Source organism: Nothobranchius furzeri, chromosome 7 (genome assembly GCF_043380555.1).
Source record: "Nothobranchius furzeri strain GRZ-AD chromosome 7, NfurGRZ-RIMD1, whole genome shotgun sequence".
Taxonomy (NCBI): Eukaryota; Metazoa; Chordata; class Actinopteri; order Cyprinodontiformes; family Nothobranchiidae; genus Nothobranchius; species Nothobranchius furzeri.
In genome coordinates this window covers 412,580-700,937 of record NC_091747.1, presented here as the reverse complement: position 1 = coordinate 700,937, position 288,358 = coordinate 412,580, and positions in this window count along the sequence as shown.

The window sequence follows — 288,358 nt, the reverse complement described above, 5'->3', positions numbered from 1 at the left end:
TTTAAATGGCACCCAGAATTATGTTGCACAAAGCACAATTTCACATCATTCTGGGTTCATTTGTGTGAAAACAAGGTCCAATCAGGCTGAAACGTTACAAGAAGGTATAATCAATTGAGTTTTAAGTTTTATGAACGTTTCATGATGATCGCACATTCCTATAGGGGGTCAAGCCATGTCCCAAAGGTCACCGGGCCTGGTGTCACTTTAAAGAAGTAGTCCAGTTACACCTTTGTGGGCTTATAACTTGGCTTCTGAATGTCCTAGAGAGATCAGGTTTGTTTTAGTGTACTCCAATCAACAGCCCCTACAACCACAAAAAGGAATGGAGTCATTATGGTTTGTAAATGGCACCCAGAATTATGTTGCATGAAGCACAATTTCACATCATTCTGGGTCCATTTGGGTGAAAACAAGGTCCAATCAGGCTGAAACGTTACAAGAAGGTAGAATCTATTGAGTTGTAAGTGATCTGAACGTTTCATGATGATAGCAGTTTCCTAAGGGTGTCAATCCATGTCCTAAAGGTCACCGGATCTGGTGTCACTTTAAAGAAGTAGTCCAGTTACACATTTGTGGGCTTATAACTTGGCTTCTGAATATCCTAGAGAGGTCAGGTTTGTTTTATAGTACTCCAATTAACAGCCCCTATTACCTCAAAAAGGAATGGAGTCATTAGCACTTATGGTTTTTAAATGGCACCCAGAATTATGTTGCAGGAAGCACAATTTCACATCATTCTGGGTCGATTTGGGTGAAAACAAGGTCCAATCAGGCTGAAACGTTACAAGAAGGTAGAATCTATTGAGTTGTAAGTGATCTGAACGTTTCATGATGATCGCACATTCCTAAGTGGGTCAAACCATGTACCAAAGGTCACCGGATCTGGTGTCACTTTAAAGAAGTAGTCCAGTTACACATTTGTGGGCTTATAACTTGGCTTCTGAATGTCCTAGAGAGATCAGGTTTGTTTTAGTGTACTCCAATCAACAGCCCCTACAACCACAAAAAAGAATGGAGTCATTAGAACTTATGGTTTGTAAATGGCACCCAGAATTATGTTGCACGAAGCACAATTTCACATCATTCTGGGTCCATTTGTGTGAAAACAAGGTCCAATCAGGCTGAAACGTTACAAGAAGGTAGAATCTATTGAGTTGTAAGTGATCTGAACGTTTCATGATGATAGCACTTTCCTAAGGAGGTAAAACCATGTCCCAAATGTCACAGGATCGGTGTCAATTTAAAAAAGTAGTCCAGTTACACATTTGTGGGCTTATAACTTGGCTTCTGAATGTCCTAGAGAGATCAGGTTTGTTTTAGTGTACTCCAATCAACAGCCCCTACAACCACAAAAAGGAATGGAGTCATTAGCACTTATGGTTTTTAAATGGCACCCAGAATTATGTTGCACGAAGCACAATTTCACATCATTCTGGGTTCATTTGTGTGAAAAAAAGGTCCAATCAGGCTGAAACGTTACAGGAAGGTAGAATCTATTGAGTTGTAAGTGATCTGAACGTTTCATGATGATAGCACATTCCAAAGGGGGTCAAACCATGTCCCAAAGGTCACCGGGCCTGGTGCCACTTTAAAGAAGTAGTCCAGTTACACCTTTGTGGGCTTATAACTTGGCTTCTGAATGTCCTAGAGAGGTCAGGCTTGTTTTAGTGTACTTCAATAAACAGCCCCTACAACCACAAAAAGGAATGGAGTCATTAGAACTTATGGTTTTTAAATGGCACCCAGAATTATGTTGCACAAAGCACAATTTCACATCATTCTGGGTTCATTTGTGTGAAAACAAGGTCCAATCAGGCTGAAACGTTACAAGAAGTTAGAATCTATTGAGTTGTAAGTGATCTGAACGTTTCATGATGATAGCACTTTCCTAAGGGGGTCAAACCATGTCCCAGAGGTCACCGGATCTGGTGTCAATTTAATGTAGTCCAGTTACACATTTGTGGGCTTATAACTTGGCTTCTGAATGTCCTAGAGAGATCAGATTTGTTTTAGTGTACTCCAATCAACAGCCCCTACAACCACAAAAAGGAATGGAGTCATTAGCACTTATGGCTTTTAAATGGCACCCAGAATTATGTTGCACGAAGCACAATTTCACATCATTCTGGGTCCATTTGTGTGAAAACAAGGTCCAGTCAGGCTGAAACGTTACAAGAAGGTAGAATCTGTTGAGTTGTAAGTGATCTGAAAGTTTCATGATGATCGCACATTCCTATAGGGGGTCAAACCATGTCCCAAAGGTCACCGGGCCTGGTGTCACTTTAAAGATGTAGTCCAGTTACACCTTTGTGGGCTTATAACTTGGCTTCTGAATATCCTACAGAGGTCAGGTTTGCTTTAGAGTACTCCAATTAACAGCCCCCATTACCCCAAAAAGGAATGGAGTCATTAGCACTTATGGTTTTTAAATGGCACCCAGAATTATGTTGTACGAAGCACAATTTCACATCATTCTTGGTCCATTTGTGTGAAAACAAGGTCCAGTCAGGCTGAAACGTTACAAGAAGGTAGAATCTATTGAGTTGTAAGTGATCTGAACGTTTCATGATGATCGCACATTCCTATAGGGGGTCAAACCATGTCCCAAAGGTCACCGGGCCTGGTGTCACTTTAAAGAAGTAGTCCAGTTACACCTTTGTGGGCTTATAACTTGGCTTCTGAATATCCTAAAGAGGTCAGGTTTGTTTTAGAGTACTCCAATTAACAGCCCCTATTACCTCAAAAAGGAATGGAGTCATTAGCACTTATGGTTTTTAAATGGCACCCAGAATTATGTTGCACGAAGCACAATTTCACATCATTCTGGGTCCATTTGTGTGAAAACAATGTCCAATCAGGCTGAAACGTTACAAGAAGGTAGAATCTATTGAGTTGTAAGTGATCTGAACGTTTCATGATGATCGCACATTCCTAAGTGGGTCAAACCATGTCCCAAAAGTCACCGGATCTGGTGTCACTTTAAAGAAGTAGTCCAGTTACACATTTGTGGGCTTATAACTTGGCTTCTGAATGTCCTAGAGAGATCAGGTTTGTTTTAGTGCACTCCAATCAACAGCCCCTACAACCACAAAAAATAATTCAGTCATTAGCACTTATAGTTTGTAAATGGCACCCAGAATTATGTTGCACGAATCACAATTTCACATCATTCTGGGTCCATTTGTGTGAAAACAAGGTCCAATCAGGCTGAAACGTTACAAGAAGGTAGAATCTATTGAGTTGTAAGTGATATGAACGTTTCATGATGATCGCACATTCCTATAGGGGGTCAAACCATGTCCCAAAGGTCACCGGGCCTGGTGTCACTTTAAAGAAGTAGTCCAGTTACACCTTTGTGGCCTTATAACTTGGCTTCTGAATGTCTAGAGAGATCAGGTTTGTTTTAGTGTACTCCAATCAACAGCCCCTACAACTACAAAAAGGAATGGAGTCATTAGCACTTATGGTTTGTAAATGGCACCCAGAATTATGTTAAACGAAGCACAATTTCACATCATTCTGGGTCCATTTGTGTGAAAACAAGGTCCAATCAGGCTGAAACGTTACAAAAAGGTAGAATCTATTGAGTTGTAAGTGATCTGAAAGTTTCATGATGATCGCACATTCCTAAGTGGGTCAAACCATGTCCCAAAGGTCACCGGATCTGGTGTCACTTGAAAGAAGTAGTCCAGTTACACATTTGTGGGCTTATAACTTGGCTTCTGAATGTCCTAGAGAGGTCAGGCTTGTTTTAGTGTACTTCAATAAACAGCCCCTACAACCACAAAAAGGAATGGAGTCATTAGCACTTATGGTTTTTAAATGGCACCCAGAATTATGTTGCACGAAGCACAATTTCACATCATTCTGGGTTCATTTGTGTGAAAACAAGGTCCAATCAGACTGAAACGTTACAGGAAGGTAGAATCTATTGAGTTGTAAGTGATCTGAACGTTTCATGATGATAGCACTTTCCTAAGGGGGTCAAACCATGTCCCAGAGGTCACCGGATCTGGTGTCAATTTAAAGAAGTAGTCCAGTTACACATTTGTGGGCTTATAACTTGGCTTCTGAATGTCCTAAAGAGATCAGGTTTGTTTTAGTGTACTCCAATCAACAGCCCCTACAACCACAAAAAGGAATGGAGTCATTAGCACTTATGGTTTTTAAATGGCACCCAGAATTATGTTGCACGAAGCACAATTTCACATCATTCTGGGTCCATTTGTGTGAAAACAATGTCCAATCAGGCTGAAACGTTACAAGAAGGTAGAATCTATTGAGTTGTAAGTGATCTGAACGTTTCATGATGATCGCACATTCCTAAGTGGGTCAAACCATGTCCCAAAAGTCACCGGATCTGGTGTCACTTTAAAGAAGTAGTCCAGTTACACATTTGTGGGCTTATAACTTGGCTTCTGAATGTCCTAGAGAGATCAGGTTTTTTTTAGTGCACTCCAATCAACAGCCCCTACAACTACAAAAAAGAATTCAGTTATTAGCACTTATGGTTTGTAAATGGCACCCAGAATGATGTTGCACGAAGCACAATTTCACATCATTCTGGGTCCATTTGTGTGAAAACAAGGTCTATTCAGGCTGAAACGTTACAAGAAGGTAGAATCTATTGAGTTGTGAGTGATATGAACGTTTCATGATGATCGCACATTCCTATAGGGGGTCAAACCATGTCCCAAAGGTCACCGGGCCTGGTGTCACTTTAAAGAAGTAGTCCAGTTACACCTTTGTGGGCTTATAACTTGGCTTCTGAATGTCCTAGAGAGATCAGGTTTGTTTTAGTGTATTCCAATCAACAGCCCCTACAACCACAAAAAGGAATGGAGTCATTAGCACTTATGGTTTGTAAATGGCACCCAGAATTATGTTGCACGAAGCACAATTTCACATCATTCTGGGTCCATTTGTGTGAAAACAAGGTCCAATCAGGCTGAAACGTTACAAGAAGGTAGAATCTATTGAGTTGTAAGTGATCTGAACGTTTCAGGATGATCGCACATTCCTAAGTGGGTCAAACCATGTCCCAAAGGTCACCAGATATGGTGTCACTTTAAAGAAGTAGTCCAGTTACACATTTGTGGGCTTATAACTTGGCTTCTGAATGTCCTAGAGAGATCAGGTTTGTTTTAGTGTACTCCAATCAACAGCCCCTACAACCACAAAAAGGAATGGAGTCATTAGCACTTATGGTTTGTAAATGGCACCCAGAATTATGTTGCACGAAGCACAATTTCACATCATTCTGGGTCCATTTGTGTGAAAACAAGGTCCAATCAGGCTGAAACGTTACAAGAAGGTAGAATCTATTGAGTTGTAAGTGATCTGAACGTTTCAAGATGATCGCACATTCCTAAGGGGGTCAAACCATGTCCCAAAGGTCACCGGGCCTGGTGTCACTTTAAAGAAGTAGTCCAGTTACACCTTTGTGGGCTTATAACTTGGCTTCTGAATATCCTAGAGAGGTCAGGTTTAATTTAGAGTACTCCAATTAACAGCCCCCATTACCCCAAAAAGGAATGGAGTCATTAGAACTTATGGTTTTTAAATGGCACCCAGAATTATGTTGCACGAAGCACAATTTCACATCATTCTGGGTTCATTTGTGTGAAAACAAGGTCCAATCAGGCTGAAACGTTACAGGAAGGTAGAATCTATTGAGTCGTAAGTGATCTGAACGTTTCATGATGATAGCACTTTCCTATAGGGGGTCAAACCATGTCCCAAAGGTCACTGGATCGGTGTAAATTTAAAGAAGTAGTCCAGTTACACATTTGTGGGCTTATAACTTGGCTTCTGAATGTCCTAGAGAGATCAGGTTTGTTTTAGTGTACTCCAATCAACAGCCCCTACAACCACAAAAAGGAATAGAGTCATTAGCACTTATGGTTTGTAAATGGCACCCAGAATTATGTGGCACGAAGCACAATTTCACATCATTCTGGGTCCATTCGTGTGAAAACAAGGTCCAATCAGGCTGAAACGTTACAAGAAGGTAGAATCTATTGAGTTGTAAGTGATCTGAACGTTTCATGATGATCGCACATTCCTACAGGGGGTCAAACCATGTCCCAAAGGTCACCGGGCCTGGTGTCACTTTAAAGAAGTAGTCCAGTTACACCTTTGTGGGCTTATAACTTGGCTTCTGAATATCCTAAAGAGGTCAGGTTTGTTTTATAGTACTCCAATTAACAGCCCCTATTACCTCAAAAAGGAATGGAGTCATTAGCACTTATGGTTTTTAAATGGCACCCAGAATTATGTTGCACGAAGCACAATTTCACATCATTCTGGGTCCATTTGGGTGAAAACAAGGTCCAATCAGGCTGAAACGTTACAAGAAGGTAGAATCTATTGAGTTGTAAGTGATCTGAACGTTTCATGATGATCGCACATTCCTAAGTGGGTCAAACCATGTACCAAAGGTCACCGGATCTGGTGTCACTTTAAAGAAGTAGTCCAGTTACACATTTGTGGGCTTATAACTTGGCTTCTGAATGTCCTAGAGAGATCAGGTTTGTTTTAGTGTACTCCAATCAACAGCCCCTACAACCACAAAAAAGAATGGAGTCATTAGAACTTATGGTTTGTAAATGGCACCCAGAATTATGTTGCACGAAGCACAATTTCACATCATTCTGGGTCCATTTGTGTGAAAACAAGGTCCAATCAGGCTGAAACGTTACAAGAAGGTAGAATCTATTGAGTTGTAAGTGATCTGAACGTTTCATGATGATAGCACTTTCCTAAGGAGGTAAAACCATGTCCCAAATCTCACAGGATCGGTGTCAATTTAAAAAAGTAGTCCAGTTACACATTTGTGGGCTTATAACTTGGCTTCTGAATGTCCTAGAGAGATCAGGTTTGTTTTAGTGTACTCCAATCAACAGCCCCTACAACCACAAAAAGGAATGGAGTCATTAGCACTTATGGTTTTTAAATGGCACCCAGAATTATGTTGCACGAAGCACAATTTCACATCATTCTGGGTTCATTTGTGTGAAAAAAAGGTCCAATCAGGCTGAAACGTTACAGGAAGGTAGAATCTATTGAGTTGTAAGTGATCTGAACGTTTCATGATGATAGCACATTCCAAAGGGGGTCAAACCATGTCCCAAAGGTCACCGGGCCTGGTGCCACTTTAAAGAAGTAGTCCAGTTACACCTTTGTGGGCTTATAACTTGGCTTCTGAATGTCCTAGAGAGGTCAGGCTTGTTTTAGTGTACTTCAATAAACAGCCCCTACAACCACAAAAAGGAATGGAGTCATTAGAACTTATGGTTTTTAAATGGCACCCAGAATTATGTTGCACAAAGCACAATTTCACATCATTCTGGGTTCATTTGTGTGAAAACAAGGTCCAATCAGGCTGAAACGTTACAAGAAGTTAGAATCTATTGAGTTGTAAGTGATCTGAACGTTTCATGATGATAGCACTTTCCTAAGGGGGTCAAACCATGTCCCAGAGGTCACCGGATCTGGTGTCAATTTAATGTAGTCCAGTTACACATTTGTGGGCTTATAACTTGGCTTCTGAATGTCCTAGAGAGATCAGGTTTGTTTTAGTGTACTCCAATCAACAGCCCCTACAACCACAAAAAGGAATGGAGTCATTAGCACTTATGGCTTTTAAATGGCACCCAGAATTATGTTGCACGAAGCACAATTTCACATCATTCTGGGTCCATTTGTGTGAAAACAAGGTCCAGTCAGGCTGAAACGTTACAAGAAGGTAGAATCTGTTGAGTTGTAAGTGATCTGAAAGTTTCATGATGATCGCACATTCCTATAGGGGGTCAAACCATGTCCCAAAGGTCACCGGGCCTGGTGTCACTTTAAAGATGTAGTCCAGTTACACCTTTGTGGGCTTATAACTTGGCTTCTGAATATCCTACAGAGGTCAGGTTTGTTTTAGAGTACTCCAATTAACAGCCCCCATTACCCCAAAAAGGAATGGAGTCATTAGCACTTATGGTTTTTAAATGGCACCCAGAATTATGTTGTACGAAGCACAATTTCACATCATTCTTGGTCCATTTGTGTGAAAACAAGGTCCAGTCAGGCTGAAACGTTACAAGAAGGTAGAATCTATTGAGTTGTAAGTGATCTGAACGTTTCATGATGATCGCACATTCCTATAGGGGGTCAAACCATGTCCCAAAGGTCACCGGGCCTGGTGTCACTTTAAAGAAGTAGTCCAGTTACACCTTTGTGGGCTTATAACTTGGCTTCTGAATATCCTAAAGAGGTCAGGTTTGTTTTAGAGTACTCCAATTAACAGCCCCTATTACCTCAAAAAGGAATGGAGTCATTAGCACTTATGGTTTTTAAATGGCACCCAGAATTATGTTGCACGAAGCACAATTTCACATCATTCTGGGTCCATTTGTGTGAAAACAATGTCCAATCAGGCTGAAATGTTACAAGAAGGTAGAATCTATTGAGTTGTAAGTGATCTGAACGTTTCATGATGATCGCACATTCCTAAGTGGGTCAAACCATGTCCCAAAAGTCACCGGATCTGGTGTCACTTTAAAGAAGTAGTCCAGTTACACATTTGTGGGCTTATAACTTGGCTTCTGAATGTCCTAGAGAGATCAGGTTTGTTTTAGTGCACTCCAATCAACAGCCCCTACAACCACAAAAAATAATTCAGTCATTAGCACTTATGGTTTGTAAATGGCACCCAGAATTATGTTGCACGAAGCACAATTTCACATCATTCTGGGTCCATTTGTGTGAAAACAAGGTCCAATCAGGCTGAAACGTTACAAGAAGGTAGAATCTATTGAGTTGTAAGTGATATGAACGTTTCATGATGATCGCACATTCCTATAGGGGGTCAAACCATGTCCCAAAGGTCACCGGGCCTGGTGTCACTTTAAAGAAGTAGTCCAGTTACACCTTTGTGGCCTTATAACTTGGCTTCTGAATGTCTAGAGAGATCAGGTTTGTTTTAGTGTACTCCAATCAACAGCCCCTACAACTACAAAAAGGAATGGAGTCATTAGCACTTATGGTTTGTAAATGGCACCCAGAATTATGTTAAACGAAGCACAATTTCACATCATTCTGGGTCCATTTGTGTGAAAACAAGGTCCAATCAGGCTGAAACGTTACAAAAAGGTAGAATCTATTGAGTTGTAAGTGATCTGAAAGTTTCATGATGATCGCACATTCCTAAGTGGGTCAAACCATGTCCCAAAGGTCACCGGATCTGGTGTCACTTGAAAGAAGTAGTCCAGTTACACATTTGTGGGCTTATAACTTGGCTTCTGAATGTCCTAGAGAGGTCAGGCTTGTTTTAGTGTACTTCAATAAACAGCCCCTACAACCACAAAAAGGAATGGAGTCATTAGCACTTATGGTTTTTAAATGGCACCCAGAATTATGTTGCACGAAGCACAATTTCACATCATTCTGGGTTCATTTGTGTGAAAACAAGGTCCAATCAGACTGAAACGTTACAGGAAGGTAGAATCTATTGAGTTGTAAGTGATCTGAACGTTTCATGATGATAGCACTTTCCTAAGGGGGTCAAACCATGTCCCAGAGGTCACCGGATCTGGTGTCAATTTAAAGAAGTAGTCCAGTTACACATTTGTGGGCTTATAACTTGGCTTCTGAATGTCCTAAAGAGATCAGGTTTGTTTTAGTGTACTCCAATCAACAGCCCCTACAACCACAAAAAGGAATGGAGTCATTAGCACTTATGGTTTTTAAATGGCACCCAGAATTATGTTGCACGAAGCACAATTTCACATCATTCTGGGTTCATTTGTGTGAAAACAAGGTCCAATCAGACTGAAACGTTACAGGAAGGTAGAATCTATTGAGTTGTAAGTGATCTGAACGTTTCATGATGATCGCACATTCCTAAGTGGGTCAAACCATGTCCCAAAAGTCACCGGATCTGGTGTCACTTTAAAGAAGTAGTCCAGTTACACATTTGTGGGCTTATAACTTGGCTTCTGAATGTCCTAGAGAGATCAGGTTTTTTTTAGTGCACTCCAATCAACAGCCCCTACAACTACAAAAAAGAATTCAGTTATTAGCACTTATGGTTTGTAAATGGCACCCAGAATGATGTTGCACGAAGCACAATTTCACATCATTCTGGGTCCATTTGTGTGAAAACAAGGTCCAATCAGGCTGAAACGTTACAAGAAGGTAGAATCTATTGAGTTGTAAGTGATATGAACGTTTCATGATGATCGCACATTCCTATAGGGGGTCAAACCATGTCCCAAAGGTCACCGGGCCTGGTGTCACTTTAAAGAAGTAGTCCAGTTACACATTTGTGGGCTTATAACTTGGCTTCTGAATGTCCTAGAGAGATCAGGTTTGTTTTAGTGTACTCCAATCAACAGCCCATACAACCACAAAAAGGAATGGAGTCATTAGCACTTATGGTTTGTAAATGGCACCCAGAATTATGTTGCACGAAGCACAATTTCACATCATTCTGGGTCCATTTGTTTGAAAACAAGGTCCATTCAGGCTGAAACGTTACAAGAAGGTAGAATCTATTGAGTTGTAAGTGATCTGAACGTTTCATGATGATCGCACATTCCTATAGGGGGTCAAACCATGTCCCAAAGGTCACCGGGCCTGGTGTCACTTTAAAGAAGTAGTCCAGTTACACCTTTGTGGGCTTATAACTTGGCTTCTGAATGTCCTAGAGAGATCAGGTTTGTTTTAGTGTATTCCAATCAACAGCCCCTACAACCACAAAAGGAATGGAGTCATTAGCATTTATGGTTTGTAAATGGCACCCAGAATTATGTTGCACGAAGCACAATTTCACATCATTCTGGGTCCATTTGTGTGAAAACAAGGTCCAATCAGGCTGAAACGTTACAAGAAGGTAGAATCTATTGAGTTGTAAGTGATCTGAACGTTTCAGGATGATCGCACATTCCTAAGTGGGTCAAACCATGTCCCAAAGGTCACCAGATATGGTGTCACTTTAAAGAAGTAGTCCAGTTACACATTTGTGGGCTTATAACTTGGCTTCTGAATGTCCTAGAGAGATCAGGTTTGTTTTAGTGTACTCCAATCAACAGCCCCTACAACCACAAAAAGGAATGGAGTCATTAGCACTTATGGTTTGTAAATGGCACCCAGAATTATGTTGCACGAAGCACAATTTCACATCATTCTGGGTCCATTTGTGTGAAAACAAGGTCCAATCAGGCTGAAACGTTACAAGAAGGTAGAATCTATTGAGTTGTAAGTGATCTGAACGTTTCATGATGATCGCACATTCCTATAGGGGGTCAAACCATGTCCCAAAGGTCACCGGGCCTGGTGTCACTTTAAAGAAGTAGTCCAGTTACTCCTTTATGGGCTTATAACTTGGCTTCTGAATGTCCTAGAGAGATCAGGTTTGTTTTAGTGTACTCCAATCAACAGCCCCTACAACCACAAAAAGGGATGGAGTCATTAGCACTTATGGTTTGTAAATGGCACCCAGAATTATGTTGCACGAAGCACAATTTCACATCATTCTGCGTTCATTTGTGTGAAAACAAGGTCCAATCAGGCTGAAACGTTACAGGAAGGTAGAATCTATTGAGTTGTAAGTGATCTGAACGTTTCATGATGATAGCACTTTCCTAAGGGGGTCAAACCATGTCCCAAAGGTCACCGGATCGGTGTCAATTTAAAGAAGTAGTCCAGTTACACATTTGTGGGCTTATAACTTGGCTTCTGAATGTCCTAGAGTGATCAGGTTTGTTTCAGAGTACTCCAGTCAACAGCCCCTACAACCACAAAATGGAATGGAGTCATTAGCACTTATGGTTTGTAAATGGCACCCAGAATTATGTTGCACGAAGCACAATTTCACATTATTCTGGGTCCATTTGTGTGAAAACAAGGTCCATTCAGGCTGAAACGTTACAAGAAGGTAGAATCTATTGAGTTGTAAGTGATCTGAACGTTTCATGATGATCGCACATTCCTATAGGGGGTCAAACCATGTCCCAAAGGTCACCGGGCCTGGTGTCACTTTAAAGAAGTAGTCCAGTTACACCTTTGTGGGCTTATAACTTGGCTTCTGAATGTCCTAGAGAGGTCAGGCTTGTTTTAGTGTACTCCAATCAACAGCTCCTACAGCCACAAAAAGGAATGGAGTCAAAAGCACTTATGCTTTGTAAATGGCACCCAGAATTATGTTGCACGAAGCACAATTTCACATCATTCTGGGTCCATTTGTGTGAAAACAAGGTCCAATCAGGCTGAAACGTTACAAGAAGGTAGAATCTATTGAGTTGTAAGTGATCTGAACGTTTCATGATGATCGCACATTCCTAAGGGGGTCAAACCATGTCCCAAAGGTCACCGGGCCTGGTGTCACTTTAAAGAAGTAGTCCAGTTACACCTTTGTGGGCTTATAACTTGGCTTCTGAATATCCTAGAGAGGTCAGGTTCAATTTAGAGTACTCCAATTAACAGCACCCATTACCCCAAAAAGGAATGGAGTCATTAGCACTTATGGTTTTTAAATGGCACCCAGAATTATGTTGCACGAAGCACAATTTCACATCATTCTGGGTTCATTTGTGTGAAAACAAGGTCCAATCAGGCTGAAACGTTACAGGAAGGTAGAATCTATTGAGTTGTAAGTGATCTGAACGTTTCATGATGATAGCACTTTCCTAAGGGGGTAAAACCATGTCCCAAAGGTCACCGGATCGGTGTCAAGTTAAAGAAGTAGTCCAGTTACACATTTGTGGGCTTATAACTTGGCTTCTGACTGTCCTAGAGAGATCATGTTTGTTTTAGTGTACTCCAATCAACAGCCCCTACAACCACAAAAAGGAATGGAGTCATTAGCACTCATGGTTTGTAAATGGCACCCAGAATTATGTGGCACGAAGCACAATTTCACATCATTCTGGGTTCATTTGTGTGAAAACAAGGTCCAATCAGGCTGAAACGTTACAGGAAGGTAGAATCTATTGAGTTGTAAGTGATCTGAACGTTTCATGATGATAGCACTTTCCTAAGGAGGTAAAACCATGTCCCAAAGGTCACTGGATCGGTGTCAATTTAAAAAAGTAGTCCAGTTACACATTTGTGGGCTTATAACTTGGCTTCTGAATGTCCTAGAGAGATCAGGCTTGTTTTAGTGTACTCCAATCAACAGCCCCTACAACCACAAAAAGGAATGGAGTCATTAGCACTTATGGTTTTTAAATGGCACCCAGAATTATGTTGCACGAAGCACAATTTCACATCATTCTGGGTCCATTTGTGTGAAAACAAGGTCCAATCAGGCTGAAACGTTACAGGGAGGTAGAATCTATTGAGTTGTAAGTGATCTGAACGTTTCATGATGATAGCACTTTCCTAAGGGGGTCAAACCATGTCCCAGAGGTCACCGGATCTGTTGTCAATTTAAAGTAGTAGTCCAGTTACACCTTTGTGGGCTTATAACTTGGCTTCTGAATGTCCTAGAGAGATCAGGTTTGTTTTAGTGTACTCCAATCAACAGCCCCTACAACCACAAAAAGGAATGGAGTCATTAGCACTTATGGTTTTTAAATGGCACCCAGAATTATGTTGCACGAAGCACAATTTCACATCATTCTGGGTCCATTTGTGTGAAAACAAGGTCCAGTCAGGCTGAAACGTTACAAGAAGGTAGAATCTGTTGAGTTGTAAGTGATCTGAACATTTCATGATGATCGCACATTCCTATAGGGGGTCAAACCATGTCCCAAAGGTCACCGGGCCTGGTGTCACTTTAAAGAAGTAGTCCAGTTAAACCTTTGTGGGCTTATAACTTGGCTTCTGAATATCCTAAAGAGGTCAGGTTTGTTTTAGAGTACTCCAATCAACAGCCCCCATTACCCCAAAAAGGAATGGAGTCATTAGCACTTATGGTTTTTAAATGGCACCCAGAATTATGTTGCACAAAGCACAATTTCACATCATTCTGGGTTCATTTGTGTGAAAACAAGGTCCAATCAGGCTTAAACGTTACAGGAAGGTAGAATCTATTGAGTTGTAAGTGATCTGAACGTTTCATGATGATAGCCCTTTCCTAAGGGGGTCAAACCATGTCCCAGAGGTCACCGGATCTGGTGTCAATTTAAAGAAGTAGTCCAGTTACACATTTGTTGGCTTATAACTTGGCTTCTGAATGTCCTAGAGAGATCAGGTTTGTTTTAGTGTACTCCAATCAACAGCCCCTCCAACCACAAAAAGGAATGGAGTCATTAGCACTTATGGCTTTTAAATGGCACCCAGAATTATGTTGCACGAAGCACAATTTCACATCATTCTGGGTCCATTTGTGTGAAAACAAGGTCCAGTCAGGCTGAAACGTTACAAGAAGGTAGAATCTGTTGAGTTGTAAGTGATCTGAAAGTTTCATGATGATCGCACATTCCTATAGGGGGTCAAACCATGTCCCAAAGGTCACCGGGCCTGGTGTCACTTAAAGAAGTAGTCCAGTTACACCTTTGTGGGCTTAGAACTTGGCTTCTGAATATCCTACAGAGGTCAGGTTTGTTTTAGAGTACTCCAATTAACAGCCCCCATTACCCCAAAAAGGAATGGAGTCATTAGCACTTATGGTTTTTAAATGGCACCCAGAATTATGTTGCACAAAGCACAATTTCACATCATTCTGGGTTCATTTGTGTGAAAACAAGGTCCAATCAGGCTGAAACGTTACAAGAAGGTAGAATCAATTGAGTTTTAAGAGTTATGAACGTTTCATGATGATCGCACATTCCTATAGGGGGTCAAACCATGTCCCAAAGGTCACCGGGCCTGGTGTCACTTTAAAGAAGTAGTCCAGTTACACCTTTGTGGGCTTATAACTTGGCTTCTGAATGTCCTAGAGAGATCAGGTTTGTTTTAGTGTACTCCAATCAACAGCCCCTACAACCACAAAAAGGAATGGAGTCATTATGGTTTGTAAATGGCACCCAGAATTATGTTGCATGAAGCACAATTTCACATCATTCTGGGTCCATTTGTGTGAAAACAAGGTCCAATCAGGCTGAAACGTTACAAGAAGGTAGAATCTATTGAGTTGTAAGTGATCTGAACGTTTCATGATGATCGCACATTCCTAAGGGGGTCAAACCATGTCCCAAAGGTCACCGGGCCTGGTGTCACTTTAAAGAAGTAGTCCAGTTACACCTTTGTGGGCTTATAACTTGGCTTCTGAATATCCTAGAGAGGTCAGGTTTAATTTAGAGTACTCCAATTAACAGCCCCCATTACCCCAAAAAGGAATGGAGTCATTAGAACTTATGGTTTTTAAATGGCACCCAGAATTATGTTGCACGAAGCACAATTTCACATCATTCTGGGTTCATTTGTGTGAAAACAAGGTCCAATCAGGCTGAAACGTTACAGGAAGGTAGAATCTATTGAGTTGTAAGTGATCTGAACTTTTCATGATGATAGCACTTTCCTATAGGGGGTCAAACCATGTCCCAAAGGTCACTGGATCGGTGTAAATTTAAAGAAGTAGTCCAGTTACACATTTGTGGGCTTATAACTTGGCTTCTGAATATCCTAAAGAGGTCAGGTTTGTTTTAGAGTACTCCAATTAACAGCCCCCATTACCCCAAAAAGGAATGGAGTCATTAGCACTTATGGTTTTTAAATATCACCCAGAATTATGTTGCACAAAGCACAATTTCACATCATTCTGGGTTCATTTGTGTGAAAACAAGGTCCAATCAGGCTGAAACGTTACAGGAAGGTAGAATCTATTGAGTTGTAAGTTATCTGAACTTTTCATGATGATAGCACTTTCCTATAGGGGGTCAAACCATGTCCCAAAGGTCACTGGATCGGTGTAAATTTAAAGAAGTAGTCCAGTTACACATTTGTGGGCTTATAACTTGGCTTCTGAATATCCTAGAGAGGTCAGGTTTGTTTTATAGTACTCCAATTAACAGCCCCTATTACCTCAAAAAGGAATGGAGTCATTAGCACTTATGGTTTTTAAATGGCACCCAGAATTATGTTGCACGAAGCACAATTTCACATCATTCTGGGTCCATTTGGGTGAAAACAAGGTCCAATCAGGCTGAAACGTTACAAGAAGGTAGAATCTATTGAGTTGTAAGTGATCTGAACGTTTCATGATGATCGCACATTCCTAAGTGGGTCAAACCATGTACCAAAGGTCACCGGATCTGGTGTCACTTTAAAGAAGTAGTCCAGTTACACATTTGTGGGCTTATAACTTGGCTTCTGAATGTCCTAGAGAGATCAGGTTTGTTTTAGTGTACTCCAATCAACAGCCCCTACAACCACAAAAAAGAATGGAGTCATTAGAACTTATGGTTTGTAAATGGCACCCAGAATTATGTTGCACGAAGCACAATTTCACATCATTCTGGGTCCATTTGTGTGAAAACAAGGTCCAATCAGGCTGAAACATTACAAGAAGGTAGAATCTATTGAGTTGTAAGTGATCTGATTGTTTCATGATGATAGCACTTTCCTAAGGAGGTAAAACCATGTCCCAAAGGTCACAGGATCGGTGTCAATTTAAAAAAGTAGTCCAGTTACACATTTGTGGGCTTATAACTTGGCTTCTGAATGCCCTAGAGAGATCAGGTTTGTTTTAGTGTACTCCAATCAACAGCCCCTACAACCACAAAAAGGAATGGAGTCATTAGCACTTATGGTTTTTAAATGGCATTCAGAATTATGTTGCACGAAGCACAATTTCACATCATTCTGGGTTCATTTGTGTGAAAACAAGGTCCAATCAGGCTGAAACGTTACAGGAAGGTAGAATCTATTGAGTTGTAAGTGATCTGAATGTTTCATGATGATAGCACATTCCAAAGGGGGTCAAACCATGTCCCAAAGGTCACCGGGCCTGGTGCCACTTTAAAGAAGTAGTCCAGTTACACCTTTGTGGGCTTATAACTTGGCTTCTGAATGCCCTAGAGAGGTCAGGCTTGTTTTAGTGTACTTCAAAAAACAGCCCCTACAACCACAAAAAGGAATGGAGTCATTAGAACTTATGGTTTTTAAATGGCACCCAGAATTATGTTGCACAAAGCACAATTTCACATCATTCTGGGTTCATTTGTGTGAAAACAAGGTCCAATCAGGCTGAAACGTTACAAGAATTTAGAATCTATTGAGTTGTAAGTGATCTGAACGTTTCATGATGATAGCACTTTCCTAAGGGGGTCAAACCATGTCCCAGAGGTCACCGGATCTGGTGTCAATTTAAAGAAGTAGTCCAGTTACACATTTGTGGGCTTATAACTTGGCTTCTGAATGTCCTAGAGAGATCAGGTTTGTTTTAGTATACTCCAATCAACAGCCCCTACAACCACAAAAAGGAATGGAGTCATTAGCACTTATGGCTTTTAAATGGCACCCAGAATTATGTTGCACGAAGCACAATTTCACATCATTCTGGGTCCATTTGTGTGAAAACAAGGTCCAGTGAGGCTGAAACGTTACAAGAAGGTAGAATCTGTTGAGTTGTAAGTGATCTGAAAGTTTCATGATGATCGCACATTCCTATAGGGGGTCAAACCATGTCCCAAAGGTCACCGGGCCTGGTGTCACTTTAAAGAAGTAGTCCAGTTACACCTTTGTGGGCTTATAACTTGGCTTCTGAATATCCTACAGAGGTCAGGTTTGTTTTAGAGTACTCCAATTAACAGCCCCCATTACCCCAAAAAGGAATGGAGTCATTAGCACTTATGGTTTTTAAATGGCACCCAGAATTATGTTGTACGAAGCACAATTTCACATCATTCTGGGTCCATTTGTGTGAAAACAAGGTCCAGTCAGGCTGAAACGTTACAAGAAGGTAGAATCTATTGAGTTGTAAGTGATCTGAACGTTTCATGATGATCGCACATTCCTATAGGGGGTCAAACCATGTCCCAAAGGTCACCGGGCCTGGTGTCACTTTAAAGAAGTAGTCCAGTTACACCTTTGTGGGCTTATAACTTGGCTTCTGAATGTCCTAGAGTGATCAGGTTTGTTTCAGAGTACTCCAATCAACAGCCCCTACAACCACAAAATGGAATGGAGTCATTAGCACTTATGGTTTGTAAATGGCACCCAGAATTATGTTGCACGAAGCACAATTTCACATCATTCTGGGTCCATTTGTGTGAAAACAAGGTCCATTCAGGCTGAAACGTTACAAGAAGGTAGAATCTATTGAGTTGTAAGTGATCTGAACGTTTCATGATGATCGCACATTCCTATAGGGGGTCAAACCATGTCCCAAAGGTCACCGGGCCTGGTGTCACTTTAAAGAAGTAGTCCAGTTACACCTTTGTGGGCTTATAACTTGGCTTCTGAATGTCCTAGAGAGGTCAGGCTTGTTTTAGTGTACTCCAATCAACAGCCCCTACAGCCACAAAAAGGAATGGAGTCAAAAGCACTTATGGTTTGTAAATGGCACCCAGAATTATGTTGCACGAAGCACAATTTCACATCATTCTGGGTCCATTTGTGTGAAAACAAGGTCCAATCAGGCTGAAACGTTACAAGAAGGTAGAATCTATTGAGTTGTAAGTGATCTGAACGTTTCATGATGATCGCACATTCCTAAGGGGGTCAAACCATGTCCCAAAGGTCACCGGATCTGGTGTCACTTTAAAGAAGTAGTCCAGTTACACATTTGTGGGCTTATAACTTGGCTTCTGAATGTCCTAGAGAGATCAGGTTTGTTTTAGTGTACTCCAATCAACAGCCCCTACAACCACAAAAAAGAATGGAGTCATTAGAACTTATGGTTTGTAAATGGCACCCAGAATTATGTTGCATGAAGCATAATTTCACATCATTCTGGGTCCATTTATGTGAAAACAAGGTCCAATCAGGTTGAAACGTTACAAGAAGGTAGAATCTATTGAGTTGTAAGTGATATGAACGTTTCATGATGAACGCACATTCCTATAGGGGGTCAAATCATGTCCCAAAGGTCAACGGGCCTGGTGTCAATGTAAAGAAGTAGTCCAGTTACACCTTTGTGGGCTTATAACTTGGCTTCTGAATATCCTAGAGAGGTCAGGTTCAATTTAGAGTACTCCAATTAACAGCCCCCATTACCCCAAAAAGGAATGGAGTCATTAGCACTTATGGTTTTTAAATGGCACCCAGAATTATGTTGCACGAAGCACAATTTCACATCATTCTGGGTTCATTTGTGTGAAAACAAGGTCCAATCAGGCTGAAACGTTACAGGAAGGTAGAATCTATTGAGTTGTAAGTGATCTGAACGTTTCATGATGATAGCACTTTCCTAAGGGGGTAAAACCATGTCCCAAAGGTCACTGGATCGGTGTCAAGTTAAAGAAGTAGTCCGGTTACACATTTGTGGGCTTATAACTTGGCTTCTGACTGTCCTAGAGAGATCAGGTTTGTTTTAGTGTACTCCAATCAACAGCCCCTACAACCACAAAAAGGAATGGAGTCATTAGCACTCATGGTTTGTAAATGGCACCCAGAATTATGTGGCACGAAGCACAATTTCACATCATTCTGGGTTCATTTGTGTGAAAACAAGGTCCAATCAGGCTGAAACGTTACAGGAAGGTAGAATCTATTGAGTTGTAAGTGATCTGAATGTTCATGATGATAGCACTTTCCTAAGGAGGTAAAACCATGTCCCAAAGGTCACCGGATCGGTGTCAATTTAAAAAAGTAGTCCAGTTACACATTTGTGGGCTTATAACTTGGCTTCTGAATGTCCTAGAGAGATCAGGCTTGTTTTAGTGTACTCCAATCAACAGCCCCTACAACCACAAAAAGGAATGGAGTCATTAGCACTTATGGTTTTTAAATGGCACCCAGAATTATGTTGCACGAAGCACAATTTCACATCATTCTGGGTCCATTTGTGTGAAAACAAGGTCCAATCAGGCTGAAACGTTACAGGAAGGTAGAATCTATTGAGTTGTAAGTGATCTGAACGTTTCATGATGATAGCACTTTCCTAAGGGGGTCAAACCATGTCCCAGAGGTCACCGGATCTGTTGTCAATTTAAAGAAGTAGTCCAGTTACACCTTTGTGGGCTTATAACTTGGCTTCTGAATGTCCTAGAGAGATCAGGTTTGTTTTAGTGTACTCCAATCAACAGCCCCTACAACCACAAAAAGGAATGGAGTCATTAGCACTTATGGTTTTTAAATGGCACCCAGAATTATGTTGCACGAAGCACAATTTCACATCATTCTGGGTTCATTTGTGTGAAAACAAGGTCCAGTCAGGCTGAAACGTTACAAGAAGGTAGAATCTGTTGAGTTGTAAGTGATCTGAACGTTTCATGATGATCGCACATTCCTATAGGGGGTCAAACCATGTCCCAAAGGTCACCGGGCCTGGTGTCACTTTAAAGAAGTAGTCCAGTTAAACCTTTGTGGGCTTATAACTTGGCTTCTGAATATCCTAAAGAGGTCAGGTTTGTTTTAGAGTACTCCAATCAACAGCCCCCATTACCCCAAAAAGGAATGGAGTCATTAGCACTTATGGTTTTTAAATGGCACCCAGAATTATGTTGCACAAAGCACAATTTCACATCATTCTGGGTTCATTTGTGTGAAAACAAGGTCCAATCAGGCTGAAACGTTACAGGATGGTAGAATCTATTGAGTTGTAAGTGATCTGAAAGTTTCATGATGATCGCACTTTCCTAAGGGGTTCAAACCATGTCCTAAAGGTCACCGGATCTGGTGTCACTTTAAAGAAGTAGTCCAGTTACATATTTGTGGGCTTATAACTTGGCTTCTGAATATCCTAGAGAGGTCAGGTTTGTTTTAGAGTACTCCAATTAACAGCCCCTATTACCTCAAAAAGAAATGGAGTCATTAGCACTTATGGTTTTTAAATGGCACCCAGAATTATGTTGCACAAAGCACAATTTCACATCATTCTGGGTCCATTTGTGTGAAAACAAGGTCCAATCAGGCTGAAACGTTTCAAGAAGGTAGAATCTATTGAGTTGTAAGTGATCTGAACGTTTCATGATGATCTCACATTCCTAAGTGGGTCAAACCATGTCCCCAAAGTCACCGGATCTGGTGTCACTTTAAAGAAGTAGTCCAGTTACACATTTGTGGGCTTATAACTTGGCTTCTGAATGTCCTAGAGAGATCAGGTTTGTTTTAGTGTACTCAAATCAACAGCCCCTACAACCACAAAAAAGAATGGAGTCATTAGCACTTATGGTTTGTAAATGGCACCCAGAATTATGTTGCACGAAGCACAATTTCACATCATTCTGGGTCGATTTGTGTGAAAACACGGTCCAATCAGGCTGAAACGTTACAAGAAGGTAGAATCTATTGAGTTGTAAGTGATATGAACGTTTCATGATGATCGCACATTCCTATAGGGGGTCAAACCATGTCCCAAAGGTCACCGGGCCTGGTGTCACTTTAAAGAAGTAGTCCAGTTACACCTTTGTGGGCTTATAACTTGGCTTCTGAATGTCCTAGAGAGATCAGGTTTGTTTTAGTGTACTCCAATCAACAGCCCCTACAACCACAAAAAGGAATGGAGTCATTAGCACTTATGGTTTGTAAATGGCACCCAGAATTATGTTGCACGAAGCACAATTTCACATCATTCTGGGTCCATTTGTGTGAAAACAAGGTCTAATCAGGCTGAAACGTTACAAGAAGGTAGAATCTATTGAGTTGTAAGTGATCTGAACGTTTCATGATGATCGCACATTCCTAAGGGGGTCAAACCATGTCCCAAAGGTCACCAGATATGGTGTCACTTTAAAGAAGTAGTCCAGTTACACATTTGTGGGCTTATAACTTGGCTTCTGAATATCCTAGAGAGATCAGGTTTGTTTTAGTGTACTCCAATCAACAGCCCCTACAAACACAAAAAGGAATGGAGTCATTAGCACTTATGGTTTGTAAATGGCACCCAGAATTATGTTGCACGAAGCACAATTTCACATCATTCTGGGTCCATTTGTGTGAAAACAAGGTCCAATCAGGCTGAAACGTTACAAGAAGGTAGAATCTATTGAGTTGTAAGTGATCTGAACGTTTCATGATGATCGCACATTCCTATAGGGGGTCAAACCATGTCCCAAAGGTCACCGGGCCTGGTGTCACTTTAAAGAAGTAGTCCAGTTACACCTTTGTGGGCTTATAACTTGGCTTCTGAATGTCCTAGAGAGATCAGGTTTGTTTTAGTGTACTCCAATCAACAGCCCCTACAACCACAAAAAGGGATGGAGTCATTAGCACTTATGGTTTGTAAATGGCACCCAGAATTATGTTGCACGAAGCACAATTTCACATCATTCTGGGTTCATTTGTGTGAAAACAAGGTCCAATCAGGCTGAAACGTTACAGGAAGGTAGAATCTATTGAGTTGTAAGTGATCTGAACGTTTCATGATGATAGCACTTTCCTAAGGGGGTCAAACCATGTCCCAAAGGTCACCGGATCGGTGTCAATTTAAAGAAGTAGTCCAGTTACACATTTGTGGGCTTATAACTTGGCTTCTGAATATCCTAGAGAGGTCAGGTTCAATTTAGAGTACTCCAATTAACAGCCCCCATTACCCCAAAAAGGAATGGAGTCATTAGCACTTATGGTTTTTAAATGGCACCCAGAATTATGTTGCACGAAGCACAATTTCACATCATTCTGGGTTCATTTGTGTGAAAACAAGGTCCAATCAGGCTGAAACGTTACAGGAAGGTAGAATCTATTGAGTTGTAAGTGATCTGAACGTTTCATGAAGATAGCACTTTCCTAAGGGGGTAAAACCATGTCCCAAAGGTCACCGGATCGGTGTCAAGTTAAAGAAGTAGTCCAGTTACACATTTGTGGGCTTATAACTTGGCTTCTGACTGTCCTAGAGAGATCAGGTTTGTTTTAGTGTACTCCAATCAACAGCCCCTACAACCACAAAAAGGAATAGAGTCATTAGCACTCATGGTTTGTAAATGGCACCCAGAATTATGTGGCACGAAGCACAATTTCACATCATTCTGGGTCCATTTGTGTGAAAACAAGGTCCAATCAGGCTGAAACGTTACAGGAAGGTAGAATCTATTGAGTTGTAAGTGATCTGAACGTTTCATGATGATAGCACTTTCCTAAGGAGGTAAAACCATGTCCCAAAGGTCACCGGATCGGTGTCAATTTAAAAAAGTAGTCCAGTTACACATTTGTGGGCTTATAACTTGGCTTCTGAATGTCCTAGAGAGATCAGGCTTGTTTTAGTGTACTCCAATCAATAGCCCCTACAACCACAAAAAGGAATGGAGTCATTAGCACTTATGGTTTTTAAATGGCACCCAGAATTATGTTGCACGAAGCACAATTTCACATCATTCTGGGTCCATTTGTGTGAAAACAAGGTCCAATCAGGCTGAAACGTTACAGGAAGGTAGAATCTATTGAGTTGTAAGTGATCTGAACGTTTCATGATGATAGCACTTTCCTAAGGGGGTCAAACCATGTCCCAGAGGTCACCGGATCTGTTGTCAATTTAAAGAAGTAGTCCAGTTACACCTTTGTGGGCTTATAACTTGGCTTCTGAATGTCCTAGAGAGATCAGGTTTGTTTTAGTGTACTCCAATCAACAGCCCCTACAACCACAAAAAGGAATGGAGTCATTAGCACTTATGGTTTTTAAATGGCACCCAGAATTATGTTGCACGAAGCACAATTTCACATCATTCTGGGTCCATTTGTGTGAAAACAAGGTCCAGTCAGGCTGAAACGTTACAAGAAGGTAGAATCTGTTGAGTTGTAAGTGATCTGAACGTTTCATGATGATCGCACATTCCTATAGGGGGTCAAACCATGTCCCAAAGGTCACCGGGCCTGGTGTCACTTTAAAGAAGTAGTCCAGTTAAACCTTTGTGGGCTTATAACTTGGCTTCTGAATATCCTCAAGAGGTCAGGTTTGTTTTAGAGTACTCCAATCAACAGCCCCCATTACCCCAAAAAGGAATGGAGTCATTAGCACTTATGGTTTTTAAATGGCACCCAGAATTATGTTGCACAAAGCACAATTTCACATCATTCTGGGTTCATTTGTGTGAAAACAAGGTCCGATCAGGCTGAAACGTTACAGGATGGTAGAATCTATTGAGTTGTAAGTGATCTGAAAGTTTCATGATGATCGCACTTTCCTAAGGGGTTCAAACCATGTCCTAAAGGTCACCGGATCTGGTGTCACTTTAAAGAAGTAGTCCAGTTACATATTTGTGGGCTTATAACTTGGCTTCTGAATATCCTAGAGAGGTCAGGTTTGTTTTAGAGTACTCCAATTAACAGCCCCTATTACCTCAAAAAGAAATGGAGTCATTAGCACTTATGGTTTTTAAATGGCACCCAGAATTATGTTGCACAAAGCACAATTTCACATCATTCTGGGTCCATTTGTGTGAAAACAAGGTCCAATCAGGCTGAAACGTTTCAAGAAGGTAGAATCTATTGAGTTGTAAGTGATCTGAACGTTTCATGATGATCTCACATTCCTAAGTGGGTCAAACCATGTCCCAAAAGTCACCGGATCTGGTGTCACTTTAAAGAAGTAGTCCAGTTACACATTTGTGGGCTTATAACTTGGCTTCTGACTGTCCTAGAGAGATCAGGTTTGTTTTAGTGTACTCAAATCAACAGCCCCTACAACCACAAAAAAGAATGGAGTCATTAGCACTTATGGTTTGTAAATGGCACCCAGAATTATGTTGCACGAAGCACAATTTCACATCATTCTGGGTCGATTTGTGTGAAAACACGGTCCAATCAGGCTGAAACGTTACAAGAAGGTAGAATCTATTGAGTTGTAAGTGATATGAACGTTTCATGATGATCGCACATTCCTATAGGGGGTCAAACCATGTCCCAAAGGTCACCGGGCCTGGTGTCACTTTAAAGAAGTAGTCCAGTTACACCTTTGTGGGCTTATAACTTGGCTTCTGAATGTCCTAGAGAGATCAGGTTTGTTTTAGTGTACTCCAATCAACAGCCCCTACAACCACAAAAAGGAATGGAGTCATTAGCACTTATGGTTTGTAAATGGCACCCAGAATTATGTTGCACGAAGCACAATTTCACATCATTCTGGGTCCATTTGTGTGAAAACAAGGTCTAATCAGGCTGAAACGTTACAAGAAGGTAGAATCTATTGAGTTGTAAGTGATCTGAAAGTTTCATGATGATCGCACATTCCTAAGGGGGTCAAGTTATGTCCCAAAGGTCACCGGATCTGGTGTCACTTTAAAGAAGTAGTCCAGTTACACCTTTGTGGGCTTATAACTTGGCTTCTGAATGTCCTAGAGAGATCAGGTTTGTTTTGGTGTACTCCAATCAACAGCCCCTACAACCACAAAAAGGAATGGAGTCATTAGCACTTATGGTTTGTAAATGGCACCCAGAATTATGTTGCACGAAGCACAATTTCACATCATTCTGGGTCCATTTGTGTGAAAACAAGGTCCATTAAGGCTGAAACGTTACAAGAAGGTAGAATCTATTGAGTTGTAAGTGATCTGAACGTTTCATGATGATCGCACATTCCTATAGGGGGTCAAACCATGTCCCAAAGGTATCCGGGCCTGGTGTCACTTTAAAGAAGTAGTCCAGTTACACCTTTGTGGGCTTATAACTTGGCTTCTGAATGTCCTAGAGAGGTCAGGCTTGTTTTAGTGTACTCCAATCAACAGCCCCTACAGCCACAAAAAGGAATGGAGTCATTGGCACTTATGGTTTGTTAATGGCACCCAGAATTATGTTGCACGAAGCACAATTTCACATCATTCTGGGTCCATTTGTGTGAAAACAAGGTCCAATCAGGCTGAAACGTTACAGGAAGGTAGAATCTATTGAGTTGTAAGTGATCTGAACGTTTCATGATGATAGCCCTTTCCTAAGGGGGTCAAACGATGTCCCAAAGGTCACCGGGCCTGGTGTCACTTTAAAGAAGTAGTCCAGTTACACATTTGTGGGCTTATAACTTGGCTTCTGAATATCCTAGAGAGGTCAGGTTTAATTTAGAGTACTCCAATTAACAGCCCCCATTACCCCAAAAAAGAATTTAGTCATTAACACTTATGGTTTTTAAATGGCACCCAGAATTATGTTGCACGAAGCACAATTTCACATCATTCTGGGTCAATTTGTGTGAAAACAAGGTCCAATCAGGCTGAAACGTTACAGGAAGGTAGAATCTATTGAGTTGTAAGTGATCTGAACGTTTCATGATGATAGCACTTTCCTAAGGGGGTCAAACCATGTCCCAAAGGTATCCGGGCCTGGTGTCACTTTAAAGAAGTAGTCCAGTTACACCTTTGTGGGCTTATAACTTGGCTTCTGAATGTCCTAGAGAGGTCAGGCTTGTTTTAGTGTACTCCAATCAACAGCCCCTACAGCCACAAAAAGGAATGGAGTCATTGGCACTTATGGTTTGTAAATGGCACCCAGAATTATGTTGCACGAAGCACAATTTCACATCATTCTGGGTCCATTTGTGTGAAAACAAGGTCCAATCAGGCTGAAACGTTACAGGAAGGTAGAATCTATTGAGTTGTAAGTGATCTGAACGTTTCATGATGATAGCACTTTCCTAAGGGGGTCAAACCATGTCCCAAAGGTCACCGGGCCTGGTGTCACTTTAAAGAAGTAGTCAAGTTACACATTTGTGGGCTTATAACTTGGCTTCTGAATGTCCTAGAGAGATCAGGTTTGTTTTAGTGTACTCCAATCAACAGCCCCTACAACCACAAAAAAGAATGGAGTCATTAGCACTTATGGTTTGTAAATGGCACCCAGAATTATGTTGCACGAAGCACAATTTCACATCATTCTGGGTCGATTTGTGTGAAAACAAGGTCCAATCAGGCTGAAACGTTACAAGAAGGTAGAATCTATTGAGTTGTAAGTGATCTGAACGTTTCATGATGATAGCACTTTCCTAAGGGGGTCAAACCATGTCCCAAAGGTCACCAGGCCTGGTGTCACTTTAAAGAAGAAGTCCAGTTACACCTTTGTGGGCTTATAACTTGGCTTCTGAATGTCCTAGAGAGATCAGGTTTGTTTTAGTGTACTCCAATCAACAACCCCTACAACCACAAAAAGGAATGGAGTCATTAGCACTTATGGTTTGTAAATGGCACCCAGAATTATGTTGCACGAAGCACAATTTCACATCATTCTGGGTCCATTTGTGTGAAAACAAGGTCTAATCAGGCTGAAACGTTACAAGACGGTAGAATCTATTGAGTTGTAAGTGATCTGAAAGTTTCATGATGATCGCACATTCCTAAGTGGGTCAAACCATGTCCCAAAGGTCACCGGATCTGGTGTCACTTGAAAGAAGTAGTCCAGTTACACATTTGTGGGCTTATAACTTGGCTTCTGAATGTCCTAGAGAGGTCAGGCTTGTTTTACTGTACTTCAATAAACAGCCCCTACAACCACAAAAAGGAATGGAGTCATTAGCACTTATGGTTTTTAAATGGCACCCAGAATTATGTTGCACGAAGCACAATTTCACATCATTCTGGGTTCATTTGTGTGAAAACAAGGTCCAATCAGACTGAAACGTTACAGGAAGGTAGAATCTATTGAGTTGTAAGTGATCTGAACGTTTCATGATGATAGCACTTTCCTAAGGGGGTCAAACCATGTCCCAGAGGTCACCGGATCTGGTGTCAATTTAAAGAAGTAGTCCAGTTACACATTTGTGGGCTTATAACTTGGCTTCTGAATGTCCTAAAGAGATCAGGTTTGTTTTAGTGTACTCCAATCAACAGCCCCTACAACCACAAAAAGGAATGGAGTCATTAGCACTTATGGTTTGTAAATGGCACCCAGAATTATGTTGCACGAAGCACAATTTCACATCATTCTGGGTCCATTTGTGTGAAAACAACGTCCATTAAGGCTGAAACGTTACAAGAAGGTAGAATCTATTGAGTTGTAAGTGATCTGAACGTTTCATGATGATCGCACATTCCTATAGGGGGTCAAACCATGTCCCAAAGGTATCCGGGCCTGGTGTCACTTTAAAGAAGTAGTCCAGTTACACCTTTGTGGGCTTATAACTTGGCTTCTGAATGTCCTAGAGAGGTCAGGCTTGCTTTAGTGTACTCCAATCAACAGCCCCTACAGCCACAAAAAGGAATGGAGTCATTGGCACTTATGGTTTGTAAATGGCACCCAGAATTATGTTGCACGAAGCACAATTTCACATCATTCTGGGTCCATTTGTGTGAAAACAAGGTCCAATCAGGCTGAAACGTTACAGGAAGGTAGAATCTATTGAGTTGTAAGTGATCTGAACGTTTCATGATGATAGCACTTTCCTAAGGGGGTCATACCATGTCCCAAAGGTCACCGGGCCTGGTGTCACTTTAAAGAAGTAGTCCAGTTACACATTTGTGGGCTTATAACTTGGCTTCTGAATATCCTAGAGAGGTCAGGTTTAATTTAGAGTACTCCAATTAACAGCCCCCATTACCCCAAAAAGGAATTTAGTCATTAACACTTATGGTTTTTAAATGGCACCCAGAATTATGTTGCACGAAGCACAATTTCACATCATTCTGGGTCCATTTGTGTGAAAACAAGGTCCAATCAGGCTGAAACGTTACAGGAAGGTAGAATCTATTGAGTTGTAAGTGATCTGAACGTTTCATGATGATAGCACTTTCCTAAGGGGGTAAAACCATGTCCCAAAGGTCACCGGATCTGTGTCAATTTAAAGAAGTAGTCCAGTTACACATTTGTGGGCTTATAACTTGGCTTCTGAATGTCCTAGAGTGATCAGGTTTGTTTCAGAGTACTCCAATTAACAGCCCCTACAACCACAAAAAGGAATGGAGTCATTAGCACTTATGGTTTGTAAATGGCACCCAGAATTATGTTGCACGAAGCACAATTTCACATCATTCTGGGTCCATTTGTGTGAAAACAAGGTCCATTCAGGCTGAAACGTTACAAGAAGGTAGAATCTATTGAGTTGTAAGTGATCTGAACGTTTCATGATGATCGCACATTCCTATAGGGGGTCAAACCATGTCCCAAAGGTCACCGGGCCTGGTGTCACTTTAAAGAAGTAGTCCAGTTACACCTTTGTGGGCTTATAACTTGGCTTCTGAATGTCCTAGAGAGGTCAGGCTTGTTTTAGTGTACTCCAATCAACAGCCCCTACAACCACAAAAAGGAATGGAGTCAAAAGCACTTATGGTTTGTAAATGGCACCCAGAATTATGTTGCACGAAGCACAATTTCACATCATTCTGGGTCCATTTGTGTGAAAACAAGGTCCAATCAGGCTGAAACGTTACAGGAAGGTAGAATCTATTGAGTTGTAAGTGATCTGAACGTTTCATGATGATAGCCCTTTCCTAAGGGGGTCAAACCATGTCCCAAAGGTCACCGGGCCTGGTGTCACTTTAAAGAAGTAGTCCAGTTACACATTTGTGGGCTTATAACTTGGCTTCTGAATATCCTAGAGAGGTCAGGTTTAATTTAGAGTACTCCAATTAACAGCCCCCATTACCCCAAAAAAGAATTTAGTCATTAACACTTATGGTTTTTAAATGCCACCCAGAATTATGTTGCACGAAGCACAATTTCACATCATTCTGGGTCAATTTGTGTGAAAACAAGGTCCAATCAGGCTGAAACGTTACAGGAAGGTAGAATCTATTGAGTTGTAAGTGATCTGAACTGTTCATGATGATAGCACTTTCCTAAGGGGGTCAAACCATGTCCCAAAGGTATCCGGGCCTGGTGTCACTTTAAAGAAGTAGTCCAGTTACACCTTTGTGGGCTTATAACTTGGCTTCTGAATGTCCTAGAGAGGTCAGGCTTGTTTTAGTGTACTCCAATCAACAGCCCCTACAGCCACAAAAAGGAATGGAGTCATTGGCACTTATGGTTTGTAAATGGCACCCAGAATTATGTTGCACGAAGCACAATTTCACATCATTCTGGGTCCATTTGTGTGAAAACAAGGTCCAATCAGGCTGAAACATTACAGGAAGGTAGAATCTATTGAGTTGTAAGTGATCTGAACGTTTCATGATGATAGCACTTTCCTAAGGGGGTCAAACCATGTCCCAAAGGTCACCGGGCCTGGTGTCACTTTAAAGAAGTAGTCAAGTTACACATTTGTGGGCTTATAACTTGGCTTCTGAATGTCCTAGAGAGATCAGGTTTGTTTTAGTGTACTCCAATCAACAGCCCCTACAACCACAAAAAAGAATGGAGTCATTAGCACTTATGGTTTGTAAATGGCACCCAGAATTATGTTGCACGAAGCACAATTTCACATCATTCTGGGTCGATTTGTGTGAAAACAAGGTCCAATCAGGCTGAAACGTTACAAGAAGGTAGAATCTATTGAGTTGTAAGTGATCTGAACGTTTCATGATGATAGCACTTTCCTAAGGGGGTCAAACCATGTCCCAAAGGTCACCAGGCCTGGTGTCACTTTAAAGAAGAAGTCCAGTTACACCTTTGTGGGCTTATAACTTGGCTTCTGAATGTCCTAGAGAGATCAGGTTTGTTTTAGTGTACTCCAATCAACAACCCCTACAACCACAAAAAGGAATGGAGTCATTAGCACTTATGGTTTGTAAATGGCACCCAGAATTATGTTGCACGAAGCACAATTTCACATCATTCTGGGTCCATTTGTGTGAAAACAAGGTCTAATCAGGCTGAAACGTTACAAGAAGGTAGAATCTATTGAGTTGTAAGTGATCTGAAAGTTTCATGATGATCGCACATTCCTAAGGGGGTCAAGTTATGTCCCAAAGGTCACCGGATCTGGTGTCACTTTAAAGAAGTAGTCCAGTTACACCTTTGTGGGCTTATAACTTGGCTTCTGAATGTCCTAGAGAGATCAGGTTTGTTTTGGTGTACTCCAATCAACAGCCTCTACAACCACAAAAAGGAATGGAGTCATTAGCACTTATGGTTTGTAAATGGCACCCAGAATTATGTTGCACGAAGCACAATTTCACATCATTCTGGGTCCATTTGTGTGAAAACAACGTCCATTAAGGCTGAAACGTTACAAGAAGGTAGAATCTATTGAGTTGTAAGTGATCTGAACGTTTCATGATGATCGCACATTCCTATAGGGGGTCAAACCATGTCCCAAAGGTATCCGGGCCTGGTGTCACTTTAAAGAAGTAGTCCAGTTACACCTTTGTGGGCTTATAACTTGGCTTCTGAATGTCCTAGAGAGGTCAGGCTTGCTTTAGTGTACTCCAATCAACAGCCCCTACAGCCACAAAAAGGAATGGAGTCATTGGCACTTATGGTTTGTAAATGGCACCCAGAATTATGTTGCACGAAGCACAATTTCACATCATTCTGGGTCCATTTGTGTGAAAACAAGGTCCAATCAGGCTGAAACGTTACAGGAAGGTAGAATCTATTGAGTTGTAAGTGATCTGAACGTTTCATGATGATAGCACTTTCCTAAGGGGGTCATACCATGTCCCAAAGGTCACCGGGCCTGGTGTCACTTTAAAGAAGTAGTCCAGTTACACATTTGTGGGCTTATAACTTGGCTTCTGAATATCCTAGAGAGGTCAGGTTTAATTTAGAGTACTCCAATTAACAGCCCCCATTACCCCAAAAAGGAATTTAGTCATTAACACTTAGGGTTTTTAAATGGCACCCAGAATTATGTTGCACGAAGCACAATTTCACATCATTCTGGGTCCATTTGTGTGAAAACAAGGTCCAATCAGGCTGAAACGTTACAGGAAGGTAGAATCTATTGAGTTGTAAGTGATCTGAACGTTTCATGATGATAGCACTTTCCTAAGGGGGTAAAACCATGTCCCAAAGGTCACCGGATCTGTGTCAATTTAAAGAAGTAGTCCAGTTACACATTTGTGGGCTTATAACTTGGCTTCTGAATGTCCTAGAGTGATCAGGTTTGTTTCAGAGTACTCCAATCAACAGCCCCTACAACCACAAAAAGGAATGGAGTCATTAGCACTTATGGTTTGTAAATGGCACCCAGAATTATGTTGCACGAAGCACAATTTCACATCATTCTGGGTCCATTTGTGTGAAAACAAGGTCCATTCAGGCTGAAACGTTACAAGAAGGTAGAATCTATTGAGTTGTAAGTGATCTGAACGTTTCATGATGATCGCACATTCCTATAGGGGGTCAAACCATGTCCCAAAGGTCACCGGGCCTGGTGTCACTTTAAAGAAGTAGTCCAGTTACACCTTTGTGGGCTTATAACTTGGCTTCTGAATGTCCTAGAGAAGTCAGGCTTGTTTTAGTGTACTCCAATCAACAGCCCCTACAGCCACAAAAAGGAATGGAGTCAAAAGCACTTATGGTTTGTAAATGGCACCCAGAATTATGTTGCACGAAGCACAATTTCACATCATTCTGGGTCCATTTGTGTGAAAACAAGGTCCAATCAGGCTGAAACGTTACAAGAAGGTAGAATCTATTGAGTTGTAAGTGATCTGAACGTTTCATGATGATCGCACATTCCTAAGTGGGTCAAACCATGTCCCAAAGGTCACCGGGCCTGGTGTCACTTTAAAGAAGTAGTCCAGTTACACCTTTGTGGGCTTATAACTTGGCTTCTGAATATCCTAGAGAGGTCAGTTTTAATTTAGAGTACTCCAAATAACAGCCCCCATTACCCTAAAAAGGAATGGAGTCATTAGCACTTATGGTTTTTAAATGGCACCCAGAATTATGTTGCACGAAGCACAATTTCACATCATTCTGGGTTCATTTGTGTGAAAACAAGGTCCAATCAGGCTGAAACGTTACAGGAAGGTAGAATCTATTGAGTTGTAAGTGATCTGAACGTTTCATGATGATAGCCCTTTCCTAAGGGGGTCAAACCATGTCCCAAAGGTCACCGGGCCTGGTGTCACTTTAAAGAAGTAGTCCAGTTACACATTTGTGGGCTTATAACTTGGCTTCTGAATATCCTAGAGAGGTCAGGTTTAATTTAGAGTACTCCAATTAACAGCCCCCATTACCCCAAAAAAGAATTTAGTCATTAACACTTATGGTTTTTAAATGGCACCCAGAATTATGTTGCACGAAGCACAATTTCACATCATTCTGGGTCCATTTGTGTGAAAACAAGGTCCAATCAGGCTGAAACGTTACAGGAAGGTAGAATCTATTGAGTTGTAAGTGATCTGAACGTTTCATGATGATAGCACTTTCCTAAGGGGGTCAAACCATGTCCCAAAGGTATCCGGGCCTGGTGTCACTTTAAAGAAGTAGTCCAGTTACACCTTTGTGGGCTTATAACTTGGCTTCTGAATGTCCTAGAGAGGTCAGGCTTGTTTTAGAGTACTCCAATCACCAGCCCCTACAGCCACAAAAAGGAATGGAGTCATTGGCACTTATGGTTTGTAAATGGCACCCAGAATTATGTTGCACGAAGCACAATTTCACATCATTCTGGGTCGATTTGTGTGAAAACAAGGTCCAATCAGGCTGAAACGTTACAAGAAGGTAGAATCTATTGAGTTGTAAGTGATATGAACGTTTCATGATGATCGCACATTCCTATAGGGGGTCAAACCATGTCCCAAAGGTCACCAGGCCTGGTGTCACTTTAAAGAAGTAGTCCAGTTACACCTTTGTGGGCTTATAACTTGGCTTCTGAATGTCCTAGAGAGATCAGGTTTGTTTTAGTGTACTCCAATCAACAGCCCCTACAACCACAAAAAGGAATGGAGTCATTAGCACTTATGGTTTGTAAATGGCACCCAGAATTATGTTGCACGAAGCACAATTTCACATCATTCTGGGTCCATTTGTGTGAAAACAAGGTCCAATCAGGCTGAAACGTTACAGGAAGGTAGAATCTATTGAGTTGTAAGTGATCTGAACGTTTCATGATGATAGCACTTTCCTAAGGGGGTCATACCATGTCCCAAAGGTCACCGGGCCTTGTGTCACTTTAAAGAAGTAGTCCAGTTACACATTTGTGGGCTTATAACTTGGCTTCTGAATATCCTAGAGAGGTCAGGTTTAATTTAGAGTACTCCAATTAACAGCCCCCATTACCCCAAAAAGGAATTTAGTCATTAACACTTATGGTTTTTAAATGGCACCCAGAATTATGTTGCACGAAGCACAATTTCACATCATTCTGGGTCCATTTGTGTGAAAACAAGGTCCAATCAGGCTGAAACGTTACAGGAAGGTAGAATCTATTGAGTTGTAAGTGATCTGAACGTTTCATGATGATAGCACTTTCCTAAGGGGGTCAAACCATGTCCCAAAGGTCACCGGATCGGTGTCAATTTAAAGAAGTAGTCCAGTTACACATTTGTGGGCTTATAACTTGGCTTCTGAATGTCCTAGAGTAATCAGGTTTGTTTCAGAGTACTCCAATCAACAGCCCCTACAACCACAAAAAGGAATGGAGTCATTAGCACTTATGGTTTGTAAATGGCACCCAGAATTATGTTGCACGAAGCACAATTTCACATCATTCTGGGTCCATTTGTGTGAAAACAAGGTCCATTCAGGCTGAAACGTTACAAGAAGGTAGAATCTATTGAGTTGTAAGTGATCTGAACGTTTCATGATGATCGCACATTCCTATAGGGGGTCAAACCATGTCCCAAAGGTCACCGGGCCTGGTGTCACTTTAAAGAAGTAGTCCAGTTACACCTTTGTGGGCTTATAACTTGGCTTCTGAATGTCCTAGAGAGGTCAGGCTTGTTTTAGTGTACTCCAATCAACAGCCCCTACAGCCACAAAAAGGAATGGAGTCAAAAGCACTTATGGTTTGTAAATGGCACCCAGAATTATGTTGCACGAAGCACAATTTCACATCATTCTGGGTCCATTTGTGTGAAAACAAGGTCCAATCAGGCTGAAACGTTACAAGAAGGTAGAATCTATTGAGTTGTAAGTGATCTGAACGTTTCATGATGATCGCACATTCCTAAGGGGGTCAAACCATGTCCCAAAGGTCACCGGGCCTGGTGTCACTTTAAAGAAGTAGTCCAGTTACACCTTTGTGGGCTTATAACTTGGCTTCTGAATGTCCTAGAGAGATCAGGTTTGTTTTAGTGTACTCCAATCAACAGCCCCTACAACCACAAAAAGGAATGGAGTCATTAGCACTTATGGTTTGTAAATGGCACCCAGAATTATGTTGCACGAAGCACAATTTCACATCATTCTGGGTCCATTTGTGTGAAAACAAGGTCTAATCAGGCTGAAACGTTACAAGAAGGTAGAATCTATTGAGTTGTAAGTGATCTGAACGTTTCATGATGATCGCACATTCCTAAGGGGGTCAAACCATGTCCCAAAGGTCACCAGATATGGTGTCACTTTAAAGAAGTAGTCCAGTTACACATTTGTGGGCTTATAACTTGGCTTCTGAATATCCTAGAGAGATCAGGTTTGTTTTAGTGTACTCCAATCAACAGCCCCTACAACCACAAAAAGGAATGGAGTCATTAGCACTTATGGTTTGTAAATGGCACCCAGAATTATGTTGCACGAAGCACAATTTCACATCATTCTGGGTCCATTTGTGTGAAAACAAGGTCCAATCAGGCTGAAACGTTACAAGAAGGTAGAATCTATTGAGTTGTAAGTGATCTGAACGTTTCATGATGATCGCACATTCCTATAGGGGGTCAAACCATGTCCCAAAGGTCACCGGGCCTGGTGTCACTTTAAAGAAGTAGTCCAGTTACACCTTTGTGGGCTTATAACTTGGCTTCTGAATGTCCTAGAGAGATCAGGTTTGTTTTAGTGTACTCCAATCAACAGCCCCTACAACCACAAAAAGGGATGGAGTCATTAGCACTTATGGTTTGTAAATGGCACCCAGAATTATGTTGCACGAAGCACAATTTCACATCATTCTGGGTTCATTTGTGTGAAAACAAGGTCCAATCAGGCTGAAACGTTACAGGAAGGTAGAATCTATTGAGTTGTAAGTGATCTGAACGTTTCATGATGATAGCACTTTCCTAAGGGGGTCAAACCATGTCCCAAAGGTCACCGGATCGGTGTCAATTTAAAGAAGTAGTCCAGTTACACATTTGTGGGCTTATAACTTGGCTTCTGAATATCCTAGAGAGGTCAGGTTCAATTTAGAGTACTCCAATTAACAGCCCCCATTACCCCAAAAAGGAATGGAGTCATTAGCACTTATGGTTTTTAAATGGCACCCAGAATTATGTTGCACGAAGCACAATTTCACATCATTCTGGGTTCATTTGTGTGAAAACAAGGTCCAATCAGGCTGAAACGTTACAGGAAGGTAGAATCTATTGAGTTGTAAGTGATCTGAACGTTTCATGAAGATAGCACTTTCCTAAGGGGGTAAAACCATGTCCCAAAGGTCACCGGATCGGTGTCAAGTTAAAGAAGTAGTCCAGTTACACATTTGTGGGCTTATAACTTGGCTTCTGACTGTCCTAGAGAGATCAGGTTTGTTTTAGTGTACTCCAATCAACAGCCCCTACAACCACAAAAAGGAATAGAGTCATTAGCACTCATGGTTTGTAAATGGCACCCAGAATTATGTGGCACGAAGCACAATTTCACATCATTCTGGGTTCATTTGTGTGAAAACAAGGTCCAATCAGGCTGAAACGTTACAGGAAGGTAGAATCTATTGAGTTGCAAGTGATCTGAACGTTTCATGATGATAGCACTTTCCTAAGGAGGTAAAATCATGTCCCAAAGGTCACCGGATCGGTGTCAATTTAAAAAAGTAGTCCAGTTACACATTTGTGGGCTTATAACTTGGCTTCTGAATGTCCTAGAGAGATCAGGCTTGTTTTAGTGTACTCCAATCAATAGCCCCTACAACCACAAAAAGGAATGGAGTCATTAGCACTTATGGTTTTTAAATGGCACCCAGAATTATGTTGCACGAAGCACAATTTCACATCATTCTGGGACCATTTGTGTGAAAACAAGGTCCAATCAGGCTGAAACGTTACAGGAAGGTAGAATCTATTGAGTTGTAAGTGATCTGAACGTTTCATGATGATAGCACTTTCCTAAGGGGGTCAAACCATGTCCCAGAGGTCACCGGATCTGTTGTCAATTTAAAGAAGTAGTCCAGTTACACCTTTGTGGGCTTATAACTTGGCTTCTGAATGTCCTAGAGAGATCAGGTTTGTTTTAGTGTACTCCAATCAACAGCCCCTACAACCACAAAAAGGAATGGAGTCATTAGCACTTATGGTTTTTAAATGGCACCCAGAATTATGTTGCACGAAGCACAATTTCACATCATTCTGGGTCCATTTGTGTGAAAACAAGGTCCAGTCAGGCTGAAACGTTACAAGAAGGTAGAATCTGTTGAGTTGTAAGTGATCTGAAAGTTTCATGATGATCGCACATTCCTATAGGGGGTCAAACCATGTCCCAAAGGTCACCGGGCCTGGTGTCACTTTAAAGAAGTAGTCCAGTTAAACCTTTGTGGGCTTATAACTTGGCTTCTGAATATCCTAAAGAGGTCAGGTTTGTTTTAGAGTACTCCAATCAACAGCCCCCATTACCCCAAAAAGGAATGGAGTCATTAGCACTTATGGTTTTTAAATGGCACCCAGAATTATGTTGCACAAAGCACAATTTCACATCATTCTGGGTTCATTTGTGTGAAAACAAGGTCCAATCAGGCTGAAACGTTACAGGATGGTAGAATCTATTGAGTTGTAAGTGATCTGAAAGTTTCATGATGATCGCACTTTCCTAAGGGGTTCAAACCATGTCCTAAAGGTCACCGGGCCTGGTGCCACTTTAAAGAAGTAGTCCAGTTACACCTTTGTGGGCTTATAACTTGGCTTCTGAATGTCCTAGAGAGGTCAGGCTTGTTTTAGTGTACTCCAATCAACAGCCCCTACAACCACAAAAAGGAATGGAGTCAAAAGCACTTATGGTTTGTAAATGGCACCCAGAATTATGTTGCACGAAGCACAATTTCACATCATTCTGGGTTCATTTGTGTGAAAACAAGGTCCAATCAGGCTGAAACGTTACAGGAAGGTAGAATCTATTGAGTTGTAAGTGATCTGAACGTTTCATGATGATAGCACTTTCCTAAGGGGGTCAAACCATGTCCCAAAGGTCACCGGATCGGTGTCAATTTAAAGAAGTAGTCCAGTTACACATTTGTGGGCTTATAACTTGGCTTCTGAATATCCTAGAGAGGTCAGGTTCAATTTAGAGTACTCCAATTAACAGCCCCCATTACCCCAAAAAGGAATGGAGTCATTAGCACTTATGGTTTTTAAATGGCACCCAGAATTATGTTGCACGAAGCACAATTTCACATCATTCTGGGTTCATTTGTGTGAAAACAAGGTCCAATCAGGCTGAAACGTTACAGGAAGGTAGAATCTATTGAGTTGTAAGTGATCTGAACGTTTCATGAAGATAGCACTTTCCTAAGGGGGTAAAACCATGTCCCAAAGGTCACCGGATCGGTGTCAAGTTAAAGAAGTAGTCCAGTTACACATTTGTGGGCTTATAACTTGGCTTCTGACTGTCCTAGAGAGATCAGGTTTGTTTTAGTGTACTCCAATCAACAGCCCCTACAACCACAAAAAGGAATAGAGTCATTAGCACTCATGGTTTGTAAATGGCACCCAGAATTATGTGGCACGAAGCACAATTTCACATCATTCTGGGTTCATTTGTGTGAAAACAAGGTCCAATCAGGCTGAAACGTTACAGGAAGGTAGAATCTATTGAGTTGTAAGTGATCTGAACGTTTCATGATGATAGCACTTTCCTAAGGAGGTAAAATCATGTCCCAAAGGTCACCGGATCGGTGTCAATTTAAAAAAGTAGTCCAGTTACACATTTGTGGGCTTATAACTTGGCTTCTGAATGTCCTAGAGAGATCAGGCTTGTTTTAGTGTACTCCAATCAATAGCCCCTACAACCACAAAAAGGAATGGAGTCATTAGCACTTATGGTTTTTAAATGGCACCCAGAATTATGTTGCACGAAGCACAATTTCACATCATTCTGGGACCATTTGTGTGAAAACAAGGTCCAATCAGGCTGAAACGTTACAGGAAGGTAGAATCTATTGAGTTGTAAGTGATCTGAACGTTTCATGATGATAGCACTTTCCTAAGGGGGTCAAACCATGTCCCAGAGGTCACCGGATCTGTTGTCAATTTAAAGAAGTAGTCCAGTTACACCTTTGTGGGCTTATAACTTGGCTTCTGAATGTCCTAGAGAGATCAGGTTTGTTTTAGTGTACTCCAATCAACAGCCCCTACAACCACAAAAAGGAATGGAGTCATTAGCACTTATGGTTTTTAAATGGCACCCAGAATTATGTTGCACGAAGCACAATTTCACATCATTCTGGGTCCATTTGTGTGAAAACAAGGTCCAGTCAGGCTGAAACGTTACAAGAAGGTAGAATCTGTTGAGTTGTAAGTGATCTGAAAGTTTCATGATGATCGCACATTCCTATAGGGGGTCAAACCATGTCCCAAAGGTCACCGGGCCTGGTGTCACTTTAAAGAAGTAGTCCAGTTAAACCTTTGTGGGCTTATAACTTGGCTTCTGAATATCCTAAAGAGGTCAGGTTTGTTTTAGAGTACTCCAATCAACAGCCCCCATTACCCCAAAAAGGAATGGAGTCATTAGCACTTATGGTTTTTAAATGGCACCCAGAATTATGTTGCACAAAGCACAATTTCACATCATTCTGGGTTCATTTGTGTGAAAACAAGGTCCAATCAGGCTGAAACGTTACAGGATGGTAGAATCTATTGAGTTGTAAGTGATCTGAAAGTTTCATGATGATCGCACTTTCCTAAGGGGTTCAAACCATGTCCTAAAGGTCACCGGATCTGGTGTCACTTTAAAGAAGTAGTCCAGTTACATATTTGTGGGCTTATAACTTGGCTTCTGAATATCCTAGAGAGGTCAGGTTTGTTTTAGAGTACTCCAATTAACAGCCCCTATTACCTCAAAAAGAAATGGAGTCATTAGCACTTATGGTTTTTAAATGGCACCCAGAATTATGTTGCACAAAGCACAATTTCACATGATTCTGGGTCCATTTGTGTGAAAACAAGGTCCAATCAGGCTGAAACGTTTCAAGAAGGTAGAATCTATTGAGTTGTAAGTGATCTGAACGTTTCATGATGATCTCACATTCCTAAGTGGGTCAAACCATGTCCCAAAAGTCACCGGATCTGGTGTCACTTTAAAGAAGTAGTCCAGTTACACATTTGTGGGCTTATAACCTGGCTTCTGACTGTCCTAGAGAGATCAGGTTTGTTTTAGTGTACTCAAATCAACAGCCCCTACAACCACAAAAAAGAATGGAGTCATTAGCACTTATGGTTTGTAAATGGCACCCAGAATTATGTTGCACGAAGCACAATTTCACATCATTCTGGGTCGATTTGTGTGAAAACACGGTCCAATCAGGCTGAAACGTTACAAGAAGGTAGAATCTATTGAGTTGTAAGTGATATGAACGTTTCATGATGATCGCACATTCCTATAGGGGGTCAAACCATGTCCCAAAGGTCACCGGGCCTGGTGTCACTTTAAAGAAGTAGTCCAGTTACACCTTTGTGGGCTTATAACTTGGCTTCTGAATGTCCTAGAGAGATCAGGTTTGTTTTAGTGTACTCCAATCAACAGCCCCTACAACCACAAAAAGGAATGGAGTCATTAGCACTTATGGTTTGTAAATGGCACCCAGAATTATGTTGCACGAAGCACAATTTCACATCATTCTGGGTCCATTTGTGTGAAAACAAGGTCTAATCGGGCTGAAACGTTACAAGAAGGTAGAATCTATTGAGTTGTAAGTGATCCGAACGTTTCATGATGATCGCACACTCCTATAGGGGGTCAAACCATGTCCCAAAGGTATCCGGGCCTGGTGTCACTTTAAAGAAGTAGTCCAGTTACACCTTTGTGGGCTTATAACTTGGCTTCTGAATGTCCTAGAGAGGTCAGGCTTGTTTTAGTGTACTCCAATCAACAGCCCCTACAGCCACAAAAAGGAATGGAGTCATTGGCACTTATGGTTTGTTAATGGCACCCAGAATTATGTTGCACGAAGCACAATTTCACATCATTCTGGGTCCATTTGTGTGAAAACAAGGTCCAATCAGGCTGAAACGTTACAGGAAGGTAGAATCTATTGAGTTGTAAGTGATCTGAACGTTTCATGATGATAGCCCTTTCCTAAGGGGGTCAAACCATGTCCCAAAGGTCACCGGGCCTGGTGTCACTTTAAAGAAGTAGTCCAGTTACACATTTGTGGGCTTATAACTTGGCTTCTGAATATCCTAGAGAGGTCAGGTTTAATTTAGAGTACTCCAATTAACAGCCCCCATTACCCCAAAAAAGAATTTAGTCATTAACACTTATGGTTTTTAAATGGCACCCAGAATTATGTTGCACGAAGCACAATTTCACATCATTCTGGGTCCATTTGTGTGAAAACAAGGTCCAATCAGGCTGAAACGTTACAGGAAGGTAGAATCTATTGAGTTGTAAGTGATCTGAACGTTTCATGATGATAGCACTTTCCTAAGGGGGTCAAACAATGTCCCAAAGGTCACCGGGCCTGGTGTCACTTTAAAGAAGTAGTCAAGTTACACATTTGTGGGCTTATAACTTGGCTTCTGAATGTCCTAGAGAGATCAGGTTTGTTTTAGTGTACTCCAATCAACAGCCCCTACAACCACAAAAAAGAATGGAGTCATTAGCACTTATGGTTTGTAAATGGCACCCAGAATTATGTTGCACGAAGCACAATTTCACATCATTCTGGGTCGATTTGTGTGAAAACAAGGTCCAATCAGGCTGAAACGTTACAAGAAGGTAGAATCTATTGAGTTGTAAGTGATCTGAACGTTTCATGATGATAGCACTTTCCTAAGGGGGTCAAACCATGTCCCAAAGGTCACCGGATCTGGTGTCACTTTAAAGAAGTAGTCCAGTTACACCTTTGTGGGCTTATAACTTGGCTTCTGAATGTCCTAGAGAGATCAGGTTTGTTTTGGTGTACTCCAATCAACAGCCTCTACAACCACAAAAAGGAATGGAGTCATTAGCACTTATGGTTTGTAAATGGCACCCAGAATTATGTTGCACGAAGCACAATTTCACATCATTCTGGGTCCATTTGTGTGAAAACAACGTCCATTAAGGCTGAAACGTTACAAGAAGGTAGAATCTATTGAGTTGTAAGTGATCTGAACGTTTCATGATGATCGCACATTCCTATAGGGGGTCAAACCATGTCCCAAAGGTATCCGGGCCTGGTGTCACTTTAAAGAAGTAGTCCAGTTACACCTTTGTGGGCTTATAACTTGGCTTCTGAATGTCCTAGAGAGGTCAGGCTTGCTTTAGTGTACTCCAATCAACAGCCCCTACAGCCACAAAAAGGAATGGAGTCATTGGCACTTATGGTTTGTAAATGGCACCCAGAATTATGTTGCACGAAGCACAATTTCACATCATTCTGGGTCCATTTGTGTGAAAACAAGGTCCAATCAGGCTGAAACGTTACAGGAAGGTAGAATCTATTGAGTTGTAAGTGATCTGAACGTTTCATGATGATAGCACTTTCCTAAGGGGGTCATACCATGTCCCAAAGGTCACCGGGCCTGGTGTCACTTTAAAGAAGTAGTCCAGTTACACATTTGTGGGCTTATAACTTGGCTTCTGAATATCCTAGAGAGGTCAGGTTTAATTTAGAGTACTCCAATTAACAGCCCCCATTACCCCAAAAAGGAATTTAGTCATTAACACTTATGGTTTTTAAATGGCACCCAGAATTATGTTGCACGAAGCACAATTTCACATCATTCTGGGTCCATTTGTGTGAAAACAACGTCCAATCAGGCTGAAACGTTACAGGAAGGTAGAATCTATTGAGTTGTAAGTGATCTGAACGTTTCATGATGATAGCACTTTCCTAAGGGGGTAAAACCATGTCCCAAAGGTCACCGGATCTGTGTCAATTTAAAGAAGTAGTCCAGTTACACATTTGTGGGCTTATAACTTGGCTTCTGAATGTCCTAGAGTGATCAGGTTTGTTTCAGAGTACTCCAATCAACAGCCCCTACAACCACAAAAAGGAATGGAGTCATTAGCACTTATGGTTTGTAAATGGCACCCAGAATTATGTTGCACGAAGCACAATTTCACATCATTCTGGGTCCATTTGTGTGAAAACAAGGTCCATTCAGGCTGAAACGTTACAGGAAGGTAGAATCTATTGAGTTGTAAGTGATCTGAACGTTTCATGATGATCGCACATTCCTATAGGGGGTCAAACCATGTCCCAAAGGTCACCGGGCCTGGTGTCACTTTAAAGAAGTAGTCCAGTTACACCTTTGTGGGCTTATAACTTGGCTTCTGAATGTCCTAGAGAGGTCAGGCTTGTTTTAGTGTACTCCAATCAACAGCCCCTACAGCCACAAAAAGGAATGGAGTCAAAAGCACTTATGGTTTGTAAATGGCACCCAGAATTATGTTGCACGAAGCACAATTTCACATCATTCTGGGTCCATTTGTGTGAAAACAAGGTCCAATGAGGCTGAAACGTTACAAGAAGGTAGAATCTATTGAGTTGTAAGTGATCTGAACGTTTCATGATGATCGCACATTCCTAAGGGGGTCAAACCATGTCCCAAAGGTCACCGGGCCTGGTGTCACTTTAAAGAAGTAGTCCAGTTACACCTTTGTGGGCTTATAACTTGGCTTCTGAATATCCTAGAGAGGTCAGTTTTAATTTAGAGTACTCCAAATAACAGCCCCCATTACCCTAAAAAGGAATGGAGTCATTAGCACTTATGGTTTTTAAATGGCACCCAGAATTATGTTGCACGAAGCACAATTTCACATCATTCTGGGTTCATTTGTGTGAAAACAAGGTCCAATCAGGCTGAAACGTTACAGGAAGGTAGAATCTATTGAGTTGTAAGTGATCTGAACGTTTCATGATGATAGCACTTTCCTAAGGGGGTAAAACCATGTCCCAAAGGTCACCGGATCGGTGTCAATTTAAAGAAGTAGTCCAGTTACACATTCGTGGGCTTATAACTTGGCTTCTGAATGTCCTAGAGAGATCAGGTTTGTTTTAGTGTACTCCAATCAACAGCTCCTACAACCACAAAAAGGAATGGAGTCATTAGCACTCATGGTTTGTAAATGGCACCCAGAATTATGTGGCACGAAGCACAATTTCACATCATTCTGGGTCCATTTGTGTGAAAACAAGGTCCAATCAGGCTGAAACGTTACAGGAAGGTAGAATCTATTGAGTTGTAAGTGATCTGAACGTTTCATGATGATAGCCCTTTCCTAAGGGGGTCAAACCATGTCCCAAAGGTCACCGGGCCTGGTGTCACTTTAAAGAAGTAGTCCAGTTACACATTTGTGGGCTTATAACTTGGCTTCTGAATATCCTAGAGAGGTCAGGTTTAATTTAGAGTACTCCAATTAACAGCCCCCATTACCCCAAAAAAGAATTTAGTCATTAACACTTATGGTTTTTAAATGGCACCCAGAATTATGTTGCACGAAGCACAATTTCACATCATTCTGGGTCCATTTGTGTGAAAACAAGGTCCAATCAGGCTGAAACGTTACAGGAAGGTAGAATCTATTGAGTTGTAAGTGATCTGAACGTTTCATGATGATAGCACTTTCCTAAGGGGGTCAAACCATGTCCCAAAGGTATCCGGGCCTGGTGTCACTTTAAAGTAGTCCAGTTACACCTTTGTGGGCTTATAACTTGGCTTCTGAATGTCCTAGAGAGGTCAGGCTTGTTTTAGTGTACTCCAATCACCAGCCCCTACAGCCACAAAAAGGAATGGAGTCATTGGCACTTATGGTTTGTAAATGGCACCCAGAATTATGTTGCACGAAGCACAATTTCACATCATTCTGGGTCCATTTGTGTGAAAACAAGGTCCAATCAGGCTGAAACGTTACAGGAAGGTAGAATCTATTGAGTTGTAAGTGATCTGAACGTTTCATGATGATAGCACTTTCCTAAGGGGGTCAAACCATGTCCCAAAGGTCACCGGGCCTGGTGTCACTTTAAAGAAGTAGTCAAGTTACACATTTGTGGGCTTATAACTTGGCTTCTGAATGTCCTAGAGAGATCAGGTTTGTTTTAGTGTACTCCAATCAACAGCCCCTACAACCACAAAAAAGAATGGAGTCATTAGCACTTATAGTTTGTAAATGGCACCCAGAATTATGTTGCACGAAGCACAATTTCACATCATTCTGGGTCGATTTGTGTGAAAACAAGGTCCAATCAGGCTGAAACGTTACAAGAAGGTAGAATCTATTGAGTTGTAAGTGATATGAACGTTTCATGATGATCGCACATTCCTATAGGGGGTCAAACCATGTCCCAAAGGTCACCAGGCCTGGTGTCACTTTAAAGAAGTAGTCCAGTTACACCTTTGTGGGCTTATAACTTGGCTTCTGAATGTCCTAGAGAGATCAGGTTTGTTTTAGTGTACTCCAATCAACAGCCCCTACAACCACAAAAAGGAATGGAGTCATTAGCACTTATGGTTTGTAAATGGCACCCAGAATTATGTTGCACGACGCACAATTTCACATCATTCTGGGTCCATTTGTGTGAAAACAAGGTCCAATCAGGCTGAAACGTTACAGGAAGGTAGAATCTATTGAGTTGTAAGTGATCTGAACGTTTCATGATGATAGCACTTTCCTAAGGGGGTCATACCATGTCCCAAAGGTCACCGGGCCTGGTGTCACTTTAAAGAAGTAGTCCAGTTACACATTTGTGGGCTTATAACTTGGCTTCTGAATATCCTAGAGAGGTCAGGTTTAATTTAGAGTACTCCAATTAACAGCCCCCATTACCCCAAAAAGGAATTTAGTCATTAACACTTATGGTTTTTAAATGGCACCCAGAATTATGTTGCACGAAGCACAATTTCACATCATTCTGGGTCCATTTGTGTGAAAACAAGGTCCAATCAGGCTGAAACGTTACAGGAAGGTAGAATCTATTGAGTTGTAAGTGATCTGAACGTTTCATGATGATAGCACTTTCCTAAGGGGGTCAAACCATGTCCCAAAGGTCACCGGATCGGTGTCAATTTAAAGAAGTAGTCCAGTTACACATTTGTGGGCTTATAACTTGGCTTCTGAATGTCCTAGAGTGATCAGGTTTGTTTCAGAGTACTCCAATCAACAGCCCCTACAACCACAAAAAGGAATGGAGTCATTAGCACTTATGGTTTGTAAATGGCACCCAGAATTATGTTGCACGAAGCACAATTTCACATCATTCTGGGTCCATTTGTGTGAAAACAAGGTCCATTCAGGCTGAAACGTTACAAGAAGGTAGAATCTATTGAGTTGTAAGTGATCTAAACGTTTCATGATGATCGCACATTCCTATAGGGGGTCAAACCATGTCCCAAAGGTCACCGGGCCTGGTGTCACTTTAAAGAAGTAGTCCAGTTACACCTTTGTGGGCTTATAACTTGGCTTCTGAATGTCCTAGAGAGGTCAGGCTTGTTTTAGTGTACTCCAATCAACAGCCCCTACAGCCACAAAAAGGAATGGAGTCAAAAGCACTTATGGTTTGTAAATGGCACCCAGAATTATGTTGCACGAAGCACAATTTCACATCATTCTGGGTCCATTTGTGTGAAAACAAGGTCCAATCAGGCTGAAACGTTACAAGAAGGTAGAATCTATTGAGTTGTAAGTGATCTGAACGTTTCATGATGATCGCACATTCCTAAGGGGGTCAAACCATGTCCCAAAGGTCACCGGGCCTGGTGTCACTTTAAAGAAGTAGTCCAGTTACACCTTTGTGGGCTTATAACTTGGCTTCTGAATATCCTAGAGAGGTCAGTTTTAATTTAGAGTACTCCAAATAACAGCCCCCATTACCCCAAAAAGGAATGGAGTCATTAGCACTTATGGTTTTTAAATGGCACCCAGAATTATGTTGCACGAAGCACAATTTCACATCATTCTGGGTTCATTTGTGTGAAAACAAGGTCCAATCAGGCTGAAACGTTACAGGAAGGTAGAATCTATTGAGTTGTAAGTGATCTGAACGTTTCATGATGATAGCACTTTCCTAAGGGGGTAAAACCATGTCCCAAAGGTCACCGGATCGGTGTCAATTTAAAGAAATAGTCCAGTTACACATTCGTGGGCTTATAACTTGGCTTCTGAATGTCCTAGAGAGATCAGGTTTGTTTTAGTGTACTCCAATCAACAGCTCCTACAACCACAAAAAGGAATGGAGTCATTAGCACTCATGGTTTGTAAATGGCACCCAGAATTATGTGGCACGAAGCACAATTTCACATCATTCTGGGTCCATTTGTGTGAAAACAAGGTCTAATCAGGCTGAAACGTTACAAGAAGGTAGAATCTATTGAGTTGTAAGTGATCCGAACGTTTCATGATGATCGCACACTCCTATAGGGGGTCAAACCATGTCCCAAAGGTATCCGGGCCTGGTGTCACTTTAAAGAAGTAGTCCAGTTACACCTTTGTGGGCTTATAACTTGGCTTCTGAATGTCCTAGAGAGGTCAGGCTTGTTTTAGTGTACTCCAATCAACAGCCCCTACAGCCACAAAAAGGAATGGAGTCATTGGCACTTATGGTTTGTTAATGGCACCCAGAATTATGTTGCACGAAGCACAATTTCACATCATTCTGGGTCCATTTGTGTGAAAACAAGGTCCAATCAGGCTGAAACGTTACAGGAAGGTAGAATCTATTGAGTTGTAAGTGATCTGAACGTTTCATGATGATAGCCCTTTCCTAAGGGGGTCAAACCATGTCCCAAAGGTCACCGGGCCTGGTGTCACTTTAAAGAAGTAGTCCAGTTACACATTTGTGGGCTTATAACTTGGCTTCTGAATATCCTAGAGAGGTCAGGTTTAATTTAGAGTACTCCAATTAACAGCCCCCATTACCCCAAAAAAGAATTTAGTCATTAACACTTATGGTTTTTAAATGGCACCCAGAATTATGTTGCACGAAGCACAATTTCACATCATTCTGGGTCCATTTGTGTGAAAACAAGGTCCAATCAGGCTGAAACGTTACAGGAAGGTAGAATCTATTGAGTTGTAAGTGATCTGAACGTTTCATGATGATAGCACTTTCCTAAGGGGGTCAAACAATGTCCCAAAGGTCACCGGGCCTGGTGTCACTTTAAAGAAGTAGTCAAGTTACACATTTGTGGGCTTATAACTTGGCTTCTGAATGTCCTAGAGAGATCAGGTTTGTTTTAGTGTACTCCAATCAACAGCCCCTACAACCACAAAAAAGAATGGAGTCATTAGCACTTATGGTTTGTAAATGGCACCCAGAATTATGTTGCACGAAGCACAATTTCACATCATTCTGGGTCGATTTGTGTGAAAACAAGGTCCAATCAGGCTGAAACGTTACAAGAAGGTAGAATCTATTGAGTTGTAAGTGATCTGAACGTTTCATGATGATAGCACTTTCCTAAGGGGGTCAAACCATGTCCCAAAGGTCACCGGATCTGGTGTCACTTTAAAGAAGTAGTCCAGTTACACCTTTGTGGGCTTATAACTTGGCTTCTGAATGTCCTAGAGAGATCAGGTTTGTTTTGGTGTACTCCAATCAACAGCCTCTACAACCACAAAAAGGAATGGAGTCATTAGCACTTATGGTTTGTAAATGGCACCCAGAATTATGTTGCACGAAGCACAATTTCACATCATTCTGGGTCCATTTGTGTGAAAACAACGTCCATTAAGGCTGAAACGTTACAAGAAGGTAGAATCTATTGAGTTGTAAGTGATCTGAACGTTTCATGATGATCGCACATTCCTATAGGGGGTCAAACCATGTCCCAAAGGTATCCGGGCCTGGTGTCACTTTAAAGAAGTAGTCCAGTTACACCTTTGTGGGCTTATAACTTGGCTTCTGAATGTCCTAGAGAGGTCAGGCTTGCTTTAGTGTACTCCAATCAACAGCCCCTACAGCCACAAAAAGGAATGGAGTCATTGGCACTTATGGTTTGTAAATGGCACCCAGAATTATGTTGCACGAAGCACAATTTCACATCATTCTGGGTCCATTTGTGTGAAAACAAGGTCCAATCAGGCTGAAACGTTACAGGAAGGTAGAATCTATTGAGTTGTAAGTGATCTGAACGTTTCATGATGATAGCACTTTCCTAAGGGGGTCATACCATGTCCCAAAGGTCACCGGGCCTGGTGTCACTTTAAAGAAGTAGTCCAGTTACACATTTGTGGGCTTATAACTTGGCTTCTGAATATCCTAGAGAGGTCAGGTTTAATTTAGAGTACTCCAATTAACAGCCCCCATTACCCCAAAAAGGAATTTAGTCATTAACACTTATGGTTTTTAAATGGCACCCAGAATTATGTTGCACGAAGCACAATTTCACATCATTCTGGGTCCATTTGTGTGAAAACAACGTCCAATCAGGCTGAAACGTTACAGGAAGGTAGAATCTATTGAGTTGTAAGTGATCTGAACGTTTCATGATGATAGCACTTTCCTAAGGGGGTAAAACCATGTCCCAAAGGTCACCGGATCTGTGTCAATTTAAAGAAGTAGTCCAGTTACACATTTGTGGGCTTATAACTTGGCTTCTGAATGTCCTAGAGTGATCAGGTTTGTTTCAGAGTACTCCAATCAACAGCCCCTACAACCACAAAAAGGAATGGAGTCATTAGCACTTATGGTTTGTAAATGGCACCCAGAATTATGTTGCACGAAGCACAATTTCACATCATTCTGGGTCCATTTGTGTGAAAACAAGGTCCATTCAGGCTGAAACGTTACAGGAAGGTAGAATCTATTGAGTTGTAAGTGATCTGAACGTTTCATGATGATCGCACATTCCTATAGGGGGTCAAACCATGTCCCAAAGGTCACCGGGCCTGGTGTCACTTTAAAGAAGTAGTCCAGTTACACCTTTGTGGGCTTATAACTTGGCTTCTGAATGTCCTAGAGAGGTCAGGCTTGTTTTAGTGTACTCCAATCAACAGCCCCTACAGCCACAAAAAGGAATGGAGTCAAAAGCACTTATGGTTTGTAAATGGCACCCAGAATTATGTTGCACGAAGCACAATTTCACATCATTCTGGGTCCATTTGTGTGAAAACAAGGTCCAATGAGGCTGAAACGTTACAAGAAGGTAGAATCTATTGAGTTGTAAGTGATCTGAACGTTTCATGATGATCGCACATTCCTAAGGGGGTCAAACCATGTCCCAAAGGTCACCGGGCCTGGTGTCACTTTAAAGAAGTAGTCCAGTTACACCTTTGTGGGCTTATAACTTGGCTTCTGAATATCCTAGAGAGGTCAGTTTTAATTTAGAGTACTCCAAATAACAGCCCCCATTACCCTAAAAAGGAATGGAGTCATTAGCACTTATGGTTTTTAAATGGCACCCAGAATTATGTTGCACGAAGCACAATTTCACATCATTCTGGGTTCATTTGTGTGAAAACAAGGTCCAATCAGGCTGAAACGTTACAGGAAGGTAGAATCTATTGAGTTGTAAGTGATCTGAACGTTTCATGATGATAGCACTTTCCTAAGGGGGTAAAACCATGTCCCAAAGGTCACCGGATCGGTGTCAATTTAAAGAAGTAGTCCAGTTACACATTCGTGGGCTTATAACTTGGCTTCTGAATGTCCTAGAGAGATCAGGTTTGTTTTAGTGTACTCCAATCAACAGCTCCTACAACCACAAAAAGGAATGGAGTCATTAGCACTCATGGTTTGTAAATGGCACCCAGAATTATGTGGCACGAAGCACAATTTCACATCATTCTGGGTCCATTTGTGTGAAAACAAGGTCCAATCAGGCTGAAACGTTACAGGAAGGTAGAATCTATTGAGTTGTAAGTGATCTGAACGTTTCATGATGATAGCCCTTTCCTAAGGGGGTCAAACCATGTCCCAAAGGTCACCGGGCCTGGTGTCACTTTAAAGAAGTAGTCCAGTTACACATTTGTGGGCTTATAACTTGGCTTCTGAATATCCTAGAGAGGTCAGGTTTAATTTAGAGTACTCCAATTAACAGCCCCCATTACCCCAAAAAAGAATTTAGTCATTAACACTTATGGTTTTTAAATGGCACCCAGAATTATGTTGCACGAAGCACAATTTCACATCATTCTGGGTCCATTTGTGTGAAAACAAGGTCCAATCAGGCTGAAACGTTACAGGAAGGTAGAATCTATTGAGTTGTAAGTGATCTGAACGTTTCATGATGATAGCACTTTCCTAAGGGGGTCAAACCATGTCCCAAAGGTATCCGGGCCTGGTGTCACTTTAAAGTAGTCCAGTTACACCTTTGTGGGCTTATAACTTGGCTTCTGAATGTCCTAGAGAGGTCAGGCTTGTTTTAGTGTACTCCAATCACCAGCCCCTACAGCCACAAAAAGGAATGGAGTCATTGGCACTTATGGTTTGTAAATGGCACCCAGAATTATGTTGCACGAAGCACAATTTCACATCATTCTGGGTCCATTTGTGTGAAAACAAGGTCCAATCAGGCTGAAACGTTACAGGAAGGTAGAATCTATTGAGTTGTAAGTGATCTGAACGTTTCATGATGATAGCACTTTCCTAAGGGGGTCAAACCATGTCCCAAAGGTCACCGGGCCTGGTGTCACTTTAAAGAAGTAGTCAAGTTACACATTTGTGGGCTTATAACTTGGCTTCTGAATGTCCTAGAGAGATCAGGTTTGTTTTAGTGTACTCCAATCAACAGCCCCTACAACCACAAAAAAGAATGGAGTCATTAGCACTTATAGTTTGTAAATGGCACCCAGAATTATGTTGCACGAAGCACAATTTCACATCATTCTGGGTCGATTTGTGTGAAAACAAGGTCCAATCAGGCTGAAACGTTACAAGAAGGTAGAATCTATTGAGTTGTAAGTGATATGAACGTTTCATGATGATCGCACATTCCTATAGGGGGTCAAACCATGTCCCAAAGGTCACCAGGCCTGGTGTCACTTTAAAGAAGTAGTCCAGTTACACCTTTGTGGGCTTATAACTTGGCTTCTGAATGTCCTAGAGAGATCAGGTTTGTTTTAGTGTACTCCAATCAACAGCCCCTACAACAACAAAAAGGAATGGAGTCATTAGCACTTATGGTTTGTAAATGGCACCCAGAATTATGTTGCACGAAGCACAATTTCACATCATTCTGGGTCCATTTGTGTGAAAACAAGGTCCAATCAGGCTGAAACGTTACAGGAAGGTAGAATCTATTGAGTTGTAAGTGATCTGAACGTTTCATGATGATAGCACTTTCCTAAGGGGGTCATACCATGTCCCAAAGGTCACCGGGCCTGGTGTCACTTTAAAGAAGTAGTCCAGTTACACATTTGTGGGCTTATAACTTGGCTTCTGAATATCCTAGAGAGGTCAGGTTTAATTTAGAGTACTCCAATTAACAGCCCCCATTACCCCAAAAAGGAATTTAGTCATTAACACTTATGGTTTTTAAATGGCACCCAGAATTATGTTGCACGAAGCACAATTTCACATCATTCTGGGTCCATTTGTGTGAAAACAAGGTCCAATCAGGCTGAAACGTTACAGGAAGGTAGAATCTATTGAGTTGTAAGTGATCTGAACGTTTCATGATGATAGCACTTTCCTAAGGGGGTCAAACCATGTCCCAAAGGTCACCGGATCGGTGTCAATTTAAAGAAGTAGTCCAGTTACACATTTGTGGGCTTATAACTTGGCTTCTGAATGTCCTAGAGTGATCAGGTTTGTTTCAGAGTACTCCAATCAACAGCCCCTACAACCACAAAAAGGAATGGAGTCATTAGCACTTATGGTTTGTAAATGGCACCCAGAATTATGTTGCACGAAGCACAATTTCACATCATTCTGGGTCCATTTGTGTGAAAACAAGGTCCATTCAGGCTGAAACGTTACAACAAGGTAGAATCTATTGAGTTGTAAGTGATCTGAACGTTTCATGATGATCGCACATTCCTATAGGGGGTCAAACCATGTCCCAAAGGTCACCGGGCCTGGTGTCACTTTAAAGAAGTAGTCCAGTTACACCTTTGTGGGCTTATAACTTGGCTTCTGAATGTCCTAGAGAGGTCAGGCTTGTTTTAGTGTACTCCAATCAACAGCCCCTACAGCCACAAAAAGGAATGGAGTCAAAAGCACTTATGGTTTGTAAATGGCACCCAGAATTATGTTGCACGAAGCACAATTTCACATCATTCTGGGTCCATTTGTGTGAAAACAAGGTCCAATCAGGCTGAAACGTTACAAGAAGGTAGAATCTATTGAGTTGTAAGTGATCTGAACGTTTCATGATGATCGCACATTCCTAAGGGGGTCAAACCATGTCCCAAAGGTCACCGGGCCTGGTGTCACTTTAAAGAAGTAGTCCAGTTACACCTTTGTGGGCTTATAACTTGGCTTCTGAATATCCTAGAGAGGTCAGTTTTAATTTAGAGTACTCCAAATAACAGCCCCCATTACCCCAAAAAGGAATGGAGTCATTAGCACTTATGGTTTTTAAATGGCACCCAGAATTATGTTGCACGAAGCACAATTTCACATCATTCTGGGTTCATTTGTGTGAAAACAAGGTCCAATCAGGCTGAAACGTTACAGGAAGGTAGAATCTATTGAGTTGTAAGTGATCTGAACGTTTCATGATGATAGCACTTTCCTAAGGGGGTAAAACCATGTCCCAAAGGTCACCGGATCGGTGTCAATTTAAAGAAATAGTCCAGTTACACATTCGTGGGCTTATAACTTGGCTTCTGAATGTCCTAGAGAGATCAGGTTTGTTTTAGTGTACTCCAATCAACAGCTGCTACAACCACAAAAAGGAATGGAGTCATTAGCACTCATGGTTTGTAAATGGCACCCAGAATTATGTGGCACGAAGCACAATTTCACATCATTCTGGGTTCATTTGTGTGAAAACAAGGTCCAATCAGGCTGAAACGTTACAGGAAGGTAGAATCTATTGAGTTGTAAGTGATCTGAACGTTTCATGATGATAGCACTTTCCTAAGGAGGTAAAACCATGTCCCAAAGGTCACCGGATCGGTGTCAATTTAAAAAAGTAGTCCAGTTACACATTTGTGGGCTTATAACTTGGCTTCTGAATGTCCTAGAGAGATCAGGTTTGTTTTAGTGTACTCCAATCAACAGCCCCTACAACCACAAAAAGGAATGGAGTCATTAGCACTTATGGTTTTTAAATGGCACCCAGAATTATGTTGCACGAAGAACAATTTCACATCATTCTGGGTCCATTTGTGTGAAAACAAGGTCCAATAGGGCTGAAACGTTACAGGAAGGTAGGATCTATTTAGTTGTAAGTGATCTGAATGTTTCATGATGATAGCACTTTCCTAAGGGGGTCAAACCATGTCCCAGAGGTCACCGGATCTGTTGTCAATTTAAAGAAGTAGTCCAGTTACACATTTGTGGGCTTATAACTTGGCTTCTCAATGTCCTAGAGAGATCAGGTTTGTTTTAGTGTACTCCAATCAACAGCCCCTACAACCACAAAAAGGAATGGAGTCATTAGCACTTATGGTTTTTAAATGGCACCCAGATCTATGTTGCACGAAGCACAATTTCACATCATTCTGGGTCCATTTGTGTGAAAACAAGGTCCAGTCAGGCTGAAACGTTACAAGAAGGTAGAATCTGTTGAGTTGTAAGTGATCTGAACGTTTCATGATGATCGCACTTTCCTATAGGGGGTCAAACCATGTCCCAAAGGTCACCGGGCCTGGTGTCACTTTAAAGAAGTAGTCCAGTTAAACCTTTGTGGGCTTATAACTTGGCTTCTGAATATCCTAAAGAGGTCAGGTTTGTTTTAGAGTACTCCAATCAACAGCCCCCATTACCCCAAAAAGGAATGGAGTCATTAGCACTTATGGTTTTTAAATGGCACCCAGAATTATGTTGCACAAAGCACAATTTCACATCATTCTGGGTTCATTTGTGTGAAAACAAGGTCCAATCAGGCTGAAACGCTACAGGATGGTAGAATATATTGAGTTGTAAGTGATCTGAACGTTTCATGATGATCGCACTTTCCTAAGGGGTTTAAACCATGTCCTAAAGGTCACCGGATCTGGTGTCACTTTAAAGAAGTAGTCCAGTTACATATTTGTGGGCTTATAACTTGGCTTCTGAATATCCTAGAGAGGTCAGGTTTGTTTTAGAGTACTCCAATTAACAGCCCCTATTACCTCAAAAAGAAATGGAGTCATTAGCACTTATGGTTTTTAAATGGCACCCAGAATTATGTTGCACAAAGCACAATTTCACATCATTCTGGGTCCATTTGTGTGAAAACAAGGTCCAATCAGGCTGAAACGTTTCAAGAAGGTAGAATCTATTGAGTTGTAAGTTATCTGAACGTTTCATGATGATCTCACATTCCTAAGTGGGTCAAACCATGTCCCAAAAGTCACCGGATCTGGTGTCACTTTAAAGAAGTAGTCCAGTTACACATTTGTGGGCTTATAACTTGGCTTCTGAATGTCCTAGAGAGATCAGGTTTGTTTTAGTGTACTCCAATCAACAGCCCCTACAACCACAAAAAAGAATGGAGTCATTTGCACTTATGGTTTGTAAATGGCACCCAGAATTATGTTGCACGAAGCACAATTTCACATCATTCTGGGTCGATTTGTGTGAAAACAAGGTCCAATCAGGCTGAAACGTTACAAGAAGGTAGAATCTATTGAGTTGTAAGTGATATGAACGTTTCATGATGATCGCACATTCCTATAGGGGGTCAAACCATGTCCCAAAGGTCACCGGGCCTGGTGTCACTTTAAAGAAGTAGTCCAGTTACACCTTTGTGGGCTTATAACTTGGCTTCTGAATGTCCTAGAGAGATCAGGTTTGTTTTAGTGTACTCCAATCAACAGCCCCTACAACCACAAAAAGGAATGGAGTCATTAGCACTTATGGTTTGTAAATGGCACCCAGAATTATGTTGCACGAAGCACAATTTCACATCATTCTGGGTCCATTTGTGTGAAAACAAGGTCCAATCAGGCTGAAACGTTACAAGAAGGTAGAATCTATTGAGTTGTAAGTGATCTGAAAGTTTCATGATGATCGCACATTCCTAAGGGGGTCAAATTATGTCCCAAAGGTCACCGGATCTGGTGTCACTTTAAAGAAGTAGTCCAGTTACACCTTTGTGGGCTTATGACTTGGCTTCTGAATGTCCTAGAGAGATCAGGTTTGTTTTGGTGTACTCAAATCAACAGCCCCTACAACCACAAAAAGGAATGGAGTCATTAGCACTTATGGTTTGTAAATGGCCCCCAGAATTATGTTGCACGAAGCACAATTTCACATCATTCTGGGTCCATTTGTGTGAAAACAAGGTCCATTAAGGCTGAAACGTTACAAGAAGGTAGAATCTATTGAGTTGTAAGTGATCTGAATGTTTCATGATGATCGCACATTCCTATAGGGGGTCAAACCATGTCCCAAAGGTATCCGGGCCTGGTGTCACTTTAAAGAAGTAGTCCAGTTACACCTTTGTGGGCATATAACTTGGCTTCTGAATGTCCTAGAGAGGTCAGGCTTGTTTTAGTGTACTCCAATAAACAGCCCCTACAGCCACAAAAAGGAATGGACTCATTGGCACTTATGGTTTGTAAATGGCACCCAGAATTATGTTGCACGAAGCACAATTTCACATCATTCTGGGTCCATTTGTGTGAAAACAAGGTCCAATCAGGCTGAAACGTTACAGGAAGGTAGAATCTATTGAGTTGTAAGTGATCTGAACGTTTCATGATGATAGCACTTTCCTAAGGGGGTCAAACCATGTCCCAAAGGTCACCGGGCCTGGTGTCACTTTAAAGAAGTAGTCCAGTTACACATTTGTGGGCTTATAACTTGGCTTCTGAATATCCTAGAGAGGTCAGGTTTAATTTAGAGTACTCCAATTAACAGCCCCCATTACCCCAAAAAGGAATTTAGTCATTAACACTTATGGTTTTTAAATGGCACCCAGAATTATGTTGCACGAAGCACAATTTCACATCATTCTGGGTCCATTTGTGTGAAAACAAGGTCCAATCAGGCTGAAACGTTACAGGAAGGTAGAATCTATTGAGTTGTAAGTGATCTGAACGTTTCATGATGATAGCACTTTCCTAAGGGGGTCAAACCATGTCCCAAAGGTCACCGGATCGGTGTCAATTTAAAGAAGTAGTCCAGTTACACATTTGTGGGCTTATAACTTGGCTTCTGAATGTCCTAGAGTGATCAGGTCGGTTTCAGAGTACTCCAATCAACAGCCCCTACAACCACAAAAAGGAATGGAGTCATTAGCACTTATGGTTTGTAAATGGCACCCAGAATTATGTTGCACGAAGCACAATTTCACATCATTCTGGGTCCATTTGTGTGAAAACAAGGTCCATTCAGGCTGAAATGTTACAAGAAGGTAGAATCTATTGAGTTGTAAGTGATCTGAACGTTTCATGATGATCGCACATTCCTATAGGGGGTCAAACCATGTCCCAAAGGTCACCGGGCCTGGTGTCACTTTAAAGAAGTAGTCCAGTTACACCTTTGTGGGCTTATAACTTGGCTTCTGAATGTCCTAGAGAGGTCAGGCTTGTTTTAGTGTACTCCAATCAACAGCCCCTACAGCCACAAAAAGGAATGGAGTCAAAAGCACTTATGGTTTGTAAATGGCACCCAGAATTATGTTGCACGAAGCACAATTTCACATCATTCTGGGTCCATTTGTGTGAAAACAAGGTCCAATCAGGCTGAAACGTTACAAGAAGGTAGAATCTATTGAGTTGTAAGTGATCTGAACGTTTCATGATGATCGCACATTCCTAAGGGGGTCAAACCATGTCCCAAAGGTCACCGGGCCTGGTGTCACTTTAAAGAAGTAGTCCAGTTACACCTTTGTGGGCTTGTAACTTGGCTTCTGAATATCCTAGAGAGGTCAGTTTTAATTTAGAGTACTCCAAATAACAGCCCCCATTACCCCAAAAAGGAATGGAGTCATTAGCACTTATGGTTTTTAAATGGCACCCAGAATTATGTTGCACGAAGCACAATTTCACATCATTCTGGGTTCATTTGTGTGAAAACAAAGTCCAATCAGGCTGAAACGTTACAGGAAGGTAGAATCTATTGAGTTGTAAGTGATCTGAACGTTTCATGATGATATCACTTTCCTAAGGGGGTAAAACCATGTCCCAAAGGTCACCGGATCGGTGTCAATTTAAAGAAGTAGTCCAGTTACACATTCGTGGGCTTATAACTTGGCTTCTGAATGTCCTAGAGAGATCAGGTTTGTTTTAGTGTACTCCAATCAACAGCCCCTACAACCACAAAAAGGAATGGAGTCATTAGCACTCATGGTTTGTAAATGGCACCCAGAATTATGTGGCACGAAGCACAATTTCACATCATTCTGGGTTCATTTGTGTGAAAACAAGGTCCAATCAGGCTGAAACGTTACAGGAAGGTAGAATCTATTGAGTTGTAAGTGATCTGAACGTTTCATGATGATAGCACTTTCCTAAGGAGGTAAAACCATGTCCCAAAGGTCACCGGATCGGTGTCAATTTAAAAAAGTAGTCCAGTTACACATTTGTGGGCTTATAACTTGGCTTCTGAATGTCCTAGAGAGATCAGGTTTGTTTTAGTGTACTCCAATCAACAGCCCCTACAACCACAAAAAGGAATGGAGTCATTAGCACTTATGGTTTTTAAATGGCACCCAGATCTATGTTGCACGAAGCACAATTTCACATCATTCTGGGTCCATTTGTGTGAAAACAAGGTCCAGTCAGGCTGAAACGTTACAAGAGGGTAGAATCTGTTGAGTTGTAAGTGATCTGAACGTTTCATGATGATCGCACATTCCTATAGGGGGTCAAACCATGTCCCAAAGGTCACCGGGCCTGGTGTCACTTTAAAGAAGTAGTCCAGTTAAACCTTTGTGGGCTTATAACTTGGCTTCTGAATATCCTAAAGAGGTCAGGTTTTTTTTAGATTACTCCAATCAACAGCCCCCATTACCCCAAAAAGGAATGGAGTCATTAGCACTTATGGTTTTTAAATGGCACCCAGAATTATGTTGCACAAAGCACAATTTCACATCATTCTGGGTTCATTTGTGTGAAAACAAGGTCCAATCAGGCTGAAACGTTACAGGATGGTAGAATCTATTGAGTTGTAAGTGATCTGAACGTTTCATGATGATCGCACTTTCCTAAGGGGTTCAAACCATGTCCTAAAGGTCACCGGATCTGGTGTCACTTTAAAGAAGTAGTCCAGTTACATATTTGTGGGCTTATAACTTGGCTTCTGAATATCCTAGAGAGGTCAGGTTTGTTTTAGAGTACTCCAATTAACAGCCCCTATTACCTCAAAAAGAAATGGAGTCATTAGCACTTATGGTTTTTAAATGGCACCCAGAATTATGTTGCACAAAGCACAATTTCACATCATTCTGGGTCCATTTGTGTGAAAACAAGGTCCAATCAGGCTGAAACGTTTCAAGAAGGTAGAATCTATTGAGTTGTAAGTGATCTGAACGTTTCATGATGATCTCACATTCCTAAGTGGGTCAAACCATGTCCCAAAAGTCACCGGATCTGGTGTCACTTTAAAGAAGTAGTCCAGTTACACATTTGTGGGCTTATAACTTGGCTTCTGAATGTCCTAGAGAGATCAGGTTTTTTTTAGTGTACTCCAATCAACAGCCCCTACAACCACAAAAAAGAATGGAGTCATTAGCACTTATGGTTTGTAAATGGCACCCAGAATTATGTTGCACGAAGCACAATTTCACATCATTCTGGGTCGATTTGTGTGAAAACAAGGTCCAATCAGGCTGAAACGTTACAAGAAGGTAGAATCTATTGAGTTGTAAGTGATATGAACGTTTCATGATGATCGCACATTCCTATAGGGGGTCAAACCATGTCCCAAAGGTCACCGGGCCTGGTGTCACTTTAAAGAAGTAGTCCAGTTACACCTTTGTGGGCTTATAACTTGGCTTCTGAATGTCCTAGAGAGATCAGGTTTGTTTTAGTGTACTCCAATCAACAGCCCCTACAACCAAAAAAAGGAATGGAGTCATTAGCACTTATGGTTTGTAAATGGCACCCAGAATTATGTTGCACGAAGCACAATTTCACATCATTCTGGGTCCATTTGTGTGAAAACAAGGTCCAATCAGGCTGAAACGTTACAAGAAGGTAGAATCTATTGAGTTGTAAGTGATCTGAAAGTTTCATGATGATCGCACATTCCTATAGGGGGTCAAACCATGTCCCAAAGGTATCCGGGCCTGGTGTCACTTTAAAGAAGTAGTCCAGTTACACCTTTGTGGGCTTATAACTTGGCTTCTGAATGTCCTAGAGAGATCAGGCTTGTTTTAGTGTACTCCAATCAACAGCCCCTACAGCCACAAAAAGGAATGGAGTCATTGGCACTTATGGTTTGTAAATGGCACCCAGAATTATGTTGAACGAAGCACAATTTCACATCATTCTGGGTCCATTTGTGTGAAAACAAGGTCCAATCAGGCTGAAACGTTACAGGAAGGTAGAATCTATTCAGTTGTAAGTGATCTGAACGTTTCATGATGATAGCACTTTCCTAAGGGGGTCAAACCATGTCCCAAAGGTCACCGGGCCTGGTGTCACTTTAAAGAAGTAGTCCAGTTACACATTTGTGGGCTTATAACTTGGCTTCTGAATATCCTAGAGAGGTCAGGTTTAATTTAGAGTACTCCAATTAACAGCCCCCATTACCCCAAAAAGGAATTTAGTCATTAACACTTATGGTTTTTAAATGGCACCCAGAATTATGTTGCACGAAGCACAATTTCACATCATTCTGGGTCCATTTGTGTGAAAACAAGGTCCAATCAGGCTGAAACGTTACAGGAAGATAGAATCTATTGAGTTGTAAGTGATCTGAACGTTTCATGATGATAGCACCTTCCTAAGGGGGTCAAACCATGTCCCAAAGGTCACCGGATCGGTGTCAATTTAAAGAAGTAGTCCAGTTACACATTTGTGGGCTTATAACTTGGCTTCTGAATGTCCTAGAGTGATCAGGTTTGTTTCAGAGTACTCCAATCAACAGCCCCTACAACCACAAAAAGGAATGGAGTCATTAGCACTTATGGTTTGTAAATGGCACCGAGAATTATGTTGCACGAAGCACAATTTCACATCATTCTGGGTCCATTTGTGTGAAAACAAGGTCCATTCAGGCTGAAACGTTACAAGAAGGTAGAATCTATTGAGTTGTAAGTGATCAGAACGTTTCATGATGATCGCACATTCCTATAGGGGGTCAAACCATGTCCCAAAGGTCACCGGGCCTGGTGTCACTTTAAAGAAGTAGTCCAGTTACACCTTTGTGGGCTTATAACTTGGCTTCTGAATGTCCTAGAGAGGTCAGGCTTGTTTTAGTGTACTCCAATCAACAGCCCCTACAGCCACAAAAAGGAATGGAGTCAAAAGCACTTATGGTTTGTAAATGGCACCCAGAATTATGTTGCACGAAGCACAATTTCACATCATTCTGGGTCCATTTGTGTGAAAACAAGGTCCAATCAGGCTGAAACGTTAGAAGAAGGTAGAATCTATTGAGATGTAAGTGATCTGAACGTTTCATGATGATCGCACATTCCTAAGGGGGTCAAACCATGTCCCAAAGGTCACCGGGCCTGGTGTCACTTTAAAGAAGTAGTCCAGTTACACCTTTGTGGGCTTATAACTTGGCTTCTGAATATCCTAGAGAGGTCAGTTTTAATTTAGAGTACTCCAATTAACAGCCCCCATTACCCCAAAAAGGAATGGAGTCATTAGCACTTATGGTTTTTAAATGGCACCCAGAATTATGTTGCACGAAGCAAAATTTCACATCATTCTGGGTCCATTTGTGTGAAAACAAGGTCCAATAGGGCTGAAACGTTACAGGAAGGTAGGATCTATTTAGTTGTAAGTGATCTGAACGTTTCATGATGATAGCACTTTCCTAAGGGGGTCAAACCATGTCCCAGAGGTCACCGGATCTGTTGTCAATTTAAAGAAGTAGTCCAGTTACACATTTGTGGGCTTATAACTTGGCTTCTGAATGTCCTAGAGAGATCAGGTTTGTTTTAGTGTACTCCAATCAACAGCCCCTACAACCACAAAAAGGAATGGAGTCATTAGCACTTATGGTTTTTAAATGGCACCCAGAATTATGTTGCACGAAGCACAATTTCACATCATTCTGTGTTCATTTGTGTGAAAACAAGGTCCAATCAGGCTGAAACGTTACAGGAAGGTAGAATCTATTGAGTTGTAAGTGATCTGAACGTTTCATGATGATAGCACTTTCCTAAGGGGGTAAAACCATGTCCCAAAGGTCACCGGATCGGTGTCAATTTAAAGAAGTAGTCCAGTTACACATTCGTGGGCTTATAACTTGGCTTCTGAATGTCCTAGAGAGATCAGGTTTGTTTTAGTGTACTCCAATCAACAGCCCCTACAACCACAAAAAGGAATGGAGTCATTAGCACTCATGGTTTGTAAATGGCACCCAGAATTATGTGGCACGAAGCACAATTTCACATCATTCTGAGTTCATTTGTGTGAAAACAAGGTCCAATCAGGCTGAAACGTTACAGGAAGGTAGAATCTATTGAGTTGTAAGTGATCTGAACGTTTCATGATAATAGCACTTTCCTAAGGAGGTAAAACCATGTCCCAAAGGTCACCGGATCGGTGTCAATTTAAAAAAGTAGTCCAGTTACACATTTGTGGGCTTATAACTTGGCTTCTGAATGTCCTAGAGAGATCAGGTTTGTTTTAGTGTACTCCAATCAACAGCCCCTACAACCACAAAAAGGAATGGAGTCATTAGCACTTATGGTTTTTAAATGGCACCCAGAATTATGTTGCACGAAGCACAATTTCACATCATTCTGGGTCCATTTGTGCGAAAACAAGGTCCAATCAGGCTGAAACGTTACAGGAAGGTAGGATCTATTTAGTTGTAAGTGATCTGAAAGTTTCATGATGATAGCACTTTCCTAAGGGGGTCAAACCATGTCCCAGAGGTCACCGGATCTGTTGTCAATTTAAAGAAGTAGTCCAGTTACACATTTGTGGGCTTATAACTTGGCTTCTCAATGTCCTAGAGAGATCAGGTTTGTTTTAGTGTACTCCAATCAACAGCCCCTACAACCACAAAAAGGAATGGAGTCATTAGCACTTATGGTTTTTAAATGGCACCCAGATCTATGTTGCACGAAGCACAATTTCACATCATTCTGGGTCCATTTGTGTGAAAACAAGGTCCAGTCAGGCTGAAACGTTACAAGAAGGTAGAATCTGTTGAGTTGTAAGTGATCTGAACGTTTCATGATGATCGCACATTCCTATAGGGGGTCAAACCATGTCCCAAAGGTCACCGGGCCTGGTGTCACTTTAAAGAAGTAGTCCAGTTAAACCTTTGTGGGCTTATAACTTGGCTTCTGAATATGCTAAAGAGGTCAGGTTTGTTTTAGAGTACTCCAATCAACAGCCCCCATTACCCCAAAAAGGAATGGAGTCATTAGCACTTATGGTTTTTAAATGGCACCCAGAATTATGTTGCACAAAGCAAAATTTCACATCATTCTGGGTTCATTTGTGTGAAAACAAGGTCCAATCAGGCTGAAACGTTACAGGATGGTAGAATCTATTGAGTTGTAAGTGATCTGAACGTTTCATGATGATCGCACTTTCCTAAGGGGTTCAAACCATGTCCTAAAGGTCACCGGATCTGGTGTCACTTTAAAGAAGTAGTCCAGTTACATATTTGTGGGCTTATAACTTGGCTTCTGAATATCCTAGAGAGGTCAGGTTTGTTTTAGAGTACTCCAATTAACAGCCCCCATTACCTCAAAAAGAAATGGAGTCATTAGCACTTATGGTTTTTAAATGGCACCCAGAATTATGTTGCACAAAGCACAATTTCACATCATCTGGGTCCATTTGTGTGAAAACAAGGTCCAATCAGGCTGAAACGTTTCAAGAAGGTAGAATCTATTGAGTTGTGAGTGATCTGAACGTTTCATGATGATCTCACATTCCTAAGTGGGTCAAACCATGTCCCAAAAGTCACCGGATCTGGTGTCACTTTAAAGAAGTAGTCCAGTTACACATTTGTGGGCTTATAACTTGGCTTCTGAATGTCCTAGAGAGATCAGGTTTGTTTTAGTGTACTCCAATCAACAGCCCCTACAGCCACAAAAAGGAATGGAGTCATTGGCACTTATGGTTTGTAAATGGCACCCAGAATTATGTTGAACGAAGCACAATTTCACATCATTCTGGGTCCATTTGTGTGAAAACAAGGTCCAATCAGGCTGAAACGTTACAGGAAGGTAGAATCTATTGAGTTGTAAGTGATCTGAACGTTTCATGATGATAGCACTTTCCTAAGGGGGTCAAACCATGTCCCAAAGGTCACCGGGCCTGTTGTCACTTTAAAGAAGTAGTCCAGTTACACATTTGTGGGCTTATAACTTGGCTTCTGAATATCCTAGAGAGGTCAGGTTTAATTTAGAGTACTCCAATTAACAGCCCCCATTACCCCAAAAAGGAATTTAGTCATTAACACTTATGGTTTTTAAATGGCACCCAGAATTATGTTGCACGAAGCACAATTTCACATCATTCTGGGTCCATTTGTGTGAAAACAAGGTCCAATCAGGCTGAAACGTTACAGGAAGGTAGAATCTATTGAGTTGTAAGTGATCTGAACGTTTCATGATGATAGCACTTTCCTAAGGGGGTCAAACCATGTCCCAAAGGTCACCGGATCGGTGTCAATTTAAAGAAGTAGTCCAGTTACACATTTGTGGGCTTATAACTTGGCTTCTGAATGTCCTAGAGTGATCAGGTTTGTTTCAGAGTACTCCAATCAACAGCCCCTACAACCACAAAAAGGAATGGAGTCATTAGCACTTATGGTTTGTAAATGGCACCGAGAATTATGTTGCACGAAGCACAATTTCACATCATTCTGGGTCCATTTGTGTGAAAACAAGGTCCATTCAGGCTGAAACGTTACAAGAAGGTAGAATCTATTGAGTTGTAAGTGACCTGAAGGTTTCATGATGATCGCACATTCCTATAGGGGGTCAAACCATGTCCCAAAGGTCACCGGGCCTGGTGTCACTTTAAAGAAGTAGTCCAGTTACACCTTTGTGGGCTTATAACTTGGCTTCTGAATGTCCTAGAGAGGTCAGGCTTGTTTTAGTGTACTCCAATCAACAGCCCCTACAGCCACAAAAAGGAATGGAGTCAAAAGCACTTATGGTTTGTAAATGGCACCCAGAATTATGTTGCACGAAGCACAATTTCACATCATTCTGGGTCCATTTGTGTGAAAACAAGGTCCAATCAGGCTGAAACGTTAGAAGAAGGTAGAATCTATTGAGTTGTAAGTGATCTGAACGTTTCATGATGATCGCACATTCCTAAGGGGGTCAAACCATGTCCCAAAGGTCACCGGGCCTGGTGTCACTTTAAAGAAGTAGTCCAGTTACACCTTTGTGGGCTTATAACTTGGCTTCTGAATATCCTAGAGAGGTCAGTTTTAATTTAGAGTACTCCAATTAACAGCCCCCATTACCCCAAAAAGGAATGGAGTCATTAGCACTTATGGTTTTTAAATGGCACCCAGAATTATGTTGCACGAAGCACAATTTCACATCATTCTGGGTCCATTTGTGTGAAAACAAGGTCCAATAGGGCTGAAACGTTACAGGAAGGTAGGATCTATTTAGTTGTAAGTGATCTGAACGTTTCATGATGATAGCACTTTCCTAAGGGGGTCAAACCATGTCCCAGAGGTCACCAGATCTGTTGTCAATTTAAAGAAGTAGTCCAGTTACACATTTGTGGGCTTATAACTTGGCTTCTCAATGTCCTAGAGAGATCAGGTTTGTTTTAGTGTACTCCAATCAACAGCCCCTACAACCACAAAAAGGAATGGAGTCATTAGCACTTATGGTTTTTAAATGGCACCCAGATCTATGTTGCACGAAGCACAATTTCACATCATTCTGGGTCCATTTGTGTGAAAACAAGGTCCAGTCAGGCTGAAACGTTACAAGAAGGTAGAATCTGTTGAGTTGTAAGTGATCTGAACGTTTCATGATGATCGCACATTCCTATAGGGGGTCAAACCATGTCCCAAAGGTCACCGGGCCTGGTGTCACTTTAAAGAAGTAGTCCAGTTAAACCTTTGTGGGCTTGTAACTTGGCTTGTGAATATCCTAAAGAGGTCAGGTTTGTTTTAGAGTACTCCAATCAACAGCCCCATTACGCCAAAAAGGAATGGAGTCATTAGCACTTATGGTTTTTAAATGGCACCCAGAATTATGTTGCACAAAGCACAATTTCACATCATTCTGGGTTCATTTGTGTGAAAACAAGGTCCAATCAGGCTGAAATGTTACAGGATGGTAGAATCTATTGAGTTGTAAGTGATCTGAACGTTTCATGATGATCGCACTTTCCTAAGGGGTTCAAACCATGTCCTAAAGGTCACCGGATCTGGTGTCACTTTAAAGAAGTAGTCCAGTTACATATTTGTGGGCTTATAACTTGGCTTCTGAATATCCTAGAGAGGTCAGGTTTGTTTTAGAGTACTCCAATTAACAGCCCCTATTACCTCAAAAAGAAATGGAGTCATTAGCACTTATGGTTTTTAAATGGCACCCAGAATTATGTTGCACAAAGCACAATTTCACATCATTCTGGGTCCATTTGTGTGAAAACAAGGTCCAATCAGGCTGAAACTTTTCAAGAAGGTAGAATCTATTGAGTTGTAAGTGATCTGAAAGTTTCATGATGATCGCACATTCCTAAGGGGGTCAAATTATGTCCCAAAGGTCACCGGATCTGGTGTCACTTTAAAGAAGTAGTCCAGTTACACCTTTGTGGGCTTATAACTTGGCTATGAATGTCCTAGAGAGATCAGGTTTATTTTGGTGTACTCCAATCAACAGCCCCTACAACCACAAAAAGGAATGGAGTCATTAGCACTTATGGTTTGTAAATGGCACCCAGAATTATGTTGCACGAAGCACAATTTCACATCATTCTGGGTCCATTTGTGTGAAAACAAGGTCCATTAAGGCTGAAACGTTACAAGAAGGTAGAATCTATTGAGTTGTAAGTGATCTGAACGTTTCATGATGATCGCACATTCCTATAGGGGGTCAAACCATGTCCCAAAGGTATCCGGGCCTGGTGTCACTTTAAAGAAGTAGTCCAGTTACACCTTTGTGGGCTTATAACTTGGCTTCTGAATGTCATAGAGAGGTCAGGCTTGTTTTAGTGTACTCCAATCAACAGCCCCTACAGCCACAAAAAGGAATGGAGTCATTGGCACTTATGGTTTGTAAATGGCACCCAGAATTATGTTGCACGAAGCACAATTTCACATCATTCTGGGTCCATTTGTGTGAAAACAAGGTCCAATCAGGCTGAAACGTTACAGGAAGGTAGAATCTATTGAGTTGCAAGTGATCTGAACGTTTCATGATGATAGCACTTTCCTAAGGGGGTCAAACCATGTCCCAAAGGTCACCGGGCCTGGTGTCACTTTAAAGAAGTAGTCCAGTTACACATTTGTGGGCTTATAACTTGGCTTCTGAATATCCTAGAGAGGTCAGGTTTAATTTAGAGTACTCCAATTAACAGCCCCCATTACCCCAAAAAGGAATTTAGTCATTAACACTTATGGTTTTTAAATGGCACCCAGAATTATGTTGCACGAAGCACAATTTCACATCATTCTGGGTCCATTTGTGTGAAAACAAGGTCCAATCAGGCTGAAACGTTACAAGAAGGTAGAATCTATTGAGTTGTAAGTGATCTGAACGTTTCATGATGATCGCACATTCCTAAGGGGGTCAAACCATGTCCCAAAGGTCACCGGGCCTGGTGTCACTTTAAAGAAGTAGTCCAGTTACACCTTTGTGGGCTTATAACTTGGCTTCTGAATATCCTAGAGAGGTCAGTTTTAATTTAGAGTACTCCAAATAACAGCCCCCATTACCCCAAAAAGGAATGGAGTCATTAGCACTTATGGTTTTTAAATGGCACCCAGAATTATGTTGCACGAAGCACAATTTCACATCATTCTGGGTTCATTTGTGTGAAAACAAGGTCATATCAGGCTGAAACGTTACAGGAAGGTAGAATCTATTGAGTTGTAAGTGATCTGAACGTTTCATGATGATAGCACTTTCCTAAGGGGGTAAAACCATGTCCCAAAGGTCACCGGATCGGTGTCAATTTAAAGAAGTAGTCCATTTACACATTCGTGGGCTTATAACTTGGCTTCTGAATGTCCTAGAGAGATCAGGTTTGTTTTAGTGTACTCCAATCAACAGCCCCTACAACCACAAAAAGGAATGGAGTCATTAGCACTCATGGTTTGTAAATGGCACCCAGAATTATGTGGCACGAAGCACAATTTCACATCATTCTGGGTTCATTTGTGTGAAAACAAGGTCCAATCAGGCTGAAACGTTACAGGAAGGTAGAATCTATTGAGTTGTAAGTGATCTGAACGTTTCATGATGATAGCACTTTCCTAAGGAGGTAAAACCATGTCCCAAAGGTCAGCGGATCGGTGTCAATTTAAAAAAGTAGTCCAGTTACACATTTGTGGGCTTATAACTTGGCTTCTGAATGTCCTAGAGAGATCAGGTTTGTTTTAGTGTACTCCAATCAACAGCCCCTACAACCACAAAAAGGAATGGAGTCATTAGCACTTATGGTTTTTAAATGGCACCCAGAATTATGTTGCACGAAGCACAATTTCACATCATTCTGGGTCCATTTGTGTGAAAACAAGGTCCAATCAGGCTGAAACGTTACAGGAAGGTAGGATCTATTTAGTTGTAAGTGATCTGAACGTTTCATGATGATAGCACTTTCCTAAGGGGGTCAAACCATGTCCCAGAGGTCACCGGATCTGTTGTCAATTTAAAGAAGTAGTCCAGTTACACATTTGTGGGCTTATAACTTGGCTTCTCAATGTCCTAGAGAGATCAGGTTTGTTTTAGTGTACTCCAGTCAACAGCCCCTACAACCACAAAAAGGAATGGAGTCATTAGCACTTATGGTTTTTAAATGGCACCCAGATCTATGTTGCACGAAGCACAATTTCACATCATTCTGGGTCCATTTGTGTGAAAACAAGGTCCAGTCAGGCTGAAACGTTACAAGAAGGTAGAATCTGTTGAGTTGTAAGTGATCTGAACGTTTCATGATGATCGCACATTCCTATAGGGGGTCAAACCATGTCCCAAAGGTCACCGGGCCTGGTGTCACTTTAAAGAAGTAGTCCAGTTAAACCTTTGTGGGCTTATAACTTGGCTTCTGAATATCCTAAAGAGGTCAGGTTTGTTTTAGAGTACTCCAATCAACAGCCCCCATTACCCCAAAAAGGAATGGAGTCATTAGCACTTATGGTTTTTAAATGGCACCCAGAATTATGTTGCACAAAGCACAATTTCACATCATTCTGGGTCCATTTGTGTGAAAACAAGGTCCAATCAGGCTGAAACGTTTCAAGAAGGTAGAATCTATTGAGTTGTAAGTGATCTGAATGTTTCATGATGATCTCACATTCCTAAGTGGGTCAAACCATGTCCCAAAAGTCACCGGATCTGGTGTCACTTTAAAGAAGTAGTCCAGTTACACATTTGTGGGCTTATAACTTGGCTTCTGAATGTCCTAGAGAGATCAGGTTTGTTTTAGTGTACTCCAATCAACAGCCCCTACAACCACAAAAAAGAATGGAGTCATTAGCACTTATGGTTTGTAAATGGCACCCAGAATTATGTTGCACGAAGCACAATTTTACATCATTCTGGGTCGATTTGTGTGAAAAAAAGGTCCAATCAGGCTGAAACGTTACAAGAAGGTAGAATCTATTGAGTTGTAAGTGATATGAACGTTTCATGATGATCGCACATTCCTATAGGGGGTCAAACCATGTCCCAAAGGTCACCGGGCCTGGTGTCACTTTAAAGAAGTAGTCCAGTTACACCTTTGTGGGCTTATAACTTGGCTTCTGAAAGTCCTAGAGAGATCAGGTTTGTTTTAGTGTACTCCAATCAACAGCCCCTACAACCACAAAAAGGAATGGAGTCATTAGCACTTATGGTTTGTAAATGGCACCCAGAATTATGTTGCACGAAGCACAATTTCACATCATTCTGGGTCCATTTGTGTGAAAACAAGGTCCAATCAGGCTGAAACGTTACAAGAAGGTAGAATCTATTGAGTTGTAAGTGATCTGAACGTTTTTATGATGATAGCACTTTCCTAAGGAGGTAAAACCATGTCCCAAAGGTCACCGTATCGGTGTCAATTTAAAAAAGTAGTCCAGTTACACATTTGTGGGCTTATAACTTGGCTTCTGAATGTCCTAGAGAGATCAGGTTTGTTTTAGTGTACTCCAATCAACAGCCCCTACAACCACAAAAAGGAATGGAGTCATTAGCACTTATGGTTTTTAAATGGCACCCAGAATTATGTTGCACGAAGCACAATTTCACATCATTCTGGGTCCATTTGTGTGAAAACAAGGTCCAATCAGGCTGAAACGTTACAGGAAGGTAGGATCTATTTAGTTGTAAGTGATCTGAACGTTTCATGATGATAGCACTTTCCTAAGGGGGTCAAACCATGTCCCAGAGGTCACCGGATCTGTTGTCAATTTAAAGAAGTAGTCCAGTTACACATTTGTGGGCTTATAACTTGGCTTCTCAATGTCCTAGAGAGATCAGGTTTGTTTTAGTGTACTCCAGTCAACAGCCCCTACAACCACAAAAAGGAATGGAGTCATTAGCACTTATGGTTTTTAAATGGCACCCAGATCTATGTTGCACGAAGCACAATTTCACATCATTCTGGGTCCATTTGTGTGAAAACAAGGTCCAGTCAGGCTGAAACGTTACAAGAAGGTAGAATCTGTTGAGTTGTAAGTGATCTGAACGTTTCATGATGATCGCACATTCCTATAGGGGGTCAAACCATGTCCCAAAGGTCACCGGGCCTGGTGTCACTTTAAAGAAGTAGTCCAGTTAAACCTTTGTGGGCTTATAACTTGGCTTCTGAACATCCTAAAGAGGTCAGGTTTGTTTTAGAGTACTCCAATCAACAGCCCCCATTACCCCAAAAAGGAATGGAGTCATTAGCACTTATGGTTTTTAAATGGCACCCAGAATTATGTTGCACAAAGCACAATTTCACATCATTCTGGGTCCATTTGTGTGAAAACAAGGTCCAATCAGGCTGAAACGTTTCAAGAAGGTAGAATCTATTGAGTTGTAAGTGATCTGAATGTTTCATGATGATCTCACATTCCTAAGTGGGTCAAACCATGTCCCAAAAGTCACCGGATCTGGTGTCACTTTAAAGAAGTAGTCCAGTTACACATTTGTGGGCTTATAACTTGGCTTCTGAATGTCCTAGAGAGATCAGGTTTGTTTTAGTGTACTCCAATCAACAGCCCCTACAACCACAAAAAAGAATGGAGTCATTAGCACTTATGGTTTGTAAATGGCACCCAGAATTATGTTGCACGAAGCACAATTTTACATCATTCTGGGTCGATTTGTGTGAAAAAAAGGTCCAATCAGGCTGAAACGTTACAAGAAGGTAGAATCTATTGAGTTGTAAGTGATATGAACGTTTCATGATGATCGCACATTCCTATAGGGGGTCAAACCATGTCCCAAAGGTCACCGGGCCTGGTGTCACTTTAAAGAAGTAGTCCAGTTACACCTTTGTGGGCTTATAACTTGGCTTCTGAAAGTCCTAGAGAGATCAGGTTTGTTTTAGTGTACTCCAATCAACAGCCCCTACAACCACAAAAAGGAAGGGAGTCATTAGCACTTATGGTTTGTAAATGGCACCCAGAATTATGTTGCACGAAGCACAATTTCACATCATTCTGGGTCCATTTGTGTGAAAACAAGGTCCAATCAGGCTGAAACGTTACAAGAAGGTAGAATCTATTGAGTTGTAAGTGATCTGAAAGTTTCATTATGATCGCACATTCCTATAGGGGGTCAAACCATGTCCCAAAGGTCACCGGGCCTGGTGTCACTTTAAAGAAGTAGTCCAGTTACACCTTTGTGGGCTTATAACTTGGCTTCTGAATGTCCTAGAGAGGTCAGGCTTGTTTTAGTGTACTCCAATCAACAGCCCCTACAGCCACAAAAAGGAATGAAGTCAAAAGCACTTATGGTTTGTAAATGGCACCCAGAATTATGTTGCACGAAGCACAATTTCACATCATTCTGGGTCCATTTGTGTGAAAACAAGGTCCAATCAGGCTGAAACGTTAGAAGAAGGTAGAATCTATTGAGTTGTAAGTGATCTGAACGTTTCATGATGATCGCACATTCCTAAGGGGGTCAAACCATGTCCCAAAGGTCACCGGGCCTGGTGTCACTTTAAAGAAGTAGTCCAGTTACACCTTTGTGGGCTTATAACTTGGCTTCTGAATATCCTAGAGAGGTCAGTTTTAATTTAGAGTACTCCAATTAACAGCCCCCATTACCCCAAAAAGGAATGGAGTCATTAGCACTTATGGTTTTTAAATGGCACCCAGAATTATGTTGCACGAAGCACAATTTCACATCATTCTGGGTCCATTTGTGTGAAAACAAGGTCCAATAGGGCTGAAACGTTACAGGAAGGTAGGATCTATTTAGTTGTAAGTGATCTGAACGTTTCATGATGATAGCACTTTCCTAAGGGGGTCAAACCATGTCCCAGAGGTCACCAGATCTGTTGTCAATTTAAAGAAGTAGTCCAGTTAAACCTTTGTGGACTTGGAACTTGGCTTCTGAATATCCTAAAGAGGTCAGGTTTGTTTTAGAGTACTCCAATCAACAGCCCCATTACGCCAAAAAGGAATGGAGTCATTAGCACTTATGGTTTTTAAATGGCACCCAGAATTATGTTGCACAAAGCACAATTTCACATCATTCTGGGTTCATTTGTGTGAAAACAAGGTCCAATCAGGCTGAAACGTTACAGGATGGTAGAATCTATTGAGTTGTAAGTGATCTGAACGTTTCATGATGATCGCACTTTCCTAAGGGGTTCAAACCATGTCCTAAAGGTCACCGGATCTGGTGTCACTTTAAAGAAGTAGTCCAGTTACATATTTGTGGGCTTATAACTTGGCTTCTGAATATCCTAGAGAGGTCAGGTTTGTTTTAGAGTACTCCAATTAACAGCCCCTATTACCTCAAAAAGAAATGGAGTCATTATCACTTATGGTTTTTAAATGGCACCCAGAATTATGTTGCACAAAGCACAATTTCACATCATTCTTGGTCCATTTGTGTGAAAACAAGGTCCAATCAGGCTGAAACTTTTCATGAAGGTAGAATCTATTGAGTTGTAAGTGATCTGAAAGTTTCATGATGATCGCACATTCCTAAGGGGGTCAAATTATGTCCCAAAGGTCACCAGATCTGGTGTCACTTTAAAGAAGTAGTCCAGTTACACCTTTGTGGGCTTATAACTTGGCTTCTGAATGTCATAGAGAGGTCAGGCTTGTTTTAGTGTACTCCAATCAACAGCCCCTACAGCCACAAAAAGGAATGGAGTCATTGGCACTTATGGTTTGTAAATGGCACCCAGAATTATGTTGCACGAAGCACAATTTCACATCATTCTGGGTCCATTTGTGTGAAAACAAGGTCCAATCAGGCTGAAACGTTACAGGAAGGTAGAATCTATTGAGTTGCAAGTGATCTGAACGTTTCATGATGATAGCACTTTCCTAAGGGGGTCAAACCATGTCCCAAAGGTCACCGGGCCTGGTGTCACTTTAAAAAAGTAGTCCAGTTACAAATTTGTGGGCTTATAACTTGGCTTCTGAATATCCTAGAGAGGTCAGGTTTAATTTAGAGTACTCCAATTAACAGCCCCCATTACCCCAAAAAGGAATTTAGTCATTAACACTTATGGTTTTTAAATGGCACCCAGAATTATGTTGCACGAAGCACAATTTCACATCATTCTGGGTCCATTTGTGTGAAAACAAGGTCCAATCAGGCTGAAACGTTACAAGAAGGTAGAATCTATTGAGTTGTAAGTGATCTGAACGTTTCATGATGATCGCACATTCCTAAGGGGGTCAAACCATGTCCCAAAGGTCACCGGGCCTGGTGTCACTTTAAAGAAGTAGTCCAGTTACACCTTTGTGGGCTTATAACTTGGCTTCTGAATATCCTAGAGAGGTCAGTTTTAATTTAGAGTACTCCAAATAACAGCCCCCATTACCCCAAAAAGGAATGGAGTCATTAGCACTTATGGTTTTTAAATGGCACCCAGAATTATGTTGCACGAAGCACAATTTCACATCATTCTGGGTTCATTTGTGTGAAAACAAGGTCATATCAGGCTGAAACGTTACAGGAAGGTAGAATCTATTGAGTTGTAAGTGATCTGAACGTTTCATGATGATAGCACTTTCCTAAGGGGGTAAAACCATGTCCCAAAGGTCACCGGATCGGTGTCAATTTAAAGAAGTAGTCCATTTACACATTCGTGGGCTTATAACTTGGCTTCTGAATGTCCTAGAGAGATCAGGTTTGTTTTAGTGTACTCCAATCAACAGCCCCTACAACCACAAAAAGGAATGGAGTCATTAGCACTCATGGTTTGTAAATGGCACCCAGAATTATGTGGCACGAAGCACAATTTCACATCATTCTGGGTTCATTTGTGTGAAAACAAGGTCCAATCAGGCTGAAACGTTACAGGAAGGTAGAATCTATTGAGTTGTAAGTGATCTGAACGTTTCATGATGATAGCACTTTCCTAAGGAGGTAAAACCATGTCCCAAAGGTCACCGGATCGGTGTCAATTTAAAAAAGTAGTCCAGTTACACATTTGTGGGCTTATAACTTGGCTTCTGAATGTCCTAGAGAGATCAGGTTTGTTTTAGTGTACTCCAATCAACAGCCCCTACAACCACAAAAAGGAATGGAGTCATTAGCACTTATGGTTTTTAAATGGCACCCAGAATTATGTTGCACGAAGCACAATTTCACATCATTCTGGGTCCATTTGTGTGAAAACAAGGTCCAATCAGGCTGAAACGTTACAGGAAGGTAGGATCTATTTAGTTGTAAGTGATCTGAACGTTTCATGATGATAGCACTTTCCTAAGGGGGTCAAACCATGTCCCAGAGGTCACCGGATCTGTTGTCAATTTAAAGAAGTAGTCCAGTTACACATTTGTGGGCTTATAACTTGGCTTCTCAATGTCCTAGAGAGATCAGGTTTGTTTTAGTGTACTCCAGTCAACAGCCCCTACAACCACAAAAAGGAATGGAGTCATTAGCACTTATGGTTTTTAAATGGCACCCAGATCTATGTTGCACGAAGCACAATTTCACATCATTCTGGGTCCATTTGTGTGAAAACAAGGTCCAGTCAGGCTGAAACGTTACAAGAAGGTAGAATCTGTTGAGTTGTAAGTGATCTGAACGTTTCATGATGATCGCACATTCCTATAGGGGGTCAAACCATGTCCCAAAGGTCACCGGGCCTGGTGTCACTTTAAAGAAGTAGTCCAGTTAAACCTTTGTGGGCTTATAACTTGGCTTCTGAACATCCTAAAGAGGTCAGGTTTGTTTTAGAGTACTCCAATCAACAGCCCCCATTACCCCAAAAAGGAATGGAGTCATTAGCACTTATGGTTTTTAAATGGCACCCAGAATTATGTTGCACAAAGCACAATTTCACATCATTCTGGGTCCATTTGTGTGAAAACAAGGTCCAATCAGGCTGAAACGTTTCAAGAAGGTAGAATCTATTGAGTTGTAAGTGATCTGAATGTTTCATGATGATCTCACATTCCTAAGTGGGTCAAACCATGTCCCAAAAGTCACCGGATCTGGTGTCACTTTAAAGAAGTAGTCCAGTTACACATTTGTGGGCTTATAACTTGGCTTCTGAATGTCCTAGAGAGATCAGGTTTGTTTTAGTGTACTCCAATCAACAGCCCCTACAACCACAAAAAAGAATGGAGTCATTAGCACTTATGGTTTGTAAATGGCACCCAGAATTATGTTGCACGAAGCACAATTTTACATCATTCTGGGTCGATTTGTGTGAAAAAAAGGTCCAATCAGGCTGAAACGTTACAAGAAGGTAGAATCTATTGAGTTGTAAGTGATATGAACGTTTCATGATGATCGCACATTCCTATAGGGGGTCAAACCATGTCCCAAAGGTCACCGGGCCTGGTGTCACTTTAAAGAAGTAGTCCAGTTACACCTTTGTGGGCTTATAACTTGGCTTCTGAAAGTCCTAGAGAGATCAGGTTTGTTTTAGTGTACTCCAATCAACAGCCCCTACAACCACAAAAAGGAATGGAGTCATTAGCACTTATGGTTTGTAAATGGCACCCAGAATTATGTTGCACGAAGCACAATTTCACATCATTCTGGGTCCATTTGTGTGAAAACAAGGTCCAATCAGGCTGAAACGTTACAAGAAGGTAGAATCTATTGAGTTGTAAGTGATCTGAACGTTTCATGATGATAGCACTTTCCTAAGGAGGTAAAACCATGTCCCAAAGGTCACCGTATCGGTGTCAATTTAAAAAAGTAGTTCAGTTACACATTTGTGGGCTTATAACTTGGCTTCTGAATGTCCTAGAGAGATCAGGTTTGTTTTAGTGTACTCCAATCAACAGCCCCTACAACCACAAAAAGGAATGGAGTCATTAGCACTTATGGTTTTTAAATGGCACCCAGAATTATGTTGCACGAAGCACAATTTCACATCATTCTGGGTCCATTTGTGTGAAAACAAGGTCCAATCAGGCTGAAACGTTACAGGAAGGTAGGATCTATTTAGTTGTAAGTGATCTGAACGTTTCATGATGATAGCACTTTCCTAAGGGGGTCAAACCATGTCCCAGAGGTCACCGGATCTGTTGTCAATTTAAAGAAGTAGTCCAGTTACACATTTGTGGGCTTATAACTTGGCTTCTCAATGTCCTAGAGAGATCAGGTTTGTTTTAGTGTACTCCAGTCAACAGCCCCTACAACCACAAAAAGGAATGGAGTCATTAGCACTTATGGTTTTTAAATGGCACCCAGATCTATGTTGCACGAAGCACAATTTCACATCATTCTGGGTCCATTTGTGTGAAAACAAGGTCCAGTCAGGCTGAAACGTTACAAGAAGGTAGAATCTGTTGAGTTGTAAGTGATCTGAACGTTTCATGATGATCGCACATTCCTATAGGGGGTCAAACCATGTCCCAAAGGTCACCGGGCCTGGTGTCACTTTAAAGAAGTAGTCCAGTTAAACCTTTGTGGGCTTATAACTTGGCTTCTGAACATCCTAAAGAGGTCAGGTTTGTTTTAGAGTACTCCAATCAACAGCCCCCATTACCCCAAAAAGGAATGGAGTCATTAGCACTTATGGTTTTTAAATGGCACCCAGAATTATGTTGCACAAAGCACAATTTCACATCATTCTGGGTCCATTTGTGTGAAAACAAGGTCCAATCAGGCTGAAACGTTTCAAGAAGGTAGAATCTATTGAGTTGTAAGTGATCTGAATGTTTCATGATGATCTCACATTCCTAAGTGGGTCAAACCATGTCCCAAAAGTCACCGGATCTGGTGTCACTTTAAAGAAGTAGTCCAGTTACACATTTGTGGGCTTATAACTTGGCTTCTGAATGTCCTAGAGAGATCAGGTTTGTTTTAGTGTACTCCAATCAACAGCCCCTACAACCACAAAAAAGAATGGAGTCATTAGCACTTATGGTTTGTAAATGGCACCCAGAATTATGTTGCACGAAGCACAATTTTACATCATTCTGGGTCGATTTGTGTGAAAAAAAGGTCCAATCAGGCTGAAACGTTACAAGAAGGTAGAATCTATTGAGTTGTACGTGATATGAACGTTTCATGATGATCGCACATTCCTATAGGGGGTCAAACCATGTCCCAAAGGTCACCGGGCCTGGTGTCACTTTAAAGAAGTAGTCCAGTTACACCTTTGTGGGCTTATAACTTGGCTTCTGAAAGTCCTAGAGAGATCAGGTTTGTTTTAGTGTACTCCAATCAACAGCCCCTACAACCACAAAAAGGAAGGGAGTCATTAGCACTTATGGTTTGTAAATGGCACCCAGAATTATGTTGCACGAAGCACAATTTCACATCATTCTGGGTCCATTTGTGTGAAAACAAGGTCCAATCAGGCTGAAACGTTACAAGAAGGTAGAATCTATTGAGTTGTAAGTGATCTGAAAGTTTCATTATGATCGCACATTCCTATAGGGGGTCAAACCATGTCCCAAAGGTCACCGGGCCTGGTGTCACTTTAAAGAAGTAGTCCAGTTACACCTTTGTGGGCTTATAACTTGGCTTCTGAATGTCCTAGAGAGGTCAGGCTTGTTTTAGTGTACTCCAATCAACAGCCCCTACAGCCACAAAAAGGAATGGAGTCAAAAGCACTTATGGTTTGTAAATGGCACCCAGAATTATGTTGCACGAAGCACAATTTCACATCATTCTGGGTCCATTTGTGTGAAAACAAGGTCCAATCAGGCTGAAACGTTAGAAGAAGGTAGAATCTATTGAGTTGTAAGTGATCTGAACGTTTCATGATGATCGCACATCCCTAAGGGGGTCAAACCATGTCCCAAAGGTCACCGGGCCTGGTGTCACTTTAAAGAAGTAGTCCAGTTACACCTTTGTGGGCTTATAACTTGGCTTCTGAATATCCTAGAGAGGTCAGTTTTAATTTAGAGTACTCCAATTAACAGCCCCCATTACCCCAAAAAGGAATGGAGTCATTAGCACTTATGGTTTTTAAATGGCACCCAGAATTATGTTGCACGAAGCACAATTTCACATCATTCTGGGTCCATTTGTGTGAAAACAAGGTCCAATAGGGCTGAAACGTTACATGAAGGTAGGATCTATTTAGTTGTAAGTGATCTGAACGTTTCATGATGATAGCACTTTCCTAAGGGGGTCAAACCATGTCCCAGAGGTCACCAGATCTGTTGTCAATTTAAAGAAGTAGTCCAGTTAAACCTTTGTGGGCTTGTAACTTGGCTTCTGAATATCCTAAAGAGGTCAGGTTTGTTTTAGAGTACTCCAATCAACAGCCCCATTACGCCAAAAAGGAATGGAGTCATTAGCACTTATGGTTTTTAAATGGCACCCAGAATTATGTTGCACAAAGCACAATTTCACATCATTCTGGGTTCATTTGTGTGAAAACAAGGTCCAATCAGGCTGAAACGTTACAGGATGGTAGAATCTATTGAGTTGTAAGTGATCTGAACGTTTCATGATGATCGCACTTTCCTAAGGGGTTCAAACCATGTCCTAAAGGTCACCGGATCTGGTGTCACTTTAAAGAAGTAGTCCAGTTACATATTTGTGGGCTTATAACTTGGCTTCTGAATATCCTAGAGAGGTCAGGTTTGTTTTAGAGTACTCCAATTAACAGCCCCTATTACCTCAAAAAGAAATGGAGTCATTAGCACTTATGGTTTTTAAATGGCACCCAGAATTATGTTGCACAAAGCACAATTTCACATCATTCTTGGTCCATTTGTGTGAAAACAAGGTCCAATCAGGCTGAAACTTTTCATGAAGGTAGAATCTATTGAGTTGTAAGTGATCTGAAAGTTTCATGATGATCGCACATTCCTAAGGGGGTCAAATTATGTCCCAAAGGTCACCAGATCTGGTGTCACTTTAAAGAAGTAGTCCAGTTACACCTTTGTGGGCTTATAACTTGGCTTCTGAATGTCCTAGAGAGATCAGGTTTATTTTGGTGTACTCCAATCAACAGCCCCTACAACCACAAAAAGGAATGGAGTCATTAGCACTTATGGTTTGTAAATGGCACCCAGAATTATGTTGCACGAAGCACAATTTCACATCATTCTGGGTCCATTTGTGTGAAAACAAGGTCCATTAAGGCTGAAACGTTACAAGAAGGTAGAATCTATTGAGTTGTAAGTGATCTGAACGTTTCATGATGATCGCACATTCCTATAGGGGGTCAAACCATGTCCCAAAGGTATCCGGGCCTGGTGTCACTTTAAAGAAGTAGTCCAGTTACACCTTTGTGGGCTTATAACTTGGCTTCTGAATGTCATAGAGAGGTCAGGCTTGTTTTAGTGTACTCCAATCAACAGCCCCTACAGCCACAAAAAGGAATGGAGTCATTGGCACTTATGGTTTGTAAATGGCACCCAGAATTATGTTGCACGAAGCACAATTTCACATCATTCTGGGTCCATTTGTGTGAAAACAAGGTCCAATCAGGCTGAAACGTTACAGGAAGGTAGAATCTATTGAGTTGCAAGTGATCTGAACGTTTCATGATGATAGCACTTTCCTAAGGGGGTCAAACCATGTCCCAAAGGTCACCGGGCCTGGTGTCACTTTAAAGAAGTAGTCCAGTTACACATTTGTGGGCTTATAACTTGGCTTCTGAATATCCTAGAGAGGTCAGGTTTAATTTAGAGTACTCCAATTAACAGCCCCCATTACCCCAAAAAGGAATTTAGTCATTAACACTTATGGTTTTTAAATGGCACCCAGAATTATGTTGCACGAAGCACAATTTCACATCATTCTGGGTCCATTTGTGTGAAAACAAGGTCCAATCAGGCTGAAACGTTACAAGAAGGTAGAATCTATTGAGTTGTAAGTGATCTGAACGTTTCATGATGATCGCACATTCCTAAGGGGGTCAAACCATGTCCCAAAGGTCACCGGGCCTGGTGTCACTTTAAAGAAGTAGTCCAGTTACACCTTTGTGGGCTTATAACTTGGCTTCTGAATATCCTAGAGAGGTCAGTTTTAATTTAGAGTACTCCAAATAACAGCCCCCATTACCCCAAAAAGGAATGGAGTCATTAGCACTTATGGTTTTTAAATGGCACCCAGAATTATGTTGCACGAAGCACAATTTCACATCATTCTGGGTCCATTTGTGTGAAAACAAGGTCCAATCAGGCTGAAACGTTACAAGAAGGTAGAATCTATTGAGTTGTAAGTGATCTGAACGTTTCATGATGATCGCACATTCCTATAGGGGGTCAAACCATGTCCCAAAGGTATCCGGGCCTGGTGTCACTTTAAAGAAGTAGTCCAGTTACACATTTGTGGGCTTATAACTTGGCTTCTGAATGTCCTAGAGAGGTCAGGCTTGTTTTAGTGTACTCCAATCAACAGCCCCTACAGCCACAAAAAGGAATGGAGTGATTGGCACTTATGGTTTGTAAATGGCACCCAGAATTATGTTGCACGAAGCACAATTTCACATCATTCTGGGTCCATTTGTGTGAAAACAAGGTCCAATCAGGCTGAAATGTTACAAGAAGGTAGAATCTATTGAGTTGTAAGTGATCTGAACGTTTCATGATGATAGCACTTTCCTAAGGGGGTCAAACCATGTCCCAAAGGTCACCGGAACCGGTGTCACTTTAAAGAAGTAGTCCAGTTACACATTTGTGGGCTTATAACTTGGCTTCTGAATATCCTAGAGAGGTCAGGTTTAATTTAGAGTACTCCAATTAACAGCCCCCATTACCCCAAAAAGGAATTTAGTCATTAGCACTTATGGTTTTTAAATGGCACCCAGAATTATGTTGCACGAAGCACAATTTCACATCATTCTGGGTTCATTTGTGTGAAAACAAGGTCCAATCAGGCTGAAACGTTACAGGAAGGTAGAATCTATTGAGTTGTAAGTGATCTGAACGTTTCATGATGATAGCACTTTCCTAAGGGGGTAAAACCATGTCCCAAAGGTCACCGGATCGGTGTCAATTTAAAGAAGTAGTCCAGTTACACATTTGTGGGCTGATAACTTGGCTTCTGAATGTCCTAGAGAGATCAGGTTTGTTTTAGTGTACTCCAATCAACAGCCCCTACAACCACAAAAAGGAATGGAGTCATTAGCACTCATGGTTTGTAAATGGCACCCAGAATTATGTGGCACGAAGCACAATTTCACATCATTCTGGGTTCATTTGTGTGAAAACAAGGTCCAATCAGGCTGAAACGTTACAGGAAGGTAGAATCTATTGAGTTGTAAGTGATCTGAACGTTTCATGATGATAGCACTTTCCTAAGGAGGTAAAACCATGTCCCAAAGGTCACAAGATCGGTGTCAATTTAAAAAAGTAGTCCAGTTACACATTTGTGGGCTTATAACTTGGCTTCTGAATGTCCTAGAGAGATCAGGTTTGTTTTAGTGTACTCCAATCAACAGCCCCTACAACCACAAAAAGGAATGGAGTCATTAGCACTTATGGTTTTTAAATGGCACCCAGAATTATGTTGCACGAAGCACAATTTCACATCATTCTGGGTCCATTTGTGTGAAAACAAGGTCCAATCAGGCTGAAACGTTACAGGAAGGAAGAATCTATTGAGTTGTAAGTGATCTGAACGTTTCATGATGATAGCACTTTCCTAAGGGGGTCAAACCATGTCCCAGAGGTCACCGGATCTGTTGTCAATTTAAAGAAGTAGTCCAGTTACACATTTGTGGGCTTATAACTTGGCTTCTGAATGTCCTAGAGAGATCAGGTTTGTTTTAGTGTACTCCAATCAACAGCCCCTACAACCACAAAAAGGAATGGAGTCATTAGCACTTATGGTTTTTAAATGGCACCCAGAATTATTTTGCACGAAGCACAATTTCACATCATTCTGGGTCCATTTGTGTGAAAACAAGGTCCAGTCAGGCTGAAACGTTACAAGAAGGTAGAATCTGTTGAGTTGTAAGTGATCTGAACGTTTCATGATGATCGCACATTCCTATAGGGGGTCAAACCATGTCCCAAAGGTCACCGGGCCTGGTGTCACTTTAAAGAAGTAGTCCAGTTAAACCTTTGTGGGCTTATAACTTGGCTTCTGAATATCCTAAAGAGGTCAGGTTTGTTTTAGAGTACTCCAATTAAGAGCCCCTATTACCTCAAAAAGAAATGGAGTCATTAGCACTTATGGTTTTTAAATGGCACCCAGAATTATGTTGCACGAAGCACAATTTCACATCATTCTGGGTCCATTTGTGTGAAAACAAGGTCCAATCAGGCTGAAACGTTTCAAGAAGGTAGAATCTATTGAGTTGTAAGTGATCTGAACGTTTCATGATGATCGCACATTCCTAAGTGGGTCAAACCATGTTCCAAAAGTCACCGGATCTGGTGTCACTTTAAAGAAGTAGTCCAGTTACACATTTGTGGGCTTATAACTTGGCTTCTGAATGTCCTAGAGAGATCAGGTTTGTTTTAGTGTACTCCAATCAACAGCCCCTACAACCACAAAAAGGAATGGAGTCATTAGCACTTATGGTTTCTAAATGGCACCCAGAATTATGTTGCACGAAGCACAATTTCACATCATTCTGGGTCCATTTGTGTGAAAACAAGGTCCAATCAGGCTGAAACGTTACAAGAAGGTAGAATCTATTGAGTTGTAAGTGATCTGAAAGTTTCATGATGATCGCACATTCCTAAGGGGGTCAAATTATGTCCCAAAGGTCACCGGATCTGGTGTCACTTTAAAGAAGTAGTCCAGTTACACCTTTGTGGGCTTTTAACTTGGCTTCTGAATGTCCTAGAGAGATCAGGTTTGTTTTAGTGTACTCCAATCAACAGCCCCTACAACCACAAAAAGGAATGGAGTCATTAGCACTTATGGTTTCTAAATGGCACCCAGAATTATGTTGCACGAAGCACAATTTCACATCATTCTGGGTCCATTTGTGTGAAAACAAGGTCCAATCAGGCTGAAACGTTACAAGAAGGTAGAATCTATTGAGTTGTAAGTGATCTGAAAGTTTCATGATGATCGCACATTCTTAAGGGGGTCAAATTATGTCCCAAAGGTCACCGGATCTGGTGTCACTTTAAAGAAGTAGTCCAGTTACACCTTTGTGGGCTTATAACTTGGCTTCTGAATGTCCTAGAGAGATCAGGTTTGTTTTGGTGTACTCCAATCAACAGCCCCTACAACCACAAAAAGGAATGGAGTCATTAGCACTTATGGTTTTTAAATGGCACCCAGAATTATGTTGCACGAAGCACAATTTCACATCATTCTGGGTTCATTTGTGGGAAAACAATGTCTAATCATGCTGAAACGTTACAAGAAGGTAGAATCTATTGAGTTGTAAGTGATCTGAACGTTTCATGATAATCACACATTCCTATAGGGGGTCAAACCATGTCCCAAAGGTCACCGGGCCTGGTCTCGCTTTAAAGAATAAGTCCAGTTACACCTTTGTGGGCTTATAACTTGGCTTCTGAATATCCTAGAGAGGTCAGGTTTGTTTTAGTGTACTCCAATCAACAGCCCCTACAACCACAAAAAGGAATAAAGCCATTAGCACTTATGGTTTGTAAATGGCACCCAGAATTATGTTGCACGAAGCACAATTTCACATCATTCTGGGTCCATTTGTGTGAAAACAAGGTCCAATCAGGCTGAAACGTTACAAGAAGGTAGAATCTATTGAGTTGTAAGTGATCTGAACGTTTCATGATGAGAGCACTTTCCTAAGGGGGTCAAACCATGTCCCAATGGTCACCGGGCCTGGTGTCACTTTAAAGAAGTAGTCCAGTTACACATTTGTGGGCTTATAACTTGGCTTCTGAATATTCTAGAGAGGTCAGGTTTAATTTAGAGTACTCCAATTAACAGCCCCCATTACCCCAAAAAGGAATTTAGTCATTAGCACTTATGGTTTTTAAATGGCACCAAGAATTATGTTGCACGAAGCACAATTTCACATCATTCTGGGTCCATTTGTGTGAAAACAAGGTCCAATCAGGCTGAAACGTTACAAGAAGGTAGAATCTATTGAGTTGTAAGTGATCTGAATGTTTCATGATGATCGCACATTCCTATAGGGGGTCAAACCATGTCCCAAAGGTCACCGGGCCTGGTGTCACTTCAAACAAGTAGTCCAGTTTCACATTTGTGGGCTTATAACTTGGCTTCTGAATGTCCTAGAGAGGTCAGGTTTGTTTTAGTGTACTCCAATCAACAGCCCCTACAACCACAAAAATGAATGGAGTCATTAGCACTTATGGTTTGTAAATGGCACCCAGAATTATGTTGCACGAAGCACAATTTCACATCATTCTGGGTTCATTTGTGTGAAAACAAGGTCCAATCAGGCTGAAACGTTACAAGAAGGTAGAATCTATTGAGTTGTAAGTGATCTGAACGTTTCATGATGATCGCACATTCCTATAGGGGGTCAAACCATGTCCCAAAGGTCACAGGGCCTGGTGTCACTTTAAAGATGTAGTCCAGTTACACCTTTGCGGGCATATAACTTGGCTTCTGAATATCCTAGAGAGGTCAGGTTTGTTTAAGAGTACTCCAATTAACAGCCCCCATTACCCCAAAAAGGAATGGAGTCATTAGCACTTATGGTTTTTAAATGTCACCCAGATTTATGTTGCACGAAGCACAATTTCACATCATTCTGGGTTCATTTGTGTGAAAACAATGTCCAATCATGCTGAAACGTTACAAGAAGGTAGAATCTATTGAGTTGTAAGTGATCTGAACGTTTCATGATGATCGCACATTCCTATAGGGGGTCAAACCATGTCCCAAAGGTCACCGGGCCTGGTCTCACTTTAAAGAATAAGTCCAGTTACACCTTTGTTGGCTTATAACTTGGCTTCTGAATATCCTAGAGAGGTCAGGTTTGTTTTAGTGTACTCCAATCAACAGCCCCTACAACCACAAAAAGGAATAAAGCCATTAGCACTTATGGTTTGTAAATGGCACCCAGAATTATGTTGCACGAAGCACAATTTCACATCATTCTGGGTCCATTTGTGTGAAAACAAGGTCCAATCAGGCTGAAACGTTACAAGAAGGTAGAATCTATTGAGTTGTAAGTGATCTGAACGTTTCATGATGATCGCACATTCCTAAGGGGGTCAAACCATGTCCCAAATGTCACCGGGCCTGGTGTCACTTTAAATAAGTAGTCCAGTTACACCTTTGTGGGCTTATAACATGGCTTCTGGATATCCTAGAGAGGTCATGTTTAATTTAGAGTACTCCAATTAACAGCCCCCATTACCCCAAAATGGAATGGAGTCATTAGCACTTATGGTTTTTAAATGGCACCCAGAATTATGTTGCACGAAGCACAATTTCACATCATTCTGGGTCCATTTGTGTGAAAACAAGGTCCAATCAGGCTGAAACGTTACAGGAAGGAAGAATCTATTGAGTTGTAAGTGATCTGAACGTTTCATGATGATAGCACTTTCCTAAGGGGGTCAAACCATGTCCCAGAGGTCACCGGATCTGTTGTCAATTTAAAGAAGTAGTCCAGTTACACATTTGTGGGCTTATAACTTGGCTTCTGAATGTCCTAGAGAGATCAGGTTTGTTTTAGTGTACTCCAATCAACAGCCCCTACAACCACAAAAAGGAATGGAGTCATTAGCATTTATGGTTTGTAAATGGCACCCATAATTATGTGGCACGAAGCACAATTTCACATCATTCTGGGTTCATTTGTGTGAAAACAAGGTCCAATCAGGCTGAAACGTTACAGGAAGGTAGAATCTATTGAGTTGTAAGTGATCTGAACGTTTCATGATGATAGCACTTTCCTAAGGGGGTCAAACCATGTCCCAGAGGTCACCGGATCTGTTGTCAATTTAAAGAAGTAGTCCAGTTACACATTTGTGGGCTTATAACTTGGCTTCTGAATGTCCTAGAGAGATCAGGTTTGTTTTAGTGTACTCCAATCAACAGCCCCTACAACCACAAAAAGGAATAGAGTCATTAGCACTTATGGTTTTTAAATGGCACCCAGAATTATGTTGCACGAAGCACAATTTCACATCATTCTGGGTCCATTTGTGTGAAAACAAGGTCCAGTCAGGCTGAAACGTTACAAGAAGGTAGAATCTGTTGAGTTGTAAGTGATCTGAACGTTTCATGATGATCGCACATTCCTATAGGGGGTCAAACCATGTCCCAAAGGTCACCGGGCCTGGTGTCACTTTAAAGAAGTAGTCCAGTTAAACCTTTGTGGGCTTATAACTTGGCTTCTGAATATCCTAAAGAGGTCAGGTTTGTTTTAGAGTACTCCAATTAACAGCCCCTATTACCTCCAAAAGAAATGGAGTCATTAGCACTTATGGTTTTTAAATGGCACCCAGAATTATGTTGCACGAAGCACAATTTCACATCATTCTTGGTCCATTTGTGTGAAAACAAGGTCCAATCAGGCTGAAACGTTTCAAGAAGGTAGAATCTATTGAGTTGTAAGTGATCTGAACGTTTCATGATGATCGCACATTCCTAAGTGGGTCAAACCATGTCCCAAAAGTCACCGGATCTGGTGTCACTTTAAAGAAGTAGTCCAGTTACACATTTGTGGGCTTATAACTTGGCTTCTGAATGTCCTAGAGAGATCAGGTTTGTTTTAGTGTACTCCAATCAACAGCCCCTACAACCACAAAAAAGAATGGAGTCATTAGCACTTATGGTTTGTAAATGGCACCCAGAATTATGTTGCACGTAGGCACAATTTCACATCATTCTGGGTCGATTTGTGTGAAAACAAGGTCCAATCAGGCTGAAACGTTACAAGAAGGTAGAATCTATTGAGTTGTAAGTGATCTGAACGTTTCATGATGATCGCACATTCCTATAGGGGGTCAAACCATGTCCCAAAGGTCACCGGGCCTGGTGTCACTTTAAAGAAGTAGTCCAGTTACACCTTTGTGGGCTTATAACTTGGCTTCTGAATGTCCTAGAGAGATCAGGTTTGTTTTAGTGTACTCCAATCAACAGCCCCTACAACCACAAAAAGGAATGGAGTCATTAGCACTTATGGTTTCTAAATGGCACCCAGAATTATGTTGCACGAAGCACAATTTCACATCATTCTGGGTCCATTTGTGTGAAAACAAGGTCCAATCAGGCTGAAACGTTACAAGAAGGTAGAATCTATTGAGTTGTAAGTGATCTGAAAGTTTCATGATGATCGCACATTCCTAAGGGGGTCAAATTATGTCCCAAAGGTCACCGGATCTGGTGTCACTTTAAAGAAGTAGTCCAGTTACACCTTTGTGGTCTTATAACTTGGCTTCTGAATGTCCTAGAGAGATCAGGTTTGTTTTGGTGTACTCCAATCAACAGCCCCTACAACCACAAAAAGGAATGGAGTCATTAGCACTTATGGTTTTTAAATGGCACCCAGAATTATGTTGCACGAAGCACAATTTCACATCATTCTGGGTTCATTTGTGTGAAAACAATGTCTAATCATGCTGAAACGTTACAAGAAGGTAGAATCTATTGAGTTGTAAGTGATCTGAACGTTTCATGATAATCGCACATTCCTATAGGGGGTCAAACCATGTCCCAAAGGTCACCGGGCCTGGTCTCGCTTTAAAGAATAAGTCCAGTTACACCTTTGTGGGCTTATAACTTGGCTTCTGAATATCCTAGAGAGGTCAGGTTTGTTTTAGTGTACTCCAATCAACAGCCCCTACAACCACAAAAAGGAATAAAGCCATTAGCACTTATGGTTTGTAAATGGCACCCAGAATTATGTTGCACGAAGCACAATTTCACATCATTCTGGGTCCATTTGTGTGAAAACAAGGTCCAATCAGGCTGAAACGTTACAAGAAGGTAGAATCTATTGAGTTGTAAGTGATCTGAACGTTTCATGATGAGAGCACTTTCCTAAGGGGGTCAAACCATGTCCCAAAGGTCACCGGGCCTGGTGTCACTTTAAAGAAGTAGTCCAGTTACACATTTGTGGGCTTATAACTTGGCTTCTGAATATCCTAGAGAGGTCAGGTTTAATTTAGAGTACTCCAATTAACAGCCCCCATTACCCCAAAAAGGAATTTAGTCATTAGCACTTATGGTTTTTAAATGGCACCCAGAATTATGTTGCACGAAGCACAATTTCACATCATTCTGGGTCCATTTGTGTGAAAACAAGGTCCAATCAGGCTGAAACGTTACAAGAAGGTAGAATCTATTGAGTTGTAAGTGATCTGAATGTTTCATGATGATCGCACATTCCTATAGGGGGTCAAACCATGTCCCAAAGGTCACCGGGCCTGGTGTCACTTTAAACAAGTAGTCCAGTTTCACATTTGTGGGCTTATAACTTGGCTTCTGAATGTCCTGGAGAGGTCAGGTTTGTTTTAGTGTACTCCAATCAACAGCCCCTACAACCACAAAAATGAATGGAGTCATTAGCACTTATGGTTTGTAAATGGCACCCAGAATTATGTTGCACGAAGCACAATTTCACATCATTCTGGGTTCATTTGTGTGAAAACAAGGTCCAATCAGGCTGAAACGTTACAAGAAGGTAGAATCTATTGAGTTGTAAGTGATCTGAACGTTTCATGATGATCGCACATTCCTATAGGGGGTCAAACCATGTCCCAAAGGTCACCGGGCCTGGTGTCACTTTAAAGAAGTAGTCCAGTTACACCTTTGTGGGCTTATAACTTGGCTTCTGAATGTCCTAGAGAGATCAGGTTTGTTTTAGTGTACTCCAATCAACAGCCCCTACAACCACAAAAAGGAATGGAGTCATTAGCACTTATGGTTTCTAAATGGCACCCAGAATTATGTTGCACGAAGCACAATTTCACATCATTCTGGGTCCATTTGTGTGAAAACAAGGTCCAATCAGGCTGAAACGTTACAAGAAGGTAGAATCTATTGAGTTGTAAGTGATCTGAAAGTTTCATGATGATCGCACATTCCTAAGGGGGTCAAATTATGTCCCAAAGGTCACCGGATCTGGTGTCACTTTAAAGAAGTAGTCCAGTTACACCTTTGTGGTCTTATAACTTGGCTTCTGAATGTCCTAGAGAGATCAGGTTTGTTTTGGTGTACTCCAATCAACAGCCCCTACAACCACAAAAAGGAATGGAGTCATTAGCACTTATGGTTTTTAAATGGCACCCAGAATTATGTTGCACGAAGCACAATTTCACATCATTCTGGGTTCATTTGTGTGAAAACAATGTCTAATCATGCTGAAACGTTACAAGAAGGTAGAATCTATTGAGTTGTAAGTGATCTGAACGTTTCATGATAATCGCACATTCCTATAGGGGGTCAAACCATGTCCCAAAGGTCACCGGGCCTGGTCTCGCTTTAAAGAATAAGTCCAGTTACACCTTTGTGGGCTTATAACTTGGCTTCTGAATATCCTAGAGAGGTCAGGTTTGTTTTAGTGTACTCCAATCAACAGCCCCTACAACCACAAAAAGGAATAAAGCCATTAGCACTTATGGTTTGTAAATGGCACCCAGAATTATGTTGCACGAAGCACAATTTCACATCATTCTGGGTCCATTTGTGTGAAAACAAGGTCCAATCAGGCTGAAACGTTACAAGAAGGTAGAATCTATTGAGTTGTAAGTGATCTGAACGTTTCATGATGAGAGCACTTTCCTAAGGGGGTCAAACCATGTCCCAAAGGTCACCGGGCCTGGTGTCACTTTAAAGAAGTAGTCCAGTTACACATTTGTGGGCTTATAACTTGGCTTCTGAATATCCTAGAGAGGTCAGGTTTAATTTAGAGTACTCCAATTAACAGCCCCCATTACCCCAAAAAGGAATTTAGTCATTAGCACTTATGGTTTTTAAATGGCACCCAGAATTATGTTGCACGAAGCACAATTTCACATCATTCTGGGTCCATTTGTGTGAAAACAAGGTCCAATCAGGCTGAAACGTTACAAGAAGGTAGAATCTATTGAGTTGTAAGTGATCTGAAAGTTTCATGATGATCGCACATTCCTAAGGGGGTCAAATTATGTCCCAAAGGTCACCGGATCTGGTGTCACTTTAAAGAAGTAGTCCAGTTACACCTTTGTGGGCTTTTAACTTGGCTTCTGAATGTCCTAGAGAGATCAGGTTTGTTTTAGTGTACTCCAATCAACAGCCCCTACAACCACAAAAAGGAATGGAGTCATTAGCACTTATGGTTTCTAAATGGCACCCAGAATTATGTTGCACGAAGCACAATTTCACATCATTCTGGGTCCATTTGTGTGAAAACAAGGTCCAATCAGGCTGAAACGTTACAAGAAGGTAGAATCTATTGAGTTGTAAGTGATCTGAAAGTTTCATGATGATCGCACATTCTTAAGGGGGTCAAATTATGTCCCAAAGGTCACCGGATCTGGTGTCACTTTAAAGAAGTAGTCCAGTTACACCTTTGTGGGCTTATAACTTGGCTTCTGAATGTCCTAGAGAGATCAGGTTTGTTTTGGTGTACTCCAATCAACAGCCCCTACAACCACAAAAAGGAATGGAGTCATTAGCACTTATGGTTTTTAAATGGCACCCAGAATTATGTTGCACGAAGCACAATTTCACATCATTCTGGGTTCATTTGTGGGAAAACAATGTCTAATCATGCTGAAACGTTACAAGAAGGTAGAATCTATTGAGTTGTAAGTGATCTGAACGTTTCATGATAATCACACATTCCTATAGGGGGTCAAACCATGTCCCAAAGGTCACCGGGCCTGGTCTCGCTTTAAAGAATAAGTCCAGTTACACCTTTGTGGGCTTATAACTTGGCTTCTGAATATCCTAGAGAGGTCAGGTTTGTTTTAGTGTACTCCAATCAACAGCCCCTACAACCACAAAAAGGAATAAAGCCATTAGCACTTATGGTTTGTAAATGGCACCCAGAATTATGTTGCACGAAGCACAATTTCACATCATTCTGGGTCCATTTGTGTGAAAACAAGGTCCAATCAGGCTGAAACGTTACAAGAAGGTAGAATCTATTGAGTTGTAAGTGATCTGAACGTTTCATGATGAGAGCACTTTCCTAAGGGGGTCAAACCATGTCCCAATGGTCACCGGGCCTGGTGTCACTTTAAAGAAGTAGTCCAGTTACACATTTGTGGGCTTATAACTTGGCTTCTGAATATTCTAGAGAGGTCAGGTTTAATTTAGAGTACTCCAATTAACAGCCCCCATTACCCCAAAAAGGAATTTAGTCATTAGCACTTATGGTTTTTAAATGGCACCAAGAATTATGTTGCACGAAGCACAATTTCACATCATTCTGGGTCCATTTGTGTGAAAACAAGGTCCAATCAGGCTGAAACGTTACAAGAAGGTAGAATCTATTGAGTTGTAAGTGATCTGAATGTTTCATGATGATCGCACATTCCTATAGGGGGTCAAACCATGTCCCAAAGGTCACCGGGCCTGGTGTCACTTCAAACAAGTAGTCCAGTTTCACATTTGTGGGCTTATAACTTGGCTTCTGAATGTCCTAGAGAGGTCAGGTTTGTTTTAGTGTACTCCAATCAACAGCCCCTACAACCACAAAAATGAATGGAGTCATTAGCACTTATGGTTTGTAAATGGCACCCAGAATTATGTTGCACGAAGCACAATTTCACATCATTCTGGGTTCATTTGTGTGAAAACAAGGTCCAATCAGGCTGAAACGTTACAAGAAGGTAGAATCTATTGAGTTGTAAGTGATCTGAACGTTTCATGATGATCGCACATTCCTATAGGGGGTCAAACCATGTCCCAAAGGTCACAGGGCCTGGTGTCACTTTAAAGATGTAGTCCAGTTACACCTTTGCGGGCATATAACTTGGCTTCTGAATATCCTAGAGAGGTCAGGTTTGTTTGAGAGTACTCCAATTAACAGCCCCCATTACCCCAAAAAGGAATGGAGTCATTAGCACTTATGGTTTTTAAATGTCACCCAGATTTATGTTGCACGAAGCACAATTTCACATCATTCTGGGTTCATTTGTGTGAAAACAATGTCCAATCATGCTGAAACGTTACAAGAAGGTAGAATCTATTGAGTTGTAAGTGATCTGAACGTTTCATGATGATCGCACATTCCTATAGGGGGTCAAACCATGTCCCAAAGGTCACCGGGCCTGGTCTCACTTTAAAGAATAAGTCCAGTTACACCTTTGTTGGCTTATAACTTGGCTTCTGAATATCCTAGAGAGGTCAGGTTTGTTTTAGTGTACTCCAATCAACAGCCCCTACAACCACAAAAAGGAATAAAGCCATTAGCACTTATGGTTTGTAAATGGCACCCAGAATTATGTTGCACGAAGCACAATTTCACATCATTCTGGGTCCATTTGTGTGAAAACAAGGTCCAATCAGGCTGAAACGTTACAAGAAGGTAGAATCTATTGAGTTGTAAGTGATCTGAACGTTTCATGATGATCGCACATTCCTAAGGGGGTCAAACCATGTCCCAAATGTCACCGGGCCTGGTGTCACTTTAAATAAGTAGTCCAGTTACACCTTTGTGGGCTTATAACATGGCTTCTGGATATCCTAGAGAGGTCATGTTTAATTTAGAGTACTCCAATTAACAGCCCCCATTACCCCAAAATGGAATGGAGTCATTAGCACTTATGGTTTTTAAATGGCACCCAGAATTATGTTGCACGAAGCACAATTTCACATCATTCTGGGTCCATTTGTGTGAAAACAAGGTCCAATCAGGCTGAAACGTTACAGGAAGGAAGAATCTATTGAGTTGTAAGTGATCTGAACGTTTCATGATGATAGCACTTTCCTAAGGGGGTCAAACCATGTCCCAGAGGTCACCGGATCTGTTGTCAATTTAAAGAAGTAGTCCAGTTACACATTTGTGGGCTTATAACTTGGCTTCTGAATGTCCTAGAGAGATCAGGTTTGTTTTAGTGTACTCCAATCAACAGCCCCTACAACCACAAAAAGGAATGGAGTCATTAGCATTTATGGTTTGTAAATGGCACCCATAATTATGTGGCACGAAGCACAATTTCACATCATTCTGGGTTCATTTGTGTGAAAACAAGGTCCAATCAGGCTGAAACGTTACAGGAAGGTAGAATCTATTGAGTTGTAAGTGATCTGAACGTTTCATGATGATAGCACTTTCCTAAGGGGGTCAAACCATGTCCCAGAGGTCACCGGATCTGTTGTCAATTTAAAGAAGTAGTCCAGTTACACATTTGTGGGCTTATAACTTGGCTTCTGAATGTCCTAGAGAGATCAGGTTTGTTTTAGTGTACTCCAATCAACAGCCCCTACAACCACAAAAAGGAATAGAGTCATTAGCACTTATGGTTTTTAAATGGCACCCAGAATTATGTTGCACGAAGCACAATTTCACATCATTCTGGGTCCATTTGTGTGAAAACAAGGTCCAGTCAGGCTGAAACGTTACAAGAAGGTAGAATCTGTTGAGTTGTAAGTGATCTGAACGTTTCATGATGATCGCACATTCCTATAGGGGGTCAAACCATGTCCCAAAGGTCACCGGGCCTGGTGTCACTTTAAAGAAGTAGTCCAGTTAAACCTTTGTGGGCTTATAACTTGGCTTCTGAATATCCTAAAGAGGTCAGGTTTGTTTTAGAGTACTCCAATTAACAGCCCCTATTACCTCCAAAAGAAATGGAGTCATTAGCACTTATGGTTTTTAAATGGCACCCAGAATTATGTTGCACGAAGCACAATTTCACATCATTCTTGGTCCATTTGTGTGAAAACAAGGTCCAATCAGGCTGAAACGTTTCAAGAAGGTAGAATCTATTGAGTTGTAAGTGATCTGAACGTTTCATGATGATCGCACATTCCTTAGTGGGTCAAACCATGTCCCAAAAGTCACCGGATCTGGTGTCACTTTAAAGAAGTAGTCCAGTTACACATTTGTGGGCTTATAACTTGGCTTCTGAATGTCCTAGAGAGATCAGGTTTGTTTTAGTGTACTCCAATCAACAGCCCCTACAACCACAAAAAAGAATGGAGTCATTAGCACTTATGGTTTGTAAATGGCACCCAGAATTATGTTGCACGTAGGCACAATTTCACATCATTCTGGGTCGATTTGTGTGAAAACAAGGTCCAATCAGGCTGAAACGTTACAAGAAGGTAGAATCTATTGAGTTGTAAGTGATCTGAACGTTTCATGATGATCGCACATTCCTATAGGGGGTCAAACCATGTCCCAAAGGTCACCGGGCCTGGTGTCACTTTAAAGAAGTAGTCCAGTTACACCTTTGTGGGCTTATAACTTGGCTTCTGAATGTCCTAGAGAGATCAGGTTTGTTTTAGTGTACTCCAATCAACAGCCCCTACAACCACAAAAAGGAATGGAGTCATTAGCACTTATGGTTTCTAAATGGCACCCAGAATTATGTTGCACGAAGCACAATTTCACATCATTCTGGGTCCATTTGTGTGAAAACAAGGTCCAATCAGGCTGAAACGTTACAAGAAGGTAGAATCTATTGAGTTGTAAGTGATCTGAAAGTTTCATGATGATCGCACATTCCTAAGGGGGTCAAATTATGTCCCAAAGGTCACCGGATCTGGTGTCACTTTAAAGAAGTAGTCCAGTTACACCTTTGTGGTCTTATAACTTGGCTTCTGAATGTCCTAGAGAGATCAGGTTTGTTTTGGTGTACTCCAATCAACAGCCCCTACAACCACAAAAAGGAATGGAGTCATTAGCACTTATGGTTTTTAAATGGCACCCAGAATTATGTTGCACGAAGCACAATTTCACATCATTCTGGGTTCATTTGTGTGAAAACAATGTCTAATCATGCTGAAACGTTACAAGAAGGTAGAATCTATTGAGTTGTAAGTGATCTGAACGTTTCATGATAATCGCACATTCCTATAGGGGGTCAAACCATGTCCCAAAGGTCACCGGGCCTGGTCTCGCTTTAAAGAATAAGTCCAGTTACACCTTTGTGGGCTTATAACTTGGCTTCTGAATATCCTAGAGAGGTCAGGTTTGTTTTAGTGTACTCCAATCAACAGCCCCTACAACCACAAAAAGGAATAAAGCCATTAGCACTTATGGTTTGTAAATGGCACCCAGAATTATGTTGCACGAAGCACAATTTCACATCATTCTGGGTCCATTTGTGTGAAAACAAGGTCCAATCAGGCTGAAACGTTACAAGAAGGTAGAATCTATTGAGTTGTAAGTGATCTGAACGTTTCATGATGAGAGCACTTTCCTAAGGGGGTCAAACCATGTCCCAAAGGTCACCGGGCCTGGTGTCACTTTAAAGAAGTAGTCCAGTTACACATTTGTGGGCTTATAACTTGGCTTCTGAATATCCTAGAGAGGTCAGGTTTAATTTAGAGTACTCCAATTAACAGCCCCCATTACCCCAAAAAGGAATTTAGTCATTAGCACTTATGGTTTTTAAATGGCACCCAGAATTATGTTGCACGAAGCACAATTTCACATCATTCTGGGTCCATTTGTGTGAAAACAAGGTCCAATCAGGCTGAAACGTTACAAGAAGGTAGAATCTATTGAGTTGTAAGTGATCTGAATGTTTCATGATGATCGCACATTCCTATAGGGGGTCAAACCATGTCCCAAAGGTCACCGGGCCTGGTGTCACTTTAAACAAGTAGTCCAGTTTCACATTTGTGGGCTTATAACTTGGCTTCTGAATGTCCTGGAGAGGTCAGGTTTGTTTTAGTGTACTCCAATCAACAGCCCCTACAACCACAAAAATGAATGGAGTCATTAGCACTTATGGTTTGTAAATGGCACCCAGAATTATGTTGCACGAAGCACAATTTCACATCATTCTGGGTTCATTTGTGTGAAAACAAGGTCCAATCAGGCTGAAACGTTACAAGAAGGTAGAATCTATTGAGTTGTAAGTGATCTGAACGTTTCATGATGATCGCACATTCCTATAGGGGGTCAAACCATGTCCCAAAGGTCACCGGGCCTGGTGTCACTTTAAAGAAGTAGTCCAGTTACACCTTTGTGGGCTTATAACTTGGCTTCTGAATGTCCTAGAGAGATCAGGTTTGTTTTAGTGTACTCCAATCAACAGCCCCTACAACCACAAAAAGGAATGGAGTCATTAGCACTTATGGTTTCTAAATGGCACCCAGAATTATGTTGCACGAAGCACAATTTCACATCATTCTGGGTCCATTTGTGTGAAAACAAGGTCCAATCAGGCTGAAACGTTACAAGAAGGTAGAATCTATTGAGTTGTAAGTGATCTGAAAGTTTCATGATGATCGCACATTCCTAAGGGGGTCAAATTATGTCCCAAAGGTCACCGGATCTGGTGTCACTTTAAAGAAGTAGTCCAGTTACACCTTTGTGGTCTTATAACTTGGCTTCTGAATGTCCTAGAGAGATCAGGTTTGTTTTGGTGTACTCCAATCAACAGCCCCTACAACCACAAAAAGGAATGGAGTCATTAGCACTTATGGTTTTTAAATGGCACCCAGAATTATGTTGCACGAAGCACAATTTCACATCATTCTGGGTTCATTTGTGTGAAAACAATGTCTAATCATGCTGAAACGTTACAAGAAGGTAGAATCTATTGAGTTGTAAGTGATCTGAACGTTTCATGATAATCGCACATTCCTATAGGGGGTCAAACCATGTCCCAAAGGTCACCGGGCCTGGTCTCGCTTTAAAGAATAAGTCCAGTTACACCTTTGTGGGCTTATAACTTGGCTTCTGAATATCCTAGAGAGGTCAGGTTTGTTTTAGTGTACTCCAATCAACAGCCCCTACAACCACAAAAAGGAATAAAGCCATTAGCACTTATGGTTTGTAAATGGCACCCAGAATTATGTTGCACGAAGCACAATTTCACATCATTCTGGGTCCATTTGTGTGAAAACAAGGTCCAATCAGGCTGAAACGTTACAAGAAGGTAGAATCTATTGAGTTGTAAGTGATCTGAACGTTTCATGATGAGAGCACTTTCCTAAGGGGGTCAAACCATGTCCCAAAGGTCACCGGGCCTGGTGTCACTTTAAAGAAGTAGTCCAGTTACACATTTGTGGGCTTATAACTTGGCTTCTGAATATCCTAGAGAGGTCAGGTTTAATTTAGAGTACTCCAATTAACAGCCCCCATTACCCCAAAAAGGAATTTAGTCATTAGCACTTATGGTTTTTAAATGGCACCCAGAATTATGTTGCACGAAGCACAATTTCACATCATTCTGGGTCCATTTGTGTGAAAACAAGGTCCAATCAGGCTGAAACGTTACAAGAAGGTAGAATCTATTGAGTTGTAAGTGATCTGAATGTTTCATGATGATCGCACATTCCTATAGGGGGTCAAACCATGTCCCAAAGGTCACCGGGCCTGGTGTCACTTTAAACAAGTAGTCCAGTTTCACATTTGTGGGCTTATAACTTGGCTTCTGAATGTCCTGGAGAGGTCAGGTTTGTTTTAGTGTACTCCAATCAACAGCCCCTACAACCACAAAAATGAATGGAGTCATTAGCACTTATGGTTTGTAAATGGCACCCAGAATTATGTTGCACGAAGCACAATTTCACATCATTCTGGGTTCATTTGTGTGAAAACAAGGTCCAATCAGGCTGAAACGTTACAAGAAGGTAGAATCTATTGAGTTGTAAGTGATCTGAACGTTTCATGATGATCGCACATTCCTATAGGGGGTCAAACCATGTCCCAAAGGTCACAGGGCCTGGTGTCACTTTAAAGATGTAGTCCAGTTACACCTTTGCGGGCTTATAACTTGGCTTCTGAATATCCTAGAGAGGTCAGGTTTGTTTGAGAGAACTCCAATTAACAGCCCCCATTACCCCAAAAAGGAATGGAGTCATTAGCACTTATGGTTTTTAAATGTCACCCACAATTATGTTGCACGAAGCACAATTTCACATCATTCTGGGTTCATTTGTGTGAAAACAATGTCCAATCATGCTGAAACGTTACAAGAAGGTAGAATCTATTGAGTCGTAAGTGATCTGAACGTTTCATGATGATCGCACATTCCTATAGGGGGTCAAACCATGTCCCAAAGGTCACCGGGCCTGGTCTCACTTTAAATAATAAGTCCAGTTACACCTTTGTTGGCTTATAACTTGGCTTCTGAATATCCTAGAGAGGTCAGGTTTGTTTTAGTGTACTCCAATCAACAGCCCCTACAACCACAAAAAGGAATAAAGCCATTAGCACTTATGGTTTGTAAATGGCACCCAGAATTATGTTGCACGAAGCACAATTTCACATCATTCTGGGTCCATTTGTGTGAAAACAAGGTCCAATCAGGCTGAGACGTTACAAGAAGGTAGAATCTATTGAGTTGTAAGTGATCTGAACGTTTCATAATGATCGCACATTCCTAAGGGGGTCAAACCATGTCCCAAATGTCACCGGGCCTGGTGTCACTTTAAATAAGTAGTCCAGTTACACCTTTGTGGGCTTATAACATGGCTTCTGGATATCCTAGAGAGGTCATGTTTAATTTAGAGTACTCCAATTAACAGCCCCCATTACCCCAAAATGGAATGGAGTCATTAGCACTTATGGTTTTTAAATGGCACCCAGAATTATGTTGCACGAAGCACAATTTCACATCATTCTGGGTTCATTTGTGTGAAAACAAGGTCCAATCAGGCTGAAACGTTACAGGAAGTTAGAATCTTTTGAGTTGTAAGTGATCTGAACGTTTCATGATGATAGCACTTTCCTAAGGAGGTAAAACCATGTCCCAAAGGTCACCGGATCGGTGTCAATTTCAAAAAGTAGTCCAGTTACACATTTTTGGGCTTATAACTTGGCTTCTGAATGTCATAGAGAGATCAGGTTTGTTTTAGTGTACTCCAATCAACAGCCCCTAAAACCACAAAAAGGAATGGAGTCATTAGCACTTATGGTTTTTAAATGGCACCCAGAATTATGTTGCACGAAGCACAATTTCACATCATTCTGGGTTCATATGTGTGAAAACAAGGTCCAATCAGGCTGAAACGTTACTGGAAGGTAGAATCTATTGAGTTGTAAGTGATCTGAACGTTTCATGACGATAGCACTTTCCTAAGGGGGTAAAACCATGTCCCAAAGGTCACCGGGCCTGGTGTCACTTTAAAGAAGTAGTCCAGTAACACCTTTGTGGGCTTATAACTTGGCTTCTGAATGTCCTAGAGAGGTCAGGCTTGTTTTAGTGTACTCCAATCAACAGCCCCCATTACCCCAAAAAGGAATGGAGTCATTAGCACTCATGGTTTTTAAATGGCACCCAGAATTATGTTGCACAAAGCACAATTTCACATCATTCTGGGTTCATTTGTGTGAAAACAAGGTCCAATCAGGCTGAAACGTTACAGGATGGTAGAATCTATTGAGTTGTAAGTGATCTGAACGTTTCATGATGATCGCACTTTCCTAAGGGGGTCAAACCATGTCCTAAAGGTCACTGGATCTGGTGTCACTTTAAATAAGTAGTCCAGTTACACATTTGTGGGCTTATAACTTGGCTTCTGAATATCCTAGAGAGGTCAGGTTTGTTTTAGAGTACTCCAATTAACAGCCCCTATTACCTCAAAAAGAAATGGAGTCATTAGCACTTATGGTTTTTAAATGGCACCCAGAATTATGTTGCACGAAGCACAATTTCACATCATTCTGGGTCCATTTGTGTGAAAACAAGGTCCAATCAGGCTGAAACGTTTCAAGAAGGTAGAATCTATTGAGTTGTAAGTGATCTGAACGTTTCATGATGATCGCACATTCCTAAGTGGGTCAAACCATGTCCCAAAAGTCACCGGATCTGGTGTCACTTTAAAGAAGTAGTCCAGTTACACATTTGTGGGCTTATAACTTGGCTTCTGAATGTCCTAGAGAGATCAGGTTTGTTTTAGTGTACTCCAATCAACAGCCCCTACAACCACAAAAAGGAATGGAGTCATTAGCACTTATGGTTTGTAAATGGCACCCAGAATTATGTTGCACGAAGCACAATTTCACATCATTCTGGGTCCATTTGTGTGAAAACAAGGTCCAATCAGGCTGAAACGTTACAAGAAGGTAGAATCTATTGAGTTGTAAGTGATCTGAACGTTTCATGATGATCGCACATTCCTATAGGGGGTCAAACCATGTCCCAAAGGTATCCGGGCCTGGTGTCACTTTAAAGAAGTAGTCCAGTTACACCTTTGTGGGCTTATAACTTGGCTTCTGAATGTCCTAGAGAGGTCAGGCTTGTTTTAGTGTACTCCAATCAACAGCCCCTACAGCCACAAAAAGGAATGGAGTGATTGGCACTTATGGTTTGTAAATGGCACCCAGAATTATGTTGCACGAAGCACAATTTCACATCATTCTGGGTCCATTTGTGTGAAAACAAGGTCCAATCAGGCTGAAACGTTACAAGAAGGTAGAATCTATTGAGTTGTAAGTGATCTGAACGTTTCATGATGATAGCACTTTCCTAAGGGGGTCAAACCATGTCCCAAAGGTCACCGGAACTGGTGTCACTTTAAAGAAGTAGTCCAGTTACACATTTGTGGGCTTATAACTTGGCTTCTGAATATCCTAGAGAGGTCATGTTTAATTTAGAGTACTCCAATTAACAGCCCCCATTACCCCAAAAAGGAATTTAGTCATTAGCACTTATGGTTTTTAAATGGCACCCAGAATTATGTTGCACGAAGCACAATTTCACAGCATTCTGGGTTCATTTGTGTGAAAACAAGGTCCAATCAGGCTGAAACGTTACAGGAAGGTAGAATCTATTGAGTTGTAAGTGATCTGAACGTTTCATGATGATAGCACTTTCCTAAGGGGGTAAAACCATGTCCCAAAGGTCACCGGATCGGTGTCAATTTAAAGAAGTAGTCCAGTTACACATTTGTGGGCTGATAACTTGGCTTCTGAATGTCCTAGAGAGATCAGGTTTGTTTTAGTGTACTCCAATCAACAGCCCCTACAACCACAAAAAGGAATGGAGTCATTAGCACTCATGGTTTGTAAATGGCACCCAGAATTATGTGGCACGAAGCACAATTTCACATCATTCTGGGTTCATTTGTGTGAAAACAAGGTCCAATCAGGCTGAAACGTTACAGGAAGGTAGAATCTATTGAGTTGTAAGTGATCTGAACGTTTCATGATGATAGCACTTTCCTAAGGAGCTAAAACCATGTCCCAAAGGTCACCGGATCGGTGTCAATTTAAAAAAGTAGTCCAGTTACACATTTGTGGGCTTATAACTTGGCTACTGAATGTCCTAGAGAGATCAGGTTTGTTTTAGTGTACTCCAATCAACAGCCCCTACAACCACAAAAAGGAATGGAGTCATTAGCACTTATGGTTTTTAAATGGCACCCAGAATTGTGTTGCACGAAGCACAATTTCACATCATTCTGGGTTCATATGTGTGAAAACAAGGTCCAATCAGGCTGAAACGTTACTGGAAGGTAGAATCTATTGAGTTGTAAGTGATCTGAACGTTTCATGACGATAGCACTTTCCTAAGGGGGTAAAACCATGTCCCAAAGGTCACCGGGCCTGGTGTCACTTTAAAGAAGTAGTCCAGTAACACCTTTGTGGGCTTATAACTTGGCTTCTGAATGTCCTAGAGAGGTCAGGCTTGTTTTAGTGTACTCCAATCAACAGCCCCCATTACCCCCAAAAAGGAATGGAGTCATTAGCACTTATGGTTTTTAAATGGCACCCAGAATTATGTTGCACGAAGCACAATTTCACATCATTCTGGGTCCATTTGTGTGAAAACAAGGTCCAATCAGGCTGAAACGTTTCAAGAAGGTAGAATCTATTGAGTTGTAAGTGATCTGAACGTTTCATGATGATCGCACATTCCTAAGTGGGTCAAACCATGTCCCAAAAGTCACCGGATCTGGTGTCACTTTAAAGAAGTAGTCCAGTTACACATTTGTGGGCTTATAACTTGGCTTCTGAATGTCCTAGAGAGATCAGGTTTGTTTTAGTGTACTCCAATCAACAGCCCCTACAACCACAAAAAGGAATGGAGTCATTAGCACTTATGGTTTGTAAATGGCACCCAGAATTATGTTGCACGAAGCACAATTTCACATCATTCTGGGTCCATTTGTGTGAAAACAAGGTCCAATCAGGCTGAAACGTTACAAGAAGGTAGAATCTATTGAGTTGTAAGTGATCTGAACGTTTCATGATGATCGCACATTCCTATAGGGGGTCAAACCATGTCCCAAAGGTATCCGAGCCTGGTGTCACTTTAAAGAAGTAGTCCAGTTACACCTTCGTGGGCTTATAACTTGGCTTCTGAATGTCCTAGAGAGGTCAGGCTTGTTTTAGTGTACTCCAATCAACAGCCCCTACAGCCACAAAAAGGAATGGAGTGATTGGCACTTATGGTTTGTAAATGGCACCCAGAATTATGTTGCACGAAGCACAATTTCACATCATTCTGGGTCCATTTGTGTGAAAACAAGGTCCAATCAGGCTGAAACGTTACAAGAAGGTAGAATCTATTGAGCTGTAAGTGATCTGAACGTTTCATGATGATAGCACTTTCCTAAGGGGGTCAAACCATGTCCCAAAGGTCACCGGAACTGGTGTCACTTTAAAGAAGTAGTCCAGTTACACATTTGTGGGCTTATAACTTGGCTTCTGAATATCCTAGAGAGGTCAGGTTTAATTTAGAGTACTCCAATTAACAGCCCCCATTACCCCAAAAAGGAATTTAGTCATTAGCACTTATGGTTTTTAAATGGCACCCAGAATTATGTTGCACGAAGCACAATTTCACATCATTCTGGGTTCATTTGTGTGAAAACAAGGTCCAATCAGGCTGAAACGTTACAGGAAGGTAGAATCTATTGAGTTGTAAGTGATCTGAACGTTTCATGATGATAGCACTTTCCTAAGGGGGTAAAACCATGTCCCAAAGGTCACCGGATCGGTGTCAATTTAAAAAAGTAGTCCAGTTACACATTTGTGGGCTGATAACTTGGCTTCTGAATGTCCTAGAGAGATCAGGTTTGTTTTAGTGTACTCCAATCAACAGCCCCTACAACCACAAAAAGGAATGGAGTCATTACCACTTATGGTTTTTAAATGGCACCCAGAATTATGTTGCACGAAGCACAATTTCACATCATTCTGGGTCCATTTGTGTGAAAACAAGGTCCAATCAGGCTGAAACGTTACAAGAAGGTAGAATCTATTGAGTTGTAAGTGATCTGAAAGTTTCATGATGATCGCACATTCCTAAGGGGGTCAAATTATGTCCCAAAGGTCACCGGATCTGGTGTCACTTTAAAGAAGTAGTCCAGTTACACCTTTGTGGTCTTATAACTTGGCTTCTGAATGTCCTAGAGAGATCAGGTTTGTTTTGGTGTACTCCAATCAACAGCCCCTACAACCACAAAAAGGAATGGAGTCATTAGCACTTATGGTTTTTAAATGGCACCCAGAATTATGTTGCACGAAGCACAATTTCACATCATTCTGGGTTCATTTGTGTGAAAACAATGTCTAATCATGCTGAAACGTTACAAGAAGGTAGAATCTATTGAGTTGTAAGTGATCTGAACGTTTCATGATAATCGCACATTCCTATAGGGGGTCAAACCATGTCCCAAAGGTCACCGGGCCTGGTCTCGCTTTAAAGAATAAGTCCAGTTACACCTTTGTGGGCTTATAACTTGGCTTCTGAATATCCTAGAGAGGTCAGGTTTGTTTTAGTGTACTCCAATCAACAGCCCCTACAACCACAAAAAGGAATAAAGCCATTAGCACTTATGGTTTGTAAATGGCACCCAGAATTATGTTGCACGAAGCACAATTTCACATCATTCTGGGTCCATTTGTGTGAAAACAAGGTCCAATCAGGCTGAAACGTTACAAGAAGGTAGAATCTATTGAGTTGTAAGTGATCTGAACGTTTCATGATGAGAGCACTTTCCTAAGGGGGTCAAACCATGTCCCAAAGGTCACCGGGCCTGGTGTCACTTTAAAGAAGTAGTCCAGTTACACATTTGTGGGCTTATAACTTGGCTTCTGAATATCCTAGAGAGGTCAGGTTTAATTTAGAGTACTCCAATTAACAGCCCCCATTACCCCAAAAAGGAATTTAGTCATTAGCACTTATGGTTTTTAAATGGCACCCAGAATTATGTTGCACGAAGCACAATTTCACATCATTCTGGGTCCATTTGTGTGAAAACAAGGTCCAATCAGGCTGAAACGTTACAAGAAGGTAGAATCTATTGAGTTGTAAGTGATCTGAATGTTTCATGATGATCGCACATTCCTATAGGGGGTCAAACCATGTCCCAAAGGTCACCGGGCCTGGTGTCACTTTAAACAAGTAGTCCAGTTTCACATTTGTGGGCTTATAACTTGGCTTCTGAATGTCCTGGAGAGGTCAGGTTTGTTTTAGTGTACTCCAATCAACAGCCCCTACAACCACAAAAATGAATGGAGTCATTAGCACTTATGGTTTGTAAATGGCACCCAGAATTATGTTGCACGAAGCACAATTTCACATCATTCTGGGTTCATTTGTGTGAAAACAAGGTCCAATCAGGCTGAAACGTTACAAGAAGGTAGAATCTATTGAGTTGTAAGTGATCTGAACGTTTCATGATGATCGCACATTCCTATAGGGGGTCAAACCATGTCCCAAAGGTCACAGGGCCTGGTGTCACTTTAAAGATGTAGTCCAGTTACACCTTTGCGGGCTTATAACTTGGCTTCTGAATATCCTAGAGAGGTCAGGTTTGTTTGAGAGAACTCCAATTAACAGCCCCCATTACCCCAAAAAGGAATGGAGTCATTAGCACTTATGGTTTTTAAATGTCACCCACAATTATGTTGCACGAAGCACAATTTCACATCATTCTGGGTTCATTTGTGTGAAAACAATGTCCAATCATGCTGAAACGTTACAAGAAGGTAGAATCTATTGAGTCGTAAGTGATCTGAACGTTTCATGATGATCGCACATTCCTAAAGGGGGTCAAACCATGTCGCAAAGGTCACCGGGCCTGGTCTCACTTTAAATAATAAGTCCAGTTACACCTTTGTTGGCTTATAACTTGGCTTCTGAATATCCTAGAGAGGTCAGGTTTAATTTAGAGTACTCCAATTAACAGCCCCCATTACCCCAAAATGGAATGGAGTCATTAGCACTTATGGTTTTTAAATGGCACCCAGAATTATGTTGCACGAAGCACAATTTCACATCATTCTGGGTTCATTTGTGTGAAAACAAGGTCCAATCAGGCTGAAACGTTACAGGAAGTTAGAATCTTTTGAGTTGTAAGTGATCTGAACGTTTCATGATGATAGCACTTTCCTAAGGAGGTAAAACCATGTCCCAAAGGTCACCGGATCGGTGTCAATTTCAAAAAGTAGTCCAGTTACACATTTTTGGGCTTATAACTTGGCTTCTGAATGTCATAGAGAGATCAGGTTTGTTTTAGTGTACTCCAATCAACAGCCCCTAAAACCACAAAAAGGAATGGAGTCATTAGCACTTATGGTTTTTAAATGGCACCCAGAATTATGTTGCACGAAGCACAATTTCACATCATTCTGGGTTCATTTGTGTGAAAACAAGGTCCAATCAGGCTGAAACGTTACTGGAAGGTAGAATCTATTGAGTTGTAAGTGATCTGAACGTTTCATGACGATAGCACTTTCCTAAGGGGGTAAAACCATGTCTCAAAGGTCACCGGGCCTGGTGTCACTTTAAAGAAGTAGTCCAGTAACCCCTTTGTGGGCTTACAACTTGGCTTCTGAATGTCCTAGAGATGTCAGGCTTGTTTTAGTGTACTCCAATCAACAGCCCCCATTACCCCAAAAAGGAATGGAGTCATTAGCACTTATGGTTTTTAAATGGCACCCAGAATTATGTTGCACAAAGCACAATTTCACATCATTCTGGGTTCATTTGTGTGAAAACAAGGTTCAATCAGGCTGAAACGTTACAGGATGGTAGAATCTATTGAGTTGTAAGTGATCTGAACGTTTCATGATGATCGCCCTTTCCTAAGGGGGTCAAACCATGTCCTAAAGGTCACTGGATCTGGTGTCACTTTAAATAAGTAGTCCAGTTACACATTTGTGGGCTTATAACTTGGCTTCTGAATATCCTAGAGAGGTCAGGTTTGTTTTAGAGTACTCCAATTAACAGCCCCTATTACCTCAAAAAGAAATGGAGTCATTAGCACTTATGGTTTTTAAATGGCACCCAGAATTATGTTGCACGAAGCACAATTTCACATCATTCTGGGTCCATTTGTGTGAAAACAAGGTCCAATCAGGCTGAAACGTTTCAAGAAGGTAGAATCTATTGAGTTGTAAGTGATCTGAACGTTTCATGATGATCCCACATTCCTAAGTGGGTCAAACCATGTCCCAAAAGTCACCGGATCTGGTGTCACTTTAAAGAAGTAGTCCAGTTACACATTTGTGGGCTTATAACTTGGCTTCTGAATGTCCTAGAGAGATCAGGTTTGTTTTAGTGTACTCCAATCAACAGCCCCTACAACCACAAAACGGAATGGAGTCATTAGCACTTATGGTTTGTAAATGGCACCCAGAATTATGTTGCACGAAGCACAATTTCACATCATTCTGGGTCCATTTGTGTGAAAACAAGGTCCAATCAGGCTGAAACGTTACAAGAAGGTAGAATCTATTGAGTTGTAAGTGATCTGAACGTTTCATGATGATCGCACATTCCTATAGGGGGTCAAACCATGTCCCAAAGGTATCCGGGCCTGGTGTCACTTTAAAGAAGTAGTCCAGTTACACCTTTGTGGGCTTATAACTTGGCTTCTGAATGTCCTAGAGAGGTCAGGCTTGTTTTAGTGTACTCCAATCAACAGCCCCTACAGCCACAAAAAGGAATGGAGTGATTGGCACTTATGGTTTGTAAATGGCACCCAGAATTATGTTGCACGAAGCACAATTTCACATCATTCTGGGTCCATTTGTGTGAAAACAAGGTCCAATCAGGCTGAAACGTTACAAGAAGGTAGAATCTATTGAGTTGTAAGTGATCTGAACGTTTCATGATGATAGCACTTTCCTAAGGGGGTCAAACCATGTCCCAAAGGTCACCGGAACTGGTGTCACTTTAAAGAAGTAGTCCAGTTACACATTTGTGGGCTTATAACTTGGCTTCTGAATATCCTAGAGAGGTCAGGTTTAATTTAGAGTACTCCAATTAACAGCCCCCATTACCCCAAAAAGGAATTTAGTCATTAGCACTCATGGTTTTTAAATGGCACCCAGAATTATGTTGCACGAAGCACAATTTCACATCATTCTGGGTTCATTTGTGTGAAAACAAGGTCCAATCAGGCTGAAACGTTACAGGAAGGTAGAATCTATTGAGTTGTAAGTGATCTGAACGTTTCATGATGATAAAACTTTCCTAAGGGGGTAAAACCATGTCCCAAAGGTCACCGGATCGGTGTCAATTTAAAGAAGTAGTCCAGTTACACATTTGTGGGCTGATAACTTGGCTTCTGAATGTCCTAGAGAGATCAGGTTTGTTTTAGTGTACTCCAATCAACAGCCCCTACAACCACAAAAAGGAATGGAGTCATTAGCACTCATGGTTTGTAAATGGCACCCAGAATTATGTGGCACGAAGCACAATTTCACATCATTCTGGGTTCATTTGTGTGAAAACAAGGTCCAATCAGGCTGAAACGTTACAGGAAGGTAGAATCTATTGAGTTGTAAGTGATCTGAACGTTTCATGATGATAGCACTTTCCTAAGGAGGTAAAACCATGTCCCAAAGGTCACCGGATCGGTGTCAATTTAAAAAAGTAGACCAGTTACACATTTGTGGGCTTATAACTTGGCTACTGAATGTCCTAGAGAGATCAGGTTTGTTTTAGTGTACTCCAATCAACAGCCCCTACAACCACAAAAAGGAATGGAGTCATTAGCACTTATGGTTTTTAAATGGCACCCAGAATTATGTTGCACGAAGCACAATTTCACATCATTCTGGGTTCATATGTGTGAAAACAAGGTCCAATCAGGCTGAAACGTTACTGGAAGGTAGAATCTATTGAGTTGTAAGTGATCTGAACGTTTCATGACGATAGCACTTTCCTAAGGGGGTAAAACCATGTCCCAAAGGTCACCGGGCCTGGTGTCACTTTAAAGAAGTAGTCCAGTAACACCTTTGTGGGCTTATAACTTGGCTTCTGAATGTCCTAGAGAGGTCAGGCTTGTTTTAGTGTACTCCAATCAACAGCCCCCATTACCCCAAAAAGGAATGGAGTCATTAGCACTTATGGTTTTTAAATGGCACCCAGAATTATGTTGCACGAAGCACAATTTCACATCATTCTGTGTCCATTTGTGTGAAAACAAGGTCCAATCAGGCTGAAACGTTTCAAGAAGGTAGAATCTATTGAGTTGTAAGTGATCTGAACGTTTCATGATGATCGCACATTCCTAAGTGGGTCAAACCATGTCCCAAAAGTCACCGGATCTGGTGTCACTTTAAAGAAGTAGTCCAGTTACACATTTGTGAGCTTATAACTTGGCTTCTGAATGTCCTAGAGAGATCAGGTTTGTTTTAGTGTACTCCAATCAACAGCCCCTACAACCACAAAAAGGAATGGAGTCATTAGCACTTATGGTTTGTAAATGGCACCCAGAATTATGTTGCACGAAGCACAATTTCACATCATTCTGGGTCCATTTGTGTGAAAACAAGGTCCAATCAGGCTGAAACGTTACAAGAAGGTAGAATCTATTGAGTTGTAAGTGATCTGAACGTTTCATGATGATCGCACATTCCTATAGGGGGTCAAACCATGTCCCAAAGGTATCCGGGCCTGGTGTCACTTTAAAGAAGTAGTCCAGTTACACCTTTGTGGGCTTATAACTTGGCTTCTGAATGTCCTAGAGAGGTCAGGCTTGTTTTAGTGTACTCCAATCAACAGCCCCTACAGCCACAAAAAGGAATGGAGTGATTGGCACTGATGGTTTGTAAATGGCACCCAGAATTATGTTGCACGAAGCACAATTTCACATCATTCTGGGTCCATTTGTGTGAAAATAAGGTCCAATCAGGCTGAAACGTTACAAGAAGGTAGAATCTATTGAGCTGTAAGTGATCTGAACGTTTCATGATGATAGCACTTTCCCAAGGGGGTCAAACCATGTCCCAAAGGTCACCGGAACTGGTGTCACTTTAAAGAAGTAGTCCAGTTACACATTTGTGGGCTTATAACTTGGCTTCTGAATATCCTAGAGAGGTCAGGTTTAATTTAGAGTACTCCAATTAACAGCCCCCATTACCCCAAAAAGGAATTTAGTCATTAGCACTTATGGTTTTTAAATGGCACCCAGAATTATGTTGCACGAAGCACAATTTCACATCATTCTGGGTTCATTTGTGTGAAAACAAGGTCCAATCAGGCTGAAACGTTACAGGAAGGTAGAATCTATTGAGTTGTAAGTGATCTGAACGTTTCATGATGATAGCACTTTCCTAAGGGGGTAAAACCATGTCCCAAAGGTCACCGGATCGGTGTCAATTTAAAGAAGTAGTCCAGTTACACATTTGTGGGCTGATAACTTGGCTTCTGAATGTCCTAGAGAGATCAGGTTTGTTTTAGTGTACTCCAATCAACAGCCCCTACAACCACAAAAAGGAATGGAGTCATTAGCACTCATGGTTTGTAAATGGCACCCAGAATTATGTGGCACGAAGCACAATTTCACATCATTCTGGGTTCATTTGTGTGAAAACAAGGTCCAATCAGGCTGAAACGTTACAGGAAGGTAGAATCTATTGAGTTGTAAGTGATCTGAACGTTTCATGATGATAGCACTTTCCTAAGGAGGTAAAACCATGTCCCAAAGGTCACCGGATCGGTGTCAATTTAAAAAAGTAGTCCAGTTACACATTTGTGGGCTTATAACTTGGCTTCTGAATGTCCTAGAGAGATCAGGTTTGTTTTAGTGTACTCCAATCAACAGCCCCTACAACCACAAAAAGGAATGGAGTCATTACCACTTATGGTTTTTAAATGGCACCCAGAATTATGTTGCACGAAGCACAATTTCACATCATTCTGGGTCCATTTGTGTGAAAAAAAGGTCCAATCAGGCTGAAACGTTACAGGAAGGTAGAATCTATTGAGTTGTAAGTGATCTGAACGTTTCATGATGATAGTACTTTCCTAAGGGGGTCAAACCATGTCCCAGAGGTCACCGGATCTGTTGTCAATTTAAAGAAGTAGTCCAGTTACACATTTGTGGGCTTATAACTTGGCTTCTGAATGTCCTAGAGAGATGAGGTTTGTTTTAGTGTACTCCAATCAACAGCCCCTACAACCACAAAAAGGAATGGAGTCATTAGCACTTATGGTTTTTAAATGGCACCCAGAATTATGTTGCACGAAGCACAATTTCACATCATTCTGGGACCATTTGTGTGAAAACAAGGTCCAGTCAGGCTGAAACGTTACAAGAAGGTAGAATCTGTTGAGTTGTAAGTGATCTGAACGTTTCATGATGATCGCACATTCCTATAGGGGGTCAAACCATGTCCCAAAGGTCACCGGGCCTGGTGTCACTTTAAAGAAGTAGTCCAGTTAAACCTTTGTGGGCTTATAACTTGGCTTCTGAATATCCTAAAGAGGTCAGGTTTGTTTTAGAGTACTCCAATTAACAGCCCCTATTACCTCAAAAAGAAATGGAGTCATTAGCATTTATGGTTTTTAAATGGCACCCAGAATTATGTTGCACGAAGCACAATTTCACATCATTCTGGGTCCATTTGTGTGAAAACAAGGTCCAATCAGGCTGAAACGTTTCAAGAAGGTAGAATCTATTGAGTTGTAAGTGATCTGAACGTTTCATGATGATCGCACATTCCTAAGTGGGTCAAACCATGTCCCAAAAGTCACCGGATCTGGTGTCACTTTAAAGAAGTAGTCCAGTTACACATTTGTGGGCTTATAACTTGGCTTCTGAATGACCTAGAGAGGTCAGGTTTGTTTTAGAGTACTCCAATTAACAGCCCCCATTATCCCAACAAGGAATGGAGTCATTAGCACTGATGGCTTTTAAATGGCACCCAGAATTATGTTGCATGAAGCACAATTTCACATCATTCTGGGTTCATTTGTGTGAAAACAAGGTCCAATCAGGCTGAAACGTTACAGGAAGGTAGAATCTATTGAGTTGTAAGTGATCTGAACGTTTCATGATGATAGCACTTTCCTAAGGGGGTCAAACCATGTCCCAAAGGTCACCGGATCTGGTGTCAATTTAAAGAAGTGGTCCAGTTACATATTTGTCGGCTTATAACTTGGCTTCTGAATGTCCTAGAGAGATCAGGTTTGTTTTAGTGTACTCCAATCAACAGCCCCTACAACCACAAAAAAGAATGGAGTCAATAGCACTTATGGTTTGTAAATGGCACCCAGAATTATGTTGCACGTAGGCACAATTTCACATCATTCTGGGTCGATTTGTGTGAAAACAAGGTCCAATCAGGCTGAAACATTACAAGAAGGTAGAATCTATTGAGTTGTAAGTGATATGAACGTTTCATGATGATCGCACATTCCTATAGGGGGTCAAACCATGTCCCAAAGGTCACCGGGCCTGGTGTCACTTTAAAGAAGTAGTCCAGTTACACCTTAGTGGGCTTATAACTTGGCTTCTGAATGTCCTAGAGAGATCAGGTTTGTTTTAGTGTACTCCAATCAACAGCCCCTACAACCACAAAAAGGAATGGAGTCATTAGCACTTATGGTTTGTAAATGGCACCCAGAATTATGTTGCACGTAGGCACAATTTCACATCATTCTGGGTTCATTTGTGTGAAAACAAGGTCCAATCAGGCTGAAACGTTACAAGAAGGTAGAATCTATTGAGTTGTAAGTGATATGAACGTTTCATGATGATCGCACATTCCTATAGGGGGTCAAACCATGTCCCAAAGGTCACCGGGCCTGGTGTCACTTTAAAGAAGTAGTCCAGTTACACCTTTGTGGGCTTATAACTTGGCTTCTGAATGTCCTAGAGAGATCAGGTTTGTTTTAGTGTACTCCAATCAACAGCCCCTACAACCACAAAAAGGAATGGAGTCATTAGCACTTATGGTTTCTAAATGGCACCCAGAATTATGTTGCACGAAGCACAATTTCACATCATTCTGGGTCCATTTGTGTGAAAACAAGGTCCAATCAGGCTGAAACGTTACAAGAAGGTAGAATCTATTGAGTTGTAAGTGATCTGAAAGTTTCATGATGATCGCACATTCCTAAGGGGGTCAAATTATGTTCCAAAGGTCACCGGATCTGGTGTCACTTTAAAGAAGTAGTCCAGTTACACCTTTGTGGGCTTATAACTTGGCTTCTGAATGTCCTAGAGAGATCAGGTTTGTTTTGGTGTACTCCAATCAACAGCCCCTACAACCACAAAAAGGAATGGAGTCATTAGCACTTATGGTTTTTAAATGGCACCCAGAATTATGTTGCACGAAGCACAATTTCACATCATTCTGGGTCCATTTGTGTGAAAACAAGGTCCAATCAGGCTGAAACGTTACAAGAAGGTAGAATCTATTGAGTTGTAAGTGATCTGAATGTTTCATGATGAGAGCACTTTCCTAAGGGGGTCAAACCATGTCCCAAAGGTCACCGGGCCTGGTGTCACTTTAAAGAAGTAGTCCAGTTACACATTTGTGGGCTTATAACTTGGCTTCTGAATATCCTAGAGAGGTCAGGTTTAATTTAGAGTACTCCAATTAACAGCCCCCATTACCCCAAAAAGGAATTTAGTCATTAGCACTTATGGTTTTTAAATGGCACCCAGAATTATGTTGCACGAAGCACAATTTCACATCATTCTGGGTCCATTTGTGTGAAAACAAGGTCCAATCAGGCTGAAACGTTACAAGAAGGTAGAATCTATTGAGTTGTAAGTGATCTGAATGTTTCATGATGATCGCACATTCCTATAGGGGGTCAAACCATGTCCCAAAGGTCACCGGGCCTGGTGTCACTTTAAACAAGTAGTCCAGTTTCACATTTGTGGGCTTATAACTTGGCTTCTGAATGTCCTAGAGAGGTCAGGTTTGTTTTAGTGTACTCCAATTAACAGCCCCTACAACCACAAAAATGAATGGAGTCATTAGCACTTATGGTTTGTAAATGGCACCCAGAATTATGTTGCACGAAGCACAATTTCACATCATTCTGGGTTCATTTGTGTGAAAACAAGGTCCAATCAGGCTGAAACGTTACAAGAAGGTAGAATGTATTGAGTTGTAAGTGATCTGAACGTTTCATGATGATCGCACATTCCTATAGGGGGTCAAACCATGTCCCAAAGGTCACAGGGCCTGGTGTCACTTTAAAGATGTAGTCCAGTTACACCTTTGCGGGCTTATAACTTGGCTTCTGAATATCCTAGAGAGGTCAGGTTTGTTTGAGAGTACTCCAATTAACAGCCCCCATTACCCCAAAAAGGAATGGAGTCATTAGCACTTATGGTTTTTAAATGTCACCCAGAATTATGTTGCACGAAGCACAATTTCACATCATTCTGGGATCATTTGTGTGAAAACAATGTCCAATCATGCTAAAACGTTACAAGAAGGTAGAATCTATTGAGTTGTAAGTGATCTGAACGTTTCATGATGATCGCACATTCCTATAGGGGGTCAAACCATGTCCCAAAGGTCACCGGGCCTGGTCTCACTTTAAAGAATAAGTCCAGTTACACCTTTGTGGGCTTATAACTTGGCTTCTGAATATCCTAGAGAGGTCAGGTTTGTTTAAGTGTACTCCAATCAACAGCCCCTACAACCACAAAAAGGAATAAAGCCATTAGCACTTATGGTTTGTAAATGGCACCCAGAATTATGTTGCACGAAGCACAATTTCACATCATTCTGGGTCCATTTGTGTGAAAACAAGGTCCAATCAGGCTGAAACGTTACAAGAAGGTAGAATCTATTGAGTTGTAAGTGATCTGAACGTTTCATGATGATCGCACATTCCTAAGGGGGTCAAACCATGTCCCAAAAGTCACCGGGCCTGGTGTCACTTTAAATAAGTACTCCAGTTACACCTTTGTGTGGCTTATAACATGGCTTCTGGATATCCTAGAGAGGTCATGTTTAATTTAGAGTACTCCAATTAACAGCCCCCATTACCCCAAAATGGAATGGAGTCATTAGCACTTATGGTTTTTAAATGGCACCCAGAATTATGTTGCACGAAGCACAATTTCACATCATTCTGGGTTCATTTGTGTGAAAACAAGGTCCAATCAGGCTGAAACATTACAGGAAGGTATAATCTATTGAGTTTTAAGAGATCTGAACGTTTCATGATGATAGCACTTTCCTAAGGGGGTAAAACCATGTCCCAAAGGTCACCGGATCAGTGTCAATTTAAAGAAGTAGTCCAGTTACACATTGGTGGGCTTATAACTTGGCTTCTGAATGTCCTAGAGAGATCAGGTTTGTTTTAGTGTACTCCAATCAACAGCCCCTACAACCACAAAAAGGAATGGAGTCATTAGCACTTATGGTTTGTAAATGGCACCCAGAATTATGTGGCACGAAGCACAATTTCACATCATTCTGGGTTCATTTGTGTGAAAACAAGGTCCAATCAGGCTGAAACATTACAGGAAGGTATAATCTATTGAGTTGTAAGTGATCTGAACGTTTCATGATGATAGCACTTTCCAAAGGGGGTAAAACCATGTCCCAAAGGTCACCGGATCAGTGTCAATTTAAAGAAGTAGTCCAGTTACACATTGGTGGGCTTATAACTTGGCTTCTGAATGTCCTAGAGAGATCAGGTTTGTTTTAGTGTACTCCAATCAACAGCCCCTACAACCACAAAAAGGAATGGAGTCATTAGCACTTATGGTTTTTAAATGGCACCCAGAATTATGTTGCACGAAGCACAATTTCACATCATTCTGGGTCCATTTGTGTGAAAACAAGGTCCAATCAGGCTGAAACGTTACAGGAAGGTAGAATCTATTGAGTTGTAAGTGATCTGAACGTTTCATGATGATAGCACTTTGCTAAGGGGGTCAAACCATGTCCCAGAGGTCACCGGATCTGTTGTCAATTTAAAGAAGTAGTCCAGTTACACATTTGTGGGCTTATAACTTGGCTTCTGAATGTCCTAGAGAGATCAGGTTTGTTTTAGTGTACTCCAATCAACAGCCCCTACAACCACAAAAAGGAATGGAGTCATTAGCACTTATGGTTTTTAAATGGCACCCAGAATTATGTTGCACGAAGCACAATTTCACATCATTCTGGGTCCATTTGTGTGAAAACAAGGTCCAGTCAGGCTGAAACGTTACAAGAAGGTAGAATCTGTTGAGTTGTAAGTGATCTGAACGTTTCATGATGATCGCACATTCCTATAGGGGGTCAAACCATGTCCCAAAGGTCACGGGGCCTGGTGTCACTTTAAAGAAGTAGTCCAGTTAAACCTTTGTGGGCTTATAACTTGGCTTCTGAATATCCTAAAGAGGTCAGGTTTGTTTTAGAGTACTCCAATTAACAGCCCCCATTACCCCTGTAAGGTTATGAAGTTCATGGTTTTCAACTCCATACAGCTTGGTTAGTTACATCACTTTGATTCCGTTACATATGGCGAGCCAAGCTTGATATCTGCACAGTTTATTACACTTTGTGCCGAATTTGAGACATTTTGGGATTATCTGTGTCTGTGTGTTAGAGAAAAAGGAAAAGGCGAGCGCTTCCTCAGTCAGCTCTTAGAAAGGGGGGTGCACATTCACCACCCTCCAACGGGAGGCGCTGTTTCATCAAAACACCTTAAGTGCTGACGTGTGCTGGTGGCCATTTTGAGGCCTACATCTAAGGGTAAACATTTCTCCTGTTTTATTGCATTGGAACCGTCTGTTTATTGTTTGTCGTGGTGTTTGTGACACTGTGTGCGTCCATTTGTGTAATCAGAGACTGAAGACTCCGTCGGAAATTTATTTCCATTCGATGAGCGCAGGATTCGCGCTGTTCTTAGTCGGAATTCTCGTTAGCACCTGCCGTTGCTTGACTGCTCGGTGAACGCTGTCAGCCGAGAACACCCGCAGAGCGGTACTGAATCCAGATTGCGTACACTTATGAGACCCTTTCAATCACGGAGCGAGAGGCCCGTTGGTTGATCGAGGCAATTTTGAGACCCTGGTTGCAACAGGGCGTTCGCTAGCATTAGCCGATGAGCTAACTAGCCACTCTTCTCGGTGAGAAGGCTCGGGAACGCGTCCCGCGCAGCTTTCTAGCCGTTCCGACGCAGCGGAACTGTGTCCTTTAATCCGCTAAACCTTCCGGTACGGAGTACTTTAAGGTAACGTTAGCGGCGGTTCTGAAACACGCTGCAGTGTTCAGAATCGTGTGATTGCTACGGGGATCCAAGCCGGGTGTCGGACGACGCATGCGCGGCGGTCCGCCATCTTAGGTGCCCGACACGTAGCTCGACCCGCCATCTTGGGCAGGTCAAATGACAATGATATTTTTGGCATTATTGAACAATTTTGCCCAAAATAATCATTCACCAGCCAAACTTCCCTGTGACTACTTCTTTTAAAAAATCTACAGGTAAGGTTGTTACTAAATAAACATCTAATTAGAAGGCAAATTTAAAGAGTAAATTGGTAAATAAAACAAGAAAAGACTATTTGATATTTTGGAAAATGGACTCAGAGGTAACGATGCAATTATCATCTCAACTTCAGGCGATGCAAAACACTTTCCTTCCAATGATGACTAACATGATGAACATGATCTGCAACCTTCAGAAAGACGTCGAGGGCGTCAAACAATTCATGCGTGATTCTCAGGCGACACGGGCGGCAGCTCCGGGTTTGCCTGAGAAGCCACAAAATGAGACTGGGATGCTGCAGGTTGATGTTTTCACAGGTTCTGATTCACAGGAAAACAACAACACCTCAAAGGAAGGAGACAACACCTCTCCGATCGTTCCATCCGTGGCGATGTTAGGCGATGAACCCGCAGATGACGACCGCAGTACCACTACTACCACCGCCGTAACTGAGAAAATTTTGCTTGCACCTCTGGTCGTGAGAAAGGGATCTAATAGGCCCGCAGTGGAGGTCACTGTTAATCAGAGACATCGCTGTGTCGCATTATTAGACACAGGAGCGGACATCTCGCTCATCAGCGGAGCTCTTTACAGCAGCATGTGCGAACAAAGGGGGGAGGACATCTCACCCCCCACACTCATTTCCGGCCCAAAGGATTTTGACGAGTTCTATGGCGCTCCCTCGCCCGCGGCTGCGACGACTGAGGTCACAATCTCGATAGGAGGCATGTCCTTTAAACACCTCGTGTACATCACCGAGGAGATGCCGATGCCCATGCTCTTAGGGTTGGACTGTCTCCAACGCCTTGACGCTAGACTCAGCGGTGCGTCCGGGCAACTGTTTGCACGTGTGCGGAAGCCAAAGCCGTACAAACCGTGGCCTGACACAGGCGGACGCCCTTCGGTGGCATGTCTTTCGCGGGGGGACGCGATTTCGACCTCACCACCACTCTCGAAGCCACCGGGTAGACCCCCGGAACTTCTGTTACAGATTGAGAAGGTCATAGACCAAGCGGATGCTCTCACCAACGATGTCGAGCGAGACCAGCTAAGACAACTTTTGCTAAAGTACCAGGATTTTCTTTCACTTGACTCCTTGGACTGTGGTCTGACCACTATCCATGAGGTCCAGATTCCTACCAGGCCAGATGCACCGCCGTCCTTTGTGCGGCAATACAAGATTCCCCTGGCGTCCATAGAACCGGTCCAGGAAATCATTGACAGCCTCTTGGCTAACGGGGTCATTCGACCCTGCAACAGCACCTACTCGGCTCCGTTGTGGCCGGTACTGAAGCCTAATGGTAAGTGGCGACTTACAATTGACTACCGGCAACTCAACAAACAGGTCCCCTTGTCTAGGTGGCCTATGGCACGCCTGGAGCAGGAGCTTCCAAAAGTGAAAGATGCTAAGTATTTTTCCACCCTTGACATTGCGTCTGGGTTCTGGACGATTCCCGTCCACGAATCGGACCAACACAAACTTGCGTTCTCCTTTGCCAACCGGCAATACACCTTCACCCGGTGTCCTTTTGGTTATTCCAACTCGCCGGCTGAGTTCAACATCTTCTTGAACAAGGCCTGCCCCGATGCTCGAGAGCATGGGACACTCATCTATGTCGACGACATTCTTATTCGTCGGCGTACGTTGGATGACCACCTGGCCGAGCTGGACCATGTCATGGGTCAGCTCGCGGCGGCGGGTGCTAAGATCTCTCTCGCCAAGGGACAGTGGTGCAGGTCACAAGTTCAGTACGTTGGCCTCCTTGTGGGACCACAGGGAGTGCAGCCTCAGCTTGGCAGGATTCAGGGTGTTGCCACCATCACACCTCCGAAGAACGTCTCCGAACTTCGCAGCTTCTTGGGGGTCTGCAACTACTCGCGTCAGTTCGTGGAACATTACGCTGAGTTGGCACGACCTCTGACTAATCTGTTGAAGAAGGATGTGGCGTTCGAATGGGCGGAGAAGCATCAGCAGGCCATGGATGACCTGAAGGCCGCCATGTGCTCGGCTCCGTGCTTGGCGCTCCCCGACTGTGACAAGGAGTTTCATCTTGAGGTTGGTTTCTCAGCTTACTGTTTGAGTGCTGGTCTCTACCAGATTCATGACTGCGACAGGCGTGTCGTGGCCTATGCTAGTAAGCTCTTGACTGGACCTGAGTTGAAATACTCGGACTGTGAAAAGGCTTTGCTTTCCACCATGTGGGCAGTTAAGTACTTTGCGAACTACATTGGCGGACAGAAAATCATCATTGAGACACAGCACCAGCCGGTGACCTTCCTTAACAGTCAGCGCATCAGAGATGGTGTGGTGACCAATTCCCAAATCGCTTCGTGGCTGCTGGCTCTTCAAAGTTTCGACATCGAGGTGCGCTACGCCCAGAACCGACGTAGCCCTCTTGGCATGGGTTTGGCTGCGTGCCAACATTGCTCGGACGACGCCATCGCGTCAGTCCCGCCAGCCAGGCCCCCTCAGGCTCTTCTAAACCGCAACCACCACTACTACGACCAGTCGTACTGTGCGGGTTTACCGACCGTATACGTGGATGGCAGTGCTTTTCGGCACGGTTCTGCGCCTAGTGCGGGCGTGGGTGTCGTCTGGGTGGACGGTAACCGCAGGGAGTCCCGATGTTACTCTCTGGGTGAGAAGACCTCACAGTATGCTGAAGTAGCGGGGATCGTGATAGCGCTACGTAGCGCTAGGGACCATGGCTTCCGTGAACTGGTGGTTTGCACTGACTCGGACTATGCGCGTCTCAGTTTCTTGTGTCATCTACCAACGTGGAAGAGTAACGGGTTCCAGACCGCTAGCCGGAAGCCCGTCAAAAATCAGGCCCTCTTCAGGGCGTGTGACATTCTGGTGACTACACTTGACATGCACATTTACTGGCGTAAAGTCAAAGGTCACTCTCGCGCACCCGGTCCTGAAAAGGAGTTGAACGATCTTGCAGACTCTTTGGCCAAACAGGGCGCAACCGATGGTCCCCTGTGGTGTTTTCGAACCCGGGTGGCTTGAGGGGTATGTGTGGTCTTTCCCTGATGAAAACCAGGTGTGTGTGGTTACTCGAGCTCGGGCTGCTAGAGCGTCCGACTCGGAACCACCCAAAGGTGCGGTGGCCGTTCAACCTGCCTATTCGGATACCGATCTTGTCAGTCTTCAATCCCGGGACCCTGCTATCAGCAGGATGATCAAGTATATTTCTGATCCTAAAACCCAGCTACCGACTTCCGTCGAGCTTGATTCTGTTCCAGAGCTTCGCTCTCTCTTTCGTGTGCGGTCCACGCTGAGGGTCGTCGAAGGGCTGCTGATGCACGCCGCCAAGCCACCTTCGCCGCCTGTCCTTGTTACTCCAAAACCGCTGAGGAGGGACATGATCTCGCAGGCTCATGACTCTCCATCCGCCGGTCACAAAGGCGTCAAGGCCACGTTCGGTGCCCTGTGCCAGGTTGCTTATTGGCCGGGGATGCGTCGTGATATCTCGGACCACGTCGAGCGTTGCTTGGTTTGTTGTCAGTTTCAGCCGTCCAACCCTACGCACAGAGCTCCCCTACAAGAAAAAGGGCCGACCACTCCGTGGTCGGACTTGCAATTCGATTGGGTGGGGCCTCTGACCAAATCCACCAGAGGGAGTAAGTACATACTGACTGTCACCTGCGCATTCACCAAATGGGTTGAATGTTTGCCAGCACCTGATGACACGGCTAAGACTACAGCGATCCTCTTGCTGAATCACGTTTTTGCCCGCTTCGGTTTGCCCACGAGGGTCGACTCGGACAGGGGTACCCATTTCACCTCTGACGTGATGAAACATCTTTGGGAACTGTTGGGTGTCAAGGCTAAGTTCCACATTAGCCACCGGCCCCAGTCCTCTGGACAGGTCGAAAGGGTGAACCGCACGGTTATTAGCATGTTAAAAAAAATATGTGAAAGCTAACCACCGAGATTGGGATGTAAAACTTCCGTTGGTCCTCATGGCCATACGCGCTACCCCTCACGAGTCTACAGGTGTCTCCCCGTTTGAAATGATGACGGGCAGACAGATGACCCTACCGCTTCACCTGCTGTATCAACGACAGGTTCAGTCCGACACAGCCCCGGCATGTACGAGCAGCCAATACTTGCAGGACCTGAGAAATCACCTGCTTGCAGCATTCTCGTTCGCACAGGCATCTCTGGGAAAGTCAGCTGAAGGCAGAAAAACTTATTACGATAAGAAAGCCTCACATTCCGAACTCGATGTGGGTGACCAGGCCTGGTACTACATTTTCGCTCCCAAAACGGGTAACAACAATGCGACCTCGGGGAAGCTGGCTAAGAAACTTTTGCCCAAATGGTCGGGTCCATACCTGATTACAGATAAGATCTCTCTGGTCGTGTATCAGATCAAGATCGCCGACAAAAACAAGGCGCCCGTCTACAAATGGGTACACAGGGACCATATCAAACTGCACAAGGGTCCCACAGATTTGGCCGATACCAACAACAACAATCCACCGACTTCAAAAGGGGGGTGATAAATACGTCCCGTTGGTTCCACAGATTTCTATCTCTGATTACACAAATTTGTGTTTGTGAGTGTACATGGTTGTCTTTCCTGTTATACGTCACGTGCAGACTTAAGGTGTGTTGAGATGGACGTGCTGTGGGCTCCTGGAGTCAGGTAAAAGGCCAGGTTACAGTGAGTGGGTTAGGTCACGTAGTACTGTTGTCCAAAATTTTTTTTTTTAATCTTTACTAATCACAATGCCTTAGGGGTACATTGACATGAACATGATTACTAACCACTGATTTACATTTTAGTGCTGATTTACATTTATTTTTTTTTTTATAGTACCTTTGACCAGTTGATTTTAACAGTGAAAATTATGTTTGTGATCATCAATTCTTTGATTTATCCTACTGGGCTGTAACCAATTTTGCCCCTGTCCTGACACAAGTATTTACAGTGAGGATTCACTGATACCGGTTAGGGTTTCTTTCATTTTTCTGCTTCTCGCATCATCCCTTTTTGCATCTTACACAGTCAGGGCTGCATCCATTTCTTCACTTAATGGGTAATTACACTTAAAACTAACACATAGTACAAAAGGCACTCAAAGAGTTAGGTTTTTATTATTTTTATTTCTTTGATGACATGAAATGCACTTTTGTCGTGTCTACATTGAAGTGCCTACACTGTGCTCTCTCTCCTCTGTTGAGCGTGTGAGGATCCTGCGTCCTGGGGGTGGATCCGTGACTCGTCATCTGCATCGACTACTCCTGGGGGTTCTCCGGCTCGTTGGCCTTGGACGACTGTGGTTCCGGCTTGGCTGCTGGGACGCCTCATTCGTTGGGTTTACTGTCACCCGCTCTTCCCTTTTTGTGGATTACGATAAGTACTCTTTCAAAGTTCAATTTTTATTTGGAATATTGCCCTGCCTGCGGATACAACAATCGATTTTTAATTGGAATACTACCCTGTTCGTGGATACGTTCAAGATTTGCTCCTGCTTTGCTTTATTGCCCGTGAGGATATGAAGTTGCTGTTGCTTCGTTTATGACTTCCATGGGGAATAATTAATAACCTGCTGACTTGTGTTCTTCCTGAGGAGTATGCGAGACTGTTCTCCGGCGTGGGGTTCGTACCTCACCACAGATGGCTGTTCCCTTGGGATCGCATCCGGTTCTGTTGTCAAGATTCTTCATAACTTGGGTTGGTTCAACGACCAAGTGGTCTCTTGAAGGACCACATTGACCTTGAAAAGGGGGGATATGTAAGGTTATGAAGTTCATGGTTTTCAACTCCATACAGCTGGCCCCTGGGCACAATAACACCGTGTAGAAAAACCAAGGTCGGGTTGTCCTCAGACTGTTTACATTCCAGGAGAAGAGTCCAAAGGAGAAGAAGAAGCTTTACTTAATCAAAGTACTTTATTTGTGATTAAAATTATTAAGCAAAACAGATGTTGATCAACAATAATCAAGTGAATGATCTGTGAAATAAATATGTCATGAATTATGTTTAATGAAACCAGGACTACGGTGCAGACATACTGATCCTCATCTCCATAGAAATGCATGACACATTGTTCCAACCAATCAGAGCTTTCGGCTGCCGCAGGAGAATCTGGTGTTGACTTCAAGTGTCCAATCTACTTTACTGAAACTTATCAACAATCCAGAGATATAAAACAAGGCAACGCCATTTTAAGTCAGTTCCATTTTGACTTCAGTTCTATTCACCATCATCCTAAAGACAAGCGCAGCCTGGCCGGATGGGTTTTCTTTAAACTAAGAACTGTGAAACGGGAGATTTTCGTCGTTTAACAACCAGACGACGTCCTTTCAAAATAAGAGCAACTGCTGACGCTGCTGAATCGTACCGGGCCGACCCTCCAGACGGGTTTTGAAACGTTGTGACCGCTGCACCGACAGCTCCATCGTACATCCGAGGTTTCCAGACCTGGCAATTCCTGATCTACTTGGGAGACCCCACTGGGTACGTACACGGCAAAATAGCGGCTCATGTCATCACTTTATAAGCCTCGTGATATCTAGTCATAACAAAGACGACCAGATTCGATTACGTCATCCTAGAGAATCTGAACCAGACCCACACACACACACACACGCACCAACACAACATCCGAATCCATTCTCATCCATCACAGAGTAGTCCTGGTAGATTGTTTAGAATTTATAATTCAGAAATTAAAGATTCTCAAACGATCCCATCTCTCTCTCTTTTATTGTCTCAAAGTCAATACAGAGTGTTTAATTAAACTCCCTGATGATAAAAACAGCCTATTCTTCTGTTTATAAAAGTGAACTACTAACAGTGTATTAAAATACAACTTTGGTTAGTTACATCACTTTGATTCCGTTACACCCCAAAAAGGAATGGAGTCATTAGCACTTATGGTTATTAAATGGCACCCAGAATTATGTTGCACAAAGCACAATTTCACATCATTCTGGGTTCATTTGTGTGAAAAGAAGGTCCAATCAGGCTGAAACGTTACAGGATGGTAGAATCTATTGAGTTGTAAGTGATCTGAACGTTTCATGATGATCGCACTTTCCTAAGGGGGTCAAACCATGTCCTAAAGGTCACCGGATCTGGTGTCACTTTAAAGAAGTAGTCCAGTTACACATTTGTGGGCTTATAACTTGGCTTCTGAATATCCTAGAGAGGTCAGGTTTGTTTTAGAGTACTCCAATTAACAGCCCCTATTACCTCAAAAAGAAATGGAGTCATTAGCACTTATGGTTTTTAAATGGCACCCAGAATTATGTTGCACGAAGCACAATTTCACATCATTCTGGGTCCATTTGTGTGAAAACAAGGTCCAATCAGGCTGAAACGTTTCAAGAAGGTAGAATCTATTGAGTTGTAAGTGATCTGAACGTTTCATGATGATCGCACATTCCTAAGTGGGTCAAACCATGTCCCAAAAGTCACCGGATCTGGTGTCACTTTAAAGAAGTAGTCCAGTTACACATTTGTGGGCTTATAACTTGGCTTCTGAATGTCCTAGAGAGATCAGGTTGGTTTTAGTGTACTCCAATCAACAGCCCCTACAACCACAAAAAAGAATGGAGTCATTAGCACTTATGGTTTGTAAATGGCACCCAGAATTATGTTGCACGAAGCACAATTTCACATCATTCTTGGTCGATTTGTGTGAAAACAAGGTCCAATCAGGCTGAAACGTTACAGGAAGGTAGAATCTATTGAGTTGTAAGTGATCTGAACGTTTCATGATGATCGCACATTCCTATAGGGGGTCAAACCATGTTCCAAAGGTCACCGGGCCTGGTGTCACTTTAAAGAAGTAGTCCAGTTACACCTTTGTGGGCTTATAACTTGGCTTCTGAATGTCCTAGAGAGGTCAGGCTTGTTTTAGTGTACTCCAATCAACAGCCCCTACAGCCACAAAAAGGAATGGAGTCATTGGCACTTATGGTTTTCAAATGGCACCCAGAATTATGTTGCACGAAGCACAATTTCACATCATTCTGGGTCCATTTGTGTGAAAACAAGGTCCAATCAGGCTGAAACGTAACAGGAAGGTAGAATCTATTGAGTTGTAAGTGATCTGAAAGTTTCATGATGAGAGCACTTTCCTAAGGGGGTCAAACCATGTCCCAAAGGTCACCGGGCCTGGTGTCACTTTAAAGAAGTAGTCCAGTTACACATTTGTGGGCTTATAACTTGGCTTTTGAATATCCTAGAGAGGTCAGGTTTAATTTAGAGTACTCCAATTAACAGCCCCCATTACCCCAAAAAGGAATTTAGTCATTAGCACTTATGGTTTTTAAATGGCACCCAGAATTATGTTGCATGAAGCACAATTTCACCTCATTCTGGGTCCATTTGTGTGAAAACAAGGTCCAATCAGGCTGAAACGTTACAAGAAGGTAGAATCTATTGAGTTGTAAGTGATCTGAATGTTTCATGATGATCGCACATTCCTATAGGGGGTCAAACCATGTCCCAAAGGTCACCGGGCCTGGTGTCACTTTAAACAAGTAGTCCAGTTTCACATTTGTGGGCTTATAACTTGGCTTCTGAATGTCCTAGAGAGGTCAGGTTTGTTTTAGTGTACTCCAATCAACAGCCCCTACAACCACAAAAAGGAATGGAGTCATTAGCACTTATGGTTTGTAAATGGCACCCAGAATTATGTTGCACGAAGCACAATTTCACATCATTCTGGGTTCATTTGTGTGAAAACAAGGTCCAATCAGGCTGAAACGTTACAAGAAGTTAGAATCTGTTGAGTTGTAAGTGATCTGAACGTTTCATGATGATCGCACATTCCTATAGGGGGTCAAACCATGCCCCAGAGGTCACAGGGCCTGGTGTCACTTTAAAGATGTAGTCCAGTTACACCTTTTTTGGGCTTATAACTTGGCTTCTGAATATCCTAGAGAGGTCAGGTTTGTTTGAGAGTACTCCAATTAACAGCCCCCATTACCCCAAAAAGGAATGGAGTCATTAGCACTTATGGTTTTTAAATGGCACCCAGAATTATGTTGCACGAAGCACAATTTCACATCATTCTGGGTTAATTTGTGTGAAAACAAGGTCCAATCAGGCTGAAACGTTACAGGAAGGTAGAATCTATTGAGTTGTAAGTGATCTGAACGTTTCATGATGATCGCACATTCCTATAGTGGGTCAAACCATGTCCCAAAGGTCACCGGGCCTGGTGTCACTTTAAAGAAGTAGTCCAGTTACACCTTTGTGGGCTTATAACTTGGCTTCTGAATGTCCTAGAGAGGTCAGGCTTGTTTTAGTGTACTCCAATCAACAGCCCCTACAGCCACAAAAAGGAATGGAGTCATTGGCACTTATGGTTTTTAAATGGCACCCAGAATTATGTTGCACGAAGCACAATTTCACATCATTCTGGGTCCATTTGTGTGAAAACAAGGTCCAATCAGGCTGAAACGTTACAGGAAGGTAGAATCTATTGAGTTGTAAGTGATCTGAACGTTTCATGATGAGAGCACTTTCCTAAGGGGGTCAAACCATGTCCCAAAGGTCACCGGGCCTGGTGTCACTTTAAACAAGTAGTCCAGTTTCACATTTGTGGGCTTATAACTTGGCTTCTAAATGTCCTAGAGAGGTCAGGTTTGTTTTAGTGTACTCCAATCAACAGCCCCTACAACCACAAAAAGGAATGGAGTCATTAGCACTTATGGTTTTTAAATGGCACCCAAAATTATGTTGCACGAAGCACAATTTCACATCATTCTGGGTCCATTTGTGTGAAAACAAGGTCCAATCAGGCTGAAAAGTTACAAGAAGGTAGAATCTATTGAGTTGTAAGTGATCTGAATGTTTCATGATGATCGCACATTCCTATAGGGGGTCAAACCATGTCCCAAAGGTCACCGGGCCTGGTGTCACTTTAAACAAGTAGTCCAGTTTCACATTTGTGGGCTTATAACTTGGCTTCTGAATGTCCTAGAGAGGTCAGGTTTGTTTTAGTGTACTCCAATCAACAGCCCCTACAACCACAAAAAGGAATGGAGTCATTAGCACTTATGGTTTGTAAATGACACCCAGAATTATGTTGCACGAAGCACAATTTCACATCATTCTGGGTTCATTTGTGTGAAAACAAGGTCCAATCAGGCTGAAACGTTACAAGAAGGTAGAATCTATTGAGTTGTAAGTGATCTGAACGTTTCATGATGATCGCACATTCCTATAGGGGGTCAAACCATGTCCCAAAGGTCACAGGGCCTGGTGTCACTTTAAAGATGTAGTCCAGTTACACCTTTGAGGGCTTAGAACTTGGCTTCTGAATATCCTAGAGAGGTCAGGTTTTTTTGAGAGTACTCCAATTAACAGCCCCCATTACCCCAAAAAGGAATGGAGTCATTAGCACTTATGGTTTTTAAATGGCACCCAGAATTTTTTTGCACGAAGCACAATTTCACATCATTCTGGGTCCATTTGTGTGAAAACAAGGTCCAATCAGGCTGAAACGTTACAAGAAGGTAGAATCTATTGAGTTGTAAGTGATCTGAATGTTTCATGATGATCGCACATTCCTATAGGGGGTCAAACCATGTCCCAAAGGTCACAGGGCCTGGTGTCACTTTAAACAAGTAGTCCAGTTTCACATTTGTGGGCTTATAACTTGGCTTCTGAATGTCCTAGAGAGGTCAGGTTTGTTTTAGTGTACTCCAGTCAACAGCCCCTACAACCACAAAAATGAATGGAGTCATTAGCACTTATGGTTTGTAAATGGCACCCAGAATTATGTTGCACGAAGCACAATTTCACATCATTCTGGGTTCATTTGTGTGAAAACAAGGTCCAATCAGGCTGAAACGTTACAAGAAGTTAGAATCTATTGAGTTGTAAGTGATCTGAACGTTTCATGATGATCGCACATTCCTATAGGGGGTCAAACCATGTCCCAAAGGTCACCGGGCCTGGTGTCACTTTAAACAAGTAGTCCAGTTTCACATTTGTGGGCTCATAACTTGGCTTCTGAATGTCCTAGAGAGGTCAGGTTTGTTTTAGTGTACTCCAATCAACAGCCCCTACAACCACAAAAATGAATGGAGTCATTAGCACTTATGGTTTTTAAATGGCACCCAGAATTATGTTGCACGAAGCACAATTTCACCTCATTCTGGGTCCATTTGTGTGAAAACAAGGTCCAATCAGGCTGAAACGTTACAAGAAGGTAGAATCTATTGAGTTGTAAGTGATCTGAATGTTTCATGATGATCGCACATTCCTATAGGGGGTCAAACCGTGACCCAAAGGTCACCGGGCCTGGTGTCACTTTAAACAAGTGGTCCAGTTACACCTTTTTGGGCTTATAACTTGGCTTCTGAATATCCTAGAGAGGTCAGGTTTGTTTGAGAGTACTCCAATTAACAGCCCCCATTACCCCAAAAAGGAATGGAGTCATTAGCACTTATGGTTTTTAAATGGCACCCAGAATTATGTTGCACGAAGCACAATTTCACATCATTCTGGGTTCATTTGTGTGAAAACAAGGTCCAATCAGGCTGAAACGTTACAGGAAGGTAGAATCTATTGAGTTGTAAGTGATCTGAACGTTTCATGATGATCGCACATTCCTATAGGGGGTCAAATCATGTCCCAAAGGTCACCGGGCCTGGTGTCACTTTAAAGAAGTAGTCCAGTTACACCTTTGTGGGCTTATAACTTGGCTTCTGAATGTCCTAGAGAGGTCAGGCTTGTTTTAGTGTACTCCAATCAACAGCCCCTACAGCCACAAAAAGGAATGGAGTCATTGGCACTTATGGTTTTTAAATGGCACCCAGTATTATGTTGCACGAAGCACAATTTCACATCATTCTGGGTCCATTTGTGTGAAAACAAGGTCCAATCAGGCTGAAACGTTACAGGAAGGTAGAATCTATTGAGTTGTAAGTGATCTGAACGTTTCATGATGAGAGCACTTTCCTAAGGGGGTCAAACCATGTCCCAAAGGTCACGGGGCCTGGTGTCACTTTAAAGAAGTAGTCCAGTTACACATTTGTGGGCTTATAACTTGGCTTTTGAATATCCTAGAGATGTCAGGTTTAATTTAGAGTACTCCAATTAACAGCCCCCATTACCCCAAAAAGGAATTTAGTCATTAACACTTATGGTTTTTAAATGGCACCCAGAATTATGTTGCACGAAGCACAATTTCACCTCATTCTGGGTCCATTTGTGTGAAAACAAGGTCCAATCAGGCTGAAACGTTACAAGAAGGTAGAATCTATTGAGTTGTAAGTGATCTGAATGTTTCATGATGATCGCACATTCCTATAGGGGGTCAAACCATGTCCCAAAGGTCACAGGGCCTGGTGTCACTTTAAAGATGTAGTCCAGTTACACCTTTGTGGGCTTATAACTTGGCTTCGGAATGTCCTAGAGAGGTCAGGTTTGTTTGAGAGTACTCCAATTAACAGCCCCCATTATCCCAAAAAGGAATGGAGTCATTAGCACTTATGGTTTTTAAATGGCACCCAGAATTATGTTGCACGAAGCACAATTTCACATCATTCTGGGTTCATTTGTGTGAAAACAAGGTCCAATCAGGCTGAAACGTTACAGGAAGGTAGAATCTATTGAGTTGTAAGTGATCTGAACGTTTCATGATGATCGCACATTCCTATAGGGGGTCAAACCATGTCCCAAAGGTCACCGGGCCTGGTGTCACTTTAAAGAAGTAGTCCAGTTACACCTTTGTGGGCTTATAACTTGGCTTCTGAATGTCCTAGAGAGGTCAGGCTTGTTTTAGTGTACTCCAATCAACAGCCCCTACAGCCACAAAAAGGAATGGAGTCATTGGCACTCATGGTTTTTAAATGGCACCCAGAATTATGTTGCACGAAGCACAATTTCACATCATTCTGGGTCCATTTGTGTGAAAACAAGGTCCAATCAGGCTGAAACGTTACAGGAAGGTAGAATCTATTGAGTTGTAAGTGATCTGAACGTTTCATGATGAGAGCACTTTCCTAAGGGGGTCAAACCATGTCCCAAAGGTCACGGGGCCTGGTGTCACTTTAAAGAAGTAGTCCAGTTACACATTTGTGGGCTTATAACTTGGCTTTTGAATATCCTAGAGAGGTCAGGTTTAATTTAGAGTACTCCAATTAACAGCCCCCATTACCCCAAAAAGGAATTTAGTCATTAGCACTTATGGTTTTTAAATGGCACCCAGAATTATGTTGCACGAAGCACAATTTCACCTCATTCTGGGTCCATTTGTGTGAAAACAAGGTCCAATCAGGCTGAAACGTTACAAGAAGGTAGAATTTATTGAGTTGTAAGTGATCTGAATGTTTCATGATGATCGCACATTCCTATAGGGGGTCAAACCATGTCCCAAAGGTCACCGGGCCTGGTGTCACTTTAAACAAGTAGTCCAGTTTCACATTTGTGGGCTTATAACTTGGCTTCTGAATGTCCTAGAGAGGTCAGGTTTGTTTTAGTGTACTCCAATCAACAGCCCCTACAACCACAAAAAGGAATGGAGTCATTAGCACTTATGGTTTGTAAATGGCACCCAGAATTATGTTGCACGAAGCACAATTTCACATCATTCTGGGTTCATTTGTGTGAAAACAAGGTCCAATCAGGCTGAAACGTTACAAGAAGGTAGAATCTATTGAGTTGTAAGTGATCTGAACGTTTCATGATGATCGCACATTCCTATAGGGGGTCAAACCATGTCCCAAAGGTCACAGGGCCTGGTGTCACTTTAAAGATGTAGTCCAGTTACACCTTTGAGGGCTTAGAACTTGGCTTCTGAATATCCTAGAGAGGTCAGGTTTGTTTGAGAGTACTCCAATTAAAAGCCCCCATTACCCCAAAAAGGAATGGAGTCATTAGCACTTATGGTTTTTAAATGGCACCCAGAATTTTTTTGCACGAAGCACAATTTCACATCATTCTGGGTCCATTTGTGTGAAAACAAGGTCCAATCAGGCTGAAACGTTACAAGAAGGTAGAATCTATTGAGTTGTAAGTGATCTGAATGTTTCATGATGATCGCACATTCCTATAGGGGGTCAAACCATGTCCCAAAGGTCACCGGGCCTGGTGTCACTTTAAACAAGTAGTCCAGTTTCACATTTGTGGGCTTATAACTTGGCTTCTGAATGTCCTAGAGAGGTCAGGTTTGTTTTAGTGTACTCCAATCAACAGCCCCTACAACCACAAAAATGAATGGAGTCATTAGCACTTATGGTTTGTAAATGGCACCCAGAATTATGTTGCACGAAGCACAATTTCACATCATTCTGGGTTCATTTGTGTGAAAACAAGGTCCAATCAGGCTGAAACGTTACAAGAAGTTAGAATCTATTGAGTTGTAAGTGATCTGAACGTTTCATGATGATCGCACATTCCTATAGGGGGTCAAACCATGTCCCAGAGGTCACAGGATCTGGTGTCACTTTAAAGATGTAGTCCAGTTACACCTTTGTGGGCTTATAACTTGGCTTCTGAATGTCCTAGAGAGGTCAGGTTTGTTTGAGAGTACTCCAATTAACAGCCCCCATTACCCCAAAAAGGAATGGAGTCATTAGCACTTATGGTTTTTAAATGGCACCCAGAATTATGTTGCACGAAGCACAATTTCACATCATTCTGGGTTCATTTGTGTGAAAACAAGGTCCAATCAGGCTGAAACGTTACAGGAAGGTAGAATCTATTGAGTTGTAAGTGATCTGAACGTTTCATGATGATCGCACATTCCTATAGGGGGTCAAACCATGTCCCAGAGGTCACCGGTCCTGGTGTCACTTTAAAGTAGTAGTCCAGTTACACCTTTGTGGGCTTATAACTTGGCTTCTGAATGTCCTAGAGAGGTCAGGCTTGTTTTAGTGTACTCCAATCAACAGCCCCTACAGCCACAAAAAGGAATGGAGTCATTGGCACTTATGGTTTTTAAATGGCACCCAGAATTATGTTGCACGAAGCACAATTTCACATCATTCTGGGTCCATTTGTGTGAAAACAAGGTCCAATCAGGCTGAAACGTTACAGGAAGGTAGAATCTATTGAGTTGTAAGTGATCTGAACGTTTCATGATGAGAGCACTTTCCTAAGGGGGTCAAACCATGTCCCAAAGGTCACCGGGCCTGGTGTCACTTTAAATAAGTAGTCCAGTAACACATTTGTGGGCTTATAACTTGGCTTCTGAATATCCTAGAGAGGTCAGGTTTGTTTTAGAGTACTCCAATTAACAGCCCCCATTACCCCAAAAAGGAATTTAGTCATTAGCACTTATGGTTTTTAAATGGCACCCAGAATTATGTTGCACGAAGCACAATTTCACATCATTCTGGGTTCATTTGTGTGAAAACAAGGTCCAATCAGGCTGAAACGTTACAAGAAGGTAGAATCTATTGAGTTGTAAGTGATCTGAACGTTTCATGATGATCGCACATTCCTATAGGGGGTCAAACCATGCCCCAAAGGTCACAGGGCCTGGTGTCACTTTAAAGATGTAGTCCAGTTACACCTTTTTTGGGCTTATAACTTGGCTTCTGAATATCCTAGAGAGGTCAGGTTTGTTTGAGAGTACTCCAATTAACAGCCCCCATTACCCCATAAAGGAATGGAGTCATTAGCACTTATGGTTTTTAAATGGCACCCAGAATTATGTTGCACGAAGCACAATTTCACATCATTCTGGGTTCATTTGTATGAAAACAAGGTCCAATCAGGCTGAAACGTTACAGGAAGGTAGAATCTATTGAGTTGTAAGTGATCTGAACGTTTCATGATGATCGCACATTCCTATAGGGGGTCAAACCATGTCCCAAAGGTCACCGGGCCTGGTGTCACTTTAAAGAAGTAGTCCAGTTACACCTTTGTGGGCTTATAACTTGGCTTCTGAATGTCCTAGAGAGGTCAGGCTTGTTTTAGTGTACTCCAATCAACAGCCCCTACAGCCACAAAAAGGAATGGAGTCATTGGCACTTATGGTTTTTAAATGGCACCCAGAATTATGTTGCACGAAGCACAATTTCACATCATTCTGGGTCCATTTGTGTGAAAACAAGGTCCAATCAGGCTGAAACCTTACAGGAAGGTAGAATCTATTGAGTTGTAAGTGATCTGAACGTTTCATGATGAGAGCACTTTCCTAAGGGGGTCAAACCATGTCCCAAAGGTCACCGGGCCTGGTGTCACTTTAAACAAGTAGTCCATGTTTCACATTTGTGGGCTTATAACTTGGCTTCTAAATGTCCTAGAGAGGTCAGGTTTGTTTTAGTGTACTCCAATCAACAGCCCCTACAACCACAAAAAGGAATGGAGTCATTAGCACTTATGGTTTTTAAATGGCACCCAGAATTATGTTGCATGAAGCACAATTTCACCTCATTCTGGGTCCATTTGTGTGAAAACAAGGTCCAATCAGGCTGAAACGTTACAAGAAGGTAGAATCTATTGAGTTGTAAGTGATCTGAATGTTTCATGATGATCGCACATTCCTATAGGGGGTCAAACCATGTCCCAAAGGTCACCGGGCCTGGTGTCACTTTAAACAAGTAGTCCAGTTTCACATTTGTGGGCTTATAACTTGGCTTCTGAATGTCCTAGAGAGGTCAGGTTTGTTTTAGTGTACTCCAATCAACAGCCCCTACAACCACAAAAAGGAATGGAGTCATTAGCACTTATGGTTTGTAAATGGCACCCAGAATTATGTTGCACGAAGCACAATTTCACATAATTCTGGGTTCATTTGTGTGAAAACAATGTCTAATCAGGCTGAAACGTTACAAGAAGGTAGAATCTATTGAGTTGTAAGTGATCTGAACGTTTCATGATGATCGCACATTCCTATAGGGGGTCAAACCATGTCCCAAAGGTCACAGGGCCTGGTGTCACTTTAAAGATGTAGTCCAGTTACACCTTTGAGGGCTTAGAACTTGGCTTCTGAATATCCTAGAGAGGTCAGGTTTTTTTGAGAGTACTCCAATTAACAGCCCCCATTACCCCAAAAAGGAATGGAGTCATTAGCACTTATGGTTTTTAAATGGCACCCAGAATTTTTTTGCACGAAGCACAATTTCACATCATTCTGGGTCCATTTGTGTGAAAACAAGGTCCAATCAGGCTGAAACGTTACAAGAAGGTAGAATCTATTGAGTTGTAAGTGATCTGAATGTTTCATGATGATCGCACATCCCTATAGGGGGTCAAACCATGTCCCAAAGGTCACAGGGCCTGGTGTCACTTTAAACAAGTAGTCCAGTTTCACATTTGTGGGCTTATAACTTGGCTTCTGAATGTCCTAGAGAGGTCAGGTTTGTTTTAGTGTACTCCAATCAACAGCCCCTACAACCACAAAAATGAATGGAGTCATTAGCACTTATGGTTTGTAAATGGCACCCAGAATTATGTTGCACGAAGCACAATTTCACATCATTCTGGGTTCATTTGTGTGAAAACAAGGTCCAATCAGGCTGAAACGTTACAAGAAGTTAGAATCTATTGAGTTGTAAGTGATCTGAACGTTTCATGATGATCGCACATTCCTATAGGGGGTCAAACCATGTCCCAGAGGTCACAGGGCCTGGTGTCACTTTAAAGATGTAGTCCAGTTACACCTTTGTGGGCTTATAACTTGGCTTCTGAATATCCTAGAGAGGTCAGGTTTAATTTAGAGTACTCCAATTAACAGCCCCCATTACCCCAAAAAGGAATTTAGTCATTAGCACTTATGGTTTTTAAATGGCACCCAGAATAATGTTGCACAAAGCACAATTTCACCTCATTCTGGGTCCATTTGTGTGAAAACAAGGTCCAATCAGGCTGAAACGTTACAAGAAGGTAGAATCTATTGAGTTGTAAGTGATCTGAATGTTTCATGATGATCGCACATTCCTATAGGGGGTCAAACCATGTCCCAAAGGTCACCGGGCCTGGTGTCACTTTAAACAAGTAGTCCAGTTTCACATTTGTGGGCTTATAACTTGGCTTCTGAATGTCCTAGAGAGGTCAGGTTTGTTTTAGTGTACTCCAATCAACAGCCCCTACAACCACAAAAATGAGTGGAGTCATTAGCACTTATGGTTTTTAAATGGCACCCAGAATTATGTTGCACGAAGCAAAATTTCACCTCATTCTTGGTCCATTTGTGTGAAAACAAGGTCCAATCAGGCTGAAACGTTACAAGAAGGTAGAATCTATTGAGTTGTAAGTGATCTGAATGTTTCATGATGATCGCACATTCCTATAGGGGGTCAAACCATGACCGAAAGGTCACCGGGCCTGGTGTCACTTTAAACAAGTAGTCCAGTTACACCTTTTTGGGCTTATAACTTGGCTTCTGAATATCCTAGAGAGGTCAGGTTTGTTTGAGAGTACTCCAATTAACAGCCCCCATTACCCCAAAAAGGAATGGAGTCATTAGCACTTATGGTTTTTAAATGGCACCCAGAATTATGTTGCACGAAGCACAATTTCACATCATTCTGGGTTCATTTGTGTGAAAACAAGGTCCAATCAGGCTGAAACGTTACAGGAAGGTAGAATCTATTGAGTTGTAAGTGATCTGAATGTTTCATGATGATCGCACATTCCTATAGGGGGTCAAACCATGACCCAAAGGTCACCGGGCCTGGTGTCACTTTAAAGAAGTAGTCCAGTTACACCTTTGTGGGCTTATAACTTGGCTTCTGAATGTCCTAGAGAGGTCAGGCTTGTTTTAGTGTACTCCAATCAACAGCCCCTACAGCCACAAAAAGGAATGGAGTCATTGGCACTTATGGTTTTTAAATGGCACCCAGAATTATGTTGCACGAAGCACAATTTCACATCATTCTGGGTCCATTTGTGTGAAAACAAGGTCCAATCAGGCTGAAACGTTACAGGAAGGTAGAATCTATTGAGTTGTAAGTGATCTGAACGTTTCATGATGAGAGCACTTTCCTAAGGGGGTCAAACCATGTCCCAAAGGTCACGGGGCCTGGTGTCACTTTAAAGAAGTAGTCCAGTTACACATTTGTGGGCTTATAACTTGGCTTTTGAATATCCTAGAGAGGTCAGGTTTAATTTAGAGTACTCCAATTAACAGCCCCCATTACCCCAAAAAGGAATTTAGTCATTAGCACTTATGGTTTTTAAATGGCACCCAGAATTATGTTGCACGAAGCACAATTTCACCTCATTCTGGGTCCATTTGTGTGAAAACAAGGTCCAATCAGGCTGAAACGTTACAAGAAGGTAGAATCTATTGAGTTGTAAGTGATCTGAATGTTTCATGATGATCGCACATTCCTATAGGGGGTCAAACCATGTCCCAAAGGTCACCGGGCCTGGTGTCACTTTAAACAAGTAGTCCAGTTTCACATTTGTGGGCTTATAACTTGGCTTCTGAATGTCCTAGAGAGGTCAGGTTTGTTTTAGTGTACTCCAATCAACAGCCCCTACAACCACAAAAAGGAATGGAGTCATTAGCACTTATGGTTTTTAAATGGCACCCAGAATTATGTTGCACGAAGCACAATTTCACATCATTCTGGGTTCATTTGTGTGAAAACAAGGTCCAATCAGGCTGAAACGTTACAAGAAGGTAGAATCTATTGAGTTGTAAGTGATCTGAACGTTTCATGATGATCGCACATTCCTATAGGGGGTCAAACCATGTCCCAAAGGTCACAGGGCCTGGTGTCACTTTAAAGATGTAGTCCAGTTACACCTTTGAGGGCTTAGAACTTGGCTTCTGAATATCCTAGAGAGGTCAGGTTTGTTTGAGAGTACTCCAATTAAAAGCCCCCATTACCCCAAAAAGGAATGGAGTCATTAGCACTTATGGTTTTTAAATGGCACCCAGAATTTTTTTGCACGAAGCACAATTTCACATCATTCTGGGTCCATTTGTGTGAAAACAAGGTCCAATCAGGCTGAAACGTTACAAGAAGGTAGAATCTATTGAGTTGTAAGTGATCTGAACGTTTCATGATGATCGCACATTCCTATAGGGGGTCAAACCATGTCCCAAAGGTCACCGGGCCTGGTGTCACTTTAAACAAGTAGTCCAGTTTCACATTTGTGGGCTTATAACTTGGCTTCTGAATGTCCTAGAGAGGTCAGGTTTGTTTTAGTGTACTCCAATCAACAGCCCCTACAACCACAAAAATAAATGGAGTCATTAGCACTTATGGTTTGTAAATGGCACCCAGAATTATGTTGCACGAAGCACAATTTCACATCATTCTGGGTTCATTTGTGTGAAAACAAGGTCCAATCAGGCTGAAACGTTACAAGAAGTTAGAATCTATGGAGTTGTAAGTGATCTGAACGTTTCATGATGATCGCACATTCCTATAGGGGGTCAAACCATGTCCCAGAGGTCACAGGGCCTGGTGTCACTTTAAAGATGTAGTCCAGTTACACCTTTGTGGGCTTATAACTTGGCTTCTGAATGTCCTAGAGAGGTCAGGTTTGTTTGAGAGTACTCCAATTAACAGCCCCCATTACCCCAAAAAGGAATGGAGTCATTAGCACTTATGGTTTTTAAATGGCACCCAGAATTATGTTGCACGAAGCACAATTTCACATCATTCTGGGTTCATTTGTGTGAAAACAAGGTCCAATCAGGCTGAAACGTTACAGGAAGGTAGAATCTATTGAGTTGTAAGTGATCTGAACGTTTCATGATGATCGCACATACCTATAGGGGGTCAAACCATGTCCCAGAGGTCACCGGTCCTGGTGTCACTTTAAAGAAGTAGTCCAGTTACACCTTTGTGGGCATTTAACTTGGCTTCTGAATGTCCTAGAGAGGTCAGGCTTGTTTTAGTGTACTCCAATCAACAGCCCCTACAACCACAAAAAGGAATGGAGTCATTGGCACTTATGGTTTTTAAATGGCACCCAGAATTATGTTGCACGAAGCACAATTTCACATCATTCTGGGTCCATTTGTGTGAAAACAAGGTCCAATCAGGCTGAAACGTTACAGGAAGGTAGAATCTATTGAGTTGTAAGTGATCTGAACGTTTCATGATGAGAGCACTTTCCTAAGGGGGTCAAACCATGTCCCAAAGGTCACCGGGCCTGGTGTCACTTTAAATAAGTAGTCCAGTTACACATTTGTGGGCTTATAACTTGGCTTCTGAATATCCTAGAGAGGTCAGGTTTAATTTAGAGTACTCCATTTAACAGCCCCCATTACCCCAAAAAGGAATTTAGTCATTAGCATTTATGGTTTTTAAATGGCACCCAGAATTATGTTGCACGAAGCACAATTTCACCTCATTCTGGGTCCATTTGTGTGAAAACAAGGTCCAATCAGGCTGAAACGTTACAAGAAGGTAGAATCTATTGAGTTGTAAGTGATCTAAATGTTTCATGATGATCGCACATTCCTATAGGGGGTCAAACCATGTCCCAAAGGTCACCGGGCCTGGTGTCACTTTAAACAAGTAGTCCAGTTTCACATTTGTGGGCTTATAACTTGGCTTCTGAATGTCCTAGAGAGGTCAGGTTTGTTTTAGTGTACTCCAATCAACAGCCCCTACAACCACAAAAATGAATGGAGTCATTAGCACTTATGGTTTGTAAATGGCACCCAGAATTATGTTGCACGAAGCACAATTTCACATCATTCTGGGTTCATTTGTGTGAAAAAAAGGTCCAATCAGGCTGAAACGTTACAAGAAGGTAGAATCTATTGAGTTGTAAATGATCTGAACGTTTCATGATGATCGCACATTCCTATAGGGGGTCAAACCATGTCCCAAAGGTCACAGGGCCTGGTGTCACTTTAAAGATGTAGTCCAGTTACACCTTTGAGGGCTTAGAACTTGGCTTCTGAATATCCTAGAGAGGTCAGTTTTGTTTGAGAGTACTCCAATTAACAGCCCCCATTACCCCAAAAAGGAATGGAGTCATTAGCACTTATGGTTTTTAAATGTCACCCAGAATTTTGTTGCACGAAGCACAATTTCACATCATTCTGGGTTCATTTGTGTGAAAACAAGGTCCAATCAGGCTGAAACGTTACAGGAAGGTAGAATCTATTGAGTTGTAAGTGATCTGAACGTTTCATGATGATAGCACTTTCCTAAGGGGGTCAAACCATGTCCCAAAGGTCACCGGATCTGGTGTCAATTTAAAGAAGTGGTCCAGTTACACATTTGTGGGCTTATAACTTGGCTTCTGAATGTCCTAGAGAGATCAGGTTTGTTTTAGTGTACTCCAATCAACAGCCCCTACAACCACAAAAAGGAATGGAGTCATTAGCAATTATGGTTTTTAAATGGCACCCAGAATTATGTTGCACGAAGCACAATTTCACATCATTCTGGGTTCATTTATGTGAAAACAATGGTCCAATCATGCTGAAACGTTACAAGAAGGTAGAATCTATTGAGTTGTAAGTGATCTGAACGTTTCATGATGATCGCACATTCCTATAGGGGGTCAAACCATGTCCCAAAGGTCACCGGGCCTGGTCTCACTTTAAAGAATAAGTCCAGTTTCACATTTGTGGGCTTATAACTTGGCTTCTGAATATCCTAGAGAGGTCAGGTTTGTTTTAGTGTACTCCAATCAACAGCCCCTACAACCACAAAAAGGAATAAAGTCATTAGCACTTATGGTTTGGAAATGGCACCCAGAATTATGTTGCACGAAGCACAATTTCACATCATTCTGGGTCCATTTGTGTGAAAACAAGGTCCAATCAGGCTGAAACGTTACAAGAACGTAGAATCTATTGAGTTGTAAGTGATCTGAACGTTTCATGATGATCTCACATTCCTAAGGGGGTCAAACCATGTCCCAAAGGTCACCGGGCCTGGTGTCACTTTAAATAAGTAGTCCAGTTACACCTTTGTGGGCTTATAACATGGCTTCTGAATATCCTAGAGAGGTCATGATTAATTTAGAGTACTCCAATTAACAGCCCCCATTACCCCAAAATGGTATGGAGTCATTAGCACTTATGGTTTTTAAATGGCACCCAGAATTATGTTGCACGAAGCACAATTTCACATCATTCTGGGTCCATTTGTGTGAAAACAAGGTCCAATCAGGCTGAAACATTACAGGAAGGTAGAATCTATTGAGTTTTAAGTGATCTGAACGTTTCATGATGATAGCACTTTCCTAAGGGGGTAAAACCATGTCCCAAAGGTCACCGGATCAGTGTCAATATAAAGAAGTAGTCCAGTTACACATTTGTGGGCTTATAACTTGGCTTCTGAATGTCCTAGAGAGATCAGGTTTGTTTTAGTGTACTCCAATCAACAGCCCCTACAACCACAAAAAGGAATGGAGTCATTAGCACTTATGGTTTGTAAATGGCACCCAGAATTATGTGGCACGAAGCACAATTTCACATTATTCTGGGTTCATTTGTGTGAAAACAAGGTCCAATCAGGCTGAAACGTTACAGGAAGTTAGAATCTTTTGAGTTGTAAGTGATCTGAACGTTTCATGATGATAGCACTTTCCTAAGGAGGTAAAACCATGTCCCAAAGGTCACCGGGCCTGGTGTCACTTTAAAGAAGTAGTCCAGTTACACCTTTGTGGGCTTATAACTCTGCTTCTGAATATCCTAGAGAGGTCGGGTTTAATTTAGAGTACTCCAATTAACAGCCCCTAAAACCACAAAAAGGAATGGAGTCATTAGCACTTATGGTTTTTAAATGGCACCCAGAATTATGTTGCACGAAGCACAATTTCACATCATTCTGGGTTCATATGTGTGAAAACAAGGTCCAATCAGGCTGAAACGTTACAGGAAGGTAGAATCTATTGAGTTGTAAGTGATCTGAACGTTTCATGACGATAGCACATTCCTAAGGGGGTCAAACCATGTCCCAAAGGTCACCGGGCCTGGTGCCACTTTAAAGAAGTAGTCCAGTTACACCTTTGTGGGCTTATAACTTGGCTTCTGAATGTCCTAGACAGGCCAGGCTTGTTTTAGTGTACTTCAATAAACAGCCCCTACAACCACAAAAAGGAATGGAGTCATTAGCACTTATGGTTTTTAAATGGCACCCAGAATTATGTTGCACGAAGCACAATATCACATCATTCTGGGTTCATTTGTGTGAAAACAAGGTCCAATCAGGCTGAAACGTTACAGGAAGGTAGAATCTATTGAGTTGTAAGTGATCTGAACGTTTCATGATGATAGCACTTTCCTAAGGGGGTGAAACCATGTCCCAAAGGTCACCGGGCCTGGTGTCACTTTAAAGAAGTAGTCCAGTAACACCTTGGTGGGCTTATAACTTGGCTTCTGAATGTCCTAGAGAGGTCAGGCTTGTTTTAGTGTACTCCAATCAACAGCCCCTACAGCCACAAAAAGGAATGGAGTCATTAGCACTTATGGTTTGTAAATGTCACCCAGAATTATGTTGCACGAAGCACAATTTCACATCATTCTGGGTCAATTTGTGTGAAAACAAGGTCCAATCTGGCTGAAACGTTACAAGAAGGTAGAATCTATTGAGTTGTAAGTGATATGAACGTTTCATGATGATCGCACATTCCTATAGGGTGTCAAACCATGTCCCAAAGGTCACCGGGCCTGGTGTCACTTTAAAGAAGTAGTCCAGTTACACCTTTGTGGGCTTATAACTTGGCTTCTGAATGTCCTAGAGAGATCAGGTTTGTTTTATTGTACTCCAATCAACAGCCCCTACAGCCACAAAAAGGAATGGAGTCATTAGCACTTATAGTTTGTAAATGGCACCCAGAATTATTTTGCACGAAGCACAATTTCACATCATTCTGGGTCCATTTGTGTGAAAACAAGGTCCATTAAGGCTGAAACGTTACAAGAAGGTAGAATCTATTGAGTTGTAAGTGATCTGAACGTTTCATGATGATCGCACATTCCTATAGGGGGTCAAACCATGTCCCAAAGGTCACCGGGCCTGGTGTCACTTTAAAGAAGTAGTCCAGTTACACCATTGTGGGCTTCTAACTTGGCTTCTGAATGTCCTAGAGAGGTCAGGCTTGTTTTAGTGTACTCCAATCAACAGCCCCTACAGCCACAAAAAGGAATGGAGTCATTGGCACTTATGGTTTGTAAATGGCACCCAGAATTATGTTGCACGAAGCACAATTTCACATCATTCTGGGTCCATTTGTGTGAAAACAAGGTCCAATCAGGCTGAAACGTTACAGGAAGGTAGAATCTATTGAGTTGTAAGTGATCTGAACGTTTCATGATGATAGCACTTTCCTAAGGGGGTCAAACCATGTCCCAAAGGTCACCGGGCCTGGTCTCACTTTAAAGAAGTAGTCCAGTTACGCATTTGTGGGCTCATAACTTGGCTTCTGAATATCCTAGAGAGGTCAGGTTTGTTTGAGAGTACTCCAATTAACAGCCCCCATTACCCCAAAAAGGAATGGAGTCATTAGCACTTATGGTTTTTAAATGTCACCCAGAATTTTGTTGCACGAAGCACAATTTCACATCATTCTGGGTTCATTTGTGTGAAAACAAGGTCCAATCAGGCTGAAACGTTACAGGAAGGTAGAATCTATTGAGTTGTAAGTGATCTGAACGTTTCATGATGATAGCACTTTCCTAAGGGGGGCAAACCATGTCCCAAAGGTCACCGGATCTGGTGTCAATTTAAAGAAGTGGTCCAGTTACACATTTGTGGGCTTATAACTTGGCTTCTGAATGTCCTAGAGAGATCAGGTTTGTTTTAGTGTACTCCAATCAACAGCCCCTACAACCACAAAAAGGAATGGAGTCATTAGCAATTATGGTTTTTAAATGGCACCCATAATTATGTTGCACGAAGCCCAATTTCACATCATTCTGGGTTCATTTGTGTGAAAACAATGGTCCAATCATGCTGAAACTTTACAAGAAGGTAGAATCTATTGAGTTGTAAGTGATCTGAACGTTTCATGATGATCGCACATTCCTATAGGGGGTCAAACCATGTCCCAAAGGTCACCGGGCCTGGTCTCACTTTAAAGAATAAGTCCAGTTTCACATTTGTGGGCTTATAACTTGGCTTCTGAATATCCTAGAGAGGTCAGGTTTGTTTTAGTGTACTCCAATCAACAGCCCCTACAACCACAAAAAGGAATAAAGTCATTAGCACTTATGGTTTGGAAATGGCACCCAGAATTATGTTGCACGAAGCACAATTTCACATCATTCTGGGTCCATTTGTGTGAAAACAAGGTCCAATCAGGCTGAAACGTTACAAGAACGTAGAATCTATTGAGTTGTAAGTGATCTGAACGATTCATGATGATCTCACATTCCTAAGGGGGTCAAACCATGTCCCAAAGGTCACCGGGCCTGGTGTCACTTTAAATAAGTAGTCCAGTTACACCTTTGTGGGCTTATAACATGGCTTCTGAATATCCTAGAGAGGTCATGTTTAATTTAGAGTACTCCAATTATCAGCCCCCATTACCCCAAAATGGTATGGAGTCTTTAGCACTTATTGTTTTTAAATGGCACCCAGAATTATGTTGCACGAAGCACAATTTCACATCATTCTGGGTCCATTTGTGTGAAAACAAGGTCCAATCAGGCTGAAACATTACAGGAAGGTAGAATCTATTGAGTTTTAAGTGATCTGAACGTTTCATGATGATAGCACTTTCCTAAGGGGGTAAAACCATGTCCCAAAGGTCACCGGATCAGTGTCAATTTAAAGAAGTAGTCCAGTTACACATTTGTGGGCTTATAACTTGGCTTCTGAATGTCCTAGAGAGATCAGGTTTGTTTTAGTGTACTCCAATCAACAGCCCCTACAACCACAAAAAGGAATGGAGTCATTAGCACTTATGGTTTGTAAATGGCACCCAGAATTATGTGGCACGAAGCACAATTTCAAATTATTCTGGGTTCATTTGTGTGAAAACAAGGTCCAATCAGGCTGAAACGTTACAGGAAGTTAGAATCTTTTGAGTTGTAAGTGATCTGAACGTTTCATGATGATAGCACTTTCCTAAGGAGGTAAAACCATGTCCCAAAGGTCACCGGATCGTTGTCAATTTCAAAAAGTAGTCCAGTTACACATTTGTGGGCTTATAACTTGGCTTCTGAATGTCCTAGAGAGATCAGGTTTGTTTTAGTGTACTCCAATCAACAGCCCCTAAAACCACAAAAAGGAATGGAGTCATTAGCACTTATGGTTTTTAAATGGCACCCAGAATTATGTTGCACGAAGTACAATTTCACATCATTCTGGGTTCATATGTGTGAAAACAAGGTCCAATCAGGCTGAAACGTTACAGGAAGGTAGAATCTATTGAGTTGTAAGTGATCTGAACGTTTCATGACGATAGCACATTCCTAAGGGGGTCAAACCATGTCCCAAAGGCCACCGGGCCTGGTGCCACTTTAAAGAAGTAGTCCAGTTACACCTTTGTGGGCTTATAACTTGGCTTCTGAATGTCCTAGACAGGCCAGGCTTGTTTTATTGTACTTCAATAAACAGCCCCTACAACCACAAAAAGGAATGGAGTCATTAGCACTTATGGTTTTTAAATGGCACCCAGAATTATGTTGCACGAAGCACAATTTCACATCATTCTGGGTTCATTTGTGTGAAAACAAGGTCCAATCAGGCTGAAACGTTACAGGAAGGTAGAATCTATTGAGTTGTAAGTGATCTGAACGTTTCATGATGATAGCACTTTCCTAAGGGGGTCAAACCATGTCCCAAAGGTCACCGGGCCTGGTGTCACTTTAAAGAAGTAGTCCAGTAACACCTTGGTGGGCTTATAACTTGGCTTCTGAATGTCCTAGAGAGGTCAGGCTTGTTTTAGTGTACTCCAATCAACAGCCCCTACAGCCACAAAAAGGAATGGAGTCATTAGCACTTATGGTTTGTAAATGTCACCCAGAATTATGTTGCACGAAGCACAATTTCACATCATTCTGGGTCAATTTGTGTGAAAACAAGGTCCAATCAGGCTGAAACGTTACAAGAAGGTAGAATCTATTGAGTTGTAAGTGATATGAACGTTTCATGATGATCGCACATTCCTATAGGGTGTCAAACCATGTCCCAAAGGTCACCGGGCCTGGTGTCACTTTAAAGAAGTAGTCCAGTTACACCTTTGTGGGCTTATAACTTGGCTTCTGAATGTCCTAGAGAGATCAGGTTTGTTTTAGTGTACTCCAATCAACAGCCCCTACAACCACAAAAAGGAATGGAGTCATTAGCACTTATAGTTTGTAAATGGCACCCAGAATTATTTTGCACGAAGCACAATTTCACATCATTCTGGGTCCATTTGTGTGAAAACAAGGTCCATTAAGGCTGAAACGTTACAAGAAGGTAGAATCTATTGAGTTGTAAGTGATCTGAACGTTTCATGATGATCGCACATTCCTATAGGGGGTCAAACCATGTCCCAAAGGTCACCGGGCCTGGTGTCACTTTAAACAAGTAGTCCAGTTTCACATTTGTGGGCTTATAACTTGGCTTCTGAATGTCCTAGAGAGGTCAGGTTTGTTTTAGTGTACTCCAATCAACAGCCCCTACAACCACAAAAATGAATGGAGTCATTAGCACTAATGGTTTGTAAATGGCACCCAGAATTATGTTGCACGAAGCACAATTTCACATCATTCTGGGTCCATTTGTGTGAAAACAAGGTCCAATCAGGCTGAAACGTTACAGGAAGGTAGAATCTATTGAGTTGTAAGTGATCTGAACGTTTCATGATGATAGCACTTTCCTAAGGGGGTCAAACCATGTCCCAAAGGTCACCGGGCCTGGTGTCACTTTAAAGAAGTAGTCCAGTTACACATTTGTGGGCTCATAACTTGGCTTCTGAATATCCTAGAGAGGTCAGGTTTAATTTAGAGTACTCCAATTAACAGCCCCCATTACCCCAAAAAGGAATTTAGTCATTAGCACTTATGGTTTTTAAATGGCACCCAGAATTATGTTGCACGAAGCACAATTTCACCTCATTCTGGGTCCATTTGTGTGAAAACAAGGTCCAATCAGGCTGAAACGTTACAAGAAGGTAGAATCTATTGAGTTGTAAGTGATCTGAATGTTTCATGATGATCGCACATTCCTATAGGGGGTCAAACCATGTCCCAAAGGTCACCGGGCCTGGTGTCACTTTAAACAAGTAGTCCAGTTTCACATTTGTGGGCTTATAACTTGGCTTCTGAATGTCCTAGAGAGGTCAGGTTTGTTTTAGTGTACTCCAATCAACAGCCCCTACAACCACAAAAATGAATGGAGTCATTAGCACTTATGGTTTGTAAATGGCACCCAGAATTATGTTGCACGAAGCACAATTGCACATCATTCTGGGTTCATTTGTGTGAAAACAAGGTCCAGTCAGGCTGAAACGTTACAGGAAGGTAGAATCTATTGAGTTGTAAGTGATCTGAACGTTTCATGATGATAGCACTTTCCTAAGGGGGTCAAACGATGTCCCAAAGGTCACCGGGCCTGGTGTCACTTTAAAGAAGTAGTCCAGTTACACCTTTGTGGGCTTATAACTTGGCTTCTGAATGTCCTAGAGAGGTCAGGCTTGTTTTAGTGTACTCCAATCAACAGCCCCTACAGCCACAAAAAGGAATGGAGTCATTAGCACTTATGGTTTTTAAATTGCACCCAGAATTATGTTGCACGAAGCACAATTTCACATCATTCTGTGTCCATTTGTGTGAAAACAAGGTCCAATCAGGCTGAAACGTTACAAGAAGGTAGAATCTATTGAGTTGTAAGTGATCTGAACGTTTCATGATGATCGCACATTCCTATAGGGGGTCAAACCATGTCCCAAAGGTCACCGGGCCTGGTGTCACTTTAAAGAAGTAGTCCAGTTTCACATTTGTGGGCTTATAACTTGGCTTCTGAATGTCCTTGATAGGTCAGGCTTGTTTTAGTGTACTCCAATCAACAGCCCCTACAGCCACAAAAAGGAATGGAGTCATTAGCACTTATGGTTTGTAAATGGCACCCAGAATTATGTTGCACGAAGCACAATTTCACATCATTCTGGGTCCATTTGTGTGAAAACAAGGTCCAATCAGGCTGAAACGTTACAAGAAGGTAGAATCTATTGAGTTGTAAGTGATCTGAACGTTTCATGATGATAGCACTTTCCTAAGGGGGTCAAACCATGTCCCAAAGGTCACCGGGCCTGGTGTCACTTTAAAGAAGTAGTCCAGTTACACCTTTGTGGGCTTATAACTTGGCTTCTGAATGTCCTAGAGAGGTCAGGCTTGTTTTAGTGTACTCCAATCAACAGCCCCTACAGCCACAAAAAGGAATGGAGTCATTAGCACTTATGGTTTGTAAATGGCACCCAGAATTATGTTGCACGAAGCACAATTTCACATCATTCTGGGTTCATTTGTGTGAAAACAAGGTCCAATCAGGCTGAAACGTTACAAGAAGGTAGAATCTATTGAGTTGTAAGTGATCTGAACGTTTCATGATGATCGCACATTCCTATAGGGGGTCAAACCATGTCCCAAAGGTCACAGGGCCTGGTGTCACTTTAAAGATGTAGTCCAGTTACACCTTTGAGGGCTTAGAACTTGGCTTCTGAATATCCTAGAGAGGTCAGGTTTGTTTGAGAGTACTCCAATTAAAAGCCCCCATTACCCCAAAAAGGAATGGAGTCATTAGCACTTATGGTTTTTAAATGGCACCCAGAATTTTTTTGCACGAAGCACAATTTCACATCATTCTGGGTCCATTTGTGTGAAAACAAGGTCCAATCAGGCTGAAACGTTACAAGAAGGTAGAATCTATTGAGTTGTAAGTGATCTGAATGTTTCATGATGATCGCACATTCCTATAGGGGGTCAAACCATGTCCCAAAGGTCACCGGGCCTGGTGTCACTTTAAACAAGTAGTCCAGTTTCACATTTGTGGGCTTATAACTTGGCTTCTGAATGTCCTAGAGAGGTCAGGTTTGTTTTAGTGTACTCCAATCAACAGCCCCTACAACCACAAAAATGAATGGAGTCATTAGCACTTATGGTTTGTAAATGGCACCCAGAATTATGTTGCACGAAGCACAATTTCACATCATTCTGGGTTCATTTGTGTGAAAACAAGGTCCAATCAGGCTGAAACGTTACAAGAAGTTAGAATCTATTGAGTTGTAAGTGATCTGAACGTTTCATGATGATCGCACATTCCTATAGGGGGTCAAACCATGTCCCAGAGGTCACAGGGCCTGGTGTCACTTTAAAGATGTAGTCCAGTTACACCTTTGTGGGCTTATAACTTGGCTTCTGAATGTCCTAGAGAGGTCAGGTTTGTTTGAGAGTACTCCAATTAACAGCCCCCATTACCCCAAAAAGGAATGGAGTCATTAGCACTTATGGTTTTTAAACGGCACCCAGAATTATGTTGCACGAAGCACAATTTCACATCATTCTGGGTTCATTTGTGTGAAAACAAGGTCCAATCAGGCTGAAACGTTACAGGAAGGTAGAATCTATTGAGTTGTAAGTGATCTGAACGTTTCATGATGATCGCACATTCCTATAGGGGGTCAAACCATGTCCCAAAGGTCACCGGTCCTGGTGTCACTTTAAAGAAGTAGTCCAGTTACACCTTTGTGGGCTTATAACTTGGCTTCTGAATGTCCTAGAGAGGTCAGGTTTGTTTTAGTGTACTCCAATCAACAGCCCCTACAACCACAAAAATGAATGGAGTCATTAGCACTAATGGTTTGTAAATGGCACCCAGAATTAAGTTGCACGAAGCACAATTTCACATCATTCTGGGTTCATTTGTGTGAAAACAAGGTCCAATCAGGCTGAAACGTTACAAGAAGGTAGAATCTATTGAGTTGTAAGTGATCTGAACGTTTCATGATGATCGCACATTCCTATAGGGGGTCAAACCATGTCCCAAAGGTCACCGGGCCTGGTGTCACTTTAAATAAGTAGTCCAGTTACACATTTGTGGGCTTATAACTCTGCTTCTGAATATCCTAGAGAGGTCAGGTTTAATTTAGAGTACTCCAATTAACAGCCCCCATTACCCCAAAAAGGAATTTAGTCATTAGCACTTATGGTTTTTAAATGGCACCCAGAATTATGTTGCACGAAGCACAATTTCACCTCATTCTGGGTCCATTTGTGTGAAAACAAGGTCCAATCAGGCTGAAACGTTACAAGAAGGTAGAATCTATTGAGTTGTAAGTGATCTGAATGTTTCATGATGATCGCACATTCCTATAGGGGGTCAAACCATGTCCCAAAGGTCACCGGGCCTGGTGTCACTTTAAACAAGTAGTCCAGTTTCACATTTGTGGGCTTATAACATGGCTTCTGAATATCCTAGAGAGGTCATGTTTAATTTAGAGTACTCCAATTAACAGCCCCCATTACCCCAAAATGGTATGGAGTCATTAGCACTTATGGTTTTTAAATGGCACCCAGAATTATGTTGCACGAAGCACAATTTCACATCATTCTGGGTCCATTTGTGTGAAAACAAGGTCCAATCAGGCTGAAACATTACAGGAAGGTAGAATCTATTGAGTTTTAAGTGATCTGAACGTTTCATGATGATAGCACTTTCCTAAGGGGGTAAAACCATGTCCCAAAGGTCACCGGATCAGTGTCAATATAAAGAAGTAGTCCAGTTACACATTTGTGGGCTTATAACTTGGCTTCTGAATGTCCTAGAGAGGTCAGGTTTGTTTTAGTGTACTCCAATCAACAGCCCCTACAACCACAAAAATGAATGGAGTCATTAGCACTAATGGTTTGTAAATGGCACCCAGAATTATGTTGCACGAAGCACAATTTCACATCATTTTGGGTTCATTTGTGTGAAAACAAGGTCCAATAAGGCTGAAACGTTACAAGAAGGTAGAATCTATTGAGTTGTAAGTGATCTGAACGTTTCATGATGATCGCACATCCCTATAGGGGGTCAAACCATGTCCCAAAGGTCACAGGGCCTGGTGTCACTTTAAAGATGTAGTCCAGTTACACCTTTGAGGGCTTAGAACTTGGCTTCTGAATATCCTAGAGAGGTCAGGTTTGTTTGAGAGTACTCCAATTAACAGCCCCCATTACCCCAAAAAGGAATGGAGTCATTAGCACTTATGGTTTTTAAATGTCACCCAGAATTTTGTTGCACGAAGCACAATTTCACATCATTCTGGGTTCATTTGTGTGAAAACAAGGTCCAATCAGGCTGAAACGTTACAGGAAGGTAGAATCTATTGAGTTGTAAGTGATCTGAACGTTTCATGATGATAGCACTTTCCTAAGGGGGTCAAACCATGTCCCAAAGGTCACCGGATCTGGTGTCAATTTAAAGAAGTGGTCACGTTACACATTTGTGGGCTTATAACTTGGCTTCTGAATGTCCTAGAGAGGTCAGGCTTGTTTTAGTGTACTCCAATCAACAGCCCCTACAGCCACAAAAAGGAATGGAGTCATTAGCACTTATGGTTTTTAAATTGCACCCAGAATTATGTTGCACGAAGCACAATTTCACATCATTCTGGGTCCATTTGTGTGAAAACAAGGTCCAATCAGGCTGAAACGTTACAAGAAGGTAGAATCTATTGAGTTGTAAGTGATCTGAACGTTTCATGATGATCGCACATTCCTATAGGGGGTCAAACCATGTCCCAAAGGTCACCGGGCCTGGTGTCACTTTAAAGAAGTAGTCCAGTTTCACATTTGTGGGCTTATAACTTGGCTTCTGAATGTCCTTGATAGGTCAGGCTTGTTTTAGTGTACTCCAATCAACAGCCCCTACAGCCACAAAAAGGAATGGAGTCATTAGCACTTATGGTTTGTAAATGGCACCCAGAATTATGTTGCACGAAGCACAATTTCACATCATTCTGGGTTCATTTGTGTGAAAACAAGGTCCAATCAGGCTGAAACGTTACAAGAAGGTAGAATCTATTGAGTTGTAAGTGATCTGAACGTTTCATGATGATCGCACATTCCTATAGGGGGTCAAACCATGTCCCAAAGGTCACAGGGCCTGGTGTCACTTTAAAGATGTAGTCCAGTTACACCTTTGAGGGCTTAGAACTTGGCTTCTGAATATCCTACAGAGGTCAGGTTTGTTTGAGAGTACTCCAATTAAAAGCCCCCATTACCCCAAAAAGGAATGGAGTCATTAGCACTTATGGTTTTTAAATGGCACCCAGAATTTTTTTGCACGAAGCACAATTTCACATCTTTCTGGGTCCATTTGTGTGAAAACAAGGTCCAATCAGGCTGAAACGTTACAAGAAGGTAGAATCTATTGAGTTGTAAGTGATCTGAATGTTTCATGATGATCGCACATTCCTATAGGGGGTCAAACTATGTCCCAAAGGTCACCGGGCCTGGTGTCACTTTAAACAAGTAGTCCAGTTTCACATTTGTGGGCTTATAACTTGGCTTCTGAATGTCCTAGAGAGGTCAGGTTTGTTTTAGTGTACTCCAATCAACAGCCCCTACAACCACAAAAATGAATGGAGTCATTAGCACTTATGGTTTGTAAATGGCACCCAGAATTATGTTGCACGAAGCACAATTTCACATCATTCTGGGTTCATTTGTGTGAAAACAAGGTCCAATCAGGCTGAAACGTTACAAGAAGTTAGAATCTATTGAGTTGTAAGTGATCTGAACGTTTCATGATGATCGCACATTCCTATAGGGGGTCAAACCATGTCCCAGAGGTCACAGGGCCTGGTGTCACTTTAAAGATGTAGTCCAGTTACACCTTTGTGGGCTTATAACTTGGCTTCTGAATGTCCTAGAGAGGTCAGGTTTGTTTGAGAGTACTCCAATTAACAGCCCCCATTACCCCAAAAAGGAATGGAGTCATTAGCACTTATGGTTTTTAAATGGCACCCAGAATTATGTTGCACGAAGCACAATTTCACATCATTCTGGGTTCATTTGTGTGAAAACAAGGTCCAATCAGGCTGAAACGTTACAGGAAGGTAGAATCTATTGAGTTGTAAGTGATCTGAACGTTTCATGATGATCGCACATTCCTATAGGGGGTCAAACCATGTCCCAAAGGTCACCGGTCCTGGTGTCACTTTAAAGAAGTAGTCCAGTTACACCTTTGTGGGCTTATAACTTGGCTTCAGAATGTCCTAGAGAGGTCAGGCTTGTTTTAGTGTACTCCAATCAACAGCCCCTACAGCCACAAAAAGGAATGGAGTCATTGGCACTTATGGTTTTTAAATGGCACCCAGAATTATGTTGCACGAAGCACAATTTCACATCATTCTGGGTCCATTTGTGTGAAAACAAGGTCCAATCAGGCTGAAACGTTACAGGAAGGTAGAATCTATTGAGTTGTAAGTGATCTGAACGTTTCATGATGAGAGCACTTTCCTAAGGGGGTCAAACCATGTCCCAAAGGTCACCGGGCCTGGTGTCACTTTAAATAAGTAGTCCAGTTACACATTTGTGGGCTTATAACTCTGCTTCTGAATATCCCAGAGAGGTCAGGTTTAATTTAGAGTACTCCAATTAACAGCCCCCATTACCCCAAAAAGGAATTTAGTCATTAGCACTTATGGTTTTTAAATGGCACCCAGAATTATGTTGCACGAAGCACAATTTCACCTCATTCTGGGTCCATTTGTGTGAAAACAAGGTCCAATCAGGCTGAAACGTTACAAGAAGGTAGAATCTATTGAGTTGTAAGTGATCTGAATGTTTCATGATGATCGCACATTCCTATTTGGGGTCAAACCATGTCCCAAAGGTCACCGGGCCTGGTGTCACTTTAAACAAGTAGTCCAGTTTCACATTTGTGGGCTTATAACTTGGCTTCTGAATGTCCTAGAGAGGTCAGGTTTGTTTTAGTGTACTCCAATCAACAGCCCCTACAACCACAAAAATGAATGGAGTCATTAGCACTTATGGTTTGTAAATGGCACCCAGAATTATGTTGCACGAAGCACAATTTCACATCATTCTGGGTTCATTTGTGTGAAAACAAGGTCCAATCAGGCTGAAACGTTACAAGAAGTTAGAATCTATTGAGTTGTAAGTGATCTGAACGTTTCATGATGATCGCACATTCCTATAGGGGGTCAAACCATGTCCCAGAGGTCACAGGGCCTGGTGTCACTTTAAAGATGTAGTCCAGTTACACCTTTGTGGGCTTATAACTTGGCTTCTGAATGTCCTAGAGAGGTCAGGTTTGTTTGAGAGTACTCCAATTAACAGCCCCCATTACCCCAAAAAGGAATGGAGTCATTAGCACTTATGGTTTTTAAATGGCACCCAGAATTATGTTGCACGAAGCACAATTTCACATCATTCTGGGTTCATTTGTGTGAAAACAAGGTCCAATCAGGCTGAAACGTTACAGGAAGGTAGAATCTATTGAGTTGTAAGTGATCTGAACGTTTCATGATGATCGCACATTCCTATAGGGGGTCAAACCATGTCCCAAAGGTCACCGGTCCTGGTGTCACTTTAAAGAAGTAGTCCAGTTACACCTTTGTGGGCTTATAACTTGGCTTCAGAATGTCCTAGAGAGGTCAGGCTTGTTTTAGTGTACTCCAATCAACAGCCCCTACAGCCACAAAAAGGAATGGAGTCATTGGCACTTATGGTTTTTAAATGGCACCCAGAATTATGTTGCACGAAGCACAATTTCACATCATTCTGGGTCCATTTGTGTGAAAACAAGGTCCAATCAGGCTGAAACGTTACAGGAAGGTAGAATCTATTGAGTTGTAAGTGATCTGAACGTTTCATGATGAGAGCACTTTCCTAAGGGGGTCAAACCATGTCCCAAAGGTCACCGGGCCTGGTGTCACTTTAAATAAGTAGTCCAGTTACACATTTGTGGGCTTATAACTCTGCTTCTGAATATCCCAGAGAGGTCAGGTTTAATTTAGAGTACTCCAATTAACAGCCCCCATTACCCCAAAAAGGAATTTAGTCATTAGCACTTATGGTTTTTAAATGGCACCCAGAATTATGTTGCACGAAGCACAATTTCACCTCATTCTGGGTCCATTTGTGTGAAAACAAGGTCCAATCAGGCTGAAACGTTACAAGAAGGTAGAATCTATTGAGTTGTAAGTGATCTGAATGTTTCATGATGATCGCACATTCCTATTTGGGGTCAAACCATGTCCCAAAGGTCACCGGGCCTGGTGTCACTTTAAACAAGTAGTCCAGTTTCACATTTGTGGGCTTATAACTTGGCTTCTGAATGTCCTAGAGAGGTCAGGTTTGTTTTAGTGTACTCCAATCAACAGCCCCTACAACCACAAAAATGAATGGAGTCATTAGCACTAATGGTTTGTAAATGGCACCCAGAATTATGTTGCACGAAGCACAATTTCACATCATTCTGGGTTCATTTGTGTGAAAACAAGGTCCAATCAGGCTGAAACGTTACAAGAAGGTAGAATCTATTGAGTTGTAAGTGATCTGAACGTTTCATGATGATCGCACATTCCTATAGGGGGTCAAACCATGTCCCAAAGGTCACAGGGCCTGGTGTCACTTTAAAGATGTAGTCCAGTTACACCTTTGAGGGCTTAGAACTTGGCTTCAGAATATCCTAGAGAGGTCAGGTTTGTTTGAGAGTACTCCAATTAACAGCCCCCATTACCCCAAAAAGGAATGGAGTCATTAGCACTTATGGTTTTTAAATGTCACCCAGAATTTTGTTGCACGAAGCACAATTTCACATCATTCTGGGTTCATTTGTGTGAAAACAAGGTCCAATCAGGCTGAAACGTTACAGGAAGGTAGAATCTATTGAGTTGTAAGTGATCTGAACGTTTCATGATGATAGCACTTTCCTAAGGGGGTCAAACCATGTCCCAAAGGTCACCGGATCTGGTGTCAATTTAAAGAAGTGGTCCAGTTACACATTTGTGGGCTTATAACTTGGCTTCTGAATGTCCTAGAGAGATCAGGTTTGTTTTAGTGTACTCCAATCAACAGCCCCTACAACCACAAAAAGGAATGAAGTCATTAGCAATTATGGTTTTTAAATGGCACCCAGAATTATGTTGCACGAAGCACAATTTCACATCATTCTGGGTTCATTTGTGTGAAAACAATGGTCCAATCATGCTGAAACGTTACAAGAAGGTAGAATCTATTGAGTTGTAAGTGATCTGAACGTTTCATGATGATCGCACATTCCTATAGGGGGTCAAACCATGTCCCAAAGGTCACCGGGCCTGGTCTCACTTTAAAGAATAAGTCCAGTTTCACATTTGTGGGCTTATAACTTGGCTTCTGAATATCCTAGAGAGGTCAGGTTTGTTTTAGTGTACTCCAATAAACAGCCCCTACAACCACAAAAAGGAATAAAGTCATTAGCACTTATGGTTTGGAAATGGCACCCAGAATTATGTTGCACGAAGCACAATTTCACATCATTCTGGGTCCATTTGTGTGAAAACAAGGTCCAATCAGGCTGAAACGTTACAAGAACGTAGAATCTATTGAGTTGTAAGTGATCTGAACGTTTCATGATGATCTCACATTCCTAAGGGGGTCAAACCATGTCCCAAAGGTCACCGGGCCTGGTGTCACTTTAAATAAGTAGTCCAGTTACACCTTTGTGGGCTTATAACATGGCTTCTGAATATCCTAGAGAGGTCATGTTTAATTTAGAGTACTCCAATTAACAGCCCCCATTACCCCAAAATGGTATGGAGTCATTAGCACTTATGGTTTTTAAATGGCACCCAGAATTATGTTGCACGAAGCACAATTTCACATCATTCTGGGTCCATTTGTGTGAAAACAAGGTCCAATCAGGCTGAAACATTACAGGAAGGTAGAATCTATTGAGTTTTAAGTGATCTGAACGTTTCATGATGATAGCACTTTCCTAAGGGGGTAAAACCATGTCCCAAAGGTCACCGGATCAGTGTCAATTTAAAGAAGTAGTCCAGTTACACATTTGTGGGCTTATAACTTGGCTTCTGAATGTCCTAGAGAGATCAGGTTTTTTTTAGTGTACTCCAATCAACAGCCCCTACAACCACAAAAAGGAATGGAGTCATTAGCACTTATGGTTTGTAAATGGCACCCAGAATTATGTGGCACGAAGCACAATTTCACATTATTCTGGGTTCATTTGTGTGAAAACAAGGTCCAATCAGGCTGAAACGTTACAGGAAGTTAGAATCTTTTGAGTTGTAAGTGATCTGAACGTTTCATGATGATAGCACTTTCCTAAGGAGGTAAAACCATGTCCCAAAGGTCACCGGATCGTTGTCAATTTCAAAAAGTAGTCCAGTTACACATTTGTGGGCTTATAACTTAGCTTCTGAATGTCCTAGAGAGATCAGGTTTGTTTTAGTGTACTCCAATCAACAGCCCCTAAAACCACAAAAAGGAATTGAGTCATTAGCACTTATGGTTTTTTAATGGCACCCAGAATTATGTTGCACGAAGCACAATTTCACATCATTCTGGGTTCATATGTGTGAAAACAAGGTCCAATCAGGCTGAAACGTTACAGGAAGGTAGAATCTATTGAGTTGTAAGTGATCTGAACGTTTCATGATGATAGCACATTCCTAAGGGGGTCAAACCATGTCCCAAAGGTCAACGGGCCTGGTGCCACTTTAAAGAAGTAGTCCAGTTACACCTTTGTGGGCTTATAACTTGGCTTCTGAATGTCCTAGACAGGCCAGGCTTGTTTTAGTGTACTTCAATAAACAGCCCCTACAACCACAAAAGGAATGGAGTCATTAGCACTTATGGTTTTTAAATGGCACCCAGAATTATGTTGCACGAAGCACAATTTCACATCATTCTGGGTTCATTTGTGTGAAAACAAGGTCCAATCAGGCTGAAACGTTACAGGAAGGTAGAATCTATTGAGTTGTAAGTGATCTGAACGTTTCATGATGATAGCACTTTCCTAAGGGGGTCAAACCATGTCCCAAAGGTCACCGGGCCTGGTGTCACTTTAAAGAAGTAGTCCAGTAACACCTTGGTGGGCTTATAACTTGGCTTCTGAATGTCCTAGAGAGGTCAGGCTTGTTTTAGTGTACTCCAATCAACAGCCCCTACAGCCACAAAAAGGAATGGAGTCATTAGCACTTATGGTTTGTAAATGTCACCCAGAATTATGTTGCACGAAGCACAATTTCACATCATTCTGGGTCAATTTGTGTGAAAACAAGGTCCAATCAGGCTGAAACATTACAAGAAGGTAGAATCTATTGAGTTGTAAGTGATATGAACGTTTCATGATGATCGCACATTCCTATAGGGTGTCAAACCATGTCCCAAAGGTCACCGGGCCTGGTGTCACTTTAAAGAAGTAGTCCAGTTACACCTTTGTGGGCTTATAACTTGGCTTCTGAATGTCCTAGAGAGATCAGGTTTGTTTTAGTGTACTCCAATCAACAGCCCCTACAACCACAAAAAGGAATGGAGTCATTAGCACTTATAGTTTGTAAATGGCACCCAGAATTATTTTGCACGAAGCACAATTTCACATCATTCTGGGTCCATTTGTGTGAAAACAAGGTCCATTAAGGCTGAAACGTTACAAGAAGGTAGAATCTATTTAGTTGTAAGTGATCTGAACGTTTCATGATGATCGCACATTCCTATAGGGGGTCAAACCATGTCCCAAAGGTCACCGGGCCTGGTGTCACTTTAAAGAAGTAGTCCAGTTACACCATTGTGGGCTTCTAACTTGGCTTCTGAATGTCCTAGAGAGGTCAGGCTTGTTTTAGTGTACTCCAATCAACAGCCCCTACAGCCACAAAAAGGAATGGAGTCATTGGCACTTATGGTTTGTAAATGGCACCCAGAATTATGTTGCACGAAGCACAATTTCACATCATTCTGGGTCCATTTGTGTGAAAACAAGGTCCAATCAGGCTGAAACGTTACAGGAAGGTAGAATCTATTGAGTTGTAAGTGATCTGAACGTTTCATGATGATAGCACTTTCCTAAGGGGGTCAAACCATGTCCCAAAGGTCACCGGGCCTGGTGTCACTTTAAAGAAGTAGTCCAGTTACACATTTGTGGGCTCATAACTTGGCTTCTGAATATCCTAGAGAGGTCAGGTTTAATTTAGAGTACTCCAATTAACAGCCCCCATTACCCCAAAAAGGAATTTAGTCATTAGCACTTATGGTTTTTAAATGGCACCCAGAATTATGTTGCACGAAGCACAATTTCACATCATTCTGGGTCCATTTGTGTGAAAACAAGGCCCAGTCAGGCTGAAACGTTACAAGAAGGTAGAATCTGTTGAGTTGTAAGTGATCTGAACGTTTCATGACGATCGCACATTACTATAGGGGGTCAAACCATGTCCCAAAGGTCACCGGGCCTGGTGTCACTTTAAAGAAGTAGTCCAGTTAAACCTTTGTGGGCTTATAACTTGGCTTCTGAATATCCTAAAGAGGTCAGGTTTGTTTTAGAGTACTCCAATTAACAGCCCCCATTACCCCAAAAAGGAATGGAGTCATTAGCACTTATGGTTTTTAAATGGCACCCAGAATTATGTTGCACAAAGCACAATTTCACATCATTCTGGGTTCATTTGTGTGAAAACAAGGTCCAATCAGGCTGAAACGTTACAGGATGGTAGAATCTATTGAGTTGTAAGTGATCTGAACGTTTCATGATGATCGCACTTTCCTAAGGGGGTCAAACCATGTCCTAAAGGTCACCGGATCTTGTGTAACTTTAAAGAAGTAGTCCAGTTACACATTTGTGGGCTTATAACTTGGCTTCTGAATATCCTAGAGAGGTCAGGTTTGTTTTGGAGTACTCCAATCAACAGCCCCTACAACCACAAAAATGAATGGAGTCATTAGCACTTATGTTTTTTAAATGGCACCCAGAATTATGTTGCACGAAGCACAATTTCACATCATTCTGGGTCCATTTATGTGAAAACAAGGTCCAGTCAGGCTGAAACGTTACAAGAAGGTAGAATCTATTGAGTTGTAAGTGATCTGAACGTTTCATGATGATCGCACATTCCTATAGGGGGTCAAACCATGTCCCAAAGGTCACCGGGCCTGGTGTCACTTTAAAGAAGTAGTCCAGTTTCACATTTGTGGGCTTATAACTTGGCTTCTGAATGTCCTAGAGAGGTCAGGTTTGTTTTAGTGTACTCCAATCAACAGCCCCTACAACCACAAAAATGAATGGAGTCATTAGCACTTATGGTTTGTAAATGGCACCCAGAATTATGTTGCACGAAGCACAATTTCACATCATTCTGGGTTCATTTGTGTGAAAACAAGGTCCAATCAGGCTGAAACATTACAAGAAGGTAGAATCTATTGAGTTGTAAGTGATCTGAACGTTTCATGATGATCGCACATTCCTATAGGGGGTCAAACCATGTCCCAAAGGTCACCGGGCCTGGTGTCACTTTAAAGGTGTAGTCCAGTTACACCTTTGTGGGCTTATAACTTGGCTTCTGAATATCCTAGAGAGGTCAGGTTTGTTTTAGAGTACTCCATTTAACAGCCCCCATTACCCCAAAAAGGAATGGAGTCATTAGCACTTATGGTTTTCAAATGGTACCCAGAATTATGTTGCACGAAGCACAATTTCACATCATTCTGGGTTCATTTGTGTGAAAACAAGGTCCAATCAGGCTGAAACGTTACAAGAAGGTAGAATCTATTGAGTTGTAAGTTATATGAACGTTTCATGATGATCGCACATTCTTATAGGGGGTCAAACCATGTCCCAAAGGTCACCGGGCCTGGTGTCACTTTAAAGATGTAGTCCAGTTACACCTTTGTGGGCTTATAACTTGGCTTCTGAATATCCTAGAGAGGTCAGGTTTGTTTTAGAGTACTCCATTTAACAGCCCCCATTACCCCAAAAAGGAATGGAGTCATTAGCACTTATGGTTTTCAAATGGTACCCAGAATTATGTTGCACGAAGCACAATTTCACATCATTCTGGGTTCATTTGTGTGAAAACAAGGTCCAGTCAGGCTGAAACGTTACAGGAAGGTAGAATCTATGGAGTTGTAAGTGATTTGAACGTTTCATGATGATAGAACTTTCCTAAGGGGGTCAAACCATGTCCCAAAGGTCACCGGGCCTGGTGTCACTTTAAAGAAGTAGTCCAGTTACACCTTTGTGGGCTTATAACTTGGCTTCTGAATGTCCTAGAGAGGTCAGGCTTGTTTTAGTGTACTCCAATCAACAGCCCCTACAGCCACAAAAAGGAATGGAGTCATTAGCACTTATGGTTTGTAAATGGCACCCAGAATTATGTTGCACGAAGCACAATTTCACATCATTCTGGGTCCATTTGAGTGAAAACAAGGTCCAATCAGGCTGAAACGTTACAAGAAGGTAGAATCTATTGAGTTGTAAGTGATCTGAACGTTTCACGATGATAGCACTTTCCTAAGGGGGTCAAACCATGTCCCAAAGGTCACCGGGCCTGGTGTCACTTTAAAGAAGTAGTCCAGTTACACATTTGTGGGCTTATAACTTGGCTTCTGAATGTCCTAGAGAGGTCAGGCTTGTTTTAGTGTACTCCAATCAACAGCCCCTACAGCCACAAAAAGGAATGGAGTCATTAGCACTTATGGTTTGTAAATGGCACCCAGAATTATGTTGCACGAAGCACAATTTCACATCATGCTGGGTTCGTTTGTGTGAAAACAAGGTCCAATCAGGCTGAAACGTTACAAGAAGGTAGAATCTATTGAGTTGTAAGTGATCTGAACGTTTCATGATGATAGCACTTTCCTAAGGGGGTCAAACCATGTCCCAGAGGTCACCGGATCTGGTGTCAATGTAAAGAAGTAGTCCAGTTACACATTTGTGGGCTTATAACTTGGCTTCTGAATGTCCTAGAGAGATCAGGTTTGTTTTAGTGTACTCCAATCAACAGCCCCTACAACCACAAAAAGGAATGGAGTCATTAGCACTTATGTTTTTTAAATGGCACCCAGAATTATGTTGTACGAAGCACAATTTCACATCATTCTGGGTCCATTTGTGTGAAAACAAGGTCCAGTCAGGCTGAAACGTTACAAGAAGGTAGAATCTATTGAGTTGTAAGTGATCTGAACGTGTCATGATGATCGCACATTCCTATAGGGGGTCAAACCATGTCCCAAAGGTCACCGGGCCTGGTGTCACTTTAAAGAAGTAGTCCAGTTTCACATTTGTGGGCTTATAACTTGGCTTCTAAATGTCCTATAGAGGTCAGGTTTGTTTTAGTGTACTCCAATCAACAGCCCCTACAACCACAAAAATGAATGGAGTCATTAGCACTTATGGTTTGTAAATGGAACCCAGAATTATGTTGCACGAAGCACAATTTCACATCATTCTGGGTTCATTTGTGTGAAAACAAGGTCCAATCAGGCTGAAACGTTACAAGAAGGTAGAATCTATTGAGTTGTAAGTGATCTGAACGTTTCATCATGATCGCACATTCCTATAGGGGGTCAAACCATGTCCCAAAGGTCACCGGGCCTGGTGTCACTTTAAAGATGTAGTCCAGTTACACCTTTGTGGGCTTATAACTTGGCTTCTGAATATCCTAGAGAGGTCAGGTTTGTTTTAGAGTACTCCAATTAACAGCCCCCATTACCCCAAAAAGGAATGGAGTCATTAGCACTTATGGTTTTTAAATAGCACCCAGAATTATGTTGCACGAAGCACAATTTCACATCATTCTGGGTTCATTTGTGTGAAAACAAGGTCCAATCAGGCTGAAACGTTACAGGAAGGTAGAATCTATTGAGTTGTAAGTGATCTGAACGTTTCATGATGATAGCACTTTCCTGAGGGGGTCAAACCATGTCCCAAAGGTCACCGGATCTGGTGTCAATTTAAAGAAGTGGTCCAGTTACACATTTGTGGGCTTATAACTTGGCTTTTGAATGTCCTAGAGAGATCAGGTTTGTTTTAGTGTACTCCAATCAACAGCCCCTACAACCACAAAAAGGAATGGAGTCATTAGAACTTATGGTTTTTAAATGGCACCCAGAATTATGTTGCACGAAGCACAATTTCACATCATTCTGGGTCCATTTGTGTGAAAACAAGGTCCAATCAGGCTGAAACGTTACAGGAAGGTAGAATCTATTGAGTTGTAAGTGATCTGAACGTTTCATGATGATAGCACTTTCCTAAGGGGGTCAAACCATGTCCCAAAGGTCACCGGGCCTGGTGTCACTTTAAAGAAGTAGTCCAGTTACACATTTGTGGGCTCATAAATTGGCTTCTGAATATCGTAGAGAGGTCAGGTTTAATTTAGAGTACTCCAATTAACAGCCCCCATTACCCCAAAAAGGAATTTAGTCATTAGCACTTATGGTTTTTAAATGGCACCCAGACTTATGTTGCACGAAGCACAATTTCACATCATTCTGGGTCCATTTGTGTGAAAACAAGGTCCAATCAGGCTGAAACGTTACAAGAAGGTAGAATCTATTGAGTTGTAAGTGATCTGAATGTTTCATGATGATCGCACATTCCTATAGGGGGTCAAACCATATCCCAAAGGTCACCGGGCCTGGTGTCACTTTAAACAAGTAGTCCAGTTTCACATTTGTGGGCTTATAACTTGGCTTCTGAATGTCCTAGAGAGGTCAGGTTTGTTTTAGTGTACTCCAATCAACAGCCCCTACAACCACAAAAATGAATGGAGTCATTAGCACTTATGGTTTGTAAATGGCACCCAGAATTATGTTGCACGAAGCACAATTTCACATCATTCTGGGTTCATTTGTGTGAAAACAAGGTCCAGTCAGGCTGAAACGTTACAGGAAGGTAGAATCTATTGAGTTGTAAGTGATCTGAACGTTTCATGATGATAGCACTTTCCTAAGGGGGTCAAACGATGTCCCAAAGGTCACCGGGCCTGGTGTCACTTTAAAGAAGTAGTCCAGTTACACCTTTGTGGGCTTATAACTTGGCTTCTGAATGTCCTAGAGAGGTCAGGCTTTTTTTAGTGTACTCCAATCAACAGCCCCTACAGCCACAAAAAGGAATGGAGTCATTAGCACTTATGGTTTTTAAATTGCACCCAGAATTATGTTGCACGAAGCACAATTTCACATCATTCTGGGTCCATTTGTGTGAAAACAAGGTCCAATCAGGCTGAAACGTTACAAGAAGGTAGAATCTATTGAGTTGTAAGTGATATGAACGTTTCATGATGATCGCACATTCCTATAGGGGGTCAAACCATGTCCCAAAGGTCACCGGGCCTGGTGTCACTTTAAAGAAGTAGTCCAGTTTCACATTTGTGGGCTTATAACTTGGCTTCTGAATGTCCTTGATAGGTCAGGCTTGTTTTAGTGTACTCCAATCAACAGCCCCTACAGCCACAAAAAGGAATGGAGTCATTAGCACTTATGGTTTGTAAATGGCACCCAGAATTATGTTGCACGAAGCACAATTTCACATCATTCTGGGTCCATTTGTGTGAAAACAAGGTCCAATCAGGCTGAAACGTTACAAGAAGGTAGAATCTATTGAGTTGTAAGTGATCTGAACGTTTCATGATGATAGCACTTTCCTAAGGGGGTCAAACCATGTCCCAAAGGTCACCGGGCCTGGTGTCACTTTAAAGAAGTAGTCCAGTTACACCTTTGTGGGCTTATAACTTGGCTTCTGAATGTCCTAGAGAGGTCAGGCTTGTTTTAGTGTACTCCAATCAACAGCCCCTACAGCCACAAAAAGGAATGGAGTCATTAGCACTTATGGTTTGTAAATGGCACCCAGAATTATGTTGCACGAAGCACAATTTCACATCATTCTGGGTTCATTTGTGTGAAAACAAGGTCCATTAAGGCTGAAACGTTACAAGAAGGTAGAATCTATTGAGTTGTAAGTGATCTGAACGTTTCATGATGATCGCACATTCCTATAGGGGGTCAAACCATGCCCCAAAGGTCACCGGGCCTGGTGTCACTTTAAAGAAGTAGTCCAGTTACACCTTTGTGGGCTTATAACTTGGCTTCTGAATATCCTAGAGAGGTCAGGTTTGTTTTAGAGTACTCCAATTAACAGCCCCCTTTACCCCAAAAAGGAATGGAGTCATTAGCACTTATGGTTTTTAAATGGCACCCAGAATTATGTTGCACGAAGCACAATTTCACATCATTCTGGGTCCATTTGTGTGAAAACAAGGTCCAGTCAGGCTGAAACGTTACAGGAAGGTAGAATCTATTGAGTTGTAAGTGATCTGAACGTTTCATGATGATAGCACTTTCCTAAGGGGATCAAACCATGTCCCAGAGGTCACCGGATCTGGTGTCAATGTAAAGAAGTAGTCCAGTTACACATTTGTGGGCTTATAACTTGGCTTCTGAATGTCCTAGAGAGATCAGGTTTGTTTTAGTGTACTCCAATCAACAGTCCCTACAACTACAAAAAGGAATGGAGTCATTATCACTTATGGTTTTTAAATGGCACCCAGAATTATGTTGCACGAAGCACAATTTCACATCATTCTGGGTCCATTTGTGTGAAAACAAGGTCCAGTCAGGCTGAAACGTTACAAGAAGGTAGAATCTATTGAGTTGTAAGTGATCTGAACGTTTCATGATGATCGCACATTCCTATAGGGGGTCAAACCATGTCCCAAAGGTCACCGGGCCTGGTGTCACTTTAAGGATGTAGTCCAGTTACACCTTTGTGGGCTTATAACTTGGCTTCTGAATATCCTAGAGAGGTCAGGTTTGTTTTAGAGTACTCCATTCAACAGCCCCACTTACGCCCAAATAGTAATGGAGTCATTAGCACTTATGGTTTTCAAATGGCACCCAGAATTATGTTGCACGAAGCACAATTTCACATCATTCTGGGTTCATTTGTGTGAAAACAAGGTCCAGTCAGGCTGAAACGTTACAGGAAGGTAGAATCTATTGAGTTGTAAGTGATCTGAACGTTTCATGATGATAGCACTTTCCTAAGGGGGTCAAACCATGTCCCAAAGGTCACTGGGCCTGGTGTCACTTTAAAGAAGTAGTCCAGTTACACCTTTGTGGGCTTATAACTTGGCTTCTGAATGTCCTAGAGAGGTCAGGCTTGTTTTAGTGTACTCCAATCAACAGCCCCTACAGCCACAAAAAGGAATGGAGTCATTAGCACTTATGGTTTTTAAATGGCACCCAGAATTATGTTGCACGAAGCACAATTTCACATCATTCTGGGTCCATTTGTGTGAAAACAAGGTCCAATCAGGCTGAAACGTTACAAGAAGGTAGAATCTATTGAGTTGTAAGTGATCTGAACGTTTCATGATGATCGCACATTCCTATAGGGGGTCAAACCATGTCCCAAAGGTCACCGGGCCTGGTGTCACTTTAAAGAAGTAGTCCAGTTTCACATTTGTGGGCTTATAACTTGGCTTCTGAATGTCCTAGAGAGGTCAGGTTTGTTTTAGTGTACTCCAATCAACAGCCCCTACAACCACAAAAATGAATGGAGTCATTAGCACTTATGGTTTGTAAATGGCACCCAGAATTATGTTGCACGAAGCACAATTTCACATCATTCTGGGTTCATTTGTGTGAAAACAAGGTCCAATCAGGCTGAAACGTTACAAGAAGGTAGAATCTATTGAGTTGTAAGTGATCTGAACGTTTCATGATGATAGCACTTTCCTAAGGGGGTCAAACCATGTCCCAGAGGTCACCGGATCTGTTGTCAATTTAAAGAAGTAGTCCAGTTACACATTTGTGGGCTTATAACTTGGCTTCTGAATGTCCTAGAGAGATCAGGTTTGTTTTAGTGTACTCCATTCAACAGCCCCTACAACCACAAAAAGTAATGGAGTCATTAGCACTTATGGTTTTTAAATGGCACCCAGAATTATGTTGCACGAAGCACAATTTCACATCATTCTGGGTCCATTTGTGTGAAAACAAGGCCCAGTCAGGCTGAAACGTTACAAGAAGGTAGAATCTGTTGAGTTGTAAGTGATCTGAACGTTTCATGATGATCGCACTTTCCTAAGGGGGTCAAACCATGTCCTAAAGGTCACCGGGCCTGGTGTCACTTTAAAGAAGTAGTCCAGTTAAACCTTTGTGGGCTTATAACTTGGCTTCTGAATATCCTAAAGAGGTCAGGTTTGTTTTAGAGTACTCCAATTAACAGCCCCCATTACCCCAAAAAGGAATGGAGTCATTAGCACTTATGGTTTTTAAATGGCACCCAGAATTATGTTGCACAAAGCACAATTTCACATCATTCTGGGTTCATTTGTGTGAAAACAAGGTCCAATCAGGCTGAAACGTTACAGGATGGTAGAATCTATTGAGTTGTAAGTGATCTGAACGTTTCATGATGATCGCACTTTCCTAAGGGGGTCAAACCATGTCCTAAAGGTCACCGGATCTGGTGTAACTTTAAAGAAGTAGTCCAGTTACACATTTGTGGGCTTATAACTTGGCTTCTGAATATCCTAGAGAGGTCAGGTTTGTTTTGGAGTACTCCAATCAACAGCCTTTACAACCACAAAAATGAATGGAGTCATTAGCACTTATGGTTTGTAAATGGCACCCAGAATTATGTTGCACGAAGCACAATTTCACATCATTCTGGGTCCATTTGTGTGAAAACAAGGCCCAGTCAGGCTGAAACGTTACAAGAAGGTAGAATCTGTTGAGTTGTAAGTGTTCTGAACGTTTCATGATGATCGCACTTTCCTAAGGGGGTCAAACCATGTCCTAAAGGTCACCGGGCCTGGTGTCACTTTAAAGAAGTAGTCCAGTTACACCTTTGTGGGCTTATAACTAGGCTTCTGAATGTCCTCGAGAGGTCAGGCTTGTTTTAGTGTACTCCAATCAACAGCCCCTACAGCCACAAAAAGGAATGGAGTCATTAGCACTTATGGTTTGTAAATGGCACCCAGAATTATGTTGCACGAAGCACAATTTCACATCATTCTGGGTTCATTTGTGTGAAAACAAGGTCCATTAAGGCTGAAACGTTACAAGAAGGTAGAATCTATTGAGTTGTAAGTGATCTGAACGTTTCATGATGATCGCACATTCCTATAGGGGGTCAAACCATGTCCCAAAGGTCACCGGGCCTGGTGTCACTTTAAAGAAGTAGTCCAGTTACACATTTGTGGGCTTAGAACTTGGCTTCTGAATATCCTAGAGAGGTCAGGTTTGTTTTAGAGTACTCCAATTAACAGCCCCCATTAGGCCAAAAAGGAATGGAGTCATTAGCACTTATGGTTTTTAAATGGCACCCAGAATTATGTTGCACGAAGCACAATTTCACATCATTCTGGGTCCATTTGTGTGAAAACAAGTTCCAATCAGGCTGAAATGTTACAGGAAGGTAGAATCTATTGAGTTGTAAGTGATCTGAACGTTTCATGATGATAGCACTTTCCTAAGGGGGTCAAACCATGTCCCAGAGGTCACCGGATCTGGTGTCAATGTAAAGAAGTAGTCCAGTTACACATTTGTGGGCTTATAACTTGGCTTCTGAATGTCCTAGAGAGATCAGGTTTGTTTTAGTGTACTCCAATCAACAGCCCCTACAACCACAAAAAGGAATGGAGTCATTAGCACTTATGGTTTTTAAATGGCACCCAGAATTATGTTGCACGAAGCACAATTTCACATCATTCTGGGTCCATTTGTGTGAAAACAAGGTCCAGTCAGGCTGAAACGTTACAAGAAGGTAGAATCTATTGAGTTGTAAGTGATCTGAACGTTTCATGATGATCGCACATTCCTATAGGGGGTCAAACCATGTCCCAAAGGTCACCGGGCCTGGTGTCACTTTAAAGAAGTAGTCCAGTTTCACATTTGTGGGCTTATAACTTGGCTTCTGAATGTCCTAGAGAGGTCAGGTTTGTTTTAGTGTACTCCAATCAACAGCCCCTACAACCACAAAAATGAATGGAGTCATTAGCACTTATGGTTTGTAAATGGCACCCAGAATTATGTTGCACGTAGCACAATTTCACATCATTCTGGGTTCATTTGTGTGAAAACAAGGTCCAATCAGGCTGAAACGTTACAAGAAGGTAGAATCTATTGAGTTGTAAGTGATCTGAACGTTTCATGATGATCGCACATTCCTATAGGGGGTCAAACCATGTCCCAAAGGTCACCGGGCCTGGTGTCACTTTAAAGGTGTAGTCCAGTTACACCTTTGTGGGCTTATAACTTGGCTTCTGAATGTCCTAGAGAGGTCAGGTTTGTTTTAGAGTACTCCATTTAACAGCCCCCATTACCCCAAAAAGGAATGGAGTCATTAGCACTTATGGTTTTCAAATGGTACCCAGAATTATGTTGCACGAAGCACAATTTCACATCATTCTGGGTTCATTTGTGTGAAAACAAGGTCCAATCAGACTGAAACGTTACAAGAAGGTAGAATCTATTGAGTTGTAAGTGATCTGAACGTTTCATGATGATCGCACATTCTTATAGGGGGTCAAACCATGTCCCAAAGGTCACCGGGCCTGGTGTCACTTTAAAGATGTAGTCCAGTTACACCTTTGTGGGCTTATAACTTGGCTTCTGAATATCCTAGAGAGGTCAGGTTTGTTTTAGAGTACTCCATTTAACAGCCCCCATTACCCCAAAAAGGAATGGAGTCATTAGCACTTATGGTTTTCAAATGGTACCCAGAATTATGTTGCACGAAGCACAATTTCACATCATTCTGGGTTCATTTGTGTGAAAACAAGGTCCAGTCAGGCTGAAACGTTACAGGAAGGTAGAATCTATGGAGTTGTAAGTGATTTGAACGTTTCATGATGATAGAACTTTCCTAAGGGGGTCAAACCATGTCCCAAAGGTCACCGGGCCTGGTGTCACTTTAAAGAAGTAGTCCAGTTACACCTTTGTGGGCTTATAACTTGGCTTCTGAATGTCCTAGAGAGGTCAGGCTTGTTTTAGTGTACTCCAATCAACAGCCCCTACAGCCACAAAAAGGAATGGAGTCATTAGCACTTATGGTTTGTAAATGGCACCCAGAATTATGTTGCACGAAGCACAATTTCACATCATTCTGGGTCCATTTGAGTGAAAACAAGGTCCAATCAGGCTGAAACGTTACAAGAAGGTAGAATCTATTGAGTTGTAAGTGATCTGAACGTTTCATGATGATAGCACTTTCCTAAGGGGGTCAAACCATGTCCCAAAGGTCACCGGGCCTGGTGTCACTTTAAAGAAGTAGTCCAGTTACACATTTGTGGGCTTATAACTTGGCTTCTGAATGTCCTAGAGAGGTCAGGCTTGTTTTAGTGTACTCCAATCAACAGCCCCTACAGCCACAAAAAGGAATGGAGTCATTAGCACTTATGGTTTGTAAATGGCACCCAGAATTATGTTGCACGAAGCACAATTTCACATCATTCTGGGTTCGTTTGTGTGAAAACAAGGTCCAATCAGGCTGAAACGTTACAGGAAGGTAGAATCTATTGAGTTGTAAGTGATCTGAACGTTTCATGATGATAGCACTTTCCTAAGGGGGTCAAACCATGTCCCAGAGGTCACCGGATCTGGTGTCAATGTAAAGAAGTAGTCCAGTTACACATTTGTGGGCTTATAACTTGGCTTCTGAATGTCCTAGAGAGATCAGGTTTGTTTTAGTGTACTCCAATCAACAGCCCCTACAACCACAAAAAGGAATGGAGTCATTAGCACTTATGTTTTTTAAATGGCACCCAGAATTATGTTGTACGAAGCACAATTTCACATCATTCTGGGTCCATTTGTGTGAAAACAAGGTCCAGTCAGGCTGAAACGTTACAAGAAGGTAGAATCTATTGAGTTGTAAGTGATCTGAACGTGTCATGATGATCGCACATTCCTATAGGGGGTCAAACCATGTCCCAAAGGTCACCGGGCCTGGTGTCACTTTAAAGAAGTAGTCCAGTTTCACATTTGTGGGCTTATAACTTGGCTTCTAAATGTCCTATAGAGGTCAGGTTTGTTTTAGTGTACTCCAATCAACAGCCCCTACAACCACAAAAATGAATGGAGTCATTAGCACTTATGGTTTGTAAATGGCACCCAGAATTATGTTGCACGAAGCACAATTTCACATCATTCTGGGTTCATTTGTGTGAAAACAAGGTCCAATCAGGCTGAAACGTTACAAGAAGCTAGAATCTATTGAGTTGTAAGTGATCTGAACGTTTCATCATGATCGCACATTCCTATAGGGGGTCAAACCATGTCCCAAAGGTCACCGGGCCTGGTGTCACTTTAAAGATGTAGTCCAGTTACACCTTTGTGGGCTTATAACTTGGCTTCTGAATATCCTAGAGAGGTCAGGTTTGTTTTAGAGTACTCCAATTAACAGCCCCCATTACCCCAAAAAGGAATGGAGTCATTAGCACTTATGGTTTTTAAATAGCACCCAGAATTATGTTGCACGAAGCACAATTTCACATCATTCTGGGTTCATTTGTGTGAAAACAAGGTCCAATCAGGCTGAAACGTTACAGGAAGGTAGAAACTATTGAGTTGTAAGTGATCTGAACGTTTCATGATGATAGCACTTTCCTAAGGGGGTCAAACCATGTCCCAAAGGTCACCGGATCTGGTGTCAATTTAAAGAAGTGGTCCAGTTACACATTTGTGGGCTTATAACTTGGCTTTTGAATGTCCTAGAGAGATCAGGTTTGTTTTAGTGTACTCCAATCAACAGCCCCTACAACCACAAAAAGGAATGGAGTCATTAGAACTTATGGTTTTTAAATGGCACCCAGAATTATGTTGCACGAAGCACAATTTCACATCATTCTGGGTTCATTTGTGTGAAAACAAGGTCCAATCATGCTGAAACGTTACAAGAAGGTAGAATCTATTACATCGGCGATCAACCTGAGCATAGAGGTCGCTGTCGTTTTACTGTACGCCAGGATATCCGTGTGTGAGTGCACGCTCGACGTCGATTGAACCCCGGTCATGTCAGACCTGATCAGACCTTCCGAACACATGACCATTAGTTGTTGTGCGGCCGAGAGTATCGCGATCATACCGTTGAGATGTGTAGGAAGCGCGTACACGCCAGCATTCCACGTTTCCAAAGTTTCCAGCAGTCTAGAGGGACTTGTCTTAGCGCGCACGGCTGTGCTGAATTTGCGTTGGGTAGACACAACGGCTTCGACCTCGCTTAGGATCTTGTGGGCTCATGTACTCGTGGTAGGCCAAGACGTGTATAGTCGAGCGCGGTGACGCCCCGAACACTTGACCCGGTTTTGTTGTTGCGATATGCGTGTCCAGTAACACGGCAAAGTCCGCGTGCCTAGCTTGTATTGATTTTACAGCTCGCTCATACCCCAATAGTACCGTCGGTAGAAGTTCGTTCACTTGTTTCCATGCGCTCGTTGAACACAGGACATCGCAACCTCTGTGATACTCAAGTAAAGCGTCACACACCAGCTGCTTGCACGTTGGAAATACAATCGGTAGTAACTTCTTACTCCACTCTATGTTGAACTCGTATAGTATGTATATGGGCGGTTGCGGCGGTTTGCGCATTTTCTATCTACCCTCCGCTAATATGACTCTGTGGTCTGTCTCCTGAGATGGTGCGGTTAGAACTTGCGAGAGTGCGCTATCGACGGTCAGCGTTTCCATTTCGTCAACTGTGCCATTTTCAGCCGCTGGCAAACGGCCGTCGACGGTCGATGCGAGACACCAACATAACGTTAGACCGCGACCCTCATGCCAGTTTTCTGTAGTACTGGTTGTAGTTTCTGGTGCACACTCGAAACGCCATTACGATCACAATTACGTTGATTAATAAATCCAGTGTTGTAGCGACTGCAGCCAGCGCCGTCGCGCAACTCGTGTCGGTGTTATCTCTCGATACTTTCATTCGTATCCGAGCGTATGCAGAATCTACGGATCTGGTGAAGTTGCTTGTCACTAGCTTGCGCACGTTTGATATGGCACTTTGCGCGAGACTCACACAACCTGCAGTGGCGACCGTCGCGTCAGTGCAAAGTTTTTCCGATATATCGCTCGCAACATCGTTTGTCATTTGCTGTACACTGCGCACACTGGCCGCGAGGTCGCGGAGAGGGTCTTCGTTACGAGTTGTGTAATATCCGCTGACTTGCCAATTCAATTCTGGTGGCGCTGACCCAAACGAGAACGCTTTTAAGGCGCATGTCGTGGTAACTCTGGTAGCGCCGTGGTTGACGAAGACGATCATCTTTAGCAATAGTTCATCTCGAAGCGCAACGATGGTGAGGGCGACGGGTTGGCCGGTTCCACCTTCAGGCCACTCGGTTGCCGCTAGATTGCCCAATGCCACACACATAGACGAACCCTGTACACACTCAATGACCCGTGTGCGATCGTTGATTTCTGCTAGTACGTTTGCTAGTTCTACGTGCTTCCACGGATCGGGCGTGGGCACGCGCTTGTTTTAGAGGCGTTTTCGCGCAGCCTCTACCCTGCACGACCGCTCGTGGCCGCACTAGCTATTTTTATCTTTATTTGTTTCACACACACACACACACACACACACACACACACACACACACACACACACACACACACACACACACACACACACACACACACACACACACACAACACCCACACACACACACACACACACACACACAGGCCCTTGCATGCAAACCCCGGTCAGGCCTGCAGTGTACACATCAGAGACATGATGTTCTTTCACAGAACTGAGGTTGTTCATTACTAAATGACTTTTACAGGAATATTGTTATTATGTCACGTGCCCGTCCCATTTACCGGTTCCTTTAAAACCCAGTTCCGTTAGAACTTATGAGACGGTGCATCCATCAGGGTTCGATGGGGATGTCGGTGAGTATTATGGTATTAGATCCTGGTTTGGGCGTCCTAAGTTAGAATCATATCTTTTATTTTAAAGGTGAAATAATATGTAAGACCTTTCCTTCTGTAGTAGCTCACTTCTTTTTAAGCAATCCCGTTATCTTAAGGTTTCTTTATATTAATCTGTCACAAACCGTAAAGTAAGTCCTGATAATTCCAGAACCCATAATTAATGTGCTTACCTCTGTGCAATTAATGATCAGAGCCCCCACTCGTGAAGCTTTAGAGAAAACCTGAAAGAATCAGGATTATGTTTCTTTTTCAAAAAAGGTTTATTACAAAATCAAAATACAAAAATGGGTAGATGAAAAAACAACTGCTATCCCCCACGGAGGAATTAGTTCAAAATGATTAAATAAGAGTTAGTTTACACTAGCTCTTGTCTTCTCAGAATCTCCCCAAGAACTCTCTCTAGTCTCTCTCTCTGTCATCCCCCATCCAGGTTTGGACGGGGGATGACCCCTCCCCATCTGCTCTCCTCTCTGTCCTCTGCCCCAACTGCTGTCGAATCTCTCAATTTCTCTCTGCTGTTCAGAGCTGTTCTTATATACCCTTCCTGGACCAGCTTAAGGTCAAGGGGTCATTTACCAGATACACACTTTGTAGCTCAACACAGAACATTTGGTGTCATTTTCACTACATGCATTCTTCTTAACACAGGTCATTACATCATCTTTTGCAGCATTCTTCAGTTTCTCTCCAATGTTCCCGAGAGGGCTTCTCAATCTGATGGGCTTGTCTTCACTCTGTTCTCCTCCAATCCCATCTTTCCAAGCCAGGGGTGGGGCAAAGAGGTGGGGTCAGTCTCCTGACCCTTCGCCCAGTTCTGTCCTCTTGTCCCTGTGACCCTTGTGTGACCCTTGTTTCTGACCACAGTTTTTTGACCTGCAGCCCAGCTCCTGTCGGCTGGCTGATTTTGCTCGCACAAGCCAGTCCAGTGTGTTTCAGCTTGCCACTGTCTTTGGCATGTGGGGACTCGCAACATCCCCCATGCGAGAAAAATCTAGCCAGGGGACTGCAGCAGCCTTCTTTGGGGTGGGGCTGCCTCCTCCTCTGGATCATCTTCATCTCCAGTCTCAGACCCAGAGTCTGACTAGCTCAGAGTCCAGATGCACACCATCATCATCATCATCATCACTCACTTCAGTCTCTGAAGAACCAGATGTTTGTTCATGAGGGTTCAGAACTGGGTTCCTGCTTCTCCACCAGTTTCTACTGCCATCTGGTCAGCTGAGCTGCTGGTTGGAACATCTCAGTCTCCACCTTCAAGCAGAGACTCTCTCCCTCCAGACTGAAGACATCTTTTACTGCAGAGCTTCAAATATTCTCCTCACACACCTGAACAGCAACAAGCTAACTCTGCTTGCAGCTGCTGGTGGGAAGCTTACGCTAAAAACTATAAAGTGTGGCAAGGTGGATTAATGAGGGCCCGGTCGGGATTCGATCCCCAGACCTCCGGGGTGGGAGTCATACGCTCTAACCACTCAGCCAAAGGGACATCCCCTTAGCCAACTGGCCAGGGCGCATGATCAATCAAGACATTGTGACAGAACGCTCACACTGTCACACCTTCCCCCCTCTTTCCACAAGCGCGTCCTCGTACTCCCGCGCAGGGTGCCACAAACTTCACATCCACGGACCTACTTGACAGTACTACATGGATCCTGCCAACAACACCAAATGTGGCAAGGTTAAAAATGCTTACGCCTTATTAGTGTAGCTGTCTGTCAGGTCAGAATCATACGGAGCTGTTAGTTCAGGACTCTCCCTTCTCAACAGAACTAGTAGGGGGAGGGGTGATGTCACCACATCCTGCTTGTCTGTTGTTGCTCAGCTGACTGAGTGCTTTTTCTCTGTTCAGCTGTGGCTTCTCATATCTGCAGGCTGCCGAGAGCGGAAGCTAGGTGCTTGTTTCAAGCAGATCCTCTAAAAACAAAGTTTAATTGGAGCAGAGTTCCAATGCTCCCAGTTATAAGTCCGTCCTTTACAGGCGGCACGGTTTCTCCCCTCACGGAGCCCTTAAGCACAGAGGTTCACACATTATACATGTTCCCGGCTTCTAGCCTCCATTGCGCGTGACGATGCCCGACATGAGATTCTATGAAGCTAGGAAACATGATTACTTTACAGTTCGTGACAAATACCTCCCCGTGTTACCAGAAACGAGGCCCAAGTCACACAGATTCTTACATATCAGTCCTTCACTAGATTTTGATCCAGCCATGACGTTTAATCGCATCTCACTTGTGCCTCAGCACCCGGACAGCGCCCCGCCGCAGCTCCATACTAGCTTTTCCAGCCTCATTCTGAAAGCTCCGGTTACAGGATATTGAAAGATCTATCTGCCATGGCTGGTTAAAAGTTTTTCTTATTCTTTATTTATTTTTATTTTTTGCCTAGCTTTTATCCTTGGCTTTTCTTGCGTCGGAATGCCGTATTTTCTTTATACCTTTTTAAGTTGATCGTCCGTTCTCCCAGATTTCTTTCTTTTTCGAGAAACTGGTGCGGTTTTCACTCCAAGGTTATAAGCTTAATAGGTCCTTAGCGCGCAAGCTTTTATCAGCCTAAAAGACAGTTCTACGTCGGATAGCCCGGTATCTAATATTTAGACCTTCACTCCGTAGCCCCACGTTTGGCGCGCCATGTCGCAAACGTGGCATTTGTCGTGCCCCACGTTGGGAAGCCATGTCACGTGCCCGTCCCATTTACCGGTTCCTTTAAAACCCAGTTCCGTTAGAACTTATGAGACGGTGCATCCATCAGGGTTCGATGGGGATGTCGGTGAGTATTATGGTATTAGATCCTGGTTTGGGCGTCCTAAGTTAGAATCATATCTTTTATTTTAAAGGTGAAATAATATGTAAGACCTTTCCTTCTGTAGTAGCTCACTTCTTTTTAAGCAATCCCGTTATCTTAAGGTTTCTTTATATTAATCTGTCACAAACCGTAAAGTAAGTCCTGATAATTCCAGAACCCATAATTAATGTGCTTACCTCTGTGCAATTAATGATCAGAGCCCCCACTCGTGAAGCTTTAGAGAAAACCTGAAAGAATCAGGATTATGTTTCTTTTTCAAAAAAGGTTTATTACAAAATCAAAATACAAAAATGGGTAGATGAAAAAACAACTGCTATCCCCCACGGAGGAATTAGTTCAAAATGATTAAATAAGAGTTAGTTTACACTAGCTCTTGTCTTCTCAGAATCTCCCCAAGAACTCTCTCTAGTCTCTCTCTCTGTCATCCCCCATCCAGGTTTGGACGGGGGATGACCCCTCCCCATCTGCTCTCCTCTCTGTCCTCTGCCCCAACTGCTGTCGAATCTCTCAATTTCTCTCTGCTGTTCAGAGCTGTTCTTATATACCCTTCCTGGACCAGCTTAAGGTCAAGGGGTCATTTACCAGATACACACTTTGTAGCTCAACACAAAACATTTGGTGTCATTTTCACTACATGCATTCTTCTTAACACAGGTCATTACATCATCTTTTGCAGCATTCTTAAGTTTCTCTCCAATGTTCCCGAGAGGGCTTCTGAATCTGATGGGCTTGTCTTCACTCTGTTCTCCTCCAATCCCATCTTTCCAAGCCAGGGGTGGGGCAAAGAGGTGGGGTCAGTCTCCTGACCCTTCGCCCAGTTCTGTCCTCTTGTCCCTGTGACCCTTGTGTGACCCTTGTGTGACCCTTGTTTCTGACCACAGTTTTTTGACCTGCAGCCCAGCTCCTGTCGGCTGGCTGATTTTGCTCGCACAAGCCAGTCCAGTGTGTTTCAGCTTGCCACTGTCTTTGGCATGTGGGGACTCGCAACAATTATACTATTCAACAGGTTGATCATAATAATGTGTATTAAACCCACAACCTAGCACTGAGGACAGAGGGACTTTATTTAAATTAGTACTTAATGGAAACGATACATAATGATACATAAGAGCCATGTCATACATTCAGCCTAGGAATAGTAGCATTGTGCACTATTAAAAATATACACATCAATTGCTCGAATCCCATTGTTGCAAAGTAAAACTCTAATAAAACTCTAGTCAGACATCAACAGAGAAGACTTAGTGTATGTACTACAAATACAGCATTAGGATTTCGAGTGGACCGTGCACCTTGTGAACCATCAGAGGCTTATGACGCAACATATCTTCCAGTTGCTATTAGACAAGTTATAATTCTCGACCATTTTTCGGAACTGGTTTCTTGGGTCCGTGAGTAAATGCCAAATGAGATGATAGTCCTTAAGTAAGTTCCTGGCGATCCCATGTCACGCTCTTGCCCATCAGCCGGTGAACGCTGAGACAGAACTCGATGAGAGCGATGTATTTTTTAAGTGCTCCGAATGTACTTCTAACAAGCGTGCGATTCACTTCGTGAGTAAAGCGCAGCTGCAGCTGATTCAAACAGTCGAGCCAACTTTCTACATCACAATATGCGTTTTGTAGTTAGTCGAGTTACCTTTTGTGTGGCGCATGCACGTGTCGTTAGCGTCCAGCTCCCAGCTTAGAGAGTCCTGTATTGACACAGACGTCAATACATCTCGATGTCATGCAACACACAAAGTCTGTCGCATACAGGTGGGTTAACATATGTACGATACCTTTTGTGTGGCGCATGCACGGGTCGTTAGCGTCCAGCTCCCGGCTTATAGAGAGTCCTGTATTGACACAGACGTCAATACATCTCGATGTCATGCAACACACAAAGTCTGTCGCATACAGGTGGGTTAACACACATGTACGATGTGTGCGATGGCGCGCCCGTTTACAATGGGACACGACGATGATCATTGTTAACCAAACTCTTGTTTCTCATGACAGGTGGTAGCGTTGTCTCCTGCACCTGGTCTTCGTGCACAGAGGGTGCTGTAATGTGCTCATCATAGTCGCGATCGTTGTCACTCGAATCCGTTGTTCTCACGACAGGTGGTAGCGTTGTCTCCTGCATGTTGTCTTCGCGTGCGGCAAGCGTTTTGCTGTGCTCATTATAATGGTTGTCTTCGTACAAAGGGGGTGTTGAATACTCCTTCGCGAGTAGTCTAGGAGGTGGTGTGATGGGACGTATCTCAGAGGCGTTATGTGAGCGTACCACCATGGCCTGAGCAACTGCGACTACTGAGAGTACACCCAGTACAGACAGCAAGATCATTTTTTTTCTTGGGTGTTGTACGTGTGGGTACAGCCGCTTTAATGGCAGTGGGAGCAAGTGGGCAAATGTATTTATAGGTCACTAGCAGAAACTAAGGCACGTGGTCAGAGTGTAATCGTAACCACCGTAGCTCGTGTCATAATTTAATATACATAGAAATCAGAAACGGGCATGTCAGGATAGACATCGCGAGTGATAATGCGGCCAGTAACTGTGTGCGCTTGAGAGCACCTTGTTGTTCTACTGTGGTGCCCACGCCGCCGGGTCTGCAAATGTCATCGACCTTCTTTATATACGCATACGCTAAAGACCGTATATTCTCTATGGATTTGAACACGTCCTTTGTTTCGCGTAACGCTTGAGCTGTCTCGAGCGTGATGTTGTGAGCGTATGCCAGTGTTTCGCGTGCACCGAGGTCCGAAAGGGCGTGCGCTACAACTATTAACCTTGGTTTTGGAGTGTGGCGAAACGCTCGCTCCGCTGTAATGGGCGGATGGAATGTTATCACCTGGTACGTTTCGTTAGTCGGGTCGTAACACACCGGTCCGTGACACGGACCGTCACATTGTATGGGGCACAGTAAGGACAACACGCCGCCGACCGTGACTTCGCACTCGACCGCGGTGGTGTTGTCGATTTGCAAAGGATCACATACGCCTCTCCAGTCGCAGTGAGGCACATTGTAGTCGACGCGACCGTCGGTCACCATAGCTTTCGTCAGCCAACACACTCAATTGCCCTTCTAAACATCGGCGATCAACGTGAGCGTAGAGGTCGCCGTCGCTTTACTGTACGCCAGGATATCCGTGTGTGAGTGCACGCTCGACGTGGATTGACAACCGGTCATGTCAGACCTGATCAGACCTTCCGAACACATGACCATTAGTTGTTGTGCGGCCGAGAGTATCGCGATCATACCGTTGAGATGTGTAGAAAGCGCGTACACGCCAGCCTTCCACGTTTCCAAAGTTTCCAGCAGTCTAGAGGGACTTGTCTTAGCGCGCACGGCTGTGCTGAATTTGCGTTGGGTAGACACAACGGCTTCGACCTCGCTTAGGATCTGTGGGCTCATGTACTCGTGGTAGGCCAAGACGTGTATAGTCGAGCGCGGTGACGCCCCGAACACTTGACCCGGTTTTGTTGTGGCGATATGCGTGTCCAGTAACGCGGCAAAGTCCGCGTGTCTAGCGTGTATTGATTTTACAGCTCGCTCATACCCCAACAGTACGGTCCGTAGAAGTTCGTTCACTTGTTTCCATGCGCTCGTGGAACACAGGACATCGCAACCTCTGTAATACTCAAGTAAAGCGTCACACACCAGCTGCTTGCACGTTGGAAATACAATCGGTAGTAACTTCTTACTCCACTCTATGTTGAACTCGTATAGTATGTATATGGGCGGTTGCGGCGGTTTGCGCATTTTCTATCTACCCTCCGCTAATATGACTCTGTGGTCTGTCTCCTGAGATGGTGCGGTTGGAACTTGCGAGAGTGCACTATCGACGGTCGGCGTTTCCATTTCGTCAACTGTGCCATTTTCAGCCGCTGGCAAACGGCCGTCGACGGTCGATGCGAGACACCAACATAACGTTAGACCGCGACCCTCATGCCAGTTTTCTGTAGTACTGGTTGTAGTTTCTGGTTCACACTCGATACGCCATTAAGATCACAATTACGTTGATTAATAAATCCAGTGTTGTAGCGACTGCAGCCAGCGCCATCGCGCAACTCGTGTCGGTGTTATCTCTCGATACTTTCATTGGTATCCGAGCGTATGCAGAATCTACGGATCTGGTGAAGTTGCTTGTCACTAGCTTGCGCACGTTTGATATGGCATTTTGCGCGAGACTCACACAACCTGCAGTGGCGACCTTCGCGTCAGTGCAAAGTTTTTCCGATATATCGCTCGCAACATCGTTTGTCATTTGCTGTACACTGCGCACACTGGCCGCGAGGTCGCGGAGAGGGTCTTCGTTACGAGTTGTGTAATATCCGCTGACTTGCCAATTCAATTCTGGTGGCGCTGACCCAAACGAGAACGCTTTTAAGGCGCATGTCGTGGTAACTCTGGTAGCGCCGTGGTTGATGAGGACGATCATCTTTAGCAATAGTTCATCTCGAAGAGCAACGATGGTGAGGGCGACGGGTTGGCCGGTTCCGCCTTCAGGCCACTCGGTTGCCGCTAGAATGCCCAATGCCACACACGCAGACGAACCCTGTACACACTCAATGACCCGTGTGCGATCATTGATTTCTGCTAGTACGTTGGCTAGTTCTACGTGCTTCCACGGATCGGGCGTGGGCACGCGCTTGTTTTAGAGGCGTTTGCGCGCAGCCTCTACCCTGCACGACCGCTCGTGGCCGCACTCGCTATATTTATCTTTATTTGTTTCACACACACACACACACACACACACACACACGCACGCACGCACGCACGCACGCACGCACACACACACACACACACACACACACACACAGGCCCTTGCGTGCAAACCCCGGTCAGGCCTGCAGTGTACACATCAGAGACATGATGTTCTTTCACAGAACTGAGGTTGTTCATTACTAAATGACTTTTACAGGAATATTGTTATTATACTATTCAACAGGTTGATCATGATAATGTGTATTAAACCCACAACCTAGCACTGAGGACAGAGGGACTTTATTTAAATTAGTACTTAATGGAAACGATACATAATGATACATAAGAGCCATGTCATACATTCAGCCTAGGAATAGTAGCATTGTGCACTATTAAAAATATACACATCAATTGCTCGAATCCCATTGTTGCAAAGTAAAACTCTAATAAAACTCTAGTCTGACATCAACAGAGAAGACTTAGTGTATGTACTACAAATACAGCATTAGGATTTCGAGTGGACCGTGCACCTTGTGAACCATCAGAGGCTTATGACGCAACATATCTTCCAGTTGCTATTAGACAAGTTATAATTCTCGACCATTTTTCGGAACTGGTTTCTTGGGTCCGTGAGTAAATGCCAAATGAGATGATAGTCCTTAAGTAAGTTCCTGGCGTCTTGCCACATGTCAACGAAGGGTCTGAGTGAGGGCCTCCAGGAGAGAAGCCCAAGCAAGACGCGCCCCGAGGAGCGTCTTGCCACATGTCAGCACTAGGTCTGACTGAGCGCCTCTAGGAGAGAGTCCCAAGCAAGACGCGCCCCGAGGAGCGTCTTGCCACATGTCAACACTGGGTGTGACTGAGCGCCTCCAGGAGAGAGGCCCAAGCAAGAAACGCCCGAGGAGAGTCTTGACACATGTCAACACTGGGTCTGACTGATCGCCGCCCCAGGAGAGAGGCCCAAGCAAGACGCGCCCCGAGGAGCGTCTTGCCACATGTCAACACTGGGTCTGACTGAGCGCCTCCAGGTGAGAAATCCAAGCAAGACGCGCCCGGAGGAGCGTCTTGCCACATGTCAACACTGGGTCTGACAGAGGTCCTCCAGGAGAGAGGCCCAAGCAAGACGCGCCCCGAGGAGCGTCTTGCCACATGACAACAATGGGTCTGACTGAGAGCCTCCAGGAGAGAAGCCCGAGCAAGATGCGCCCCGAGGAGCGTCTTGCCACATGTCAGCACTCGGTCTGACTGAGCGCCTCCAGGAGAGAGGCCCAAGCAAGACGCGCCCCGAGGAGCGTCTTGCCACATGTGAACACTGGGTCTGACTGAGCGCCTCCAGGAGAGAGGCCCAAGCAAGACGCGCCCGGAGGAGCGTCTTGCCACATGTCAGCACTCGGTCTGACTGAGCGCCTCCAGGAGAGAGGCCCAAGCAATACGCGCCCCGAGGAGCGGCTTGACACATGTCTCCTCTGGGTCTGACTGAGCGCCTCCAGGAGAGAGGCCCAAGCAAGATGTGCCCCGAGGAGCATCTTGCCACATGTCAACACTGGGTCTGACTGAGTGCCTCCATGAGAGAAGCCCCAGCAAGACGCGCCCCGAGGAGCGTCTTGCCACATGTCAACACTGGGTCTGACTGAGCACCTCCAGGAGAGAGGCCCAAGCAAGACGCGCCCCGAGGAGCGTCTTGCCACATGTCAACACTGGGTCTGACTGAGCGCCTCCAGGAGAGAGGCCCGAGGAGCGTCTTGCCACATGTCACCTCTGGGTCTGACTGAGCGCCTCCAGGAGAGAGGCGCAAGCAAGACGCGCCCCGAGGAGCGTCTTGCCACATGTCAACACTGGGTCTAATTGAGCGCCTCCAGGAGAGAGGCCCAAGCAAGACGCGCCCCGAGGAGCGTCTTGCCACATGTCACTGCTCGGTCTGACTGAGCGCCTCCAGGAGAGAGGTCCAAGCAACACGCGCCCCGAGGAGCGTCTTGCCACATGTCAACACTGGGTCTGACTGAGTGCCTCCATGAGAGAAGCCCCAGCAAGACGCGCCCCGAGGAGCGTCTTGCAACATGTCACTACTCGGTCTGACTGAGCGTCTCCAGGAGAGAGGCCCAAGCAAGACGTGCCCCGAGGAGCGTCTTGCCACATGTCAACAATGGGTCTGACTGAGGGCCTCCAGGAGAGAAGCCCAAGCAAGAAGCGCCCCGAGGAGCATCTTGCCAATGTCAACACTGGGTCTGACTGACCGCCTCCAGGAGAGAGGCCAGAGCAAGACACGCCCCGAGGAGCATCTTGACACATGTCAACACTGGGTCTGACTGAGGGCCTCCATGAGAGAAGCCCAAGCAAGACGCGCCCCGAGGAGAGTCTTGCCACATGTCAACACTGGGTCTGACAGAGGGCATCCAGGAGAGAGGCCCAAGCAAGACGCGCCCCGAGGAGCGTCTTGTCACATGTCAACACTGGGTCTGACTGAGCGCCTCCAGGAGAGAGGCCCGAGGAGCGTCTTGCCACATGTCACCTCTGGGTCAGACTGAGCGCCTCCAGGAGAGAGGCGCAAGCAAGACGTCCCCCGAGGAGCGTCTTGCCACATGTCAACACTGGGTCTAATTGAGCGCCTCCAGGAGAGAGGCCCAAGCAAGACGCGCCCCGAGGAGCGTCTTGCCACATGTCACTGCTCGGTCTGACTGAGCGCCTCCAGGAGAGAGGTCCAAGCAACACGCGCCCCGAGGAGCGTCTTGCCACATGTCAACACTGGGTCTGACTGAGTGCCTCCATGAGAGAAGCCCCAGCAAGACGCGCCCCGAGGAGCGTCTTGCAACATGTCACTACTCGGTCTGACTGAGCGCCTCCAGGAGAGAGGCCCAAGCAAGACGTGCCCCGAGGAGCGTCTTGCCACATGTCAACAATGGGTCTGACTGAGGGCCTCCAGGAGAGAAGCCCAAGCAAGAAGCGCCCCGAGGAGCATCTTGCCAATGTCAACACTGGGTCTGACTGACCGCCTCCAGGAGAGAGGCCAGAGCAAGACACGCCCCGAGGAGCATCTTGACACATGTCAACACTGGGTCTGACTGAGGGCCTCCATGAGAGAAGCCCAAGCAAGACGCGCCCCGAGGAGAGTCTTGCCACATGTCAACACTGGGTCTGACAGAGGGCATCCAGGAGAGAGGCCCAAGCAATACGCGCCCTGAGGAGCGTCTTGCCACAGGTCAACAATGGGTCTGACTGAGGGCCTCCAGGAGAGAAGCCAAAGCAAGACGCGCCCCGAGGAGCTTCTTTCCACATGTCAACAATGGGTCTTACTGAGGGCCTCCATGAGAGAAGCCCAAGCAAGACGCGCCCCGAGGAGTGTCTTGCCACATGTCAACACTGTGTCTGAATGAGCGCCTCCAGGAGAGAGGCCCAAGCAAGATGCGCCCCGAGGAGCGTCTTGCCACGTGTCAACACTGGGTCTGACTTAGCGCCTCCAGGAGAGAGGCCCAAGCAAGATGCGCCCCGAGGAGCGTCTTGCCACGTGTCACTACTCGGTCTAACTGAGCGCGTCCAGGAGAGAGGTCCAAGCAAGACGCGCCCCGAGGAGCGTCTTACCAAATGTAACTACTCGGTCTGACTGAGCGCCTCCAGGAGGGAGGTCCAAGCAAGACGCGCCCCGAGGAGCGTCTTGCCACATGTCACTACTCGGTCTGACTGAGCGCCTCCAGGAGAGAGGCCCAAGCAAGACGTGCCCCGAGGAGCGTCTTGCCACATGTCAACAATGGGTCTGACTGAGGGCCTCCAGGAGAGAAGCCCAAGCAAGACGCGCCCAGAGGAGCGTCTTGCCACATGTCAACACTGGGTCTGACTGAGCGCCTCCAGGAGAGAGGCCCAAGCAAGACACGCCCCGAGGAGCGTCTTGACACATGTCAACACTGGGTCGGACTGAGGGCCTCCATGAGAGAAGGCCAAGCAAGACGCGCCCCGAGGAGAGTCTTGCCACATGTCAACACTCGGTCTGACAGAGGGCATTCAGGAGAGAGGCCCAAGCAATACGCGCCCCAAGGAGCGTCTTGCCACATGTCACCACTGGGTCTGAATGAGCGCCTCCAGGAGAGAGGCCCAACCAAGACGCGCCCCGAGGAGTGTCTTGCCACATGCCAACACTGGGTCTGACTGAGCGCCTCCAGGAGAGAGGCCCAAGCAAGACGCGCCCCGAGGAGCGTCTTGCCACGTGTCAACACTGGGTCTGACTGAGCGCCTCCAGGAGAGAGGCCCAATCAAGACGCGCCCCGAGGAGCGTCTTTCCACGTGTCACCACTGGGTCTGACTGAGCGCCTCTAGGAGAGAGGCCCAAGCAAGATGCGCCCCGAGGAGCGTCTTGCCACATGTCAACACAGGGTCTGACTGAGCGCCTCCAGGAGAGAGGGCCAAGCAAGACGCGCCCCAAGGAGCGTCTTACCACATGTCAACACTGGGTCTGACTGAGCGCCTCCAGGAGAGAGGCCCAAGAAAGACGCGCCCCGAGGAGCGTCTTGCCACATGTCAGCACTGGGTCTGACTGAGCGCCTCCAGGAGAGAGGCCCCAGCAAGACGCGCCCCGAGGAGCGTCTTGCCACATGTCAACAATGGGTCTGACTGAGGGCCTCCAGGAGAGAGGCCCAAGCAAGATGCGCCCGGAGGAGCGTCTTGCCACATGTCAACACTGGGTCTGACAGAGGGCTCCAGGAGAGAGGCCCAAGCAAGACGCGCCCCGAGGAGCGTCAGGCCACATGTCACTACTCAGTCTGACTGAGCGCCTCCAGGAGAGAGGCCCAAGCAAGACGCGCCCCGAGGAGCGTCTTGCCACATGTCAACACTGGGTCTGACAGAGGGCCTCTAGGAGAGAGGCCCAAGCAAGACGCGCCCCGAGGAGTGTCTTGCCACATGTCACCTCTGGTTCTGACTGAGCGCCTCCAGGAGAGAGGCCCAAGCAAGACGTGCCCCGAGGAGCGTCTTGTCACATGTCAACAATGGGTCTGACTGAGGGCCTCCAGGAGAGAAGCCCAAGCAACACGCGGCCCGAGGAGCGTCTTGCCACATGTCAGCACTCGGTCTGACTGAGCGCCTCCAGGAGAGAGGCCAAAGCAAGACGCGCCCCGAGGAGTGTCTTGCCACATGTCAAAACTGGGTCTGACAGAGGGCCTCCAGGAGAGAGGCCCAAGCAAGACGCGCCCCGAGAAGTGTCTTGCCACATGTCACCACTTGGTCTGACTGAGCGCCTCCAGGAGAGAGGCCCAAGCAACACGCGCCCCGAGGAGCGTCAGGCCACATGTCACCACTTGGTCTGACTGAGCGCCTCCAGGAGAGAGGCCCAAGCAACGCGCGCCCCGAGGAGCGTCAGGCCACATGTCACTACTCATTCTGACTGAGCGCCTCCAGGAGAGAGGCCCAAGCAAGACGCGCCCCGAGGAGCGTCTTGCCACGTGTCAACACTGGGTCTGATTGAGGGCCTTCTGGAGAGAGGCCCAAGCAAGACGCGCCCCGAGGAGCGTCTTGCCACATGTCACCACTAGGTCTGACTGAGCGCCTCCAGGAGAGAGGCCCAAGCAACACGCGCCCCGAGGAGCGTCAGGCCACATGTCACTACTCAGTCTGACTGAGCGCCTCCAGGAGAGAGGCCCAAGCAAGACGCGCCCCGAGGAGCGTCTTGCCACATGTCAACAATGGGTCTTACTGAGGGCCTCCAGGAGAGAAGCCCAAGCAAGACGCGCCCCGAGGAGCTTCTTGCCACATGTCAGCACTCGGTCTGACTGAGCGCCTCCAGGAGAGAGGCCAAAGCAAGACGCGCCCCGAGGAGCGTCTTGACACATGTCAACACTGGGTCTGACAGAGGGCCTCCATGAGAGAGGCCCAAGCAAGACGCGCCCCGAGGAGTGTCTTGCCACATGTCAACACTGGGTCTGACTGAGCGCCTCCAGGTGAGAAATCCAAGCAAGACGCGCCCGGAGGAGCGTCTTGCCACATGTCAACACTGGGTCTGACAGAGGGCCTCCAGGAGAGAGGCCCAAGCAAGACGCGCCCCGAGGAGCGTCTTGCCACATGACAACAATGGGTCTGACTGAGAGCCTCCAGGAGAGAAGCCCGAGCAAGATGCGCCCCGAGGAGCGTCTTGCCACATGTCAGCACTCGGTCTGACTGAGCGCCTCCAGGAGAGAGGCCCAAGCAAGACGCGCCCCGAGGAGCGTCTTGCCACATGTGAACACTGGGTCTGACTGAGCGCCTCCAGGAGAGAGGCCCAAGCAAGACGCGCCCGGAGGAGCGTCTTGCCACATGTCAGCACTCGGTCTGACTGAGCGCCTCCAGGAGAGAGGCCCAAGCAATACGCGCCCCGAGGAGCGGCTTGACACATGTCTCCTCTGGGTCTGACTGAGCGCCTCCAGGAGAGAGGCCCAAGCAAGATGTGCCCCGAGGAGCATCTTGCCACATGGCAACACTGGGTCTGACTGAGTGCCTCCATGAGAGAAGCCCCAGCAAGACGCGCCCCGAGGAGCGTCTTGCCACATGTCAACACTGGGTCTGACTGAGCACCTCCAGGAGAGAGGCCCAAGCAAGACGCGCCCCGAGGAGCGTCTTGCCACATGTCAACACTGGGTCTGACTGAGCGCCTCCAGGAGAGAGGCCCGAGGAGCGTCTTGCCACATGTCACCTCTGGGTCTGACTGAGCGCCTCCAGGAGAGAGGCGCAAGCAAGACGCGCCCCGAGGAGCGTCTTGCCACATGTCAACACTGGGTCTAATTGAGCGCCTCCAGGAGAGAGGCCCAAGCAAGACGCGCCCCGAGGAGCGTCTTGCCACATGTCACTGCTCGGTCTGACTGAGCGCCTCCAGGAGAGAGGTCCAAGCAACACGCGCCCCGAGGAGCGTCTTGCCACATGTCAACACTGGGTCTGACTGAGTGCCTCCATGAGAGAAGCCCCAGCAAGACGCGCCCCGAGGAGCGTCTTGCAACATGTCACTACTCGGTCTGACTGAGCGTCTCCAGGAGAGAGGCCCAAGCAAGACGTGCCCCGAGGAGCGTCTTGCCACATGTCAACAATGGGTCTGACTGAGGGCCTCCAGGAGAGAAGCCCAAGCAAGAAGCGCCCCAAGGAGCATCTTGCCAATGTCAACACTGGGTCTGACTGACCGCCTCCAGGAGAGAGGCCAGAGCAAGACACGCCCCGAGGAGCATCTTGACACATGTCAACACTGGGTCTGACTGAGGGCCTCCATGAGAGAAGCCCAAGCAAGACGCGCCCCGAGGAGAGTCTTGCCACATGTCAACACTGGGTCTGACAGAGGGCATCCAGGAGAGAGGCCCAAGCAAGACGCGCCCCGAGGAGCTTCTTGCCACATGTCAACACTGGGTCTGACTGAGCGCCTCCAGGAGAGAGGCCCGAGGAGCGTCTTGCCACATGTCACCTCTGGGTCAGACTGAGCGCCTCCAGGAGAGAGGCGCAAGCAAGACGTCCCCCGAGGAGCGTCTTGCCACATGTCAACACTGGGTCTAATTGAGCGCCTCCAGGAGAGAGGCCCAAGCAAGACGCGCCCCGAGGAGCGTCTTGCCACATGTCACTGCTCGGTCTGACTGAGCGCCTCCAGGAGAGAAGTCCAAGCAACACGCGCCCCGAGGAGCGTCTTGCCACATGTCAACACTGGGTCTGACTGAGTGCCTCCATGAGAGAAGCCCCAGCAAGAAGCGCCCCGAGGAGCGTCTTGCAACATGTCACTACTCGGTCTGACTGAGCGCCTCCAGGAGAGAGGCCCAAGCAAGACGTGCCCCGAGGAGCGTCTTGCCACATGTCAACAATGGGTCTGACTGAGGGCCTCCAGGAGAGAAGCCCAAGCAAGAAGTTGCCCGAGGAGCATCTTGCCAATGTCAACACTGGGTCTGACTGACCGCCTCCAGGAGAGAGGCCAGAGCAAGACACGCCCCGAGGAGCATCTTGACACATGTCAACACTGGGTCTGACTGAGGGCCTCCATGAGAGAAGCCCAAGCAAGACGCGCCCCGAGGAGAGTCTTGCCACATGTCAACACTGGGTCTGACAGAGGGCATCCAGGAGAGAGGCCCAAGCAATACGCGCCCCGAGGAGCGTCTTGCCACAGGTCAACAATGGGTCTGACTGAGGGCCTCCAGGAGAGAAGCCAAAGCAAGACGCGCCCCGAGGAGCTTCTTTCCACATGTCAACAATGGGTCTTACTGAGGGCCTCCATGAGAGAAGCCCAAGCAAGACGCGCCCCGAGGAGTGTCTTGCCACATGTCAACACTGTGTCTGAATGAGCGCCTCCAGGAGAGAGGCCCAAGCAAGATGCGCCCCGAGGAGCGTCTTGCCACGTGTCAACACTGGGTCTGACTTAGCGCCTCCAGGAGAGAGGCCCAAGCAAGATGCGCCCCGAGGAGCGTCTTGCCACGTGTCACTACTCGGTCTAACTGAGCGCGTCCAGGAGAGAGGTCCAAGCAAGACGCGCCCCGAGGAGCGTCTTACCAAATGTAACTACTCGGTCTGACTGAGCGCCTCCAGGAGGGAGGTCCAAGCAAGACGCGCCCCGAGGAGCGTCTTGCCACATGTCACTACTCGGTCTGACTGAGCGCCTCCAGGAGAGAGGCCCAAGCAAGACGTGCCCCGAGGAGCGTCTTGCCACATGTCAACAATGGGTCTGACTGAGGGCCTCCAGGAGAGAAGCCCAAGCAAGACGTGCCCAGAGGAGCGTCTTGCCACATGTCAACACTGGGTCTGACTGAGCGCCTCCAGGAGAGAGGCCCAAGCAAGACACGCCCCGAGGAGCGTCTTGACACATGTCAACACTGGGTCGGACTGAGGGCCTCCATGAGAGAAGGCCAAGCAAGACGCGCCCCGAGGAGAGTCTTGCCACATGTCAACACTCGGTCTGACAGAGGGCATTCAGGAGAGAGGCCCAAGCAATACGCGCCCCGAGGAGCGTCTTGCCACATGTCACCACTGGGTCTGAATGAGCGCCTCCAGGAGAGAGGCCCAACCAAGACGCGCCCCGAGGAGTGTCTTGCCACATGCCAACACTGGGTCTGACTGAGCGCCTCCAGGAGAGAGGCCCAAGCAAGACGCGCCCCGAGGAGCGTCTTGCCACGTGTCAACACTGGGTCTGACTGAGCGCCTCCAGGAGAGAGGCCCAATCAAGACGCGCCCCGAGGAGCGTCTTTCCACGTGTCACCAGTGGGTCTGACTGAGCGCCTCTAGGAGAGAGGCCCAAGCAAGATGCGCCCCGAGGAGCGTCTTGCCACATGTCAACACAGGGTCTGACTGAGCGCCTCCAGGAGAGAGGGCCAAGCAAGACGCGCCCCAAGGAGCGTCTTACCACATGTCAACACTGGGTCTGACTGAGCGCCTCCAGGAGAGAGGCCCAAGAAAGACGCGCCCCGAGGAGCGTCTTGCCACATGTCAGCACTGGGTCTGACTGAGCGCCTCCAGGAGAGAGGCCCCAGCAAGACGCGCCCCGAGGAGCGTCTTGCCACATGTCAACAATGGGTCTGACTGAGGGCCTCCAGGAGAGAGGCCCAAGCAAGATGCGCCCGGAGGAGCGTCTTGCCACATGTCAACACTGGGTCTGACAGAGGGCTCCAGGAGAGAGGCCCAAGCAAGACGCGCCCCGAGGAGCGTCAGGCCACATGTCACTACTCAGTCTGACTGAGCGCCTCCAGGAGAGAGGCCCAAGCAAGACGCGCCCCGAGGAGCGTCTTGCCACATGTCAACACTGGGTCTGACAGAGGGCCTCTAGGAGAGAGGCCCAAGCAAGACGCGCCCCGAGGAGTGTCTTGCCACATGTCACCTCTGGTTCTGACTGAGCGCCTCCAGGAGAGAGGCCCAAGCAAGACGTGCCCCGAGGAGCGTCTTGTCACATGTCAACAATGGGTCTGACTGAGGGCCTCCAGGAGAGAAGCCCAAGCAACACGCGGCCCGAGGAGCGTCTTGCCACATGTCAGCACTCGGTCTGACTGAGCGCCTCCAGGAGAGAGGCCAAAGCAAGACGCGCCCCGAGGAGTGTCTTGCCACATGTCAACACTGGGTCTGACAGAGGGCCTCCAGGAGAGAGGCCCAAGCAAGACGCGCCCCGAGAAGTGTCTTGCCACATGTCACCACTTGGTCTGACTGAGCGCCTCCAGGAGAGAGGCCCAAGCAACACGCGCCCCGAGGAGCGTCAGGCCACATGTCACCACTTGGTCTGACTGAGCGCCTCCAGGAGAGAGGCCCAAGCAACGCGCGCCCCGAGGAGCGTCAGGCCACATGTCACTACTCATTCTGACTGAGCGCCTCCAGGAGAGAGGCCCAAGCAAGACGCGCCTAGAGGAGCGTCTTGCCACGTGTCAACACTGGGTCTGATTGAGGGCCTCCAGGAGAGAGGCCCAAGCAACACGCGCCCCGAGGAGCGTCAGGCCACATGTCACTACTCAGTCTGACTGAGCGCCTCCAGGAGAGAGGCCCAAGCAAGACGCGCCCCGAGGAGCGTCTTGCCACATGTCAACAATGGGTCTTACTGAGGGCCTCCAGGAGAGAAGCCCAAGCAAGACGCGCCCCGAGGAGCTTCTTGCCACATGTCAGCACTCGGTCTGACTGAGCGCCTCCAGGAGAGAGGCCAAAGCAAGACGCGCCCCGAGGAGCGTCTTGACACATGTCAACACTGGGTCTGACAGAGGGCCTCCATGAGAGAGGCCCAAGCAAGACGCGCCCCGAGGAGTGTCTTGCCACATGTCAACACTGGGTCTGACAGAGGGCCTCCAGGAGAGAGGCCCAAGCAAGACGTGCCCTGAGGAGTGTCTTGCCACATGTCACCACTTGGTCTGACTGAGCGCCTCCAGGAGAGAGGCCCAAGCAACACGCGCCCCGAGGAGCGTCAAGCCACATGTCACTACTCAGTCTGACTGAGCGCCTCCAGGAGAGAGGCCCAAGCAAGACGCGCCCCGAGGAGCGTCTTGCCACGTGTCAACACTGGGTCTGATTGAGGGTCTTCTGGAGAGAGGCCCAAGCAAGACGCGCCCCGAGGAGCGTCTTGCCACGTGTGAACAATGGTTCTTACTGAGGGCCTCCAGGAGAGAAGCCCAAGCAAGACGCGCCCCGAGGAGCTTCTTGCCACATGTCAGCACTCGGTCTGACTGAGCGCCTCCAGGAGAGAGGCCAAAGCAAGACGCCCCCCGAGTAGCGTCTTGACACATGTCAACACTGGGTCTGACAGAGGGCCTCCATGAGAGAGGCCCAAGCAAGACGCGCCCCGAGGAGTGTCTTGCCAAATGTCAACACTGGGTCTGACTGAGCGCCTCCAGGAGAGAAGCCCAAGCAAGACGCGCCCCGAGGAGCTTCTTGCCACATGTCAGCACTCGGTCTGACTGAGCGCCTCCAGGAGAGAGGCCAAAGCAAGACGCGCCCCGAGGAGCGTCTTTCCACGTGTCACCACTGGGTCTGACTGAGCGCCTCCAGGAGAGAGGCCCAAGCAAGATGCGCCCCGAGGAGCGTCTTGCCACATGTCAAAACTGGGTCTGACTGAGCGCCTCCAGGAGAGAGGGCCAAGCAAGACGCGCCCCGAGGAGCGTCTTACCACATGTCAACACTGGGTCTGACTGAGCGCCTCCAGGAGAGAGGCCCAAGAAAGACGCGCCCCGAGGAGCGTCTTGCCACATGTCAGCACTGGGTCTGACTGAGCGCCTCCAGGAGAGAGGCCCCAGCAAGACGCGCCCCAAGGAGCGTCTTGCCTTATGTCAGCACTCGGTCTGACTGAGCGCCTCCAGGAGAGAGGCCCAAGCAAGACGCGCCCCGAGGAGCGTCTTGCCACATGTCAACAATGGGTCTGACTGAGTGCCTCCAGGAGAGAGGCCCAAGCAAGATGCGCCCGGAGGAGCGTCTTGCCACATGTCAACACTGGGTCAGACAGAGGGCCTCCAGGAGAGAGGCCAAGCAAGACACGCCCCGAGGAGCGTCTTGCCACATGTCACCTCTGGTTCTGACTGAGCGCCTCCAGGAGAGAGGTCCAAGCAAGACGCGCCCCGAGGAGCGTCTTGTCACATGTCAACACTGGGTCTGTCTGAGCGCCTCCAGGAGAGAAGCCCAAGCAAGACGCGCCCCGAGGAGTGTCTTGCCACCTGTCAACAATGGGTCTGACTGAGGGCCTCCAGGAGAGAAGCCCAAGCAAGACGCGCCCCGAGGAGCGTCTTGACACATGTCAACACTGGGTCTGACAGAGGGCCTCCAGGAGAGAGGCCCAAGCAAGACGCGCCCCGAGGAGTGTCTTGCCACATGTCACCACTGGGTCTGACTGAGCGCCTCCAGGAGAGAGGCCCAAGCAAGACGCGCCCCGAGGAGCGTCAGGCCACATGTCACTACTCAGTCTGACTGAGCGCCTCCAGGAGAGAGGCCCAAGCAAGACGCGCCCCGACGAGCGTCTTGCCACATGTCAACACTGGGTCTGACAGAGGGCCTCCAGGAGAGAGGCCCAAGCAAGACGCGCCCCGAGGAGTGTCTTGCCACATGTCACCTCTTGTTCTGACTGAGCGCCCTCCAGGAGAGAGGACCAAGCAAGACGTGCCCCGAGGAGCGTCTTGTCACATGTCAACACTTGGTCTTTCTGAGCGCCGCCAGGAGAGAAGCCCAAGCAAGACGCGCCCCGAGGAGCGTCTTGCCACATGTCAACAATGGGTCTGACTGAGGGCCTCCAGGAGAGAAGCCCAAGCAACACGCGTCGGAAGGAGCGTCTTGCCACATGTCAGCACTCGGTCTGACTGAGCGCCTCCAGGAGAGAGGCCAAAGCAAGACGCGCCCCGAGGAGTGTCTTGACACATGTCAACACTGGGTCTGACAGAGGGCCTCCATGAGAGAGGCCCAAGCAAGACGCGCCCCGAGGAGTGTCTTGCCACATGTCAACACTGGGTCTGACAGAGGGCCTCCAGGAGAGAGGCCCAAGCAAGACGCGCCCCGAGAAGTGTCTTGCCACGTCACCACTTGGTCTGACTGAGCGCCTCCAGGAGAGAGGCCCAAGCAACACGCGCCCCGAGGAGCGTCAGGCCACATGTCACCACTTGGTCTGACTGAGCGCCTCCAGGAGAGAGGCCCAAGCAAGACGCGCCCCGAGGAGCGTCTTGCCACGTGTCAACACTGGGTCTGATTGAGGGCCTTCTGGAGAGAGGCCCAAGCAAGACGCGCCCCGAGGAGCGTCTTGCCACATGTCACCACTTGGTCTGACTGAGCGCCTCCAGGAGAGAGGCCCAAGCAACACGCGCCCCGAGGAGCATCAGGCCAAATGTCACTACTCAGTCTGACTGAGCGCCTCCAGGAGAGAGGCCCAAGCAAGACGCGCCCCGAGGAGCGTCTTGCCACATGTCAACAATGGGTCTTACTGAGGGCCTCCAGGAGAGAAGCCCAAGCAAGATGCGCCCCAAGGAGCTTCTTGCCACATGTCAGCACTCGGTCTGACTGAGCGCCTCCAGGAGAGAGGCCAAAGCAAGACGCGCCCCGAGGAGCGTCTTGACACATGTCAACACTGGGTCTGACAGAGGGCCTCCATGAGAGAGGCCCAAGCAAGACGCGCCCCGAGGAGTGTCTTGCCACATGTCAACACTGGGTCTGACAGAGGGCCTCCAGGAGAGAGGCCCAAGCAGGACGCGCCCTGAGGAGTGTCTTGCCACATGTAACCACTTGGTCTGACTGAGCGCCTCCAGGAGAGAGGCCCAAGCAACACGCGCCCCGAGGAGCATCAAGCCACATGTCACTACTCTGTCTGACTGAGCGCCTCCAGGAGAGAGGCCCAAGCAAGACGCGCCCCGAGGAGCGTCTTGCCACGTGTCAACACTGGGTCTGATTGAGGGCCTTCTGGAGAGAGGCCCAAGCAAGACGCGCCCCGAGGAGCGTCTTGCCACATGTCAACAATGGTTCTTACTGAGGGCCTCCAGGAGAGAAGCCCAAGCAAGACGCGCCCCGAGGAGCTTCTTGCCACATGTCAGCACTCGGTCTGTCTGAGCTCCTCCAGGAGAGAGGCCAAAGCAAGATGCCCCCCGAGGAGCGTCTTGACACATGTCAACACTGGGTCTGACAGAGGGCCTCCATGAGAGAGGCCCAAGCAAGACGCACCCCGAGGAGTGTCTTGCCAAATGTCAACACTGGGTCTGACTGAGCACCTCAGGGAGAGAGGTCCGAGCAAGACGCGCCCCGAGGAGCGACTTGCCACATGTCACTACTCGGTCTGTTTGAGCGCCTCCAGGAGAGAGGCCCAAGCAAGACGTGCCCCGAGGAGCGTCTTGCCACATGTCAACAATGGGTCTGACTGAGGGCCTCCAGGAGAAAAGCCCAAGCAAGACGCGCCCCGAGGAGCGTCTTGCCACATGTCAACAATGGGTCTTACTAAGGGCCTCCAGGAGAGAAGCCCAAGTAAGATGCGCCCCAAGGAGCTTCTTGCCACATGTCAGCACTCGGTCTGACTGAGCGCCTCCAGGAGAGAGGCCAAAGCAAGACGCGCCCCGAGGAGCGTCTTGACACATGTCAACACTGGGTCTGACAGAGGGCCTCCATGAGAGAGGCCCAAGCAAGACGCGCCCCGAGGAGTGTCTTGCCACATGTCAACACTGGGTCTGACAGAGGGCCTCCAGGAGAGAGGCCCAAGCAAGACGCGCCCTGAGGAGTGTTTTGCCACATGTAACCACTTGGTCTGACTGAGCGCCTCCAGGAGAGAGGCCCAAGCAACACGCGCCCCGAGGAGCATCAAGCCACATGTCACTACTCTGTCTGACTGAGCGCCTCCAGGAGAGAGGCCCAAGCAAGACGCGCCCGAGGAGCGTCTTGCCACGTGTCAACACTGGGTCTGATTGAGGGCCTTCTGGAGAGAGGCCCAAGCAAGACGCGCCCCGAGGAGCGTCTTGCCACATGTCAACAATGGTTCTTACTGAGGGCCTCCAGGAGAGAAGCCCAAGCAAGACGCGCCCCGAGGAGCTTCTTGCCACATGTCAGCACTCGGTCTGTCTGAGCGCCTCCAGGAGAGAGGCCAAAGCAAGATGCCCCCCGAGGAGCGTCTTGACAAGTGTCAACACTGGGTCTGACAGAGGGCCTCCATGAGAGAGGCCCAAGCAAGACGCGCCCCGAGGAGTGTCTTGCCAAATGTCAACACTGGGTCAGACTGAGCACCTCAGGGAGAGAGGTCCGAGCAAGACGCGCCCCGAGGAGCGACTTGCCACATGTCACTACTCGGTCTGTTTGAGCGCCTCCAGGAGAGAGGCCCAAGCAAGACGTGCCCCGAGGAGCGTCTTGCCACATGTCAACACTGGGTCTGACTAAGCGCCTCCAGGAGAGAGGCCCAAGCAAGACACGCCCCGAGGAGCGTCTTGACACATGTCAACACTGGTTCTGACTGAGGGCCTCCATGAGAGAAGCCCAAGCAAGACGCGCCCCGAGGAGAGTCTTGCCACATGTCAACCCTCGGTCTGACAGAGGGCATCCAGGAGAGAGGCCCAAGCAATACGCGCCCCGAGGAGCGTCTTGCCACATGTCACCACTGGGTCTGACTGAGCGCCTCCAGGAGAGAGGCCCAACCAAGACACGCCCTGAGGAGCGTCTTGCCACATGCCAACACTGGGTCTGACAGAGGGCCTCCAGGAGAGAGGCCCAAGCAAGACGCGCCCCGAGGAGTGTCTTGCCACATGTCACCACTGGGTCTGACTTAGCGCCTCCAGGAGAGAGGCCAAAGCAAGACGCGCCCCGAGGAGTGTCTTGCCACATGTCAACACTGGGTCTGACTGAGCGCCTCCAGGAGAGAGGCCCAAGCAAGACGCTCCTCGGGGCGTGTCAACATTGGGTCTGACTGAGCGCCTCCAGGAGAGAGGCCCAAGCAAGATGCGCCCCGAGGAGCGTCTTGCCACGTGTCACCACTGGGTCTGACTGAGCGCCTCCAGGAGAGAGGCCCAAGCAAGACGCGCCCCGAGGAGCGTCTTGCCACGTGTCACCACTGGGTCTGATTGAGCGCCTCCAGGAGAGAGGCCCCAGCAAGATGCGCCCCGAGGAGCGTCTTGCCTTATGTCAGCACTCGGTCTGACTGAGCGCCTCCAAGAGAGAGGCCCAAGCAAGACGCGCCCTGAGGAGCGTCTTGCGACATGTCACTACTCGGTCTAACTGAGCGCCTCCAGGAGAGAGGTCCAAGCAAGACGCGCCCCGAGGAGCGTCTTGCCACATGTCACTACTCGGTCTGACTGAGCGCCTCCAGGAGAGAGGCCCAAGCAAGACGTGCCCCGAGGAGCGTCTTGCCACATGTCAACAATGGGTCTGACTGAGGGCCTCCAGGAGAGAAGCCCAAGCAAGACTCGCCCAGAGGAGCGTCTTGCCACAGATCAACACTGGGTCTGACTGAGCGCCTCCAGGAGAGAGGCCCAAGCAAGACGCGCCCCGAGGAGCGTCAGGCCACATGTCACTACTCAGTCTGACTGAGCGCCTCCAGGAGAGAGGCCAAAGCAAGACGCGCCCCGAGGAGCGTCTTGCCACATGTCAACAATGGGTCTTACTGAGGGCCTCCAGGAGAGAGGCCCAAGCAAGATGAGCCCGGAGGAGCGTCTTGCCACATGTCAACACTGGGTCTGACTGAGGGCCCCCAGGATAGAGGCCCAAATAAGACGCGCCCCGAGGAGCGTCTTGCCACATGTCAACACTGGGTCTGACTGAGGGCCTCCAGGAGAGAAGCCCAAGCAAGATGCGCCCCGAGGAGCGTCTTGCCACATGTCAGCACTCGGTCTGACTGAGCACCTCCAGGAGAGAGGCCCAAGCAAGACGCGCCCCGAGGAGCGTCTTGACACAATTCTCCTCTGGGTCTGACTGAGCGCCTCCAGGAGAGAGGCCCAAGCAAGACGCGCCGCGAGGAGCATCTTGCCACGTGTCACCACTGGGTCTGATTGAGCACCTCCAGGAGAGAGGCCCCAGCAAGACGCGCCGCGAGGAGCATCTTGCCTTATGTCAGCACTCGGTCTGAATGAGCGCCTCCAGGACAGAGGCCCAAGCAAGACCCGCCCCGAGGAGCGTCTTGCCACATGTCACTACTCGGTCTGACTGAGCGCCTCCAGGAGGGAGGTCCAAGCAAGACACGCCCCGAGGAGCGTCTTGCCACATGTCACTACTCGGTCTGACTGAGCGCCTCCAGGAGAGAGGCCCAAGCAAGACGTGCCCCGAGGAGCGTCTTGCCACATGTCAACAATGGGTCTGACTGAGGGCCTCCAGGAGAGAAGCCCAAGCAAGACGCGCCCCGAGGAGCGTCTTGCCAGATGTTAACACTGGGTCTGACTGAGGGCCCCCAGGAGAGAGGCCCAAATAAGAGTCGCCCCGAGGAGCGTCTTGCCACATGTCAACACTGGGTCTGACTGAGGGCCTCCAGGAGAGAAGCCCAAGCAAGATGCGCCCCGAAGAGCGTCTTGCCACATGTCAGCACTCGGTCTGACTGAGCACCTCCAGGAGAGAGGCCCAAGCAATACGCGCCCCGAGGAGCGTCTTGACACATGTCTCCTCTGGGTCTGACTGAGCGCCTCCAGGAGAGAGGCCCAAGCAAGACGTGCCCCGAGGAGCATCTTGCCACATGTCAACACTGGGTCTGACTGAGTGCCTCCATGAGAGAAGCCCCAGAAAGACGCGCCCCGAGGAGCGTCTTGCCACATGTCAACACTGGGTCTGACTGAGCGCCTCCAGGAGAGAGGCCCGAGGAGCGTCTTGCCACATGTCACCTCTGGGTCTGACTGAGCGCCTCCAGGAGAGAGGCGCAAGCAAGAAACGCCCGAGGAGCGTCTTGACACATGTCAACACTGGGTCTGACTGAGCGCCTCCAGGAGAGAGGCCCCAGCAAGACGCGCCCCGAGGAGCGTCTTGCCACATGTCAGCACTCGGTCTGACTGAGCGCCTCCAGGAGAGAGGCCCAAGCAAGAAGCGCCCCGAGGAGCGTCTTGCCACATGTCAACAATGTGTCTGACTGAGGGCCTCCAGGAGAGAAGCCCAAGCAAGACTCGCCCCGAGGAGCGTCTTGCCACATGTCAACACTGGGTCTAATTGAGCACCTCCAGGAGAGAGGCCCAAGCAAGACGCGCCCCGAGGAGCGTCTTGCCGCATGTCACTACTTGGTCTGACTGAGCGCCTCCAGGAGTGAAGCCCCAGCAAGACGTGCCCCGAGGAGCGTCTTGCCACATGTCACTACTCGGTCTGACTGAGCGCCTCCAGGAGAGAGGCCCAAGCAAGACGTGTCCCGAGGAGCGTCTTGCCACGTGTCAACACTGGGTCTGATTGAGGGCCTTCTGGAGAGAGGCCCAAGCAAGACGCGCCCCGAGGAGCGTCTTGCCACATGTCAACAATGGTTCTTACTGAGGGCCTCCAGGAGAGAAGCCCAAGCAAGACGCGCCCCGAGGAGCTTCTTGCCACATGTCAGCACTCGGTCTGTCTGAGCTCCTCCAGGAGAGAGGCCAAAGCAAGATGCCCCCCGAGGAGCGTCTTGACACATGTCAACACTGGGTCTGACAGAGGGCCTCCATGAGAGAGGCCCAAGCAAGACGCACCCCGAGGAGTGTCTTGCCAAATGTCAACACTGGGTCTGACTGAGCACCTCAGGGAGAGAGGTCCGAGCAAGACGCGCCCCGAGGAGCGACTTGCCACATGTCACTACTCGGTCTGTTTGAGCGCCTCCAGGAGAGAGGCCCAAGCAAGACGTGCCCCGAGGAGCGTCTTGCCACATGTCAACAATGGGTCTGACTGAGGGCCTCCAGGAGAAAAGCCCAAGCAAGACGCGCCCCGAGGAGCGTCTTGCCACATGTCAACAATGGGTCTTACTGAGGGCCTCCAGGAGAGAAGCCCAAGTAAGATGCGCCCCAAGGAGCTTCTTGCCACATGTCAGCACTCGGTCTGACTGAGCGCCTCCAGGAGAGAGGCCAAAGCAAGACGCGCCCCGAGGAGCGTCTTGACACATGTCAACACTGGGTCTGACAGAGGGCCTCCATGAGAGAGGCCCAAGCAAGACGCGCCCCGAGGAGTGTCTTGCCACATGTCAACACTGGGTCTGACAGAGGGCCTCCAGGAGAGAGGCCCAAGCAAGACGCGCCCTGAGGAGTGTTTTGCCACATGTAACCACTTGGTCTGACTGAGCGCCTCCAGGAGAGAGGCCCAAGCAACACGCGCCCCGAGGAGCATCAAGCCACATGTCACTACTCTGTCTGACTGAGTGCCTCCAGGAGAGAGGCCCAAGCAAGACGCGCCCCGAGGAGTGTCTTGCCAAATGTCAACACTGGGTCTGACTGAGCACCTCAGGGAGAGAGGTCCGAGCAAGACGCGCCCCGAGGAGCGACTTGCCACATGTCACTACTCGGTCTGTTTGAGCGCCTCCAGGAGAGAGGCCCAAGCAAGACGTGCCCCGAGGAGCGTCTTGCCACATGTCAACAATGGGTCTGACTGAGGGCCTCCAGGAGAAAAGCCCAAGCAAGACGCGCCCCGAGGAGCGTCTTGCCACGTGTCAACACTGGGTCTGATTGAGGGCCTTCTGGAGAGAGGCCCAAGCAAGACGCGCCCCGAGGAGCGTCTTGCCACATGTCAACAATGGTTCTTACTGAGGGCCTCCAGGAGAGAAGCCCAAGCAAGACGCGCCCCGAGGAGCTTCTTGCCACATGTCAGCACTCGGTCTGTCTGAGCTCCTCCAGGAGAGAGGCCAAAGCAAGATGCCCCCCGAGGAGCGTCTTGACACATGTCAACACTGGGTCTGACAGAGGGCCTCCATGAGAGAGGCCCAAGCAAGACGCACCCCGAGGAGTGTCTTGCCAAATGTCAACACTGGGTCTGACTGAGCACCTCAGGGAGAGAGGTCCGAGCAAGACGCGCCCCGAGGAGCGACTTGCCACATGTCACTACTCGGTCTGTTTGAGCGCCTCCAGGAGAGAGGCCCAAGCAAGACGTGCCCCGAGGAGCGTCTTGCCACATGTCAACAATGGGTCTGACTGAGGGCCTCCAGGAGAAAAGCCCAAGCAAGACGCGCCCCGAGGAGCGTCTTGCCACATGTCAACAATGGGTCTTACTGAGGGCCTCCAGGAGAGAAGCCCAAGTAAGATGCGCCCCAAGGAGCTTCTTGCCACATGTCAGCACTCGGTCTGACTGAGCGCCTCCAGGAGAGAGGCCAAAGCAAGACGCGCCCCGAGGAGCGTCTTGACACATGTCAACACTGGGTCTGACAGAGGGCCTCCATGAGAGAGGCCCAAGCAAGACGCGCCCCGAGGAGTGTCTTGCCACATGTCAACACTGGGTCTGACAGAGGGCCTCCAGGAGAGAGGCCCAAGCAAGACGCGCCCTGAGGAGTGTTTTGCCACATGTAACCACTTGGTCTGACTGAGCGCCTCCAGGAGAGAGGCCCAAGCAACACGCGCCCCGAGGAGCATCAAGCCACATGTCACTACTCTGTCTGACTGAGCGCCTCCAGGAGAGAGGCCCAAGCAAGACGCGCCCCGAGGAGCGTCTTGCCACGTGTCAACACTGGGTCTGATTGAGGGCCTTCTGGAGAGAGGCCCAAGCAAGACGCGCCCCGAGGAGCGTCTTGCCACATGTCAACAATGGTTCTTACTGAGGGCCTCCAGGAGAGAAGCCCAAGCAAGACGCGCCCCGAGGAGCTTCTTGCCACATGTCAGCACTCGGTCTGTCTGAGCGCCTCCAGGAGAGAGGCCAAAGCAAGATGCCCCCCGAGGAGCGTCTTGACAAGTGTCAACACTGGGTCTGACAGAGGGCCTCCATGAGAGAGGCCCAAGCAAGACGCGCCCCGAGGAGTGTCTTGCCAAATGTCAACACTGGGTCAGACTGAGCACCTCAGGGAGAGAGGTCCGAGCAAGACGCGCCCCGAGGAGCGACTTGCCACATGTCACTACTCGGTCTGTTTGAGCGCCTCCAGGAGAGAGGCCCAAGCAAGACGTGCCCCGAGGAGCGTCTTGCCACATGTCAACACTGGGTCTGACTAAGCGCCTCCAGGAGAGAGGCCCAAGCAAGACACGCCCCGAGGAGCGTCTTGACACATGTCAACACTGGTTCTGACTGAGGGCCTCCATGAGAGAAGCCCAAGCAAGACGCGCCCCGAGGAGAGTCTTGCCACATGTCAACCCTCGGTCTGACAGAGGGCATCCAGGAGAGAGGCCCAAGCAATACGCGCCCCGAGGAGCGTCTTGCCACATGTCACCACTGGGTCTGACTGAGCGCCTCCAGGAGAGAGGCCCAACCAAGACACGCCCTGAGGAGCGTCTTGCCACATGCCAACACTGGGTCTGACAGAGGGCCTCCAGGAGAGAGGCCCAAGCAAGACGCGCCCCGAGGAGTGTCTTGCCACATGTCACCACTGGGTCTGACTTAGCGCCTCCAGGAGAGAGGCCAAAGCAAGACGCGCCCCGAGGAGCGTCTTGACACATGTCAACACTGGGTCCGACAGAGGGCCTCCATGAGAGAGGCCCAAGCAAGACGCGCCCCGAGGAGTGTCTTGCCACATGTCAACACTGGGTCTGACTGAGCGCCTCCAGGAGAGAGGCCCAAGCAAGACGCTCCTCGGGGCGTGTCAACATTGGGTCTGACTGAGCGCCTCCAGGAGAGAGGCCCAAGCAAGATGCGCCCCGAGGAGCGTCTTGCCACGTGTCACCACTGGGTCTGACTGAGCGCCTCCAGGAGAGAGGCCCAAGCAAGACGCGCCCCGAGGAGCGTCTTGCCACGTGTCACCACTGGGTCTGATTGAGCGCCTCCAGGAGAGAGGCCCCAGCAAGATGCGCCCCGAGGAGCGTCTTGCCTTATGTCAGCACTCGGTCTGACTGAGCGCCTCCAAGAGAGAGGCCCAAGCAAGACGCGCCCTGAGGAGCGTCTTGCGACATGTCACTACTCGGTCTAACTGAGCGCCTCCAGGAGAGAGGTCCAAGCAAGACGCGCCCCGAGGAGCGTCTTGCCACATGTCACTACTCGGTCTGACTGAGCGCCTCCAGGAGAGAGGCCCAAGCAAGACGTGCCCCGAGGAGCGTCTTGCCACATGTCAACAATGGGTCTGACTGAGGGCCTCCAGGAGAGAAGCCCAAGCAAGACGTGCCCCGAGGAGCGTCTTGCCACATGTCAACAATGGGTCTGACTGAGGGCCTCCAGGAGAGAAGCCCAAGCAAGACGTGCCCCGAGGAGCGTCTTGCCACATGTCAACAATGGGTCTGACTGAGGGCCTCCAGGAGAGAGGCCCAAGCAAGACGCGCCCCGAGGAGCGTCAGGCCACATGTCACTACTCAGTCTGACTGAGCGCCTCCAGGAGAGAGGCCAAAGCAAGACGCGCCCCGAGGAGCGTCTTGCCACATGTCAACAATGGGTCTTACTGAGGGCCTCCAGGAGAGAGGCCCAAGCAAGATGAGCCCGGAGGAGCGTCTTGCCACATGTCAACACTGGGTCTGACTGAGGGCCCCCAGGAGAGAGGCCCAAATAAGACGCGCCCCGAGGAGCGTCTTGCCACATGTCAACACTGGGTCTGACTGAGGGCCTCCAGGAGAGAAGCCCAAGCAAGATGCGCCCCGAGGAGCGTCTTGCCACATGTCAGCACTCGGTCTGACTGAGCACCTCCAGGAGAGAGGCCCAAGCAAGACGCGCCCCGAGGAGCGTCTTGACACAATTCTCCTCTGGGTCTGACTGAGCGCCTCCAGGAGAGAGGCCCAAGCAAGACGCGCCGCGAGGAGCATCTTGCCACGTGTCACCACTGGGTCTGATTGAGCACCTCCAGGAGAGAGGCCCCAGCAAGACGCGCCGCGAGGAGCATCTTGCCTTATGTCAGCACTCGGTCTGAATGAGCGCCTCCAGGACAGAGGCCCAAGCAAGACGCGCCCCGAGGAGCGTCTTGACACAATTCTCCTCTGGGTCTGACTGAGCGCCTCCAGGAGAGAGGCCCAAGCAAGACGTGCCCCGAGGAGCGTCTTGCCACATGTCAACACTGGGTCTGACTAAGCGCCTCCAGGAGAGAGGCCCAAGCAAGACACGCCCCGAGGAGCGTCTTGACACATGTCAACACTGGTTCTGACTGAGGGCCTCCATGAGAGAAGCCCAAGCAAGACGCGCCCCGAGGAGAGTCTTGCCACATGTCAACCCTCGGTCTGACAGAGGGCATCCAGGAGAGAGGCCCAAGCAATACGCGCCCCGAGGAGCGTCTTGCCACATGTCACCACTGGGTCTGACTGAGCGCCTCCAGGAGAGAGGCCCAACCAAGACACGCCCTGAGGAGCGTCTTGCCACATGCCAACACTGGGTCTGACAGAGGGCCTCCAGGAGAGAGGCCCAAGCAAGACGCGCCCCGAGGAGTGTCTTGCCACATGTCACCACTGGGTCTGACTTAGCGCCTCCAGGAGAGAGGCCAAAGCAAGACGCGCCCCGAGGAGCGTCTTGACACATGTCAACACTGGGTCCGACAGAGGGCCTCCATGAGAGAGGCCCAAGCAAGACGCGCCCCGAGGAGTGTCTTGCCACATGTCAACACTGGGTCTGACTGAGCGCCTCCAGGAGAGAGGCCCAAGCAAGACGCTCCTCGGGGCGTGTCAACATTGGGTCTGACTGAGCGCCTCCAGGAGAGAGGCCCAAGCAAGATGCGCCCCGAGGAGCGTCTTGCCACGTGTCACCACTGGGTCTGACTGAGCGCCTCCAGGAGAGAGGCCCAAGCAAGACGCGCCCCGAGGAGCGTCTTGCCACGTGTCACCACTGGGTCTGATTGAGCGCCTCCAGGAGAGAGGCCCCAGCAAGATGCGCCCCGAGGAGCGTCTTGCCTTATGTCAGCACTCGGTCTGACTGAGCGCCTCCAAGAGAGAGGCCCAAGCAAGACGCGCCCTGAGGAGCGTCTTGCGACATGTCACTACTCGGTCTAACTGAGCGCCTCCAGGAGAGAGGTCCAAGCAAGACGCGCCCCGAGGAGCGTCTTGCCACATGTCACTACTCGGTCTGACTGAGCGCCTCCAGGAGAGAGGCCCAAGCAAGACGTGCCCCGAGGAGCGTCTTGCCACATGTCAACAATGGGTCTGACTGAGGGCCTCCAGGAGAGAAGCCCAAGCAAGACGTGCCCCGAGGAGCGTCTTGCCACATGTCAACAATGGGTCTGACTGAGGGCCTCCAGGAGAGAAGCCCAAGCAAGACGTGCCCCGAGGAGCGTCTTGCCACATGTCAACAATGGGTCTGACTGAGGGCCTCCAGGAGAGAGGCCCAAGCAAGACGCGCCCCGAGGAGCGTCAGGCCACATGTCACTACTCAGTCTGACTGAGCGCCTCCAGGAGAGAGGCCAAAGCAAGACGCGCCCCGAGGAGCGTCTTGCCACATGTCAACAATGGGTCTTACTGAGGGCCTCCAGGAGAGAGGCCCAAGCAAGATGAGCCCGGAGGAGCGTCTTGCCACATGTCAACACTGGGTCTGACTGAGGGCCCCCAGGAGAGAGGCCCAAATAAGACGCGCCCCGAGGAGCGTCTTGCCACATGTCAACACTGGGTCTGACTGAGGGCCTCCAGGAGAGAAGCCCAAGCAAGATGCGCCCCGAGGAGCGTCTTGCCACATGTCAGCACTCGGTCTGACTGAGCACCTCCAGGAGAGAGGCCCAAGCAAGACGCGCCCCGAGGAGCGTCTTGACACAATTCTCCTCTGGGTCTGACTGAGCGCCTCCAGGAGAGAGGCCCAAGCAAGACGCGCCGCGAGGAGCATCTTGCCACGTGTCACCACTGGGTCTGATTGAGCACCTCCAGGAGAGAGGCCCCAGCAAGACGCGCCGCGAGGAGCATCTTGCCTTATGTCAGCACTCGGTCTGAATGAGCGCCTCCAGGACAGAGGCCCAAGCAAGACCCGCCCCGAGGAGCGTCTTGCCACATGTCAACAATGGGTCTGACTGAGTGCCTCCAGGAGAGAGGCCCAAGCAAGATGCGCCCGGAGGAGCGTCTTGCCACATGTCAACACTGGGTCAGACAGAGGGCCTCCAGGAGAGAGGCCAAGCAAGACACGCCCCGAGGAGCGTCTTGCCACATGTCACCTCTGGTTCTGACTGAGCGCCTCCAGGAGAGAGGTCCAAGCAAGACGCGCCCCGAGGAGCGTCTTGTCACATGTCAACACTGGGTCTGTCTGAGCGCCTCCAGGAGAGAAGCCCAAGCAAGACGCGCCCCGAGGAGTGTCTTGCCACCTGTCAACAATGGGTCTGACTGAGGGCCTCCAGGAGAGAAGCCCAAGCAAGACGCGCCCCGAGGAGCGTCTTGACACATGTCAACACTGGGTCTGACAGAGGGCCTCCAGGAGAGAGGCCCAAGCAAGACGCGCCCCGAGGAGTGTCTTGCCACATGTCACCACTGGGTCTGACTGAGCGCCTCCAGGAGAGAGGCCCAAGCAAGACGCGCCCCGAGGAGCGTCAGGCCACATGTCACTACTCAGTCTGACTGAGCGCCTCCAGGAGAGAGGCCCAAGCAAGACGCGCCCCGACGAGCGTCTTGCCACATGTCAACACTGGGTCTGACAGAGGGCCTCCAGGAGAGAGGCCCAAGCAAGACGCGCCCCGAGGAGTGTCTTGCCACATGTCACCTCTTGTTCTGACTGAGCGCCCTCCAGGAGAGAGGACCAAGCAAGACGTGCCCCGAGGAGCGTCTTGTCACATGTCAACACTTGGTCTTTCTGAGCGCCGCCAGGAGAGAAGCCCAAGCAAGACGCGCCCCGAGGAGCGTCTTGCCACATGTCAACAATGGGTCTGACTGAGGGCCTCCAGGAGAGAAGCCCAAGCAACACGCGTCGGAAGGAGCGTCTTGCCACATGTCAGCACTCGGTCTGACTGAGCGCCTCCAGGAGAGAGGCCAAAGCAAGACGCGCCCCGAGGAGTGTCTTGACACATGTCAACACTGGGTCTGACAGAGGGCCTCCATGAGAGAGGCCCAAGCAAGACGCGCCCCGAGGAGTGTCTTGCCACATGTCAACACTGGGTCTGACAGAGGGCCTCCAGGAGAGAGGCCCAAGCAAGACGCGCCCCGAGAAGTGTCTTGCCACGTCACCACTTGGTCTGACTGAGCGCCTCCAGGAGAGAGGCCCAAGCAACACGCGCCCCGAGGAGCGTCAGGCCACATGTCACCACTTGGTCTGACTGAGCGCCTCCAGGAGAGAGGCCCAAGCAAGACGCGCCCCGAGGAGCGTCTTGCCACGTGTCAACACTGGGTCTGATTGAGGGCCTTCTGGAGAGAGGCCCAAGCAAGACGCGCCCCGAGGAGCGTCTTGCCACATGTCACCACTTGGTCTGACTGAGCGCCTCCAGGAGAGAGGCCCAAGCAACACGCGCCCCGAGGAGCATCAGGCCAAATGTCACTACTCAGTCTGACTGAGCGCCTCCAGGAGAGAGGCCCAAGCAAGACGCGCCCCGAGGAGCGTCTTGCCACATGTCAACAATGGGTCTTACTGAGGGCCTCCAGGAGAGAAGCCCAAGCAAGATGCGCCCCAAGGAGCTTCTTGCCACATGTCAGCACTCGGTCTGACTGAGCGCCTCCAGGAGAGAGGCCAAAGCAAGACGCGCCCCGAGGAGCGTCTTGACACATGTCAACACTGGGTCTGACAGAGGGCCTCCATGAGAGAGGCCCAAGCAAGACGCGCCCCGAGGAGTGTCTTGCCACATGTCAACACTGGGTCTGACAGAGGGCCTCCAGGAGAGAGGCCCAAGCAGGACGCGCCCTGAGGAGTGTCTTGCCACATGTAACCACTTGGTCTGACTGAGCGCCTCCAGGAGAGAGGCCCAAGCAACACGCGCCCCGAGGAGCATCAAGCCACATGTCACTACTCTGTCTGACTGAGCGCCTCCAGGAGAGAGGCCCAAGCAAGACGCGCCCCGAGGAGCGTCTTGCCACGTGTCAACACTGGGTCTGATTGAGGGCCTTCTGGAGAGAGGCCCAAGCAAGACGCGCCCCGAGGAGCGTCTTGCCACATGTCAACAATGGTTCTTACTGAGGGCCTCCAGGAGAGAAGCCCAAGCAAGACGCGCCCCGAGGAGCTTCTTGCCACATGTCAGCACTCGGTCTGTCTGAGCTCCTCCAGGAGAGAGGCCAAAGCAAGATGCCCCCCGAGGAGCGTCTTGACACATGTCAACACTGGGTCTGACAGAGGGCCTCCATGAGAGAGGCCCAAGCAAGACGCACCCCGAGGAGTGTCTTGCCAAATGTCAACACTGGGTCTGACTGAGCACCTCAGGGAGAGAGGTCCGAGCAAGACGCGCCCCGAGGAGCGACTTGCCACATGTCACTACTCGGTCTGTTTGAGCGCCTCCAGGAGAGAGGCCCAAGCAAGACGTGCCCCGAGGAGCGTCTTGCCACATGTCAACAATGGGTCTGACTGAGGGCCTCCAGGAGAAAAGCCCAAGCAAGACGCGCCCCGAGGAGCGTCTTGCCACATGTCAACAATGGGTCTTACTAAGGGCCTCCAGGAGAGAAGCCCAAGTAAGATGCGCCCCAAGGAGCTTCTTGCCACATGTCAGCACTCGGTCTGACTGAGCGCCTCCAGGAGAGAGGCCAAAGCAAGACGCGCCCCGAGGAGCGTCTTGACACATGTCAACACTGGGTCTGACAGAGGGCCTCCATGAGAGAGGCCCAAGCAAGACGCGCCCCGAGGAGTGTCTTGCCACATGTCAACACTGGGTCTGACAGAGGGCCTCCAGGAGAGAGGCCCAAGCAAGACGCGCCCTGAGGAGTGTTTTGCCACATGTAACCACTTGGTCTGACTGAGCGCCTCCAGGAGAGAGGCCCAAGCAACACGCGCCCCGAGGAGCATCAAGCCACATGTCACTACTCTGTCTGACTGAGCGCCTCCAGGAGAGAGGCCCAAGCAAGACGCGCCCGAGGAGCGTCTTGCCACGTGTCAACACTGGGTCTGATTGAGGGCCTTCTGGAGAGAGGCCCAAGCAAGACGCGCCCCGAGGAGCGTCTTGCCACATGTCAACAATGGTTCTTACTGAGGGCCTCCAGGAGAGAAGCCCAAGCAAGACGCGCCCCGAGGAGCTTCTTGCCACATGTCAGCACTCGGTCTGTCTGAGCGCCTCCAGGAGAGAGGCCAAAGCAAGATGCCCCCCGAGGAGCGTCTTGACAAGTGTCAACACTGGGTCTGACAGAGGGCCTCCATGAGAGAGGCCCAAGCAAGACGCGCCCCGAGGAGTGTCTTGCCAAATGTCAACACTGGGTCAGACTGAGCACCTCAGGGAGAGAGGTCCGAGCAAGACGCGCCCCGAGGAGCGACTTGCCACATGTCACTACTCGGTCTGTTTGAGCGCCTCCAGGAGAGAGGCCCAAGCAAGACGTGCCCCGAGGAGCGTCTTGCCACATGTCAACACTGGGTCTGACTAAGCGCCTCCAGGAGAGAGGCCCAAGCAAGACACGCCCCGAGGAGCGTCTTGACACATGTCAACACTGGTTCTGACTGAGGGCCTCCATGAGAGAAGCCCAAGCAAGACGCGCCCCGAGGAGAGTCTTGCCACATGTCAACCCTCGGTCTGACAGAGGGCATCCAGGAGAGAGGCCCAAGCAATACGCGCCCCGAGGAGCGTCTTGCCACATGTCACCACTGGGTCTGACTGAGCGCCTCCAGGAGAGAGGCCCAACCAAGACACGCCCTGAGGAGCGTCTTGCCACATGCCAACACTGGGTCTGACAGAGGGCCTCCAGGAGAGAGGCCCAAGCAAGACGCGCCCCGAGGAGTGTCTTGCCACATGTCACCACTGGGTCTGACTTAGCGCCTCCAGGAGAGAGGCCAAAGCAAGACGCGCCCCGAGGAGTGTCTTGCCACATGTCAACACTGGGTCTGACTGAGCGCCTCCAGGAGAGAGGCCCAAGCAAGACGCTCCTCGGGGCGTGTCAACATTGGGTCTGACTGAGCGCCTCCAGGAGAGAGGCCCAAGCAAGATGCGCCCCGAGGAGCGTCTTGCCACGTGTCACCACTGGGTCTGACTGAGCGCCTCCAGGAGAGAGGCCCAAGCAAGACGCGCCCCGAGGAGCGTCTTGCCACGTGTCACCACTGGGTCTGATTGAGCGCCTCCAGGAGAGAGGCCCCAGCAAGATGCGCCCCGAGGAGCGTCTTGCCTTATGTCAGCACTCGGTCTGACTGAGCGCCTCCAAGAGAGAGGCCCAAGCAAGACGCGCCCTGAGGAGCGTCTTGCGACATGTCACTACTCGGTCTAACTGAGCGCCTCCAGGAGAGAGGTCCAAGCAAGACGCGCCCCGAGGAGCGTCTTGCCACATGTCACTACTCGGTCTGACTGAGCGCCTCCAGGAGAGAGGCCCAAGCAAGACGTGCCCCGAGGAGCGTCTTGCCACATGTCAACAATGGGTCTGACTGAGGGCCTCCAGGAGAGAAGCCCAAGCAAGACTCGCCCAGAGGAGCGTCTTGCCACATATCAACACTGGGTCTGACTGAGCGCCTCCAGGAGAGAGGCCCAAGCAAGACGCGCCCCGAGGAGCGTCAGGCCACATGTCACTACTCAGTCTGACTGAGCGCCTCCAGGAGAGAGGCCAAAGCAAGACGCGCCCCGAGGAGCGTCTTGCCACATGTCAACAATGGGTCTTACTGAGGGCCTCCAGGAGAGAGGCCCAAGCAAGATGAGCCCGGAGGAGCGTCTTGCCACATGTCAACACTGGGTCTGACTGAGGGCCCCCAGGATAGAGGCCCAAATAAGACGCGCCCCGAGGAGCGTCTTGCCACATGTCAACACTGGGTCTGACTGAGGGCCTCCAGGAGAGAAGCCCAAGCAAGATGCGCCCCGAGGAGCGTCTTGCCACATGTCAGCACTCGGTCTGACTGAGCACCTCCAGGAGAGAGGCCCAAGCAAGACGCGCCCCGAGGAGCGTCTTGACACAATTCTCCTCTGGGTCTGACTGAGCGCCTCCAGGAGAGAGGCCCAAGCAAGACGCGCCGCGAGGAGCATCTTGCCACGTGTCACCACTGGGTCTGATTGAGCACCTCCAGGAGAGAGGCCCCAGCAAGACGCGCCGCGAGGAGCATCTTGCCTTATGTCAGCACTCGGTCTGAATGAGCGCCTCCAGGACAGAGGCCCAAGCAAGACCCGCCCCGAGGAGCGTCTTGCCACATGTCACTACTCGGTCTGACTGAGCGCCTCCAGGAGGGAGGTCCAAGCAAGACACGCCCCGAGGAGCGTCTTGCCACATGTCACTACTCGGTCTGACTGAGCGCCTCCAGGAGAGAGGCCCAAGCAAGACGTGCCCCGAGGAGCGTCTTGCCACATGTCAACAATGGGTCTGACTGAGGGCCTCCAGGAGAGAAGCCCAAGCAAGACGCGCCCCGAGGAGCGTCTTGCCAGATGTTAACACTGGGTCTGACTGAGGGCCCCCAGGAGAGAGGCCCAAATAAGACTCGCCCCGAGGAGCGTCTTGCCACATGTCAACACTGGGTCTGACTGAGGGCCTCCAGGAGAGAAGCCCAAGCAAGATGCGCCCCGAAGAGCGTCTTGCCACATGTCAGCACTCGGTCTGACTGAGCACCTCCAGGAGAGAGGCCCAAGCAATACGCGCCCCGAGGAGCGTCTTGACACATGTCTCCTCTGGGTCTGACTGAGCGCCTCCAGGAGAGAGGCCCAAGCAAGACGTGCCCCGAGGAGCATCTTGCCACATGTCAACACTGGGTCTGACTGAGTGCCTCCATGAGAGAAGCCCCAGAAAGACGCGCCCCGAGGAGCGTCTTGCCACATGTCAACACTGGGTCTGACTGAGCGCCTCCAGGAGAGAGGCCCGAGGAGCGTCTTGCCACATGTCACCTCTGGGTCTGACTGAGCGCCTCCAGGAGAGAGGCGCAAGCAAGAAACGCCCGAGGAGCGTCTTGACACATGTCAACACTGGGTCTGACTGAGCGCCTCCAGGAGAGAGGCCCCAGCAAGACGCGCCCCGAGGAGCGTCTTGCCACATGTCAGCACTCGGTCTGACTGAGCGCCTCCAGGAGAGAGGCCCAAGCAAGAAGCGCCCCGAGGAGCGTCTTGCCACATGTCAACAATGTGTCTGACTGAGGGCCTCCAGGAGAGAAGCCCAAGCAAGACTCGCCCCGAGGAGCGTCTTGCCACATGTCAACACTGGGTCTAATTGAGCACCTCCAGGAGAGAGGCCCAAGCAAGACGCGCCCCGAGGAGCGTCTTGCCGCATGTCACTACTTGGTCTGACTGAGCGCCTCCAGGAGTGAAGCCCCAGCAAGACGTGCCCCGAGGAGCGTCTTGCCACATGTCACTACTCGGTCTGACTGAGCGCCTCCAGGAGAGAGGCCCAAGCAAGACGTGTCCCGAGGAGCGTCTTGCCACGTGTCAACACTGGGTCTGATTGAGGGCCTTCTGGAGAGAGGCCCAAGCAAGACGCGCCCCGAGGAGCGTCTTGCCACATGTCAACAATGGTTCTTACTGAGGGCCTCCAGGAGAGAAGCCCAAGCAAGACGCGCCCCGAGGAGCTTCTTGCCACATGTCAGCACTCGGTCTGTCTGAGCTCCTCCAGGAGAGAGGCCAAAGCAAGATGCCCCCCGAGGAGCGTCTTGACACATGTCAACACTGGGTCTGACAGAGGGCCTCCATGAGAGAGGCCCAAGCAAGACGCACCCCGAGGAGTGTCTTGCCAAATGTCAACACTGGGTCTGACTGAGCACCTCAGGGAGAGAGGTCCGAGCAAGACGCGCCCCGAGGAGCGACTTGCCACATGTCACTACTCGGTCTGTTTGAGCGCCTCCAGGAGAGAGGCCCAAGCAAGACGTGCCCCGAGGAGCGTCTTGCCACATGTCAACAATGGGTCTGACTGAGGGCCTCCAGGAGAAAAGCCCAAGCAAGACGCGCCCCGAGGAGCGTCTTGCCACATGTCAACAATGGGTCTTACTGAGGGCCTCCAGGAGAGAAGCCCAAGTAAGATGCGCCCCAAGGAGCTTCTTGCCACATGTCAGCACTCGGTCTGACTGAGCGCCTCCAGGAGAGAGGCCAAAGCAAGACGCGCCCCGAGGAGCGTCTTGACACATGTCAACACTGGGTCTGACAGAGGGCCTCCATGAGAGAGGCCCAAGCAAGACGCGCCCCGAGGAGTGTCTTGCCACATGTCAACACTGGGTCTGACAGAGGGCCTCCAGGAGAGAGGCCCAAGCAAGACGCGCCCTGAGGAGTGTTTTGCCACATGTAACCACTTGGTCTGACTGAGCGCCTCCAGGAGAGAGGCCCAAGCAACACGCGCCCCGAGGAGCATCAAGCCACATGTCACTACTCTGTCTGACTGAGTGCCTCCAGGAGAGAGGCCCAAGCAAGACGCGCCCCGAGGAGTGTCTTGCCAAATGTCAACACTGGGTCTGACTGAGCACCTCAGGGAGAGAGGTCCGAGCAAGACGCGCCCCGAGGAGCGACTTGCCACATGTCACTACTCGGTCTGTTTGAGCGCCTCCAGGAGAGAGGCCCAAGCAAGACGTGCCCCGAGGAGCGTCTTGCCACATGTCAACAATGGGTCTGACTGAGGGCCTCCAGGAGAAAAGCCCAAGCAAGACGCGCCCCGAGGAGCGTCTTGCCACGTGTCAACACTGGGTCTGATTGAGGGCCTTCTGGAGAGAGGCCCAAGCAAGACGCGCCCCGAGGAGCGTCTTGCCACATGTCAACAATGGTTCTTACTGAGGGCCTCCATGAGAGAAGCCCAAGCAAGACGCGCCCCGAGGAGCTTCTTGCCACATGTCAGCACTCGGTCTGTCTGAGCTCCTCCAGGAGAGAGGCCAAAGCAAGATGCCCCCCGAGGAGCGTCTTGACACATGTCAACACTGGGTCTGACAGAGGGCCTCCATGAGAGAGGCCCAAGCAAGACGCACCCCGAGGAGTGTCTTGCCAAATGTCAACACTGGGTCTGACTGAGCACCTCAGGGAGAGAGGTCCGAGCAAGACGCGCCCCGAGGAGCGACTTGCCACATGTCACTACTCGGTCTGTTTGAGCGCCTCCAGGAGAGAGGCCCAAGCAAGACGTGCCCCGAGGAGCGTCTTGCCACATGTCAACAATGGGTCTGACTGAGGGCCTCCAGGAGAAAAGCCCAAGCAAGACGCGCCCCGAGGAGCGTCTTGCCACATGTCAACAATGGGTCTTACTGAGGGCCTCCAGGAGAGAAGCCCAAGTAAGATGCGCCCCAAGGAGCTTCTTGCCACATGTCAGCACTCGGTCTGACTGAGCGCCTCCAGGAGAGAGGCCAAAGCAAGACGCGCCCCGAGGAGCGTCTTGACACATGTCAACACTGGGTCTGACAGAGGGCCTCCATGAGAGAGGCCCAAGCAAGACGCGCCCCGAGGAGTGTCTTGCCACATGTCAACACTGGGTCTGACAGAGGGCCTCCAGGAGAGAGGCCCAAGCAAGACGCGCCCTGAGGAGTGTTTTGCCACATGTAACCACTTGGTCTGACTGAGCGCCTCCAGGAGAGAGGCCCAAGCAACACGCGCCCCGAGGAGCATCAAGCCACATGTCACTACTCTGTCTGACTGAGCGCCTCCAGGAGAGAGGCCCAAGCAAGACGCGCCCCGAGGAGCGTCTTGCCACGTGTCAACACTGGGTCTGATTGAGGGCCTTCTGGAGAGAGGCCCAAGCAAGACGCGCCCCGAGGAGCGTCTTGCCACATGTCAACAATGGTTCTTACTGAGGGCCTCCAGGAGAGAAGCCCAAGCAAGACGCGCCCCGAGGAGCTTCTTGCCACATGTCAGCACTCGGTCTGTCTGAGCGCCTCCAGGAGAGAGGCCAAAGCAAGATGCCCCCCGAGGAGCGTCTTGACAAGTGTCAACACTGGGTCTGACAGAGGGCCTCCATGAGAGAGGCCCAAGCAAGACGCGCCCCGAGGAGTGTCTTGCCAAATGTCAACACTGGGTCAGACTGAGCACCTCAGGGAGAGAGGTCCGAGCAAGACGCGCCCCGAGGAGCGACTTGCCACATGTCACTACTCGGTCTGTTTGAGCGCCTCCAGGAGAGAGGCCCAAGCAAGACGTGCCCCGAGGAGCGTCTTGCCACATGTCAACACTGGGTCTGACTAAGCGCCTCCAGGAGAGAGGCCCAAGCAAGACACGCCCCGAGGAGCGTCTTGACACATGTCAACACTGGTTCTGACTGAGGGCCTCCATGAGAGAAGCCCAAGCAAGACGCGCCCCGAGGAGAGTCTTGCCACATGTCAACCCTCGGTCTGACAGAGGGCATCCAGGAGAGAGGCCCAAGCAATACGCGCCCCGAGGAGCGTCTTGCCACATGTCACCACTGGGTCTGACTGAGCGCCTCCAGGAGAGAGGCCCAACCAAGACACGCCCTGAGGAGCGTCTTGCCACATGCCAACACTGGGTCTGACAGAGGGCCTCCAGGAGAGAGGCCCAAGCAAGACGCGCCCCGAGGAGTGTCTTGCCACATGTCACCACTGGGTCTGACTTAGCGCCTCCAGGAGAGAGGCCAAAGCAAGACGCGCCCCGAGGAGCGTCTTGACACATGTCAACACTGGGTCCGACAGAGGGCCTCCATGAGAGAGGCCCAAGCAAGACGCGCCCCGAGGAGTGTCTTGCCACATGTCAACACTGGGTCTGACTGAGCGCCTCCAGGAGAGAGGCCCAAGCAAGACGCTCCTCGGGGCGTGTCAACATTGGGTCTGACTGAGCGCCTCCAGGAGAGAGGCCCAAGCAAGATGCGCCCCGAGGAGCGTCTTGCCACGTGTCACCACTGGGTCTGACTGAGCGCCTCCAGGAGAGAGGCCCAAGCAAGACGCGCCCCGAGGAGCGTCTTGCCACGTGTCACCACTGGGTCTGATTGAGCGCCTCCAGGAGAGAGGCCCCAGCAAGATGCGCCCCGAGGAGCGTCTTGCCTTATGTCAGCACTCGGTCTGACTGAGCGCCTCCAAGAGAGAGGCCCAAGCAAGACGCGCCCTGAGGAGCGTCTTGCGACATGTCACTACTCGGTCTAACTGAGCGCCTCCAGGAGAGAGGTCCAAGCAAGACGCGCCCCGAGGAGCGTCTTGCCACATGTCACTACTCGGTCTGACTGAGCGCCTCCAGGAGAGAGGCCCAAGCAAGACGTGCCCCGAGGAGCGTCTTGCCACATGTCAACAATGGGTCTGACTGAGGGCCTCCAGGAGAGAAGCCCAAGCAAGACGTGCCCCGAGGAGCGTCTTGCCACATGTCAACAATGGGTCTGACTGAGGGCCTCCAGGAGAGAAGCCCAAGCAAGACGTGCCCCGAGGAGCGTCTTGCCACATGTCAACAATGGGTCTGACTGAGGGCCTCCAGGAGAGAGGCCCAAGCAAGACGCGCCCCGAGGAGCGTCAGGCCACATGTCACTACTCAGTCTGACTGAGCGCCTCCAGGAGAGAGGCCAAAGCAAGACGCGCCCCGAGGAGCGTCTTGCCACATGTCAACAATGGGTCTTACTGAGGGCCTCCAGGAGAGAGGCCCAAGCAAGATGAGCCCGGAGGAGCGTCTTGCCACATGTCAACACTGGGTCTGACTGAGGGCCCCCAGGAGAGAGGCCCAAATAAGACGCGCCCCGAGGAGCGTCTTGCCACATGTCAACACTGGGTCTGACTGAGGGCCTCCAGGAGAGAAGCCCAAGCAAGATGCGCCCCGAGGAGCGTCTTGCCACATGTCAGCACTCGGTCTGACTGAGCACCTCCAGGAGAGAGGCCCAAGCAAGACGCGCCCCGAGGAGCGTCTTGACACAATTCTCCTCTGGGTCTGACTGAGCGCCTCCAGGAGAGAGGCCCAAGCAAGACGCGCCGCGAGGAGCATCTTGCCACGTGTCACCACTGGGTCTGATTGAGCACCTCCAGGAGAGAGGCCCCAGCAAGACGCGCCGCGAGGAGCATCTTGCCTTATGTCAGCACTCGGTCTGAATGAGCGCCTCCAGGACAGAGGCCCAAGCAAGACGCGCCCCGAGGAGCGTCTTGACACAATTCTCCTCTGGGTCTGACTGAGCGCCTCCAGGAGAGAGGCCCAAGCAAGACGTGCCCCGAGGAGCGTCTTGCCACATGTCAACACTGGGTCTGACTAAGCGCCTCCAGGAGAGAGGCCCAAGCAAGACACGCCCCGAGGAGCGTCTTGACACATGTCAACACTGGTTCTGACTGAGGGCCTCCATGAGAGAAGCCCAAGCAAGACGCGCCCCGAGGAGAGTCTTGCCACATGTCAACCCTCGGTCTGACAGAGGGCATCCAGGAGAGAGGCCCAAGCAATACGCGCCCCGAGGAGCGTCTTGCCACATGTCACCACTGGGTCTGACTGAGCGCCTCCAGGAGAGAGGCCCAACCAAGACACGCCCTGAGGAGCGTCTTGCCACATGCCAACACTGGGTCTGACAGAGGGCCTCCAGGAGAGAGGCCCAAGCAAGACGCGCCCCGAGGAGTGTCTTGCCACATGTCACCACTGGGTCTGACTTAGCGCCTCCAGGAGAGAGGCCAAAGCAAGACGCGCCCCGAGGAGCGTCTTGACACATGTCAACACTGGGTCCGACAGAGGGCCTCCATGAGAGAGGCCCAAGCAAGACGCGCCCCGAGGAGTGTCTTGCCACATGTCAACACTGGGTCTGACTGAGCGCCTCCAGGAGAGAGGCCCAAGCAAGACGCTCCTCGGGGCGTGTCAACATTGGGTCTGACTGAGCGCCTCCAGGAGAGAGGCCCAAGCAAGATGCGCCCCGAGGAGCGTCTTGCCACGTGTCACCACTGGGTCTGACTGAGCGCCTCCAGGAGAGAGGCCCAAGCAAGACGCGCCCCGAGGAGCGTCTTGCCACGTGTCACCACTGGGTCTGATTGAGCGCCTCCAGGAGAGAGGCCCCAGCAAGATGCGCCCCGAGGAGCGTCTTGCCTTATGTCAGCACTCGGTCTGACTGAGCGCCTCCAAGAGAGAGGCCCAAGCAAGACGCGCCCTGAGGAGCGTCTTGCGACATGTCACTACTCGGTCTAACTGAGCGCCTCCAGGAGAGAGGTCCAAGCAAGACGCGCCCCGAGGAGCGTCTTGCCACATGTCACTACTCGGTCTGACTGAGCGCCTCCAGGAGAGAGGCCCAAGCAAGACGTGCCCCGAGGAGCGTCTTGCCACATGTCAACAATGGGTCTGACTGAGGGCCTCCAGGAGAGAAGCCCAAGCAAGACGTGCCCCGAGGAGCGTCTTGCCACATGTCAACAATGGGTCTGACTGAGGGCCTCCAGGAGAGAAGCCCAAGCAAGACGTGCCCCGAGGAGCGTCTTGCCACATGTCAACAATGGGTCTGACTGAGGGCCTCCAGGAGAGAGGCCCAAGCAAGACGCGCCCCGAGGAGCGTCAGGCCACATGTCACTACTCAGTCTGACTGAGCGCCTCCAGGAGAGAGGCCAAAGCAAGACGCGCCCCGAGGAGCGTCTTGCCACATGTCAACAATGGGTCTTACTGAGGGCCTCCAGGAGAGAGGCCCAAGCAAGATGAGCCCGGAGGAGCGTCTTGCCACATGTCAACACTGGGTCTGACTGAGGGCCCCCAGGAGAGAGGCCCAAATAAGACGCGCCCCGAGGAGCGTCTTGCCACATGTCAACACTGGGTCTGACTGAGGGCCTCCAGGAGAGAAGCCCAAGCAAGATGCGCCCCGAGGAGCGTCTTGCCACATGTCAGCACTCGGTCTGACTGAGCACCTCCAGGAGAGAGGCCCAAGCAAGACGCGCCCCGAGGAGCGTCTTGACACAATTCTCCTCTGGGTCTGACTGAGCGCCTCCAGGAGAGAGGCCCAAGCAAGACGCGCCGCGAGGAGCATCTTGCCACGTGTCACCACTGGGTCTGATTGAGCACCTCCAGGAGAGAGGCCCCAGCAAGACGCGCCGCGAGGAGCATCTTGCCTTATGTCAGCACTCGGTCTGAATGAGCGCCTCCAGGACAGAGGCCCAAGCAAGACCCGCCCCGAGGAGCGTCTTGCCACATGTCACTACTCGGTCTGACTGAGCGCCTCCAGGAGGGAGGTCCAAGCAAGACACGCCCCGAGGAGCGTCTTGCCACATGTCACTACTCGGTCTGACTGAGCGCCTCCAGGAGAGAGGCCCAAGCAAGACGTGCCCCGAGGAGCGTCTTGCCACATGTCAACAATGGGTCTGACTGAGGGCCTCCAGGAGAGAAGCCCAAGCAAGACGCGCCCCGAGGAGCGTCTTGCCAGATGTTAACACTGGGTCTGACTGAGGGCCCCCAGGAGAGAGGCCCAAATAAGACTCGCCCCGAGGAGCGTCTTGCCACATGTCAACACTGGGTCTGACTGAGGGCCTCCAGGAGAGAAGCCCAAGCAAGATGCGCCCCGAAGAGCGTCTTGCCACATGTCAGCACTCGGTCTGACTGAGCACCTCCAGGAGAGAGGCCCAAGCAATACGCGCCCCGAGGAGCGTCTTGACACATGTCTCCTCTGGGTCTGACTGAGCGCCTCCAGGAGAGAGGCCCAAGCAAGACGTGCCCCGAGGAGCATCTTGCCACATGTCAACACTGGGTCTGACTGAGTGCCTCCATGAGAGAAGCCCCAGAAAGACGCGCCCCGAGGAGCGTCTTGCCACATGTCAACACTGGGTCTGACTGAGCGCCTCCAGGAGAGAGGCCCGAGGAGCGTCTTGCCACATGTCACCTCTGGGTCTGACTGAGCGCCTCCAGGAGAGAGGCGCAAGCAAGAAACGCCCGAGGAGCGTCTTGACACATGTCAACACTGGGTCTGACTGAGCGCCTCCAGGAGAGAGGCCCCAGCAAGACGCGCCCCGAGGAGCGTCTTGCCACATGTCAGCACTCGGTCTGACTGAGCGCCTCCAGGAGAGAGGCCCAAGCAAGAAGCGCCCCGAGGAGCGTCTTGCCACATGTCAACAATGTGTCTGACTGAGGGCCTCCAGGAGAGAAGCCCAAGCAAGACTCGCCCCGAGGAGCGTCTTGCCACATGTCAACACTGGGTCTAATTGAGCACCTCCAGGAGAGAGGCCCAAGCAAGACGCGCCCCGAGGAGCGTCTTGCCGCATGTCACTACTTGGTCTGACTGAGCGCCTCCAGGAGTGAAGCCCCAGCAAGACGTGCCCCGAGGAGCGTCTTGCCACATGTCACTACTCGGTCTGACTGAGCGCCTCCAGGAGAGAGGCCCAAGCAAGACGTGTCCCGAGGAGCGTCTTGCCACATGTCAACACTGGGTCTGACTGAGCGCCTCCAGGAGAGAGGCCCAAGCAAGACATGCCCCGAGGAGCGTCTTGACACATGTCAACACTGGGTCTGACTGAGGGCCTCCATGAGAGAAGCCCAAGCAAGACGCGCCCCGAGGAGAGTCTTGCCACATGTCAACACTGGGTCTGACAGAGGGCATCCAGGAGAGAGGACCAAGCAATACGCGCCCCGAGGAGCGTCTTGCCACATGTCAAAAATGGGTCTGACTGAGGGCCTCCAGGAGAGAAGCCCAAGGAAGACGCGCCCCGAGGAGCTTCTTGCCACATGTCAGCACTCGGTCTGACTGAGCGCCTCCAGGAGAGAGGCCAAAGCAAGATGCGCCCCGAGGAGCGTCTTGACACATGTCAACACTGGGTCTGACAGAGGGCCTCCATTAGAGAGGCCCAAGCAAGACGCGCCCCGAGGAGTGTCTTGCCACATGTCAACACTGGGTCTGACTGAGCGCCTCCAGGAGAGAGGCCCAAGCAAGACGCGCCCCGAGGAGCGTCTTGCAGCGTGTCAACATTGGGTCTGACTTAGCGCCTCCAGGAGAGAGGCCCAAGCAAGATGCGCCTCGAGGAGCGTCTTGCCACGTGTCACCACTGGGTCTGACTGAGCTCCTCCAGGAGAGAGGCCCAAGCAAGACGCGCCCCGAGGAGCGTCTTGCCACGTGTCACCACTGGGTCTGATTGAGCACCTCCAGGAGAGAGGCCCCAGCAAGACGCGCCGCGAGGAGCATCTTGCCTTATGTCAGCACTCGCTCTGACTGAGCGCCTCCAGGAGAGAGGCCCAAGCAAGACCCGCCCCGAGGAGCGTCTTGCCACATGTCACTACTCGGTCTGACTGAGTGCCTCCAGGAGGGAGGTCCAAGCAAGACGCGCCCCGAGGAGCGTCTTGCCACATGTCACTACTCGGTCTGACTGAGCGCCTCCAGGAGAGAGGCCCAAGCAAGACGTGCCCCGAGGAGCGTCTTGCCACATGTCAACAATGGGTCTGACTGAGGGCCTCCAGGAGAGAAGCCCAAGCAAGACGCGCCCCGAGGAGCGTCTTGCCAGATGTCAACACTGGGTCTGACTGAGGGCCCCCAGGAGAGAGGCCAGAATAAGACGCGCCCCGAGGAGCGTCTTGCCACATGTCAACACTGGGTCTGACTGAGGGCCTCCAGGAGAGAAGCCCAAGCAAGATGCGCCCCGAGGAGCGTCTTGCCACATGTCAGCACTCGGTCTGACTGAGCGCCTCCAGGTGAGAGGCCCAAGCAAGACGCGCCCCGAGGAGCGTCTTGACACATGTCTCCTCTGGGTCTGACTGAGCGCCTCCAGGAGAGAGGCCCAAGCAAGACGTGCCCCGAGGAGCATCTTGCCACATGTCAACACTGGGTCTGACTGAGTGCCTCCATGAGAGAAGCCCCAGCAAGACGCGCCCCGAGGAGCGTCTTGCCACATGTCAACACTGGGTCTGACTGAGCGCCTCCAGGAGAGAGGCCCGAGGAGCGTCTTGCCACATGTCACCTCTGGGTCTGACTGAGCGCCTCCAGGAGAGAGGCGCAAGCAAGAAACGCCCGAGGAGCGTCTTGACACATGTCAACACTGGGTCTGACTGAGCGCCTCCAGGAGAGAGGCCCCAGCAAGACGCGCCCCGAGGCACGTCTTGCCACATGTCAGCACTCGGTCTGACTGAGCGCCTCCAGGAGAGAGGCCCAAGCAAGAAGCGCCCCGAGGAGCGTCTTGCCCAATGTCAACAATGGGTCTGACTGAGGGACTCCAGGAGAGAAGCCCAAGCAAGACGCGCCCCGAGGAGCGTCTTGCCACATGTCAACACTGGGTCTAATTGAGCGCCTCCAGGAGAGAGGCCCAAGCAAGACGCGCCCCGAGGAGCGTCTTGCCACATGTCACTACTCGGTCTGACTGAGCGCCTCCAGGAGAGAGGTCCAAGCAACACGCGCCCCGAGGAGCGTCTTGCCACATGTCAACACTGGGTCTGACTGAGTGCCTCCATGAGAGAAGCCCCAGCAAGACGCGCCCCGAGGAGCGTCTTGCCACATGTCACTACTCGGTCTGACTGAGCGCCTCCAGGAGAGAGGCCCAAGCAAGACGTGTCCCGAGGAGCGTCTTGCCACATGTCAACAATGGGTCTGACTGAGGGCCTCCAGGAGAGAAGCCCAAGCAAGAAGCGCCCCGAGGAGCGTCTTGCCACATGTCAACACTGGGTCTGACTGAGCGCCTCCAGGAGAGAGGCCCAAGCAAGACACGCCCCGAGGAGCGTCTTGACACATGTCAACACTGGGTCTGACTGAGGGCCTCCATGAGAGAAGCCCAAGCAAGACGCGCCCCGAGGAGAGTCTTGCCACATGTCAACACTGGGTCTGACAGAGGGCATCCAGGAAAGAGGCCCAAGCAATACGCGCCCCGAGGAGCGTCTTGCCACATGTCAACAATGGGGCTGACTGAGGGCCTCCAGGAGAGAAGCCAAAGCAAGACGCGCCCCGAAGAGCGTCTTGCCACATGTCACTACTCGGTCTAACTGAGCGCCACCAGGAGAGAGGTCCCAGCAAGACGCGCCCCGAGGAGCGTCTTGCCACATGTCACTACTCGGTCTGACTGAGCGCCTCCAGGAGAGAGGCCCAAGCAAGACCCGCCCCGAGGAGCGTCTTGCCACATGTCAACACTGGGTCTGACTGAGGGCCTCCAGGAGAGAGGCCCAAATAAGACGCGCCCCGAGGAGCGTCTTGCCACATGTCAACAATGGGTCTGACTGAGGGCCTCCAGGAGAGAAGCCCAAGCAAGACGCGCCCCGAGGAGCGTCTTGCCACATGTCGCAACTGGGTCTGACTGAGCGCCTCCAGGAGAGAGGCCCAAGCAAGACGCACCCCGAGGAGAGTCTTGCCACATGTCAGCACTCGGTCTGACTGAGCGCCTCCAGGGGAGAGGCCCAAGCAAGACGCGCCCCGAGGAGCGTCTTGACACATTTCTCCTCTGGGTCTGACTGAGCGCCTCCAGGAGAGAGGCCCAAGCAAGACGTTCCCCGAGGAGTGTCTTTCCACATGTCAACACTGGGTCTGACTGAGTGCCTCCATGAGAGAAGAACCAGCAAGACGCACCCCGAGGAGCGTCTTGCCACATGTCAACACTGGGTCTGACTGAGCACCTCCAGGAGAGAGGCCCAAGCAAGACGTGCCCCGAGGAGCATCTTGCCACATGTCAACAATGGGTCTGACTGAGCGCCTCCAGGAGAGAGGCCCGAGGAGCGTCTTGACACATGTCACCTCTGGGTCTGACTGAGCGCCTCCAGGAGAGAGGCCCAAGCAAGACGTGCCCCGAGGAGCGTCTTGTCACATGTCAACACTGGGTCTGACTGAGCGCCTCCAGGAGCGAGGCCCAAGCAAGAAACGCCCGAGGAGCGTCTTGACACATGTCAACACTGGGTCTGACTGAGCGCCTCCAGGAGAGAGGTCCAAGCAACACGCTCCCCGAGGGGCGTCTTGCCACATGTCAACACTGGGTCTGACTGAGTGCCTCCATGAGAGAAGCCCCAGCAAGACGCGCCCCGAGGAGCGTCTTGTCACATGTCACTACTCGGTCTGACTGAGCGCCTTCAGGAGAGAGGCCCAAGCAAGTCGTGCCCCGAGGAGCGTCTTGCCACATGTCAACAATGGGTCTGACTGAGGGCCTCCAGGAGAGAAGCCCAAGCAAGAAGCGCCCCGAGGAGCGTCTTGCCACATGTCAACACTGGGTCTGACTGAGCGCCTCCAGGAGAGAGGCTCAAGCAAGACACGCCCCGAGGAGCGTCTTGACACATGTTAACACTGGGTCTGACTGAGGGCCTCCATGTGAGAAGCCCAAGCAAGACGCGCCCCGAGGAGAGTCTTGCCACATGTCAACACTGGGTCTGACAGAGGGCATCCTGGAGAGAGGCCCAAGCAATACGCGCCCCGAGGAGCGTCTTGCCACATGTCAACACTGGGTCTGACTGAGTGCCTCCATGAGAGAAGCCCCAGCAAGACGCGCCCCGAGGAGCTTCTTGCCACATGTCAGCACTCGGTCTGACTGAGCGCCTCCAGGAGAGAGGCCAAAGCAAGATGCGCCCCGAGGAGCATCTTGACACATGTCAACACTGGGTCTGACGGAGCGCCTCCAGGAGAGAGGCCCAAGCAAGATGCGCCCCGAGGAGCGTCTTGCCACGTGTCACCACTGGGTCTGACTGAGCTCCTCCAGGAGAGAGGCCCAAGCAAGACGCGCCCTGAGGAGCGTCTTGCCACGTGTCACCACTGGGTCTGATTGAGCACCTCCAGGAGAGAGGCCCCAGCAAGACGCGCCGCGAGGAGCATCTTGCCTTATGTCAGCACTCGGTCTGACTGAGCGCCTCCAGGAGAGAGGCCCAAGCAAGACCTGCCCCGAGGAGCATCTTGCCACATGTCACTACTCGGTCTAACAGAGCGCCTCCAGGAGAGAGGTCCAAGCAAGACACGCCCCGAGGAGCGTCTTGCCACATGTCACTACTCGGTCTGACTGAGCGCCTCCAGGAGAGAGGCCCAAGCAAGACGTGCCCCGAGGAGCGTCTTGCCACATGTCAACAATGGGTCTGACTGAGGGCCTCCAGGAGAGAAGCCCAAGCAAGACGAGCCCAGAGGAACGTCTTGCCACATGTCAACACTGGGTCTGACTGAGGGCCCCCAGGAGAGAGGCCCAAATAAGACGCGCCCCGAGGAGCGTCTTGCCACATGTCAACACTGGGTCTGACTGAGGGCCTCCAGGAGAGAAGCCCAAGCAAGATGCGCCCCGAGGAGCGTCTTGCCACATGTCAGCACTCGGTCTGACTGAGTGCCTCCAGGAGAGAGGCCCAAGCAAGACGCACCCCGAGGAGCGTCTTGCCACATGTCAACACTGGGTCTGACTGAGCGCCTCCAGGAGAGAGGCCCAAGCAAGACCTGCCCCGAGGAGCATCTTGCCACATGTCACTACTCGGTCTAACAGAGCGCCTCCAGGAGAGAGGTCCAAGCAAGACACGCCCCGAGGAGCGTCTTGCCACATGTCACTACTCGGTCTGACTGAGCGCCTCCAGGAGAGAGGCCCAAGCAAGACGTGCCCCGAGGAGCGTCTTGCCACATGTCAACAATGGGTCTGACTGAGGGCCTCCAGGAGAGAAGCCCAAGCAAGACGAGCCCAGAGGAACGTCTTGCCACATGTCAACACTGGGTCTGACTGAGGGCCCCCAGGAGAGAGGCCCAAATAAGACGCGCCCCGAGGAGCGTCTTGCCACATGTCAACACTGGGTCTGACTGAGGGCCTCCAGGAGAGAAGCCCAAGCAAGATGCGCCCCGAGGAGCGTCTTGCCACATGTCAGCACTCGGTCTGACTGAGTGCCTCCAGGAGAGAGGCCCAAGCAAGACGCACCCCGAGGAGCGTCTTGCCACATGTCAACACTGGGTCTGACTGAGCGCCTCCAGGAGAGAGGCCCAAGCAAGACGCGCCCCGAGGAGCGTCTTGCCACATGTGAACACTGGGTCTGACTGAGCGCCTCCAGGAGAGAGGCCCAAGCAAGACGCGCCCCGAGGAGCGTCTTGCCACATGTCACTACTCGGTCTGACTGAGCGCCTCCAGGAGAGAGGCCCAAGCAAGACTTGCCCCGAGGAGCGTCTTGCCACATGTCAACAATGGGTCTGACTGAGGGCCTCCTGGAGAGAAGCCCAAGCAAGACGAGCCCCGAGGAACGTCTTGCCACATGTCAACACTGGGTCTGACTGAGGGCCTCCAGGAGAGAGGCCCAAATAAGACGCGCCCGGAGGAGCGTCTTGCCACATGTCAACAATGGGTCTGACTGAGGGCCTCCAGGAGAGAGGCCCAAGCAAGACGCGCCCCGAGGAGAGTCTTGCCACATGTCAGCACTCGGTCTGACTGAGCGCCTCCAGGGGAGAGGCCCAAGCAAGACGCGCCCCGAGGAGCGTCTTGACACATTTCTCCTCTGGGTCTGACTGAGCACCTCCAGGAGAGAGGCCCAAGCAAGACGTTCCCCGAGGAGCGTCTTTCCACATGTCAACACTGGGTCTGACTGAGTGCCTCCATGAGAGAAGAACCAGCAAGACGCACCCCGAGGAGCCTCTTGCCACATGTCAACACTGGGTCTGACTGAGCACCTCCAGGAGAGAGGCCCAAGCAAGACGCGCCCCGAGGAGCGTCTTGCCACATGTCAACAATGGGTCTGACTGAGCTCCTCCAGGAGAGAGGCCCGAGGAGCGTCTTGACACATGTCACCTCTGGGTCTGACTGAGCGCCTCCAGGAGAGAGGCCCAAGCAAGACGTGCCGCGAGGAGCGTCTTGTCACAGGTCAACACTGGGTCTGACTGAGCGCCTCCAGGAGCGAGTCCCAAGCAAGAAACGCCCGAGGAGCGTCTTGACACATGTCAACACTGGGTCTGACTGAGCGCCTCCAGGAGAGAGGTCCAAGCAACACGCTCCCCGAGGAGCGTCTTGCCACATGTCAACACTGGGTCTGACTGAGTGCCTCCATGAGAGAAGACCCAGCAAGACGCGCCCCGAGGAGCGTCTTGTCACATGTCACTACTCGGTCTGACTGAGCGCCTTCAGGAGAGAGGCCCAAGCAAGACGTGCCCCGAGGAGCGTCTTGCCACATGTCAACAATGGGTCTGACTGAGGGCCTCCAGGAGAGAAGCCCAAGCAAGAAGCACCCCGAGGAGCGTCTTGCCACATGTCAACACTGGGTCTGACTGAGCGCCTCCAGGAGAGAGGCCCAAGCAAGACACGCCCCGAGGAGCATCTTGACACATGTTAACACTGGGTCTGACTGAGGGCCTCCATGTGAGAAGCCTAAGCAAGACGCGCCCCGAGGAGAGTCTTGCCACATGTCAACACTGGGTCTGACAGAGGGCATCCAGGAGAGAGGCCCAAGCAATACGCGCCCCGAGGAGCGTCTTGACACATGTCAACAATGGGTCTGACTGAGGGCCTCCAGGAGAGAAGCCCAAGGAAGACGCGCCCCGAGGAGCTTCTTGCCACATGTCAGCACTCGGTCTGACTGAGCGCCTCCAGGAGAGAGGCCAAAGCAAGATGCGCCCCGAGGAGCGTCTTGACACATGTCAACACTGGGTCTGACTTAGCGCCTCCAGGAGAGAGGCCCAAGCAAGATGCGCCCCGAGGAGCGTCTTGCCACGTGTCACCACTGGGTCTGACTGAGCTCCTCCAGGAGAGAGGCCCAAGCAAGACGCGCCCCGAGGAGCGTCTTGCCACGTGTCACCACTGGGTCTGATTGAGCACCTCCAGGAGAGAGGCCCCAGCAAGACGCGCCGCGAGGAGCATCTTGCCTTATGTCAGCACTCGGTCTGACTGAGCGCCTCCAGGAGAGAGGCCCAAGCAAGACCTGCCCCGAGGAGCATCTTGCCACATGTCACTACTCGGTCTAACTGAGCGCCTCCAGGAGAGAGGTCCAAGAAAGACACGCCCCGAGGAGCGTCTTGCCACATGTCAACAATGGGTCTGACTGAGCGCCTCCAGGAGGGAGGTGCAAGCAAGACGTGCCCCGAGGAGCGTCTTGCCACATGTCACTACTCGGTCTGACTGAGCGCCTCCAGGAGAGAGGCCCAAGCAAGACGTGCCCCGAGGAGCGTCTTGCCACATGTCAACAATGGGTCTGACTGAGGGCCTCCAGGAGAGAAGCCCAAGCAAGACGCGCCCCGAGGAGCGTCTTGCCACATGTCAACACTGGGTCTGACTGAGGGCCCCCAGGAGAGAGGCCCAAATAAGACGCGCCCCGAGGAGCGTCTTGCCACATGTCAACACTGAGTCTGACTGAGGGCCTCCAGGAGAGAAGCCCAAGCAAGATGCGCCCCGAGGAGCGTCTTGCCACTTGTCAGCACTCGGTCTGACTGAGCGCCTCCAGGAGAGAGGCCCAAGCAAGACGCGCCCCGAGGAGCGTCTTGCCACATGTCAACACTGGGTCTGACTGAGCGCCTCCAGGAGAGAGGCCCAAGCAAGACGCGCCCCGAGGAGCGTCTTGCCACATGTGAACACTGGGTCTGACTGAGCGCCTCCAGGAGAGAGGCCCAAGCAAGACGCGCCCGGAGGAGCGTCTTGCCACATGTCAGCACTCGGTCTGACTGAGCGCCTCCAGGAGAGAGGCCCAAGCAAGACGCGCCCCGAGGAGCGTCTTGACACATGTCTCCTCTGGGTCTGACTGAGCGCCTCCAGGAGAGAGGCCCAAGCAACATGTGCCCCGAGGAGCATCTTGCCACATGTCAACACTGGGTCTGACTGAGTGCCTCCATGAGAGAAGCCCCAGCAAGACGCGCCCCGAGGAGCGTCTTGCCACATGTCAACACTGGGTCTGACTGAGCACCTCCAGGAGAGAGGCCCAAGCAAGACGCGCCCCGAGGAGCGTCTTGCCACATGTCAACACTGGGTCTGACTGAGCGCCTCCAGGAGAGAGGCCCGAGGAGCGTCTTGCCACATGTCACCTCTGGGTCTGACTGAGCGCCTCCAGGAGAGAGGCGCAAGCAAGACGCGCCCCGAGGAGCGTCTTGCCACATGTCAACACTGGGTCTAATTGAGCACCTCCAGGAGAGAGGCCCAAGCAAGACGCGCCCCGAGGAGCGTCTTGCCACATGTCACTGCTCGGTCTGACTGAGCGCCTCCAGGAGAGAGGTCCAAGCAACACGCGCCCCGAGGAGCGTCTTGCCACATGTCAACACTGGGTCTGACTGAGTGCCTCCATGAGAGAAGCCCCAGCAAGACGCGCCCCGAGGAGCGTCTTGCAACATGTCACTACTCGGTCTGACTGAGCGCCTCCAGGAGAGAGGCCCAAGCAAGACGTGCCCCGAGGAGCGTCTTGCCACATGTCAACAATGGGTCTGACTGAGGGCCTCCAGGAGAGAAGCCCAAGCAAGAAGCGCCCCGAGGAGCATCTTGCCAATGTCAACACTGGGTCTGACTGACCGCCTCCAGGAGAGAGGCCCAAGCAAGACACGCCCCGAGGAGAACCTTGACACATGTCAACACTGGGTCTGACTGAGGGCCTCCATGAGAGAAGCCCAAGCAAGACGTGCCCCGAGGAGAGTCTTGCCACATGTCAACACTGGGTCTGACAGAGGGCATCCAGGAGAGAGGCCCAAGCAATACTCGCCCCGAGGAGCGTCTTGCCACATGTCAACAATGGGTCTTACTGAGGGCCTCCATGAGAGAAGCCCAAGCAAGACGCGCCCCGAGGAGTGTCTTGCCACATGTCAACACTGTGTCTGACTGAGCGCCTCCAGGAGAGAGGCCCAAGCAAAACGCGCCCCGAGGAGCGTCTTGCCACGTGTCAACACTGGGTCTGACTTAGCGCCTCCAGGAGAGAGGCCCAAGCAAGATGCGCCCCGAGGAGCGTCTTGCCACGTGTCACTACTCGGTCTAACTGAGCGCGTCCAGGAGAGAGGTCCAAGCAAGACGCGCCCCGAGGAGCGTCTTACCAAATGTAACTACTCGGTCTGACTGAGCGCCTCCAGGAGGGAGGTCCAAGCAAGACGCGCCCCGAGGAGCGTCTTGCCACATGTCACTACTCGGTCTGACTGAGCGCCTCCAGGAGAGAGGCCCAAGCAAGACGTGCCCCGAGGAGCGTCTTGCCACATGTCAACAATGGGTCTGACTGAGGGCCTCCAGGAGAGAAGCCCAAGCAAGACGCGCCCAGAGGAGCGTCTTGCCACATGTCAACACTGGGTCTGACTGAGCGCCTCCAGGAGAGAGGCCCAAGCAAGACACGCCCCGAGGAGCGTCTTGACACATGTCAACACTGGGTCGGACTGAGGGCCTCCATGAGAGAAGCCGAAGCAAGACGCGCCCCGAGGAGAGTCTTGCCACATGTCAACACTCGGTCTGACAGAGGGCATTCAGGAGAGAGGCCCAAGCAATACGCGCCCCTAGGAGCGTCTTGCCACATGTCACCACTGGGTCTGAATGAGCGCCTCCAGGAGAGAGGCCCAACCAAGACGCGCCCCGAGGAGTGTCTTGCCACATGCCAACACTGGGTCTGACTGAGCGCCTCCAGGAGAGAGGCCCAAGCAAGACGCGCCCCGAGGAGCGTCTTGCCACGTGTCAACACTGGGTCTGACTGAGCGCCTCCAGGAGAGAGGCCCAATCAAGACGCGCCCCGAGGAGCGTCTTTCCACGTGTCACCACTGGGTCTGACTGAGCGCCTCTAGGAGAGAGGCCCAAGCAAGATGCGCCCCGAGGAGCGTCTTGCCACATGTCAACACAGGGTCTGACTGAGCGCCTCCAGGAGAGAGGGCCAAGCAAGACGCGCCCCGAGGAGCGTCTTACCACATGTCAACACTGGGTCTGACTGAGCGCCTCCAGAAGAGAGGCCCAAGAAAGACGCACCCCGAGGAGCGTCTTGCCACATGTCAGCACTGGGTCTTACTGAGCGCCTCCAGGAGAGAGGCCCCAGCAAGACGCGCCCCGAGGAGCGTCTTGCCACATGTCAACAATGGGTCTGACTGAGGGCCTCCAGGAGAGAGGCCCAAGCAAGATGCGCCCGGAGGAGCGTCTTGCCACATGTCAACACTGGGTCTGACAGAGGGCTCCAGGAGAGAGGCCCAAGCAAGACGCGCCCCGAGGAGCGTCAGGCAACATGTCACTACTCAGTCTGACTGAGCGCCTCCAGGAGAGAGGCCCAAGCAAGACGCGCCCCGAGGAGCGTCTTGCCACATGTCAACACTGGGTCTGACAGAGGGCCTCTAGGAGAGAGGCCAGAGCAAGACGCGCCCCGAGGAGTGTCTTGCCACATGTCACCTCTGGTTCTGACTGAGCGCCTCCAGGAGAGAGGCCCAAGCAAGACGTGCCCCGAGGAGCGTCTTGTCACATGTCAACAATGGGTCTGACTGAGGGCCTCCAGGAGAGAAGCCCAAGCAACACGCGGCCCGAGGAGCGTCTTGCCACATGTCAGCACTCGGTCTGACTGAGCGCCTCCAGGAGAGAGGCCAAAGCAAGACGCGCCCCGAGGAGTGTCTTGCCACATGTCAACACTGGGTCTGACAGAGGGCCTCCAGGAGAGAGGCCCAAGCAAGACGCGCCCCGAGAAGTGTCTTGCCACATGTCAACACTGGGTCTGACTGAGCGCCTCCAGGAGAGAGGCCCAAGCAAGACACGCCCCGAGGAGCATCTTGACACATGTTAACACTGGGTCTGACTGAGGGCCTCCATGTGAGAAGCCTAAGCAAGACGCGCCCCGAGGAGAGTCTTGCCACATGTCAACACTGGGTCTGACAGAGGGCATCCAGGAGAGAGGCCCAAGCAATACGCGCCCCGAGGAGCGTCTTGACACATGTCAACAATGGGTCTGACTGAGGGCCTCCAGGAGAGAAGCCCAAGGAAGACGCGCCCCGAGGAGCTTCTTGCCACATGTCAGCACTCGGTCTGACTGAGCGCCTCCAGGAGAGAGGCCAAAGCAAGATGCGCCCCGAGGAGCGTCTTGACACATGTCAACACTGGGTCAGACTTAGCGCCTCCAGGAGAGAGGCCCAAGCAAGATGCGCCCCGAGGAGCGTCTTGCCACGTGTCACAACTGGGTCTGACTGAGCTCCTCCAGGAGAGAGGCCCAAGCAAGACGCGCCCCGAGGAGCGTCTTGCCACGTGTCACCACTGGGTCTGATTGAGCACCTCCAGGAGAGAGGCCCCAGCAAGACGCGCCGCGAGGAGCATCTTGCCTTATGTCAGCACTCGGTCTGACTGAGCGCCTCCAGGAGAGAGGCCCAAGCAAGACCTGCCCCGAGGAGCATCTTGCCACATGTCACTACTCGGTCTAACTGAGCGCCTCCAGGAGAGAGGTCCAAGAAAGAGACGCCCCGAGGAGCGTCTTGCCACATGTCACTACTCGGTCTGACTGAGCGCCTCCAGGAGGGAGGTGCAAGCAAGACGTGCCCCGAGGAGCGTCTTGCCACATGTCACTACTCGGTCTGACTGAGCGCCTCCAGGAGAGAGGCCCAAGCAAGACGTGCCCCGAGGAGCGTCTTGCCACATGTCAACAATGGGTCTGACTGAGGGCCTCCAGGAGAGAAGCCCAAGCAAGACGCGCCCCGAGGAGCGTCTTGCCACATGTCAACACTGGGTCTGACTGAGGGCCCCCAGGAGAGAGGCCCAAATAAGACGCGCCCCGAGGAGCGTCTTGCCACATGTCAACACTGAGTCTGACTGAGGGCCTCCAGGAGAGAAGCCCAAGCAAGATGCGCCCCGAGGAGCGTCTTGCCACTTGTCAGCACTCGGTCTGACTGAGCGCCTCCAGGAGAGAGGCCCAAGCAAGACGCGCCCCGAGGAGCGTCTTGCCACATGTCAACACTGGGTCTGACTGAGCGCCTCCAGGAGAGAGGCCCAAGCAAGACGCGCCCCGAGGAGCGTCTTGCCACATGTGAACACTGGGTCTGACTGAGCGCCTCCAGGAGAGAGGCCCAAGCAAGACGCGCCCGGAGGAGCGTCTTGCCACATGTCAGCACTCGGTCTGACTGAGCGCCTCCAGGAGAGAGGCCCAAGCAAGACGCGCCCCGAGGAGCGTCTTGACACATGTCTCCTCTGGGTCTGACTGAGCGCCTCCAGGAGAGAGGCCCAAGCAACATGTGCCCCGAGGAGCATCTTGCCACATGTCAACACTGGGTCTGACTGAGTGCCTCCATGAGAGAAGCCCCAGCAAGACGCGCCCCGAGGAGCGTCTTGCCACATGTCAACACTGGGTCTGACTGAGCACCTCCAGGAGAGAGGCCCAAGCAAGACGCGCCCCGAGGAGCGTCTTGCCACATGTCAACACTGGGTCTGACTGAGCGCCTCCAGGAGAGAGGCCCGAGGAGCGTCTTGCCACATGTCACCTCTGGGTCTGACTGAGCGCCTCCAGGAGAGAGGCGCAAGCAAGACGCGCCCCGAGGAGCGTCTTGCCACATGTCAACACTGGGTCTAATTGAGCACCTCCAGGAGAGAGGCCCAAGCAAGACGCGCCCCGAGGAGCGTCTTGCCACATGTCACTGCTCGGTCTGACTGAGCGCCTCCAGGAGAGAGGTCCAAGCAACACGCGCCCCGAGGAGCGTCTTGCCACATGTCAACACTGGGTCTGACTGAGTGCCTCCATGAGAGAAGCCCCAGCAAGACGCGCCCCGAGGAGCGTCTTGCAACATGTCACTACTCGGTCTGACTGAGCGCCTCCAGGAGAGAGGCCCAAGCAAGACGTGCCCCGAGGAGCGTCTTGCCACATGTCAACAATGGGTCTGACTGAGGGCCTCCAGGAGAGAAGCCCAAGCAAGAAGCGCCCCGAGGAGCATCTTGCCAATGTCAACACTGGGTCTGACTGACCGCCTCCAGGAGAGAGGCCCAAGCAAGACACGCCCCGAGGAGCATCTTGACACATGTCAACACTGGGTCTGACTGAGGGCCTCCATGAGAGAAGCCCAAGCAAGACGTGCCCCGAGGAGAGTCTTGCCACATGTCAACACTGGGTCTGACAGAGGGCATCCAGGAGAGAGGCCCAAGCAATACTCGCCCCGAGGAGCGTCTTGCCACATGTCAACAATGGGTCTTACTGAGGGCCTCCATGAGAGAAGCCCAAGCAAGACGCGCCCCGAGGAGTGTCTTGCCACATGTCAACACTGTGTCTGACTGAGCGCCTCCAGGAGAGAGGCCCAAGCAAAACGCGCCCCGAGGAGCGTCTTGCCACGTGTCAACACTGGGTCTGACTTAGCGCCTCCAGGAGAGAGGCCCAAGCAAGATGCGCCCCGAGGAGCGTCTTGCCACGTGTCACTACTCGGTCTAACTGAGCGCGTCCAGGAGAGAGGTCCAAGCAAGACGCGCCCCGAGGAGCGTCTTACCAAATGTAACTACTCGGTCTGACTGAGCGCCTCCAGGAGGGAGGTCCAAGCAAGACGCGCCCCGAGGAGCGTCTTGCCACATGTCACTACTCGGTCTGACTGAGCGCCTCCAGGAGAGAGGCCCAAGCAAGACGTGCCCCGAGGAGCGTCTTGCCACATGTCAACAATGGGTCTGACTGAGGGCCTCCAGGAGAGAAGCCCAAGCAAGACGCGCCCAGAGGAGCGTCTTGCCACATGTCAACACTGGGTCTGACTGAGCGCCTCCAGGAGAGAGGCCCAAGCAAGACACGCCCCGAGGAGCGTCTTGACACATGTCAACACTGGGTCGGACTGAGGGCCTCCATGAGAGAAGCCGAAGCAAGACGCGCCCCGAGGAGAGTCTTGCCACATGTCAACACTCGGTCTGACAGAGGGCATTCAGGAGAGAGGCCCAAGCAATACGCGCCCCGAGGAGCGTCTTGCCACATGTCACCACTGGGTCTGAATGAGCGCCTCCAGGAGAGAGGCCCAACCAAGACGCGCCCCGAGGAGTGTCTTGCCACATGCCAACACTGGGTCTGACTGAGCGCCTCCAGGAGAGAGGCCCAAGCAAGACGCGCCCCGAGGAGCGTCTTGCCACGTGTCAACACTGGGTCTGACTGAGCGCCTCCAGGAGAGAGGCCCAATCAAGACGCGCCCCGAGGAGCGTCTTTCCACGTGTCACCACTGGGTCTGACTGAGCGCCTCTAGGAGAGAGGCCCAAGCAAGATGCGCCCCGAGGAGCGTCTTGCCACATGTCAACACAGGGTCTGACTGAGCGCCTCCAGGAGAGAGGGCCAAGCAAGACGCGCCCCGAGGAGCGTCTTACCACATGTCAACACTGGGTCTGACTGAGCGCCTCCAGAAGAGAGGCCCAAGAAAGACGCACCCCGAGGAGCGTCTTGCCACATGTCAGCACTGGGTCTGACTGAGCGCCTCCAGGAGAGAGGCCCCAGCAAGACGCGCCCCGAGGAGCGTCTTGCCACATGTCAACAATGGGTCTGACTGAGGGCCTCCAGGAGAGAGGCCCAAGCAAGATGCGCCCGGAGGAGCGTCTTGCCACATGTCAACACTGGGTCTGACAGAGGGCTCCAGGAGAGAGGCCCAAGCAAGACGCGCCCCGAGGAGCGTCAGGCAACATGTCACTACTCAGTCTGACTGAGCGCCTCCAGGAGAGAGGCCCAAGCAAGACGCGCCCCGAGGAGCGTCTTGCCACATGTCAACACTGGGTCTGACAGAGGGCCTCTAGGAGAGAGGCCAGAGCAAGACGCGCCCCGAGGAGTGTCTTGCCACATGTCACCTCTGGTTCTGACTGAGCGCCTCCAGGAGAGAGGCCCAAGCAAGACGTGCCCCGAGGAGCGTCTTGTCACATGTCAACAATGGGTCTGACTGAGGGCCTCCAGGAGAGAAGCCCAAGCAACACGCGGCCCGAGGAGCGTCTTGCCACATGTCAGCACTCGGTCTGACTGAGCGCCTCCAGGAGAGAGGCCAAAGCAAGACGCGCCCCGAGGAGTGTCTTGCCACATGTCAACACTGGGTCTGACAGAGGGCCTCCAGGAGAGAGGCCCAAGCAAGACGCGCCCCGAGAAGTGTCTTGCCACATGTCACCACTTGGTCTGACTGAGCGCCTCCAGGAGAGAGGCCCAAGCAACACGCGCCCCGAGGAGCGTCAGGCCACATGTCACCACTTGGTCTGACTGAGCGCCTCCAGGAGAGAGGCCCAAGCAACGCGCGCCCCGAGGAGCGTCAGGCCACATGTCACTACTCATTCTGACTGAGCGCCTCCAGGAGAGAGGCCCAAGCAAGACGTGCCCCGAGGAGCGTCTTGCCACGTGTCAACACTGGGTCTGATTGAGGGCCTTCTGGAGAGAGGCCCAAGCAAGACGCGCCCCGAGGAGCGTCTTGCCACATGTCACCACTTGGTCTGACTGAGCGCCTCCAGGAGAGAGGCCCAAGCAACACGCGCCCCGAGGAGCGTCAGGCCACATGTCACTACTCAGTCTGACTGAGCGCCTCCAGGAGAGAGGCCCAAGCAAGACGCGCCCCGAGGAGCGTCTTGCCACATGTCAACAATGGGTCTTACTGAGGGCCTCCAGGAGAGAAGCCCAAGCAAGACGCGCCCCGAGGAGCTTCTTGCCACATGTCAGCACTCGGTCTGACTGAGCGCCTCCAGGAGAGAGGCCAAAGCAAGACACGCCCCGAGGAGCGTCTTGACACATGTCAACACTGGGTCTGACAGAGGGCCTCCATGAGAGAGGCCCAAGCAAGACGCGCCCCGAGGAGTGTCTTGCCACATGTCAACACTGGGTCTGACAGAGGGCCTCCAGGAGAGAGGCCCAAGCAAGACGCGCCCTGAGGAGTGTCTTGCCACATGTCACCACTTGGTCTGACTGAGCGCCTCCAGGAGAGAGGCCCAAGCAACACGCGCCCCGAGGAGCGTCAAGCCACATGTCACTACTCAGTGTGACTGAGCGCCTCCAGGAGAGAGGCCCAAGCAAGACGCGCCCCGAGGAGCGTCTTGCCACGTGTCAACACTGGGTCTGATTGAGGGTCTTCTGGAGAGAGGCCCAAGCAAGACGCGCCCCGAGGAGCGTCTTGCCACGTGTGAACAATGGTTCTTACTGAGGGCCTCCAGGAGAGAAGCCCAAGCAAGACGCGCCCCGAGGAGCTTCTTGCCACATGTCAGCACTCGGTCTGACTGAGCACCTCCAGGAGAGAGGCCAAAGCAAGACGCCCCCCGAGGAGCGTCTTGACACATGTCAACACTGGGTCTGACAGAGGGCCTCCATGAGAGAGGCCCAAGCAAGACGCGCCCCGAGGAGTGTCTTGCCAAATGTCAACACTGGGTCTGACTGAGCGCCTCCAGGAGAGAAGCCCAAGCAAGACGCGCCCCGAGGAGCTTCTTGCCACATGTCAACACTGGGTCTGACTGAGCGCCTCCAGGAGAGAGGCCCAAGAAAGACGCATTCCGAGGAGCGTCTTGCCACATGTCAGCACTGGGTCTGACTGAGCGCCTCCAGGAGAGAGGCCCCAGCAAGACGCGCCCCAAGGAGCGTCTTGCCTTATGTCAGCACTCGGTCTGACTGAGCGCCTCCAGGAGAGAGGCCCAAGCAAGACGCGCCCCGAGGAATGTCTTGCCACATGTCAACAATGGGTCTGACTGAGGGCCTCCAGGAGAGAGGCCCAAGCAAGATGCGCCCGGAGGAGCGTCTTGCCACATGTCAACACTGGGTCAGACAGAGGGCCTCCAGGAGAGAGGCCAAGCAAGACGCGCCCCGAGGAGCGTCTTGCCACATGTCACCTCTGGTTCTGACTGAGCGCCTCCAGGAGAGAGGTCCAAGCAAAACGCGCCCCGAGGAGCGTCTTGTCACATGTCAACACTGGGTCTGTCTGAGCGCCTCCAGGAGAGAAGCCCAAGCAAGATGCGCCCCGAGGAGTGTCTTGCCACATGTCAACAATGGGTCTGACTGAGGGCCTCCAGGAGAGAAGCCCAAGCAAGACGCGCCCCGAGGAGCGTCTTGACACATGTCAACACTGGGTCTGACAGAGGGCCTCCAGGAGAGAGGCCCAAGCAAGACGCGCCCCGAGGAGTGTCTTGCCACATGTCACCACTGGGTCTGACTGAGCGCCTCCAGGAGAGAGGCCCAAGCAAGACGCGCCCCGCGGAGCGTCAGGCCACATGTCACTACTCAGTCTGACTGAGCGCCTCCAGGAGAGAGGCCCAAGCAAGACGCGCCCCGACGAGCGTCTTGCCACATGTCAACACTGGGTCTGACAGAGGGCCTCCAGGAGAGAGGCCCAAGCAAGACGCGCCCCGAGGAGTGTCTTGCCACATGTCACCTCTTGTTCTGACTGAGCGCCCTCCAGGAGAGAGGCCCAAGCAAGACGTGCCCCGAGGAGCGTCTTGTCACATGTCAACACTTGGTCTTTCTGAGCGCCGCCAGGAGAGAAGCCCAAGCAAGACGCGCCCCGAGGAGCGTCTTGCCACATGTCAACAATGGGTCTGACTGAGGGCCTCCAGGAGAGAAGCCCAAGCAACACGCGGAAGAAGGAGCGTCTTGCCACATGTCAGCACTCGGTCTGACTGAGCGCCTCCAGGAGAGAGGCCAAAGCAAGACGCGCCCCGAGGAGTGTCTTGACACATGTCAACACTGGGTCTGACAGAGGGCCTCCATGAGAGAGGCCCAAGCAAGACGCGCCCCGAGGAGTGTCTTGCCACATGTCAACACTGGGTCTGACAGAGGGCCTCCAGGAGAGAGGCCCAAGCAAGACGCGCCCCGAGAAGTGTCTTGCCACATGTCACCACTTGGTCTGACTGAGCGCCTCCAGGAGAGAGGCCCAAGCAACACGCGCCCCGAGGAGCGTCAGGCCAAATGTCACTACTCAGTCTGACTGAGCGCCTCCAGGAGAGAGGCCCAAGCAAGACGCGCCCCGAGGAGCGTCTTGCCACATGTCACCTCTGGTTCTGACTGAGCGCCTCCAGGAGAGAGGCCCAAGCAAGACGTGCCCCGAGGAGCGTCTTGTCACATGTCAACAATGGGTCTGACTGAGGGCCTCCAGGAGAGAAGCCCAAGCAACACGCGGCCCGAGGAGCGTCTTGCCACATGTCAGCACTCGGTCTGACTGAGCGCCTCCAGGAGAGAGGCCAAAGCAAGACGCGCCCCGAGGAGTGTCTTGCCACATGTCAACACTGGGTCTGACAGAGGGCCTCCAGGAGAGAGGCCCAAGCAAGACGCGCCCCGAGAAGTGTCTTGCCACATGTCACCACTTGGTCTGACTGAGCTCCTCCAGGAGAGAGGCCCATGCAACACGCGCCCCGAGGAGCGTCAGGCCACATGTCACCACTTGGTCTGACTGAGCGCCTCCAGGAGAGAGGCCCAAGCAACGCGCGCCCCGAGGAGCGTCAGGCCACATGTCACTACTCATTCTGACTGAGCGCCTCCAGGAGAGAGGCCCAAGCAAGACGCGCCCCGAGGAGCGTCTTGCCACGTGTCAACACTGGGTCTGATTGAGGGCCTTCTGGAGAGAGGCCCAAGCAAGACGCGCCCCGAGGAGCATCTTGCCACATGTCACCACTTGGTCTGACTGAGCGCCTCCAGGAGAGGCCCAAGCAACACGCGCCCCGAGGAGCGTCAGGCCACATGTCACTACTCAGTCTGACTGAGCGCCTCCAGGAGAGAGGCCCAAGCAAGACGCGCCCCGAGGAGCGTCTTGCCACATGTCAACAATGGGTCTTACTGAGGGCCTCCAGGAGAGAAGCCCAAGCAAGACGCGCCCCGAGGAGCTTCTTGCCACATGTCAGCACTCGGTCTGACTGAGCGCCTTCAGGAGAGAGGCCAAAGCAAGACGCGCCCCGAGGAGCGTCTTGCCACGTGTCAACACTGGGTCTGATTGAGGGTCTTCTGGAGAGAGGCCCAAGCAAGACGCGCCCCGAGGAGCGTCTTGCCACGTGTGAACAATGGTTCTTACTGAGGGCCTCCAGGAGAGAAGCCCAAGCAAGACGCGCCCCGAGGAGCTTCTTGCCACATGTCAGCACTCGGTCTGACTGAGCGCCTCCAGGAGAGAGGCCAAAGCAAGACGCCCCTCGAGGAGCGTCTTGACACATGTCAACACTGGGTCTGACAGAGGGCCTCCATGAGAGAGGCCCAAGCAAGACGCGCCCCGAGGAGTGTCTTGCCAAATGTCAACACTGGGTCTGACTGAGCGCCTCCAGGAGAGAAGCCCAAGCAAGACGCGCCCCGAGGAGCTTCTTGCCACATGTCAGCACTCGGTCTGACTGAGCGCCTCCAGGAGAGAGGCCAAAGCAAGACGCGCCCCGAGGAGCGTCTTTCCACGTGTCACCACTGGGTCTGACTGAGCGCCTCCAGGAGAGAGGCCCAAGCAAGATGCGCCCCGAGGAGCGTCTTGCCACATGTCAACACTGGGTCCGACTGAGCGCCTCCAGGAGAGAGGGCCAAGCAAGACGCTCCCCGAGGAGTGTCTTACCACATGTCAACACTGGGTCTGACTGAGCGCCTCCAGGAGAGAGGCCCAAGAAAGACGCGCCCCGAGGAGCGTCTTGCCACATGTCAGCACTGGGTCTGACTGAGCGCCTCCAGGAGAGAGGCCCCAGCAAGACGCGCCCCGAGGAGCGTCTTGCCACATGTCAACAATGGGTCTGACTGAGGGCCTCCAGGAGAGAGGCCCAAGCAAGATGCGCCCGGAGGAGCGTCTTGCCACTTGTCAACACTGGGTCAGACAGAGGGCCTCCAGGAGAGAGGCCAAGCAAGACGCGCCCCGAGGAGCGTCTTGCCACATGTCACCTCTGGTTCTGACTGAGCGCCTCCAGGAGAGAGGTCCAAGCAAGACGCGCCACGAGGAGCGTCTTGTCACATGTCAACACTGGGTCTGACTGAGGGCCTCCAGGAGAGAGGCCCAAGCAAGACGCGCCCCGAGGAGCGTCTTGCCACGTGTCAACACTGGGTCTGACTGAGCGCCTCCAGGAGAGAGGCCCAATCAAGACGCGCCCCGAGGAGCGTCTTTCCACGTGTCACCACTGGGTCTGACTGAGCGCCTCTAGGAGAGAGGCCCAAGCAAGATGCGCCCCGAGGAGCGTCTTGCCACATGTCAACACAGGGTCTGACTGAGGGCCTCCAGGAGAGAAGCCCAAGCAAGACGCGCCCCGAGGAGCTTCTTGCCACATGTCAGCACTCGGTCTGACTGAGCGCCTCCAGGAGAGAGGCCAAAGCAAGACGCGCCCCGAGGAGCGTCTTGACACATGTCAACACTGGGTCTGACAGAGGGCCTCCATGAGAGAGGCCCAAGCAAGACGCGCCCCGAGGAGTGTCTTGCCACATGTCAACAATGGGTCTGACTGAGGGCCTCCAGGAGAGAAGCCCAAGCAAGACGCGCCCCGAGGAGCGTCTTGACACATGTCAACACTGGGTCTGACAGAGGGCCTCCAGGAGAGAGGCCCAAGCAAGACATGCCCCGAGGAGTGTCTTGCCACATGTCACCACTGGGTCTGACTGAGCGCCTCCAGGAGAGAGGCCCAAGCAAGACGCGCCCCGAGGAGCGTCAGGCCACATGTCACTACTCAGTCTGACTGAGCGCCTTCAGGAGAGAGGCCCAAGCAAGACGCGCCCCGACGAGCGTCTTGCCACATGTCAACACTGGGTCTGACAGAGGGCCTCCAGGAGAGAGGCCCAAGCAAGACGCGCCCCGAGGAGTGTCTTGCCACATGTCACCTCTTGTTCTGACTGAGCGCCCTCCAGGAGAGAGGCCCAAGCAAGACGTGCCCCGAGGAGCGTCTTGTCACATGTCAACACTTGGTCTTTCTGAGCGCCGCCAGGAGAGAAGCCCAAGCAAGACGCGCCCCGAGGAGCGTCTTGCCACATGTCAACAATGGGTCTGACTGAGGGCCTCCAGGAGAGAAGCCCAAGCAACACGCGGAAGAAGGAGCGTCTTGCCACATGTCAGCACTCGGTCTGACTGAGCGCCTCCAGGAGAGAGGCCAAAGCAAGACGCGGCCCGAGGAGTGTCTTGACACATGTCAACACTGGGTCTGACAGAGGGCCTCCATGAGAGAGGCCCAAGCAAGATGCGCCCCGAGGAGTGTCTTGCCACATGTCAACACTGGGTCTGACAGAGGGCCTCCAGGAGAGAGGCCCAAGCAAGACGCGCCCCGAGAAGTGTCTTGCCACATGTCACCACTTGGTCTGACTGAGCGCCTCCAGGAGAGAGGCCCAAGCAACACACGCCCCGAGGAGCGTCAGGCCACATGTCACCACTTGGTCTGACTGAGCGCCTCCAGGAGAGAGGCCCAAGCAAGACGCGCCCCGAGGAGCGTCTTGCCACGTGTCAACACTGGGTCTGATTGAGGGCCTTCTGGAGAGAGGCCCAAGCAAGACGCGCCCCGAGGAGCATCTTGCCACATGTCACCACTTGGTCTGACTGAGCGCCTCCAGGAGAGAGGCCCAAGCAAGACGTGCCCCGAGGAGCGTCTTGCCACATGTCAACAATGGGTCTGACTGAGGGCCTCCAGGAGAGAAGCCCAAGCAAGACGCGCCCCGAGGAGCGTCTTGCCACATGTCAACACTGGGTCTGACTGAGCGCCTCCAGGAGAGAGGCCCAAGCAAGACGCGCCCCGAGGAGCGTCAGGCCACATGTCACTACTCAGTCTGACTGAGCGCCTCCAGGAGAGAGGCCAAAGCAAGACACGCCCCGAGGTGCGTCTTGCCACATGTCAACAATGGGTATTACTGAGCGCCTCCAGGAGAGAGGCCCAAGCAAGACGCGCCCCGAGGAGCGTCTTGCCACATGTCAACAATGGGTCTGACTGAGGGCCTCCAGGAGAGAAGCCCAAGCAAGACGCGCCCCGTGGAGCGTCTTGACACATGTCAACACTGGGTCTGACAGAGGGCCTCCAGGAGAGAGGCCCAAGCAAGACGCGCCCCGAGGAGTGTCTTGCCACATGTCACCACTGGGTCTGACTGAGCGCCTCCAGGAGAGAGGCCCAAGCAAGACGCGCCCCGAGGAGCGTCAGGCCACATGTCACTACTCAGTCTGACTGAGCACCTCCAGGAGAGAGGCCCAAGCAAGACGCGCCCCGAGGAGCGTCTTGCCACGTGTCAACACTGGGTCTGATTGAGGGCCTTCTGGAGAGAGGCCCAAGCAAGACGCGCCACGAGGAGCGTCTTGCCACATGTCAACAATGGGTCTTACTGAGGGCCTCCAGGAGAGAAGCCCAAGCAAGACGCGCCCCGAGGAGCTTCTTGCCACATGTCAGCACTCGGTCTGACTGAGCGCCTCCAGGAGAGAGGCCAAAGCAAGACGCGCCCCGAGGAGCGTCTTGACACATGTCAACACTGGGTCTGACAGAGGGCCTCCATGAGAGAGGCCCAAGCAAGATGCGCCCCGAGGAGTGTCTTGCCACATGTTAACACTGGGTCTGACTGAGCGCCTCCAGGAGAGAGGCCCAAGCAAGACGCGCCCCGACGAGTGTCTTGCCACGTGTCAACACTGGGTCTGACTGAGCGCCTCCAGGAGAGAGGCCCAAGCAAGATGCGCCCCGAGGAGCTTCTTGCCACGTGTCACCACTTGGTCTGACTGAGCGCCTCCAGGAGATAGGCCCAAGCAAGAAGAGCCCCGAGGAGCGTCTTGCCATGTGTCACCACTGGGTCTGATTGAGCGCCTCCAGGAGAGAAGCCCCAGCCAGACCGGTCAGGCCTGCAGTGTACACATCAGAGACATGATGTTCTTTCACAGAACTGAGGTTGTTCATTACTAAATGACTTTTACAGGAATATTGTTATTATACTATTCAACAGGTTGATCATAATAATGTGTATTAAACCCACAACCTAGCACTGAGGACTGAGGGACTTTATTTAAATTAGTACTTAATGGAAACGATACATAATGATACATAAGAGCCATGTCATACATTCAGCCTAGGAATAGTAGCATTGTGCACTATTAAAAATATACACATCAATTGCTCGAATCCCATTGTTGCAAAGTAAAACTCTAATAAAACTCTAGTCTGACATCAACAGAGAAGACAGTGTATGTACTACAAATACAGCATTAGGATTTCGAGTGGACCGTGCACCTTGTGAACCATCAGAGGCTTATGACGCAACATATCTTCCAGTTGCTATTAGACAAGTTATAATTCTCGACCATTTTTCGGAACTGGTTTCTTGGGTCCGTGAGTAAATGCCAAATGAGATGATAGTCCTTAAGTAAGTTCCTGGCGATCCCATGTCACGCTCTTGCCCATCAGCCGGTGAACGCTGAGACGGAACTCGATGAGAGCGATGTATTTTTTAAGTGCTCCGAATGTACTTCTAACAAGCGTGCGATTCACTTCGTGAGTAAACCGCAGCTGCAGCTGATTCAAACAGTCGAGCCAACTTTCTACATCACAATATGCGTTTTGTAGTTAGTTGAGTTACCTTTTGTGTGGCGCATGCACGGGTCGTTAGCGTCCAGCTCCCAGCTTAGAGAGTCCTGTATTGACACAGACGTCAATACATCTCGATGTCATGCAACACACAAAGTCTGTCGCATACAGGTGGGTTAACACATATACGATACCTTTTGTGTGGCGCATGCACGGGTCGTTAGCGTCCAGCTCCCGGCTTATAGAGAGTCCTGTATTGACACAGATGTCAATACATCTCGATGTCATGCAACACACAAAGTCTGTCGCATACAGGTGGGTTAACACACATGTACGATGTGTGCGATGGCGCGCCTGTTTACAATGGGACACGACGATGATCAAATCAAATCAACTTTGTTTATATAGCACTTTTCATACAAAAAATGCAACTCAAAGTGCTTTACAGATTAAAATGGCCCCATAGATCCCACATTCCCATCCCAGCCCCCCTCCTCAAGTATAAAACAATTAAAAATTACAGTTCCCCTCCCGCACCCAACTTCCAAAGTGGACATACAATCACCCGCAGACACACACACACACACACACACGCACACACACACACACAAACTCGTGAACACCAGAGGAAACATCATTGTTAACCAAACTCTTGTTTCTCACGACAGGTGGTAGCGTTGTCTCCTGCACCTGGTTTTCGTGCACAGAGGGTGCTGTAATGTGCTCGTCATAGTCGCGATCGTTGTCACTCGAATCCGTTGTTCTCACGACAGGTGGTAGCGTTGTCTCCTGCATGTTGTCTTCGCGTGCGGCAAGCGTTGTGCTGTGCTCGTTATAATGGTTGTCTTCGTACAAAGGGGGTGTTGAATACTCCTTCGCGAGTAATCTAGGAGGTGGTGTGATGGGACGTATCTCAGAGGCGTTATGTGAGCGTACCACCTTGGCCTGAGCAACTGCGACTACTGAGAGTACACCCAGTACAGACAGCGAGATCATTTTTTTTCTTGGGTGGTGTACGTGTGGGTACAGCCGCTTTAATGGCAGTGGGAGCAAGTGGGCAAATGTATTTATAGGTCACTAGCAGAAACTAAGGCACGTGGTCAGAGTGTAATCGTAACCACCGTAGCTCTTGTCATAATTTAATATACATAGAAATCAGAAACGGGCATGTCAGGATAGACATCGCGAGAGATAATGCGGCCAGTATCTGTGTGCGCTTGAGAGCACCTTGTTGTTCTACTGTGGTGCCCACGCCGCCGGGTCTGTAAATGTCATCGACCTTCTTTATATACGCATACGCTAAAGACCGTATATTCTCTATGGATTTGAACACGTCCTTTGTTTCGCGTAACGCTTGAGCTGTCTCGAGCGTGATGTTGTGAGTGTACGCCAGTGTTTTGCATGCACCGAGGTCCGAAAGGGCGTGCGCTACAACTATTAACTTTGGTTTGGGAGTGTGGCGAAACGCTCGCTCCGCTGTAATGGGCGGATGCAATGTTATCACCTGGTACATTTCGTTAGTCGGGCCGTAACACACCGGTCCGTGACACGGACCGTCACATTGTATGGGGCACAGTAAGGACAACACGCCGCCGACCGTGACTTCGCACTCGACCGCGGTGGTGTTGTCGATTTGCAAAGGATCACATACGCCTCTCCAGTCGCAATGAGGCACATTGTAGTCGACGCGACCGTCGGTCACCATAGCTTTCGTCAGCCAACACACTCGATTGCCCTTCGAAACATCGGCGATCAACGTGAGCGTAGAGGTTGCCGTCGCTTTACTGTACACCAGGATATCCGTGTGTGAGTGCACGCTCGACGTCGATTGACAACCGGTCATGTCAGACCTGATCAGACCTTCCGAACACATGACCATTAGTTGTTGTGCGGCCAAGAGTATCGCGATCATACCGTTGACATGTGTAGAAAGCGCGTACACGCCAGCCTTCCACGTTTCTAAAGTTTCCAGCAGTCTAGAGGGACTTGTCTTAGCGCGCACGGCTGTGCTGAATTTGCGTTGGGTAGACACAACGGCTTCGACCTCGCTTAGGATCTGTGGGCTCATGTACTCGTGGTAGGCCAAGACGTGTATAGTCGAGCGCGGTGACGCCCCGAACACTTGACCCGGTTTTGTTGTGGCGACATGTGTGTCCAGTAACGCGGCAAAGTCCGCGTGACTAGCGTGTATTGATTTTCCAGCTCGCTCATACCCCAACAGTACGGTCCGTAGAAGTTCGTTCACTTGTTTCCATGCGCTCGTGGAACACAGGACATCGCAACCTCTGTGATACTCAAGTAAAGCGTCACACACCAGCTGCTTGCACGTTGGAAATACAATCGGTAGTAACTTCTTACTCCACTCTATGTTGAACTCGTATAGTATGTATATGGGCGGTTGCAGCGGTTTGCACATTTTCTATCTACCCTCCGCTAATATGATTCTGTGGTCTGTCTCCTGAGATGGTGCAGTTGGAACTTGCGAGAGTGCACTATCGACGGTCGGCGTTTCCATTTCGTCAACTGTGCCATTTTCAGCCGCTGGCAAACGGCCGTCGATGCGAGACACCAACATAACGTTAGACCGCGACCCTCATGCCAGTTTTCTGTAGTACTGGTTGTAGTTTCTGGTGCACACTCGAAACGCCATTACGATCACAATTACGTTGATTAATAAATCCAGTGTTGCAACTCGTGTCGGTGTTATCTCTCGATACTTTCATTCGTATCCGAGCGTATGCAGAATCTACGGATCTGGTGAAGTTGCTTGTCACTAGCTTGCGCACGTTTGATATGGCACTTTGCGCGAGACTCACACAACCTGCAGTGGCGACCGTCGCGTCAGTGCAAAGTTTTTCTGATATATCTCTCGCAACATCGTTTGTCATTTGCTGTACACTGCGCACACTGGCCGCGAGGTCGCGGAGACGGTCTTCGTTACGAGTTGTGTAATATCCGCTGACTTGCCAATTCAATTCTGGTGGCGCTGACCCAAACGAGAACGCTTTTAAGGCGCATGTCGTGGTAACTCTGGTAGCGCCGTGGTTGACGAAGACGATCATCTTTAGCAATAGTTCATCTCGAAGCGCAACGATGGTGAGGGCGACGGGTTGGCCGGTTCCGCCTTCAGGCCACTCGGTTGCCGCTAGATTGCCCAATGCCACACACGCAGAAGAACCCTGTACACATTCAATGACCCGTGTGCGATCGTTGATTTCTGCTAGTACGTTTGCTAGTTCTACGTGCTTCCACGGATCGGGCGTGGGCACGCGCTTGTTTTAGAGGCGTTTTCGCGCAGCCTCTACCCTGCACGACCGCTCGTGGCCGCACTAGCTATTTTTATCTTTATTTGTTTCACACACACACACACACACACACACACACACACACACACACACACACACACACACACACGCACACACACACACACACACACACACACACACACACACACACACAGGCCCTTGCGTGCAAACCCCGGTCAGGCCTGCAGTGTACACATCAGAGACATGATGTTCTTTCACAGAACTGAGGTTGTTCATTACTAAATGACTTTTACAGGAATATTGTTATTAGACTATTCAACAGGTTGATCATAATAATGTGTATTAAACCCACAACCTAGCACTGAGGACAGAGGGACTTTATTTAAATTAGTACTTAATGGAAACGATACATAATGATACATAAGAGCCATGTCATACATTCAGCCTAGGAACAGTAGCATTGTGCACTATTAAAAATATACACATCAATTGCTCGAATCCCATTTTTGCAAAGTAAAACTCTAATAAAACTCTAGTCTGACATCAACAGAGAAGACTTAGTGTATGTACTACAAATACAGCATTAGGATTTCGAGTGGACCGTGCACCTTGTGAACCATCAGAGGCTTATGACGCAACATATCTTCCAGTTGCTATTAGACAAGTTATAATTCTCGACCATTTTTCGGAACTGGTTTCTTGGGTCCGTGAGTAAATGCCAAATGAGATGATAGTCCTTAAGTAAGTTCCTGGCGATCCCACGTCACGCTCTTGCCCATCAGCCGGTGAATGCTGAGACGGAACTCGATGAGAGCGATGTATTTTTTTAAGTGCTCCGAATGTACTTCTAACAAGCGTGCGATTCACTTCGTGAGTAAACCGCAGCTGCAGCTGATTCAAACAGTCAAGCCAACTTTCTACATCACAATATGCGTTTTGTAGTTAGTCGAGTTACCTTTTGTGTGGCGCATGCACGGGTTGTTAGCGTCCAGCTCCCAGCTTAGAGAGTCCTGTATTGACACAGACGTCAATACATCTCGATGTCATGCAACACACAAAGTCTGTCGCATACAGGTGGGTTAACACATGTACGATACCTTTTGTGTGGCGCATGCACGGGTCGTTAGCGTCCAGCTCCCGGCTTATAGAGAGTCCTGTATTGACACAGACGTCAATACATCTCGATGTCATGCAACACACAAAGTCTGTCGCATACAGGTGGGTTAACACACATGTACGATGTGTGCGATGGCACGCCCGTTTACAATGGGACACGACAATGATCATTGTTAACCAAACTCTTGTTTCTCACAACAGGTGGTAGCGTTGTCTCCTGCACCTGGTCTTCGTGCACAGAGGGTGTTGTAATGTGCTCGTCATAGTCGCGATCGTTGTCACTCGAATCCGTTGTTCTCACGACAGGTGGTAGCGTTGCATGTTGTCTTCGCGTGCGGCAAGCGCTGTGCTGTGCTCGTTATAATGGTTGTCTTCGTACAAAGGGGGTGTTGAATACTCCTTCGCGAGTAGTGTAGGAGGTGGTGTGATGGGACGTATCTCAGAGGCGTTATGTGAGCGTACCACCATGGCCTGAACAACTGCGACTACTGAGAGTACACCCAGTACAGACAGCAAGATCTTTTTTTTTCTTGGGTGTTGTACGTGTGGGTACAGCCGCTTTAATGGCAGTGAGAGCAAGTGGGCAAATGTATTTATAGGTCACTAGCAGAAACTAAGGCACGTGGTCAGAGTGTAATCGTAACCACCGTAGCTCTTGTCATAATTTAATATACATAGAAATCAGAAACGGGCATGTCAGGATAGACATCGCGAGTGATAATGCGGCCAGTATCTGTGTGCGCTTGAGAGCACCTTGTTGTTCTACTGTGGTGCCCACGCCGCCGGGTCTGTAAATGTCATCGACCTTCTTTATATACGCATACGCTAAAGACCGTATATTCTCTATGGATTTGAAACTTTGCCGCGTTACTGGACACACATGTCGCCACAACAAAACCGGGTCAAGTGTTCGGAGCGTCACCGCGCTCGACTATACACGTCTTGGCCTACCACGAGTACATGAGCCAACAGATCCTAAGCGAGGTCGAAGCCGTTGTGTCTACCCAACGCAAATTCAGCACAGCCGTGCGCGCTAAGACAAGTCCCTCTAGACTGCTGGAAACTTTGGAAACGTGGAAGGCTGGCATGTACGCGCTTTCTACACATCTCAACGGTATGATCGCGATACTCTCGGCCGCACAACAACTAATGGTCATGTGTTCGGAAGGTCTGCTCAGGTCTGACATGACCGGTTGTCAATCGACGTCGAGCGTGCACTCACACACGGATATCCTGATGTACAGTAAAGCGACGGCAACCTCTACGCTCACGTTGATCGCCGATGTTTTGAAGGGCGATCGAGTGTGTTGGCTGACGAAAGCTATGGTGACCGACGGTCGCGTCGACTACAATGTGCCTCATTGCGACTGGAGAGGCGTATGTGATCCTTTGCAAATCGACAACACCACCGCGGTCGAGTGCGAAGTCACGGTCGGCGGCGTGTTGTCCTTACTGTGCCCCATACAATGTGACGGTCCGTGTCACGGACCGGTGTGTTACGACCCGACTAACGAAACGTAGCAGGTGATAACATTGCATCCGCCCATTACAGCGGAGCGAGCGTTTCGCCACACTCCCAAACCAAGGTTAATAGTTGTAGCGCACGCCCTTTCGGACCTCGGTGCACGCGAAACACTGGCGTACACTCACAACATCACGCTCGAGACAGCTCAAGCGTTACGCAAAACAAAGGACGTGTTCAAATCCATAGAGAATATACGGTCTTTAGCGTATGCGTATATAAAGAAGGTCGATGACATTTACAGACCCGGCGGCGTGGGCACCACAGTAGAACAACAAGGTGCTCTCAAGCGCACACAGATACTGGCCGCATTATCACTCGCGATGTCTATCCTGACATGCCCGTTTCTGATTTCTATGTATATTAAATTATGACAAGAGCTACGGTGGTTACGATTACACTCTGACCACGTGCCTTCGTTTCTGCTAGTGACCTATAAATACATTTGCCCACTTGCTCCCACTGCCATTAAAGCGGCTGTACCCACACGTACACCACCCAAGAAAAAAAATGATCTCGCTGTCTGTACTGGGTGTACTCTCAGTAGTCGCAGTTGCTCAGGCCAAGGTGGTACGCTCACATAACGCCTCTGAGATACGTCCCATCACACCACCTCCTAGACTACTCGCGAAGGAGTATTCAACACCCCCTTTGTACGAAGACAACCATTATAACGAGCACAGCACAACGCTTGCCGCACGCGAAGACAACATGCAGGAGACAACGCTACCACCTGTCGTGAGAACAACGGATTCGAGTGACAACGATCGCGACTATGACGAGCACATTACAGCACCCTCTGTGCACGAAAACCAGGTGCAGGAGACAACGCTACCACCTGTCGTGAGAAACAAGAGTTTGGTTAACAATGATGTTTCCTCTGGTGTTCACGAGTTTGTGTGTGTGTGTGTGCGTGTGTGTGTGTGTGTGTGTGTCTGCGGGTGATTGTATGTCCACTTTGGAAGTTGGGTGCGGGAGGGGAACTGTAATTTTTAATTGTTTTATACTTGAGGAGGGGGGCTGGGATGGGAATGTGGGATCTATGGGGCCATTTTAATCTGTAAAGCACTTTGAGTTGCATTTTTTGTATGAAAAGTGCTATATAAACAAAGTTGATTTGATTTGATCATCGTCGTGTCCCATTGTAAACAGGCGTGCCATCGCACACATCGTACATGTGTGTTAACCCACCTGTATGCGACAGACTTTGTGTGTTGCATGACATCGAGATGTATTGACATCTGTGTCAATACAGGACTCTCTATAAGCCGGGAGCTGGACGCTAACGACCCGTGCATGCGCCACACAAAAGGTATCGTATATGTGTTAACCCACCTGTATGCGACAGACTTTGTGTGTTGCATGACATCGAGATGTATTGACGTCTGTGTCAATACAGGACTCTCTAAGCTGGGAGCTGGACGCTAACGACCCGTGCATGCGCCACACAAAAGGTAACTCGACTAACTACAAAACGCATATTGTGATGTAGAAAGTTGGCTCGACTGTTTGAATCAGCTGCAGCTGCGGTTTACTCACGAAGTGAATCGCACGCTTGTTAGAAGTACATTCGGAGCACTTAAAAAATACATCGCTCTCATCGAGTTCCGTCTCAGCGTTCACCGGCTGATGGGCAAGAGCGTGACATGGGATCGCCAGGAACTTACTTAAGGACTATCATCTCATTTGGCATTTACTCACGGACCCAAGAAACCAGTTCCGAAAAATGGTCGAGAATTATAACTTGTCTAATAGCAACTGGAAGATATGTTGCGTCGTAAGCCTCTGATGGTTCACAAGGTGCACGGTCCACTCGAAATCCTAATGCTGTATTTGTAGTACATACACTGTCTTCTCTGTTGATGTCAGACTAGAGTTTTATTAGAGTTTTACTTTGCAACAATGGGATTCGAGCAATTGATGTGTATATTTTTAATAGTGCACAATGCTACTATTCCTAGGCTGAATGTATGACATGGCTCTTATGTATCATTATGTATCGTTTCCATTAAGTACTAATTTAAATAAAGTCCCTCTGTCCTCAGTGCTAGGTTGTGGGTTTAATACACATTATTATGATCAACCTGTTGAATAGTATAATAACAATATTCCTGTAAAAGTCATTTAGTAATGAACAACCTCAGTTCTGTGAAAGAACATCATGTCTCTGATGTGTACACTGCAGGCCTGACCGGTCTGGCTTGGGCTTCTCTCCTGGAGGCGCTCAATCAGACCCAGTGGTGACACATGGCAAGAAGCTCCTCGGGGCGCGTCTTGCTTGGGCCTATCTCCTGGAGGCGCTCAGTCAGACCAAGTGGTGACACGTGGCAAGAAGCTCCTCGGGGCGCATCTTGCTTGGGCCTCTCTCCTGGAGGCGCTCAGTCAGACCCAGTGTTAACACGTGGCAAGACACTCGTCGGGGCGCGTCTTGCTTGGGCCTCTCTCCTGGAGGCGCTCAGTCAGACCCAGTGTTGACATGTGGCAAGACACTCCTCGGGGCGCGTCTTGCTTGGGCCTCTCTCATGGAGGCCCTCTGTCAGACCCAGTGTTGACATGTGTCAAGACGCTCCTCGGGGCGCGTCTTGCTTTGGCCTCTCTCCTGGAGGCGCTCAGTCAGACCGAGTGCTGACATGTGGCAAGAAGCTCCTCGGGGCGCGTCTTGCTTGGGCTTCTCTCCTGGAGGCCCTCAGTAAGACCCATTGTTGACATGTGGCAAGACGCTCCTCGTGGCGCGTCTTGCTTGGGCCTCTCTCCAGAAGGCCCTCAATCAGACCCAGTGTTGACACGTGGCAAGACGCTCCTCGGGGCACGTCTTGCTTGGGCCTCTCTCCTGGAGGTGCTCAGTCAGACTGAGTAGTGACATGTGGCCTGACGCTCCTCGGGGCGCGTCTTGCTTGGGCCTCTCTCCTGGAGGCGCTCAGTCAGACCCAGTGGTGACATGTGGCAAGACACTCCTCGGGGCGCGTCTTGCTTGGGCCTCTCTCCTGGAGGCCCTCTGTCAGACCCAGTGTTGACATGTGTCAAGACGCTCCACGGGGCGCGTCTTGCTTGGGCTTCTCTCCTGGAGGCCCTCAGTCAGACCCATTGTTGACATGTGGCAAGACGCTCCTCGGGGCGCGTCTTGCTTGGGCCTCTCTCCTGGAGGCGCTCAGTCAGAACCAGAGGTGACATGTGGCAAGACGCTCCTCGGGGCGCGTCTTGCTTGGGCCTCTCTCCTGGAGGCCCTCTGTCAGACCCAGTGTTGACATGTGGCAAGACGCTCCTCCGGGCGCATCTTGCTTGGGCCTCTCTCCTGGAGGCCCTCAGTAAGACCCATTGTTGACATGTGGCAAGACGCTCCTCGGGGCGCGTCTTGCTTTGGCCTCTCTCCTGGAGGCGCTCAGTCAGACTGAGTAGTGACATGTGGCCTGACGCTCCTCGGGGCGCGTCTTGCTTGGGCCTCTCTCCTGGAGGCGCTCAGTCAGACCCAGTGTTGACATGTGGCAAGACGCTCCTCGGGGCGCGTCTTGCTTGGGCTTCTCTCCTGGAGGCCCTCAGTCAGACCCATTGTTGACATGTGGCAAGACGCACCTCGGGGCACGTCTTGCTTGGGCCTCTCTCCTGGAGGCGCTCAGTCAGACCGAGTAGTGACATGTGGCAAGACGCTCCTCGGGGCGCGTCTTGCTTGGACCTCTCTCCTGGAGGCGCTCAGTTAGACCGAGTAGTGACATGTCGCAAGACGCTCCTCAGGGCGCGTCTTGCTTGGGCCTCTCTCTTGGAGGCGCTCAGTCAGACCGAGTGCTGACATAAGGCAAGACGCTCCTCGGGGCGCGTCTTGCTGGGGCCTCTCTCCTGGAGGCGCTCAATCAGACCCAGTGGTGACACGTGGCAAGACGCTCCTCGGGGCGCGTCTTGCTTGGGCCTCTCTCCTGGAGGCGCTCAGTCAGACCCAGTGGTGACACGTGGCAAGACGCTCCTCGGGGCGCATCTTGCTTGGGCCTCTCTCCTGGAGGCGCTCAGTCAGACCCAGTGTTGACACGTGGCAAGACGCTCCTCGGGGCGCGTCTTGCTTGGGCCTCTCTCCTGGAGGCGCTCAGTCAGACCCAGTGTTGACATGTGGCAAGACACTCCTCGGGGCGCGTCTTGCTTGGGCCTCTCTCATGGAGGCCCTCTGTCGGACCCAGTGTTGACATGTGTCAAGACGCTCCTCGGGGCGCGTCTTGCTTTGGCCTCTCTCCTGGAGGCGCTCAGTCAGACCGAGTGCTGACATGTGGCAAGAAGCTCCTCGGGGCGCGTGTTGCTTGGGCTTCTCTCCTGGAGGCCCTCAGTAAGACCCATTGTTGACATGTGGCAAGACGCTCCTCGGGGCGCGTCTTGCTTGGGCCTCTCTCCTGGAGGCGCTCAGTCAGACCGAGTGCTGACATGTGGAAAGGCGCTCCTCGGGGCGAGTCTTGCTTGGGATTCTCTCCTGGAGGCGCTCAGAAAGACCCAGTGTTGACATGTGACAAGACGCTCCTCGGGGCGCGTCTTGCTTGGGCCTCTCTCCTGGAGGCGCTCAGTCAGACCCAGTGGTGACATGTGGCAAGACACTCCTCGGGGCGCGTCTTGCTTGGGCCTCTCTCCTGGAGGCCCTCTGTCAGACCCAGTGTTGGCATGTGGCAAGACGCTCCTCAGGGCGTGTCTTGGTTGGGCCTCTCTCCTGGAGGCGCTCAGTCAGACCCAGTGGTGACATGTGGCAAGACGCTCCTCGGGGCGCGTATTGCTTGGGCCTCTCTCCTGGATGCCCTCTGTCAGACCGAGAGTTGACATGTGGTAAGACTCTCCTCGGGGCGCGTCTTGCTTGGGCTTCTCTCATGGAGGCCCTCAGTCAGAACCAGTGTTGACATGTGTCAAGACGCTCCTCGGGGCGTGTCTTGCTTGGGCCTCTCTCCTGGAGGCGCTTAGTCAGACCCAGTGTTGACATGTGGCAAGACGCTCCTCGGGGCGCGTCTTGCTTGGGCTTTTCTCCTGGAGGCCCTCAGTCAGACCCATTGTTGACATGTGGCAAGACGCTCCTCTGGGCACGTCTTGCTTGGGCCTCTCTCCTGGAGGCGCTCAAACAGACCGAGTAGTGACATGTGGCAAGTCGCTCCTCGGGGCGCGTCTTGCTCGGACCTCTCTCCCTGAGGTGCTCAGTCAGACCCAGTGTTGACATTTGGCAAGACACTCCTCGGGGCGCGTCTTGCTTGGGCCTCTCTCATGGAGGCCCTCTGTCAGACCCAGTGTTGACATGTGTCAAGACGCTCCTCGGGGGGCGTCTTGCTTTGGCCTCTCTCCTTGAGGCGCTCAGTCAGACCGAGTGCTGACATGTGGCAAGAAGCTCCTCGGGGCGCGTCTTGCTTGGGCTTCTCTCCTGGAGGCCCTCAGTAAGAACCATTGTTGACATGTGGCAAGACGCTCCTCGGGGCGCGTCTTGCTTGGGCCTCTCTCCAGAAGGCCCTCAATCAGACCCAGTGTTGACACGTGGCAAGACGCTCCTCGGGGCGCGTCTTGCTTGGGCCTCTCTCCTGGAGGCGCTCAGTCAGACAGAGTAGTGACATGTGGCTTGACGCTCCTCGGGGCGCGTGTTGCTTGGGCCTCTCTCCTGGAGGCACTCAGTCAGACCAAGTGGTTACATGTGGCAAGACACTCCTCAGGGCGCGTCTTGCTTGGGCCTCTCTCCTGGAGGCCCTCTGTCAGACCCAGTGTTGACATGTGGCAAGACACTCCTCGGGGCGCGTCTTGCTTGGGCCTCTCTCATGGAGGCCCTCTGTCAGACCCAGTGTTGACATGTGTCAAGACGCTCCTCGGGGCGCGTCTTGCTTTGGCCTCTCTCCTGGAGGCGCTCAGTCAGACCGAGTGCTGACATGTGGCAAGAAGCTCCTCGGGGCGCGTCTTGCTTGGGCTTCTCTCCTGGAGGCCCTCAGTAAGACCCATTGTTGACATGTGGCAAGACGCTCCTCGGGGCGCGTCTTGCTTGGGCCTCTCTCCTGTAGGCGCTCAGTCAGACTGAGTAGTGACATTTGGCCTGACGCTCCTCGGGGCGCGTGTTGCTTGGGCCTCTCTCCTGGAGGCGCTCAGTCAGACCAAGTGGTGACATGTGGCAAGACGCTCCTCGGGGCGCGTCTTGCTTGGGCCTCTCTCCTGGAGGCGCTCAGTCAGACCAAGTGGTGACATGTGGCCTGACGCTCCTCGGGGCGCGTGTTGCTTGGGCCTCTCTCCTGGAGGCGCTCAGTCAGACCAAGTGGTGACATGTGGCAAGACACTTCTCGGGGCGCGTCTTGCTTGGGCCTCTCTCCTGGAGGCCCTCTGTCAGACCCAGTGTTGTCATGTGGCAAGACACTCCTCGGGGCGTGTCTTGCTTGGGCCTCTCTCATGGAGGCCCTCTGTCAGACCCAGTGTTGACATGTGTCAAGACACTCCTCGGGGAGCGTCTTGCTTTGGCCTCTCTCCTGGAGGCGCTCAGTCAGACCGAGTGCTGACATGTGGCAAGACGCTCCTTCTTCCGCGTGTTGCTTGGGCTTCTCTCCTGGAGGCCCTCAGTCAGACCCATTGTTGACATGTGGCAAGACGCTCCTCGGGGCGCGTCTTGCTTGGGCTTCTCTCCTGGCGGCGCTCAGAAAGACCAAGTGTTGACATGTGACAAGACGCTCCTCGGGGCACGTCTTGCTTGGGCCTCTCTCCTGGAGGGCGCTCAGTCAGAACAAGAGGTGACATGTGGCAAGACACTCCTCGGGGTGCGTCTTGCTTGGGCCTCTCTCCTGGAGGCCCTTTTGTCAGACCCAGTGTTGACATGTGGCAAGACGCTCGTCGGGGCGCGTCTTGCTTGGGCCTCTCTCCTGGAGGCGCTCAGTCAGACTGAGTAGTGACATGTGGCCTGACGCTCCTCGGGGCGCGTCTTGCTTGGGCCTCTCTCCTGGAGGCGCTCAGTCAGACCCAGTGGTGACATGTGGCAAGACACTCCTCGGGGCGCGTCTTGCTTGGGCCTCTCCTGGAGGCCCTCTGTCAGACCCAGTGTTGACATGTGTCAAGACGCTCCTCGGGGCGCGTCTTGCTTGGGCTTCTCTCCTGGAGGCCCTCAGTCAGACCCATTGTTGACATGTGGCAAGAGACACTCCTCGGGGCGCGTCTTGCTTGGGCTTCTCTCCTGGAGGCCCTCAGTCAGACCCATTGTTGACATGTGGCAAGACACTCCTCGGGGCGCGTCTTGCTTGGGCTTCTCTCCTGGAGGCGCTCAGACAGACCCAGTGTTGACATGTGACAAGACGCTCCTCGGGGCGCGTCTTGCTTGGACCTCTCTCCTTGAGGCGCTCAGTCATAACCAGAGGTGACATGTGGCAAGACGCTCCTCGGGGCGCGTCTTGCTTGGCCTCTCTCCTGGAGGCCCTCTGTCTGACCCAGTGTTGACATGTGGCAAGACGCTCCTCCGGGCGCATCTTGCTTGGGCCTCTCTCCTGGAGGCCCTCAGTCAGACCCATTGTTGACATGTGGCAAGAAGCTCCTCGGGGCGCGTCTTGCTTGGGCCTCTCTCCTGGAGGCGCTCAGTCAGACCGAGTGCTGACATAAGGCAAGAGGCTCCTTGGGGCGCGTCTTGCTGGGGCCTCTCTCCTGGAGGCGCTCAGTCAGACCCAGTGCTGACATGTGGCAAGACGCTCCTCGGGGCGCGTCTTTCTTGGGCCTCTCTCCTGGAGGCGCTCAGTCAGACCCAGTGTTGACATGTGGTAAGACGCTCCTCGGGGCGCGTCTTGCTTGGCCCTCTCTCCTGGAGGCGCTCAGTCAGACCCAAGGTTGACATGTGGCAAGACGCTCCTCGGGGCGCATCTTGCTTGGGCCTCTCTCCTGGAGGCGCTCAGTCAGACCCAGTGGTGACACGTGGAAAGACGCTCCTCGGGGCGCGTCTTGCTTTGGCCTCTCTCCTGGAGGCGCTCAGTCAGACCGAGTGCTGACATGTGGCAAGAAGCTCCTCGGGGCGCGTCTTGCTTGGGCTTCTCTCCTGGAGGCGCTCAGTCAGACCCAGTGTTGACATTTGGCATGACACTCCTCGGGGCGCGTCTTGCTTGGGCCTCTCTCATGGAGGCCCTCTGTCAGACCCAGTGTTGACATGTGTCAAGACGCTCCTCGGGGGGCGTCTTGCTTTGGCCTCTCTCCTGGAGGCGCTCAGTCAGACCGAGTGCTGACATGTGGCAAGAAGCTCCTCGGGGCGCGTCTTGCTTGGGCTTCTCTCCTGGAGGCCCTCAGTAAGAACCATTGTTCACACGTGGCAAGACGCTCCTTGGGGCGCGTCTTGCTTGGGCCTCTCTCCAGAAGACCCTCAATCAGACCCAGTGTTGACACGTGGCAAGACGCTCCTCGGGGCGCGTCTTGCTTGGGCCTCTCTCCTGGAGGCGCTCAGTCAGACTGAGTAGTGACATGTGGCTTGACGCTCCTCGGGGCGCGTGTTGCTTGGGCCTCTCTCCTGGAGGCGCTCAGTCAGACCCAGTGGTGACATGTGGCAAGACACTCCTCGGGGCGCGTCTTGCTTGGGCCTCTCTCATGGAGGCCCTCTGTCAGACCCAGTGTTGACATGTGTCAAGACGCTCCTCGGGGCGCGTCTTGCTTGGGCCTCTCTCCTGGAGGCGCTCAGTCAGACCGAGTGCTGACATGTGGCAAGAAGCTCCTCGGGGCGCGTCTTGCTTGGGCTTCTCTCCTGGAGGCCCTCAGTAAGACCCATTGTTGACATGTGGCAAGACGCTCCTCGGGGCGCGTCTTGCTTGGGCCTCTCTCCTGGAGGCGCTCAGTCAGACTGAGTAGTGACATTTGGCCTGACGCTCCTCGGGGCACGTGTTGCTTGGGCCTCTCTCCTGGAGGCGCTCAGTCAGACCAAGTGGTGACATGTGGCAAGACGCTCCTCGGGGCGCGTCTTGCTTGGGCCTCTCTCCAGAAGGCCCTCAATCAGACCCAGTGTTGACACGTGGCAAGACGCTCCTCGGGGCGCGTCTTGCTTGGGCCTCTCTCCTGGAGGCGCTCAGTCAGAATGAGTAGTGACATGTGGCCTGACGCTCCTCGGGGCGCGCGTTGCTTGGGCCTCTCTCCTGGAGGCGCTCAGTCAGACCAAGTGTTGACATGTGGCCTGACGCTCCTCGGGGCGCGTGTTGCTTGGGCCTCTCTCCTGGAGGCGCTCAGTCAGACCAAGTGGTGACATGTGGCAAGACACTTCTCGGGGCGCGTCTTGCTTGGGCCTCTCTCCTGGAGGCCCTCTGTCAGACCCAGTGTTGACATGTGGCAAGACACTCCTCGGGGCTCGTCTTGCTTTGGCCTCTCTCCTGGAGGCGCTCAGTCAGACCGAGTGCTGACATGTGGCAAGACGCTCCTCGGGCCGCGTGTTGCTTGGGCTTCTCTCCTGGATGCCCTCAGTCAGACCCATTGTTGACATGTGACAAGACGCTCCTCGGGGCACGTCTTGCTTGGGCCTCTCTCCTGGAGGCGCTCAGTCAGAACCAGAGGTGACATGTGGCAAGACACTCCTCGGGGCGCGTCTTGCTTGGGCCTCTCTCCTAGAGGCCCTCTGTCAGACCCAGTGTTGACATGTGGCAAGATGCTCCTCGGGGCGCGTCTTGCTTGGGCCTCTCTCCTGGAGGCGCTCAGTCAGACTGAGTAGTGACATGTAGCCTGACGCTCCTCGGGGCGCGTCTTGCTTGGGCCTCTCTCCTGGAGCCCTCTATCAGACCCAGTGTTGACATGTGGCAAGACGCTCCTCCGGGCGCATCTTGCTTGGGCCTCTCTCCTGGAGGCCCTCAGTCAGACCCATTGTTGACATGTGGCAAGACGCTCCTCGGGGCGCGTCTTGCTGGGGCCTCTCTCCTGGAGGCGCTCAGTCAGACCCAGTGCTGACATGTGGAAAGACGCTCCTCGGGGCGCGTCTTGCTTGGGCCTCTCTCATGGAGGCCCTCTGTCAGACCCAGTGCTGACATGTGGAAAGACGCTCCTCGGGGCGCGTCTTGCTTTGGCCTCTCTCCTGGAGGCGCTCAGTCAGACCGAGTGCTGACATGTGGCAAGAAGCTCCTCGGGGCGCGTCTTGCTTGGGCTTCTCTCCTGGAGGCGCTCAGTCAGACCCAGTGTTGACATTTGGCATGACACTCCTCGGGGCGCGTCTTGCTTGGGCCTCTCTCATGGAGGCCCTCTGTCAGACCCAGTGTTGACATGTGTCAAGACACTCCTCGGGGGGCGTCTTGCTTTGGCCTCTCTCCTGGAGGCGCTCAGTCAGACCGAGTGCTGACATGTGGCAAGAAGCTCCTCGGGGCGCGTCTTGCTTGGGCTTCTCTCCTGGAGGCCCTCAGTAAGAACCATTGTTCACACGTGGCAAGACGCTCCTTGGGGCGCGTCTTGCTTGGGCCTCTCTCCAGAAGACCCTCAATCAGACCCAGTGTTGACACGTGGCAAGACGCTCCTCGGGGCGCGTCTTGCTTGGGCCTCTCTCCTGGAGGCGCTCAGTCAGACTGAGTAGTGACATGTGGCTTGACGCTCCTCGGGGCGCGTGTTGCTTGGGCCTCTCTCCTGGAGGCGCTCAGTCAGACCCAGTGGTGACATGTGGCAAGACACTCCTCGGGGCGCGTCTTGCTTGGGCCTCTCTCATGGAGGCCCTCTGTCAGACCCAGTGTTGACATGTGTCAAGACGCTCCTCGGGGCGCGTCTTGCTTGGGCCTCTCTCCTGGAGGCGCTCAGTCAGACCGAGTGCTGACATGTGGCAAGAAGCTCCTCGGGGCGCGTCTTGCTTGGGCTTCTCTCCTGGAGGCCCTCAGTAAGACCCATTGTTGACATGTGGCAAGACGCTCCTCGGGGCGCGTCTTGCTTGGGCCTCTCTCCTGGAGGCGCTCAGTCAGACTGAGTAGTGACATGTGGCCTGACGCTCCTCGGGGCACGTGTTGCTTGGGCCTCTCTCCTGGAGGCGCTCAGTCAGACCAAGTGGTGACATGTGGCAAGACGCTCCTCGGGGCGCGTCTTGCTTGGGCCTCTCTCCAGAAGGCCCTCAATCAGACCCAGTGTTGACACGTGGCAAGACGCTCCTCGGGGCGCGTCTTGCTTGGGCCTCTCTCCTGGAGGCGCTCAGTCAGAATGAGTAGTGACATGTGGCCTGACGCTCCTCGGGGCGCGCGTTGCTTGGGCCTCTCTCCTGGAGGCGCTCAGTCAGACCAAGTGTTGACATGTGGCCTGACGCTCCTCGGGGCGCGTGTTGCTTGGGCCTCTCTCCTGGAGGCGCTCAGTCAGACCAAGTGGTGACATGTGGCAAGACACTTCTCGGGGCGCGTCTTGCTTGGGCCTCTCTCCTGGAGGCCCTCTGTCAGACCCAGTGTTGACATGTGGCAAGACACTCCTCGGGGCTCGTCTTGCTTTGGCCTCTCTCCTGGAGGCGCTCAGTCAGACCGAGTGCTGACATGTGGCAAGACGCTCCTCGGGCCGCGTGTTGCTTGGGCTTCTCTCCTGGATGCCCTCAGTCAGACCCATTGTTGACATGTGACAAGACGCTCCTCGGGGCACGTCTTGCTTGGGCCTCTCTCCTGGAGGCGCTCAGTCAGAACCAGAGGTGACATGTGGCAAGACACTCCTCGGGGCGCGTCTTGCTTGGGCCTCTCTCCTAGAGGCCCTCTGTCAGACCCAGTGTTGACATGTGGCAAGATGCTCCTCGGGGCGCGTCTTGCTTGGGCCTCTCTCCTGGAGGCGCTCAGTCAGACTGAGTAGTGACATGTAGCCTGACGCTCCTCGGGGCGCGTCTTGCTTGGGCCTCTCTCCTGGAGCCCTCTGTCAGACCCAGTGTTGACATGTGGCAAGACGCTCCTCCGGGCGCATCTTGCTTGGGCCTCTCTCCTGGAGGCCCTCAGTCAGACCCATTGTTGACATGTGGCAAGACGCTCCTCGGGGCGCGTCTTGCTGGGGCCTCTCTCCTGGAGGCGCTCAGTCAGACCCAGTGCTGACATGTGGAAAGACGCTCCTCGGGGCGCGTCTTTCTTGGGCCTCTCTCCTGGAGACGCTCAGTCAGACCCAGTGTTGACATGTGGTAAGACGCTCCTCGGGGCGCGTCTTGCTTGGCCCTCTCTCCTGGAGGCGCTCAGTCAGACCCTGTGTTGACATGTGGAAAGACGCTCCTCGGGGCGCATCTTGCTTGGGCCTCTCTCCTAGAGGTGCTCAGTCAGACCCAGTGGTGACACGTGGAAAGACGCTCCTCGGGGCGCGTCTTGATTGGGCCTCTCTCCTGGAGGCGCTCAGTCAGACCCAGTGTTGACACGTGGCAAGACGCTCCTCGGGGCGCGTCTTGCTTGGGCCTCTCTCCTGGAGGCGCTCAGTCAGACCCAGTGTTGGCATGTGGCAAGACACTCCTCAGGGCGCATCTTGGTTGGGCCTCTCTACTGGAGGCGCTCATTCAGACCCAGTGGTGACATGTGGCAAGACGCTCCTCGGGGCGCGTATTGCTTGGGCCTCTCTCCTGAATGCCCTCTGTCAGACCGAGTGTTGACATGTGGCAAGAAGCTCCTCGGGGCGCGTCTTGATTGGGCTTCTCTCCTGGAGGCGCTCAGTCAGACCCAGTGTTGACATTTGGCATGACACTCCTCGGGGCGCGTCTTGCTTGGGCCTCTCTCATGGAGGCCTTCTGTCAGACCCAGTGTTGACATGTGTCAAGACGCTCCTCGGGGGGCGCCTTGCTTTGGCCTCTCTCCTGGAGGCGCTCAGTCAGACCGAGTGCTGACATGTGGCAAGAAGCTCCTCGGGGCGCGTCTTGCTTGGGCTTCTCTCCTGGAGGCCCTCAGTAAGAACCATTGTTCACACGTGGCAAGACGCTCCTTGGGGCGCGTCTTGCTTGGGCCTCTCTCCAGAAGACCCTCAATCAGACCCAGTGTTGACACGTGGCAAGACGCTCCTTGGGGCGCGTCTTGCTTGGGCCTCTCTCCTGGAGGCGCTCAGTCAGACTGAGTAGTGACATGTGGCTTGACGCTCCTCGGGGCGCGTGTTGCTTGGGCCTCTCTCCTGGAGGCGCTCAGTCAGACCAAGTGGTGACATGTGGCAAGACACTCCTCAGGGCGCGTCTTGCTTGGGCCTCTCTCCTGGAGGCCCTCTGTCAGACCCAGTGTTGACATGTGGCAAGACACTCCTCGGGGCGCGTCTTGCTTGGGCCTCTCTCATGGAGGCCCTCTGTCAGACCCAGTGTTGACATGTGTCAAGACGCTCCTCGGGGCGCGTCTTGCTTGGGCCTCTCTCCTGGAGGCGCTCAGTCAGACCGAGTGCTGACATGTGGCAAGAAGCTCCTCGGGGCGCGTCTTGCTTGGGCTTCTCTCCTGGAGGCCCTCAGTAAGACCCATTGTTGACATGTGGCAAGACGCTCCTCGGGGCGCGTCTTGCTTGGGCCTCTCTCCTGGAGGCGCTCAGTCAGACTGAGTAGTGACATGTGGCCTGACGCTCCTCGGGGCACGTGTTGCTTGGGCCTCTCTCCTGGAGGCGCTCAGTCAGACCAAGTGGTGACATGTGGCAAGACGCTCCTCGGGGCGCGTCTTGCTTGGGCCTCTCTCCAGAAGGCCCTCAATCAGACCCAGTGTTGACACGTGGCAAGACGCTCCTCGGGGCGCGTCTTGCTTGGGCCTCTCTCCTGGAGGCGCTCAGTCAGAATGAGTAGTGACATGTGGCCTGACGCTCCTCGGGGCGCGCGTTGCTTGGGCCTCTCTCCTGGAGGCGCTCAGTCAGACCAAGTGGTGACATGTGGCCTGACGCTCCTCGGGGCGCGTGTTGCTTGGGCCTCTCTCCTGGAGGCGCTCAGTCAGACCAAGTGGTGACATGTGGCAAGACACTTCTCGGGGCGCGTCTTGCTTGGGCCTCTCTCCTGGAGGCCCTCTGTCAGACCCAGTGTTGACATGTGGCAAGACACTCCTCGGGGCTCGTCTTGCTTTGGCCTCTCTCCTGGAGGCGCTCAGTCAGACCGAGTGCTGACATGTGGCAAGACGCTCCTCGGGCCGCGTGTTGCTTGGGCTTCTCTCCTGGATGCCCTCAGTCAGACCCATTGTTGACATGTGACAAGACGCTCCTCGGGGCACGTCTTGCTTGGGCCTCTCTCCTGGAGGCGCTCAGTCAGAACCAGAGGTGACATGTGGCAAGACACTCCTCGGGGCGCGTCTTGCTTGGGCCTCTCTCCTAGAGGCCCTCTGTCAGACCCAGTGTTGACATGTGGCAAGATGCTCCTCGGGGCGCGTCTTGCTTGGGCCTCTCTCCTGGAGGCGCTCAGTCAGACTGAGTAGTGACATGTAGCCTGACGCTCCTCGGGGCGCGTCTTGCTTGGGCCTCTCTCCTGGAGCCCTCTGTCAGACCCAGTGTTGACATGTGGCAAGACGCTCCTCCGGGCGCATCTTGCTTGGGCCTCTCTCCTGGAGGCCCTCAGTCAGACCCATTGTTGACATGTGGCAAGACGCTCCTCGGGGCGCGTCTTGCTGGGGCCTCTCTCCTGGAGGCGCTCAGTCAGACCCAGTGCTGACATGTGGAAAGACGCTCCTCGGGGCGCATCTTTCTTGGGCCTCTCTCCTGGAGGCGCTCAGTCAGACCCAGTGTTGACATGTGGTAAGACGCTCCTCGGGGCGCGTCTTGCTTGGCCCTCTCTCCTGGAGGCGCTCAGTCAGACCCTGTGTTGACATGTGGAAAGACGCTCCTCGGGGCGCATCTTGCTTGGGCCTCTCTCCTAGAGGTGCTCAGTCAGACCCAGTGGTGACACGTGGAAAGACGCTCCTCGGGGCGCGTCTTGATTGGGCCTCTCTCCTGGAGGCGCTCAGTCAGACCCAGTGTTGACACGTGGCAAGACGCTCCTCGGGGCGCGTCTTGCTTGGGCCTCTCTCCTGGAGGCGCTCAGTCAGACCCAGTGTTGGCATGTGGCAAGACACTCCTCGGGGCGCATCTTGGTTGGGCCTCTCTACTGGAGGCGCTCATTCAGACCCAGTGGTGACATGTGGCAAGACGCTCCTCGGGGCGCGTATTGCTTGGGCCTCTCTCCTGAATGCCCTCTGTCAGACCGAGTGTTGACATGTGGCAAGACTCTCCTCGGGGCGCGTCTTGCTTGGGCTTCTCTCATGGAGGCCCTCAGTCCGACCCAGTGTTGACATGTGTCAAGACGCTCCTCGGGGCGTGTCTTGCTTGGGCCTCTCTCCTGGAGGCGCTCAGTCAGACCCAGTGTTGACATGTGGCAAGACGCTCCTCTGGGCGCGTCTTGCTTGGGCTTCTCTCCTGGAGGCCCTCAGTCTGACCCATTGTTGACATGTGGCAAGACGCTCCTCGGGGCACGTCTTGCTTGGGCCTCTCTCCTGGAGGCGCTCAGTCAGACCGAGTAGTGACATGTGGCAAGACGCTCCTCGGGGCGCGTCTTGCTTGGACCTCCCTCCTGGAGGCGCTCAGTCAGACCGAGTAGTTACATTTGGTAAGACGCTCCTCGGGGCGCGTCTTGCTTGGACCTCTCTCCTGGACGCGCTCAGTTAGACCGAGTAGTGACACGTGGCAAGACGCTCCTCGGGGCGCATCTTGCTTGGGCCTCTCTCCTGGAGGCGCTAAGTCAGACCCAGTGTTGACACGTGGCAAGACGCTCCTCGGGGCGCGTCTTGCTTGGGCCTCTCTCCTGGAGGCGCTCAGTCAGACACAGTGTTGACATGTGGCAAGACACTCCTCGGGGCGCGTCTTGCTTGGGCTTCTCTCATGGAGGCCCTCAGTAAGACCCATTGTTGACATGTGGAAAGAAGCTCCTCGGGGCGCGTCTTGCTTTGGGTTCTCTCCTGGAGGCCCCTCAGTCAGACCCATTGTTGACATGTGGCAAGACGCTCCTCGGGGCGCGTATTGCTTGGGCCTCTCTCCTGGATGCCCTCTGTCAGACCCAGTGTTGACATGTGGCAAGACTCTCCTCGGGGCGCGTCTTGCTTGGGCTTCTCTCATGGAGGCCCTCAGTCAGACCCAGTGTTGACATGTGTCAAGATGCTCCTCGGGGCGTGTCTTGCTTGGGCCTCTCTCCTGGAGGCGGTCATTCAGACCCAGTGTTAACATTGGCAAGATGCTCCTCGGGGCGCTTCTTGCTTGGGCTTCTCTCCTGGAGGCCCTCAGTCAGACCCATTGTTGACATGTGGCAAGACGCTCCTCGGGGCACGTCTTGCTTGGGCCTCTCTCCTGGAGGCGCTCAGTCAGACCGAGTAGTGACATGTTGCAAGACGCTCCTCGGGGCGCGTCTTGCTGGGGCTTCTCTCATGGAGGCACTCAGTCAGACCCAGTGTTGACATGTGGCAAGACGCTCCTCGGGGCGCGTGTTGCTTGGACCTCTCTCCTGGAGGCGCTCAGTCAGACCGAGCAGTGACATGTGGCAAGACGCTCCTCGGGGCGCGTCTTGCTTGGGCCTCTCTCCTGGAGGTGCTCAGTCAGACCCAGTGTTGACATGTGGCAAGACGCTCCTCGGGGCGCGTCTTGCTGGGGCTTCTCTCATGGAGGCACTCAGTCAGACCCAGTGTTGACATGTGGCAAGATTCTCCTCGGGGCACATCTTGCTTGGGCCTCTCTCCTGGAGGCGCTCAGTCAGACCCAGAGGAGACATGTGTCAAGACGCTCCTCGGGGCGCGTCTTGCTTGGGCCTCTCTCCTGGAGGCGCTCAGTCAGACCGAGTGCTGACATGTGGCAAGACGCTCCTCCGGGCGCGTCTTGCTTGGGCCTCTCTCCTGGAGGCGCTCAGTCAGACCGAGTGCTGACAAGTGGCAAGACGCTCCTCGGGGCGCATCTTGCTTGGGCTTCTCTCCTGGAGGCCCTCAGTCAGACCCAGTGTTGACATGTGGCAAGACGCTCCTCGGGGCGCGTCTTATTTGGGCCTCTCTCCTGGGGGCCCTCAGTCAGACCCAGTGTTGACATGTGGCAAGACGCTCCTCGGGGCGCGTCTTGCTTGGGCTTCTCTCCTGGAGGCCCTCAGTCAGACCCATTGTTGACATGTGGCAAGACGCTCCTCGGGGCAGGTCTTGCTTGGGCCTCTCTCCTGGAGGCGCTCAGTCAGACCGAGTAGTGACATGTGGCAAGACGCTCCTCGGGGCGCGTCTTGCTTGGACCTCCCTCCTGGAGGCGCTCAGTCAGACCGAGTAGTGACATGTGGCAAGACGCTCCTCGGGGCGTGTCTTTCTTGGACCTCTCTCCTGGAGGCGCTCAGTTAGACCGAGTAGTGACATGTGGCAAGATGCTCCTCGGGGCAGGTCTTGCTTGGACCTCTCTCCTGGAGGCGCTCAGTCAGACCGAGTGCTGACATAAGGCAAGATGCTCCTCGCGGCGCGTCTTGCTGGGGCCTCTCTCCTGGAGGTGCTCAATCAGACCCAGTGGTGACACGTGGCAAGACGCTCCTCGGGGCGCGTCTTGCTTGGGCCTCTCTCCTGGAGGAGCTCAGTCAGACCCAGTGGTGACACGTGGCAAGACGCTCCTCGGGGCGCATCTTGCTTGGGCCTCTCTCCTGGAGGCGCTAAGTCAGACCCAGTGTTGACATGTGTCAAGACGCTCCTCGGGGCGCATCTTGCTTTGGCCTCTCTCCTGGAGGCGCTCAGTCAGACCGAGTGCTGACATGTGGCAAGAAGCTCCTCGGGGCGCGTCTTCCTTGGGCTTCTCTCCCGGAGGCCCTCAGTCAGACCCATTGTTGACATGTGTCAAGACGCTCCTCGGGGCGCGTATTGCTTGGGCCTCTCTCCTGGATGCCCTCTGTCAGACCCAGTGTTGACATGTGGCAAGACTCTCCTCGGGGTGCGTCTTGCTTGGGCTTCTCACATGGAGGCCCTCAGTCAGACCCAGTGTTAACATGTGTCAAGATGCTCCTCGGGGCGTGTCTTGCTTGGGCCTCTCTCCTGGAGGCGCTCAGTCAGACCCAGTGTTGACATGTGGCAAGACGCTCCTCGGGGCGCTTCTTGCTTGGGCTTCTCTCCTGGAGGCCCTCAGTCAGACCCATTGTTGACATGTGGCAAGACACTCCTCGGGGCACGTCTTGCTTGGGCCTCTCTCCTGAAGGCGCTCAGTCAGACCGAGTAGTGACATGTGACAAGACGCTCCTCGGGGCGCGTCTTGCTGGGGCTTCTCTCATGGAGGCACTCAGTCAGACCCAGTGTTGACATGTGGCAAGACACTCCTCGGGGCGCGTCTTGCTTGGGCTTCTCTCATGGAGGCCCTCAGTAAGACCCATTGTTGACATGTGGAAAGAAGCTCCTCGGGGCGCGTCTTGCTTTGGCTTCTCTCCTGGAGGCCCTCAGTCAGACCCATTGTTGACATGTGGCAAGACGCTCCTCGGGGCGCGTATTGCTTGGGCCTCTCTCCTGGATGCCCTCTGTCAGACCCAGTGTTGACATGTGGCAAGACTCTCCTCGGGGCGCGTCTTGCTTGGGCTTCTCTCATGGAGGCCCTCAGTCAGACCCAGTGTTGACATGTGTCAAGATGCTCCTCGGGGCGTGTCTTGCTTGGGCCTCTCTCCTGGAGGCGGTCAGTCAGACCCAGTGTTAACATTGGCAAGATGCTCCTCGGGGCGCTTCTTGCTTGGGCTTCTCTCCTGGAGGCCCTCAGTCAGACCCATTGTTGACATGTGGCAAGACGCTCCTCGGGGCACGTCTTGCTTGGGCCTCTCTCCTGGAGGCGCTCAGTCAGACCGAGTAGTGACATGTTGCAAGACGCTCCTCGGGGCGCGTCTTGCTGGGGCTTCTCTCATGGAGGCACTCAGTCAGACCCAGTGTTGACATGTGGCAAGACGCTCCTCGGGGCGCGTGTTGCTTGGACCTCTCTCCTGGAGGCGCTCAGTCAGACCGAGCAGTGACATGTGGCAAGACGCTCCTCGGGGCGCGTCTTGCTTGGGCCTCTCTCCTGGAGGCGCTCAATTAGACCCAGTGTTGACATGTGGAAAGACGCTCCGCGGGGAGCGTCTTGCTTGCGCCTCTCTCCTGGAGGCGCTCAGTCAGACCCAGAGGTGACATGTGGCAAGACGCTCCTCGGGCCTCTCTCCTGGAGGAGCTCAGTCAGACCCAGTGTTGACATGTGGCAAGGCGCTCCTCGGGGCGCGTCTTGCTTGGGCCTCTCTCCTGGAGGTGCTCAGTCAGACCCAGTGTTGACATGTGGCAAGACGCTCCTCGGGGCGCGTCTTGCTGGGGCTTCTCTCATGGAGGCACTCAGTCAGACCCAGTGTTGACATGTGGCAAGATTCTCCTCGGGGCACATCTTGCTTGGGCCTCTCTCCTGGAGGCGCTCAGTCAGACCCAGAGGAGACATGTGTCAAGACGCTCCTCGGGGCGCGTCTTGCTTGGGCCTCTCTCCTGGAGGCGCTCAGTCAGACCGAGTGCTGACATGTGGCAAGACGCTCCTCCGGGCGCGTCTTGCTTGGGCCTCTCTCCTGGAGGCGCTCAGTCAGACCCAGTGTTCACATGTGGCAAGACGCTCCTCGGGGCGCGTCTTGCTTGGGCCTCTCTCCTGGAGGCGCTCAGTCAGACCCAGTGTTGACATGTGGCAAGACGCTCCTCGGGGCGCGTCTTGCTTGGGCCTCTCTCCTGGAGGCGCTCAGTCAGACCGAGTGCTGACAAGTGGCAAGACGCTCCTCGGGGCGCATCTTGCTTGGGCTTCTCTCCTGGAGGCCCTCAGTCAGACCCAGTGTTGACATGTGGCAAGACGCTCCTCGGGGCGCGTCTTATTTGGGCCTCTCTCCTGGGGGCCCTCAGTCAGACCCAGTGTTGACATGTGGCAAGACGCTCCTCGGGGCGCGTCTTGCTTGGGCTTCTCTCCTGGAGGCCCTCAGTCAGACCCATTGTTGACATGTGGCAAGACGCTCCTCGGGGCAGGTCTTGCTTGGGCCTCTCTCCTGGAGGCGCTCAGTCAGACCGAGTAGTGACATGTGGCAAGACGCTCCTCGGGGCGCGTCTTGCTTGGACCTCCCTCCTGGAGGCGCTCAGTCAGACCGAGTAGTGACATGTGGCAAGGCGCTCCTCGGGGCGTGTCTTTCTTGGACCTCTCTCCTGGAGGCGCTCAGTTAGACCGAGTAGTGACATGTGGCAAGATGCTCCTCGGGGCAGGTCTTGCTTGGGCCTCTCTCCTGGAGGCGCTCAGTCAGACCGAGTGCTGACATAAGGCAAGATGCTCCTCGCGGCGCGTCTTGCTGGGGCCTCTCTCCTGGAGGTGCTCAATCAGACCCAGTGGTGACACGTGGCAAGACGCTCCTCGGGGCGCGTCTTGCTTGGGCCTCTCTCCTGGAGGAGCTCAGTCAGACCCAGTGGTGACACGTGGCAAGACGCTCCTCGGGGCGCATCTTGCTTGGGCCTCTCTCCTGGAGGCGCTAAGTCAGACCCAGTGTTGACATGTGTCAAGACGCTCCTCGGGGCGCATCTTGCTTTGGCCTCTCTCCTGGAGGCGCTCAGTCAGACCGAGTGCTGACATGTGGCAAGAAGCTCCTCGGGGCGCGTCTTCCTTGGGCTTCTCTCCTGGAGGCCCTCAGTCAGACCCATTGTTGACATGTGTCAAGACGCTCCTCGGGGCGCGTATTGCTTGGGCCTCTCTCCTGGATGCCCTCTGTCAGACCCAGTGTTGACATGTGGCAAGACTCTCCTCGGGGCGCGTCTTGCTTGGGCTTCTCACATGGAGGCCCTCAGTCAGACCCAGTGTTAACATGTGTCAAGATGCTCCTCGGGGCGTGTCTTGCTTGGGCCTCTCTCCTGGAGGCGCTCAGTCAGACCCATTGTTGACATGTGGCAAGACACTCCTCGGGGCACGTCTTGCTTGGGCCTCTCTCCTGAAGGCGCTCAGTCAGACCGAGTAGTGACATGTGACAAGACGCTCCTCGGAGCGCGTCTTGCTGGGGCTTTTCTCATGGAGGCACTCAGTCAGACCCAGTGTTGACATGTGGCAAGACGCTCCTCGGGGAGCGTGTTGCTTGGACCTCACTCCTGGAGGCGCTCAGTCAGACCCAGTGTTGACATGTGTCAAGACGCTCCTCGGGCGTTTCTTGCTTGGGACTCGCTCCTGGAGGCGCTCAGTCAGACCCAGTGTTGACCTGTGACAAGACGCTCCTCGGGGCACGTCTTGCTTGGGCCTCTCTCCTGGAGGCGCTCAGTCAGACCCAGAGGTGACATGTGTCAAGACGCTCCTCGGGCCTCTCTCCTGGAGGCGCTCAGTCAGACCCATTGTTGACATGTGGCAAGACGTTCCTCGGGGCGCGTCTTGCTTGGGCCTCTCTCCTGGAGGTGCTCAGTCAGACCCAGTGTTGACATGTGGCAAGACGCTCCTCGGGGTGCGTCTTGCTGGTTCTTCTCTCATGGAGGCACTCAGTCAGACCCAGTGTTGACATGTGGAAAGACGCTCCTCGGGGAACGTCTTGCTTGGGCCTCTCTCCTGGAGGCGCTCAGTCAGACCCAGAGGAGAAATGTGTCAAGACGCTCCTCGGGGCGCGTCTTGCTTGGGCCTCTCCCCTGGAGGCGCTCAGTCAGACCGAGTGCTGACATGTGGCAAGACTCTCCTCGGGGCGCGTCTTGCTTGGGCCTCTCTCCTGGAGGCCCTCAGTCAGACCCATTGTTGACATGTGGCAAGACGCTCCTCCAGGCGCGTCTTATTTGGGCCTCTCTCCTGGAGGCCCTCAGTCAGACCCAGTGTTGACATGTGGCAAGACGCTCCTCGGGGCGCGTCTTGCTTGGGCCTCTCTCCTGGAGGCGCTCAGTCAGACCGAGTAGTGACATGTGGCAAGACGCTCCTCGGGGCGCGTCTTGCTTGGACCTCTCTCCTGGAGGCGCTCAGTTAGACCGAGTAGTGACATGTGGCAAGACGCTCTTCGAGGCGTGTCTTGCTTTGGCTTCTCTCCTGGAGGCCCTCAGTCAGACCCATTGTTGACATGTGGCAAGACGCTCCTCGGGGCACGTCTTGCTTGGGCCTCTCTCCTGGAGGCGCTCAGTTGGACCGAGTAGTGACATGTGGCAAGACGCTCCTCGGGGCGCGTCTTGCTGGGGCTTGTCTCATGGAGGCCCTCAGTCAGACCCATTGTTGACATGTGGCAAGACGCTCCTCGGGGCGCGTCTTGGTTGGGCCTCTCTCCTGGAGGCGCTCATTCAGACCCAGTGGTGACATGTGGCAAGACGCTCCTCGGGGCGCGTATTGCTTGGGCCTCTCTCCTGAATGCCCTCTGTCAGACCGAGTGTTGACATGTGGCAAGACTCTCCTCGGGGCGCGTCTTGCTTGGGCTTCTCTCATGGAGGCCCTCAGTCCGACCCAGTGTTGACATGTGTCAAGACGCTCCTCAGGGCGTGTCTTGCTTGGGCCTCTCTCCTGGAGGCACTCAGTCAGACCCAGTGTTGACATGTGGCAAGACGCTCCTCTGGGCGCGTCTTGCTTGGGCTTCTCTCCTGGAGGCCCTCAGTCAGACCCATTGTTGACATGTGGCAAGACGCTCCTCGGGGCACGTCTTGCTTCGGCCTCTCTCCTGGAGGCGCTCAGTCAGACCGAGTAGTGACATGTGGCAAGACGCTCCTCGGGGCGCGTCTTGCTTGGACCTCCCTCCTGGAGGCGCTCAGTCAGACTGAGTAGTGACATTTGACAAGACGCTCCTCGGGGCATGTCTTGCTTGGACCTCTCTCCTGGACGCGCTCAGTTAGACCGAGGAGTGACACGTGGCAAGACGCTCCTCGGGGCGCATCTTGCTTGGGCCTCTCTCCTGGAGGCGCTAAGTCAGACCCAGTGTTGACACGTGGCAAGACGCTCCTCGGGGCGCGTCTTGCTTGGGCCTCTCTCCTGGAGGCGCTCAGTCAGACACAGTGTTGACATGTGGCAAGACACTCCTCGGGGCGCGTCTTGCTTGGGCTTCTCTCATGGAGGCCCTCAGTAAGAACCATTGTTGACATGTGGAAAGAAGCTCCTCGGGGCACGTCTTGCTTTGGCTTCTCTCCTGGAGGCCCTCAGTCAGACCCATTGTTGACATGTGGCAAGACGCTCCTCGGGGCGTGTATTGCTTCGGCCTCTCTCCTGGATGCCCTCTGTCAGACCCAGTGTTGACATGTGGCAAGACTATCCTCGGGGCGCGTCTTGCTTGGGCTTCTCTCATGGAGGCCCTCAGTCAGACCCAGTGTTGACATGTGTCAAGATGCTCCTCGGGGCGTGTCTTGCTTGGGCCTCTCTCAAGGAGGCGCTCAGTCAGACCGAGTAGTGACATGTGGCAAGATGCTCCTCGGGGCGCGTCTTGCTGGGGCTTCTCTCATGGAAGCACTCAGTCAGACCCAGTGTTGACATGTGGCAAGACGCTCCTCGGGGCGCGTGTTGCTTGGACCTCTCTCCTGGAGGCGCTCAGTCAGACCGAGCAGTGACATGTGGCAAGACGCTCCTCGGGGCGCGTCTTGCTTGGGCCTCTCTCCTGGAGGCGCTCAATTAGACCCAGTGTTGACATGTGGCAAGACGCTCCTCGGGGCGCGTCTTGCTTGCGCCTCTCTCCTGGAGGCGCTCAGTCAGACCCAGAGGTGACAAGTGGAAAGACGCTCCTCGGGCCTCTCTCCTGGAGGCGCTCAGTCAGACCCAGTGTTGACATGTGGCAAGACGCTCCTCGGGGCGTGTCTTGCTTGGGCCTCTCTCCTGGAGGTGCTCAGTCAGACCCAGTGTTGACATGTGGCAAGACGCTCCTCGGGGCGCGTCTTGCTGGGGCTTCTCTCATGGAGGCCCTCAGTCAGACCCAGTGTTGACATGTGGCAAGATGCTCCTCGGGGCACATCTTGCTTGGGCCTCTCTCCTGGAGGCGCTCAGTCAGACCCAGAGGAGACATGTGTCAAGACGCTCCTCGGGGTGCGTCTTGCTTGGGCCTCTCTCCTGGACGCGCTCAGTTAGACCGAGGAGTGACACGTGGCAAGACGCTCCTCGGGGCGCATCTTGCTTGGGCCTCTCTCCTGGAGGCGCTAAGTCAGACCCAGTGTTGACACGTGGCAAGACGCTCCTCGGGGCGCGTCTTGCTTGGGCCTCTCTCCTGGAGGCGCTCAGTCAGACACAGTGTTGACATGTGGCAAGACACTCCTCGGGGCGCGTCTTGCTTGGGCTTCTCTCATGGAGGCCCTCAGTAAGAACCATTGTTGACATGTGGAAAGAAGCTCCTCGGGGCACGTCTTGCTTTGGCTTCTCTCCTGGAGGCCCTCAGTCAGACCCATTGTTGACATGTGGCAAGACGCTCCTCGGGGCGTGTATTGCTTCGGCCTCTCTCCTGGATGCCCTCTGTCAGACCCAGTGTTGACATGTGGCAAGACTCTCCTCGGGGCGCGTCTTGCTTGGGCTTCTCTCATGGAGGCCCTCAGTCAGACCCAGTGTTGACATGTGTCAAGATGCTCCTCGGGGCGTGTCTTGCTTGGGCCTCTCTCCTGGAGGCGCTCAGTCAGACCCAGTGTTGACATTGGCAAGATGCTCCTCGGGGCGCTTCTTGCTTGGGCTTCTCTCCTGGAGGCCCTCAGTCAGACCCATTGTTGACATGTGGCAAGACGCTCCTCGGGGCACGTCTTGCTTGGGCCTCTCTCCTGGAGGCGCTCAGTCAGACCGAGTAGTGACATGTGGCAAGATGCTCCTCGGGGCGCGTCTTGCTGGGGCTTCTCTCATGGAAGCACTCAGTCAGACCCAGTGTTGACATGTGGCAAGACGCTCCTCGGGGCGCGTGTTGCTTGGACCTCTCTCCTGGAGGCGCTCAGTCAGACCGAGCAGTGACATGTGGCAAGACGCTCCTCGGGGCGCGTCTTGCTTGGGCCTCTCTCCTGGAGGCGCTCAATTAGACCCAGTGTTGACATGTGGCAAGACGCTCCTCGGGGCGCGTCTTGCTTGCGCCTCTCTCCTGGAGGCGCTCAGTCAGACCCAGAGGTGACATGTGGCAAGACGCTCCTCGGGCCTCTCTCCTGGAGGCGCTCAGTCAGACCCAGTGTTGACATGTGGCAAGACGCTCCTCGGGGCGTGTCTTGCTTGGGCCTCTCTCCTGGAGGTGCTCAGTCAGACCCAGTGTTGACATGTGGCAAGACGCTCCTCGGGGCGCGTCTTGCTGGGGCTTCTCTCATGGAGGCCCTCAGTCAGACCCAGTGTTGACATGTGGCAAGATGCTCCTCGGGGCACATCTTGCTTGGGCCTCTCTCCTGGAGGCGCTCAGTCAGACCCAGAGGAGACATGTGTCAAGACGCTCCTCGGGGCGCGTCTTGCTTGGGCCTCTCTCCTGGAGGCGCTCAGTCAGACCGAGTGCTGACATGTGGCAAGACGCTCCTCTGGGCGCGTCTTGCTTGGGCCTCTCTCCTGGAGGCGCTCAGTCAGACCCAGTGTTCACATGTGGCAAGACGCTCCTCGGGGCGCGTCTTGCTTGGGCCTCTCTCCTGGAGGCGCTCAGTCAGACCCATTGTTGACATGTGGCAAGACGTTCCCCGGGGCTCGTCTTGCTTGGGCTTCTCTCCTGGAGGCCCTCAGTCAGACCCATTGTTGACATGTGGCAAGACGCTCCTCGGGGTGCGTCTTGCTTGGGCCTCTCTCCTGGAGGCACTCAGTCAGACCGAGTGCTGACATGTGGCAAGACGCTCCTCGGGGCGCATCTTGCTTGGGCTTCTCTCCTGGAGGCCCTCAGTCAGACCCAGTGTTGACATGTGGCAAGACGCTCCTCGGGGTGCGTCTTATTTGGGCCTCTCTCCTGGGGGCCCTCAGTCAGACCCAGTGTTGCCATGTGGCAAGACGTTCCCCGGGGCTCGTCTTGCTTGGGCTTCTCTCCTGGAGGCCCTCAGTCAGACCCATTGTTGACATGTGGCAAGACGCTCCTCGGGGCACGTCTTGCTTGGGCCTCTCTCCTGGAGGCGCTCAGTCAGACCGAGTAGTGACATGTGGCAAGACGCTCCTCGGGGCGCGTCTTGCTTGGACCTCTCTCCTGGAGGTGCTCTGTTAGACCGAGTAGTGACATGTGGCAAGATGCTCCTCGGGGCAGGTCTTGCTTGGGCCTCTCTCCTGGAGGCGCTCAGTCAGACCGAGTGCTGACATAAGGCAAGATGATCCTCGCGGCGCGTCTTGCTGGGGCCTCTCTCCTGGAGGTGCTCAATCAGACCCAGTGGTGACACGTGGCAAGACGCTCCTCGGGGCGCGTCTTGCTTGGGCCTCTCTCCTGGAGGAGCTCAGTCAGACCCAGTTGTGACACGTGGCAAGACGCTCCTCGGGGCGCATCTTGCTTGGGCCTCTCTCCTGGAGGCGCTCAGTCAGACCCAGTGTTGACATGTGTCAAGACGCTCCTCGGGGCGCATCTTGCTTTGGCCTCTCTCCTGGAGGCGCTCAGTCAGACCGAGTGCTGACATGTGGCAAGAAGCTCCTCGGGGCGCGTCTTCCTTGGGCTTCTCTCCTGGAGGCCCTCAGTCAGACCCATTGTTGACATGTGGCAAGACGCTCCTCGGGGCGCGTATTGCTTGGGCCTCTCTCCTGGATGCCCTCTGTCAGACCCAGTGTTGACATGTGGCAAGACTCTCCTCGGGGCGCGTCTTGCTTGGGCTTCTAACATGGAGGCCCTCAGTCAGACCCAGTGTTAACATGTGTCAAGACGCTCCTCGGGGCGTGTCTTGCTGGGGCTTCTCTCATGGAGGCACTCAGTCAGACCCAGTGTTGACATGTGGCAAGACGCCCCTCAGGGAGCGTGTTGCTTGGACCTCTCTCCTGGAGGCGCTCAGTCAGACCCAGTGTTGACATGTGTCAAGACGCTCCTCGGGCGTTTCTTGCTTGGGCCTCGCTCCTGGAGGCGCTCAGTCAGACCCAGTGTTGACATGTGACAAGACGCTCCTCGGGGCACGTCTTGCTTGGGCCTCTCTCCTGGAGGCGCTCAGTCAGACCCAGAGGTGACATGTGTCAAGACGCTCCTCGGGCCTCTCTCCTGGAGGCGCTCAGTCAGACCCATTGTTGACATGTGGCAAGACGCTCCTCGGGGCGCGTCTTGCTTGGGCCTCTCTCCTGGAGGTGCTCAGTCAGACCCAGTGTTGACATGTGGCAAGACGCTCCTCGGGGTGCGTCTTGCTGGTTCTTCTCTCATGGAGGCACTCAGTCAGACCCAGTGTTGACATGTGGAAAGACACTCCTCGGGGAACGTCTTGCTTGGGCCTCTCTCCTGGAGGCGCTCAGTCAGACCCAGAGGAGAAATGTGTCAAGACGCTCCTCGGGGCGCGTCTTGCTTGGGCCTCTCCCCTGGAGGCGCTCAGTCAGACCGAGTGCTGACATGTGGCAAGACTCTCCTCCGGGCGCGTCTTGCTTGGGCCTCTCTCCTGGAGGCGCTCAGTCAGACCCAGTTGCGACATGTGGCAAGACGCTCCTCGGGGCGCGTCTTGCTTGGGCTTCTCTCCTGGAGGCCCTCAGTCAGACCCATTGTTGACATGTGGCAAGACGCTCCTCGGGGCGCGTCTTATTTGGGGCTCTCTCCTGGAGGCCCTCAGTCAGACCCAGTGTTGACATGTGGCAAGACTCTCCTCGGGGCGGGTCTTGCTTGGGCCTCTCTCCTGGAGGCGCTCAGTCAGACCGAGTAGTGACATGTGGCAAGACGCTCCTCGGGGCGCGTCTTGCTGGGACCTCTCTCCTGGAGGCGCTCAGTTGGACCGAGTAGTGACATGTGGCAAGACGCTCTTCGGGGCGCGTCTTGCTTTGGTTTCTCTCCTGGAGGCCCTCAGTCAGCCCCATTGTTGACATGTGGCAAGACGCTCCTCGGGGCGTGTATTGCTTGGGCCTCTTTCCTGGATGCCCTCTGTCAGACCCAGTGTTGACATGTGGCAAGACTCTCCTCGGGCCGCGTCTTGCTTGGGCTTCTCTCATGGAGGCCCTCAGTCAGACCCAGTGTTGACATGTGTCAAGACGCTCCTCGGGGCGTGTCTTTCTTGGGCCTCTCTCCTGGAGGCGCTCAGTCAGACCCAGTGTTGACATGTGGCAAGACGCTCCTCGGGGCGCTTCTTGCTTGGGCTTCTCTCCTGGAGGCCCTCAGTCAGACCCATTGTTGACATGTGGCAAGACGCTCCTCGGGACACGTCTTGCTTGGGCCTCTCTCCTGGAGGCGCTCAGTCAGACCGAGTAGTGACATGTGGCAAGACGCTCCTCGGGGCGCGTCTTGCTGGGGCTTCTCTCATGGAGGCACACAGTCAGACCCAGTGTTGACATGTGGCAAGACGCTCCTCGGGGCGCGTGTTGCTTGGACCTCTCTCCTGGAGGCGCTCAGTCAGACCGAGTAGTGACATGTGGCAAGACGCTCCTCGGGGCGCGTCTTGCTGGGGCCTCTCTCCTGGAGGCGCTCAGTCAGACCCAGTGTTGACATGTGTCAAGACGCTCCTCGGGCCTCTCTCCTGGAGGCGCTCAGTCAGACCCAGTGTTGACATGTGGCAAGACGCTCCTCGGGGCGCGTCTTGCTGGGGCTTCTCTCATGGAGGCACTCAGTCAGACCCAGTGTTGACATGTGGCAAGATGCTCCTCGGGGCACGTCTTGCTTGGGCCTCTCTCCTGGAGGCGCTCAGTCAGACCCAGAGGAGACATGTGTCAAGACGCTCCTCGGGGCGCGTCTTGCTTGGGCCTCTCTCCTGGAGGTGCTCAGTCAGACCGAGTGCTGACATGTGGCAAGACGCTCCTCGGGGCGCATCTTGCTTGGGCTTCTCTCCTGGAGGCCCTCAGTCAGACCCAGTGTTGACATGTGGCAAGACGCTCCTCGGGGCGCGTCTTATTCTGGCCTCTCTCCTGGGGGCCCTCAGTCAGACCCAGTGTTGACATCTGGCAAGACGCTCCTCGGGGCGCGTCTTGCTTGGGCTTCTCTTCTGGAGGCCCTCAGTCAGACCCATTGTTGACATGTGGCAAGACGCTCCTCGGGGCACGTCTTGCTTGGGCCTCTCTCCTGGAGGCGCTCAGTCAGACCGAGTAGTGACATGTGGCAAGACGCTCCTCGGGGCGCGTCTTGCTTGGACCTCCCTCCTGGAGGCGCTCAGTCAGACCGAGTAGTGACATGTGGCAAGACGCTCCTCGGGGAGGGTCTTGCTTGGGCCTCTCTCCTGGAGGCGCTCAGTCAGACCGAGTGCTGACATAAGGCAAGATGCTCCTCGCGGCGCGTCTTGCTGGGGCCTCTCTCCTGGAGGAGCTCAGTCAGACCCAGTGGTGACACGTGGCAAGACGCTCCTCGGGGCGCATCTTGCTTGGGCCTCTCTCCTGGAGGCGCTAAGTCAGACCCAATGTTGACACGTGGCAAGACGCTCCTCGGGGCGCGTCTTGCTTGGGCCTCTCTCCTGGAGGCGCTCAGTCAGACCCAGTGTTGACATGTGGCAAGACACTCCTCGGGGCGCGTCTTGCTTGGGCCTCTCTCATGGAGGCCCTCTGTCAGACCCAGTGTTGATATGTGTCAAGACGCTCCTCGGGGCGCATCTTGCTTTGGCCTCTCTCCTGGAGGCGCTCAGTCAGACCGAGTGCTGACATGTGGCAAGAAGCTCCTCGGGGCGTGTCTTCCTTGGGCTTCTCTCCTGGAGGCCCTCAGTCAGACCCATTTTTGACATGTGGCAAGACGCTCCTCGGGGCGCGTATTGCTTGGTCCTCTCTCCTGGATGCCCTCTGTCAGACCCAGTGTTGACATGTGGCAAGACTCTCCTCGGGGCGCGTCTTGCTTGGGCTTCTCTCATGGAGGCCCTCAGTCAGACCCAGTGTTGACATGTGTCAAGACGCTCCTCGGGGCATGTCTTGCTTGGGCCTCTCTCCTGGAGGCGCTCAGTCAGACCCAGTGTTGACATGTGGCAAGGCGCTCCTCGGGGCGCTTCTTGCTTGGGCTTCTCTCCTGGAGGCCCTCAGTCAGACCCATTGTTGACATGTGGCAAGACGCTCCTCGGGACACGTCTTGCTTGGACCTCTCTCCTGGAGGCGCTCAGTCAGACCGAGTAGTGACATGTGGCAAGACGCTCCTCGGGGCGCGTCTTGCTGGGGCTTCACTCCTGGAGGCGCTCAGTCAGACCAAGTAGTGACATGTGGCAAGACGCTCCTCGGGGCGCGTCTTGCTTGGGCCTCTCTCCTGGAGGCGCTCAATTAGACCCAGTGTTGACATGTGGCAAAACGCTCCTCGGGGCGAGTCTTGCTTGGGCTTCTCTCCTGGAGGCCCTCAGTCAGACACATTGTTGACATGTGGCAAGACGCTCCTCGGGGCGCTTCTTGCTTGGGCCTCTCTCCTGGAGGCCCTCAGTCAGACCGAGTGCTGACATGTGGCAAGACGCTCCTCGGGGCGCGTCTTGCTGGGGCCTCTCTCCTGGAGGCGCTCAGTCAGACCCAGTGTTGACATGTGTCTAGACGCTCCTCGGGCGTTTCTTGCTTGCGCCTCTCTCCTGGAGGCGCTCAGTCAGACCCAGAGGTGACATGTGGCAAGACGCTCCTCGGGCCTCTCTCCTGGAGGCGCTCAGTCAGACCCAGTGTTGACATGTGGCAAGACGCTCCTCGGGGCGCGTCTTGCTGGGGCTTCTCTCATGGAGGCACTCAGTCAGACCCAGAGGAGACATGTGTCAAGACGCTCCTCGGGGCGCGTATTGCTTGGGCCTCTCTCCTGGAGGTGCTCAGTCAGACCGAGTGCTGACATGTGGCAAGACGCTCTTCGGGGCGCATCTTGCTTGGGCTTCTCTCCTGGAGGCCCTCAGTCAGACCCAGTGTTGACATGAGGCAAGACGCTCCTCGGGGCGAGTCTTATTTGGGCCTCTCTCCTGGGGGCCCTCAGTCAGACCCAGTGTTTACATCTGGCAAGACGCTCCTCGGGGCGTGTCTTGCTTGGACCTCCCTCCTGGAGGCGCTCAGTCAGACCGAGTAGTGACATGTGGCAAGACGCTCCTCGGGGCGGGTCTTGCTTGGGCCTCTCTCCTGGAGGCGCTCATTCAGACCGAGTGCTGACATAAGGCAAGATGCTCCTCGCGGCGCGTCTTGCTGGGGCCTCTCTCCTGGAGGTGCTCAATCAGACCCAGTGGTGACACGTGGCAAGATGCTCCTCGCGGCGCGTCTTGCTTGGGCCTCTCTCCTGGAGGCGCTCAGTCAGACCCAGAGGAGACATGTGTCAAGACGCTCCTCGGGGCGCGTCTTGCTTGGGCCTCTCTCCTGGAGGCGCTCAGTCAGACCGAGTGCTGACATGTGGCAAGATGCTCCTCGGGGCGCATCTTGCTTGGGCTTCTCTCCTGGAGGCCCTCAGTCAGACCCAGTGTTGACATGTGGCAAGACGCTCCTCGGGGCGCTTCTTATTTGGGCCTCTCTCTTGGGGGCCCTCAGTCAGACCCAGTGTTGACATCTGGCAAGACGCTCCTCGGGGCGCGTCTTGCTTGGGCTTCTCTCCTGGAGGCCCTCAGTCAGACCCATTGTTGACATGTGGCAAGACGCTCATCGAGGCACGTCTTGCTTGGGCCTCTCTCCTGGAGGCGCTCAGTCAGACCGAGTAGTGACATGTGGCAAGACGCTCCTCGGGGCGCGTCTTGCTTGGACCTCCCTCCTGGAGGCGCTCAGTCAGACCGAGTAGTGACATGTGGCAAGACGCTCCTCGGGGCGGGTCTTGCTTGGGCCTCTCTCCTGGAGGCGCTCAGTCAGACCGAGTGCTGACATAAGGCAAGATGCTCCTCGCGGCGCATCTTGCTGGGGCCTCTCTCCTGGAGGTGCTCAATCAGACCCAGTGGTGACACGTGGCAAGACGGTCCTCGGGGCGCGTCTTGCTTGGGCCTCTCTCCTGGAGGAGCTCAGTCAGACCCAATGTTGACACGTGGCAAGACGCTCCTCGGGGCGCGTCTTGCTTGGGCCTCTCTCCTGGAGGCGCTCAGTCAGACCCAGTGTTGACATGTGGCAAGACGCTCCTCGGGGCGCGTCTTGCTGGGGCTTCTCTCATGGAGGCACTCAGTCAGACCCAGTGTTGACATGTGGCAAGATGCTCCTCGGGGAACGTCTTGCTTGGGCCTCTCTCCTGGAGGCGCTCAGTCAGACCCAGAGGAGACATGTGTCAAGACGCTCCTCGGGGCGCGAATTGCTTGGGCCTCTCTCCTGGAGGTGCTCAGTCAGACCGAGTGCTGACATGTGGCAAGACGCTCTTCGGGGCGCATCTTGCTTGGGCTTCTCTCCTGGAGGCCCTCAGTCAGACCCAGTGTTGACATGTGGCAAGACGCTCCTCGGGGCGAGTCTTATTTGGGCCTCTCTCCTGGGGGCCCTCAGTCAGACCCAGTGTTGACATCTGGCAAGACGCTCCTCGGGGCGCGTCTTGCTTGGGCTTCTCTCCTGGAGGCCCTCAGTCAGACCCATTGTTGACATGTGGCAAGACGCTCCTCGAGCCACGTCTTGCTTGGGCCTCTCTCCTGGAGGCGCTCAGTCAGACCGAGTAGTGACATGTTGCAAGACGCTCCTCGGGGCGTGTCTTGCTTGGACCTCCCTCCTGGAGGCGCTCAGTCAGACCGAGTAGTGACATGTGGCAAGACGCTCCTCGGGGCGGGTCTTGCTTGGGCCTCTCTCCTGGAGGCGCTCATTCAGATCCGAGTGCTGACATAAGGCAAGATGCTCCTCGCGGCGCGTCTTGCTGGGGCCTCTCTCCTGGAGGTGCTCAATCAGACCCAGTGGTGACACGTGGCAAGATGCTCCTCGCGGCGCGTCTTGCTTGGGCCTCTCTCCTGGAGGCGCTCAGTCAGACCCAGAGGAGACATGTGTCAAGACGCTCCTCGGGGCGCGTCTTGCTTGGGCCTCTCTCCTGGAGGCGCTCAGTCAGACCGAGTGCTGACATGTGGCAAGACGCTCCTCGGGGCGCATCTTGCTTGGGCTTCTCTCCTGGAGGCCCTCAGTCAGACCCAGTGTTGACATGTGGCAAGACGCTCCTCGGGGCGCGTCTTATTTGGGCCTCTCTCCTGGGGGCCCTCAGTCAGACCCAGTGTTGACATCTGGCAAGACGCTCCTCGAGGCGCGTCTTGCTTGGGCTTCTCTCCTGGAGGCCCTCAGTCAGACCCATTGTTGACATGTGGCAAGACGCTCATCGAGGCACGTCTTGCTTGGGCCTCTCTCCTGGAGGCGCTCAGTCAGACCGAGTAGTGACATGTGGCAAGACGCTCCTCGGGGCGCGTCTTGCTTGGACCTCCCTCCTGGAGGCGCTCAGTCAGACCGAGTAGTGACATGTGGCAAGACGCTCCTCGGGGCGGGTCTTGCTTGGGCCTCTCTCCTGGAGGCGCTCAGTCAGACCGAGTGCTGACATAAGGCAAGATGCTCCTCGCGGCGCATCTTGCTGGGGCCTCTCTCCTGGAGGTGCTCAATCAGACCCAGTGGTGACACGTGGCAAGACGCTCCTCGGGGCGCGTCTTGCTTGGGCCTCTCTCCTGGAGGAGCTCAGTCAGACCCAGTGGTGACACGTGGCAAGACGCTCCTCTGGGCGCATCTTGCTTGGGCCTCTCTCCTGGAGGCGCTAAGTCAGACCCAATGTTGACACGTGGCAAGACGCTCCTCGGGGCGCGTCTTGCTTGGGCCTCTCTCCAGGAGGCGCTCAGTCAGACCCAGTGTTGACATGTGGCAAGACACTCCTCGGGGCGCGTCTTGCTTGGGCCTCTCTCATGGAGGCCCTCTGTCAGACCCAGTGTTGACATGTGTCAAGACGCTCCTCGGGGCGCATCTTGCTTTGGCCTCTCTCCTGGAGGCGCTCAGTCAGACCGAGTGCTGACATGTGGCAAGAAGCTCCTCGGGGCGCGTCTTCCTTGGGCTTCTCTCCTGGAGGCCCTCAGTCAGACCCATTGTTGACATGTGGCAAGACGCTCCTCGGGGCGCGTATTGCTTGGTCCTCTCTCCTGGATGCCCTCTGTAAGACCCAGTGTTGACATGTGGCAAGACTCTCCTCGGGGCGCGTCTTGCTTGGGCTTCTCACATGGAGGCCCTCAGTCAGACCCAGTGTTAACATGTGTCAAGACGCTCCTCGGGGCATGTCTTGCTTGGGCCTCTCTCCTGGAGGCGCTCAGTCAGACCCAGTGTTGACATGTGGCAAGACGCTCCTCGGGGCGCTTCTTGCTTGGGCCTCTCTCCTGGAGGTGCTCAGTCAGACCCAGTGTTAACATGTGGCAAGACGCTCCTCGGGGCACGTCTTGCTTGGGCCTCTCTCCTGGAGGCGCTCAGTCAGACTGAGTAGTGACATGTGACAAGACGCTCCTCGGGGCGCGTCTTGCTGGGGCTGCTCTCATGGAGGCACTCAGTCAGACCCAGTGATGACATGTGGCAAGACGCACCTCAGGGCGCGTCTTGCTTGGGCCTCTCTCCTGGAGGCGTTCAGTCAGACCCAGTGTTGGCATGTGGCAAGACACTCCTCGGGGCGCGTCTTGGTTGGGCCTCTCTCCTGGAGGCGCTCATTCAGACCCAGTGGTGACATGTGGCAAGACGCTCCTCGGGGCGCGTATTGCTTGGGCCTCTCTCCTGAATGCCCTCTGTCAGACCGAGTGTTGACATTTGGCAAGACTCTCCTCGGGGCGCGTCTTGCTTGGGCTTCTCTCATGGAGGCCCTCAGTCCGACCCAGTGTTGACATGTGTCAAGACGCTCCTCGGGGCGTGTCTTGCTTGGGCCTCTCTCCTGGAGGCGCTCAGTCAGACCCAGTGTTGACATGTGTTAAGACGCTCCTCGGGGCGCGTATTGCTTGGGCCTCTCTCCTGAATGCCCTCTGTCAGACCGAGTGTTGTCATGTGGCAAGACTCTCCTCGGGGCGCGTCTTGCTTGGGCTTCTCTCATGGAGGCCCTCAGTCCGACCCAGTGTTGACATGTGTCAAGACGCTCCTCGGGGCGCGTCTTGCTTTGGCTTCTCTCCTGGAGGCCCTCAGTCAGACCCATTGTTGACATGTGGCAAGACGCTCCTCGGGGCGCGTATTGCTTGGGCCTCTCTCCTGGATGCCCTCTGTCAGACCCAGTGTTGACATGTGGCAAGACTCTCCTCGGGGCGCGTCTTGCTTGGGCTTCTCTCATGGAGGCCCTCAGTCAGACCCAGTGTTGACATGTGTCAAGAATCTCCTCGGGGCGTGTCTTGCTTGGGCCTCTCTCCTGGAGGCGCTCAGTCAGACCCAGTGTTGACATTGGCAAGATGCTCCTCGGGTCGCTTCTTGCTTGGGCTTCTCTCCTGGAGGCCCTCAGTCAGACCCATTGTTGACATGTGGCAAGACGCTCCTCGGGGCACGTCTTGCTTGGGCCTCTCTCCTGGAGGCGCTCAGTCAGACCGAGTAGTGACATGTGACAAGACGCTCCTCGGGGCGCGTCTTGCTGGGGCTGCTCTCATGGAGGCACTCAGTCAGACCCAGTGTTGACATGAGGCAAGACGCTCCTCAGGGCGCGTCTTGCTTGGGCTACTCTCTTGGAGGCGTTCAGTCAGACCCAGTGTTGGCATGTGGCAAGACACTCCTCGGGGCGCGTCTTGGTTGGGCCTCTCTCCTGGAGGCGCTCATTCAGACCCAGTGGTGACATGTGGCAAGACGCTCCTCGGGGCGCGTATTGCTTGGGCCTCTCTCCTGAATGCCCTCTGTCAGACCGAGTGTTGACATTTGGCAAGACTCTCCTCGGGGAGCGTCTTGCTGGGGCTTCTCTCATGGAGGCACTCAGTCAGACCCAGTGTTGACATGTGGCAAGACGCTCCTCTGGGCGCGTGTTGCTTGGACCTCTCTCCTGGAGGCGCTCAGTCAGACCGAGCAGTGACATGTGGCAAGACGCTCCTCGGTGCGCGTCTTGCTTGGGCCTCTCTCCTGGAGGCGCTCAATTAGACCCAGTGTTGACATGTGGCAAGACGCTCCTCGGGGCACGTCTTGCTTGGGCCTCTCTCCTGGAGGTGCTCAGTCGGACCCAGTGTTGACATGTGGCAAGACGCTCCTCGGGCCGCGTCTTGCTGGGGCTTCTCTCATGGAGGCACTCAGTCAGACCCAGTGTTGACATGTGGCAAGATGCTCCTCGGGGCACATCTTGCTTGGGCCTCTCTCCTGGAGGCGCTCAGTCAGACCCAGAGGAGACATGTGTCAACACGCTCCTCGGGGCGCGTCTTGCTTGGGCCTCTCTCCTGGAGGCGCTCAGTCAGACCGAGTGCTGACATGTGGCAAGACGCTCCTCCCGGGCGCGTCTTGCTTGGGCCTCTCTCCTGGAGGTGCTCAGTCAGACCCAGTGTTCACATGTGGCAAGACGCTCCTCGGGGCGCGTCTTGCTTGGGCCTCTCTCCTGGAGGCGCTCAGGCAGACCCAGTGTTGACATGTGGCAAGACGCTCCTCGGGGCGCGTCTTGCTTGGGCCTCTCTCCTGGAGGCGCTCAGTCAGACCGAGTGCTGACAAGTGGCAAGACGCTCCTCGGGGCGCATCTTGCTTGGGCTTCTCTCCTGGAGGCCCTCAGTCAGACCCAGTGTTGACATGTGGCAAGACGCTCCTCGGGGCGCGTCTTATTTGGGCCTCTGTCCTGGGGGCCCTCAGTCAGACCCAGTGTTGACATGTGGCAAGACGCTCCTCGGGGCACGTCTTGCTTGGGCTTCTCTCCTGGAGGCCCTCAGTCAGACCCATTGTTGACATGTGGCAAGACACTCCTCTGGGCACGTCTTGCTTGGGCCTCTCTCCTGGAGGCGCTCAGTCAGACCGAGTAGTGACATGTGGCAAGACGCTCCTCGGGGCGCGTCTTGCTTGGACCTCCCTCCTGGAGGCGCTCAGTCAGACCGAGTAGTTACATGTGGCAAGACGCTCCTCGGGGCGTGTCTTGCCCTGACCTCTCTCTTGGAGGCGCTCAGTTAGACCGAGTAGTGACATGTGGCAAGATGCTCCTCGGGGCAGGTCTTGCTTGGGCCTCTCTCCTGGAGGCGCTCAGTCAGACCGAGTGCTGACATAAGGCAAGATGCTCCTCGCGGCGCGTCTTGCTGGGGCCTCTCTCCTGGAGGTGCTCAATCAGACCCAAAGGTGACACGTGGCAAGACGCTCCTCGGGGCGCGTCTTGCTTGGGCCTCTCTCCTGGAGGAGCTCAGTCAGACCCAGTGGTGACACGTGGCAAGACGCTCCTCGGGGCGCATCTTGCTTGGGCCTCTCTCCTGGAGGCGCTAAGTCAGACCCAGTGTTGACATGTGTCAAGACGCTCCTCGGGGCGCATCTTGCTTTGGCCTCTCTCCTGGAGGCGCTCAGTCAGACCGAGTGCTGACATGTGGCAAGAAGCTCCTCGGGGCGCGTCTTCCTTGGGCTTCTCTCCTGGAGGCCCTCAGTCAGACCCATTGTTGACATGTGGCAAGACGCTCCTCGGGGCGCGTATTGCTTGGGCCTCTCTCCTGGATGCCCTCTGTCAGACCCAGTGTTGACATGTGGCAAGACTCTCCTCGGGGCGCGTCTTGCTTGGGCTTCTCACATGGAGGCCCTCAGTCAGACCCAGTGTTAACATGTGTCAAGACGCTCCTCGGGGCGTGTCTTGCTTGGGCCTCTCTCCTGGAGGCGCTCAGTCAGACCCAGTGTTGACATGTGGCAAGACGCTCCTCGGGGCGTGTCTTGCTTGGGCCTCTCTCCTGGAGGCGCTCAGTCAGACCCAGTGTTGACATGTGGCAAGACGCTCCTCGGGGCACGTCTTGCTTGGGCCTCTCTCCTGGAGGCGCTCAGTCAGACCGAGTAGTGACATGTGACAAGACGCTCCTCGGGGCGCGTCTTGCTGTGGCTTCTCTCATGGAGGCACTCAGTCAGACCCAGTGTTGACATGTGGCAAGACGCTCCTCGGGGAGCGTGTTGCTTGGACCTCTCTCCTGGAGGCCCTCAGTCAGACCCATTGTTGACATGTGGCAAGACGCTCCTCGGGGCGCGTATTGCTTGGGCCTCTCTCCTGGATGCCCTCTGTCAGACCCAGTGTTGACATGTGGCAAGACTCTCCTCGGGGCGCGTCTTGCTTGGGCTTCTCACATGGAGGCCCTCAGTCAGACCCAGTGTTAACATGTGTCAAGACGCTCCTCGGGGCGTGTCTTGCTTGGGCCTCTCTCCTGGAGGCGCTCAGTCAGACCCAGTGTTGACATGTGTCAAGACGCTCCTCGGGGCGTGTCTTGCTTGGGCCTCTCTCCTGGAGGCGCTCAGTCAGACCCAGTGTTGACATGTGGCAAGACGCTCCTCGGGGCACGTCTTGCTTGGGCCTCTCTCCTGGAGGCGCTCAGTCAGACCGAGTAGTGACATGTGACAAGACGCTCCTCGGGGCGCGTCTTGCTGTGGCTTCTCTCATGGAGGCACTCAGTCAGACCCAGTGTTGACATGTGGCAAGACGCTCCTCGGGGAGCGTGTTGCTTGGACCTCTCTCCTGGAGGCGCTCAGTCAGACCCAGTGTTGACATGTGTCAAGACGCTCCTCGGGCGTTTCTTGCTTGGGCCTCGCTCCTGGAGGCGCTCAGTCAGACCCAGTGTTGACATGTGACAAGACGCTCCTCGGGGCACGTCTTGCTTGGGCCTCTCTCCTGGAGGCGCTCAGTCAGACCCAGAGGTTTCATGTGTCAAGACGCTCCTCGGGCCTCTCTCCTGGAGGCGCTCAGTCAGACCCATTGTTGACATGTGGCAAGACGCTCCTCGGGGCGCGTCTTGCTTGGGCCTCTCTCCTGGAGGTGCTCAGTCAGACCCAGTGTTGACATGTGGCAAGACGCTCCTCGGGGTGCGTCTTGCTGGTTCTTCTCTCATGGAGGCACTCAGTCAGACCCAGTGTTGACATGTGGAAAGACGCTCCTCGGGGAACGTCTTGCTTGGGCCTCTCTCCTGGAGGCGCTCAGTCAGACCCAGAGGAGAAATGTGTCAAGACGCTCCTCGGGGCGCGTCTTGCTTGGGCCTCTCCCCTGGAGGCGCTCAGTCAGACCGAGTGCTGACATGTGGCAA